This window comes from Muntiacus reevesi, chromosome 4 (genome assembly GCF_963930625.1).
Source record: "Muntiacus reevesi chromosome 4, mMunRee1.1, whole genome shotgun sequence".
Taxonomy (NCBI): Eukaryota; Metazoa; Chordata; class Mammalia; order Artiodactyla; family Cervidae; genus Muntiacus; species Muntiacus reevesi.
In genome coordinates this window covers 111,625,981-111,914,338 of record NC_089252.1, presented here as the reverse complement: position 1 = coordinate 111,914,338, position 288,358 = coordinate 111,625,981, and the positions used below count along the sequence as shown (strand labels likewise).

The following is a 288,358-nucleotide window of genomic DNA, read 5'->3' as shown; positions in this document are numbered from 1 at the left end:
CCAGGGAAGTCCCATTATTATTATTTTTATTTTTTATAATTTAAGAAATGTCTTCATTTATGACTGTGCTTGGGTCTTCGTTGCTGCGGGGGCTTTTTCCTAGCTGTGGTGAGCGGGGGCTCCTCTCTAGTTGTGGTGTGCAGGCTTCTCTTGTTGCAGAGCCTGGGCTCTGGGGCACCAACTCAATAGTTGTGGTGCATGGGCTTGCTTGCGCCTTGACACATGGGATCTTCCCGAATCAGGAGGCGAACTCGTGTCTCCTGAATTGGCAGGCAGATTCTTTACCACTGAGCCATCATCGAAGCCCTATTTTTAAGTCAAGAGAAAAGAGAATCTAATTAGAATTCTGGAGGATAATCTAAAAGAAGAGGTCAAGATGGGAACCCTCAGAGGCAGGACCGCAGAAATACAGGGGTGTTCCTATGTGGCTGAGGAAGGGAGCCTCCTGGAGAACCGTGGAGCTCTGGCCACAGGAGACCTGATCATAGAATCAGCTAGGTCCCCTGCAGTCACACTTAACTGCTGCCCTCTCCTGCTGGGGGTATGTGTCCTTTTTCACATCTCCATGAAATAACCAGGTCCCCTCGCCCCCACATACCTTTCCATTTCTTTGTGGTAATTCTAGTCAGAGAAGGCGGGACTCAGACCCAAGTGTGAATTCTGACCCTGTCATTATCAATCTGTGCAACTTTGGGCTAGTCACTTAACATCTCTGAGTCTCTGCTCATGAAAACTGTAAAATGGGGGCTATTATCCCCTACCTTTGTGTTATAATAGTGAGAGAATAGGAATCAAGTGTCTGGAATAGTCTTGGACCCAATTAGTGCTTAACTAAGTCTGTTTCCTTCCTTTCTCTCTTATTTATCCAAAGAGTGCCATGTTTCATTTTGTAACCAGTCTTAAACATGTTTCTTTTGAGTGGTGTGCATTATTGCCAGAAGGAAAAAAAAAAACAACGATTTAGTTTTAAAATAATTTTATTTATTTTTAATTAAAGGATAATTGCTTTGCAGAATTGTGTTGGTTTCTGCCAAACATCAACATGAATCAGTCGTAGGTATACATGTGTCCCCTCCCTCTTGAGCCCCCCTCCCTACCCCACCCTTCCAGGTTGGTATTGAGCCGGGGTTTGAGTTCCCTGAGCCATACAGCCAATTCCCATGGGCTATCTGTTTTACATATGATAATGTAAGTTCCCATGTTGGTCTCTCCATATATCCTACCCTCTCCTCACAAACCCCCACAGGGCCCCCCCCCCCCGCCCCCACTTTGTCCTTTAGTCTGTTCTCTATGTCTGTGTCTCCATAAAGCAGGGTATTTAAAATCGAAACATAGTTATCCTAAATGGCAGGCAGTTATTATTCTGGGGGATTCAGCAAAAAAGAGTCTTTCCCTGGTTTCCTTTGCATGTGTGAGCCTTGCAGATGAATTTTTCTGCAAGTGGATCTTCTCCTGGTGAGTTGACAATCCATCTCCTCTCTAGAAGCGAGAAGTGCAGATCTAGGCAACGAGATGCTACCGAGCTGGGGGTGCAGCCCACACTACATCCTGGCCTTGGGCCTTGGATCTAGGATCCCCAGTTGCTCAGCCCTTCACCTGTCGCCATCACAGGTTTGGGAAGGGCTTTTGCTATGAGTCTGTGAGGCACAGAGGCCTTGTAAGGCAGATCCATGTGCCCCTTTCAAGTCCGTTGTTGTTTAGTCACTAAGTCAGATTCGACTCTGTGTGACCCCATGGACTGTAGCCCTCCAGGCTCCTCTGTCCATGGGATTCTCCAGGCAAGAATACTGGAGTGGGTTGCCATTCCCTTCTCCAGGGGATCTCCCCGACCCAGGGATCAAACCCATGAATCCTGTGTCCCCTCCATTGGCAGGCAGGTTCTTTACCACTGAGCCACCAGGGAAGCCCCATTCAAGTCCAGCCCCTCACAAACACACACCACCGATCACCTATTCCCTCCCCCTGGGATAAAATGCCCTCCATTTCCTCTGAGAACTCCCCTCTCAAGCACTTTCTCCTTTGGGGCCACATATCACCTGGGACTTGCCTCCACTGACTTGGTTGCAGAGGCCCCTCCCTGCCAGGCTCCTCCCAGACTCCTGATGCTCAATAGACATCTGTGGACCTGAATCAGACTGATGAAAGGCAAGGCTTACAAGACTTCCCCAACCCTAATACTCCATGATTTCAAAAAGTGCTTCCCCGGGCTTCCCTGGTGTCTCAGGGGTAAAGAATCCACCTGCAGTGCAGAATGTGCACTGCAGTGGTTCAGTCCCTGATCTGGAAATTTCCCACATGCGGGGAAGCACTTAAGCCCCTGTGCCACAGCTGCTGAAGCCCGTGCGCCCTGGAGCCCGTGTTCCGCAACAAGAGAAGCCCCAGCAGTGAGAAGCCCGAGCATCGCAGTTAGAGAGGAGCCCCCGCTCTCTGCAACCAGAGAAAAGCCCACGCAGCAGTGAGGACTGAACACAGCCAAAAATAAATAAATAAGTATTTTAAATTATTTTTAAAAAATGTGCCTCCTCCGTTAACTTCATTTTCAAAATCTAATTAGGTGGAAAATATATGTTATGGAGTTGGAAATTTCATGTTACGACTCAGAGGTACATAAAAATATTGCTTACATTTTTTTTTCCTCTAAATGATTCATCCTGCTTTGAAAGTTCAGTGTCTTTTTACTTAAAATTGCCTTTAAAATGAACAGTCTCTGGAATAGGATAAGATTTCTTAACTATAATGCAAAGAAAACACTAACCATAAGGGGAAATTTTAATTAATTGGACTATGTTAAAATGAAGAACTTAAGATAACCAAAAAACACAAAACACAAACACCCTTAAGAGTGTGAAAAAGAAGTTGCAGGCTTAGGGAAGATATTTGTAATAAATAAATTCAACAGAAGACTCAGAATATATGAAGAACTTCCTTGGATCTCTCTCAGAATGGCAGGTGGGGGAGCCAGAGGGAGGAGAGTGTTGGCTGTGAAGCTGGTTCTATCTTTGCGGAGAAAGCCAGGGAGCTGAGAGCAGCAGACACAAGGCACAGAGGGTTGTTGTTCAGATCTCAGTTGTGTCTGACTCTTTGCAACCCCTTGGGCTGTAGCATGCCAGGCTTCCCTATCCTTCACTATCTCCAGACACAGAGGGAGATGCAGAGACGTGGGAGTGAACCTTGGCTCCCCTGAGGCTCTGCTGCAAGTCTCAACTTCCTTTAGTTAGCTAGCCCTCTTTTGACCCATGCTGGTTTGAAATGGTTTTAGGTCTTCAACAATCAAAAAATTCCTAATACATCTGTTAGGCTTCCCTGGTGCTCCGCAGTAAAGAATCATCCGCCTGCAGTGCAGGAGACGTAGGTTCAGTCCCTTCATCGGGAAGATCCCACATGCCATGGAGCACCTGAGGCCTCACACCACAACTGCTGCGCTTGTGCTCTGGAGTCTGGGAGTCGCAGTTACTGAGCCCACACGCCACAACGAGAAAAGCCCATATGCCCTAGAGCCTGTGCTCCACAACAGGAGAAACCTCTATAATGAGAAGCACGCATACCGCACTTTCCAGGTGGCGCAGTGGTAAAGAATTCACCCGTCAATGCAGAAACTGCAGGAGACTTGGGTTTGATCCCTGGGTGGGGAAGATCCCCCGGAGAAGGCAATGGCACCCCACTCCAGTATTCTTGCCTGGAGAATCTTCATGCTCTTAAGGGTGTTTTTTGCTGATCTGAAGTTCTTCATCTTAATATAGTCCAATTAATTAAAATTTCCCCTTATGGTTACTCCATGGGGTCGCACAGGGTTGGACATGACTTAGTGACTAAACAACAAAGCATCTATGAAAGTTTTTTTTCCCCAGAGAAGCGGAATCTCTAAAACATCCAAGGTTGCAGAGGAAGTAACAGAAGAGAAACCACTCACCCCTCCTGTGAGAATGGCAGAGGATGGCAGAGCCTGGATCTAAAGCTGGCATCATTTGTTGGGGGCTGTCATTATGGGGACTTGGGGAACCTGGGATTTCATCTTCTTTCCAAGATGAATTCAAACTCCTGGCTTGAGGAAAACAGAAAAAAAAAAAAAATTGTTTCACATTTTAAAAGACTGAGTCAAAGTTGCCCAGGGTTGTCAAAAATCTGGGCTCAGTCTCCGAGTGAGCACCACCCTTCACTAAGATTCAGGCCTAGAACTCAGCTAGTGCTTGACGAATAGGTGTTTGCGCAATGAACAGATCAGATGAATGTGACATAGTAACACCAGGAAATAGGCTCACTGACCCAGGACATGTCACCTGAGGTGCTGGTTTATCTTAGGGGCATGATGAAACATTTCTGGGAACCTCACAGGCTGACAAAAATGCAGACATTGTCAGGAAAGCAGATTAAGTTGTTTTGATCGCTGGCCAGACCTAGCAACATTTCTCTGTGGTTTCAGTTCTGGATTTTGATGACCTGTCTGAATGTTTGTTTATAGAAGCACAGCCTTTCCAGGAGCAGTCAAAAGGGTCTTTTTGGGAAGCCTGTGTCAAGAAGCCACTGTGACATGACTATCACCACAGGCAGTGATGTATCTGTTGGAAAGATGCGACACTTAGGTGAAATAAGTGAGGTCTCTTTAATGATGAAGTTTAGGGAAATGACAACCCACTCCAGTATTCTTGCCTAGAGAATCCCATGGACAGAGAAGCCTGGCAGGCTGCAGTCTGTGGGGTTGCAAAGAGTCAGACATGATTGAGTGACTGAACACACACATGGAAACATGTGGAAATGGTTACAGAAAGCTAGAGGCAACTCAGCCTGCTTCCGGGGAGAGATCAGGCTTCCCAGACTCCCCAAATCCCCACAATGACAGCCCCCCTTGAGTGATGCCAGCTTTAGATCAAGGCTCTGCCAGGGCACCGCCAGTTGCCCTCTGCCATTCTCCCAGGAGGGGTGAGTGGTTTCTCTTCTGTGACTTCCTCTGCAACCGTGGATGTTTTAGAGATTCTATCTACTTACCTGCCTACTCAGCAAGTGCAAGAGCTTTGATAGAATAACACATTCCTGAGTGTTCACTGTGAAAATAAATCATAGATGAAGTAAAAGCCTATTTTCCAGGAATATCCATTCCTGCCAAGGGCATTTGTCCTACTGGAAGGGGCTTGATCGTGAGATATATTTCCAAATCGGAGTCCAGGTTGCTTTCACAAATGTGTACTCTCATCAGTGCCTACATGAGGACATCCTCGCCTGTCAGTTCAGTCACTCAGTTATGGCCAACTCTTTGCAACCCCATGGACTGCAGTACACCAGGCTTCCCTGTCCCTCACCAACTCCCAGAGCTTGCTCAAACTGATCAAACTCGCCAGCATTAGATGTTAAGGTTTTTGTAAAACATCTTCCTCATTTGACAGTTATAAAGTAATATTTAGGGTTGGCTTTTGTTTGCATTTATCTCTATTTTTAAATGATGCAGTGGGATAATGCTTTGAATATCATCCAATAGATATTCCTTTCTCCATAACCCATTCCTCTCCACCCTCATAGCCTGTGCCAGTGAGCCTAGGCTAGGGACAGAGGAAAACCTCTCTGAGGAAGTGGAAAGTGGCTAGAATCTGAGTCAAAGACGTCATTTCTCCACCTTGAGTTTCGAGGTAGTCTTAAAACCTCATAGCAGGACAATGGTCTTCAAAGCCAGACGTTTTGAGAAGAAAGGGTTTTCTTAAACCTCCCAAGGCTGGAGTTTTCACACATCAAGAAATCAAAACTGTGAGAAGTTGAATGATATTGAGTGAATCATAAGGGATGGCAGAATGCAGGTATGACAAAAGAGAGGTTTCTATTCTACAAGACATACAGTTATTTGGGGACTTGGGGAAAGACTCAAGAACCAGGGCTAGAAAAGGCAGGCAGGGATTAGGCTGTGAATGTTCTGATTATTCCCTCCCCCTCATCGGGTTCAAACCCGAGATGTAAGGGAGGATAGAAACTCCCAAGGACTCCAAGAACACCAGACTGGGGTCCCCACTTCCCTGGTGTCCCCTGAGGAGGCTTGACCTTTCTCATGGGACCATCGGGTCAGCCTGATACTGCATCCAACGTGGCGACCAAGCCATGGAGTAGAGCTGACTGTGGCGGGGGTGGGGGTGCTCAGGTGGGTTGAAATGGCAGCCCTGGTTCATAATGTCTGGTCCGGTACGAGATGTGGAGGCAGTCCAGAAGCTTCTGTATGCCACAAGAGGACCCAAATAGTATCTGGGGTGCTGGCTGGTGAGTTCACTAGGGTGTCACCATGGCAAAAAGCAAAGTGACATTTTAACAGAGAGCAACATGATGAATTTCTCAGACCACAGATCAGATGGCTTTCCCAGGCAGGCCCTGGGCAACCAGAAGCCTCAATGAGAGCCAGGTGACATGTAGATGGCAAGACATTCCTCCAACCTTGAAGGCAGCATAGAATCGTGCCACAGACCTAACGACATGTCAGCTTCCCCTGAAACCAGCTGTCTTCTTAGAATGAAGAGGAGGAAGGAGAACCCTTGTAGTGATGGAGAGACCAAAGACAAAGTCATTGCCCAAAGGAGGTCATTTTAAGCCAGAAAAGTCTGAGATACTGTAACGGCATGACCAAGAGGTTTTTGCCTACAGTGGAAAAAGGAGCTTCGTGAGCTGCTGGGGATCTTACTGACAGTTGACAGTTGTGTTTTGCATATCTGAGCACATGCCACCTTTATGACTTCTGCAATAACATACTTTATTTTTTTCCAGTTGGTGGCAATATTATTTCATTTCAGAAAATATGGAGAGCAACAGTATAAAAAAGAAAAATCATTCTTTTATCTCACCAACCACAGATAACCACTGTGCTCTCTTGGTGTATTTCCTTCCAGCCTTTTTTCTATGTATACATGTTTGTGTGTGTGTGTGTGTGTGTGTGTGTGTGTGTGTGTGTGTGTGTGTGTGTGTGACTGTGATTGTGCTCTGGTGCATCTTGTTTGTTGACTAGAGTCTCTTAACGTCTGAGGCACTTTTGTTTGCAGAAAAGAATACCCACCACTTTGTGTACTTTATTTATTATCTTTAAATAATTAGCAATTCTAAAAGTTCATAGCACTCATGATTGCCAGATTGAAAATTTAAGAAATCATCCAATCTAATTTCCCCAGATGCTTAAACACTGATGAAAGTGTGATAAATTAAACTTCCTGAAACATTTGATTGCAAACCTCCAATATTATCAGAGACTCTCATGTGCTGTAAATGCCTTAAAACGCAGACAGAAGAGCCCCACAATGACGATGATTTCTAACCTGAGCAGCAGTTACAAAAGCAGTCATCTCATCATCTCATCCTTACTCTTGTACATATTTCTCTCTCCTTCCCTCAGTCCAGAGAGTTGGCTGCCTCTTCGCCGGCTGAGATGGGAGAAAGGGCTGGATCGGGGACTGCTCAGATTATCGGCTCTGGCGTCTCAGATATGATTTGGTTTTTTGTTTAGTTCCCTGGTGGCTCAGAGGTTAAAGCGTCTGCCCGAAATGCGGGAGACCCATGTTCAATCCCTAGGTCGGGAAGATCCCCTGGAGAAGGAAATGGTAACCCACTCCAGTATTCTTGCCTGGAGAATCCCATGAATGGAGGAGTCTGGTTGACTACAGTCCACGGGGTCACAAAAAGTCAGACACGACTGAGCGACTTCACTTCTATCAGATGTGGGGGACTGACCTGGTTTAGATATAACCTTGTCACACTGTAATTATAGCTTATTTTTCTCATTGATTATTTTGGCCTATATTGTTGACACTTTTTTCCTCTTCATATCATTTCCTGAGCATTTCATGAATGATTAAGTTTTCTTCAAAAACAACTTTTAATAGTTGTCTGACATATACTGGGATGTACCATCATTTATATAACTTGGTTACTTAACTGTTACTTAATTGTTGGGCATTTATGTAATGTTCAGTTTGTTTTCCATTAAACTCATCTCTATTTGAACAATGCATGCTCATGAATCTCAGCGTGGCTTTCTAGTTTCTTGGATTAAATTCGTAGAAGGGAACTTCCCATATCAATGGTTATGAAAATATTTAAGGCTTTAGATTCATAATGCAAAATTGCTTTCCAGATAGGTTCTGTAAGCTTCATTTCTGGTGTGATCCCATGTAGGATAGGTAAAGACATTGCTACCTTCTTTTAAAGCAAGGGAAATCAAGGCATGGCAGAACTAATTGTCTGAAGAGCGTGTCACTACTGGAGGTTCTGGTGAAGGAAGTTCCAAACCAGGTTTCCAAATACTTCCCGGGCTACTCACATTTGGGAACTGTGCTTTTCAAACTAACAATCCAGGCTCAACCTGACAAGGCCAACTGTACTTAAGGGACAGTGGGAAAGAATATTTGGAATTAGGACTGTTGCAGAAAAGCTGGAACATACTATCATTAGCTATTCATCCCTGCATTGTCCAGTATGGCAGCCATCAGCCACCTGTGGATGTTGAGCTGATGTGACTAAGGAATGGAATTTTAAATTCCAATTCAGTTAATTTGAATTTAAAAGCTGATACTTGAGAATTCCCTGGCAGTCCAGTGGTTAGGATTCTGTGCTTTCATTGCCAAGAACTTGTGTTCCACGTCTGGTTGGGGACCTAGGATCCTGCAAGCCAATCAGCGAGGTAAAGAAAAATAACAAAAGCTGATATTTGATTCAGTTATGGAAAAAACTTTTAAGTGTGTTTGGAACAACCTGGATATGTGAATCTATTTTTGACTCTTAACTTTTATGAAACCTAACTAAATAGATCAATATTTCCAATGAAACTGTAGCACCCAAACTGAGATGTGCTGTAAGTGTAAAATGCCCAGTGAATTCAAAAGACTTCGTATGAAAAAAGAACACAAGCTATTCCATTAGTGAATGTTTTATATGGATCACAGGTTGTAATGATAATATTTGGAATGTGTGCATGCTTAGTCACTCAGTTGTATCCAACTCTTTGTGACCCCATGGACTATAGCCCACCAGACTCCTCTGTCCATGGAATTTTCCAGGCAAGAATACTGGAGTGGGTTGCCATTTCCTCCTCCAGTATTTTGGATGTATGGAGTTAAATAAAATATGTCATTAAAATTAATTTCACCTAGATCTCCTTTTTAAAAATAAATTTTTAATTTTAGAATACTTTCAGATTTACAGAAAAATTTCTAAGATAATATAGAGAAGTCTCATATACCCCACATCCAATTTTCCAATTATTAACATCTTAATATTCAGTTCAGTTCAGTTCAGTCGCTCAGTCGTGTCAGACTCTTTGTGACCCCATGAACTGCAGCATGCCAGTCCTCCCTGTCCATCACCAACTCCTAGAGTCCACCCAAACCCATGTCCCTTCAGTCAGTGATGCCATCCAACAATCTTATCCTCTGTCATCCACTTTTCCTCCTGCCCTCAATCTTTCCCAGCATCAGGGTCTTTTCAAATGAGTCAGCTCTTCGCATCAGGTAGTCAAAGTATTGGAGTTTCAGCTTCAATATCAGTCCTTCCAATGAACACCTGGGACTGATCTTTAGGATGAACTGGTTGGATCTCCTTGCAGTCCAAGGGACTCTCAAGAGTCTTCTCCAACATCACAGTTCAAAAGCATCAATTCTTCGGCGCTCAGCTCTCTTTATGGTCCAACTCTCACATCCATACATGACCACTGGAAAAACCATAGCCTTAACTAGATGGACTTTGTTGACAAAGTAATGTCTCTGCTTTTTAATATGCTGTCTAGGTTGGTCACAACTTTCCTTCCAAGGAGTAAGCATCTTTTAATTTCATGGCTGCGATCACCATCTGCAGTGCTTTTGGAGCCCAGAAAAATAAAATCAGCCACTGTTTCCACTGTTTCCTCATCTATTTGCCATGAAGTGATGGACCAGATGCCATGATCCTAGTTTTCTGAATGTTGAGCTTTCAGCCAACTTTTTCACTCTCCTCTTTCACTTTCATCAAGAGGCTCTTTAGTTCTTTTTCACTTTCTGCCATAAGGGTGGTGTCATCTGTGTATCTGAGGTTATTGATATTTCTCCCAGCAATCTTGGTTCCAGCTTGTGCTTCCTCCAGCCCAGTGTTTCTCATGATGTACTCTGCATATAAGTTAAATAAACAGGGTGACAATATACAGCCTTGGCATACTCCTTTTCCTATTTGGAACCAGTCTATTGTTCCATATTCAGTTTTAACTGTTGCTTCCTAACCTGCATACAGATTTCTCAAGAAGCAGGTCAGCTGGTCTGGTATTCCCATCTCTTTCAGAATTTTCCACAGTTTATTGTGATCCACACAGTCAAAGGCTTTGGCATACTCAATAAAGCAGAAATAGATGTTTTTCTGGAACTCTCTTGCTTTTTTGATGATTCAGCAGATGTTGGTAATTTGATCTCTTGTTCCTCTGCCTTTTCTAAAATCAGCTTGAACATCTGGAAGTTCACAGTTCACGTATTGCTGAAGCCTGGCTTGGAGAATTTTAAGCATCACTTTGCTAGTGTGTGAGATGAGTGCAATTGTGCGGTAGTTTGAGCATTCTTTGGCATTGCCTTTCTTTGGGATTGGAATGAAAACTGACCTTTTCCAGTCCTGTGACCACTGCTGAGTTTTCCAAATTTGCTGGCATCTTAATATTAGTAGAATATAATTACCAATGAGAACCTACTGTACAGCACAGGGAACTGTACTAGATATTTTGTAATAATCTATAAGGGAAAAGAATCTGAAAAAGAATATACATATATATATAATTGAATCTCTCTGCTGTATACCTGAAGCTAACATGATATTGTAAATCAACTCTACCTCAATAAAAAGTTTTTCAAAATAAAAATGTATTCATAAGATATATTTTTGACAATTAATGAGCCAGTATTGATATATTATTATTGACTGAATTTTATTCAGATTTCCCTAGTTTTTATCTAATGTTTTTTTTCTGTTCCAGGATCCCTATCGGGTCACCATGTCACACCACATCTCCCTAGACTCCTCCTGGCTGTGACCACTTATCACACTGACCTTGGTTTTGATGATCTTGACGGTTTTTTGAGGGCTACCGGTGAGGCGTGTTGTAGAATGCCCCTCAATTAGAATTAGAGTTTTCTGATGTTTTCTCATAATTAGACTGGGGTTATAGGTTTTGGGAAGAAAGACCCTAAAGGTAAGATGCCATTGTCATCACAGCATGTCAAGGGTATCTGCTGTCGACATGACTATCCCTGTTGATGTAAACCTCAGTCAACTCGCCGAGGTGGCCTCTGCCATGGTTCTCCACGGTAAAGTGACTCTCGGCCCACACTGATGAGTGAAAGTTGTATTTCACCCCCTTGCGAGTGGAGACCTACATAGATTATTTGGAATGCTTCTGTAAAGGAGATTTGTTTCTTCTCTCCACTTATTTATTTATTCAGTCACTTATTTATATCAGTATGGAGTCTTAGATACTTATTTTTTAATAAATTTATTCATTTTAAATATTTATGTTTTTACTTGGTTGCACCAGGGTCATGCAGGATATTTTAGTTGTGACATTTGAAGTCTTGGTTGCAGCATGTGGGATCCAGTTCCCTGACTAGGGATCGAACCCAGGCCCCCTGCACTGGAAGCATAGAGTCTTACACTGGACCACCAGGAAAGTCCCTTTAATTTATTTTTTATTGGAGTATAATTGCTTTTGTAATGTTGTGTTAATTTCTTCCAAGTAGCAGGGTCAGAACTATTGACCAGTTACTTGGAGAATCTAGGGTGTCTGCAGAGCCAGCCTTGGTCTCCCAGAAAGGGCGCCACCTGGCGGCGAGCACGCTAGGGATGGGCGTGCATTCTATCTCATACTAGTGTGTGTGGAGGAGGGACTAACCGGAGGTGAAGGCGTGGAGACGCCTCTTGCTGCCTCACACTTACCTGGCAAGTCACTGCCTGGGATACAGTTGCTGGAGAGATGTGATTGAGAGCTTCCTGGGGCAGTGGAGCCAGATGCTGGAATTCAAGTCCCAGCTTCAACGGGGAGAACTTAGGCAAGCAACGCGATCTCTCCAAGCCTCAGTTTCTTATCTGTAAAAGGGAGATCAAAGGACCTATCTCCCTGAGTTCCTTCTAAAGTTTAGATTAGATTAGGCATGATCTGAGTTTGGGTTCTCCAAAAGCAGATCCTAAAATTCAGATGTAAGTAATTTATTTGGAGGTGATCTCAGGAAATACCACCTGGGGAGGACGTGAGACACGTGAGGCAAAGAAAACAGCAAGAGTGACTTATCCAGAAAGTGTGCTGCCCCCAGGGGCACCTAGTACTTAATCCGTCTCAGCATTACCCTGGCCTGAGGGCATAGAGCCGGGTATTTCCACAGATTCCCAGCAGTTGCTGATGGGGGCTCCTCTTGGAGTGCCTTAATTCCTCAACATTGCTGGCCTATTCAATACAAGCACATAGTGGGTTGCAGCAACCAGTATCCTAAGAGTCCGAAATGACAGTATTTGGAAGCTGGGCCAACATGCATAAAAACAGGGGTTTCCCCGGTGGCTCAGCAGTAAAGAATCTGCCTGCAGTGAAGGTGATGCCGAAGACAAGGGTTCAATCCCTGGGTCAGGAAGATCCCCTGGAGGAGGGAATGGCAACCCACTCCGGTATTCTTGCCTGGAGAATCCCATGGACAGAGGAGCTTGGCAGGCTACAGTCCATGGGATCACTGAGAGTCCGACACAACTGTGTGACTTTCACTTAATTTTCGTGGGGAGCACAGGTGTCAACAATGCTACCAGCAGCGGCTTGCTGTCCCCCACATTATAGATAAGGAAGCTGGGGCTCACGGAGTGTCAGAGCCTCGTCTGGTTCTGGGGCAGATGACGTCCATGTCAATGTCTCATGGGTAGGTACGCCTGATCCCGCCAGGGCCCGGATTGTAAAGAATGTTCATCCTGTGCCTGAATAAAAATGTTCTCTCTCTCTATTTCTGAGCCCGATCATGACTGCCCACAAGTGTGTTTCCTTCTGTAAAATGTCAAGGCTGAATCTTTTGTGTTCTGCCCTGGGTCTGCACCCAGTAATGAACTCCATTCAAGCCCCATGGCTACCTGCAGTCCCTGAGACTCATTGATAGTCTTGGAATATTAACACAAGGAATAATTCTCAATGGTTGGAGAGAGCATGGGAATGGTTTCATCTTATTTTTCCTGTACCACTTAGACCTGAGAGAGAAGAGGGATTTGGTGGGAACAGGAAAAGGCTGTGGGCCCACTCTTTCCTTCTCTTCCAGTTGTGTACACGTGGGATATTGGAGCCTGACTGCGCACAGAGCCTCCCTTCTGTCCACCAGGAACCCAGGATCTCATTACTGGCCTCGTAGCTGGAAATAGCAGGTCTACTCAGCTCTCCTTTGTAAGTGTCAGTCACATCTGTTAGTGCTGGTGACAAGGCTCATGCAGGACCAGCAGGAGAGCTCCCGGGAGTGGGCTGGGCAGGGCTGCCGTAGAGAACCTCAGGGTTTCGGAGCAAGGAACTGTTTCTGGTTCAAGCCACTGAACAGAGTATAAAACTCATTTTTTGTGGTTAGCTCTTGGTTGGAGCCAGGATTATGATTATTTTTTTAAAATGTGTTATTCTTCAATTATGCTTATTAAAGAAATTTTTATTGTGGTAAAAAAAACCTAAAACTTGCCATTTTAACTCTTTTTATTTTTTAAATTTGAATTTTATTTATTTATGGCTGGGCTGGATCTCTGTTTCTGCAAGTGGGCTTTCTTTAGCTGCAGTGAGCAGGGGCTGCTCTCTAGCTGTGGAGCTTGGGCTCCAGGCATTGCAGCCCATGGGCTCGGTAGTTGGGGTGCATGGGCTTAGTTGCCCGGTGGCCTGTGGAATCTTCCTGGACCAGGAACTGAACCCATGCCCCTGCACTGGCAGGTGGATTCTTATCCACTGGACCAGCAGGGAAGTCCCCGTTTTAACTATCTTTAGATGTGTGGCTCAGTGGCATTAATTACATTCACAATGTTTTGAAACTATCCTCACTGTTCTACCCTGTCTCCATTAAGCAACAACTCACCATTCTTTCCTCCTCCCAGCCCCTGCGACCACCATTCTACTTTCTGTCTCTGTGATTTTGACTACTCTAGGGATCTCATAATACTAGTGGATACTTGTCCTTTAGTGACTGGCTGGTTTCACTTAGCATAATGTCTTCAAAGTTCATCCATGCTGTGACTTGTGTCAGAATCTCTCTCCTTTTTACATCAGAATAATACTCCATTGTATATATAGACCCCATTTTGTTGTCCCTCTTTTTATAATGCTATCCCTTCATCAGTAATACTCCATTGTATCTATCAGTTCAGTTCAGTTCAGTCGCTCAGTCGTGTCCAACTCTTTGCAACCCCATGAATCGCAGCATGCCAGGCCTCCCTGTCCATCACCAACACCCAGAGTCTACCCAAACCCATGTCCATCGAGTCGGTGATGCCATCCAGCCATCTCATCCTCTGTTGTCTCCTTCTTATCCTGCCCTCAATGATTCCCAGCATCAAGGTCTTTTCCAATGAGTCAACTCTTCTCATGAGGTGGCCAAAGTATTGGAGTTTCAACTGCAGCATCAGTCCTTCCAATGAATACCCAGGACTGATCTTCTTTAGGATGGAGTGGTTGGATCCCCTTGCAGTCCAAGGAACTCTCAAGAGTCTTCTCCAACACCACAGTTCAAAAGCATCAATTCTTCAGCACTCAGCTTTCTTCACCATCCAACTCTCACATCCATACATGACCACATGAAAAACCATAGCCTTGACTAGACGGACCTTTGTTGGCAAAGTAATGTCTCTGCTTTTAAATATGCTATCTAGGTTGGTCATAAATTTCCTTCCAAGGAGTAAGCGTCTTTTAATTTCATGGCTGCAATCACCATCTGCAGTGATTTTTGGAACCCAAAAAAATAAAGTCTGACAGTTTCCACTGTTTCCCCATCTATTTGCCATGAAGTGATGGGACTGGATGCTGTGATCTAGTTTTCCAAGCCAGGTTTCAGCAATACTTGAACCGTGAACTTCCAGATGTTCAAGCTGGTTTTAGAAAAGGCAAAGGAACCAGAGATCAAATTGCCAACATCTGCTGGATCATCGAAAAAGCAAGAGAATTCCAGAAAAATATCTATTTCTGCTTTATTGACTAGTCCAAAGCCTTTTGACTGTGTGGATCACAATAAACTGTGGAAAATTCTTAAAGAGATGGGAATACCAGATCATCTGACCTGTCTCTTGAGAAACCTGCATGCAGGTCAGGAAGCAACAGTTAAAACTGGACATGGAACAACAGACTGGTTCCAAATAGGAAAAGGAGTACGTAAAGGCTCCTATTGTCACCCTGCTCATTTAACTTATATGCAGAGTACATCATGAAAACACTGGGCTGGAGGAAGCACAAGCTGGAACCAAGATTGCTGGGAGAGATATCAATAACCTCAGATATGCAGATGACACCACCCTTATGGCCAAAAGTGAAGAGGAACTAAAAAGCCTCTTGATGAAAATGAAGGAGGAGAGTGAAAAGGTTGGCTGAAAGCTCAACATTCGGAAAACTAAGATCATGGCATTGTATGTATAGACTACATCATATTATCTCTTGATGGAGGCAAGTCTTTCTTTTACATCTCTACCTGATCGTGCACTTAAAAAGAGAAAGAATGCTTTAAAAAGGAACAAAGAAGGCACCCAGAACATATGACCCTCTCACAGCGCTGGCCAGACTTGCCCAGCCACCAGCGACACCAATGGTGATCAAGACTCTTCGGTGATGCTTCTGAGAACAGAAACTAATAGTAAGAACAACATACACATTTCAGTCAATTACCCATAAGCATGGATTTAATATTTTGGTCTTTGGAAGTGATTAGGCTGGACTTCGTGTTCTATGAGGGAGGAAGGTTCAGGCCCGTTCGATCTCCAGTCTGTACCCAGGGCTCATCGTGACCTGCCTAGCATGCAGTAGTACTAAACAAATTTCTGAACATGGAATGAGATAGCTGATCTGCAGGGCTGGAGTGGACTGCTGCCCTGGAATGATAACACTACCGGAACCATTCATTGAGCACCTACATATGCCTGGTGCTGCATGTTCACGCTTCCTCCCATCAGCCCTCCAAGGGTAGGCATCATCATGCCCATTTTACAGCTGAGGAAGCTGAGGCTAAGTATGTAACCCAAGGGAGTACAAGGCAGGGCCACGTCCCAGTTAGAATCAGTGTTCCTGGAAGGGTATGGAGAGGAAGTAAGCATTTTGCTTGGTTATTTTAAAATTAATTAAAAATTTTAATTTTAAAAAGATTAATTAATTTGCCTACCAGGGTCCTAGTTGCCACCCGTGGGGTCCTTGATCTTCATTGTGATATGCAGGGTCTTCTGGTTGTACATCATGTGGAATCTAGTTCCCTGACCAGGGATCAAACCCAGGCACCCTGCGTTTGGACCACAGAGGCCCCCAGCCACTGGACCACCAGGGAAATCCCTAGGTTATCTTTTATAATCTGTACAACAATACCTATGGAAAGGTGCTGTTACTACTGCCATTTTACAGAGGAGAAAGCTGAGACCTGGAAAGCAGCTAGCAAGCGCTGGAGCCAATATAGGAACCTGACCAGTCTGGCCTGACTGCCCACTGCCTCTGCCCCACCAGACTGGCTCCATTTCTCACTCCATTCTGCTGGAGTCACCCCCGCAAGCTGAAATGTCAGGCATTGCTGGGGCTTTGGCTTCCCTTTGAATGCAACTGGTAGGCTGAAGTGAGCCTGCAGGAATTTTGCCATCTCATCTGGCTAATTAAGTGTGATTTGGGGGCTCCTGAATGAGGCGGATGTGAGTCATAATCAACACAGGCTCATTTGAACTTAATAACCCCGCTAGTCACAGATCTATGTTTAGAAGGGATTAGGGAGCTGCATGGGCCAGGGCTGGGACATTCCTGGAGCACCCCATGTCTGTTCGCTGTCTTCCACATAGGACAACTGCTTGTCATCAGGAGAGAACTATTTGTTGCTCAGTTTAAATAACTAAATTTTATTAAAAAAAAAAACCAAACAAACCATGGTGTGCCAGATAAATTCTGCATGGATTCTGTTTCATATTTATTTATTTATTTAGCTGCACTGGGTCTTAGTTGCATCACGTGGGGTGTTTGTTGCACCACGGGGGATCTTTCATTGTGGTTCAGTAACTCTCTGGTTGTAGCACTGTGGGCTTAGTTGCCCCACTGCACGTGAGATCTTAGTTCCCTGACCAGGGATGGAACCTTTGTCCCCTGCATTGCAAGGTGGATTCGTTTGTTGCTGTTATATTTTATTGTTTACATTTATTGATTTTTAATTGGAGGATAATTGCTTTATAAATGTTGTGTTGGTTTCTGCGGTACAACGTGAATCGGCCATAGGTATACACACGTGCCCTCCCTCTGGAGCCTCCCTCCCACCTCCCACCCCATCCCACCCCTCTAGATTGTCACAGAGCACGAGGCTGAGCTCACAAGGTGAATTCTTAACCACAGGACCAGCAGGGAAGTTCCAGCATGAATTTTTAAAATAAAACATAATACTTTTAAAAATTGACCCTTGCAAGAGGCAGCATTAGATAACAACCTCAGCATCTCCAAGGTGGAGGGGTATTCTCCACTGTGACCAGGAGGCTTTTACAGAGGAGTCTGAGAATTCAGTTACTGCCTCATTATCCCATCAGACCAGTGTGTCTGGCTGCCAGCTGCTGCCGCTCCAGGCTCTAGTCTGATGCTCAGGGTCAGGCACACCTGGTACCTCTCCTTAGTGTAGTCATGGGGTATGTAGTTCAATCTGCCGTGTTCCCTGTTATAATCTACCACATGGACAGAAAAGCTTTCAGATGATATTGTAGGGTCTATCAACGTGGAGAACCAGAATTTTGATTCTTTCCATGTCCATGAGATGAACTTTTCCGGGAAGGGTCAGAAGGTTTCCCGACGGCCTTTATCGCTCATCAGATGCTGTGTGTAGACACTCCTTGCCACACTTCCAGCTCTCTATCTACTTGATGACGGTTCTCCTCCGCCATCTGAGCCTGGGAGATGGAAAATGTAGAGCAGCGTCTGCAAACTGTGGCAAAGGACCCTGAGCCTGTTATTGTATGATCTGTGAGGCTAAGAATAATTTTTACACTTAGTGATTGAAAAGAGTCCAAAGAGGAATAATTTGTGACGTATGGCTTCCAGGTGGTGGCAGTAGTGGCAAAGAACCTGCCTACCAGTGCAGAAGACAGAAGAGAAACGGGTTCAATCCCTAAGTCAGGAAGATCCCCTGGAGGAGGGCATGGCAACCCACTCCAGTATTCTTGCCTGGAGAATCCCATGGGCAGAGCAACCTGGTGGGCTACATACAGTGCACAGGGTCGCGAAGAGTCAGACACGACTGAAGCCACTTAGCATGCACAAATGCAAGGAATTTAAGCGAAATTCAAGGTTTTGTGTAGATATTTTGAATAAATGTATACAGATTTCAAATTTCCGTGTCCATAAATAAAGTTATAAATATCAGTATATTACTTATATAACTTTATAATGCATACATACATACAGTCACACCTATTCATTTACATACTCTTTTTCTTATCATTGGCCGCACTGGGTCTTCGTTGCTACACGCGAGTTTTCTCCAGTTGTGACAAGCAGGGGTACTCTTCCTTGAGGTATGCAAGCTTCTCGTGGCGGCTTCTCTTTGGGGGGAGTATGGGCTCTAGGTGCAGGGACTTCAGTAGTTGTGGTGCACAGGCTTACTTGCTCCGTGGTATGTGGGATCTTCCTGGACCGAGATTGAACCCATACCTCCTGCATTGGCAGGTGAATTCTTTACCACTGAGCCACGAGGGAAGCCCTCATTTATATACTTCTTGTAGCTGTCGTTGAACTATACCAGCCCAGCTGAGTAGCTTTGATAGTCTGCATGGCCCACAAACCTGAAAATAGTTACTGCTTGGCCGTTTACAGGAAAACCTTGCCAACTTCTGGGCGTCTTGCCCAGAGCCTGCAGGGCCCCTGCAGGGGGATAGTCAGGATGACCCAGGAGCAATGTCTAAGGCAAGCGCTCTCTCCTCCCTCAGCATACTGTGGATGCTGCCCCCAAATTCCACTTCCATGGCACTGGTGGCCTCTCCCCCAGTGGGGAAGGCTGGCTATGACCTCACTGTTCCCAGGTCTACAGATTCTAGGCAGCCAGCTCTCCCAGGATTCTCCTGGACATCTTGCACCCAAACTTGGAATCTTATTTGGCACATGGAAGGATGGCCTTGTCCCCCATGGGCCGCATATTATTAGACTAGTGCCAAATATTCTGATTTAAAAAATAAAACAATTTCCCTGACTACTTAATTTGGAAAAACATGCATAAAATACGCTCTGGTTATCATAAGTAAAAACATGCCTGGTTAGATCTAAATCTTCTAAATCTGGTTTACTGGGGGAAAAAAGAAAGAAAACAAAGGGGTACAGGTGTTGGATGAATTCACATTTATTTGTTTTTCTTTATTTAATTGAGGGTAATTGCAATATTGTGTTGGTTTCTGCCATACATCAACATGGATCAGCCATCGGTATACATATGTCCCCTCCCCCTTGAGCCCCTCTCCCACCTCCCACCACATCCCACCCCTCTAGGGTGTCACAGAGTCCTGGGTTGAGTTCCCTGCATTTTACAGCAAATTCCCACTGGCTATCTATTTATATATGTTAATGTATATGTTTCCATGCGATGCATGGAATGTTTGTTTTTTTTAAAATAACTTCCAGTGGAGTTACTGAACCGAGTAAACCTTAGCCAAAAGCCCTGGATTTGAAGGGGCCGGGTGGGCTTTGTGACATTTTCCTGTGTCTGAGTTGTGAACTTGGGTAAGTTATTTTGCCTTCCAAAGCCTGAGTCTGTCCATAAATCATTAAAGTAGTGAAAATGCTGTCTCTCTCCTAAGATTGCCATGATGATTTGGAAAGTCAAGTTCCTGGCATGTAGTAGGTACATAACCCGTGATAACTTCTCCTGTTCCTTGTCTCATGTAGACCCTGCCATAGAGTCTGATACCCAGTGTTAACCCACAAAGGCAAAGAAGATGTTTCTTTACTCTGAAAAATTTCTCACATTTTGTTTGCTTCATTGGCTTGAAAAACCTTTATTCCATGGCTCTGAGCATTTGAATAGAGGAAAGTAAAATCATAATTTTATAGATTATTAGACCCACACAAGCAGCCAGTGTAGATAATCCAGTGGTTAAAAATCACTCTAATAAAACCCCTCTTCTCTTATTTGTACTATACTTTTCTGCTTCAAGTCACCCAGAAAAATGAGTGGGCTTGGCCTCTGTTTCAGTCTGCCTGAAGAAATGCTTGAGGGGTGTGTCTTTGTAGCTGGTGTGTTCTGACTAGCCTGGGAGATAGGACGGGAAAAAAAGAACATGATGCTGCAGGCCTGGAAGGACCGAGGCATCTCCTCGTCCAACAGCCTTGTACCTTAGACTAGGAAACCAAGGCCAAACAGCTCATGAATGGCAAGACCGGTACCCTAAGCAGGTGGCCCAGTGCCCTGTCTCACGTTACTGCCAGTCTGCTGGAAGTCTCAGGGATGCTAACACTGTATCTGATGCTGATACTAATACTGTGGGACTTCCCTTATAACGCAAAGATTGGGCAGCTATGGCTTTGAACACAGACGAGTTGCAGGACTTCAGACGTCATCAGGGAGGCCCAGCACACCAGAGCCAGTGGCACTTCAGTTGGTACAAGTGCAGGACACCCAGAGGCAAGGCCAGCTGGTTGGACGTCATCTGAGACAGGCCAAAGGCCTGGGGGTCAGCTCCTAATCGGGATGGAGAGTTTAAAGTTCACCCGGTTCTGGGACTTCCCTGGTGGTTCAGCGGATGAGAATCTGCCTGCCAATGCAGGGGACACGAGTTCGATCCCTGGTTGGGGAGGATCCTGCATGCCGGGGAGCAACTACTGCACTGCAACTACTGGACCCCGTGCTCCTAGAGCCTGCACTCTGCAACAAGAAAAGCCACTGCAGTGAGAAGCCTGTGTGCTGCCGTGAAGAGTAGCCCCCACTTGCCGCAACTAGAGAAAGCTGGTGTGCAGCAACAAAGACCCAGCATAGGCAAAAATAAAGAAAGAATTTTTTGTTTAAAGAAAAAAATAAAACTTCACCTGGTGCCTTTCAGCTTTATTCCCCACTCGCCACTACTGGGAATGGAAGTCAAGAGTGAGGTGAGGTCTGCAGTGAATCCTGAGGGTGTCCCACGCAGATCCCCTTTACGGGCCTGTACACCATCCGCGCAAGGTCTGCAGTGAATCCTGAGGGTGTCCCACGCAGATCCCCTTTACGGGCCTGTACACCATCCGCCGCTGCTGGGACTGTTTGTGTGTGTTAGTCACTCAGTTGTGTCTGACCCTGGGACCCTGTGGACTGTAGCCCACCAGCTCCTCTATCCATGAGATTCTCCAGCCAAGAATACTGGAGTGGGCTGCCATTTCCTTCTCCAGGGCATCTTCCCAACCCAGGAATCTCCTGGGTCTCCTGCATTGCAGGCAGATTTTTTTACCGTCTGAGCCACTAGGGAAACCTGCTGGAAGTGTGCTGGCTTCTAATATCTCCCAGCTCCCTCTGTCTATGGAGAACTGGGCCAAGTTAAATGGGAACTGCCAGGGAGGCCATGCAGCCCCTCCCCCGCCCAGGCCCAACTTTGGCCAGTGATTGAAATGGCAGTACTGAGGCCCAGCCTTTGGCATCAAGTGGCGCGATTCCCTCTCCAGAGATCCTCGTGGGGTCAGCTGAAGCTGACTCCAGCTGACACCACATCCTTGCTTTGCTCCTTTCCTGGCCCCATCCTGCTTCCCCTGCTCCCTTCCTCCTGAGAGCACCCCTCAATCAACCCCTTGTGTGAGTCTTCCCATCTCAGACTCCACTTCCAGGGACCCCAGTCCTAGACAGGATCACTCCTAGAAGGCCTTAACACTGTCCATTTATTGTGATTGGGGCTGAATATATTTTGACTCAGTGATAGTTCCTGTCCTTGGTGGATTCCCCCACCTCTGACCCCATCTCCTTCCTCTCTCTGGGGAGATTCTGTCTTTAATCCCTACCCCTGACAGCAGAGGTTTCTGAATGCAGCTGCTCCTTGGCCATGTGGAGTTGTGACATGAGGTTTAGGGGCAGCATTATATAGGAGCAATATCCTTTCTGATTATTGAATCTCAGAATTCATTTCACCCCAAGACATCAAATAAAACCAGACAATACAAGGCAGCTCCGTGGTTATGACTGGAAGAGAGGAATCTCATTGTTCATCCTCTAAAGTTGTGTTCTGTTCCTTATCAACCTCATCTGAAACCTCAAGAGTAGAGATGTTTCTCCAGGAAAAGTAGAAAGTTTGGGCTGGCTTTGATTTGTGTTGGAGATGATAGACTTGTGATGGGAAAGATAGAAGACCTTCCCAGCCCACATCAAGCCTTTGGTCCTCAGATAGGTTTCAATATCCTGTTGCAGCTGGACCTCTGACCCACATCAAGAATACAGCCTTTAAACACTCACTGCCCTGAGAAGCCTTCCATAACCCTCTGCAGGAGGGAAGGACCCCTCAAGAGCTCCTGAGTGGAGACAGCAGGGCTCACAGAAGCAGGTGCCCGCTGGGGTTTTTATACGTAGCATATATGCATGAATGTTTATCGATAAAAATGAGCCACAGTCACTGACTGTGCTGGTGTTGTTGCTGCCATTGATTCCTTTATCTTACGATGAGTATTTTCTCAGTTATCTATGATGTTGCACTTGTATAACAAAGTTTTCAGAACAGTTAGGTACAGAGCAACTCCATTTTTAGTGTAAATAACTTCTCATGGACACATATACATGTGTAGAAATAGACTGGAAGTGTGTGCACCGAAACTCTGGCCGGGCTAGCCTTTGGGTAGTAGAAAGATGAGTTCTCCTTTCCTTCTACTCCTGTGAGTCATCATTCCTAATACTTCTACAGTGGATAGATAGCATTCATGTTCAAGCCCGAGTACAAGGATGATGCTGGGTAAAAAGTGTCATTTCTGAGCCGCGTTAACCCCTGCAGGGACATGGGGAGACTCTGGAGTCGGCACCATGGGCTCTGCCTCTCAGGCTAGGGGAGACACGTTTTGGAAATCAATGATTCTAGCCTTCCAGGGCCAAAGGAGGAAACTGTTTTCAGAGCAGAGCAGAGAGTTGGTGGGGCTGTCCACTCAGGGGTAGCACTTATAAGAGGAGAGCCCGCAGAACCTGTTCCCAGCTCTTGCCCTCCGTGGCCCTGTCAGAGCCCATCCTGTTACAGGTCCCCAGGGGCGCTTCACCTGCCTCAGGCGATGGCTCCAGGTCAATCGCTCCATTTTAATGTCCTTTGTGCCTTTGTCTGGGGTCTTTCATTGTGTGTGAGGGGAAGGGGAAGGGATGATGAGGTGGGGGATAACCTTTCTAGTCTTAAAGCTGATTTTTAAAAAAAATCTTTTTATTAAATTATAGTTGACTTACAACATTGTGTTAATTTCTGCTGTACGGCAAAGTGATCCAGTTACACACACACACACACACAGACACACACACATTCTTTTTTATGTTCTTTTCCACTATGGTTTGTCACAGGATATTGAGTATAGCTCCCTGTGCTATAGAGTAAAGCCTTGTTGTTTATCCATTCTATGAATAATAGTTTGCATCTGCTAACCCCAAAGTCCCACTCCATCTTTGGCCCACCTCACCCCCTTGGCAACCACAGGTCTGTTCTCTATGTCTGTGTGTCTGTTTCTGTTTCGGAGATAAGTTCATTTGTGTCACATTTTAGATTCCACATAAGTGATATGGTGTTTCTCTTTCTTTATCTGACTTACTTCACTTAGTATAGCAATCTCTGCTGCTGCTGCTGCTGCTGCTAGGTCGCTTCAGTTGGGTCTGACTCTGTGTGACCCCATAGATGACAGCCCACCAGGCTCTGCCGTCCCTGGGATTCTCCAGGCAAGAATACTGGAGTGGGTTGCCATTTCCTTCTCCAATGAGTGAAAGTGAAAAGTGAAAGTGAAGTCGCTCAGTCATGTCCGACTCTCCGCAACCCCATGAACTGCAGCCTACTAGTGGGATTTTCCAGGCAGGAGCACTGGAGTGGGTTGCCATTGCCTTCTCAATAGCAATCTCTAGATCCATGTAAATGGCATTATTTCACTCTGGGGTTTTTTTGGCTGAGCAGTATTATGTATACGTACCGCATCTTTATCCATCCATCTGTTGCTGGACATTGAAGTTGCTTCCATGCCTTGGCTATTGTGAATCATGCTGCTATGAACATAAGGGTGCATGGGCCTTTTTGAATCAGAACTTTCTCCAGATAAATGCCCACCAGTGTGATTGCTGGATCGTATGGCAACTCTATTTTTAGTTTTCTGAGGAACTGCCATACTGTTTTCCATGGTGGCTGCACCAACTTACATTCCCACCAACAGTGTAGGAGGGTTCCCCTCTCTCCATGCCTTCTCCAGCATTTGTTATTTGCAGACTTTTAAAAAATATATTTATTTTTAATTGAAGGATAATTGCTTTAGAATGCTGTGTTGGTTTCTGCCGTACATCAACATGAATCAGCCATAGGTGTACATATGTCCCCTCCCTCTTGACCCTCCCTCCCACCTCCACCCCATCCCACCTGTCTGGGTTGTCACTGAGCACCTGGCTTGAATTTGCAGACTTTTAAATGATAGCCATTCTGACTGGTGTGAGGTGATACCTTGTTGTAGTTTTGATTTGCATTTCGATAGTAATTAGTGACCTTGAGCATATTTTCATGGACCTTTTGGCCATTTGTATGTCTTCTTTGGAAAGATGTCTGATTAGGTCTTCTGCCCATTTCTCAGTTGGGTTATTTGTGGGGTTTTCTATTCTTGTTGAGTTCTATGAACTGTTTGCATATTTTGGAAATTAAGCCCTGGTCGGTTGCATCATTTGCAAATATTTTCTCCCATTCTGTAGGTGTCTTTTCATCTTGTTTATGGTTTTCTCTGCTGTGCAAAATTAAAGCTGGTGTTTTAAAGTTGGGCTTTCCTGGTGGCTCAGGTGGTAAATTCACTTCTCTCCTCTTAGTTACTGTTTTCCCTTCTACTCCCTCTCTAATCCAAAATAAGTTAATAACTATTTATGATGATGGTGATAATAAGTATTATTATTATTGCCACTGTAAAGTGAAGTTGCTCAGTCATGTCTGACTCTTTGCGACCCTGTGGACTGTGCCCATGGGATTTTCCAGGCAAGAGTACTGGAGTGGGTTGCCATTTCCTTCTCCAGGGGATCTTCCCAACCCGGGGATCGAACCTCACATTGTAGGCAGATGCTTTACCATCTGAGCCACCAGGGAAGTCTCTGTATTGCCATTGTAGTCCTCCTAAAGAGGTTGCAGAGTTACCTACGAACACAGGAGGAGAGGTAGGGTATTAATATAATGATAAAGCTTTTAGGGAAAAATTCAGCATCTTTTTACCAAGAGAACCAATGAATATAGAATTTAACTCCAGCCAAGGTAGTCCAATGATCATAGAATATTCTGAAATAAGATTCCAAGGTACTAACTATAATGATAAAGATCACAATTCTAGATCATTACACAGTGTGATTCATGATTTAAGTCCAGAGTGGAACTTACAAGGAAGCCTAAGAGCTAGGCTGGAATTCACAAGTGTATCCTCTGGGACAGAACAGTGTGGCGCCTTGGACTGCTGGGAAAGCTGCAGGGACTAGACTCCAAGGCACAGCCCCTAGGAGAGGACAGGGGGCTCTCTTAGGTCTGGAACAAGGTTCAAACTTGCAGTCCAGGGTCAGACCCAGGGTGAAGTAGAGAGCTAGGGGGTCATCAAACTTGCCCCGCCCCACCCCTGCCAACTGACCCTCAGGAAGTCTGACAGAACTTCCCAGGAGCCCAGGAAGGACTCTGGTCACAGAGCAAAGTGGGTCCTGGTGGGTAACCCTCCAAAAGCAGGTTATTTCCTCAAGTGACAAAAAGCTTTCTGAGAGACAATTTGTATGAAGGGTCAAACTGAGGCCTTAGGGTGTTATCAGGATGCTAAGTATTTTGACCTTCATCATTGGCCCATGAAAGCACAAGAAATAATGGGTCCTCCCCAGCACGTTAGCTCACCCCAGTCCTTTAGGTAAGGAGACAGTTCTGGCAACACTCAGACAGTTGGAACACCAGAAAATGCTAAGGGTGAGAGGTGGAGAGAGTCCTGGGTGAGCCACAGCCGTGGCACCAGAGAACCACAGTAAATCCCCATCCTCCTCAAAATACCCTTGGACCCTGGCCCGTCCCCGGGTGTGGCAGAAATGACCACACGTCAGCACCCGTTGGGGGTTGTCAAACCCAGACTGGGGACTATGAGATCCTGGTGGTTGCAGCTGAGCGGGGAGAGACAACAGATTGCAGGGCCCCACCCCAGAGCTTCTGAGTCTGAAGTTCCTGGGCAGGGCCCCAGTTTTGCATTTCTAACAAATTCCCAGGTGCTATTGACGCTGCTGTCCCAGGGACCCTATGTTGAGAACTATCAAGAATAGTACCTACTCTTCACCAGAACAGAATGCTCTAGCACGCGTATTCACTCAGAAGTGGGGAGGGGATGGAGAAAGGGAAAGTAGCTTTAATACTTCTTTAAAGGTGCTTATTAGTTCGTGAGAAAAAATCTTAATGCCAAAATACTTCACGTTTTAAAACCAGCTTTTGAAAAGGAAATCTACATGCCTTTTAAAATGAATCATTTTCATGAAAGACACTTGGCTCAGAGGACCTACTGATTTTACCATTTCAGCACTTTACTAGGTGTTTTGTGGGGCTTGCGGGAAGTGGGTAAAAAGATAAGTCACATAAAACTCTGTATGCCGCCATGACAAGTGATAGTGAGGCTGAGTGGGGAGGGATGTTTCAGGGGAGGGAAATGTGGTGCGGGGTGAAACAACGGGGCAAGGGCATTAGGGTCAGTAATTTGGTTTCCATCTCCCACCTCTCCCAGACAGGTAAGGGAGACAGAGTTAGCCCTTCTCTAACTTTTGGAGATTCCCTCTCTCACATTTCAGTGGCTCATCTCGTAATTCTTGGATTCCTTTTCCGAATCAAATAAAGAAAAGGCACATACGCATCTCTGGAGGAAAATGTCTGTATTAAAAGCCAAAAAAACACAGAGTACAAGAAGAAACGCCCATCAGGCCACGTCACTGGATAGATCGACTTGGAAAAAGGTTCATAAAGTTCATTTTCAGCGGTAACAATATATCGGTGTTAAATCATTCCCGTGCCCCCCTTTTAAATAAATTAAAAAACAACAAATTTCAAATACTATGTTCAGATACAAAGAGCTTCTCTGACTACAGCAATAGCCATTTGATTTTTTTTTTTTACTAAAACTTTCATTTAAAACAGTTATTAAATATATAAAACAAATACACAGGATTTGGTCGTTTTCTGCCATGAATATAGGGCACGTGGGTGCGGGGAGGGAGAAGGGCAGGGTGCGCAAAAAAGGGGAAGGGGCCCCATTTCCATCTTCTCCGTCTTCCAATCTGCGGGTCCCACCCTGCAGGGCGAAGGCTTGCATTTGCTTTTCGGAGCCAGAAGCGGGGCACAAACCTGGGTTTTCCCACACGCTGGGGCCTCTTCGGCGGCCCCCTCCCCCGAAGAAGAACTAACGGTCACTACAGCACGAAGCACACCGGCCGAGTCTCCCGGCGGGAAAGGCACCGAGAGCGCGGACACAGGACGGACACGGGAAGGAGCGGGGCGGGTCACTTGGTCGCCGTCCCCGAGGTGACAGCGGCGGCGGCGGCCGCAGCGGCTGCAGCGGCGGCGGCGGCCGCCGTGGTCCCCGCGGGCACGGCTGCGGGGGCGGCGGCGGCGGCGCTGGCGGTGGTCCGGCGCTGCTCCATGCCGTTGGGCAGGAAGCCGGCGATGATGGGCACCGGCCAGATGAGGGCGGCCACGCTCCACACGACGATGACCAGGGTCATGAAGCAGGCCACCAGCGTGGACTCGATGGGCTTGCGGTTCAGCCGCCAGCCCGGCTCGCCCTGCAGCTCCTCCAGGCTGAAGTCCAGGCAGCAGAAATGCAGCGGCTCGCCCTGCAGCCACAGCGGCCCGGGGGGCTCGGCCGCGGGGTAGACGGGCAGAGCGGTGGGCGCCCCGGCGGTGGCGCCGGTGGGCCGGAGGCGGCCCGGGCGGCGGCCGCGCACCCAGCCGCAACCCACGCAGAGGCGCAGGTCCTGCTGCGCGCCGCCCGCCGCCAGCCCCAGGTGCTCGATGAGCAGCGGCGGCCCGACTCGGTGGAAGGCGGCGGCGAAGAAGGCGCGGCCGTGCGCGTTGGTGGAGAAGAGCAGCAGGTCGCACTGGAAGCCCCGCGGGCGGCCCCAGCGCACAAGCAGCGAGCTCAGCATCTGCCGCTGCACGCTGATGTTGCACGGTGCCGCCGCCTCCTCCTCCGGGCGCTCGGGGGCCGCAGGCGCAGCCGAGGTCAGCAGCCGCGGAGCGGCCGGCTCGTCTGAGGAGGACGCGTTGACCGAGGCGTTGAGGGGCGCCCCGAGGAGGCCCGGCGCGTCCACGGCCCCGCCGCGAGCGGGCGGCAGCGGGCAGGCGGCGGCCAGCAGCGCGGCAAGCAGGGGTAGCATGGCCTGCGGCGGGCGCCTACGCGCGCGGGGCTGGCGGTGGCTGCATGGCGCGCTGGAGACGGGTCGGCGAGCGGACAGCGGGATCGCGGGGGCTGGCGGCGGGCGGAGTGAAGACGCGTCGGAACCCCAGTCAGGCCCGCGCGGGGGCGGCGCGGAGGCGGGGGCGGCGGCTCGCTTGGCGCCGGGCTCCCTCCCGGCCCGGCGGCGTCTGGGGTTCCCCGCCAACCCCCGCGCGGGGTCCCTCGGACGGCCGGGAAGCTCTACTGGGCCGGGCGCTCGAGGGGAGCAGGAATCCCCGACTCGGCTCCGCCTCCCGCGCGCCCCGCCCCGTAGCGCCCCGCCCACCGCCCGCGCCCCGCCCACTGCCCGCGCGCCGCTCGGAGACTCCGGGGAGGGCGGGGTTGCACGCGCGGCGGCGGGGGCGGGGGCGTGGCCGGGGGCGTGGCCGGGGGGGCCGAGACGGGTGCGGGCCGCGTGCGGGGGTGGGGCTCCGAGGCTTGCGCGCGGGCGCGGCCGCGGCGTCTATGGAGAACGTCTGATAGTCGCGGTGGGGGTGGGCAGGGCCGGCGGATTTTGCGGACGCGCCCTAGCGGCCCGGCCACACCGCCGGAGTCCAGGTCCAAGCGGAGAAGGCACTCTGAGAGAATTGCGTTCTCTTGAGGGAGTCTCGAGGGCCCGGCGACCAGGTCACGCCTGAGGCGGCCGTGTGGTGTCTCACCTTAGTGCTCTCCGGACCCCGCTCCTTTCACAGAGGTAAAACTGAGGTGTCCCCAGATCACCGCAGGAGCCAGAACCAGAACTCCTGGCCACCGTGTCTCCTCAAGTCTGGAGAGTTCGGCTGGTTTTTAATGAGCCTCCAACACAATAGATCCACTTGGTATTCTCACAGCAAGCAGACCCCAAGGAAAATTCCAAGAACTCTGTGGAGTTGAGGTGCAGGAATCCTGGTGGGAATGTGAGCCCCGTAGCGGTTCTGGGGTTCCCAGGAAAGAAGCCCTGTCTGGCAGGTCCGATGAGCACGGTATTTATGAAAGATTCTATGTAGAACGTGTTCAAGGGGAGATTCATCCCCGTTAGGGCATTAAGTGGAGGAAAGCCTGTCAAGAATAACGTGCCAAGATTAGATTTATGTGCTTAAAAAAAACCCCCCACTTTTCTAGCAATTTGGCCTTTTACACTTGTTAAGAAAAATTCCCTGATGCCCCTTCAAGAGAATAACCCTGTGGTTTGAAGCCAGTGTGCCCCCAGAGCACTGGCTATTCCTGAGTCTGAGAGGAAAGGAGCGTGGAGAGCAGAAACAGGCCCTCAGCGAAATGACACTCGCTCTAAACCAGCTTCCTTTGCTAAACAGAACATTGCTAGACTTGGTGGCTGATTACATTTCTGGCAGATTTATCCATTGTATCTAACAGTGAGTCAGACCAGGTTGAGGAAGATGTAAAAACAGCTCCAAAATATAGGTCCCAAACCTACCTGGCTTCTTTCTAGCGGGGCAAGCTATTATTCTAACTTGGCCTTGGCTTCCCCATATGAACACTGGGGTCAGTGGTATCTGCCTTGCAGGGTTGGTGTGATCAGTGCGCTCACCCCAGTGTCTGTCCATCAGTCCACAAAGGTGCTGGTGTGTGGCTGAAGATATGTAGCTCCTATCAGTTCGGAACAGGCTAGCTGGAATGATCTTTGGTTTCTACAGAAATGATTAATATCCCCCAAGGAGCCGGGACTCCCCTTTTGTTTAAACCTTCATCACTTTTCTGCTGGGAAGCAAGCTATCAGAGAAGACAATGTGAACTTTTGTGCTTTTATTAAAAATTAGTTTTCCTTTTAACTTTGCATGTCAGGTACAGAATCTTCTGTCTGATCTGGCAGAGCTGTTTTAATCTGAGCCATGTGGCTGGTGAACAGCCCCAGAACAGGGGCCTTAGGTAATCCTGAAGGCTGAGAGTCACCCACTTTTCTTTTTTTTTTTTTTTTTAATTTTATTTTATTAGTTGGAGGCCAATTACTTCACAGCATTTCAGTGGGTTTTGTCTTACATTGACACGAATCAGCCATTGAGTTACACGTATTCCCCATCCCGATCCCCCCTCCCACCTCCCTCTCCACCCGACTCCTCTGGGTCCTCCCAGTGCACCAGGCCCGAGCACTCGTCTCATGCATCCCACCTGGGCTAGTGATCTGATTCACCATAGATAATATACATGCTGTTCTTTTGAAACATCCCACCCTCACCTTCTCCCATGGAGTTCAAAAGTCTGTTCTGTACTTCTGTGTTTCTTTTTCTGTTTTGCATATAGGGTTATCGTTACCATCTTTCTAAATTCCGTATATATGTGTTAGTATGCTGACCCACTTTTCAATGGGTGGGTTTTAAGTCCACTGTCTTTGGCAGCGAGGGATGCTCTCTAGGGTTTGACCAAGAGGTAGGAGCTCTCTGGCTTTGTCTGAGCAGGGAGGCAGCAGCAGAGGGAGATGACAAAGAACCAGCTGTGGAGCCAAACAGTTAAGTGCAAAGCTGTGCCACCAGTGCATCCTGGGAAGCCGAATTCTGCCCACTTTCCATCTTATGCTATGGACTCTAACACCGTGCTCTCATTCAGAGGGACAGCCATACAGTGCTAGAATGATTTGCTTTCTTTGGGGGCAATAGGAATTTGGGAAGATAAGATAGAATTATTTTCAGTTTTGTTTACTGGTGTGTTACCAGAAACAGAAGCACCACCAAACACAGGGGAGAGAGGGCCTGTGGTGGTTTTTTTCTTTTTCTTTTTCTTTCTGACGATTTATGTTTTGCTGTTTTTAGTCAGTGTTTGTTGATTGGACAAATTTGCCTGTTTGCTAATAGCTCTGACAAGCCACCATTTATTGAGTACTTTTCACATGCCAGGTTTTACACATCATCTCTACTCTTTTCAACAATCCCATAGTGATACCTATTTTACAGTGAAAAAACTAAGGCTCAGAGAGGGTGAGTAATTTACCTGAGGCCTCACAAAAGCTGGTGACAAAGCCAGGATGTCAGTCTGGTCTTCATTGACTCAGAGTTTGTGCTTTTTAAAAAACTGGTTGTGTCTTGTCTTACGGAGGTTGGGTTCCAAAGTCTGTGCATAAGTTAAACGACTATATGGCATAATTTTCTTTTATCTTGAGAAAAATTTCTGGTTGAGTTTCTTTTTATTTTATTCATAAAAAATTTTTTTAAACTTTTTTTTGACTGTGCCCCATGTCATGTGGAATCTTAGTTCCCTAATCAGGGATCTGACCTGAGTTTCCACCCCCTGTGGTGGAAGCACAGAGTCTTAACCACTGGACTTCCAGAGAAGTCCCAAGTTTCTTTTTAAAGATATACATATATTATAAACATAACAGCATTAGACAAAGATTGGAAAACAGTGGAGGAAACTACTAGAAACCTGGCTACCTGATTCTCTACTTCTCTGCATCATTATTCTCTTCTGCAGTCTTTATATTCTCTAAATGTACCACTAATACTCTGGGGGGAAAAGGAAATTAAAATCCCACTGTCTTTTGCAACCATTATCACTTTGTGCTCTTCCCTTCAGCCCAGTGGGGATCTGGGGGGGTCTACCCAGGAGCAAAGGGCACTCAACACACAGTTGCTGACTGAGTTAGCCTCCTGGTTAAGAACTCTGCCTGAGCTACAGGCAGAGCCCTGATGGTTAATTGTGGCTTCTGGTCCCTTCTCTGATCCATCTCCTACCAGTTTCCTTTCTCGCTGGCTCTGTTCCAGGTATCCTGGTTTCCTTGCTAAAACACAGCAAGCACATCTAGACTTAGAGCCTTTGCCCAAGCTGTTTCCCCTGCCTGGGATGTTGTTCTTTCTGGTAGCCGTCTTTCTTGTTCCCTCCCTTCCTTCAGATCTCTGCTGAGATATCAGATTCCCCAGAGGGGCCTTGCCAGACCATTTCTGTAAGACAGCACCCATTACCGGGCATCCCGGTCCCTCTCCATCCTCTCGTGCATTGTTCCCTGTCTTCCTGGTACTTATCGTCAGCTGACATACTGTGTGCTGTTCTTTGTTTAATGTCTCCCTTCTTTGGAATGCCTGATCCCCCAAAGCAAGACTTTTATCTGTTTTGTCCAGTGAAACAATGCGTGGCACATAGTAGAGGTTCGGTGACTAGCTGACGAATGAGTGAGTGAATTCAGTAGACCAGGCTGACCCAGCAGGCAGGATGTGGGCAGGAGTTAGGGACTTGAGACGGACAGAGCCTTACCAGTTCCACAGCAACAAGACTCACACAGCCGTTCCCAGCCTGCAGGCCAAGGAGCCACCCCCTGGCCCTGCGCTGCCCTGCCCGGAACCGGCGGAGGAGCCAGGTCTCGTGGGGAACCACATGGCCAGGCAGAGTTTGACCTGGAAGACTTAACTAAACTCACAAACACAGCAGTACTTAGGGGTATGAGCTGGGGCAAGCTGAGTGATGGGGAGGAACATCCCAGATGAGCCCAGACTTCCCTTCTGTCTAAGGAAGAAAGGCAAATGACACTCCTTCCATCTCCTCAAGTCTTGTCATTTTTATCAAACAGACATTTGATAAATCTCTGTTTTATCTATAAAACACAAATAGCAAGTTTTTTCTACATGGACTGTATTGTTAGAAAACAATCATGAGGATTTCAAAGAAAATAATTAGTAATGATGCCCAGTTGTTTCATTTTTTTCATTTCCTATGTCCCTCCCAGGTGTCAGCTAATTTTTCCTTAGTCTGCCTATTGAAGTTATACTTAACAAAAAGATCTCTCTGGGTTATTTGAATTCCTTTCATCTAAGGACCTCAGAGTGCCACAGGTACAGTAATTCCTTAGTTCTCTCTTATCATGTGGGTGGAATGAAGAGGATATTATTACCACACGCTGTAGACTGAGAAGCAAGAACCACAAAAGAATCATAAAAATAGGACAGAGGAAAGAGGGGCTTAAAATGAGGGTTCAGCTACATCAGAATCACTGGTGAAGGTTGTGGTAGTTGGCTTGGTGCGTGTGTTGGCAGAGGTGGAGGGGTGGGGGTTGACACTAGGAAATGGGGGAGGAGTTCTTCTCATGCCTGTATTCCCTGAGATATCCCATTCCTCAGATGGGAAACTTGACAGATCACAGAACTGCTTCTGAAGAGCTGGGCCTTTGTACCAGCCACTGGGGGAGGGCTGGGAGCCCCCAGTGTTGGGTGATTAGACCCGTCCTGTGTCCTCTGCTTCCAGACTGCTTCGTGACCTCCCTGAGTGGCTCAGTCAGATCTCCAGGATGTGGATCTTTATCCTTCCCGACCACTGTGGTCAGAAGAGAGATTTCCCTCCACTCACTTCTGGCAGCAATTATAGCCCACACAATTCATTTGGCAATTAATCGTGGGCTGCCTTGGGACGAGGCTGCCGTTGCCAGCTCAAGCTGTTACTAAGACAATTCTGTCTGGTGTGTTCATCGTTTGCTTGTGGATACCCTGTGCGCATGGTGGGCAGGGCCACTGCTGGTATTTCTTTTCTATTCAGAGACCCAAACATCATGCTGGGCTTCTGGTAAGATTTCAGCAAAGACTTTTTGAGGAAATAAGAAGCTGTTGCTATTACAGGGAGATGGAGAGTGTCTAAGAGAGAACTGGGAGGACACAAATGGTTGCCGAGGTGAAAGAACTGGAAGGGGAAAGAAATTCTGCCAAGTGAGCCCCTCTTCTGGGCTTTACCTGTCATTTTACCTTCCTCAGATGATAAATGTCCCTTGACAGACACTCTGTGCTCCAGGCACTGTGTCGAGCACTTGAAATTCATCCCTACCATATGCTCCTGAGGAAGAGATTATTGTGCTCATTTTGTTGTTCCTGTTCAGTCGCTCAGTTGTGTCTGACTCTTTGTGATCTCATGGACTGCAGCACACCAGGCTTCCCTGTCCTTCACTATCTCTCAGAGTTTGTTCAAACTCAGGTGCGTTGAGTCAGTGATGCCATCCAACCATCTCTTTCCCCATCTCCCCCTTCTCCTCCTGCCCTCAGTCTTTCCCAGTGGCCATTGCACATAGGAGGTAAACTGAGGCTCGGGTGATTAAGTCAATTGTACGAAATCACAGCAGCAGAACTAAGATTCAAACCTTGTCTAACAACTGTATTCTTAATCACAGCCCTGCTAAATGGCCTCCACTGTCACTGACAACCTTGCAAGCTGGAAGTTACTGTCCTGTTTTAATGATGGAGAAGCAGATGCAGGATGTCTGGGCAGCTGGCAAAAGATGGGCCATCTGCATCTCTTTAATGTTGCAATTATATCTAGGCTGCACTTAGCCCCAGTTTGTATATTCCACCAATTTGAAAATTCTGGATGTGTTCCCAATCCAGTGCCTCCTTATGGATGGAGCCCTGGATTCCCCATACCCATCTCTCTGCCTCCAGGGTTACCAGGGCATGTGGTACAAAGTAGGTACTCAGTAAGTGCTGGGACAGCTGGGTGGACATCCAGCCTGGAGCTTCCAAGATACCTGAGAGCCTTCAGGTTTGACGTTGATGGTTTCTAAGATAATGTATTCACAAGCTACTTGGCGAAGTATTCAAGAGGTATTGATTAAACCCCATTGATGGGGACAGCAGACTAGTTTCTGTGAAAAGAAAAAGGAACTGTCAGTAAGCACTTATTTCCAGGGTGAGCATCTGTCAGACAAACTGACTGAAACTACCTTTTCAAATATATATTTTTTAAGTAATCTGGTGATGTGCATTTCTAAAACTTTGGGGCTACTTACAGTAATTTCTTTTGAAAAGACAACCCTTAAGGCAAATGATATTTTGTGGTTCTTGCATCCACCTTCTAAGAAGTTAAAATGTCATTTAGCATTTAGAATGGTGAGTTCTGAGGGTTTCAGTATGGCAAATGTGGGAGATAGAGCTGGGTCATCAGAGCCAAGGCAGCTGAATGTTCCCCATCAACCAGCCTCATAAAAATTTACTTCATGCTGCTTCTAAATAGCACCAAACACTCCCTTCAAGTGAAATCATTGGCATTCCATGTCCAGAGGTAGGGAGGAGATGGAGGAAGCCAGACCCCATTTAGAGAGAGCCAGGAACATTGGAACATATTTGTCAAGGTCCCTCATGCCTTCTAACCGCCCCCTCTTCCTGCTGGATCTGCTGGACCACATGCTTGGGGACATCTGCCACTCGCCTAGGCATGCCCTGTCACTCAGGTGTTCTGCCTGGTATTCCCTTCGTGTTGAGGTGGCCTCTAGGTCTACCCATTCTTTTTCTAGATTTGCGGACTGTAAACATGGCCTTCAGAGCTAGGCAGACCTGGGTGGATGTACTACTTCACTGTGTCTCAGTTTTCTTGTCAGTTAAATGGGCCTAAGAGCCACTCTCTTGTAAGGATTAAATGAGATTCTTATTGCAAAACTGCATTCAGTGTGTGTAGCTAGCACTTTGGATTCCAGAAACATGAGCACACTGCTCCTCCTCTGTCCTTACACTGCTTTGGAAGTGGGTGTATTTGCACCTGCAGGGATTCGTCATTGTATGTGGTAAATAAAGAGGGAAGGATAGCTCCTGGCTTAAAAGAAGCTATAATATATTCCTGTCTACACAGAGCCATCCCTCGTTATCGAGCACACTTGGATTCCAGTGGCCATGAGAGTTGAGAGGGAGCAAAGAGGCCACCCAGTCCGAGCTCCTTATTTTATAAGTGGGGAAACCGAAGCCCAGAGATGGATGCGGGCCTCATTAAAGGTCACAGTCTGGTTGACAGCAGAACCAGGGCTGGAAGCCAAGATCCTTGGCCAGTAGGCCATCAAACATGGCACCTCTCTTAAGTATAGTCTGTGGCAGTGCTTTTATAGCTGCACTTTAAAAATGAGGTCCAGTTGCAAAGTGAGAGCAAAGAGCCTTTCTAATTTACTTAAGAGAAGAAGAGGAAAATGATGGGCTTTATAATTGCCGGAATCACACTTCTCACTCTATTTACAGGACGGAGGATTGATTGCATGGGCTGAAAGTGTCAGCACACTTGTCAAGCTTCCATCCTGATGCAATTAAACCTCGTTCCTTCCGGCTCTGCTGAGAACCTGGTTCAGGCCCTCGGAGACCTGGATGTGAGCTGGAAGCACAGGCTGAGCCAGCCCCAGTTTCTAGTCCTGAAGGAGTCTATGGGAATAGGCAGGAACTTGGAGCCCACTGTCCAAGTGAGGCCACTGGGGCCATCAAGTCGTGCTTCTTCCTGGTACTTGGGCTGTTGGCCAAACTCCTGCAGTCCCTCAGATGGAATCAGAATCCCTGCTTGAAGAATCAGAATCCCTGAAGAATACCTGCTTGAAGCTGTGTCCCAGGACCACCCAGAGCTGGCTGCGCCCTGTCTTCACCACTCAGGCCGGCTTACTCAATGGCAGTCTCCATCTTGACTGTGCCTGGGTTTGCTTTGCTGTGTGCACTTTGGAGATGTGAGCTTTGAGTTCCTCCTTGAAGAACTCTGTGCTACCCTGCAACTGGGTCTGTGGCCCCAGCTGTCTACCCTAGCTCAGCAAAATTCACCTTCTCTGGCTGACCATTGATCATGCAATGAAGCACATGGGTGGGAGCAGTCAGACTTCTCCTACAGCCAAATCCTCATGGAAATCTATTGAGTAGAGCTCAGAGATTTTCCGCACTGCCCACTTAAGATTCACTTTTTTCAGTGACAGTAATGGAAAGAAAACACATTTGGCCTTCCATAGGCAGACAGTCTCACAATATCCCACACGCCGTGAGCACCCAACTGTCCACCTGTCCCAGAGACTGATAGCTGCAGTCTCCCAGAAGGGACCCATTAGGGTTCTTCTGGCTTGTGTGCATGTGTGCCGTGTCGTGTCCGACTCTTTGTGGCCCCATGCACTATAGCCTGCCAGGCTCCTCTGTCCATGGGATTTCCCAGGCAAAAATAACGGAGTGGGTTGCCATGCCCTCTTCTAGGGCATCTTCCCGACCCAGGCACTGAGCCTTTGTCTCCTGCGATCCTGCATTGGCAGGTGTATTCTTTACCCACTGAGCCACCTGGGAAGCCCAAATTCTTTTCCTTAAATTCAGTTCACTGTAGTCTCTTGTTCATCAATGACCTGACTTCTTGTTTTAAGCTCCAAAATGGCAAATCACTTTTATCTTGTAAACTGGGTTGGATTAGCTGGAAATCACTGCCTGGATGCTGTATTAAGAAGGTTTCTGAGGCTGAATCTGGGTTCAAGGGGGAAATATTATAATGGACCGACAGTAGCTGCCATAGTGTGAAGGAACACAGATAGTGAATATCTGTGGTTTGGTTTTTCATTTCCATCCTTTTCTTTTGGGTATCTGCCGCTCCCTAAATTCGTATGGCTTTGGTGGTTCTGTTAGTAATTGGTCCCTGGTTTCAGTGATGGACATGTGACCCAGGCCTAGCCAATCAAAGTGCCCCAAACCTCCTAACCACAATGATTTGCCCAGGGTGCCAGCCTGTGACCCAAGTCAGTCAATTAGAGACCTTCGTTGGAATTTGATACACAAAGCTAGGGAAGAGAAGGCTCTCTTTCCTGTGGCATCTGGGATGAAGGAAGGTTGGAGTTGTCTGTACGTCTGCCCACTCCTTCCTCCACCTCCTGCCCATTCGTCCTCTCCCTGCACATGGAAAGCCTGTTTACAGTAGGAAGGAGTAACCAACAGCAGGAGCTTAGAGATAATAGAAGGCCTTGACATTATCACTTGCGACCCTAGATCTACTGGTACTTGAATCCTGCCCTGCCCATGTTCTGACCAGACTGTGAGTTTAAAAGCACAGTTGTGAGACTGGGACCTGGCAAGAGATGCCTGTCTGACACCTGCAACCAGATACATGCAGCAGCAATCTGTCAGCCTTCTTGTTATCACTCAAAACACCCTCAGCTCTAGCAATGCTTTAATCTTACTGGAAAGCCCCCTTTTCCCTTTTCTCACAGTCCCCAGAATACCTGGCTCTACTCTTGAAACCCCTATAATTCTCTCAAAAGAAGAAGATACTTTTTTTCTTTCCTTAATCATATTCATAAATGTTCTGAGGACCACTCACTCTCCTGCTTAATCTCAGGGGAAATTTCTGTTCTGTGTAGTACTTAGCATTCGAACCAAATTGCTCAACATTTGTGAATCTGTGTTCCAAGGTCATAATCATGAATAAAGAGAAAGTTTGCACATCCAAGACATTTATCACATATTGTTTACCATAGTGAAAAATTGGAAACCAACCAGGTACCCCCCAGTAAGGGGATGACTAAGGAAATACAGAGCTTTCCCCCTTAGGCAGAGTATGCAGCCATTACAATTCGCTTTGCAGAGAGATTTCTGTTGAGTGTGGCATGGAGACCACCATGCGGAATTTAGCGCATCTCGTGATGTCCAGAGTGTAGAACCCCCAGAACTTTGGTTATTTGTATAACCTTCACCGATGCTTTGTGGAGGAGAGGGCATGTTGCATAAGGCTTGTGATTCCACTGACAGTGTCTGATGATTCTCCCTGTTATGGGGGTCTCTCTCTTGCATCCAGCCTCACTGTCTTCACTCTCCTCCCCTCTAGTTTCCCACAGGGAACCTTAAAAGTCCTTTCCTTCTTTTGTGAAGATCAATCCAGTTCTTCCCCAGCTCCTGCCTCCCAGTCTATCCCGGGATTCCCCCTGACCTGAACCACGCAGGAAGCCAGACCCTTCCTCCTTACAAGGTCACTGAGCCCTGGTTTTTGCCAATGGGGCATGTTCTGGAGCTTCCCCATCTCCACCAAAATCAGCTTCCCAGAACTTAACTGCATCTGAATGCACCCTAGCGGTTCCGATGCAGTAGGGCAGGAGTGGAGACCAAGAATCTGCGTCTCTAACAAGGTCTCAGGTGGTTTCCAGGGGATGCTGAGGCCACTAGTCTGGGGGCCACACTCTGAGAACCTCTGACCTGGAGCATTTCTTTTGAATGCACAGAATACTGTCCCTAAGAGGAATGTTGGTGAACAGTGTTTTCTCCATCTTGTCACTTATTATTCTAGTATTGTTCCTGGAGATAGAAAAAGTTATATTAAAATGTTTATGCTGGGGACATCTGCCTCCCAGCTACTCCAGAGAAGCAGAGAAAGGGATCCCAGACTGCCTGTCAGCTAGATTTGCTTAGCTAAAGAGATCCAGCTCTTGCCATCCAAATCATCTTTGGGAAGATGATTTCTAGCCACTGACCAGGGCAGCTTCCATGGTACCCAGGCCAGAGGAGGTGCCAGGATGGGGAGCAGGACTGGGCCAGCAGAGGTTGGAGTCCAGGGCCCCCTGCAGTCTTGTCAGGGACCAGTCAATCCATTGGCAACTGTCCTCAGTGAGCACTGTACAAAGGGCATGTCAGAGACGGCCAGGGGCACAGCTGGCCCTGCCCCCCAACCCAGGCCCTTGCTCTGCTGGTTTAGGGAGGGGGCCGCTGGCAGGACATGAAACCGTGGAGCCCCCCTGGACTCGTAGTGGGCACCGACAGAAAAGCCACGGGAGGTGGAGCCGCGCCAGGGGCCTGGCTTTGGTCCCACCCTGGTGCTGGCTGGTGAACCTTCCTTCTTGAGTCCATCACGTCACCCTCCCTGGTTCCAGTGTCTCACTGGTAAAACGAGATGAGTCCTCGGCTCCTTAAGATGCCACAGTCAAGTGCGTCCTCGGACTGGCACTCCACTCCTCCACTGGGACTGTCTTCCTTTTGTGGGGAGAGGGGGATGAAGGATACGCTCGGATGTTGTGGGAATTTGGGCTGGTTAGGATGCTTTGTTGTGTGTTGCAGTCTCTTCCAGTATGAGGAGTCGTGAGGCTGTGAGAGACCCCAAATCCTGTTTCAGCCCCTGGGGTGCTTCTTTTGCTCTGACAAGTGGAGGCAGGATGTTGGGGAGCACAGGTAGGGAGGTGGGTAGCATACTGGGTTTCTGGATGCGGGGATCATCCAGCACAACTGGCCCACACTTGGTCCACACTGGCAGCTGAGATCTGAAGGACAGGAAGACAAGCATAGTAACTCTCACCCGGCCTCTCTGCGCAGGAGCCCTGACTTCTTAAAATGGATGTGGGCCGGGACACCAAGGACAATACCTAGTCCATATGCAGGAGCGTGGCTCCTCCCTGCAGCCAGCCATGGGACATGGTGTTACCGCTAGGAGACTGCTGGGAATTTGAGAGTCATTTGTGTAAGTTTCTCCACATTCTATTGTCAGGCTGTTCCCAGGACTTGGAGAGTTCTCATCTGCCAGCAGGAGCTCCCGGTGGCCTTGATAGCCTCAGGCAGGGCATCTTCTCTGGCCTGATGCGGCTGCCCCTGTAACTTTGGGACAGACCTAGACTCAGAGTGTTTTTCCCCTTTCTCCCTTCTTGTGTCCCTCTTTGCAGGTGCCTGGGGGATTCTCTTAGCGAAGAACCAGCTGAGCACTTCACACTTTAATAAAAAGTCACCACAGTAATTACCAGATCATTAACAAGGGATTTTGAAAAGGCACTTCAAAACATCTCTCCCAGAATTGCTAAGACAGGTGTAAAAGTCTATCTGGGCAGAGAAGAGTGGTTTAAAGGGATGTTTGGGACTGAGGGGAAGGTGTTAATTAAACCGGACTGAGCAGCAGCAGAAGTGGGTAACCTCCTAATCGAGCATGGTGACAACCCAGGTGACAGCATGGAGGCCTGACAGTTTTAAAAAACACAACATAGGGACTTTGTTTCTCCTCTTCTACTTTAATAAGGAATTTGACATAAACCCAGGTGTTTCTTAGAATGTCTGGTACCTGTTTTGACAAGGCTCATGTACACAAAATATAAACAAACCTTCCTGCACCACGGGCTTCTTTTTTAATTGTCTTCATTACAATTAAGGAAAAATCAACTGTCCTAGTGGCTGGGGATGAGGTGGGCAGATAAGCTCTCCTTATATCAAAAGTCCCACAGGAAGGAAGACTAATGGTTATATCTCAAATAGGGCAGATGACTAGGTATGCCTACTTTTGCAACCTGCTTTGCACGCATGCATGCTCAGTCGTATATGACTTTGTGACCCCATGGTCTGTAGCCCACCAGGCTCCTCTGTCCATGGGGTTTCCCAGGCAAGAATACTGACTGGAGTGGGTTGCAGTTTCCTCCTCCAGGAGATCTTCCCGTCCGTGGGATCAAACCCTCGTCTCCTGCGGCTTCTGCATTGGCAGGCAAATTCTCTACCACTGAGCCACCTCGGAAGCCCCACTATCTGCTTTACTGAAATCTTAACTCAATTTGTCGCCTTCTGACAAAAATCTGCACACTGTCTGGATGGATATATAACCCTTCTGTACCTGGGACTTTGTTTCCAGAATTCCTTGCCCAATTAATTACAAGTGATAATCTGAGTGGCAGCAGACTCAAGTACAGATCTTTGTCTTTCTGTGATGATCCAAGTCAGTGAGTTTCAGCCATGGCTGCATATCAAAATCCTAGCAACTTAGATGCCGGAACTCACCCAAGACACATGGAATCAAAATTCTTGGGGCTGAAAATCTGGCATCCATATTTTTTAACACCTTGCAAGATGATTCTTGTGCAGTTTTTAGAGTACTGGTGTTTGGGAACTAACTATAGGAGCTGAAAATACATTTTGTAACCCCCCCCCACACACATTCAGAGCTACACTTAAGAGCACAACTGCTTTAAAATGCCACCTGGGGGATCTTCAGCCTCCTTGAGAGGGTATACTTGAAATAAGTATTTTCTATCTGCCAGACAGAAAGTTTAAGCCAAGCACAGGAGTGTTTGGGCTCATGGTGACCATCTTTAGCATCAGGCAGGCATCTGTCTGGCACCTTGCAGGCTGGCAAGGCGAAGTGTGAAGTTCATGGTGTTTGTATCTGGAGTAATGCAAACTCTGCCTAGGACATCATGCTGTCTGCATGTGACTTGATAAAATGCAACTGTTTTTGTTTGTGCACAAGACCACATGTGCTGTGGGTCTAAATGAGCTGTTCCAAACTCCATGCCCTGTCCCAGGTTCTCTGCCTGACTCCTGGATTGTGGTGAGACAGCCTGAGGCTGTCTTTTGCTACAACCATGGTGGGAAAGGAAGGTCCTGGGTGATCCCAGAGGGGATGGATGAGAGTGATGGGTGGGCTGCTGTGCTTAGGAGGAGGATGTCACCAGCTCAGTCAGAATCCATAGCTTGGGAGAACCTCTGTAACTAAAAGATCAACCTCCCCCCGCCCAAATCCTTAAATGTGCTGGCATCAACTTGTCATTTTATTAAATATTATTACAATCACCTTGAAAATCCATCCTATTTATTGAGGGCACCCTGATGTCTCTGAAACATCTCTGGGCATTCTTGGGACACTCACATTTCTCCTGCCTGCATCTGGCCGTGACTCCTATTGGATTCCCAGCTCCGTTATGTGCTATCATTTTCCCCTTAGGCTATCACCCTGCCTCCCTCAGACCCCACCAGCTCAAAGCTTTGGGTGGAACCAACTTCTAGGCCCAGGTCAGCAGAGTCCAGCTACATCACAAGGATACCCTTGCCCTCAGCCTGATCAGGACCCTTTACCCTCATGTTGTTCCTCATGTTATAAAAGCAAAGCACCCCATTCCTGGCTCGTTGCCCCCTCATCAAGCATCCCTTCACCCCTCAGAAACCTCTGACACCCCACTTGCTAGTGCAACAGTGCCAGCCGGGAGGGAAGAGTAGAAAGATCGATGGAGGGAGGCAGAGGGAATTTACCCTCCTGTATATCTTAATTTCAGCAGCAAAATCAAATAGCCAGAGACCAGATTCTGCAGACAGAAGCCAATTACATGCAAATTTTGGCAAGTCATATGTGTTATAACACATGTGACTGCCCTGGATTGCATCTGCTTAGACGTGTTTCTCAGGAGCAGACAAGTAGAGATGGCTGGGAAAGTGTGTTCAGGATTCAGGGGCAAAGGAGCAAGAGAGGGAATGATGGGTTCTTAAACCCAACTGCGTGCCAGGAAATTTTACTTATGTCGTTTGCTCAGCTAGCCCTTGAATGGCTGTTCTGTGCTTTGTGTATTGGCCTTGTTTCTCCCAGTCATTTGAAAGTGGCTGTCATCACACAGTGATGTCCAGAAACAGAAAAAGAAAGGGGAAAGAAATCCTCACATCTTTCTCTTTTTCACTTTTCAGAGAAGATAGTGGCTCCTCATAACTACGCAGTAATTTTCTCAAGGATACAGACCTGGTTATAAAATACAGTGTAACAGAGATGTCAGTGTGGACAGTCTGACTCTAGACTGTCCAATAGAAATATAATACAAGCCACATATGTCATTTTAATATTTTAATGCTTATTTATTTTAGTTTTTAGTATTTAAAAAGTAAAAACCCGGTGAAATTAATATATTTAATTTAACCCAGTATATCTAAATGATTATTTCAGCATGTCAACAGAAAAGTTACTAATGATATAGTTTACACTTTTTGTACAGTTTTTGAAATCCAGTACATCTTTTATACTTAGAGTACATCTCAATCAATCACTCTATTTTCACTGGAAATACTTGATGTGTATTATATTTCATAAAAGATTTACATGGATACAGATACTCAAGTTGTTCCAAATAGGCTTAGAGTTTCCCAGTAGCTGAATCAAATAACTGAATCAAGTAGTGGGGTTTTTGTTTTGTTTTGCTTCGTTTTGTTTGGGGTTTTTTTGGCCATACTACATGGCATGTGGCATCTTAGTTCCGCAACCATGCCCCCTGCAATGGAAGTGCAAATTCTTAACCGCTGGACTGCCAGGGAAGTTCTGGATCAAGTAGTGGCCTGTACATTCACATTTAAATTAATTAAAGCAAAACACAGCTAAAAATTGGTTTTCTCAGTGTCTCTAGCCCCAGTTCAAGTTCTCGGAAGCCACGTGGGCACTGTCTACCACACTGAACACCGTCGTTCTTGACTCTGCACACTTAAGCTAATTTGGATCAAATTCCCTGTGAATGAATGAATGTGAAATCGCTCAGTCGTGTCCGACTCTTTGCGACCCCGTGGACTGTAGCCTACCAGGCTCCTCCGTCCATGGGATTCTCCAGGCAAGAATACTGGAGTGGGTAGCCATTTCCTTCTCCAGGGGATCTTTCCAACCCAGGGATCCAATCCGGGTCTCTCGCATTGAAGGCAGACAAAGGGATATGTTAATAAGTGTCCACCTATTTAAGTGATGCACAGACTCTCTAACTAGAAGACTGGAGACCCACCTTGGTTGTTGCTCTGCTTCCAATCAGCTTGTGTGACCTCAGGAGAGTTACTTGACTTCTCTGGACTCCGTTTACTCATTTGGTAGTGAGGGGGTGTGTCTCAAATGTTTCTTCAAGCTCTCAAATTATGTATTATTTCTCTTTTCTAAAAGAGAAAAGAATAAGGACTTTATTAAAGCAATAGGCACCAGGGCACACGCATACACAAACATGCACACACACATTGTCTTCAAAATAATGCCTATTATAATGCCAGTCTCCAGCATTTGCTGGAATGCTGTGGGCAAGCGCTCGCAGGGCGCTCTCTTCCTCTCCTCCAGTGCTGAGGGACTTTCTCCAGAATGTCCGGGATAAAGAAACATCGACACATTGTCTGGGCTCCAAATTACAGGAAATATTGCTAATTTGTTCCTTTGTATACACCACCTTTTAAGGAAGAAAAATCCTATACATGGACAGAATGCTGCATTGGTTTCTGGAATGGTTTTGAGTCACTGGCTTCCTGGAATGCACTGTGTTCTTTTATACATAAAAGAAAGGGCCATGCCTCTCCCAGACTCCCCTCTTGTTAGGCTGTTTGTATTATGTGCACCTGACTTGTTACTCAGAATGGGGCTTTGGGTTTATTGGGTAGCATAAAAACTCAACGACGTTTTAGCTGTGCTGTGTGCTCTGCTTAGTCGCTCAGTTGTGTGACTCTTTGCGACCCTGTGGATGCAAGGGCGGGCCCGCCAGGTTCCTCTGTCCACGGGGATTCTCCAGGCAAGAATACTGGAGTGGGTTGCCATGCCCTCCTCCAGGCTTTGTGCATGCTAAGTTGCTTCTGTTGTGTCTAGCTCTTTGGGATCCTATGAACTATAGCCCTCCAGACTCCGCTCTCTATGGGATTCTCCAGGCAAGAATACTGGAGACGGTTGCCATTTCTTCCTCTAATTGATCTTCCCAACCCAGGGATGGAACCCGCGGCTCTTAAGCCTCCTGCTTTGGCAGGTGGGTTCTTTACCACTAGTGCCACCTGGGAAGCCTGCGACAGAGCCCTGAAAAGTTGGTCAGGGGATTCAGGTCAAACCAGAGTGACTATTGAGGCTGAAGACTCAGCAGTCCATAGAATAATTCAGTTGGACTAGAACTTGCCTTCTGGATGGAGGACTTGGATCTGCCAGGGGTATAAAACTTTAGGGCTGTTTGGGAAGGTTCCAATTCTGAAAAACAATTTCACCAGACTGGTGACCTTTTGCTACTAGAGTCTCTTTTCTTTGGGTCCTGTAAGGTGGGCAAAGTGAGAATAGCCTCCTTACTCCAAAATGAGAGCTTCTAGTCTTAGGTTTGAATTTGAAGAGAATGATAAGAAGCTGAATGAGAGGAGAAGGCGGGAGGGGGCAGGTGGAACCTAAAGGACACTGAAGAAGATGCTGAAAGTTGTCAGCCGTTTATGTGACGCTAACATCGTACTGGAGCTTATACAGACCAGGAAATACATTAAAAAACCTGTCAAACAGGTTAATGTTCTGCTTAAAGAAAGACAGGCTAAAAAGAAGCAAGAATGTTTGGTTTAGTTTCCTCATTTCTTTAATCAGAGTGAGAACTGGAAGGAAGGTTATAACTCATCTGTCTGTTCATCTTTTCATCCATTGATTGTGGTAGATAGCCTTCAAAGACGGTCACCATCAATCCTTGACCTTCCATCAAGAGCTGTGATTTGTTTTCCCTTCCAGGTGATTCTGGGCTAGCCTGTGACTTGTTCTGGCCAATGGAATGTGCTGGAAGTGCTGCTATGCCCTTGGGAGGCTGTGCTGTGCCATAAATGACTTGGGCTACACCGCTGGCTGATGAGAGGCCACATGGAGAGCGAGAGGCCAGGGGAGGGGCCTGAGGGGCCAGATGTGAGTGAAGCCTTCTGGGACCTTCTGACCCAGCCCAGCCACCCTCTGAATGCAGGTGAGTGTTATCCCAACCAATGCCAGATGGAGTGGAAAAAACAGCCCAGCTTTGAACACTGCCCAACTTCACACCCACAGAGTCATGAGAAGTATAAATTGCTGTGGTTTTAAGCCATTCTGTCTTAGACTAATTTGCCATCTGACCTTAGGTAACTGAACTCATGTATTTTTGTATTTAAGGGGTTTCTTTTTTAGTTTTCTAAAATAGGTTTTCTTAAAGAGATGGGAATATGCAGATGGACATGAGTTTGGGTAAGCTCTGGGAGTTGGTGATGGACAGGGAAGGCTGACGTTCTGCAGTCCATGGGGGTCTCAAAGAGTCAGACACCACTGCACAACTGAACTGAACCGAAAATAGGTTTTTGAACATAAATAAGAGTTGGAATTTGTTAAATGACCTTTTCTGCCTCTATTAAAATGATCATGTGATTACTTTCCTCCTCTAGTCCATTAATCTTTAATTGGCTCTGCATTTAGGGAGTTTTTTAGAAGAGGTTTTGCACATCTGTCATTAAATTTATTCCTAAATATCATATTTTTGATGCTTTTATAAATGATACCTTAAAATTTTTTCTTCTAATTGTTTGTGTCAAATAATATTGATTTTTATATATTAGCACTGTGTTCTGTGAGCTTGTTAAACTCATCTGTTACTTTTAGTAATTTTAAAAGATTCCTTAGGATTTTCTATGTAGATAAGCATATTATCTACACACAGAGATAGTTTTACTTCTTCCTGTCCTATATTTATACCTTTTATTTATTTTTTGTGTTTTATTGAGCTTGCTGTGACCTCTAGGACCATGGTGAATAGAAGGGTTCAGAGTGAACATCCTTGCCTTATTCATATTCTTAGAAAGAAAGGACTCATTCTTTCATCATTAAGTATAATGTTATCTTTAGGTTTTACATAGATGTCTTTTGTCAGGTTGAGAAAGTTATCTTCTATTAATAATTTGCTGAAAGTTTTTTTATTATGAATGGATGTTGAATTTTGTCAAACAGTTTTTCTTCGTTAATGAAATGATCATATTTTTTCCTTTATTCTGATTTTTAAATCGGTTGAACTTCAATGTGGTTTGCAGCCTCTAACATGGTCCCCAGTTACCCAGGTATAAAAAGACTGTGACTTATATCATGGGTGATTTTCCTCATTCACTTGCTCTGAGGAAAGCCAGCTGCCATGTCGTGAGCCGCTCTGTGGAGCAGGAGGTCCACGTGGCATGGAACTGAGGGAAGCCCTTGGCCATTAGCCAGAGAAGAACTGCAGGCTTCAGTCCAATAGCCCACAAGGAACTGAATCTTACTGAGAACCACATGAGTGACCTTGAAGCAGGGCCACCCTCGTTTAAGGCTTCCGATGAGACCACTATCCAGACTTACCCCTTGACTACAGCGTCATGAGAGACCCTGTGCCTGAAAACCCACTTAAATAGCAGCAGGATTCCTCACCCAAAGAAATGACGAGATAATAAATGTTCATTGCTTTAGTATGCTGAGTTTTGGAAGTGATTTCTTTATATATCAATAGATAACTAATATCAATATATATGCTGATTACCTTTTGAATGTGAAATGTCTTGCATTCTTGCAATAAACGTCACTCTGTCATGAAACATTACCCTAGAAACACTGTTAAATTTGATTTACTATTTTTGTTGTTGTTGTTAAGGATTTTTGTGTTTGGGTTCATAAGGAATATTGGTCTGCACTTCTTTCTTTGCTTGAAAAGTATTTTATTTGTTTGACTGCGCTGAGTCTTAGTTGCGGCATGCAGGTTCTTTCAGTTGTAGCATTCGAGCTCTTAGTTGTGGCGAGTGGGATCTACTTACCTGACCAGGGATCGAACCCAGGCCCTCTGGCATTGGGAGCACGAGTCTTAGCCACTGGACCATCAGGGAAGTTCCTGTGTTTCTTATGTAATGTGTTTGTCAGGTTTTGGTATTAGAGATATGCTTCATAAAGTAAAATCCCTCCTCTATTTTTTGAAAGAGGTTATGTGAGATTCATATTATCCCTTCCTTAAATTTTTGATAGCATTGACCAATAAGCCTGGCATGTTCTTGTAATGAACTTTTTTTTCTTATTTATGAATTCAATTGTCTTATAGATATGGGACAATTCAAATTTTGTTTCTTCTTGGGTCACTTTTTCTCTTTCTCCAGCTTTAAAGATTGAAAGAAAAAGTATATGGGCTGATTACCAAAAAAAAAAAGGCAATCCTAAGGCTGCTTAGCCTAGCAGGTCTGTGCAATGTGAAAGGAGCACCTTGCCTGGAAATGCATTCATAGAGAAGAGTTCACGGGACCAAGATGGTGGGAAAAGACAGCATGGATGAGAGAGTTACATTGGAGCGGAAGAGTGAAAAAATACGAGAAGCCTTACATGCTCGAGAGTAGAGAACAGGAGACTTTAAAGAGTTTCTGTGGCTTAAATTGGATTCCCTGATATCTCTGAAAGAAATAGACTTTAAGATTAAAATTCTTGTCTACATGAAGCTAAAGAGTGACACCCCTTTGGGGCAACAGTATGAACCCTTGGGACAGAGAGGAGGAGGGATATTCATAGCTTTGTAAGCATCGCTTTTCCGTTACTCTAATGTCACTGAACTTCATTCAAATAACATTACATTATTACCATTACTTCATAACAGATTACCCCCAAACTCGATGGCATACATCAACCATTTATTATTATGCTCCTGGATTCTTTGGGTCAGGAATTTGATCAGTACATAGTAGGAGTGAGTTGTCTCCATGGTGTCTTATAACCCCAGCTCTTTCCAGCTTTTTTTTTCTCTACCCTCTATGCCTTCCAAGCCCATTCATCTGAAAGTCCTTTACTTTCCTGAACATGCTCTGTATTTTCTGTTACTGAGGCCTTTCCTCTGTAAATGCTCTTCCCAATACAGAAAGCTCTTCTCTTATTTCCTTGACTGATTAATTCCCCGTCTCTTTTGGGGACCACTTAGATGCCACCTCCTGTGGAAGTCCTTCCCAACCCTTTGCGCCCGCTTTAAGTATCCTTCCTCCAGGCTCTCAGAATTCTCTGTACTTCCGCATCATAAAGTTCATCACACATTATTTATTTCCTGATTCTAATGTCTGACTCCTAAACCATGAGGCTAGCTCCAGAGACAGCCTCTGTGCTGTTCAAGTATTTTCCCGCCCCCTGGCACAGGGCTGAATGTTTCCTTGTTGATTCTATTAATGGGCAAGGCAGGCATTATTATTCCCTTTCTATAGAAGTGCAAATAGCGTGGGGGACAATAAGAGCCAGCCCTAGTCATGGTCAGTTCATGATATAGCTGAGTCTAAGCGCAGGTCACACCACCACCCGACACCCTTGTGTAACCTGAAAACAGGTCTCCTGTAAATTTGCAACAGCCTTTGCAGCTTTGGTCCTTGGTACTCTGCCAGCTGTGTCCACTGTCTTTCCAGCCTGGACATGCCAGGCTGGGTCCATGGAGAGAAAAGTCCTCGTTATTAGCTTATTTTCACTCATTCACTCACAAACTGCCCCGCGGGAGATGGTGCTATTGACTTGTCTTCGTAAGACACAGCCAGAGAGATAAAAGTTCTACTCCCATGATTAAGGTTCCTCCTCAACTAAAATATTGATCTTAATTAAGAAGTAATGCATACAAAGGACCCTGGGAACAGTGACAGTGGACTATAGAGACAATAAGCTTTTTTAAAAGGAGAACATGGAAGTTCCATTTGCTCTCATTGCCAGCTTTTTCTCTTTCCCACTTAAGAGTAGTGGCAAATAGTTTTCTTTGTCTTTTTTCCATTTGGGAAAAAAGTACCCACAAAATACTTAACTCAGGGGAAAAATGCCCAAAAGCCAGACAACTCGATCACCCTTTCTCTTAGCAGCTGCTCCTAATGGGTGTGGAATCAATACCATTGAACCCCAGTCTTTCCAGAGTAGACACTTCCAGATGCCCGGGACTCAGGCAGGAGAGGCCAGGAGGTGAGGCAGGGCTGGACCAGCCAGAGCTGGGCCTGCAAGATGGTAACCAAGCAACAAGCCCACTCTCTGAACCAGGGCAACCACTATGGCTGGATGGTGAGCAGAAGTCAAGACTGCAGTATCTCAAGGCAGAGTCAGAGAGGCCCCGAGGCAGAGAGTTCAGGAGCTCTGTAAACTGGAGGAAAGAGCACCTGGTCACCAGAGGTAAGAAAACCTGACAGTCACGGCAATTTCTGTGATGATGATGACAGCAATGAAATAAGCTTGATACAGAAGCTAGACCCCAGCCCACAGGGGAGCTTCCCGTATACTTCCTTTTAAAGATGAGCTCATTCTGATACTCAATAAATAACACACAGGAACACTTAACAAAAGATCTATACAGTTGGCCATTAAGCATATGATAAAAGTCTCCAATGTTTTAGACATCAAGGAAATAACAGTTGAAACCATGATGAAAAACCTTGCTCAGTCGCTAAGTCACATCCAACTCTGTGACCCCTTGGACTGTAGACCACCAGGCTCCTCTGTCCATGGGATTTCCCAGGCAAGAATACTGGAGAGGGTTGCCATTTCCTCCTCCAGGGGATCTTGCCTACCCAGGGATCAAACCCGTGTTTCCTGCATTGGCAGGTGGGTTCTTTACCACTCAGCCAACAAGGCAGCCCACAAGGAATTCATACAGGGAGTCAAAAGAGAAAGAAAAGGCTTTTGGGTTCACAGTAGCTGGAACATTAATGGAACAGGCTGAGATTTCAACAATGTAATTTGCCTCCTCTTCCTGCTTTGTACTTTATCCAGGTCATCGCAGCTAAGTGTTCTCTGTTAATTCTGATATGCTGCTTCTTAATTGCACGCTCACAGCCCTAAGTCCTATAATTCTTATTGCCTTGAAAAACCATTCCACCCCTTTAGGATGGCCAACCTCAGAATGAGACCACCTCTTGGTGAGGAAGTGGAACAAGTGAAGGTGGGAATGCAAAATGGTATAACGACTTTGGAAACTTGTTTGACACGTTCTTCTAAAGTTAAACATATGTAACACCTACCCTGTGACTCCATAGTTCCATTCTTACCCGAGAAAATGAAAACATACACCCACAAATTGATTTGGATATGAATGTTCGTAAGCAACTTTATAAATATCCTTAAGCTGAAAACAACCCAGATGACCATCAAGTTGAAAATGGATGAATAAATTTTCCATATAGTGAAATACAGTCAGTAATTTAAAAGGATGGACTAATAGTATATACTTTATGATGAATGACACTCACAGGCATTATGCTGAGCCAGAGTCCACAGTCATTTCTATGCAATTCTCCAAGAGCCAAAAACTAATCTATGGTGAGAGGATGCAGAATGAAGCTGAGGGTGGAGAAGGTGACTGGGTGGAACATGAGGGAACTTTCCAGATGATGAAAATGTTCTATATCTGGCTTGCGGTGATGGTTTCAAGAATGTAGACAATTGTCAAAACCTATCAAACGGAACACCTAAGATCATTGCTCCTTGCTGTGTGCTAATTATATCTTAATTAAAAAAAAATAAGCCATAGGCAAATTGGAATCTTTAAGTCTAGAATGACAAACACGAAACGCATGTGGTGTTGCTCTGATTCTGCTCCCATGGCAGACAGGATGAATTGATTCAGCATTCTGTGCCCTTGAACTTCAGTGGGGCTTCAGAATATACGTCACAGTGTAGCTCTTCAAGCAATCACTGTCAGTCCACCCATCTGTTAGAGGTCAAAGCCAATACAACTCATTCCTGCTACTGTGACCTCAGCCTAACTTCTCTCGTTTCGGTAAGACCTGGGGAAATTTGAGTTTTCTATAAAAATAATACCCCCACTTCGGAAAAGTTTTAAAATAACTCAAGGTCCCACTCTCTTAATACCATCACTAATACCATTGAAGTTTTTTAAAAATTAATTAAATTAATTTTATTTTTGGTTGCACTGGGTCTTCGTTACCGTGCCTGGACTTTCTGTAGTTGCAGCAAGCAGGGCCTATTCATCATTATGGTGCATGGGCTTCTCTTGTGGAGCACAGGCTCTTGGTGCACAGGCTTCAGTAGTTGCAGCACACGGACTCAGTAGTTGTGGCCCGTGGGCTTAGTTGCTCCGCGGCATGTGGACTCTTCCCAAAGCAGGTATTGAACCTGTGTCCCCTGCATTGGCAGGCAGATTCCTATCCACTGTACCACTATGGGAGTCCTACCATTGAAGTTTATTTTCTTCTGTTCTGTTATTCTAGGTAGTCATATTTAACATACACATGAAGGTCCTGTTTCTCACTCTTCTAAGCATTTTTATAGGTTACCTGATAGTGTTCATATCTTCTTTTTACTTTTTAAATATGGTGGCATAATTCTCTGAGAAACTGCCCTGTCATTTGCTGCCCCTGCCCCTATGATGACAACCCCCTCTTGTCTGTTTTCACTCGTTCTAGGAGTATAGTTTTGTTGGGTTTATAAATCTAGTTGACAGTTATTTCTATCAGCACATTGAAAATTTGACCCTATTATCTTCTGACTTCCATATTTGAGAAATCAGATGTTGACCTTTATATTTTTGTGGATAATCTATCTTTTCTTTCAGACTTCTTTTAAGACCTTGTTTTTGTCTTTGGCATTCTGTCTTTTTCACTATGATGTGTCTTGGACATGGTCTTTTTATGGTTTATTCTGTTTAGGAATTTGACTTCCCTTGATAGTTCAGTTGGTAAAGAATCCACCTGCAATGCAGGAGACCCCCATTTGATTCCTGGGTGGAGAAGATCTGCTGAAGAAGGGATAGGCTACCCATTCCAGGGTTCTTGGGCTTCCCTTGTGGCTCAGCTGGTAAAGAATCTGCCTGCAATGTGGGAGACCTGCGCTTGATCCCTGGGTCAGGAAGACCCCCTGAAGAAGGGAAAGGCTACCCACTCCAGTATCCTAGCCTGGAGAATTCCATGGACTGTATAAGTCCGTGGGGTCCCAAAGAGTTGAACACAACTGAGCGACTTTCACTTTTCTAAATGTGAGGATTCATATCTTCACTGGATTCCGCAAAAATTCTCAACTACTATTTCTTTCATTATTGCCTCTCCTCCATTCTTTCTATTATCTACTTTTCTAACCCGGATTAACTGTATGTTGAACTTTTATCACTCCATTCTGTAATTTTCTTAGCCAGAGTTTTCCGTCTTCTCTGAGCTGTTTTCTGTGTAAATTCTTCATGTTTATATTTGAGTTCACTGGTTCTTTTTTTCAGATGTGTCTGTTTTGCTTTTCAGACCTTTCATGGTATTTTCACTTCTATTGTAGTTTTCATTTTTAGAGGAAGTCTTATTTGGTTCTTTTACAGTACATTTGCTGCTCATTTGTATAGTTTCTTGCTTTTTAAAAATTCTGTTACTTACATAATCATATTAAAATATTTTCCATTCGAGATTTCTAATATCTAATCTTTATGAGTAACATTTTTCCCCTGCCAAGTCTTACTCATTACAATGGCTTGTTATTGGGGGGCATCATATATGATGGAACTTTGCCTGTAGGAGTTTTACAAGACCTGGGTTGGAGGTACATGCTTGCCTCTGTCAGGAGTTTTAGGCACTAAAGACCTGGGTCCCTCTAAATTAAATTCTTACCTTGGGATTTTTTGGTGTATATCAATGTACAAATCTGTATGAGTGTTGGCCAATGGCCTTGAAATCTCAGGGGAAGCCTTTTCTCCTCCAGCAGAACTGGTCCTAGATCCCTGTTTCTTGCAGTCAGCCTCCGATAGGCAGAATGTCTTCTCTGTCACCTCGTTTTCAGGGTGTGACCCCCTCTCATTCCTGAACTGATGCCGGGTTTTGCTGCTCTGTGTCTGTATCACTATTCACATCGAAATCTTGTTTTCTTTTCCCATCCATCCCTCACCCCATTTTGCTTCTATGTGAGGAAATTCTCTAAAGATGACCTCAGGCTATGAAGTGCTTTTTGGTTTTTATTTACCTTCAAGGACTGGTATTCCTCCTAATTTTCAAATCATGGATGGTTTCCTTACTTTACTTTCTTGAAGACTGTTTCATTGCTGTAAAGGAGACTGTGTGTGTGAGAGAGAGAGACAGAGTGTTTTTATCATATTAAGATACTTTGTTGCAGAATGCTCAAATTGTTTGCTTTCTCTTTGTGTTGGCTTGTCCTTGTTCATAATATCTATTCTCTTCTTTTTAATTGCATTAATATCTTTGTATTTTTTTCTTTGCATTGTCATGATTATTATAAGTTCTTTTATGATGGCAATTTGATTTTGAGCCTTCTATTTCTTACAGTTGTAATATTTTACTTAACTCTTTTATGGTATTTTTTTGTCCTAGATTTGTTTTCTTAATTCTGAAAGATCTAGTTTAACTCTGGTCTATTGATCTTGTCAACTCACCTTTCAGTTCTTGTGCCATTGAATTCATCAAGTTCATAAGAAGAAGCACTCGTGTTCTGTTTTCTGAGTTGTGTTTTCTTTCCTTTAAGTTTAGATTCTCTGTGGAGTTTCCTTCTTCTTTTTGACTGCACTGCACAGCATGTGGCATCTTAGTTCCTGACCAGGAATGGAACCCAGAGCCCCCTCATTGGAAATTCGGAGTCTTAACCCCTAGATTGCCAGGGGAATCCCCCAAGTTGTGCTTTCTTTTAGAATATGTTCTTCAACTTATCTTTGGCCTGCTTTGTCCTTTTCTTCTTTCTGTTTTTCGGTGTCTGTTTTCATAGCTTGAATGTGGACAGCCATATACACACAGAATATATTCTGTGGGAAATTTCCCGCAAGTATTGCACCTTCCATCTACCTTTCTGTAACCCGAGAGCATGGGGCAGGGGTGTTCTCCTAATTCACTGTGGAGTCCTGAAGCCCCTGCTTTCATCTGAGAAAGAACCTCCCTTCTCCTCTCGGTGGCTGCTTCTACTACTCTTACTCTCCCTCCCACCCCCCACCCAAACAGAAGAGGAAGAGAAAATGTCACATTCTCTCCAGAATAGGTCTATAAGTAGAAATCTCAGGATCCTGTTGACTCACCAGCGCTACATGTAGGTGGTAGGCTGCACTCCATCATATTCCGAGTTATTTTTTACCCTTTGTCACCACTTCTTGAATTCTTATGTCATTAGATTATGCCCTTGTCTGGCTCCTACTGGTAAAATTTTCTGGTTTGTTTAGGGTAGCTCAGTTAGTAAAGAATCTGCCTGCAATGCAGGAGACCCTGGTTCGGTTCCTGCGTGGGGAAGATCACCAGGAGAAGGGAAAAGCTACCCATTCCAGTATTCTGGCCTGGAGAATTTCATGGACTTTATAGTCCATGGGGTCGCAAAGAGTCAGAAATGACTGAGCGACTTTCACTGTCTTTACTTTCTTTCCTTTTTTCTTACTGTTTTTGTCGTCTCCTTAGGAGATGAAAGCCTCTGTGGTCCTATTTCACTTTGTCAGATCAGCTCAGTTTCACCTGTTTTCTATCTTTCAAGTCTCTCAAACTTCCAGCTGTAACAGACATTATTGTCTCCCAGCACTTTTATAGTTTCATTCCTTAGACATACACACACAGTCCCACACACACACAGTCATACATATTCTGCTTGGGGAGCTGCTGTGTATAAGGACGTGTGAGGTTCCCTTTTACTTAGGGCGGCTCACCAGTTTTTGGCTCGTATGGGCTTTTCTGTGCCAACTTGAGAAAGGCTTCCCTTGAACTAAGGCAGTACTCTTAAGCAGTTGCTATACTTCTCTGCTCCACAGTTGGCTAATGTCACCTATAAGAGTTAGGTTCATCAGAGCTTCTCAGACAGGGAAATGTCAGTCATCAGTGTTGGAGCATGATGAGGGCGTTTCTCTGGGGAAAGAAGCCTCCAGTTTTCATCACACAACCTCTGTAAGCCTCTGTTCCATCATCTGTAAAACGAGGATGACAATAATGGAACCCACCACAGAGGGTCATTACGAGCAGTGGTCCCCGAATGTTTTTGGCACCAGGGAGTGGTTTAGTGGAAGAAAGTTTTTCCACGGACGGGAGTGAGGGTGGGAGAAAGATGGTTCAGGTGGTATGCACGTGATGGGGAGCAATGGGGAACAGCAGCTGAAGCTCCTCTCTCTCACCTATCACTCACCTCCTGCTGGGTGGTCTGTGGCCTGGGACTTGGGGACCCCTGATTATGTGGATTAAACAATGGAATTCTTATTTAATCTTATTTACTTAAGTAAAGCACTTGGCGTCAGCCCTAGAATGTAATGAGTACTTTTATTCTTCTCAAAGGAGCCCATGTATCACCAATTTTAATAACTACTGAAATAGATTTTCCTTCTGGTTTTCTACTGCTGTGTAATAAAATGCTCTAAAATCTAGTAGCTTCAAGAACAATTTCTTGTCATTTGCCATTTTGTGGGTTGACTTGGACTCAGCTGAGAAGTTCCCACTTGGGGGTCTCATACAGTTGCCTTCAGACGTTGGCTGGAGTCATCAGAAGGCTCTACTGGGCTGGCCACGGAGACGGCTCACTCTCACAGCTGATAGTTGATCCTAGCGGGTGGCTGAGAGTTCAGCTGGTGGCAGGCAGAGTGCCTCCGCTGGCTTCTCTGTGGGACTTGGGGGCTTTGCACAGCTTGGGAGCTGGGTCCTAAGGGCAAGTATCCCAGAAGTAAACTACCCAAGAGACCCAGTCATGGAAGCCTCAAGCCTTCTTGTGATCTTTTTAAAAAAATATTTTGTTTATTTATCGATTTGGTTGATTTTGTTTATTTATTGATTGGTTTGGTTCTGGGTCTTAGTTGCAGCCTATATGATCTTCCTTCTACATGCAATATGCACGATATTTTAGTTGCAGCTGTAGGGTCTTTTTTTTTTTGAGTTGTGGCATGTGGGATCTAGTTCCCTGACCAGAGGTCAAAGCTAGGCCCCCTGCGCTGGGAGTGCAGTCTTAGTGCCTGGACCTTCAGGGAAGTCTCAAGGCTCTGTATGGTCTAAGAGAGTGAATACTGGCAGATGTGAGTTCTGAGAGGCTTGGTTCACTTGTCAAGGGTAGGGGGGAACATTTTGGAGGAACTAGCTGCCACAGTTAAAGTTCTCTTCCAATTCTAATATTTCACAGTTACATAGTCATAAACTGTTCTCTTTTCTCATTTCATCCTCATACCCAATCTTTTGAACTTCCATTTTGAAGATGAAGAGATTGTCACAGACAGGGTGAGTAACAGTAAGATTCTGCACTCCCACCGCAGGGGCCCTTGACGCCAGGTCCAGTTTTCTTTCCCCTTGTGTGTTAGTCACTCAATAGTGTCTGACTCTTTGCAACCCTATGAACTGTAGCCCGCCAGGCTCCATGGAATTCTCTAGGCAAGAATACTGGAGTGGGTAGGCATTCCCATCTCCAGAGGATCTTCCCAACCCAGGGATCAGACCCATGTCTCCTGCACTGCAGGCACATTCTTTATGTCTGAGCCAGCAGGGAAGCCCTAATGACTTGTAAATGCGAACTAGAGGGCTGCCATGTACTGAAACCCTGCCCACATTCCTAGCATGAGGCTGGGTACCCAGAAGAGGCTGAACATGTGCTTGCTAGTGAAGTAAGGGGCTTTTCTTTGAGAATTCACCAGAAGAAAGGATGGCTCAAGTGTGTTTCCCTGAGGTGGTTCACAGGACTTGAGAAATGCAAACTCATTTTCCTTTACTGACTATATGCAAGACAAGCAAAAATCTCTTCTTGAACAGCAGTCTTGGGGAAGGGAATTGTAAACCAAAGCACTCTGGAGCCGCAGACCTGGGTGGGTGTCCACGCTGTGCTGGGATGCCTTGCATCTCTGTGTGGTCACAGAGGAGGATCTTGACAGTTGAGCAGGCCCAGAATTAATCTTTTCCACCATCAAAATATAGATCATCTCAATCCGTCCTGTCTGGACCTGTAGCTGCCCACACGGAAACAGGCAGCGTCAATTTAACACCCCTAAAATATACCCTTCCTCAGAGGAACTAGGGACAATGAAGTGACATGGTGATTGAAGTTATGGCTGGAACACATTTTGCGCTGACAGCTTTCCTCCCCAAGGGTTCCATGCAAGTTTGCCAGTCTCCCTGCCCAGGAGGGAGGAGAAATACCAGAGGCTCTGCGGTATTTTTTCTCCCTAACAACTGCTGTTCTGCCCAGCACTTCACAGTTTATCAGTTCTCTCACATGCCACTCCCCGGAGACCTTGTGAGCTGGGTTTTACAGGAAAGGAAAAGCAAGTGGAAAGAAAGAGGGTGACTGGCTCAAGGAAATGTACAGGCAGACCTCGTTTTATTGTAATTCACTCTATTGCACTTCAAAGATAATGCATTTGATTTTTGGAGGGGGGATTGGTTTTGTTTTTACAGTTGACATTCGTGGCAACCCTGTGTCGAGCAAGCCTATCAATGTTTTCTTCCCAGTGTCGTTTGCTAACTTCATGTTTCTTGGTCTCATTTTGGTAATTCTCACAACATTTCAAACTTTTTAAGTATGGTTTTATTTGTTATAGTGATCTGTGATTAGCAGTGTTTATGTTACCACTGTTGCTTGTGAAAGGCTCATATGATGGTTAAAATTTTTTAGCAATAAAATATTCTTTAATTAAGGTATCTACGTTGTTTTTTAGACAGTGCTATTGGAGACTTGATAGACCGCAGTATAATGTAAACATAACTTTCCTGTGCCCTGGGAAACCAAAACATTTTTGTGACCGCTTTATTGTGATACTCGCTTTACTGCTGTGGTCTGGAATACAACCCATAATATCTCCAAGGTCTGCCTGGAGTTAGTGAAGATCACAGCCAGAACCTGAATGTGTGTCTCTGGACCCTTAGCGCCAGCCCCTTCAGTTCCCCTGCAGCCCCCACCGTCCCATGATTACATGGGGAGCATTCCCTGCCTCCGTGCCTCTTGGGGACTACACTGACTCCTCAGCCTTCCCCTCCTGGCTTCCCTGGAGCCACATGGAGAGCAGGACCATCCCCACCAGCTTGCTGTGGCTCCTGGGTTTCAGCTCTGTATGTTGCAGAGCACAAGTTGAAACCATGAAACTTTCATTTTTTTCTTCCCAACCTTACATCCTTCAGAAACAGCCCCAGCTGAATATAATAAGGATGCCCTTTGGCACATCTTGCCAATCTTGCAAGTGATTCATAGCGCTCACTCAAGGTGCCCAGGGACACGGGAGCTGCCATGTAGTGAAATTACCGGCTGTGCTGGAAGGCGGCACAGATGGCTCTTAATGAGCTTGCACTGCACCTCTGGAGCCATGCGGTGCTGTAGATGGGGAGAGCCTGGCAGGCCCTGAGTTATGCTGGGCTTCCTCTAGGCCTCCCAGTCTGCTTATCAGCCCAGTGGAGTTCCCAGAAACTGCCCACAAGCCCACAGCATGGGCCAGGCAGAGCCACGAGGAGCCGGCCCTGTTCCTTGTGGAGTCTCCCTCCTCTGACAGCCCCAGAGGCACGGCCTTTGGTTGGGTTCCCCAGAAACAGAGCCTGAGACAGGAGTTTGCTGGGAGCCTGCTCCCGGGTAAACCTGTAGGGGAGTGAAGGAATCAGGACAGAGCAGGGAAAAGGCTGGGCAAACATGTAGGCTGAACTAGGGTCTAGGTTGGCCTGATCTTATGGGGAGCTCACAGGCATGAATCTTTCCATCTGGAGTTCAGGCCTTTGGCCCTTGGACACCCAGTCCAGTCCCTGCTGGCTGCTGGCTGCTTCTGCAGGAGGGCAGAACCTCCAGGCTCTTCTGGCTCAGGTGGCTCCCTTCACTGAGGATGATTCTCTGGAGGAGGGAACAGCCGTAAAATGGTTGCCCCCAGTTGCAGCAGCTGGGGGCTGGGTGCAAGTTTGGTGGCAGGACGTCCACTCTACCCACTCCAGGTACAATTTCTCACTGTTGGGAAAATAAAAATGACTGAGCATCTGAAGGTAAGTCACTTGCTGATAGCAAAATGTTATTTTTAATTGTCCCAAGGGTGCCTGTGTGCATGCTCAGTCATATCCAACTCTTTACGACCTCATAGACTTAGCCTGCCAGGCTCCTTCCTCTGTCCATGGGATTTCCCAGGCAAGAATACTGGAGTGAGCTGCCATTTCCTTCTCCAGGGGATCTCCCTGACCCGGGGGTGGAACCCACGTTTCTTGTGACTCTTGGTAAGCAGATTCTCTACCACTTGGCCACCTGGGAAGCCCGTCCCAAGGGTGGGAGGAGGCCAAATGCAGCATCAACTCATTTATCCTTCATCTTGCATTACATCTGATTTTCCATGCACAGGACAATCCCTGTGATTGGGGAAGAAGTAAAATCATAAACACCACCGACTCATTACTGACTCCCTTAAAGCTTTTAACCTCCTATAAGACCAGTGAATGCCATAGTTTTTCATCTTGCTCCCTCTGTTCTTTCATTCTGAAAAAAATTGCTGCTGTGATGCGTGTGGTGTGGAATACCGCAGTGGTAGAGTAATGCATTCACTAAGTCTGCAGATGTTGTTGCTGGAAGAAATACGGCAGTCATGCAAGGTGAATTCAAACATAGAGTGGGCCCGTACTACCTGAGGACAAACCATTGCCCCCTCCCAAATTATAAGGACTATAAACAACCTGTCCCTTGGGTACTTGAAGTAAGTACCATGTCAGATGGCAGACGTGCGGCAGTGGTCTTTGCTGCTGGCAAACTGGGGACCCAGGAGGGCCCGGACCAGATCATCTTTGCGGGGGGGTGTCCCTTATTGTTTATAATTTGGGGATGCAAGAGGAGCTCTAGGGGTTTCCTCCTTCTTACCACATTTGCCTTTAATCCAAGGTCAGAGAGTCAGGGTGGGGATTCTTCCTCTTGCTGACCTGGGAAATGAGCCATTAGGTGCTAGGATATAACTGTGTAACTTATCAGGGGGCTGACTGTGCTGGACTGGTTCTTCTGGGTACCATCATGGAGTCCTGGGTCCCTCAGAGCAAACGTCTGATTCTCCTCAAATGTTTTGATGAGCTCCCTGTCCCCAGAAGATAGTTACCCTGAGAAATGGCCACGGATCCCTTTGGGAAAGTGGTGATGGGAGAGAGTAAGGGCAGCCTGGAGATACTTGGGTTTCCCTGTTAAAATAGCTTCTCTAGGTGACACCATTACAGGACTCTGGCAAGGTGGAAAGAGCCTCTTCAAACCGGAGATGAAGAGACATTTTCTGGCAAGAGGATTTGTGGGACTTTGTACCTAGAAGAGGCCAGTTTATCCCAGGCTAAGTATAAGATGTCATGTGCATACTTGTGATGTTATCACATTATCTAGAAATTCTGGTCTTCTGAATAACTCGGATCTGGCAACTGCTCTGGTGGCTGTAGTTAAGCTCCACTTGGCCAAACTAGAGGTTCGGGGGGTATAAGGTCACGTAGCACCATAGTTAGCTGCCAACCTATTTTAGTCCTAAGGACTCCATGAACACCTGGCTATGGCTAAAAGCTCTAAAAGTGGTCAGACGATTCTGACTGCTACCCCAGCCTGTCTGCTGATCGCTGTGACCCCAAGCACCTTCTGGAAGCTGGTGCCACCTCTTGGCCTCAGCCACCTCCGTATCCCTTCACCTACCGCTGACATCAGGCCGTTTTAGCAGTCTCTCCCGCAAGCACATCTAAACGGCAGGCAAGAGTACAACACCACTTTTCAAGGATTCCCCTTCTTTCTTTATTCATGTAATTCTCAAGACTTTGGCAAAGAGTGTCTTCGGGCTACTCCCAGGGATGTGGTTAGGGAATGAGTGACCGGATCTAGTATAATGATTCCAGTCAGAGATGTATAAAGATGTATCTTTCTTCTATATCAGAGCTTCATAACCTTGAGTATGCATTTTAATCATCTGAGAAGCTTTGACGAAATACTGGTGCCCAGGTCCCATCCACAGATATCCTGATTTAATGGGTCTGGAGTGTGACCCTAGCATCAGTATTGTTATAAAGCCCCTTAGATAATTCTAATGTGCAACCATGCTTGAGAGCTGCTGTTCTACACCAGGCCATGGGATTTCTAGAACTCTGTTTCATGTTGGCTGCCACTGAATTCAGGATTAAGTCCACCAGTCAGTTAGAAAGAATAATTGGAATAGTAATCACTATTCTAATAGTGACGATCTTGAGCAGTAGACTGTTTGATATAGTCTTTTAAACAAGGGCTCTCCAGCATTTCTTGCCTGGTGAATTCCACGGACAGAGGAGCCTGGCAGGCTACAGCCCATGGGGTCACAAAGAGTTGGACACGACTGAGCGACGGCACTTTCACTTTTCTTTGGTTGGAGCTCTCCAGTTGACAGACGCAGCTCTGAGCAAACACTATGTCCCTCCTTCTCTGGCCCAGCATCTTCAGAATCAATCCTCTCACTTGCCTCCATGCTTCTTTCTGGCACAAATTAGCAGTTCTTATACATCTTTGTTTACAGATGCTTTTTCTTCCTGGGTTTAACTTTATATCTGGCCTCCTATGACTGTTGGGTTCTGACGTCTTCTGATAGAGTGAGTGGTGTTGGCCAGCAGTGAGGGGAACTTGGCGGGATTTAGAGGTACCCAGCCAAGTAGCTTCTGTGGTGAGGCATTCCAGGTCCTCCAGCAGTCAGGGATGGAAGGGTTTACTGTTCTGACAGAAGCATCTGGGGCAGCCAGTTGACCCCTCTGGCTTTGAATCCCTCATATTCTTCATACCATTTGATGGCAGTCCCATTAGATTCCTCTGAGCTTTGCCTTCAATATGCTCTTCAAGGTGCCCAGGAAACACTGTTTTCAAGACTCACCCCTTGGACTGTTCAGTCCCCTTCCTTATTGCCAACTGGCTCTTCACTGCCATCCCTTCCAACTGGGTCAGATAACCAATCCCTCATTCCTACCCAGGGTCTGTAGCTGGCAACAACTTCTAGTCCCAGTTTCTGGATAAGCCTGGTGTCTGATGGCGAGACTGACTCCACGCAGGAAAAGCATTTGTTAAAAACACATTACCAGGTGGCTCAGTGGTAAAGACTCCAGTTGCCTGGGCAAGAGACACGGGTCCAATCCTTGATCCAGGAGGATCCCACATGCTGCGGAACAACTAAGCTCATGTGCCGTAACTATTGAGCCCGTGCTTCAGAGCCTGGAAGCCACAAACTGCTGAGCCCACACACCACCACTACTGAAGCCTGCTAGCCCATGCCCCACAACAAGAGAAGCCTCCCCAGTGAGAAGCCCATGCACTGAGAGTAGCCCCTTCAGAGAGCGGCCCCTGCTCTGAAACTAGAGAAAAGCCCAAGCAGCAATGAAGAATCAGAGAAGCTAAAAATAATAAATAAATAAATAAAATTATTTTTAAAAACCCACATTACCATAGCTCATAGAAGTGCTGGGAGGGTGGAGAATCAAACTCACAGCTAAGCTCTCAGAATCACACTGCAGGGCTGACTTGATGAGCTCATCTCTGCCTCTGGAACTAGAGGAGCCCTCCCCTACTCCGCTCTACTGCTGTGAGGCCGACTTCTCCCCAGGAAATGACCTTGTCCCAGTGCTGACCCCGAAAGCTAGATGCCTCTGCCACCACCCTGCAGAAGGTTCTAGGTAGAGTGTCCTTTGCTGAGTTACGATTTCTGAAAACGTATCTCAGACATATTGATGAGTCTGAGTAGACATGTAGGTCGTGTGCCTGTGTCCCAGCAGCTGAGGAGCTGGGGAACTGATTTCTTTGGGTTCTGTTCTCCAATTCCTTTATCTTAAGGAATTGGTTTCTGTGATTGTGGGGCTGGTGATTCTGAAGCCCTCAGGGCACCCAGCAGGCCGGAAGCTTTCAGGCAGGAGCTGATGAGCAGTCTTGAGGTAGGAGTGTTTCTTCCTCAGGGAAACTTGTTTTGCTCTTAAGGCCCTTCAACTGATCAGATGAGGCTTCCCCACATGATCAATGATAATTTCCTTCACTTGGCGTCAGCTGATTGTTGAGGTTAGCCACAGCAACACCCACATTTGGATTGAATAAAATGGGCACTATAGGCAGCTTCCCAGGTGACTCAGTGGTGGAGAAGCCACCTGCCACTGCAGGAGATGCAGGAGAGTTGGGTTTGATTCCTGGGTTGGGAAGATCCCCTGGAGAAGGAAATGGCAACCCACTCCATTCTTGCCTGGAAAATTCCATAGACAGAGGAGCCTGCTGGGCTATATGGGAGTCGGACACTACTGAGCGACGGAGCATGCCCTGCACACACATAGGCTGGTACCCAAATTGACATATAAAAATACCCAGCAAAGGATGGTTATTTCCTCGAGTTAGAGATGGTGTTTAAAAGGTACTGGGAAGCCAGAAAACATGGGAAATATTTATGATGCACCCCCAAACTCACCACTTACGACGAGAAGATGACAGAACTTCCCCGGTGGTCCAGTGAAGACTCCATGCTGCCAGTGCAGGGGACCTGGATTCTATCCCTGGTTGGGGAACTAAGATCACACATGCTGCAGGGCAAATAAGCCCACACACTGCAACAGAGACCCAGGGAAGACACACAAAAGGAAGAAATCCATGCGATGACCAAAGAGGAGAAGGATCAAGGATCAAGAAGTCAATGGGGGTGATCAAAAAGGAGAAGCAGCAGCAAAGAGCAGCTTGCTAATCTCCTTGTCAAAGAGGAGATACTGTCACAGAGAGAACTGGATTTCAGTTTTGTGAGCTCTTCCACAAGCTTGCAAACACCCTGGTCCCCAGATCTGAGGGAGCCCTGGTAGGCCAAGAATTGACAAAGCATCGTGTCCCCCACTGAGGAAACTCCAGGCAGAACTTCAGCTCATGGATGATTTTATGAACTCTGAAATTACACTTATGTTTTAAGTCCCCTGAAATCTATTTCATCACTCTAAACTTAATCCCACAACAACCCAGATCATCAGAATGGGGAAGGGGAAATGATGGTTCAGTAGAAGATTTGTTAAAGAATACTCTTTTTACTGCCAAAAAAAAAAAGAGCTCTTTGAAGAGAGGATGGGCGGTGGCCAGCTCACTGGTACCCAGTACTAGCCCTTGAAGTTCAGCCCAAGCCCATGCTGACTGCCTGTGAGGAGAACCCCACTACTCTCTCCCAGCAGCTTACTGGAGCGGGGATTTAAAACATGGTCCTGAGAGGTACCTGGAGGGGACTGAGCATTCAGAAAATGGATGAAGAGTCCTGGTTCAATCGCTTAAGTTATAAAACATCTGTGTCGCAGTTTTGTCACTGGCAAAATGGGAAAATACAAGGATCTACCTCACAGAGCAAGATTTCAGGGTTCGGTTGTAAAATTTTATGTTGCTTTGACTCTTTCCTTGCCTCATTTCCTTTTTTATTTTATTTCCTTTTTTATTTTATGTGACCAGTACTATGATTGAGCGCAAACTGTTCTCAATTTGGCAGGAAGGACAGTCACTTCCAGATTCTTCAAGGATTTGGATAGTCTGGACTTGATCAAATACCTGGCTGAACACGAGACAAAATAACGAGAAGGGTTTCTTAGCTGAGGTCCTCTGGAAAGCAGAGCCTGGAGCAAACACTAAACCATTGACATTAATTGGGTTTGTTTGTTTGTTTGTTTTCTTTTCAATGAGCAGCTTTTAATTAAAGTATATTTGATTTATAATATTGTGTTAATTTCTGTTGTACAGCAAAGTGATTCAGTTATACATACGTATACATTAATTTTTTTCGTTTTCTTTTCCGTTATGGTTCATCATAGGATATTGAATATGCTTCTCTGTGTTGTATAGCAGGACCTTGTTATTTGTCCATTCCACATATGAAAGCTCACATCTGCCAATCCCAGCCACCCTCCCGCTCCATCCACCCAGGAGGATGGAGGATGGAGGATCCTCCTCTCCATCTCTCCCAGTCTGCAACCACCAGTCTGTTCTCTATGTCCATGATTCTTTTAATCTTTCATAGACAGGTTCATTTGTGTCATATTTTAGACTGCACATGGAAGTAATAGCATATGGTGTTTGCCTTTCTCTTTCTGACTTCCCTTATTTAAAGTATGATAAACTCTAGTTGCATCCATGTTGCTGCAAAAGGCATTATTTCATCCTTTTTATATGACTGAGTAGTATTCCGTTGTATACATGTACCACATCTTCTCTATCCATTCATCTGTCGATGGACATTTAGGTTGTTTGCATGTCTTGGCTATTGTGAATAGTGCTCCATGTATCCCTATACACACATAGGGATGTGTGTATCTTTTTTAATTAGAGTTTTGTCTGGATATATGCCCAGGAGTGGGATTGCTGGATCATACGGTAATTCTATTTTTAGTTTTTTGAGGATCTCCCATACTATTCTCCATAGTGGCTGCAACTTACATTCCCAACAGTGTAGGAGAGTTCCCTTTTCTCTGCACCTTCCCCAGTATTTGTTAATCTGTAGACTTTTTAACGCTGGCCATTTTGACTGGTATGAGATTGTACCTCACTGTAGTTTTGATTTGCTTTTCTCTAATAACTAGCAATGTTGAGCATCTTTTCATGTATCTATTGGGCATCTTTGGAGAAATGTCTATTTAGGCTGCATGTAAATCAATGAATTTAGAACACATCCTCTCACCATATAGGAAAATAAACTCCAAATGACTTAAAGACTTACACATAAGACATGATACCATAAAACTCTTAGAAGACAACATAGGCAAAACATTCTCTGACATAAATCACACCAATGTTTTCTTAGGTCAGTCTCCCAAGGCAATAAAAATTAAAACAAATATAAACAAATGAGACCTAATCAAGCAAGGGAAACCATAAAGAAAGCAAAAAGACAGCCTACGGGATAGAAGTAGACATTCACAAATGATGAGACCAACAAGGGCTTGATTTCCAAAATATACAAACAGCTCATACAACTTAACCACAACAACAAACAACCCAATCCAAAAATGGACATGAATTGTTTGAGAATGGTCTAGCCCAGGGCAGTGAATCGGGGAAAAGGGGAAGGGGGCGGGGATAAGGAAAATTGCAAAACAACGTGATGCAATGGTACCACCCCGGTTACCACTTCATGACAAGCTGAGAAGGAAGAAACAGCTAACTTAGCAGGCATGTTTGTCCAGCACATGGGACTCCTCCAAAATAACTGTGAGAGAGAGCTAGCCTTCTGTGGTGGTCCATGGAAGAGAGAAAGGAAGGCACACTTAGTTCTGCCGCTGGTGAATGCCAAAAGAGAACGCCTTCGCCACCCTCTGTCTATTGTGTCTTATGAACATGGGCACCTTGGGCTTTAGCTGAAAGCTAATTAGTGTTCTCTGGCCCCTTTGGTAGGGATGATGGTGGATTCTCCAATTCCATTCCAGTCTCCCCGTGGTAGCTATAGCCAGTGTCCCCACTAAGTTACCCAAGAAGCAAGCAACTTCACCTAGGCAAGCACTGACCTTTTTCCCTTCAAAGGTAGGTCCAGTCTCAAGATGAGAAAAACGTCTTCCTGCCTTGAGCATGACTATCATCAGATCAGGTCAGGTCAGTCGCTCAGTCGTGTCCGACTCTTTGTGACCCCATGAACTGCAGCACGCCAGGCCCCCCTGTCCATCACCAACTCCCAGAGCCTACCCAAACTCATGTCCATTGGACTATCATACCTCTGGTATAATTGTGGCAAGGTGAATTTGACTTCTTCTGTCCCAGCAAGAGTTGCCAAAGTGGCTGTAAATGACCTCTTAGCTACCCAGCATGGGTGGTACCAGATCAGATTAAAAATCTTCTTGATTCCACTTCACTCTAATACAGTGGCTAATGCATAGGAGACATACAACATGCATATTGCTCCTTCAACACTCCTCTTATTTATGATAGTGTTGCTGTTGATCCCATTAAATAACTGCTTTCCCCATTGCCTCTGTCTCTTATATTTCTCCATCCCCTCTTCTTTTACTTCCGACCTCATATTTTGTAGTTTGATCTCTTCTTTGTGGTTTTATATACCCCTTGTAATTATGAAGTGGATGGGCTCTTTGGTGATAAACTTTTGAGGAATTCCTACCAGAGAACAAGAAATTTAAAGTCTTCTCTCAGTTCAACAAAGAGCTGTGGTTCTGTTTACATCGGTAGAGTTGCAATCAGAAAGTGCTAAACAACCCAGATTAATGCTCTAAACAGCTTCTGTGTGGGTGGGCAGGCAATTAAAAGCTAGACATGCTCAAATTCTTAGATGATGCCTAGGTGGTAAAAATACTGTCAACACATCCAAGGAGGAGTTTGCCAGGTTTTGTTGGAACAACACAATTTTCATGTCCACAAAGGAAACTCTCATCTTGTCTTCAAGTCCAGTGTCAAACTGGAGAGGAGTGTTAGTGGGAGTGGAAGAGTAGGGATGGAGCAGAGACAGCAGGTGGCTTTGTGTTTAAAGGACAGCCAGGGAGATAACCATTAAGATCAGGATTATGCTTCAGAACTTTAAAAAACCAGTCTCTAAACTTGCAGGTGATAAAAGAGATGAGTTGCTTTAGGATGTCTCTAAAGATCTCTTTCAAAAAATTTGAAGCATCCTTCAGTACAAGCTGAGTTTGCAACTTGGAATGGCTCTGTCATCCCAGTTGTCATTGCCTTAAGTTTTTGTTGATCCTCTTTAATGAAGCAGGAATGTTGACATGAGCTTCGTGTATATCATCTTACTCTTCACAATAGTGAAGTGAAGTGAAAGTCACTCAGTCATGTCTGACTCTTTGCAACCCCATGGACTGTATAGTCCATGGAATTTTCCAGGCCAGAATACTGGAGTGGGTAGCCTTTCCCTTCTCCAGGGGATCTTTCCAACCCAGGGATCAAACCCAGGTCTCCTGCATTGCAGACAGATTCTTTACCAGTTGAGCCCCAAGGGAAGCCCAAGAATACTGAAATGGGTAGCCTATCCCTTTCCCAGCAGATCTTTTCCACCCAGGAATTGAAGGGGGGTCTCCTGCATTGCAGGTGGATTCTTTACCAACTAAGCTATCAGGGAGTAGGCATTATTTCCATTTTGCAGGTGATAGGACTTGGTCTCACACAAGTTAAGAAGCAGAGCAAAAGGTACAGAGTTTCCAGGGGGAGGGTTAAAATCTTAGGACTGAGTCCTAACTCCAAAGTCCATTTCATTCCCACCCTTCCACTTGTTATCTACTTTATGAGAAGGCACTTTGGATTTGAAGATGTAGGTTGGTTGAAAGTACAAGAATGGCAAAAGATATACCATGCAGGCAGCAACCATAAGAGAGCCAGAATGGCTATGCAAATTTCAGGCAGAATATAGACTTTAAAACAGAAATGTGACTAGAGGTAAATACGTTTGCCACCGGACATGAAGAGCCAACTCATTGGGAAGACCCTGTTGCTGGGAAAGATTGAGGACAGGAGAAGAAGGGAGCGATAGAGGATGAGATGGTTGGATGGAATCACCAACTCAATGGACATGAGCTTGAGCAGAATGTGGGAGATAGTGAAGGAAGAGAAGCCTGGTGTGCTGTAGTCCATGGGGTCATAAAGAACAGACACAACTTAGCAACTGAACAATGAAAGTTAAATATGGATGTTTTTTAATGATAAAGGGCCATTCCATCAGAAACCTATAACAATTATAGTTATGGTCCATGGTGGCTTAGACGGTAAAGAATCCACCTGCAATGCTGGAGACCCGGGTTTGATGGTCAGGAAAATTCCTTGGAGAAGGGAATGGATACCCACTCTGGTATTCTTGCCTGAGGAATTCTACCACCACAACTAGAGAGTAGTCCTTGCTTGCCACAACCAGAGAAAGGCCTGCCCAGCAGTGAAGACCCAGCACAGCCGAAAATAAATAAGTAAATAAAATTATAAAACACAAGATATCTGACCTATGATAATATGCTTATTTTGTGATGAGTAAACTGCAACAAGCCTAACTGTGTGATGTGTAAGCTGAAAAAGAGTCATGGAAACGAGGTTGCTAGCAAGACACACTAATAGTGCCAGGATTTGAACCCAGGCAGAGTTTAGGCCCTTAAAAACTAGTTAAAATGCACTGAGCACTTTCTATGTGCCAAACCCTGCTTTCTTTTCCGTAGAAGTATTGGCTCACTCAATACCCTTTCCAACTTCTTTCTAAAATACCTTCCTCCACTGCAAAGACTAGAAAGCTTGGCATTTTCCAGGCCCCCTAAAAGCTTGTTTTCAGATGTTCTCCTGTGAGACTTTGATGTACAACTGAGTTCCTTGAGCAGCGAAGCAGCATCCAAGGCTCCATTTTCCCGGCACAGGTTGGGCCAAAGGTGGCATGGTTCTCAAGTTAACAACTGTAGTGGCTACTTCCTGACCCTGCAGTTTCCTGATTACGTAGAGGAGCGTTTCTATTGGTGGCCCTGTTTGGGACTGTGGTTTCAGCAGTTGTTCCTGAGAGCTCAGCCTAGAGTCAATTTCCTCAGGCCTTGTAATGATTCTGTAAGTTTTCTATTCTCCTTAATAACTTTCTTAGCTGGAGCAGATTCTGTTGTCTGCAACCAAGGGTTCTCATTAACACTGTTGGATTCCCTCCCCTGGGGTTAGCTGATGTCTTCAGGAAGAAATCGAAACTCCAAAAAGTTAGATTTGTCGAAGCCATACCACTTTCTAAGCGGGAAAGCAGGATCTTCGATTTAGTTCTGTCCAACTCCGAAGCCTGGGATTCAACTCCTGTATTTCACTGTTTGGGTTTTTGTTTCCATTTTCCTGCTAGGCTCGAATGCAGTCACAACCCATCATTTTTGAGATATCCTTATTATCAGAGCCACCTCTGTTCCTCTCCTCCTCTCTCAGTCTTTCCAGAATATGTTCTGAATATCTGGCAGCTCCAGCAGCAATTATCTATTTTTCCCCCATCACAAAGGGGGAACTTTTTTAGAACTTTTTATTTTATATTGGGGTGTATCCAATTAATGGGGCTTCCCAGGTGGTGCGGTGGTAAGGAATCCGCCTCCCAATGTAGGAGATGCAGGAGACACAGTTTCGATCTCTGGGTTGGAAGGATATCCCTTGGGGTGGGAAATGGCAACCCACTCCAGTGTTCTTGGACAGAGGAGTCTGGTGGGCTACAGTCCACGGGGTCGCAAAGCATCAGACATGACTGAGCACGCAGGGACACGGAGCCGGTTAACAGCGTTGTCAGTCTCAGGTGGACAGCAAAGTGACTGGGTCACACACATACATGTATCCAGTTCTCCCCCCATCCAGGCTGCCGCATAACACTGGGCCGAGTTCCCTGTGCTCTACAGTGGGTCCTTGTTGCTCGTCTGCTTTAAATACAGCAGAGTGTACATGTACCTCTTAATGGCTGATCTCCATTGTCCTGTGTTAAGCTGGACCTCATGCTGGGAGTTCCACATCCTCCTCCAATAATCCCACAGATGGGTAACGTAATCCTCATCTTAAAAAGCAGAAAAGAGATCCTCAGGGCTGTTGATTGAAGATCCTAGCTGGTTAGTTAAGGTCATGCTAGCTGTTGGAACAAGCAATCCTAACAATATACAGTGGCTCAAACATGATAGGAATTTATGTTTCATCCACCCAAGCAGAAACAAATGCTCCTGATTGGCAGTGACTCCCCTGCAAGTGGTGATTGAGGGACCCAGGCGGTTTCCATCCTATGGTTTTGTCACTTGGAACAGGTGGCTTCCTCTAAGTCAAGGCGGTGAATGGAGAAAGGACATGGATGACCCCGTGTGGGTTTGTTTTATGGTCCAGGCCTGAAAGTGATGCTTGGCATGTCTGCTCTGTTTCTATTGGCAAAAACTCAGCCACAAGGCCAGACGTAATCTCAAGGGAGGGTGGGAAATGTATGTGTAAGGAATCTGGGAAGTGTAGTCTAGCCACACGCCCAGGGAGAAGACAAAATGGGCCTGGTGACTGTTAACCAGCCCCGAAGAGCAGTCTCAGTGGGGCGGGTGCCAGCCCCATTCTCCTCTCTGCTGCCCAGTCAGCTGTGTCAACAGTGACGATGCAGAGGGAAGCGGCTTGGAGCCCTGGTGCTCACTCTGTCACTGGCTGCACGACTCTGGGGAAGTCATGTCACTGTTTGTGACCTCCTTCTCCACTTCAGTAAAATGAAGGAATTGGGCTAGCTAGGTCTAAAAGCCCTAGCCAGCTCTCACATTAACTTTGACTATGCTAGTTGCCTTCATTATGGTTTGTCTAGAAAAGAAGATGTTTTCAAAACATCTTTTTAAAACATTTATTCTTTCTTCAAGAGGCAAGTCACCTAGAGGCCCAGTATATGATAGATGAATGGAGAATTGCCCTGGCTAGAGGCAGGAGAGGAGCTGGGAGCCTTGTGTCCTGGGCTGCCAGCTCCCTTTTTCCTGCAGTGGCCCCTGGAGAGTCTCTGTGGACCTTAAGTCTCTAAGAAGCATAGTCTGAAATCCAGTTGTCTAAACCACAGTGGTCCCTCCAGGTGCGCATGCTTGGTCTCTGAATAGCACAGGTGACCCCTGGATTCCTTCATTCATTCTTCCATCTAATCTTACTGAGTTCCTATTTTGAGAGGCAGGAGGGTACAGTAGTTAGTCATGTGATGTCAGAATTTGGGTTTAAATTTTTATCTGCCACTTAATAGCCAAAGGGTTGCATTTTGAACAAGTTCCTTAATTTCCTTCTAACTCGGTTTCCTCATCTATGAGACATGAAACATATGCATCTCATGTGTTTGCTCAGCCCTCTTCCTTGTACTATCTTTCTCCTTAGGACTTATCACCTTGTACTGTGTCATGCAATTTACTTATTTATCTTATTCCTTTTCTGTCTCCTCCACTAGAATATCAACTCCTTGAAGTAGTGACTTTTGTCTATTTTGTTCTCTGGTGTACCACCAACACCTATGTCCAAGCCTAGCTCAGGAATCATTGTTCAATAAATATTGTTGAATATTGATTTCCTTAAAGCCCTCAGAATGGGGCCAAGTACATTATAAACATTTAGTAAATGTTAGCTGTTAGTATTTTTATCGGGTCCTATTGATGAGGATACAGTGTTGAAAAGATTCAGATATCGCTCTAGCCTTCATGGACTTTACAGTTCAGAGAGGAGTCTTATGAAATAAAGAAGTAAATTAAATATCTATTATATGTTAGTGTTAGTTGCTCAGTCATGTCTGACTCTTTGTGACCCCATGGACTGTGGCCCAGCAGGGATTCTCCAGGCAAGAATACTAGTGTGGGTTGCTATTCCCCTCTCCTGGGGATCTTCCCAACTCAAGGATCGAACCCTGGTCTCCTGTATTGCAGGTGGATTATTCACCATCTGAGTCACTAGGGAAGCCCCCTATTATATGTTACACACTTTTAAATTGGAGCACGGATTATGAATATTTAGGGAGCCATGAAAGAATGTAACGGAAAGATATCATTTGTTTTTGTTTTCTGGTAGGGTGGCGATGAGTCCGAGGGCAACGAGTCTGAGCTGGCTTCCTTGAGATAAATCATTTGAGCTGGGATCTGACAGGTGAGCAGGAGTAGGCCAGGCACAGGGACAGTGTATGTGAGGCCTCAAGGCAGGATGGAAGTGGAGTTTCAGGGATTGGAAGGAAGACCAGTGGGGCTGGTGCCCAGTTAGTGAGGGGGACAGTGATAGGAAAGTCTGCTGGGGAGGCAGGAACTGGAGGGGGCAGGATGTACAGAGCCTCATCATCCCCAGAAGGGCGAAGTCGTTGCTTAACAAGCAGTGGGTCCCCCAGGCAAGGGATGTGTTTAAGCAGAAGAAGGATATGGTCACGTTCACAAGATCCCTCTGGTTGCTGAGCAGGGAGCGAGCTGCAGGGGAAGAACGGAAACCAAACACAGAGGCAACACTCCATGTCCGCACCACATTCCACTGGTCAACGTTCTTCTGCCATTTGTTTATTCACAAGTCTTGCTCTACTTAGGCAAACTCTTACTACTTACTAATCAAGTTCTAGGGCTCGATCTTGAAACTTCTGGTCCTTCTAACTGCTGGGGAAAGAATTTTCATCATGCTACAAAAGAAAAATGTTTTCAGCGCAGGGTACTCTGCTCAATATTCTGTAACAACCTAGTTGGGAAAAGAATTTGAAAAAGAATAGATGCATGTATGTATAGATACTTGTAACTGAATCATTTTGTTGGACACCTGAAACTAACAGAACATTGTTAACCAACTGTACTCTATTATAATTTTTTTTAATGTAGAAAGGAGATAATTCCTAAAAGAGACAGAAAGAAAGAAGGAGAGAAAGAGAAATAGATGTTGCCTTCTTCCCCACAGCTGTAGAAAAGCAGATACTATCTTACATCCTAAACCTGTTTTTGCAAATGCTGTTTCTGACAAGGTCTTCTGTAAGACGCCTGGATTTTGGAGATGGCTGCTCTACCTTACCTTTTAACCTCTAAAATGTCTTTTGTTTGAACTGAATGCCCTGGTAATAAGATTTAAAATGACATCTTTATTTTCTAAAACTGATAAGTACTTGTGAGGTTTCCTTCTTAAGCCTGGAGGAGAACATTAACCCTAACTTCTTTCTTTGTAAAAAATACCTTTCTGTATCTCTTTTTAAAACAAGAGTTTGCTAGCTTTGGTTTATTTAGATTAACTCAGAAGACTCTAGGGAGCTTTTTGCAAAGTCAGGTGACAGACGCTGCAGGTTTGGGTTAGGACTGGGGTGGTGGGGATGAGAGAGCCAGGAACTGGACAGAATCGAAAAGGATTCTGGAGGTGGAATTGATAGGATTTGGGAAAAGACTGAACTGAGCGTGGGAGGGACTTTGACAGATGACTCCCAGGTTCCTTGCATGAACCACACAGAGAACTGTCCATGTAAAGAAGTGGGAGGGTGGAATGTCCCGCAGAAATCTGTTTACTCCACAATTAGTGATGTCAAGAGGCCCTTTGTGCAAAATTTCCCTCTTCAGAGGCCCCAGAGTGAAAGCTTAAAGGTCATTGACTGTGTCTGAACAGGATTAGAGGAAATGGGGTGGGGTGGGTCACAGGGGCTCTTGGTGAATCAGAAGGTGGATATTCCTCCGTGTAGTCACTGATGATGTGCTGGGACGTGCGCTCCCCACCGAGCCCCCAAAGAGGTGGTATATCTGCTTGACGTCCACTCAGCTCTGTCCTCTGGGCACTGGGGACTTCAGGGTTCAGGGCGGGGCAAGGGGAACATCTCATGTCATGAAAACTCTGCCACTGGATTATTTTACTGGCAGTGAGGACAGGGCTGAATGGCTGAGGAAATAGGCTGGGGATTGAACTGCTGTGAGAAACTAAACGTGCAAATGCAGAGGGCCAGACCGCATATAAAAAGAGAACCTTGACCCACAGTCTGCTACCACCAGCTCAGGAAGCCAGCCCACAAGCCTTGTACCATTCTCCCCAAGATGACTGGGACAGTACAGTCAGAAGCACCAGCTCCCCTATTGTGCGTCCCCCTTCCAACTTAGCACCAATCACAGAAGGCCAAACACTCTCCCCTAGCCAGTCACATAGGGTGCCATGCCTCCTTCTGGTTTGCCCACCCCCAGCTCCACGGTCTCCAATCAGGGCACGCATGGACTGACCCTTCCCTTTATCCACTGCAAAGCTGTCCCACTCCGTTTGCCTTCGAGTCTCTGCCAAAGGCAAATGATGGCGCTGACTCCCTTGCCGTACAGCAAGCTCTGAAGAAATAGCCTTGGTTTGTTCTCATCAGGGTGGTTTTCACTTATTTCCACCCTTGGTCCCTCATGGAAGCTAACTCGCTGGGGACTTGAGGAAGGGGAAGGCAGAGCTGGACCTTGAGGTCTCTGCTTTTCTCAGTGTTGGGGCAGACGGCCGATTCTTCATCAGAGGTGGTGCCGGCCACATCTGGCAATTAATCTGACACCTTCCCGATGCAGCTGAGGGGTAAGACTGAGTAGGCCGAGGGCCGTCTGCTGGGCCAGACCCTCTGAGAACCAGCTGTTTGAAAGGGTATGCGTGTCCGTGTGCACACGTTTTCCTGAAATCCTTCAGCTCCTTTTACAGGAAGAAAGCCCATGATGGCCACAGACACAACCTTAGAGTCTGGAGTTGTACAAGTCGCCCATATGGTGTGTTCTCCTTCCCAAAGAATTTGTACAAAGTGTGTGTATCTCTGCCTGGAGCTGGGTCTGAAATCCTGCCTTTATCCTTCTCTGGCTGTGTGATTTTGGACAGGTTACTGCCCCACCCTGGGGTCTCAGAGTCCTCCTGTGTTTCTCTCATGGGCATTTTGAGGGGTGTAAGTTTACACACCACCTGCGTCTGAATCTGGAGTATTTGTTGAGAATACAGGTTTCTGGGCCTGCTGCGCCCGCCCCCACCCCCGCCCCAGACTTAATGAATCAAGAGTCTCTGGCAGTGGTCTAGGTGTCTACTAGATTAGCCAGTTCTCTGGGTGATTGTTCTGCTCATTTAAGTGTAGGAACCTCAGGATTACTGCATCTTAGATGCTTGCAAGGTTCCAAGGATGATCAAGACTTGATGCCTCTCTTGACTAAGGGCTTGTGTACGGAAACTTCCAAGGCAAAGCACCTTGCAATAAACTCAGAAATGGAAGAACCAAGGCTATAGGGAAAGGAATGAATTGCAGCTGGGGAATCAGAGAAGGCTGCATGAAGGGAGTGACTTCCAGTCTAGGCCCTGAGGGAGAAGGGGAATTTCATCATGCAGACAAGGGGCCCCATCTGGGGTGCTGCTGGTGGGAAAGAAGAAAAGCTTCTTCCTCCAGAAGAGAGAGGCATAGACTCAACACTGCCCAGAGGGCACTTACAACAGTGGCAAAGGCCCATTCTGAACCCCATTAGATGCCCCCTGACTGTGGGGTGAGTAGTGCTCCCAGTTTCATGGGTGGGGGACCAGAGGGCCAGCAAAGACCTGGGACTTACCCAAGGAGGTGCATCTAGGAAGAAGGACCCATGGAGTTAGAGAGTCTTCGGGACGAAGGGGGTTTCTGTGGAGCATTTGAGGAGAGGGGACAACCCCCCCCCCGCCCCCCGCAATTGGTTTTTAGAAAAAGGTTATGGAACTGATTTGTTGCTGTGGGAAATCTGGCCTCAAGGCAGGGGTAGACTGTTGTACATTTAACTGGTCACCAGCTCTGAGCAGAGCAGGAGCCCTGGGTTGCAGCGTTTGCTGACTGCTGTGGTGTAGTCACTCCCACCATGGCCCATTTCAGCCTATTGACGTGACACCACTGAAGCATGTCGGGAAGAGATGTGCCCAGTGGGCTCTTGAGCCAGCAGAAGCTTCTCCAGCACCCTGTGGTTGGGGTGTGGATAAAGGACACATGTGAGGCAGACTCATCCTTCAAGAATGAAGCAATGCTGTGGGCTGATCTGTGGGCTGGACCATGGTGTCTGGCTGGTTCAGAATGCCCCTCAGTCCTTTTGATGGGCTGTGCCATTTTTGTCGCTTCTTGGGCATGCCAGCTGAAGCATCTGCAGCTGAGGAACCCTGGGTGTGAGGGAGGCGGGATGCTGAGCGCTGCTGTCCCCTCTCAGAAAGAAATGCATCCAACATCTTTACACAATGAGTTTTTGAAAAACAAGAGGTCTCAACATGGTTGAAGGGGCTCTGTGGGCATGTGGAAGAGCCACAGAGAATGAGGGCGCCCCGGCCTTTGGGTCACTGGGAGGAGAGGTGCTGGGAAGACAAGAGAAATGAAAGGGACCTGCCAGCCGAGCTGGGCTTCACGGTGGCAAGACTGAGCGGTGGGAAGCAGGGACATTTACTGCCGACAAACCTGTGCAGAACCACCATGGCGACCAGATAATTAAGAAGTTATTGTAATTTCAGCATACATAAAAATTCTGTGCTTTATGATTTTTATTTGGAGTTAGGTAGAGGGAGGAGGCTTGACAGATGTCTTTTCTTGCCCAGAGAACTAAAGGGATTTATCCGGTCCCACCCACTGCCTCCTGACCCATATCTATCTCCTGCAGCCCCTCACTCTGCTCAAACATAGCTGTTCCTAATTGAACCCCATGTTTGTTGTGGGAGAGCGAAGGGATGCTATTTCTCCCTGTTGGAGAGAAAGCCTCACTGTCCCTCTCTGAGGGCATCCTCAGTGACAGAGGGCCGAGCTGAGGCAGAACACACCTCATGAGGGCCATACCCACCATCTATGCAGAGAGCATCCCACAAGCAGGTGCCACCAGCAGCCAACAGAACCAAAGAGAGCCAGAGAGAGGCCCGAGACCTCACCCATTGATGGGAGACCACCCCTGCTCCTTGGTTTTCTTAGGTCCCTAAGGCCCAAGGACCAAGGCATGGGCATTTGGTTTTGTAATTATTATTCTCAGGTGCTATCTTAGGAACCTCTGGGCCAGCACAGTGTCTGATATGTGCCATCCACACAGGCATCTACATAAGGTGGTGGGTGCTTCTTGTGACCCACTCTGTGGAGGATGGAATGGACGAGAGAGGCAGGAAGAGAGGAGAATGCGGCCGTAATTGATAAAGAGCACGGTGTGACGATGAGTCTGTGGGAACACAGCGCCTCTGCGCCTTCATCCCAGAAACCAAAAGCCCCACCCAAGCATGGGAAAAAACATCAGACAGATCCAAACTGAGGGACTTTCTGCAAAATACCCGACCAGCTCTCCTCCAAAGGGTCAAGATCATTAAAAGAAAAAAAAAAAAAAAAAAAAGGAAATATCGAGGAGCTATCACACATCAGGGGAGCCTAAAGAGAAATGACAGCTATGTGTGGTGTGTATCTTAGAGAGATCCTAAGTCAGAAAAGGGACTTTAGGGAAAAAACAAATGAGATCCGAACAAATTGTGACATTTAGTTCACAGGGTGTACCAACGTCGCTTTCTTCATTTTGGCAAATGCGCCATGGTAACCTAAGATATTAACATCAGGGCGCACTGGGTGAAGAGTATATGGGAGCTCTCGCTGCTATCTTTGAACTCCTTCATAACTCTAAAACGGTTCTTAAATTAGATGATTAAAAAAAGTGTGAGGAGAGGAGGCATGGCTTCCCAGTGGGGCACCTGGGGACAAGCTCTGGGGACAAGGTGTCGTCTGAGCTGTTGAGGAGCGGGCAGGACTCAGGCGGGGCAGGCTTTCCAGAGGAGCAGCAGCCTGAGCGCAGACCCAGGAAACCAAGGGAGCTTGGTGGTCCCCGGGTGCTGCCTGCCTTCCGAGCAGAGGTAAGTGGCACAGTGATTTTAGCTAGCATTACGTGCTTCTGACTTGAGAATTCTCTAATCCAGGAGGTAATTAGACTGCCTCAGGCTGAATGAGGGCACGTGTATTTTCATCAGCAAGGAGGTGTCTGTGGAGGGGCTGCAGGATCCTGGAGTTCCACCACGGTCTCAGATGGGCCCCAGGGCAGGGCCGAGAAGGGGGACTTTGTAGGGGCCCTCTCTTGCCACTCCAGTGAAAAACAAGTATGTTGGGTGCACACTAAAAGTTGCACATGGATGTTTATAGCAGCTTTAATCATAATTGCTAAAACTCAGAGGCAACCAAGACGTCCTTTGGTTGGTGAATGGATAAATAAAGTTTGGTACATCCAGACAATCAATGTATTATTCATTGCTAAAAAGAAATGAGCTATCAAGCTATGAAAAGACATGAAGGAAATTTAAGTGCATATTACTAAGTGAGAGAAGCCAGTCTGCAAAGGCTATACACACTGTAGGGTTCCAACTGAATCACATTTTGGAAAAGGCAAAACTATGGAGACAATAAAAGGATCAGTGGTTGCCAGGAATTGGAGGGAGAGTGGAGCTGGTGGGATGAATTAGGCAGAGCACACAGAAAGTTTAGGACGGTGAAACTACTCTACAGAAGCATGTGTCATGGTAGATACATGTCATTATACATTTGTCCAAACCCACAGAAGGTGTAACCTCAAGAGGTAAACTATGGACTCTGATGGTTCACCAGTTATAACAAAGGTGTCACTCGGGGGCGGGGGGTGGTGGTACGGATGTTGATAATGGGGGAGGCTGTGTGTGTAAGTGGGAGCAGAGGGCATGAGGGAAATCTCTGTACCTTCTCCCTTAGTTTTGCTGTGAACCTAAAGCTCCTCTAAAAAATAGTCTTAGAAAAAGGAAACATAACCAGAGAACAAAGCAAAATGAAACAAGTCTGTTGGGAGTGGAATAGGAGACACAGGTTCGATCCCTGGGTCTGGAAGATCCCTGGAGGAGGAAATGATAACCCATTCTAGTATTCTTGCCTGGGAAATCACATGGACAGAGGAGCCTGGTGGGCTCCAGTCCATGGGGTCATGAAGAGTCTGACAAGACTTAGCAACGGAGTGCGTGCGCGCATGTGCATGTGCGCACACACACACACACACACACACACACATGGATCCAGAGGAGCTTCCCAGCTCCCTTTGATGGCCCCCAGCTCTGGTCTGTCTGGGAGGCTTTGCCTCCAGAATGACTTCTGGAATGAAGTCATTCCAAGGCCCAGAGGCATGCAAATCAGGGTCCCAGGAGCACAACAGACATCACTTTAGACTTTTAGAGGAGTGGTTTGTCGGGGAGGAATCATTTGAGCCAGAGTTTCATTGACTTCACCATGCAGCTTAAGTCCCACCCTGGCCTCTCCACGTTTTCCCAGGTCCTCCCTACAAGGCAGCGTTTTGTTAAAGACACTTCCACACAGGCATGGCTCCCTGTTCATCCTGTGCCGCCACCCAGCTTGTCCCGGGTCCTCTCCTGGCCTGGCCCCTGAGGCGAGCCTCACATGATGTGAGCATCACAGGGGAGGGGGTGATGGAGTTGACATGCTGCCAGGCACCTGTGTGGGCTGGTCTTCCGCAGAGTCGGGAAGGTAAGATCTGGAAGGCCTGTCCCTGCCTTGGAAACCCCGTTCTATCCTTTATGGTGGCTGCTCTGGAAAAGGGAAGGAATGGGAGATTCTTGCCTGTTTCATTCCTTCCTGATTCCCAAGTAATTGGCTTGGGGGTGCAGATGAGCCCCGGCCTCCGGGACCTCTGCCTTTGGAAAGGAACCAGTCAGCTGCTAAGGAACCGATGCTGCTTCAAAGAGTGGGCGACGATCCTCCAAGCCTGGTCTAGATTGACCCCAGTGCAGATGGAAGCTTCCGGTAGGGGACCCTAATTGGAAGAGGCTCCTGTGACCACCAAGCCAATTAAATGATGTCCCAGGAGCTGGGAACAGCTGTGGGGGCACGGGTGAATTTTTTTCTCTCACCAGAAGTTGCCTGAGCGATCGAAGGAGGTATTGACTCTGGGTGCTGTACAGGTCGGGAAAATTGGTCTCAGGAGAAGCAAGAAAAGTAACATTAGCAACCTGCCTGTTTCAACAGAGGCTCTAAGGAGGCTGAGCTGGTTTGTTGGGGGAGTAATTGCTTCCAACTATCAGGAAAGTTTCCTGGACCAGAAATTAGGAGAAGGTACCAGAGACACAGGCTTCCCAGGCGGTGCAGTGGTAAAGAATCCCCCTGCCAATGCAGGAGAAGGAAGGGACTTGGGTTCAGTCTCAGGGTTGGGAAGATCCCCTGGAGGAGGAAATGGCAACCCACTCTAGTATTCTTGCCTGAAAATTCCCATGGGCAGAGGAACCTGGTGGGCTACAGCCCACGGGGTTGCAAAGAGTCGGACACGACTGATGAGCACACGGTGGAGACATGCTACTTTGAGAGGGGGCAGAGAGTTGGGCGGATTAGGTTTTGAAACTCTACCCCCTGTTAGGCTGCGGGAACTACATGCAAATGTCCCTCGAGGTGATTTTGTGGTGATAGAACTATTGTTTCTTGATTGTGGTTGAAGGTTACAGGATCACATGCCTCTGTCAAACCTGCTATAAAACTGTAAACTTCAAAGGGTCAGTACTACCACGTGTAAATCATTCCTAAATTTACACACACACACAAGATACACCTACACAGGGTCTCTTAGGCTGTTTCTCTTCACCCAAACCTGGGTAGAGGGCTGCTGGTGGGTTGTTGACTCCTTGTCCTGCCTACAACTCCTGGAAACCTCTATAATTTTTTAAAGGAGGAGAGAAGGAGGAGAAACACCAGCATGGGAGTATGAAAAATGGGAGGGCTCTATAGCAGGGATTTGCCAACTTGACTGCCCACTGTGAGCTCCGACAGCCCAGACCAAACCCAACCGGTGTGAAGTCAGAAAGTCTAGGGCTGGGACTCAGTCTTAGGATTTTTAATTTCCCCCAGCCCACAGCCCACCTTATGATAGCTTTGTGGGAACAGATCAGGACCTCTGACAGCTCTAAAGTCATGGGAAGTGGGTTGTGCATTCCATCCTTCACTGTTAGTTAATACATCTTTGGAGTCAGAGTCCAAAGCCTACGTCTGAGCTCTGTGCTCTCCGGTCCCCACGCCTGCCCTGCAGGCGCTGGGTGCCCTCCCTTGGATTTTCATCTTGCTGCTCTGACGGGACTGTCAAGAGGCTCCCTTCGCTCCCGCTCCAGGATCCACTTGGAACTCTGGCCCTGGGTTCCCACTGCCTCCAGCCACCTCCCCTCCTCCGTCTCTCCATGGGACTGCCTATGGATGTTCCCAGAGGAAGAACATGACACTTGGAACTGAGTCTGGTTCTAGCTGCTCGTCTTGGGTGACAGTCCCTGAGGTCAGGGCAAACCCCTCAATGTCTTTGAGGGGTTTCTCACCTGCAAGCTGGAGAAGATGGATGAGGATAAGGAAGGACGCACTTTGGAAACTGCAGCATTCAAGCCCTAGGTAACGGTCTCACCGATGGCTCCCTAGACAGGACTTTGTATCCTACCTTTCTTGGTTTCCAACAGGAGTCACTACCGTGTTCTCTCAGGGGATGCCTGATCGTCATCTGCCAAATTAATTACCATGACACCTCGTTTTTCGTGGGGAAAAGGACTAGGCTATTTTCAGGCTGCTGGGTTAAGTCAGAGCTCCAAAGCAGGCCTCCAAAACAGCTGCTGGTTCCTGCTGGGCGGTTTCTGAAGTGGCCCAGATTTCTAAGTGCCCCTGTGCTGAGGAAAAGGCTGTCATTGTGCCCGCCTGCCCGCTGCAGGGGAGGAGGATGAGCGCTGCCCTCCTCCCAAAGCTGTTCATGCCTGTGCAGCGTGGATGGGACGTGGGGCTGCCCACTCCAGAGGGGAAGCTTGAGGGACACAGCGGGGAGCAGTGCTGTGTTTTGAAGCTTTTCCAGAACTGATTGTTTGGGGGACACTTTCTTAAAGGGTCCCTCCTTTTTCCCAACAGTGAAGAGTATCATGTATTGGGTACTACGTGCCAGGCTTGTTGTTGTTCAGTCACTAAGTGATGTCTGACTCTTTGCAACCCCGTGGCCTCAGCACACCAGGCTTGGATTCAGGGCCCACTCTAATCTAATAGGGCCTCATCTCAACCAGTTATGTCCACAAAGACCCGATTTCCAAGGAAGGTCTGAGTAGAGCTGAATTTTAGGGGAACATTGTTTAACAGGATCCCTTGGGCTTATAGATCCTTACATACCCTCTGTCCAAGAGGCTTTTTGGCAAAGTCTGAGCAGGGTGAACTCAGCACCAGTGGTGAAGACAGGCAGTGTGGTGTCAGGAAAGGGCCAGAGCTGGATCTGAAGACTTGGGTCAACTTCCAGTGGACCTGAGTCAATCAACTACCCTCAGAACAGGAGCCACTTACAGCCCCACAGCTTAATATGATGAAGTTCTAAGACTGTGTATGTTAAAAATGAACCCTCTGCTGCCTGCAGAAAATTCCTTCCCAGGAACATAAAGCTAAAAATAATTGTGTTATCTGTCTTATGAACGTCCTGAAAATCCATTTATCTGAATTTTTATTCATCACTCAACTAGACTTCGACAGGGTAAGTAGCCCCTTTCCCAGAACAATGAGTCTCTCTGCTGGGTTTAGCAAATGACGTTTACTCTTAAAGTTCATTCAAAACGTTCCTATCTTTATGTTTCCCTATCGTCAACTGTTTCATCAGGAAGTTAGTCCAGTTCCAGTCAGCTCCCCACAGTTGAGGATCCATCTTAAACCAGGCCCCCCTAGATCATATAAATTTGGTATCCTTGACTTTCCCCATTTGCTGCAGAGCAATAAACTGAACTTTGCTGGCCCCAAAGGCTAGCCAGGTGGCATTTTGCCTGGCAGCTGGCACCTCTCTGAGTATCAGTTTTCTATATTTTATATCTATTAGTTCAGTTCAGTTCAGTTCAGTTCAGTCATTCAGTCGTGTCTGACTCTTTGCGACCCCATGAATTGCAGCACGCCAGGCCTCCCTGTCCATCACCAGCTCCCGGAGTCCACCCAAACCCACGTCCATTGAGTCGTGATGCCATCCAACCATCTCATCCTCTGTCATCCTCTTCTCCTCCTGCCCTCAATCTTTCCCAGCATCAGGGTCTTTTCAAAAGAGCCAGCTCTTTGCATTAAGTGGACATATATATTAGCAGCAAACACATATTTTTATATAGAAATATATATTTTACATTGTATATTTTTATATTTATATTATAAAAAGTCTATGGAATGGAGATAACAATCCCCTACTTCACCCACCACACGGACTTGTGGGTTCCCCACTCACTCCCACCCCCTCACCAAGGAGAGAAATAGAGACTAGCAGAAATTCTCGTCAGCCAGGACGCGCTCCAAGACTGAAAGGAACAAGTTACCCACTTGGGCGCTTTGGGGTCTTTTAATGTGACATCTCTGTAAAAATTTCTATAAATCATTGGTTGCCATGTAAACTTCAGAGACCATTATTAGCAGTTAGATGTTTTTGTCCCTTCACCCACAAACAGAAACTTTTGAACCAAGTAACAGAATCCAATGAGGTAAAGTTGGCTACTTGTAAACTTTCCTTATTGTTATTGTTTAGTTGCTAAGTGGTGTCTGACTCTTTGTGACCCTGTGGGCTGTATTCCACCAGGTTCCTCTGTCCACAGGATTATCCAGGCAAGAATACCAGAGTGGGTTGCCATTTCCTCCTCCAGGGGATCTTCTCAACCCAGGGACGGAACTTGCGTCTCCTGCATTGGCAGGCAGATTCTTTTCCACGGAGCCATCTGGGAAACCCCAAGAGTTTCCTTCCTTTTGTTAACTAGAAGTTGACGTACCCGCACCTCCCCGGGGCTCAAGGTTGGCCTGGGGGATATCAGACACCCCACGCGAAGTAGGTGGACAGTGTTCAGTGGTCTCCTTCCTCCAGCCCGCCTGCAGCATCTTTCATGTCCCCATTGGATGGGAGTCATGGGGGAATTACTGTACCATAGGCCAAAATGTTGATATTTAATAAGAGGTACTTACTAAAGGTTTAGTTATCAAAACTAACTTTAGATAGCTTTCTAAGAGGCATTTTATGTAAAACGAAGAAAAATACGCTATTTTGAAGTTGTGCAGGATTCTCTTCAATTTAAGAACATACTGTGATGCTCTCTCTGAGTGTGTCTATTATGCGCTGTGATTCTCAGGGTGGAGCTTTTGCAAATCAAGTATTTGCCACCTGGGAGGCACATCTGCAGTTTGACCAACTGAGGATCAAAACACAGGTCCATACTTCACTTTTCCCCAACTGTCTCTACAATACATTTTAGACCTGACTCTAAGTCAGGACCCAATAAAAATTTGGGCATGGCATTCGGTGGCTACACATGTTTAGCTTTCGTTCATCTAGAATGGTCCCCCAATTTTTTGTCCCTTATCATACCAACTTTCAGAGAGGACAATCAGTTTCCTTATAGAAAGTTCCACCTTCTGGATGTTGTTAGATTGTTTCTTCATGGTTTCATTTCGCTTGTTTCTCTTTCATCAAAGTGGGAAATAGGGCTCATTCAATTTGTTCTGGGCAAGAATATGTCACAGATTTTTTTTAAAATACTTTTTTCAGATAATGAAACCAATTCAAAGTCATTATGGACAAATTTAAAGACAGAAAGAAGCAAAGACAGCCCATAGTCCTACTATCCCAAGATAAATATATTTTAGTGCATTTCTTGCCAGCCTTTTGTTCTCTGCATGGGTAGAAAGAGAGACAAAGGCAGAAAATATATAATATTCTTTTTAAGAACAAAATGAAGCTCACAGATTCTCTGTGTGGGAAAGTGTGTGTGTGTGAATGTATGTGAGATCCATCCATTATTTAATCAGTTTTCCTATTGCTGGGCATTAAGATAATTTCCAATTCTTGTCGTATGTGTATGTGTGTGTGTATATATATATGTGTGTGTGTGTGTGTGTGTGTATAGGTGTGTATATATATAGGTGTGTATACACACACACACACACACACACACACACACACACATATATATATAAATATATGACAAGTATCCTTGCATACAGATCCTTACCTGTCTTTTTCTAAAATGGACTTACTAGGCTAGCACTATGTATAAGTGGAGTCACAGTTGGCAACCCACTCAAGTATTCTTGCTTGGAAAGTTCCACGGACAGAGGAGCCTGGCGGGCTACAGTCCACAGGGTCACAAAGAGTCAAACATGACTGAGCGCCACACAGAACATGTGTGAGATTTCTGATCCACACTGACAAGGTGGCACGGTTGATCATCCACCACCCATTACTCGCCTGCCCGTTTTATCAAAACTTCACCAAACCAGCGTTTTCTTTAAAAATGTTTTGATAAGTGAAGACAGAAAACTAATTTTAGTTTTCATACTGGATTACTTAAGGAAGCTGAGCATACTTCCATATGCTCATTGGCCCATCATGGGTCTTTTTTTTTTTTTAATTTTATCCATAATTTCTTTAAACATTTTTATTTATTTTTTATTATTTGATTATATTTGATTATTTTTGGTTTTGTTTTATTATTGATTTGTTTTGTTTTTGATTCGTCGCTGCCCATGGGCCTTTTCTAGCGGTGGCTGATAGCGGCTACTCTTCACTGCGGTACCCGGGCTTGCCATCGCAGTGGCTTCTCTTGTCTCAGCATAGGCTCTAAGCACAAGGGCTCACCAGTTGTGGTACATGCACTTAGCTGCCCTGCAGCATGTTAGATCTTCCAGGACCGGAGAAGGAACCCGTGTCCTCTGCGCTTACAGGTGGCGTCCTAACCGCTGGACCACCACTGGATATGAAAAGCCCTATTCATTACTTCTTGCTTGTGCAATCATTTATATTAAGAATCATAGTCCTGTGTCCTACATGTTGCTCTTATCATGTTGGAAATTGAAAGGCAACCTCAGGTTTCACTCACAGCCACGCTCCTTGGATTCACTCTGGACTCTAGGGCCTCCTGAGAAGGTAGGAGCTTGGCAGAAAGAAAGCCCTTGACACAGAGCCTGGTACACAAGAGGCACTCAGCAGAGGTTGGGAACATACTAGTGATCCCAGTAAACCCCAGGACATGTCCCCTGCTGTGACCACAGAGACCCCCATCATAAATCACCTGGATGTAGCTCAGAGCTTCAACCAGCCTCGCCCCTCCCCCACCCTGCCATGCTTCCCACTTCACTCCCTTCTCTCCATCTGCTCCTCATGAATCCAGCCCTGCCCAGATTTACCTCTTGGTTGATCTTCCCTCTGTCAAGCTACGGAACATGATTGCCAATCTACAAGGGCCTGATTTGCAAAAGCCGCAGCCCCTGGTGGCTCAGTCAATAAAGAATCTGCCTGCAATTCAGGAGACCTGGGTTCAATCCCTGGGTAGGGAATATCCCCTGGAGAAGGAAATGACTACCCACTCAGGTATTCTTTCCTGGAAAATCCCATGGACTGAGGAGCCTGGCAGGCTACAGGCCATGGGGTCGTAAAGTGTTGGACACGACTTAGTGAGTAAACCACCACCAGCCCCAGAATCGGGTTCAGAATGCCTGGTTCAGAAGGCTGCACTGATGAAAGCTGCAGAAGGTGGGGGTGGGGGCTGGGGTGGGTGCAGAGGGAGATGTGTGCCTCCAAAGAAGGCCTAGTCCAGGCTGACCCGAGGCGTGAGGGCATGCTGGGCAGCCCAATAATTTGGAGACCCGTCACACTGAACTGTTTAAAAAATTCTTAATGGTAAATAGATAGAAAGTAATTTTCCATTTTGAAAAAATAGCGTGCAGAGACAGCTTTCTCCCTCTATGTTCCCAGCCTGGCTTCTCTAAACCTTCACTCTGGTTTCCACGTTGTGATCACCAGCAACTGCATGATTCCTCCAACCAGACTGTGAGTGCCTGGAGGGTGGGGCCTGTCCCTCTAGGTCTCAGAGTCCTCAGCTCCCGGTGCACTGTCTGGCACGTAGAGGGTCCTGGAATGATTGCTGACTCTTTTCTATAAAAGGAGATGGTAGACACATGGGCTCAAAGGGAAGAGCAAGACACCCACACATGGCTGATTTCAGGCCCCTTTGGACACTGGGGCCCAGCCCTATTGACGTGAAGCCCCCATGCCTGGGCTGTGGAGGAAAGCTGAGGACTCGTTCTGTTCCCCTAGGCTCTCCTGGGCTCTCTCAGCATCCTGAGACACATTTGGCTCTTCTTGTCCTGGATTAACTTTGAAGTGCAGCAGTTCCTCTTCGGGAAGCAGATGGAGAGCGAGAGGGAGAGGGAGCTAGAAGCGATATATGAATGAGGGTGGGGGCTGGGTGGACCATCACCCGGCTCTGGGCCCTAGGAGCAGGAAACCAGATCAGAAGCTGAGAGGCTGTTGGTGGAAGGGTTAGGGCTAGGGTTGGCAGAAAGGGCATCGTAAAATACCAGTTCTAAAGAGAAGTCACTGGCGCTCAAAGGCTGGGGAGTCACTGCTCTAATCCTGTTCCCAGCTCTCAGCTGCTTCTCTTCTTCGGGAAGCCTGGCCTCACCCTGTCCTGCTGACCACATCAACCGCAGGCAAATAATAATAGCTGCCATGAGGAATGTCCTCTGTGAACCCTGCCTCACGGATACTTTCTCCTTGAATGTAATCCTCACTGCTCCTGATCTGCTTATGTGATACATACTGATACCTATGCCCACTTTCTTGTTTAAGAAAATAAATGTATTTATTTAATTTTGGCGGTGCTAGGTCTTCGCTGCTGCGTGGGCTCTGCTGTGGTTTTGGAGAGTGAGGGCTACTTTCTAGTTGCACGGGCTTCTCACTGTGGTGGCTTCTCTTGCATGGCTCTAGGGTGCACAGGCTTCAGTGTGCTTCCCGGGCTGTGGAACACAGACTCTGTAGTTGTGGTACATGGGCTTAGTTCCCCTGAGGCATGTGGGGTATTCCCAGATCAGGGATAGAACCTGTGTCTCCTGCATTGGCAGGCAAATTATTTAGGCCTCCAGGGAAGCCGGTCCTCACTTCCTTTTGTAGCTATAATAAAAATCAATATTACAAAAAAAACAGCACTAAATTTGTATAATGAAAAATAAAAACCCCTATAGATATGCTGTGAACAGCCCCTCTTGCAACAGAACTTGGCTGCACTAAGTTACAAGTGACGGGCTTGATCAGAGAGGATCAATCACTGTGTTCGGGCATCGCACAGACGAGCTGTGCCCTGCACCCACCACTCCACCCCGAATCTTCAACTGCTGCCTCTCCCCGAGGCTGTCACACCAGAACGCAGTGCTTACGTTTGCATCAATAGATCCTTTGCGTATGGTAAAGTTCACCCATTTGAAGTGTACACTTTGGAGACTTTGAGTCATGGTATACAGTCAAGTAGCTAGCATCACAACACAGACCAGAACCATTCCCTCACCCTAAGAAGCTCCTCCTGCCCCTGTGAAGTTGCTCCCTTCCACCAGCCTTACGCAACCACTCGTCTGCTCTCTGCCATTATAGTGTACTCTTCTCTAAAATTTCCCATAAATGTTCTCATATAATATTGGGTTGGCCAAAAACTTCATTTGAGTTTAACGTTTTTGAGATTCATAACGTTTTTGAGATTCGTCTGTGTTGTTGCATGCATTACTATTTTGCTCCTTTTTATTGCTGAGTAGTATGCCATTGTGTGCATATTCTACAATTTGTTTATCCATCTGTCATTGACTGGGGGCTTCTGGTCGCTCAGTGGTAAAGAATCCACCTGCCAATGCCGGAGACACAGGTTCGATCCCTGGTTCGTGAAGATCCCCTGGAGAAGGAAATGGCAACTCACTCCAGTAATCTGGCCTGGGAAAGCCCATGGACAGAGGAGCCTGACGGGCTACAGCCCATGGGGTCACAAAGACTTGGACACGATTTAGCGGCTAAACAACCACCACCACCACCACCACCATTGGTTGCTTCCACTTTGGAGTGATTATGATATATAAAGCTCCTATGAACTTTTGCACACACATCTTTGTGTGGACATGTGTTTTCATTTCTCACAGGTAAATATCCAGGAGTGGGATGGCAGAATCATATAGTAAGTTTAACTTGGAAAGAAACAGCCCTGCTGTTTCCCAGAGTGGCTGCGCCACTTTGCATTCCCATCAGCCATGTGTGAGAGTTCCAGTTGTTCCACATCCTTGCCCGCACTTAGCATTGTCAGCTTTTGTTGTTATTTGCTGTGTTCCAGTCATTCTGAGAGTTGCATTGCTGGGCATTGTTTCACTTCTGCTTTGCATTTCCCTGATGACTGACAATGCTGAGCATCTTTTCATATGCTTATTGGCCATTTTGGTGTCTTCACTGGTGAAACATCTGTTCAGACCTTTTGCCTATTTTTGTATTGTGTTGCTTGTCTTTTTATTCTTGAATTGTACAATGCCAAATTTATTTCAAAAATGTATTTATTCAAGTATAGTTGACTGACAATGCTGTGTTCATTTCTGCTGCACAGTGAAGTGCTTCAGGTGTACATAGATATACATTCTTTCTCATATTCTTTTCATTGTGGTTTATCACAGGATATTGAATATAGTTCCGCCCTGTTGTTTATCCATTCTATTTATATAATAGTTCGCATCTGCTAATCCCAAACTCCTAATCCATCTCCCCCCTACCCCCACCTTCCTTGGCAACCTCAAGTCTGTTCTCTATGTCTCTGAGTCTTTTTCGTAGAGAAGTTCCATCTGTGCCATATTTTGGATTCCACATATAAGTGATATCATATAGTATTTGCCTTTCTCTTTCTGCTTTCACTTAGATGATCATCTCTAGGTTCATCCATGTTGCTGCAAATGGCATTATTTCATTCTTTTTTTATGTAAGATGCTATATTTTTAATAGCTGTTTCCTATGACCCAGCCTGAGGCACGGAAGTCAGATTTCTGTCTCAACTGCTTTATCTCATTTAGAGATACAGATTTAATTATAATACAATTCAGAATGTGCCTCCATCCAAGTCATACTGACCAGTGATAAGTTATTTTAATCCATTGCACCTTTTAAAAATAAACAAGCATTTGTCCTCTGCACCCTAAACATGGCTAACATGACTTTTACTTCCTTTTTTCAGGAACGTAAACACGTAACAATGCTTGTGTAAGAAAACACCCACACATTAGCTGACACCTGCTCTTTCTCTTCTTATGTCAACTAAAGTTAAATAGTCACCAACAGAACATGGAGAAATCTGTTCCAGAGGTAAACCCCTTAGCTTCTTGATACTCTGATGGGTCATTGCTCTGGGAAAGAAAATCCATGCATCAGGAAATGTATGCTTTGACTCAAATTCTTTGGAGTTTCTGATCTTTACATGAAGTCCTGACCATGCCAGAGGACCCTTATAAACAGTTTGTCTGTATGTCTGTGCTTCATCCAGCCCTTTCCAGTAGTGGGACACAAAATAAACCTGGTAAGTTTGATAGTTTAATAATGGCTACCATTGTAGATGGGGCTTCCCTGGTGGCTCAGGGATAGAGAATCCACCTACCAATGCAGGAGATGCAGGTTCAGTGCTTGGGTTGGGAACATCTCCAGGAGAAGGAAATGGCAACCAACTCCAGGATTCTTGCCTGCGAAATCTGAAGGACAGAGGAGCCTGGTGGGCTACAGTCCACGGGGCCACAGTCGGACACGACTTAGCAACCAAACAACAACCGCTGTAGGTGACTTACTGCATGCCTGGCCCTAGGGACTTTGAATTATAATCTGAGCGACTGAGCACAGCCCAGACTTAAAAAGAGACGACTCCCATATGAAAATCGGGGTGAGCTACACTAGAAACGCAGCTGCAGGGGCGGAGGGCCTCAAGCCTGCCTTGGCCTCTGGTCCTGTCTCTGATCTCCAGATCAGAGGCGCACTTTTCCGTTTTCCAACAGCCTGCATTCCTTTCACAGAGCTGACATCCTCAGTGGGCTAAGCCCCATTTGGGTTGGCAACTTCTACTGGATTGTTCTATTGTCAACTTGTTTACTCTAGGGGCTCTGTTTTCCAAAATCGCCTTCCTGGTGTGGTTCTGAGTTGGCCACAGTTGAAGTTCTGCAGGACCTATGAGGCATAAGTGAAGCAGCAACCCTGAAGTTTGCCATTGGTGGGAGGCACTGAGAAACAGTCACACCCTCTTGCTCTGTTTCCCTTCCTGACTGCCAGGCGCCTACCAACAACGGCCCAAGGTCACTGTCACTGCATTGCCACCTCCCAGAGGCGGTAGCCGCTGATCCGTGGTGAGCATTTAAGATGGCCAATCCCTTCTTTGAATATCCTGGCTTTTTTTGTCCCGGGGCTAGGGGCATTTTCGGTAGAGTTCATCCTCTCCCTTTTTTCAGGCTTTTTCTTTTCTTCTTTGGAATTGAGATGCAATAGGGTAGATTTCCTTCCGAGCCTCCATGTCTCTCCTGTTTGCTTCACATGGTTCAGGCAGTTTTCTTTGATGCTTGTCCTATTTTGAGGTCGGGTGCTGGGGGAGGCAAGGACGAGGAAGGATTTAAGGGTCATTGCTGGCAGCAGGATCCCCTGGGGACAGTCATGGGGCTACCTGTTGCCTGTTGTATGTCTCACAATCTCAGAAACCACAGGTAAATCGGAGGGCTGAGAAAACCCTCAGTGAGAACCATCCAGTTGCTCATTCTCTGTCTTGAGAACCACCCTTTTTACTGGGGGACGAGGATCAGTTATGGTGATGGGAGAGGGCTGAATGGAGCAGATTTCGGTGTTCTGGTTTTATATGATTATTTATAGGCAGGGGCATAATTTGTATTGCATGAGTGCATGCTCAACTGCTATGTATCCAACTCTTTGCAGCTCCATGGACTGTAACACACCAGTCTCCTCGGTCCGTGGGATTTCCCAGGCAAGAATACTGGAGTGGGTTGCCTTTTTCTCCTGGGGATCCTCCTGACCTGCATCTCCTGCACTGACAGGCTCATTCTTTACCACTGAGCCACCTGGGAATCCTACAACTTGTATAAACCACTGTAAAAGTTTTCTTCTGTGAGCTGTGCTGAAGTCATGTTTCCTTAACACTGTGGACACCACGAGGGAGGAGACTGCAGATCAGGTCCTGGTGCTACCCAAAGACCCACAGGGAGCCCACCGTTACTAAAGAGGACAGGGGACAGCCAGGGCAGGTGACGCAGTGCCTGGGAACGGACTTGCTTGTTGGTTGTCTTTCCACCCATTCCTTCAGGCTCTAGAATTTGCACATGTTGGAGTGAGGTGTGTGAATGTACTTCTATGTACTTCTCATCATAACCTTTTGATGGATACAGACTGCTTTCAATTGCAAAAAAAGACGCAGAGCCTGGCTGGTAAATCACTTGTCAGACTTGAGTAATCTGTCCATAAGGAAATTCCTGGACTGCGGAAATCCTTCTCTGATACTCTGGCCAACCCCACATTTACTCACATATGGGAGAGTCTGGGAAGATCGTCTCAGGAGCTGTCAAAGGAGACTTTGTCAAAGGAGCTGTCTCAGGAGACTTCCGTCTCCTCCTGAAATCTGGGGACCACCCAGACCTTCTCGCATTTGGCTTCCAAGGCGCAGGGAAGCAATCATATTACCACAAGCTCCAGGAAGACTCTGGCTGGCTTCACACACACTGCTCTTGACTGCGGGCATCATCCTTGCAGACGGAGGCTGTAATTACACCAATCACTCCTCGAGATAGGCTGGGAGTAGCCCGTGATTAATGGGAGAGACTCACTCAAAATGCAAGATGTCTCATTTCCTAGCTGGGTGAACAAGCAAGACCCTGTGGAAACGTAGCCTCCACAATGCCAGCTGAAATGTCTTGGCAGATTTCCTTCTATTCCCAGGCAATTGGAAACAGCAGGGGTGTCTCAGATTCCAAAATCATATTTGGGAAGAGGTGGTTGTCTAGAGGAGTGACTCTAGAGAAGTCACTAGAGATCCCAGGTGGTTTTCAAACAAGTTTTTTTAATATCTGGGCTTTCCTGATAGCTCAGTTGGTAAAGAATCCACCTGCAATGCAGGAGACCCCATTTGATTCCTGGGTCAGGAAGATCTGCTGGAGAAGGTTTAGGCTACTCACTCCAGTATTCTTGGGCTTCCCTTGTGGCTATCTAAGGGAATATCTAATTTCAAAAGTCATTTTATATAAGTTCATTCTGGAAAAGTTGGAAATTACAGAAAAATATCTGAAAGAAACCAGAAGTCATCCACAAGCCCACCAGCCACAGATAACCCTGACTGCCATTTTTGAGTATCTGCTTCCAGCTGTTTTGCTGGGCGTACACAGAGTAATAGCTTACACAAAATTTTCTGTTTTTTCCTTTTTTTTTTTTTAAACTTTGTTGTTGTTGAGTCACTCAGTTGTGTCACTCTTTGCAACCCCATGGGCTGCAGAATACCAGGCTTCCTTGTCTATCACCAACTCCTGGAGCTTGCTCAAACTCATGTCCATTGAGTTGGTGATGCCATCCAACCATTTCATCCTTTGTCATCCCCTTCTCCTCCTGCCTTCAATCTTTCCCAGCATCAGGGTCTTTTTCAATGAGTCAGTTCTTCACATCAGATAGCCAAAGTATTGGAGCTTCAGCATCAGTCCTTCCAATGACTATTCAGGGTTGATTTTACTTTAGCACACAAAAATTATTAAACCCTGCAGTCAATACCTATTGAGCATTGACTGTGTACTGGGACCAATTTCCCACACACTACTGAGAATATCTATGGGTGTGTGCTCAGTCATGTCCAACTCTTTTGTGACCCCAGACTGTAGCCCACCAGGCTCCCTGTCCATGGAATTTTCCAGCCAAGAATACTGCTGTAGGTAGCCATTTCTTCCTTCTCCAGGGGATCTCCCCCACCCAGGCATTGAACCCAAGTCTCCTGTGTCTCATGCATTGGCAGGTGGATCCTTTACCACTGACGCCACCGGAGAGTCCCTCTACTCATAATACCTAGTGATAACACATCATTTAATCCTCTCCAGTACTAGAAAGAAAGCTACTTTTATCTCTTCCACTCTACGGAAGAGGAAATTGAGGGGCAGAGTTGTTAAAACAACCTGCCTAGGATCATTGGGCTTCCCAGGTGGAGAATCCCATGAATAGAGGAACCTGGCGGGCTACAGTCCATAGGGTTGTAGAGTCAGGTACACTACTGAAGCGACTTAACATGCACGCACAGCTAAGGAATTCACGGAAAGACCTCCAGGGGGCGTCCTGCAGGCAGGAGTGACAAGAGGACCTGCTGTCAGGGTGACCCTGAAAGTGACCAGCAGCCGTTTTCGGCCCCTGAAGGGGAGGGTGTGCTGTAAACAGCTGTGGTTCCTCATGGGGTCCACCTGCCCAGGGCGGGGGCAGCAATGCCGCTCAGAATCAGGCAGCTGAAAGAGCCCTGTTTGCAGAAGGTGCATTTGTTGCCATGGTGCCCGGACAGCAGGAGACCCAGAGAGAGGATCCTGTGTGCTGTCTGCCCTCTCCTCTGGAAGATATTTACGGGGGAGGAGAGCCCAGGAAAGAATTAGGGCCCAACTCCAGCCCCAGGAGGACCAGAGGAGGAGGAGACTCCTGGTCACGGTCTCCGACAGGCTGAGTGACAGGATGCTCAGGGCAGCTGATGCCTCACTGCCAGCCTTGGCCAGGGCCACGCGTCCTCAGGGCTCACAGCCAAGTGACTCCTGGGCTGGGCTGGGCTGGGCTGCCACCGCTGGGCTCCCCCCTCCTTCCTCTGTCCCCCTGAGCGGATGAGAGGAAATGGGAGATGCGGGAACACTTTGAACAATGAAAGCAGCAGGCCAAGGTGAGAGGTCTAGAGGTGTGCTTCTGCCTGCAGAGAACTAGGTCAACGTCATTAAGGCGCGTCTGTTGAAAACTGAGCCTGTCCCCCTCCAGGCTGTGTCCCTCTCGTCAGAGAGATGTCAGTGTCTCCTGCTAGAGTCCTGTCCACAGCCCCCAGGCACCGCGCCGAGACTTTTCTGTGCACTCTCTCACAGAATGCACATAGCCCCAGGCAGGGTCTAGGATTTCTCTTGTGTGGATGCGGAAATGAGCCTTGGAGAAGCCAAGAGCATTCCTCAGCCACATCAGGGCCACGCCGCTACTGAGTGGCAGAGTCTGGATTCAAAGCCAGAGCTGTAGAATCACAAATGGCTCGCTTGGTCTTGGGTAACTGTGTCCATCTGTGTGACGGCTGAAGCTCCCTTTGGCCTGAAAACGAACTAATAACTTAAATCCTTCTGGCTCATTCGGCATCATTTTGTTCAGGCAAAGGGTTACTAAGTCAGGGAACCAGAGAGGTGGTAGGCGGGCTCTGGCTTCTTTAGCCTCAGAGCCTAGGTGCCCGGGCTCACCAGTCCACACTGAAAGCTCACCAGGGGCTCCAAGGAGAGGTGAGGGTGGAGAGGGAGGTGCCTGCTCGCTGCTGTATCTACCGCAACTAGACCAGCACCAGCCCTCAGCCAGGGCCCCATCCACACACTGGGTGAAGAGGGGTGAGGCTCAGGACGCCCAGGCTGAAGGCAGACTCCTACCCAGCAGGGAAGCCCTTCCTTAACCTGTCTCAACCTGTCCCCTCACCTCGCCACACGCCCCCCTGTTCTAGGGCAGGTGGTCTGCACCCCACTCGTGTCCCACTTCTGGCTTTTACTTATGAAAAAGCACACCCTCCCACCAGGCACACACCACTCCCACCTGCAAGGCCCAGCCCACATCCTTCCCTCTTCCACAAAACTCCCCACTGGCCAGCAGCTTCCTCCCGTCTCCTGGCCCATCTGTCTGAGCTGTGAGAGCCTGGGGGCCCCTCTGGAAGGCCCCTCTCCTGCTCTCCTGCCCCCACTCCATTTCCCACTTGCCAATGCATCCTCACCATCCGTGTGTGTTGAGGGCGGGCAGTAAGCAAGTGTTGCATCAAAGCTCTTGTATTATTACAAGAAGTGGGAAATTATAAAGATACCACGTTCCTAAGAATGAAGCTTGCAGAATAATGATTGTATATTCCAGTCCTAGCTTCTTTTGTTTTTAAGACTCTGAAATCCCAAGTCTATTTCTTCCACACCCATTTAAAAATTGAGGGACTTCACTGGCAGTCTGGTGGTTAATAGTCCAAGCTCCCAATGCAGGGGATACGGCTTCGATTCCTGTTGAGGAAACATGCTGTTATGGCACTGCCAAAAAATAAAAAATGTTTAAAATTTGAACCATCCTTTGGGCCTTAACTACCACCGTCCCCCACTTTCATTAGGAGCTCACGTGAGCCCTGTATTCACACTTCCACCCCACCGGTGGTAGTGATCCAAACGCACCCACCAGGTCCTGATTCTGGACAAAGAGAACTATGCCAAAGTAGTGGGAAAAAGACCAAATCCATTCATTCTTTCACGTTCACTGAGCATTCACTGTGCACCAGGCACTGCCTCAGGAACACAGGAGTGACTATCATTCCACTGTGAAGAACCAGGAGCAGGCAGAGTGCAGCACGGGGTGGGAGGGGCTGCTACGGAGAAAGCAAAGAAGAAATCTGGATGAGCGGAGGGGGCGAGCGAGGGCTCCGGGCAGGGGCATCAAGAAGAGCAAAGGCCCTGGGCAGGGATCCTGTGTGGCAAGCCAGGCCCGCAGGCAGGCGGATGCGCGGACCATGGGAGAGGACCCGGGAGAGACTCGAGAGCCAGGCGCCAAGGTCCAGGCAGCGGGCCAATCACAGGACCCTGCACACGACCTTCCGGGGCTCTGGGTTGGAGCCAGGTCAGCCGAGGGGACTTTGGAGGGTCTCGATTTGTTTTTTCACTTCTGTGTTAAAGAATCACTCTGGCTGCTGAGTGGCGAACAGACTCGGGGGGCAGGGGCAAAGGTGGGTGCAGGAAAACCAGTTTGGAGGCTGCCGGCGGTCTAGAGGCTGGATTCTACGTACCTTTTCAAAGACAAGCTGATGGGATTTCCTAATATCTTGGATGTAGGTGTTAGAGGAAAAGAAAGGGGCTGGGTGATGATAAAGTTGACTTTGTATGGAAACCATTTACAAAGTGCTCGTGTGGGGGCTGATGTTACCACTGAACCTGAAAAAGAGGAAGAGGAGCTGACGAAGCGAAAGGTGAAGAAGAGGCTGAAAAGGGGCCACGGCCAGGGCCAGAGCAGGGCCAATAGGAAGGCCCTCTCCTGTCTCTCCGCCCCAGTGCAGGTCTCTGCCAGCGCCTCGCATCGGCTACTCCATCCAGAACCCAGAAGGCAAGGGAACCCCTGGCGCTGCTGTCCTCAGGACCAGTCTTGGGGTACACAGGGCAGGGGGCGGGGAACAGAAGAAGCGGGAGGCAGAGAATCACAAGCACAGCAGAGATGCCTCAACCTCGGGGGAAGTGTGTGCTTAAACACCACGTTAATTGTTCATTACTGCTTTTCCTGGACCTGTGCTTAAGCTGCAGCTGGAGAAAGTCAAGTTCTCTGGAAAGAACATCGTGGTTGGAATAGTGATTGGGTACTAAAAACCGGGGACTGTGAAATCCTGACTCCTGGGGGCCTTCCGGAGCAAACTTAAACAGTCACTGGCTTTAGATGTCAGAGAGGTTCCAGGAGGCAGAGGAATAAGACAGAGACCTAAGACCCCAGGTCTCCCGCATTGCAGGTGGATTCTTTACCATCTGAGCCACCAGGAAAGCCCAAGAATACTGGAGTAGGTAGCCTATCCTTTCTCCAGGGGATCGTACCAACCCAGGAATTGAACCCAGGTCTCCCACATTGCAGGCAGATTCTTTACCAGCTGAGCTACCAGGGAAGCCCAGGCCTAAGCCCCAGGAAGGCATTTCTAGCTCTAGTGCTATGGTATGTGATGCGGTACTTTTCCAGAGCAGCCAATATAATTTTGATATAATGGAACCATAAGTCATTTTCCAGGCAGAATCTATACTAGCAGATTGACTATTCCTATGTAACCCTTTTCAGGGCAGACACATCTTGATAACTGAGATGGTGTAGATGGGTCTTAAAAGTCCTCATACATTCTAGATAATTAGGATGCTTTGGAACCAAAAGGAATTAATTGTAAACTAGGACTAAACACGTTGCCTTCTTAGTGTGAAATTTTTTTTAAATTAAGACTTTTAAAAATTCCTTTTACTCCAACTAAAATCTAGGTTTTCACAGGCAATCAGCTGGCCTTTTGATTTGAGCAGAATTTGCAACTGCTTGTAAAGTCAAAGATCAATTCTTATCTAAAATCGTCAGCCTGGAAATCTCTTTATTTTCTTGAGCCATGTAGGCGGCTTTTCTGATAACATGCGCTCACTCCAGTGCTGCGTTTTGGAGGTGATCTGTATCTGAAAAGCGCCCTTCAAGTGATTTTTCCCTCCCAACACTCAAGCAAGTTGGTCAACAATTCCTGTCAGTCCGTTCTAGTTGCTCAGTGGGACCAAGGCTGTGTTTAGGGAGCTCTGAATTCACCCCCATCTATCCACAGAGGGGAAGACGGGAAGCACAGATCTGCAGGGGGGCCTCCACACTTCACTGCGATGCACCTGTCTAGTTCCCCGTCTCCTTCACCTTCTCTCTGTGGCTGCCTCATGGTGCTTCTGTCCTTTTTTGCCTTTTATCCCCCTTTCTCCTCTGATTGGAGGGTGGAATGAGACACAAGATGCTCTTCATACTGCAGAAAAATATTCCTTTGAAGAGGTGACCTGGATGATTTCAACCACTTAGTGTCCTGTTATTCACGTCTGTAAGATCTGTGATGTTGTTCAGTTGCTCCGTTGTGTCCGACTCTTTGTGACCCCGTTGTCTGTAGCATGCCAGGCTTCCCTGTCCTTCACCATCTCCTGGAGTTTGCTCACACTCACGTCCATCGAGTCGGTGATGCCATCCAACCATCTCATCCTCTGTCACCCGCTTCTCCTCCTGCCCTCAGTCTTTCTCAGCCTCGGATCTTTTCCAGTGAGTCGGCTCGTCCCATCAGGGGGGCCAAAGTATTGGAGCTTCAGCTTCAGCATCACTCCTTCCAGTGAATATTCAGGGTTGATTTCCTTTAGGATTGACTGGTTTGATGTCCTTAGAGATCATCTCTAGATCACTTATAATACCTAATTCAATGTAAATGCTATGTAAACAGATATAAATACAATATGAATACTGTGTAAATAGTTGCCAATGCACATCAACTTCAAGTTATGCTTTTTGAAACTTTCTGGGATCTTTTAAAAAAATACATATTCTAGGGAACTTCCTTGGTGGTTGAGTGGTTGGGACTCCCTGCTTCCACTGCAAGGGTCATAGGCTCAATTCCTGGTCGGGGAACTAGGACCTTGCATGCCGTGTGGCCAAAATTTAAACAAAACAAAATAAAAAATATATCCTAAATATATCCAAAACAAATCCAAAATAAATCCTAAATATATCCAAAATAAAAAATAATCCTGATTGGTTGAATCCGCAGACGTGGAAGGCAGACTGTAATTCTTAAGAAAAAAAGAAGGCAATCTTCACTGACAATGCATGCATGCATTCCTCCGACCGATAGGTGGCGCTGCAGTCAACTACGGTCATTCCCCTGGAAATTTAACAGGAAAAAATTGTATTTCTCTTAATAGGTATAATTAAACAGTTGTGATCTCCATTTTATTACCTTCCTTTTCTTTTACCATGCCATTTCTTTTAGTTCTATATAGCAAGGAAAAATATGCAAAAGAAATTTCAAGCCTATATAAAAGCTTGTGCTGATAAATTAAACCAAAGTACCTCATTCATTCATTCATTCAATAATATTAACAAGGGATATCTTTTGAGTATTTACACTGTGACAAACTTTATGCTAAGAACTTTAGATGATATCCTCATTCAATCTATATGATTACTGTATGGGATAACTGCTAATATTATCACTATTTCATAAGAGAGAAAATTTTAAGAAATATGCCAGGTCCTATGCAAAATCGGGAGAAGCAGAATGACTAACATATTTTCCTGGTATCAGGGATTTAGAATCATGAAGGCAGAGACAAATCCTTAGACAAAAACATGCAATAAAATATTAAAAGAGCCACCATGAGCAGCTGTTAGGGTCCAGCGCACAAAGGAAGGAATGGTCCCTTTACCTTAATGTTATTCAGCTGGCTGTAAGTCCTTAGGCTTTCCAAAGGGTGTGGAAGAAAAGTCTAGGACCAGCATTTCAACAACCTTTTTAAAAAACTAAAGCTCTTGGCCAACCCCACTTTTCCCAATTACCTCTGCTTGCACCTTCCCCCCTACCCCTCCATGACTGTGCTATCCCCCGAGCCCTTGGGTATGCTCACCCCAAGCCCTAGAAAAGAAAAGCCCAATACTTTTCTGTGATAACCATGTTGTGGTGTAAAAAAATATGCTGTCTTAACTGCAGGATTTCTAAGTCCTCTTAGGAGAGCCAGCCTGGGAAAATAGTATGATCAACATCTGAGGGCAGAGCAGGGAAGTTACAAGGTGGAAAGTCAAAAGTAATGGTTAAAGATGAGACAGTAAAAGAAATTTATTGTGCTCCTGAGAGGAAGAAGGAAAAAGAAATGATGCAGAGCTAACCAGAGGATGGGTCCTTTGGGGTAAAAGTAGTAGAAGTAGATGGGCTATGCTGGTGGCCCAAGGAAACATCTAAGAATGAGGACTCCTAGTGTGGCTGGTTGTAACCTCTTTCTTCCTATCCCCATCAACATCACTCCCAAACACACACACACACACACACACACACACACACACACACACACACACGGTAGAGAGGTCTACCACACCCAGGAATACCTTGGCTAGGTGCAGGAACATATCCACATTTCATGGAATCTGAAGTTCATACAGTTTGGTGATATACCCTTAAAGAAAAATAATATAAAAATATCAAACTTCTGCAAATTTTACCAAAGCATATGACCATGTGAACACTTTGCTAGTGGGTCCCACAGGGGAGCAGCCCCGGAACTTAAGCTTCATTAGCTTTCTTATAAATCTTCTGCTGGGAAGACAGGGCCACAGGAGAGTCAGACGCCACTTGAGAATCCTCAGAAATCTTTGAGGGGGCTTTGGGCTCCAGAGGTCATGCTTTGGAGGAATCCGAGTCAAGCTGATCTAAATTTCAGGGGCGGGCTGGCTGGCTGTGACTGACAGCTGGGTGATAATCACTTTCCTAACCTCTAGAACAAAGTACAGTCTCAGAAGAGAGGAGACCTGGATGAAGGAGGGATTGCATTTGGAACCTGGAAGAGTAATTCTGAGAACTTGTGTTTCGAAAGGGAGGGGAAGTGGGGAGGATGACCACAGGCCTGCAGAGTGAGACGAGCCAGCTCTTTAAAAGCTCTTCAAGTCTTATTAGAAAATTGCAGTGGAGAGATCCCCTGCCCTCGCCTTCATCCTGGGGCACAGAGTAAGGTCTGTCCTCCACTCTGATTACTTCATTTTGGAGCTCAGAAAGATGCTAATCAGAAGACTCACATCACACAAGCCACTTCAAGTGCAATTTGGAAGTCAGCAAGATAAAGGGAATCATCAGCTGTGTCAGTATAAAGAAACATTCCAGCCTAATTAAGGCATGAAGGTGCAGCGATGGACGAGTGGACAGGGATGATCAGAAGAAACAGGGCACACTGGGGAAGACTTTCCTGGTGGCTCAGTGGCTAAGACTCTGCTCCCAATGCAGGGGGCCTGGGTTCGATCCCTGGTCAAGGAACTAGATTTCACATGCCACAACTAAGAATTCGCATACCTCAACTAAAAGACCCCGCAGGCTGCAACTAAGACCGGGCGCGGCCAAATAAATAAATAAATGCTTTAGAAGAAGAAGAAACACGGCACAGCTCACCACCACTCTCAGCGCACAGCTCTGCATGCCAGCCCATGAGGAAACACAGCTTCCCTGCATTCCTACACGTCCAGCAGCATCGCCAATAACCCTCCCAGCCCTCTCAGTGGCGTGTGTTAGTTTTCTCTTGCTGCAGTAACAAATTAGCATAAGTTTACTGTCTTAACACATCTATCTTCTTATAGTTCCGTAGGTCAGAAGCCTGAGATGAGTCTCACTGGGCCAAATCAAGATGTGCCCAGAACCATATTCCTTGCTGGAGGCTCTCGGGAGAAGTCATTCTCTTGCTCTTCCAGCTTCTGGAAGCTGCCTACACTCCTTGGTCCTGGTCCTCTTGCCTCTTCAAAGCCAGCAATGTTGGTCAAGTCTTTCTCACATCTCATTCCTGTGACATTTATTCTCGTGCCTCCCTCTTCCACATGTAAGGACCCTTGTGATGACACTGGCCTCACCCAGGTCATCCAGAATAATCTCTTTAAAGTCCAGCTGATCAGCAGCCTTACTTCTCCTTCCTTATATGGTGTAACATATTCACAGGTTCAGGGATTAGGAAATCAGGATGTAGATATCTTTGAGGCCATTGTTCTGCTTATCATGATAGGAGACATTATCATCTCCTGTTTTCCAGGTGAGGCAAATGAGGCGCAGAGAGGTCCTGTGACTTGCCCAATGCCACACAGCTGGCAAGCAGCAAAGTTGGGATTCACCCAACTGGCCATCTGATCCAGACCCTGTATCTTAACCTTTAAACTGTACTCCTTCCGTATAATCATTGTTCTTGTGTTCAACACTTTGAGTTTTATTTTATTTTATTCGACTACTTTCATTGATAGAAGGATTTGGATGAGGCAGGGGCTCTGGGAGCAGTAGTTGCCGGTGGTGTGGGCTTGCAGGGAGTGGGAGAGGCATACTGTATACCCCATACCGCTGCTGAATGGGAGCCCGTCTCCCTCTGTTAGGTCGCAAGAGGCCTGGGTTCACATCTCAGCTCTGTCACTTACATCTGTGTGCCTTCCAGCCAGTTGCTGGATCGCTGAGTTTCCTCCTCTGCAAAGTGATGACAGCAGAACCCACCTTACAGGCTCATCGTATTAACTAGAACAGCATGTATGAAGCGCTCCGCTGTGCCCGGAGCACCGGCAGTGTTCCATGAATGCTCCCGTTACTCCCCCGCTCTTCTTGCTCCCCTCTCCCCAAGGAACCTTAACTTCTCACAGGTATTAGCAGAGGAAATGGTGGCTGAGATTTCTAGATTCTGAGGGAGCAGATCTGGGGAGTGTGAGACAGAACAGGTCGGAGGAGGACAAGGAACTCTGCTACCATCTGTCTTGGGGGGCCCACATTAGATTTTTTAAAATATTTATTTGGCTGTATCAAGTTTTAGTTGTGGCATCCCAGCCAGGGATTGAACCCAGGCCCCCTGCATTGGGAGCATAGAGTCTTAGCCAGGGAATTCCCCATGTTAGATTTAATTAGAGAAAAAAGGCTCTGTGGCTAAAACACATTTTAAAAACACTGATATCTCCCTTTCATCCTTTGTCGCTTCCTTCTTTTATTCTCTTTATGCTTTTAGGAAACGTTGAAAGGAGGAGAGGAGAAACCAAATGTCCATTAGATTTAGAGTCCTTGGTTGCAAGCAACAGATTCTGATTCTGACTAACTTAAATGAAAGTTGGGATTCAGTGGAAGGACATGGGGTGACACCAAGTTGAAGGCAAAGCTGAACATCTGGCTCTCGGGAAGACAGGAGCACCTAGACCGCAGAGAGGAACAAAGACGCTCTTTGGGCAACCAGGCCCTGACGGGAGCCCTCTCCACTGGCCCCTGGGCTTGGCACTGGGTCCCCTCCCCAGCTTCCTGGGAAGCAGAGTTAACTAGCCTTGCTTGGGACACTTGCTGGATCCTTATCTCAGTAGGCAGGGAAGCTTGACTGATTGTCCCTGCAGTCTCTCCAGAGGGCAAAATAGGGTTCCTCCAAAGAGAACCCGGCAGGAGAGAAAGGGGAAGATGCCAGCAAGCAAGCAACTCACCCATCAGTCACCTTTGCTATGGTTGAAAATGTGTCTTTCACTCCTGCCCTGCCTGTAAGACTCTCTTTCATTTCCTCATTCACTCTATTTAAACTACACAGTGTCACTTTTGTAGCTACTCACACACACACACACACACACGCAACAACAAAACCAGGATAACGAGAAGCTTCGTGTTACTTAAACTTGGGGAGAAACACTTTGTGTTTTATTACAGAATGAACTGAATTGTGTTATATGGGACCCTGAGCACAGAGACTGTTTTGCTGTGTCAGCATCAGTGGGACAAGGACCACTATGTCACAAAAGACCCATCTGTCTAAGCCCCATGTTTTCCAGCTGAGACTCAGGTCTGAGAGGCCCAGTGGCCTGCTCCAGGTCACAAGGCAGTGTAGAGGCGGGATCTCCACTGGTTCCTTTCATTAAACAAGGCAGGCCTTTGGAGCGGCAGTGCTTCATCAAGAGGTGGGCATCCTCTTATCTGACAGGCGCCCCATCACAGATGAGGACGTGCGTGGCACAGCCTCGCGTTTGCTGGGTTTTGCTGGCAAAACCCAGCGCCTGGGATGGGCTCCTGGGTAACGGAGCTCAGCTGGCTGTGCCGAGCTGTGTGCTGGGGAGTCCTGAGTCAGATACGGCTTCCTTGTCAGCCCCTGACTTTGAGGGCTTGAAAGAAATGGAAGAAAGCGAAAGAAAAGAGAAGCCCTTCCAATCTCTGATCTTACAGAACAAGGCAAATTTCTCATTTTGACAGAATCAAAACCCAAATCTATCTTACCAAGAGACCAAAGGGGGAAAATGTTCAATAGATTTTTGTTCTTAAACTGTTGGATCCTGTTTGAAAGGCAATGGGTTTCTCTCTTTAAAAGAGAGAGACAAGAAACGCGCGTTCCTGTAGGATAAAGTGTGGTGTCCCCACGTGCCCGGCAGCCAAGGGAGGGTCAGCAGTTTCAGGGTGTGGGTGATGGACGATTTGGTCAAGGTGTGCAGAAATGGAGGAGGGTTAGGTTTCCAGAATAACTGAGTGGTCTTTTGCTCTCCAGTGACTTCCAGTGACTTCCAAATGGCATCCTTCAGTTTCAGGAAGGGCAGGGTGGCGTGAGCCACTGGAATCAAAGCTGGTGTTGCAGTGAGCCTACAAGGCTCACCTCCAAATGCTGGGCCTAATTATCCTGCTCTAAAGTAGATGGAGGAGCTTCCTAGGTGGCTCAGCGTTAAGAATCTGCCTTACCAGTGCAGTAACACAGGTTCGATCCCTGGGCCCGGAAGATTCCACATGCTGCCGAGCAACTAAGTCTGTGGGCCACAACTACTGAGTCTGTGCGCCCTGGAGCCCATGTTCCCCAACAAGAGAAGTCACCACAATGAGAAGTCCTACATTGCAATGAAGAGTGGCCCCTGCTCACTGCAACTGCAAACAGGCTCACGGCAATGAAGACCTAGTGCAACCAAAAATTAAATAAAATTAATAAAAAAATCTTTTTTAAGTTAGTGAACTTAGAAACAGAGCAACAAGGAGATAAATGGGGCCATCCGTCTGCAGATGGGTTCATTCATCATTACATGTCCTGGGTGCTGACCGAGGCAGGCCACTCTGCTGGGTGCTGCGACATGATGACCCCTGAGGTTTACCCCACCCTCCAAGCTGTGAGTCCGGTGGGGAAAAGGGAGAATGAGAAGAATGTCCAGAGACAGACAAACTAGGTCTCAGGCTTTAAAATAAACTTAGTTACCATTGTTTAGTTACCTTAAACTCAATGTAGAAACTTGACTAAAGATTAAGGGTGGGAAAAATCTATTTTAAGCTCATAAAATTGATTTTCTAGGATAAATTTTAGGGCTGAGGCAGAGGTGGGAGATCCTGTGGCCCAACCCACTCCCACCCCTTTATTATCAAAATGTAGGAAGTGAGGCTCCGATTAGGCACTTCGTAGTTTTCCATATAAAACAGAGGGCCCAGATCTCCAGGGTGACCAAATCACAGTCTCTATATGGTCATGTGCAGTAGGGAAAACGTGCAATATGATAGTGACTTTGTGGTCAGGAAATTTTATTTACTTTTAAAATTTCATTCATACATAAAGCAGAGAAATATTGTAACAAATTCAATACAGACTTAAAAAATAAAAGAGAGAGAGAGTGTATGCCTGACCCAGTCCTTTTCCAAAGTAACTTGGTTGTGAAAGATAAGGAGAGAGAGAGAAGCCACCCCGATCAGAGGATGTCATGGAGACCTAGTGATTGTATGTGCCGTGATAAATAACTGACAGTTACGTAAGATGTTAATTTAACAACAGAGGGACCTGGGGGACGAGCACACAGGAATTTTCAGTACCGTCTTTGCAAATCTTCACAATTATTTGAAAATAAAAGGTAATTTTTAAGAAGGAGAGCATGGTGTGGTAGATTGCATTTTCTAAAAGTTGATGCAACATGGTCTTCCAAGAGTTTGCCACTTCCACATGAAGAGAAAGATCTGCGTTCTCTCCTTTGAAAGGCGGCAGGTTATTTACCTTCTCTATGCTCCCGCTGCCTCTGTAAAATAGGAAGGCAATGTTAGAACTGTTTTTACTATGAAATGGGAATACGCATGTGAAGCATGTAGACAAAGCTTGGAAATATTGGCTGTCATAACTGCTCTGGGGCACAAGTTAGGAACCTAGTCATCAGAACTGAAGTGGCAACCAGAGTAACAGGCCATACAGAATCCCTGGAATTCCTCAAACTCCTCCTGCTTCAGGGGCGAATCCTTCCTGGGGAAGGAGATGCCAAGTTTGCAGGTGGGCTCTGGGAGAGACGGGAGGGAGAAGACGAGTGCAGAGATTAGGAACGGATGGTGAAGTACAGTGCGTTTGCTCAGGGAAGGAGGAAACCGCCATAGTCTGGGGTGATTAGGGGTGGTGTCAGGAGGGAGAATGAACTGAAGTTGTACCTTGAAGGCCGGCTCAGGTGCAGATGAGCAGGAAGGCAGGGAAGGGTAGCAGAAGGATAGCAGTGGAACCAGGGCCTCACCACGGGTCTGCTTGGGCACAATTTCCATGTTATTTACCTTTAGCTATTCTTCTTTCTTGATTTCTACTAACGTGAAATGGTGGGAAAGAATCTGTACATTTATCATTTTAAGGATAAGAGACCATAGCCATTCCCGCTGGCCTACATGTGCTCCTCAGTGGAACCCTTTCTTTTCAAGGTCATACGTTCATCAAATGACACAAGTTGGAGCTTATACCCAGGACTGGCCACTTAGGACAGACATGACATCCATGTGCTGGTGGTAATTGGTCCAGAGGTGATCCTAGGACACCAGCAAGACCAATCAGTGTCCTCTCCTGCGGACTCTGGGAGAGAGAGGGATCCCTTGTTGTTGTTTTAAATCATAACCACAAATTCTTTGATGAAATTGTAGCCTGTGACTTTCTCCTTGGATTTGAGCAGGAATGTAACTGCTTTGAGCATGGAATGTGATGTGAGTAATACCAGGTGACATTTAAAGTTTCAGCTTAAAAGATCATGTGGTTTCTGTCTTTGTTGAAACACTTGCTCTTAGAGTCTTGGGCTTCCAGACCAGAGAAGAGAGGAGAGGAAAGGAGGGAATACGAGTCCTTAGTCATTTGAGTCATCACATCCCTTGTGCCAGACATGGAGGGAAAAAGCACTTAGATGAAACCAACCTCTAGTCACTTGAGTCTCACTGACTATTATGGACTGTATGTTGTACCTCCAGATTCATATGTGAGTCCCTCAGTTCAGTTCAGTCGCTCAGTCAAGTCTGACTCTTTTCGACCCCATAGACCGCAGCATACCAGGCTTCCCTGTCCATCACCAACTCCCAGAGCTTGCTCAAACTCATACCCATCAAGTTGGTGATGCCATCCAACCATCTCATCCTCTATCGTCCCCTCCTCCTCCTGCCCCCAATCCCTCCCAGTGTGAGGGTCTTTTCCAGTGAGTCAACTCTTTGCATGAGGTGGCCAAAGTAATGGAGTTTCAGCTTCAGCATCAGTCCTTCCAATGAACACCCAGGACTGATTTCCTTTAGGATGGACTGGTTGGATCTCCTTGTAGTCCAAGGGACTCTCAAAAGTCTTCTCCACAGTTCAAAAGCATCAATTCTTCGGTGCTCAGCTTTCTTTACAGTCCAACTCTCACATCCACACATGACCACTGGAAAAACCATAGCCTTGACTAGACGGACCTTTGTTGGCAAAGTAATGTCTCTGCTTTTGCCGGAACCTGCCGGCAAACGAACAGGTCGAGGACGCAATCACCAGAGCACCTGAGAAACAAAAGACTGGGAAAGATGGGGTTGAGAGGGACGGAGTCAGCTTGCGTCTGATTCCGACAACTTTATTGAGGGGTAACATACATATATATGCTAACAGGACTCACTAAATTTAGATCAAAGGCATGCATACGTGCAGAATCGCAGACATTAGTTTTCGCTCAGGAATTTTATCTCAACTCTTTAAGACTATCAGAGCATGGCACTGGCGTCTTAGTATGATTACAATCAGTTAAAGATTACCTAGACATAAACCATACACAGGAGCCTGACAGTCTCATCAGAGTCAGGAGAATGGGAAAGGTCGCTGCAGCAATTTCCTTGAGGGAGGTAAGAAAGGCCAACCTGCACTTTAATAAATCAGGGGTGGCGGGACAGAGAGGGACCTCTTGATCTCTCTCAGGGCCAAGAAGGAGCCTGAGCAGTCAGGCCAGCTCCCCGCATGCTTTCTAATATGCTATCTAAGTTGATCATAACTTTCCTTCCAAGGAGTGAGCGTCTTTTAATTTCATGGCTGCAGTCACCACCTGCAGTGATTTTGGAGCCCAAAAAAATAAAGTCTGACACTGTTTCCACTGTCTCCCCATCTATTTCCCATGAAGTGATGAGACCAGATGCCATGATCTTAGTTTTCTGAATGTTAAGCTTTAAGCCAATTTTTTCACTCTCCTCTTTCACTTTCATCAAGAGGCTCTTCAGTTCCTCTTTGCTTTCTGCCATAAGGGTGGTGTCATCTGCATATCTGAGGTTATTGCTGTTTCTTCCGGCAATCTTGATTCCAGCTTGTGCTTCTTCCAGACCAGTGTTTCTCTTGATGTACTCTGCATATAAGTTAAATAAGCAGGGTGACAATATACAGCCTTGACGTACTCCTTTTCCTATTTGGAACCAGTCTGTTGTTCCATGTCCAGCTCTAACTGTTGCCTCCTGACCTGCATACAGGTTTCTCAAGAGGCAGCTAAGGTGGTCTGGTATTCCCATCTCTTTCAGAATTGTCCACAGTTTATTGTGATCCACACAGTCGAAGGCTTTGTCTTAGTCAATAAAGCAGAAATAGATGTTTTTCTGGAACTCTTTTGCTTTTTCGATGATCCAGCAGATATTGACAATTTGATCTCTGGTTCCTCTGCCTTTTCTAAAACCAGCTTGAACATCTGGACGTTCTCGGTTCATGTATTGCTGAAGCCTGGCTTGGAGAATTTTGAGCAATACTTTACTAGCGTGAGAGATGCGTGCAATTGTGCGGTAGTTTGAGCATTTTTTGGGATTGCTCTTCTTAGGGATTGGAATGAAAACTGACCTTTTCCAGTCCTGTGGCCACTGCTGAGCTTTCCAAATTTGCTGGCATATTGAGTGCAGCACTTTCACAGCATCATCTTTCAGGATTTGAAATAGCTCAACTAGAATTCCATCACATCCACTAGCTTTGTTTGTAGAGATGCTTTCTAAGGCCCACTTGACTTCACATTCCAGGATGTCTGGCTCTAGGTCAGTGATCACACCATTGTGATTATCTGGGTCGTGAAGATCTTTTTTGTACAGTTCTTCTGTGTATTCTTGCCACCTCTTCTTAATATCTTCTGCTTCTGTTAGGTCCTTTATCAAACCCATCTTTGCCTGAAATGTTCCCTTGATATCTCTAATTTTCTTGAAGAGATCTCTAGTCTTTCCCATTCTGTTGTTTTCCTCTATTTCTTTGCATTGATAGCTGAGGAAGGCTTTCTTATCTCTCCTAGCTATTCTTTGGAACTCTGCATTCAAATGGGAATATCTTTCCTTTTCTCCTTTGCTTTTTGCTTCTTTTCTTCTCACAGCTATTTGTAAGGCAAAATGGTAGGATACTGAAAGAGGAACTTCCCAGGTCGGTAGGTGCCCAATATGCTAATGGAGAAATAACTCCAGAAAAAATGAAGGGATGGAGCCAAGGCAAAAACAATACCCAGTTATGGATGTGACTGGTGATAGAACCAAGGCCTGATGCTGTAAAGAGCAATATTGCACAGGAACCTGGAATGTTAGGTCCATGAATCAAGGCAATTTGGAAGTGGTCAAACAGGAGATGTCAAGAGTGAATGTCAACATTCTAGGAATCAGCAAACTAAGATGGACTGGAATGGGTGAATTTAACTCAGATGACCATTATATCTTCTACCGTGGGCAGGAATCCCTTAGAAGAAATGGAGTAGCCATCATGGTCAACAAAAGAGTCTGGAATGCAGTACTTGGATGCAATCTCAAAAATGACAGAATGATCTCTGTTTGTTTCCAGGGCAAACCATTCAATATCACGGTAATCCAAGCCTATGCCCCAACCAGTAATGCTGAAGAAGCTGAAATTGAACGGTTCTATGAAGACCTACAAGACCTTTTAGAACTAAAACCAAAAAAAGATGTCCTTTTCATTATAGGGGACTGGAATGCAAAAGTAGGAAGTCAAGAAACACCTGGAGTAACAGGCAAATTTGGCCTTGGAGTATGAAATGAAGCAGGGCAAAGGCTAATAGAGTTTTGCCAAGAGAACGCACTGGTCATAGCAAACACCCTCTTCCAACAACACAAGAGAAGACTCTACACATGGACATCACCAGATGGTCAACACTGAAATCAGATTGATTATATTCTTTACAGCCAAAGATGGAGAAGCTCTATACAGTCAGCAAAAACAAGACCAGGAACTGACTGTGGCTCAGATCATGAACTCCTTATTGCCAAATTCAGACTTAAACTGAAGAAAGTAGGGAAAACCACTAGACCATTCAAGTATGACCTAAATCAAATCCAGATTGGTCACTACCTAATCCAGAGTCCTATGTTCCTTACCAATGATTGGTTCAGAAGTGGGCATATGACCAAGTTCCGCCAATGAGATGTGAGGGAACATCTCTGGGCGGAGCCTCTGGGAAAGTTTTCCTTCTCTCCACAAGGAGAGACGGGCATTGTCACCTGTGAATGGCCTGAGTGGGGATGTTCGTCCAGAGGGGCCGCAGCTACCTTGCAGAGAAGGAACCTGGACCTCCAGAGGTGTGGAGCTGCCGGTTGTCGCTTGCCTGAGGCGCATTCTCTTCTGCCTTTTGTGTGAGATAACAAATGACAAACGAATTTGAACTGCCATTTTCTGCTGCATGCAGCCCTGATACTGCGGGTTCTGAGGAAGGCCAACTCACCACCATCTTGTTTTACTGAGGACAGAACCAAGGCCTAGAGGGACCTCTATGTGTCCAGGTCTCAAAACCAGTTGATGGCAGTGAGGGACAAGAGCCTCACCTCCCTTCTCCTAAGCTAGGCTTCATCCTGTAGTGAGACAGATTCTAGACTCTTCTGTCGTTGCCCTTCCCACCCTCAGCCCAGAGCCTTCTCTAGTCAGCTGTGTGTACAGAAGCTCACCTGATTTGAATCCAGCAGACAGTATTCCGTCTAATTAAGCAGTTATGAGCAGGAAGGCTACATCTCCAGAGCCTACCTGTTTTTCATGAGGCGCCTTTATAAACCCTCACTGGTAGTTGTAACAGATCCCAGGGACCACTGAGATCTCTGAAAGATGGGTCCTGCCGAGCCACCATGGGGGCTGTGACAGTGACTGTTTATGGAATCTGAAGGTTGTATTTGGATAATTACCGCCATCTGATTGTCAGATTAATGTCACCTGAACCAAACGGTCTGCTGTTTTTCTGCTTAAGGGAAGAAGAATAAAACCCTTCGGAGATGCTCACCAACGGTGAACTTGGAAATAACCCTGAAAGTTAGTGAGGCAGTGAGTGTGGTGAGGCCAGAGCACAGCCAGCAGCGTGCTGAACAAGTGTGCTGGTGGGTGAAGTAGAGAGGAGCCTCAAAGAAAATGTGTTGATTTTCCTGCTTTCCTGTTTGCACACAAGGATGTGCAAATTCACTGCGAAGCAGGCAGCAGTGGGCTTCTGATATGGTCACCTCTGTCATGGCACCTGCTATCGGGAAATTCAAGCCAGAAACTTCAAGAAGAAGAATAGCTTGGGAAAAGCCGGGTCCAAATAGAAGTCACCTTCATCTTGGACACAGCAGCCATTGCTGCGGATCCTCAAGGGCTCACCCTGCTGCACAAATTCACAGGGGGGGATATTTCAGCACAGAGGCAAACTTTCTTCTCTCAGAAGAACCCGTCAAAGAGACAGACACTACAGGTAAAGGTGCTCCCTGCCACTTGCCCATCACTTTGCCAGACAGAGCACTGCTGATCAGTGGGTGGGAGGCACCCCCAGCAGATGGTCTAGAATAGCAGTATCCCTCAAGCCCAGCAGAGGAGGAGAGGGGGAGGTCCTCAGGCAGCTGCTTTGTGGGCAGGTCTCAGGGGTTGTGTATCTTTGTGGCCCCGAGCCTATTTCCTTGAGTGGCTCTGTGGGGTAAGTGGTGAGTGTTGGGGTGGGGACAGAAAGTGTGAGTTCACCTGTGCAAATGGAATTACGTGTGTGTGTGTGTGTGCACACACTTGTGCTTCCACAGGAACTTATGAGCATTTGGGGATCTCTGGGTTGAGAAGGCTTCCCAGGTGGTGCAGTGGTGAAGAATCCGCTTGCCAGTGCAGGAGACACAAGGGATGGGGGGTTGGGAAGACTCACTGGGAGGAGGAAATAGCAACCCTCTCCAATACTCTTGCCTGGAGAATTCCATGGACAGAGGAGCATGGTGGGCTACAGTCCATGGGATCCCAAAGAATCAGGCACAACTGAGCTACTGAGCACACGCAGGGAATATGGGAAATGCCTGGTACTTTGCAAAGAGAGTACTAGACCAAGAGTGCCGTCATACTAAGAAATATAATGTGAGCTAAATTTGTAATCTTAAATTTTCCAGGAAGTACATTAGAGAAGAAAGAAAATCAATTTCAAAAATGTATTTTATTTAACCAAGCATACCCAAAATTATCATATAGTCAACATAAATATATAAATGGGATATCCTACAGCCTTTTTCCCTCTTATGAAGCCTGCAAAATCGCTACTTTACACTTGCAGCAATATCTCAGTTTGGACCAGCCCCATGTCAAGCTTTCAATAATCACCTGTGATTCATGGCTACCATCCTGGACAGTGCCGGTTTAGAGACCTGAATTTGAGTCCCTTTCGGTTTCTTCATAGATCTGTGGCCCTGAAAAAACTTTTTATGTGTTCTGAGGTGCTGTGTCACCATCTCTGTAATGCCCTTAATATCCTATCTCATGCCAGTCGTTCAGGTCGTGTCCTGCGTGTTGCTGAGCGCCTAGGGTCCAGATCCGCGCTGCCGGGCTGGCTTGTATGCTGGTGTGTTGGAGCTGCACCATACAGGCTCACAAGAGCCCATGGTTAAATATTCATGAATTTTGTAAAGTGATTTTAAACCATGGGTCTCTTGAAATCAGCCATGGTGGGAGAATGTTTGCACCATGGAAATGAGCAAATGCTTACAAATCAGCCCTTGCCACTCCACAGAGCTGGTTGTGAAATATGACTTGCACACCTCTGGACTTGGATATATTTATATGTGGTGCAAGGCTGAGTGTGGACTGGGCACTGCCTCCTGGGCTGTTTTCCCCTCTCTAAGGCCTCATCATCTCCCTTTAGGTGCCCCTGTCTTATTACAGCCCCTTCCGGGTTATTCTTTCCTACTCTCAGAGGCAGCACTGAGGAATGGTTATGCCGGCAGAGTCTGGAGCAGACCTAGATCCTCCATTTACTCATTCTATAACTGTGGACGGGTAATTTAACTTCTCTGTGCCTCAGTTTCCCTCATTTTTGAAAATAACACCAGCTGAGAAATAGGGTTAAATACCATCGATGTAAAATGATAGAACAGTGCCTGGCATACAGTATGTGCGTATAAATGTTGCGTGGTTTATAATGTTGATTTGACTGTCTGCAGCCCCTCCTTGCTTCCAGGCTCTAACTGTTGATCAGTGTGGAACATTTTCGAAGGGCAGTGCTCATGGCAGGCAGGGGTACCCAGAGGATGAGCTGGTATGATAGTGGGGTAGGTAACACCACAGTCAGGTTGGATCTGGGGTTGTCTTTCCTTCCATTTTCCTTTCATCTTCTCTGAAGAACTCAATGCCTACTGTGTGTGTATTCCGTGGGGACGGGGTAGGCACATGTAACCGAGAAAGCTGATCTCTGCCCTCAAGGAGCTTACAAAAACTCTTGGGGGTCTTCACTAATTTTTAAGAGGATAATGGGGTTCTAATGGGAGGATTTGAGAACTGCTGGACTGTAGGTATAATGGAAAGACCACTAAATGTGCGGGCCACAGAAGTTGGCAGGTGTGAGCTCCAGCACATAATTATTGTGTTTCTAATCCCTTAACTTCTTCTGGCCTCAGTTTCTTCCTCTCTAAAATGGGAGTGATAATGTGGATCCATGCCTCAGCCTCCTGAGGCACTGAGAAAGTGCATTTAAAGACTCTAAAGGCCAGGGTGTGTGTGTGTGGGGGGAATTGTGGTGCAGGCAAACCTGACCCGTTGGGGACTCTGCTCTGAAACTGACATTTTACCATCTGGGGGATCTGACTGACTCCTCCATGCTACACACACAAGTGAAGGGAAACACAGAGAGTACCCACCATGCTGTCCCAGACTCTGTCATCTGACTTTCTGGAACACCAGGGATTATTGTTGTTTAGTCGCTAAGCCATGTCTGACTCTTTGCAATCCCATGGACTGCAGCATGCCAGGCTTCCCTATGCTTCACTATGTCCCAGAGTTTGCTCAAACTCCTGTCCATTGAGTTGGTGATACCATCCAACCATCTCATCCTCTGTCTCCCCCTTCTCCTTTTGCCTTCACTCTTTCCCAGCATTGGGTCTTTTCCTATGAGTTGGAAAAATACCAGCAATTCTCTGTGGGTAATTCCCACATCAGCACGTGAAAAGCCAACTTGACACATTTGGGTGATTCTGAGAACATTGCTAGAAAATGTAGATAGGGAGTTCCCTGGTGGCCTAGTGGTTAGGATTCCAGGCTTTCTCTGCATTGGCCTGGTTCAGTCCCTGGTCAGGGAACTGAGATTCTGCAAGTCTCACAGCACAGCCAAAAAAAGAAAAAACCTGCAGGCAGGGAAGAGATTTGGAGCTTGAAATTTCCTGATCTCTGCCACCCTGCTTAACTGGAGCTGACAGCCTCAAGTGCATCGCCCACCAGGACCAGTCTCAAATGGAGGCCGTTAAGCCTCTAAGGGCCTGCCAGGTGGCTCAGTGGTGAAGAATAGGCCTGGCCAATGAAAGACACAAGAGACTCGGGTTCAGTTCCTGGGTTAGGAAGATCCCCTGGAGCAGGAAATGGCAGCCCACTCAAGTACTCTTGCCTGGGAAATCTCATGGACAGAGGAGCCTGGTGGGCTACATCCCATGGGGTCGCAGAGTCGGACATGACTGAGTGACCAAACAACAAACAACAGCAAGGTTCCAAAACAACCCGAAGGGGACATCCCGGCTTCTGGCCTCCTTCGGTCTACCCTGGCCCTCTCCGGGCTCCAGTGCGTTTTTCCTTCCCCAGAGAGTGCCATGATTGTTTCTACCCATCGGAACTCCTAGGTTGTCTTCCATCAGAACCTCTATCTCCTACCCCATCTCACCAGAGACCCCCCCAACCCTAACCCTGGCCACTGACTAGATTGGATGACAAGACCCTGTAAGAGCCAAAGAGACTTTTCTCAAAGAAGAGCTTGAAGGTTCCTGTGATGCTTAAATATGTCAGTATTAATAGAGACATTTTAAGTGGAAGAAAATGCCAAAATTGGACCTGAAAACACTCCATGCCAAACTGAGCAACCAGCAGGGTAGAGAGGACAGATTCTCCTTAGCATTGCTCTAACCAGTTAACTTCACTCCCTATATTCCCCCCACCAAGCAAGCGGCAAGCCTTCCTAGCCCTTGTCTCTTGCCCCTACCCCTTAAGGAAGACAGTTAACTGACATCCTGTCAGTTTTTCTATCTAGTTCAGTCATGATTTTCACAACAGGAATCATTTTTTGATCAATTGCATCCAGTTTTTAGTATTTTAATATTTAAATCTGTTTTACATAGTTGTGATTATATTCTAAATACACTTGAATAGGCTGTTTACCATTTTAGTGTAATAAAACTTTCTTTTTCTTATTAAACTTATTTTTTTTCTTTTTCAAAATGAAAATAATTCTTAATTATAAAAATAAAGCATCATTAAGAAATAGTTTAAAATAGAGAAAAGATTTGCTACTACCACCAAAAATAAATAAATAAATAATAAAATAGAGAAAAGAAGAGAAATCACTCATGATATTCTCTCCCCAGCTCTAACTCAGCCAGAACCATCATATTGGTGCTTTTTATTGCAGTCTCTGCCCCTAACTGCTGCTGCTGCTGCTAAGTTGCTTCAGTCGTGTCCTACTCTGTGCGTCCCCATAGATGGCAGCCCACCAGGCTCCGCCGTCCCTGGGATTCTCCAGGCAAGAGCACTGGAGTGGGTTTCCATTGCCTTCTCTGCTCTGCCCCTATAAATACATTTTATTCGAATGTTTTGATGCTTATCTTGGCCTGGCTCCTGAGGAAGCAGAGTCTAAGGCAAAGGTTTCCATGCAAGTATTTTACGGAGGAACTTGATTCCAGGGAGCTGGAATGAGAAAGGGGGAGGGAAGCTGGCAAGAATGTGTCGTGGAACTGGCCATCACTGAGTGCGCCTGGTTGCTGGGTTCATGATGAACTGAGGAACCACAGGAAGGCCTTGCATGGGTGGGGGAGAAAGAAGCATTTTCCCATTGGCTCCCAGTCCCTGTTGGTCAAAGGCTTTCCCGTCGGGTAATTCTCCCACATTTCTGAGCTTTCCTGGCGTGGGCGCTGAGTGGATTTCTCCTTGATCCCAGGCCATTTCTGTCCTCAGGGCATCAGGTGATGCAGGCACGTTAACATCAAATTTCATGATGGTGCTGTGATGGGAAGCAAGAGATACAGCAGGGAAAGAATAGATATGACATTTGATTCATTCTCTGACTGTATTAGTTATTTATTTCTGGGTAACAAACTGCCCCAGTACTTAGCTACATAGAACAATAATAAGTATTATCATACAGTTTGAGTGGATCAGTAATTTAGGATCAGTTCAGCTAAGTGGTTGAAATCAAAATGCCAGCCAGGGCTGCAGTCATCTGAAGGCTTGACCAGCACTCAAGGATCTGCTTCCAAAGTGGTTCCCTCACACAGCTCTTAGCAGGAGATTTTAGTTTCTAGCCATGTCAACGATGCTATTCAGTATGGGAGTGAACTGCCTGCAGAGTCGATATCAGGAAGTGGGGATCCTGGGGAGCCATCTTGGAGGCTAGCTACCAAGCTGGTTCATTGATTCATTTGATTGCCATTTATTATGCAACTGCCAGGAGTCTGGCACTGTGCTGTCGGTGGGGGATACCAACATGGTGGTGATTAATTGAGTTCCAGGGCCACTTTTTGTTTAATTTGTGTCTCTGGTACCTGGAATGCAGAAAGTCTCAGTTAAAGGCTTTTTTATTTGTCAAAAGGAAGTAAAATGCAGTGGTTAGGAGCTGGACTTATGGAGCCAGTCTGCCTAGGTTCAAATCTGGCTTCCTCCACCACACCCTGATGGTTTTGCATTAAATCTTGTGGGTTTATGTTGCTTACAATCAAGAATCCTGATTGATACACTCATTAGTTTTTCCACTAATCTTTTATAGTTTAGACTCTGCACAGGATCCCACATGGCGTTTAATTGTCATGCCTCCTTTTCTTTGGGACAGTTTCTCAGCCTTTCCTTGTCTTTTTTGACCTTTCCACTTATGAATAGTACTGTGCAGACATTTTGTAGATTGTCCTTCAATTTGGGTTTGAGGTTTTCTCATGGTTAGATTGAGGTAATGTGTTTTGGACAAGAACACCAGAAGTAATATTTTGAATCATATTAGGGATCCATAGCCCACTCCAGTGTTCTTGCCTGGAGAATCCCAGGGACGGCGGAGCCTAGTAGGCTGCCGTCTATGGGGTCACATAGAGTCGGACACGACTGACGCGACTTAGCAGCAGCAGCAGCAAGGATCCATGATATCAACATGTCTTGTTATACTGGTGATGTTGTCTTTGACCTCTTGATTAAGGTTGTTGGTATATGCTCAGTTACCGTGGAACATGGAATATGAATCCATGACTGGTTCCAGATCGGGAAAGGAGTACATCAAGGCTGTATATTGTCATCCTGCTTATTTAACTTATATGCAGAGTACCTCACGTGAAATGCCAGGCTGGATGAAGGACAAGCTGGAATCAAGATTACTGGGAGAAATATCTATAACCTCAGATGACAGATGCAGATGTCAGATAACCTCAGATGCAGATGACACCACCCTTATGGCAGAAAGTGAAGAAGAACTAAAGAACCTCTTGAAGAAAGTGAAAAAGGAGAGTGAAAAAGTTGGCTTAAAACTCAACATTCAGTTAAGTTTTCAGATCTAGAAAACTAAGATCTTGGCACCTGGTCCCATCACTTCATGGCAAAGCGATAGGGAAACAGTGGAAACAGTGAGAGACTTTATTTTTTTAGGCTCAAGTGGCTCCACCACTGCAGGTGGTGACTGCAGCCATGAAATTAAGAGACGCTTGCTCCTTGGAAGAAAAGCTATGATCAACCTAAACAGCATATTAAAAAGCAGAGACATTACTTTGCCAACATAGGTCCCTCTAGTCAAAGTTATGGTTGTTCCAGTAGTCATGTATGGATGTAAGAGTTGGACTATAAAGAAAACAGCACTGAAGAACTGATGCTTTTGAACTCTGGTGTTGGAGAAGATTATTGATGGTCCTTTGGACTGCAAGGAGATCCAACCAGTCAATTCTAAAGGAAATCAGTCCTGAATATTCATTGGAAGGACTGATGTTGAAGCTGAAACTCCAATACTTGGCCACCTGATGCGAAGACCTGACTCATTTGAAAAGACCCTGATGCTGGGAAAGATTGAAGGTGGGAGAAGGGGACAACAGAGGATGAGATGGTTGGATGGCATCATCGACTCAATGGACATGAGTTTGAGTAAGTTCCAGGAGTTGGTGATGGACAGGGAGGCCTGGTGTACCGCAGTCCATGGGGTTACAAACAGTCGGACACGACTGAGCAACTGAACTGATCTGCTCAGCTACTATTTTTCCCTTTGTAATTAATGATTATCTTGAGATATCTTGAGACTGCAAATATCCTCTTTCTCATTCTTTTGCCCATTGATTTAGCATCCACTGATAATACTTTTGGACAGCCATTATTACAGTGCTTTTTGTCTATTACTGATTTCCTATTCTATCATTCTTTCTACATTTATTGATTGGAAATCTACTGTGAAGAACTGTCCCATCTCCTTCTTATTTACTTATCCAAGTATTTATTTACATTAGTATGAACTCATGCATTTTCCCCCTGTGGGTTATATGTGGTTATTTGTTTCTCAAATTATCTCAGATTTGGCCTTTGGAAACTCTCAGACTGGCTCTTGTGTGTATAGGAGTATTTTTTTTTTTTCTTTTTTTAGTTTTGATTTTTATGGTAGTAGTAATATATGCCTGAGTAGAGGGCACATGAGAACTTTATACAGTTTTTACAATTTCTCCTAAATCTGTAATTATTTCAAAAAGTTAAAAAAGTTCTTGTTGTTCAGTCACTCAGTCATGTCTGACTCTTTGAGACCCTGTGGACTGCAGCACACCAGGCTTCCCTGTCCTTCACCATCTCCTGGAGCTTGCTCAAACTCATGTTCATTGAGTCAGTGATGCCATTCAACCTTCTTATCCTCTGTCATGCCCTTTTCCTGCCTTCAGTCTTTCCCAGAATCAGGATCTTTTCCAATGAGTCAACTCTTCTCATCAGGTGGCTAAAGTATTGGAGCTTCAGCTTCAGCATCAGTCCTTCCAATAAATATTCAGGACTGATTTCCTTTAGGATTGACTGGTTTGATCTTGCTATCTCGAGTCTTCTCCAGCACTACAGTTCAAAACCATCAGTCTTTCAGCGTTCAGCCTTCTTTATGGTCCAACCGTCACATCCGAACATGACTACCGGCAAAACCATAGCTTTGACTAGACGGACCTTTGTTGGCAAAGTAATGTTGCTTTTTAATATGTTGTCTAGGTTTGTCATGGTTTTTCTTTCAAGGAGCAAACGTCTTTTAATCTCATGGCTGAAATTACCATCTGCAGTGATTTTGGAGCCCAAGAAAAGAAAGTCTGTCACTGTTTCCGTTGTCTCCCCATCTATTTGTCATGACGTGATGGGACCAGATGCCATGATCTTTGTTTTTTTTATGTTGCATTTGAAGTCAGCTCTTTCAATCTCCTCTTTCACTTTCATCAACAGGCTCTTTAGTTCCTCTTTGCTTTCTGCCATAAGGGTGGTTTCATCTGCATATCTGAAGTTGTTGATACTTCTCCTGGCAATCTTGATTCCAGTTTGTGCCTCATCCAGCCCAGCATTTCACATGATGTACTCTGCATGTAAGGTAAATAAGCAAGGTGACAATATGCAGCCTTGACGTACTCCTTTCCCAATTTTGAGCCAGTCCATTGTTCCATGTCTGGCTCTAACTGTTGCTTTTTGACCTGCATACGGGTTTCTTAGGAGGCAGGTAAGGTGGTCTGGTGTTCCCATCTCTTGAAGAATTTTCTGCAGTTTGTTGTGATTCACACAAAGGCTTTAATGTAGTCAATGAAGCAGAAGTAGATGTTTTTGTGGAATTCTCTTGCTTTTTCTGTGACCCAACATGCATGGATGCTTAGTTGTCAGTTGTATCTGACTCTTTGCATAGACCCCATGGACTGCAGCCCGCCAGGCTCCTTTGTCCATGGGGATTCTCCAGGCAAGAATACTGGAGTGTGTTGCCATACCCTCCTTCAAGGGATCTTCTCAACCCAGGGATCGAACCCAGGCCTCCCACATTGCAGACTGATTCTTTACCATCTGAGCAACCAAGGCTATGATCCAACAGATGTTGGCAATTTGATCTCTGGTTCCTCTGCCTTCTATAAATCCAGCTTGAACATCTGGAAGTTCTCAGTTAACATACTGTTGAAGCCTGGCTTGGAGAATTTTGAGCATTACTTTGCTAGGGTGTGAGATGAGTGCAATTGCGTGGTAGTTTGAGCATTCTTTGGCATTGCCTTTCTTTAGGATTGGAATGAAAACTGACCTTTTCCAGTCCTTGGTCATTGCTGAGTTTTCCAAATTTGCTGGCTTATTGAGTGCAAACCTTTCACAACTCAGCTGGAATTCTATCACCTCCACTAGCTTTATTCATAGTAATGCTTCCTAAGGACCACTTGACTTTGCACTCTAGGATGTCTGGGCTCTAGGTGAGTGATCACACTTTTGTGGTTGTCCAGGTCATTAAGATCTTTTTTGTATAGTTCTTCCGTGTATTCTTTGTACCTCTTCTTAATATCTTCTGCTTCTGTTATGCCCATACCATTTCTGTCCTTTATTGTGCCCATCTTTACATGAAATTTTCCCTTGGTATCTCTAATTTTCTTGAAGAGATCTCAGTCTTTCCCATTCAGTTGTTTTCCTCTATTTCTTTGCAATGTTCACTTAGGAAGGCTTTCTTATCTCTCCTTGCTATTCTTTGGAATTCTGTATTCAAATGGGTATATCTTTCCATTTCTCTTTTGCCTTTCCCTTCTCTTCTTTTCTCGGCTATTTGTAAGGCCTCCTCAGAAAACCATTTTGGCTTTTTGCATTTCTTTTTCTTGGAGATGGTTTTGATCACTGCCTCCTGTACAATGTTATGAATCTTCACCCATAGTTCTTCAGGCACTCTGTTTATCAGATCTAATCTGTTGAGTCTATTTGTCACTTCCACTGTATAATCGTAACGAACTTGATTTAGTTCATACCTGAATGACCTAGTGGTTTCCCCTACTTTCTTCAGTTTAAGTCTTAATTTTGCAATAAGGAGTTCATGATCTGAGCCACAGTCAGCTCTTGGTCTTGTTTTTCCTGACTGTATACAGTTTCTCCATCTTCGGCTGCAAAGAATGTAATATAACCTGCCTGATTTCGGTATTTACCATCTGGTGATATCCATGTGTAGAGTCTTCTCTTGTGTTGTTGGAAGAGGGTATTTGCTATGACCAGTGTGTTCTCTTGGCAAAACTCGGTTAACCTTTCCCCTGCTTCATTTTGTACTCCAGGGCCAAACTTGCCTGTTACTCCAGGTATCTCTTGACTTCCTACTTTTGCATTCCAGTACCCTATAATGAAAAGGACATCTTTTTTGGGTGTTAATTCTAGAAGGTCTTGTAGGTCCGTAGAACCATTCAACTTCAGCTTCTTTGGCATTAGTGGGGCATAGACTGGGATTACTCTGGTATTGAATGTTTTGCCTTGGAAAAGAACAGAGATCATTCTGTCGTTTTTGAGATTGCACCCAAGTACTGTATTTTGGACCCTTTTGTTGACTATGAGGGCTACTTCACTTCTTCTAAGGGATTCTTGCCCACAGTAGTAGATATAATGGTCATCTGAATTAAATTTGCCCATTCCAGTCCATTTTAGTTCACTGATTCCTAAAATGTCAGTCTTGCTATCTCCTGTTTGACCACTTCCAATTTACCTTGATTCATGGACCTAACATTCCATGTTCCTGTGCAATATTGCTCTTTACAGAATTGGACATTCCTTTTACCATCAGACATGTCCATAACTGGGTGTTGTTTCCACTTTGGCTCAGCCTCTTCATTCCTTCTGGAACTAATTTTCTTTGCTCTTCTCTAGTAGCATATTGGACAGCTAGTGACCTGGGGAGTTCATCTTTCAGTGTCACATCTTTTCATACTGTTCATGGGGCTCTCAAGGCAAGAATGCTGAAGTGGTTTGCCATTCCCTTCTCCAGTGGACCATGTTTTGTCAGAACTTTCCAGCATGACCCATCTGTCTTGGATGGCCCTACATGGTATGGCTCATAGTTTGATTGAGTTAGACAAGGCTGTCATCCATGTGATCAATTGGGTTAGTTTTCTATGGTTGTGGTTTTCATTCTTTCTGGCCTCTGATGGATAAGGAGCTAGAAAAGTAATATATATTTTAGAAGTAATGCATGCTTATTATAAAAAATCAGAAAATACAGCAGAGTATACAAATGATTATCTCATCTCCTAGACTTATTAACTGTCTGTATTCTGGTATGTTTCTCTCCATTCCTTCATTTTAAATGGTATCATTCCACAACTGTGGCAGCTCTGAGCACTAACATTCTGGTTTTGTAATGGAGAAAATACCAGCCAGGGAGACTGGGGTTAATAAAGCAGTAATACCTCCAGCCCAATGTCTGTGTATCTGCAACAGGCCCCCAGCCCTCCTGGTGCTGGACTGCATCTGATTCCTCCCCCACCAGCTTGTGAGGCGTGGTGATGTGGGCAACACCAATTAAACGGGGTACCGGAGGGTCTCAGTGTACTGAGTCAGGGAGAAGAAGATATCAAGGCTAGTGAGCAGAAACAGGAGTTAGAGCTAGTTAATCCAGGAGGATGTACACAGGTCAGGTTGACTTCAGGTGGGTGGGGAGGAGATTGATTAAGATGATCAGAGAGACAGAAAAGAGGAGAAAACCAGAAAATGTCAAAATTTTCACATTTTTGCCTCAAGGAAGCAGAGGGCAGCCAAGAACTCAGTGGGTGTTTGTAGCCAGACTTCAGGCATTGGTCAGGGGTGAACTTCTCACTCGCACTGGGTTGCCCTGACAACCTCCTCCTTCTGGTATTGACATGATGGTGAGAAAGAAGGAAAAATAGGCAAATGAAGAAAATAGTCATTAGAGGCGGAACCAGCTGAGGTCTGGCTTGCTTCCTCTTGCAGGGAGGTCCAGGTGGTAGGGGGAGCCTGGGAGGAGCAGTGGGCTCTTGGGCTGTGATACAGACAGAGGGATGAGGACTAGAGGGAGAGACGGGGTTTCAGGGATGGACTTGGTGGGTACAGGGGTGAACTTGAACTCTTTGACTTCTTTCAGAAATTATGGTGAAGCCATTCACCACAAATTGAAACTCAATGGTTGCATATCCCTTGCTTCCCCTGCTCTTTTCTTTAAAAAAAAAAAAAAAAGATTTATTAACTTTATTTTTGGCCATGGTGGGTCTTCATGGCTGCGTGGGCTTTTTTCTAGTTGCAGCAAGTGGGAGCTCCTCTTTGTTGTTGTACGCGGGCTTCTTGCAGTGGCTTGTCTTGTTGCAGAGCACGGACTCTAAGCATTCAGGCTTCAGTACTTGCAGCGTGTGAGCTCAGTAGTTGCAGCTTGAGGGCTCTAGAGTTGCTCTGCGGAATGTGGAATCTTCCCAGACCAGGGACTGAACTCATGTCTCTTCATTACTAGGCAGCTTCTTAACCACTGGACCACCAGGTAAGCCCTGCCTCCAGCTCTTTTTGAATTAGTCAAGGTTGCTTAAAAGGGGTCTCCACAACCTAGTGTCAGGAAATGACAACCACCCACTCTACCGGCAGAGCTCAGGGTCGCCACATCAGCATGGGACTTAGAGTCCTCTCTCCTTCTGGGTCTTACCTAGAAGGGTTGGGACCATCAGAGGGGAGGAGGGAAGAAGAATGGAGGATGGAGTCCACAGTAGTTACTACTCTATTCTCTTTCCAGACAGGGAAACTGAGGCTGAGACATTAAGTATCTTACTCACAGTCACAAAGCTAAGATGTGTCTGGGAGTCAGACCTAGGCTGGATCAAGTCAAAATTTTGCTCGGGTATTACCTCACTCTGTGGTACAGAGTAGTGGTTCCCAAGTTCGATCAGGCATCTGAATCCCCTGGAGGACTTTTTAAAACACAGAAAGCTGAGCCCCGATTTGGTAGATCTGGGATGTGGCCTGGGAGTTTGCATTTCTGACAAGTTTCCAGATGGTGTTGATGCTGCTGATCCAGGGACCAGTTTGAGAACTGCTTACATAAAGTAAGCTGTTTATCCCTTGGACCTTGAGTGCAGTCTTTGTAAAACAAGGAGTAGGACTGGTTTGCAGTCTTAAACTGAACACCTTTTCCAGAGGGGTGTTAGCCATGGGGCAGGGATACAAAGGTTGAGGGAATTTTACTTCTAGCAAAATAACTCCTTGGATCTCTACATATGAGGGTTCTATATGAGATTTTATTGGAAAAGAGCTTTCTGCTATTAAACCTAAAGCCAAGAGTTATAAACTACAGAACTAAAAGTTTGTTCCTGTTATCTATTCCTATGGCTTAAAACAACAATGGTTGTAATACACAATTTGTGAGTCAGAAATCTGGGCAGGTCTACCTCTACAGTTACTCAGCGCTACTCAGCTGGTGTCCAGGCTGGTCTGGAAGGTCCAAGATCGCTTCTGTCACCCCCGACACTTGTTGGTGGTGGTTGGAAGCCTGTTGACTGGAACATCTACCCTCGCCCCTCCAGCAGGTTGGTTTCAGGGTAATTAGATTTCATGACAGCTCAGGGTCCAGAGCAAGTGTTCCAAGAGACAGAAAACAGAAAGCACCCTTAAAGCCCAGGCCTGGAAACCGGCCCAACATCACCTTGCACGCACACATGCTAAGTCGCTTCAGTTGTATCTGACTTCATATGACCCTATGGACTGCAGCCCGCCAGGCACCTCTGACCGTGGGATTCTCCAGGTCAGAATACTGGAGTAGGTTGCCATGCCCTCCCCCAGGGGATCTTCCTGACGGAGGGATCGAACCCGCTTCTCTTTCATCTCCTGCGTTGGCAGGTAGGTTCTTGACCACTAGCACGACCTGGGAAGCCCCCAGCATCACTTTGTCACCTGCCATTCGTCCACATAGTAACGAGAGGTCCCTGTCCCCAGATTCACGGGGAAGGGACATTCCACCTGACTTCTCAGTGGGCCGTAAAGAATACTTTGTGGCTGTCTCTTTGAACTCAAAATTCATCCTTATTTTGATAAGCTCCTGATCTTCAAGTCAGGTGTGGCGAAAGGATGAGACTTTGGGTGGGGCTGGGGGGTGGTAAGTGTATTTGGCATGTGGGTTAAATGTAAAGAACTGGACCAGAGGAGGGATTGTAATAAGTCCTAGAACACCTGCTTTGTTAAGTAATGTTTAGAATTCATTTTTGGCTGTTCTGGGCCTTTGTTGCTGCACACAACCTCTCTCTAGTTGCAGCGAGCAGGGGCTACTCTCTTGTTGCAAGGCGTGGGTTTCTCACTGCAGTGGCTTCTCTTTGTTTCTGTGCCAGGGCTTTAGGGTGTGCAGGCTTCAGTCGTTGTGGCTCCCAGACTCTAGAACGCAGGCTCAGTAGTTGTAGAGCACGGGCTCAGTTGCTCTGCAGCAATCCTGGACAAGGGGTTGAACCCATGTCTTCTGCATTAGCAGGCAGATTCTTTACCACTGAGCCAAGCACTCGGAAGCCCCAGAGTACCTGCTTTTAAGTCCAGTTATCATGCTGGAGGAAGCCTGCATAGAGAGAAACCAGGTCCCCCACCTCCATCCCAGGGGTCCAGCTGAGCTCCCAGCCCATGGGCAGCTCACAGGGGAGTGAGCCAGCGGGGGAGGTTTAGTCTCCAGCTCCAGTCGAGCTTAGCTGATGGTGGATAGAGTGACATGACGCTAAATGGGGCCATGTGATGGTTTATGTTATGTGTCAACCTGGCTGGGCACAGTGCCCGGATATTTGGTCAGCTATTACAAAAATATTTCCATGATGTTTGGGAAAACTGTTTATCAAACAGTGCTTTCAGGGTCTCTGTGTTGCAGAACTTGTCCTAATTTGGCCACGAATTGCTGTCCATACAGCACACCTGGAGCCTTGGAGAGGGCTGATCTGGAGTTATTGAGAGTTTCCTGGCAGTGAATCTTTATTCTGTTTTGAAAGTAGGTCACCCTGGTCAGTTTCCACTCTTTTAGAGGGTCTCCTTTCTAGGAGAAAAGGGGTCTCCTTCTTGGGTGAAGGGAAAGCACTTGTTCTCTTCCACATCATTTTGTTCTCTTCCATCAGAGAAGGACCGTGGGTCCATGAGTGAAGACCTTTCAGCCCGGGAGATGCTGCTTCATCACAGCCCTCCCACCCCCAGCTCTTGAGGCTTCCGCTTACTATGAGGGAGTTTGGACCACTCAGACATTCTAGAGCAGAACCAATGAATCATTCACGTGCTTTCTGCTGGCAGAGATACTAATGAGATGCTACTGCATACATTAGTGTAATTCCTGGAGATTCTTTTTGCTCAGGACCACTACCTCTGCCCCCTGTTGGCCGTGGGGAGAGATGGGGTCAGGTGAGGTATGGGATGGCAAAGAATCCAAGGAACTGAAGACTTACTAGCCAGCAGCTCATGTCTATGAAGGCCAGAGAACTGCCCGTCTTCCTGAATCCAGTTCTGTGGACTTGAAGAATGAACTTCCAGAAGCTGTCTTCCAGTCGCTCAAGCAGGACGGAGCTCAGATCACCTCCTCCAGGATGCCTTTCCTGGTTTACCCCTCCCTGCCATGCCTTCTCCTTCCTTTCCAGGCTGAAATGTGTCCCTCCTCTGGGTGCCTTAGTCTCTGTGTTGACCTGCATCGTAGACGATGGGGGGCGGGCTCCACTGTCCATCTCCACCACTACACCCCAAGCTCCTGAGCACACGTGTTCAGTGCCTTTCTTCTCGTCCTCTCCAGGACCTAAGGTGACACTCGGTGTGTACAGAATGTTCAGATGTTTGATGGGTGGAATTGAACTGTTCATACGTGATTAGTTCAACTCAGAAGGAAACATGGCTATTTTGATAGGGATTAGTCTTTGCCTTTGAATCTGCTGAGCAAATTTAACATGTAAACAAGATTCAGGTGCAGAGATGTTAAGCACTCTTAAAAAAAAATCTATTCCAAGAACTTTGGCAGCTTCCATTTGATGAACAGTTAGCTAATTTCAAATTGATTTAGATGTATTTGTGCAAGTAAGTTAAAAAAGACCAATCTCTAGTTGGCAAAATTCTGTTAATTCTTATTGTCTTTTACTGTATGACCTTAGAAGTAATTCATTTTCATTTCATCTTCCTTCCTTCCTATTTATTAAGGTTTCATTATTCAAGCTTTCCACTTGGGACTTTCCACGGGGCTTTGCTCCCCAAATTTAAAGAATAAGTAAATGTGTGCATGCTCAGTCACTCAGCCATATCTGACTCTTTGTGACTCTATGGACTGTAGCTCACCAGGTCCCTCAGTCCAGGGGGATTCTCCAGGCAAGAATACTGGAGTGGGTTGCCATTCCCTACTACAGGGGATCTTCCCAACCCAAGGATCAAACCCACGTCTCCTGTGTCTCCTGCATTGGCAGGTGATTCTTTACCACTGAGCCACCTGGGAAGCGAGTAAGTTAAGTATTAGGAAGTAAATCAGTGGTCATATATCTTGTCTTATTTCTGTGTTACTTTCATGTTGCAAGGGGCTTCGTCACACCAAAGCTATTGCTCAGATCTTCACTTCTTAACCACACAGTCTGCGGGCTGGCGGCATCGGGATCTTCTGGGAGCCTGCTGGAAATGCAGACTCTCAACCCTCCATTTCCCTGGACTTATCCCTGGGTGATTCACATGCATGTAGATGTCTGGGAACAGAGGTTTAGCTAACCTGGTCAATGTCCCTGTTTCATCCCTTGAAGATGAGGTGGGGACTGAATCAGAAGAGTATTGAATAGATACCTCTTTGCGCTTTATCAGACTAAGTGGCCTGTACTTTTATGGCATCTACACACTAGAAAAGTTTCCTCACCTGTCCCACCCACACCTTCTGGAAGGGGCAGCCTCACTGCCTGTAAGGGACTACCATTAACTCCGTTATATGCATTCTCTCCCTCAGTCCTTAGGACAAATCTGTGAGGTAGTTACCCTCCTGTCTCTTTACTGGTGAAGAGCTTAAAGATTAGAGAGGTGAAATAGCCTGCTTGCTGCCACCAGCTTGGTACAGCACCTGACCTGTAATATGGGTTCTACAATGGAAGGCTGTCAGCATCCTCCACCTCTTTCTGGGAACAGGGTGGTCCAGATTTAAATGACTGCAGAAGAGTCCAGTTGACTCATAAACTGCACTGTCATCTTCTGTTTTTAACCCTCTGCAGACTCTTAAATGGCATCTGCCACCCTGGGCTGAGAGTCGAGGACAGAATCTCATTGCTTGCTTCTCAAGCCCAAGGCTTCCACATCCTCTTCAGTGTGGTCCTCCTCCTCCTCAGTCTCCTCCTCCTCCCCAACCTTCTCCTTCTCTCCTTCATCCAACTTCTCCTCCTCTTTCTCTTTCTTGTCTATCTCCTCTTCCTTCTATTCCCTCTCCTCTTCTTCCCACCCCCTCTTTTTTAGATTTTTTAAAAATTGAAGTATAATTGACTTGGGGTTCTCTGGTGACAGATGCTAAAGAATTTGCCTGCAGTGCGGGAGACCTAGGTTCGATTCCTGGATTGGGAAGATGTCCTGGAGAGAGGGAACTGCTACCCACTCCAGTATTCTGGCCCAGAGAATTCCATGGACAGAGGAGTCTGACAGGCTACAGTCCATGGGGTTGCAAAGAGTCAGACACTACTGAGTGACTTTTACTTCCCTGGAGGAGGAAATGGCAGCCCACTCCAGTATTCTTGCTGGGAAAATCCCATGGACAGAGCAACCTGGTGGGCTACAGTCCATGGGGTCACAAAGAGTCAGACACAGCTGAGCACATACACACACTTAGTTGACTTACAATGTTGTGTTAATTTCTGCTGTTCAGCAAAGTGATTCAGTTATATATAGATACATTTTTTAAAAATGTTCATAGCATCTTTATTCATGACAAAAACCTGGACATATTTCAGGTGTTCAGCATTAGATATGTCACAGGAGTGTGTAATTTCCTCGGTTCTGTCTCACCGCAGCAAAGATTTGAAATGGCAGACCAGTGTTACAGTTCAGTTACAGTTCAGAGTTTTATTAGCCAAGTAAAGGAAAGTACACCCTCAAGGCGTGAGGGCAGGCCGGCCCCAAAGGAGAGGCCTCAATCCAACTTGGCTTCCTCTTTTTATACATTTTGTCTCCTTCCTGCTGAGCCTGCCTGTGCAAATTGGGCTAGCCAAGAAGGGGGCATGTTTGTTTCATCTGAAGTTCTCACTGCAGATTTTCTCAGTCTGTGGATTTTCTTTTGTTCCATTTTTGTGGGTTTTTCCCTTTCTTTATCTTTTAGTGACCACCATTTTGGACTCTTTTTTCCTATTCTAACTACCTAACATTCACCCCCTCAAGAGATAGGAGACCCAATTCTTTGGGAATAGGGGCATTGAGGTCTCTCAACTTCCTGTTGAGCTAGGACAGCGAGGGACATTGGGCCTCCCCCTCTTGCTAGTCTCAAACTGCAGAATCTTTATAGCTGTGTCCATCTGAGGGTGAGTGATGTTTTCTGTGGCTGAGTGTAGTTTTATATATCCTTGTTGAACTAGCACTGCATTTTGTATCTTGTTGACCTGGGCAGAGACAAAATGGGTTTCACAATTTTAATACATGGAGCAATCATAAGCAGTGTCAATGTGATGATAATAGGGGTTAGTAGGAGAACTAGCCAACTCCAAATCCCCCTTCGCCAGGAGAAAGATCCCCCAAAGAGAGATTGTAGCCACCCTGAGGGTTCTCCAGCTTATTCTTTGAGATCCTGTAGGATCTGAATGTTTTTCTTGAGGACTGTGAGACTTTCTTCAACTTAGCTGGAGGTATTTATGCAGAAACAACATGTCTCATCCAGGATGGCTCAAGTCCCTCCTTCTTCAGGGATCAGGTGATGTATCTCTTGTCTATTTTGGAGTACAACCTCTGCCAAGCTGTGTTGACTCTTTAGAGCTATCCTGAGAAAGCTTATCCCCAGAAACTTAATTTTGGGGGATGGTCATTAGAATGACACTGATTTGTAGTCCTGAATAGGTATCTGAGATCTCCCAGTGGTGTACAGGTGTATTGAGTGTCCTCTTCTGTTTTCTTCCATGGCTTGACTTGTGATTAGTGAATCCAAGAGTTGTGGTCTGGTACCTTGACCTCTTAACCAGAGGTCTTCTGGAATCTGAGACTGAGCTGCATGAGCTTTCTGCCGAGTTTGTTTTTGCTGTCCTGGTTTCCAGCACACAAGCTTCTTGGTCACTTCCTCTGTGATGCGTTTCCATCACATTCAGCTTCCACAGTGTGAGTTTTCACTAAGTTTGGCTTTTGCTGTGCTTGGCCTCCACCTCGTGGGGGCTGAGCTAAGGTTGCTTCCACCAGGTTACATCCAGGTCATGGCATCAGATAGGTCGGGAGAGTGTGTAATTTCCTCATTTCTGAATCGCCACAGCAAAGATTTGAAATGGTGGACCAGTGTTACAGCTTGGTTACAGCTCAGAGTTTTATTAGGCAAGCAAAGGAAAGTACACCCTCAAGGTGTGAGGGCAGGCCGACTCCAAAGGAGAGGCCAATGCATTATTTTTTATATTCTTTTCCATTATGGTTTGTCTCAGCATATTGAATGTGGTTCCCCATGCTATACAGGAGGACCTTGTGATTTATCCATCCTATGTGTACTAGTTGGCATCTGCTAACTCCAAACTCCCCATCCATCCCTCCTCTTCTCTGCTTCCCCCTTGGCAACCACTAATCTGTTGTCCGCTCTGTGAGTCTGTTTCTGTTTCCCTTTTTTCTCCTCCTTCTCCTCCCGTGTCCAAGCACTTGAACTCAACATAACTCTTCTCCCCATCTCCCCCTCCCTTCCTCATTTCGCCCTGGGTTCCAGGTACAGAATTCAGATGACAATGATGACGATGGTTTTATCATTGTTACTGTCTGGCCATGCAAGATTTTTGGTCCCTTTTCCCCCTTTATTTTCATCTTCTACCCTGGTGGGAAGGAGGTCATTCAGCATAAGAACACGAACTGTTAAGAAAGCAACCAACATTGTAAGAAAAAGGCTGTTTGTCTTAAAGACTTAGAAACTCTGTAGGGGAGGAGAAGGGACAAGCTTGGGTAATAAGGACCACAGGGAAGGAAGAGGGAGAGAAAAGAGGGGAGACTATTAATAGAAAGAACTCCAGAGTGCTCCTCAGACACACAGTCTGGTTGTTCTGAAAGGGGACTAGGAAGAAAAGTACAGATGTTTTAGCATCATCCTCTCTACTTAGGGTGCGTTTACCACCAGCCACTGGGAAGTCCCAGGTAGCTCAGTGGTGAAGAGCCCGTGTGCCAATGCAGGAGACACAAGAGATGCAGGTTGGATCCCTGGGTCGGGAATATCCCCTAGAGGAGAGCGTGGTAACCCACTCCAGAATTCTTGCCTGGAAATCCCATGGACAGAGGGGCCTGGCAGGCTATAGTCCATGAGGTTGCAAAGAGTTGGACATGACTTACAGACTAAGCACGCATGCATTGGGAAGCCACTGTCAGGTGAAGAAGATACCAGAAAGTCCTTGCAGCCACTGCAGGACCTTAAGGGAGAGTTACATTATGGTTACCGCTAATACCAGGCCACCAGTTCTTAAGCTTCCTCCGTGTAACCGGCACTTGTTAGATTCCTTTTGTACATGACTCCTGCCCCTCATAGATTGGGCAGAGTAGGGAACCGAAGCCTATGCTTCCCCTATTTGTGTGCTGTACAGTTGGGGCTGTCACACACTTAACTAGACCTTTGGGACTGACACACAACTTGCTGTCCTCTGTGTACAAAACTGTGCTCTCATCAAGGATCAGAGGAGCATGCTTATTGACTTAGTTTATTGTCTACTTGGGAAGAAAAGACACACACACATAAATTCAAGGGCCAATTACCTCTACAAGTGATGTCAGAAGACGGTCTGACTAACTGCCAAATTAATAGCAGAGATGTAGGACCTAGGAGATCTTATTAACTCTTATTAAAATTGTGATAACTCAACAGGTAAAGAATCCACTTGCAATACAGGAGGTGCAAGAGATAAGGGTTCAACCCCTGGATCGGGAAGATCCCCTGGAGGAGGAAATGGCAACCCACTCCAGTATTCCTGTTTGAGAAATCCCATGGGCAGAGGAGCCTGGGGGGCTACAGTCCGTGGGGTCCCAAAGAGTTGGACACAACTAAACAACTGAGCCTGCACATACATTAAAATTGCAGATATCACCAAAAGATGGGCAAAATACATTTCACACACTTGCAAATACCTATGAGTAACCCAAAGCCCACTCTCAGGCTGATGGTGGTGGTGGTTTAGTCGCTCAGTCATGTCCAACTCTTGCGACCCCATGGATTGTAGCTCTCCAGGCTCCTCTGTCCGTGGGACTCTCCAGGCAAGAATACTGGAGCGGGTTTCCATGTCCTTCTCCAGGGGATCTTCCTAACAATAAGAAATTCTGAATCTCTTCAGGTCAAATGTAACTCAATACTGCCTTGTACATTCAGTATTTCTTCAAATAGGATTATCTTTTCTAGAAGCAATCACAAGGTCTCAGGAGATTTGCAGCAATGGAAACGATTTTTTCCTTCCCTATAATGAACAGATTAAAAGCTTAACCCCAAGGTTGGTCTCAGTGTCTAAAGATAATTGTGGTATGAATCACTCCAAGTGGGTTTTTTCATGTATACTCAAGAACAGCAAGGCATGGGGTAGAGGGAGAACGTAAAATTTTAGAAGTCAACAAAAGAAATCATGTTCAGCAAACTTTATATCCTGGAAAGGAGGCCAAAAGGGATACTTTTTAATATCAGGCACCTAGGGGAATATGTACTGATTGTACTCCAGGTCACTCAAGACCAAAGCGGCTCTTCAGAAACGAATCTTCTCCCATCTACAGACCTCTAAGATACTGGCTTTGCAAAGATCATTATGAGTTTTTTGACCCGTCAGTGCTAGGCTTAGCTTTCTTTCTTAACTTAATTTTATTATTTATGGCTGCACTGGGTCTTTGCTGCTGCAAGCAGGCTTCCTCTAATTGCAGTGTTGTTCAGGCACCCAGTCGTGTCTGACTCTGAGACCCCATGGACTGCAGCACATCAGGGCTCCCTGTCCCTCACCATCTCCCAGAGTTTGCCCAAGTTCATGTTCATTACATTGGTGAAGCCGTCCAGCCATCTCATTCTCTGATGCCCTCTTCTCCTGCCCTCAATCTTTCCCAGCATTGGGGACTTTTCCAATGAGTCATCTGTTCGCATCAGATGACCAAAATACTGGAGCTTCAGCTTCAGCATCATTCCTTCCAGTGAATATTCAGGGTTGATCTCCTTTAAGATTGACTGGCTTGATCTCCTTGTTGTACAAGGGACTTTCAGGAGTTTTCACCAGCACCACAGTTCAAAGGCATCAATTCTTTGCATTCTGTCTTCTTTACAGTCCAGTTGTTATAGCCACGCGTTCCGGGAAACAAACTCACTCAGAAGGACAATGCAGATAGTGGAGTGCAGTTTATTACACTGGTGGGCCCAAGGCAGAGTTTCCTCTTAGCCAAGGACCCCGACCAACATTTGTGAAAATCTTTTATACCCTATGTGTACGTGTCCGAACCCACCACCCCAAATTCTTTGAGATTTACAAAGGAAGGGTAAATACAATCACAATAACCCCATCATTCATGTGTTACGTGTTCAAACAGTTAATAATCAATAAGCCTGTGGTTACATTCTGATAGATACTGTCCGGAGGCAGGGGTGATTAAAGTATGTTTTCTCTTAGGCGATGAGTAACCTGGATACGATCTTCAAGGTTCCTCTGTCTGGAGGGGGTTTTATCCTTCCATTGTTGTTCCCACAGGCACTAAGCAGAGAGTTCAGAGTCCATTAGAGAGGCGGCCGAGCATGATCAGCACGGACAGGCCTAACATGGAGCCCAGTCCCTATGAATTCCTCTTTACAGCTCTCACAACTGTAGGTGACCACAGGGAAGACTATAGCCTTGACCATACAGACCTTTCTTTGCAGAGTAATGTCTCTACTTTTCAACACACTATCTAGGTTTGTCATTGTTTTCCTGCCAAGAAGCAATCATCCTCTGATTTCATGGCTGCAGTCACCATCTGCAGTGATTTTGGAGCCCAAGAAGAAGACATCTGTCACTACTTCCATTTTTTTCCCCTTTTATTTGCCATGCAGTGATGGGGGCAGACATCATGATCTTAGTTTTTTTATTAAATAGTCTTAAGCTGGCTCGTTCACCCTCCTCCTTCATCCTTCTCAGAGGCTCTTTAGTTCCTCTTGGCTTTCTGCCTTTTGAGTGGTTTCGTCCGCATGTCTGAGGTTGCTGATCACTGCTAGTTGCAGTGAGCAGCGGCTCTTCTCTAGTTGTGTTGCATGGGCTTCTCTTTTAAGTGGCTCTCTTGTTGTAGAGCACGGGTTCTAGGCATGCAGGCTCAGTAGGTGTGGCGCACAGGCTTAGCTGCTCTACTGCATGTTCCATCTTCCTGGACAGATATTGAACCTGTGTCCCCTGCACTGGCGGCCAGATTCTTAAACCACTGGACCACCAGGGAAGTCCCTAGGCTTAACTCTCATGTCAGCAAGAACTACTAAAGAAAAAAATTATTCATGACACTAGTTAAAATAGTAAGGCAGACTTTATTCAGAATGACCTTTGCTGTAGGTATAGGGACTGCTGCAGTGGGGTTTTGCAGGAGGGGAGAAAGATCAGGCTTAGCGCTGAATATGACAAGGAAAAGTGGAAGTTTATAGCCAAGGAGCAGAGTGAAGGTCAGTGGCTGGAAAATTAATAGGAAACATCGAGGGTAAGAGGAGAATCTGGCTAAGCCAGCCTAACAGGATTCTTGCTGAAGGCAGGCCAGGATGATCAGACATCACTTGGAAGTTGGTGGAGGATGATGGAGGGCAGAGGGAGTCTGGCCAAACTGACTTAGCAGTATTCTTGGTATGATTGGGTCATGCAGAGATAGACACAGAAGTCCGTAAGTTGAGGCCTAGTTGGAAAGAGGATTCTGAGGCAGTTGGCTTCAGGTATGGCTTGATCTGACAGATCCCTCAGTAGCACCAGGACCCAATTTGTCTCTCAGCTTCCTGCCTTCATTCTTAGCAGACTCATCTAACTGGTTCTGGGATGACTGCTGCCAACTCCTGAGATTTTTATTTCCACACAGCAGGGAAAAGAATCTGGGTTCTGTCTGTGTTCCCCGCAGAAGTCCTAGGCTTTCCTCTGGTTAGTTTAGTTGAGATAATGTACTTGCCTCAACCATCTCTGTGGTCAGGGGATGGAATGACTGGATTGGATTAAGCCAGACCTCAGACCTAGGGTATGTGGGGTAAGGTCAATTTCTTAAGACAAAAAGGCTCAGATTTAGAGTAAGGGTTTTTTTTTTTTTTTTTTAAGGGAAGTCCAGAAGCAGTGACCAGAAAAGGGGGAGGAATAGATAAGAGGGAAAAATCGTAGGTAATAAGCCTATCTATACCTTCAGTGATTTGACTATCACAGCTGGGGCATTTTTATTGAAAAACCATCTATAAAGTAGCAAGAATCTTGCCTGCATCTCCATAATGGAGGCCTGAAAGTTGTGCCTAGAAGATCTGAATCAATGCCTGAAACATGACAGCTCAGATAAGAATTTACATGACTGCCCCAGGATTCATTTTTTAAAAGGTCACAAAAACATGGGAATAAATGTCAAGTTGGAATTATTTATTACTCTTGCACCTCGAAGTCATTTCTAGTGAGTTTGCTTTACCTAGTGAGGTAAACAGGGGAAAAGACTTGTTTTTACACTAAGGGAAGAAGCAGTTGGAAGAAATGGAGACCCCTATTCCTAGAAACCCCTGACACACAGCCTTTTGTATTAATCAAAGAGAGTGCAGAGCAAGGTGCAAGAGGAAGGGAAAATGAACAAAGGGTAGAGGAGTAAAGCTGGGCAGTGATTCAAATAAAACTCAAAGATGTTAAGGGAGTCCACAAAGAACTCAGGACTTTGGTCATTAAAATTTTTTTGAACAGTGCTTGAATGAATCCAGAATGTCTAAACCTTGATAGGTTCTATCAGGGTAGGCTGGGCAAGGTGAGGAGGGAAAAGGGTGAGGAGGTGGGGTAGAAAGGACCAGAAAGGGACCATCCAAGAGGGTGGCTGGGAAGAGAGAAAGAAGGGGGAGGAGGAGGAGGAAAAAGAAGAGAAACTTGGAGGATCAGACGCCATAACATGAAAGGCATACGGATGGCAGGAAAGGCAGGGTCACCAGACAGAGAGAAGTAGAGACACAATTTGCATGTGAGAGTCTTCCTGAGGTCAGGGAAGCCTGTTTCTTTATCTTTGTCCACCCATGTCCTGATGCAGGGCCTGGCTCTTACAGCAAAAATCAAGGCAGGGGAGACTCCCAGAGAAGCATGCAGGGAAGCCGAAGGTGAGAACATGGGAGTGGGAGGTGGTTCCAGTTGAAGATGGGTGCCGGCCATTAAAGGATGCGCAAGTTAATAAGTTGGAAGGAAAGTAACATTTGCAAGTCTCCATGCTATAGAAGCTCTCATAATGTGGGGGGAAAGGTAGTGTAATTTCTGAAACAGAATTGAGTGTTGAATTTAAAAAATAAGTGTTTTTCATTTTTTAGTCAAAAACAAAAACCTCAGTGTTTTCTTTTTTAAAGATTTATTTATTTCAGTTTTTGGCTGTGGCGGGTCTTTGTTGCTGCACGCAGACTTTCTCTAGCTGTGGTGAGCGGGGGCTACTCTGCGTTGTGGTGTGTGGGCTTCTCATGGCGGTGGTGCCTCTTGTTGCAGAGCACAGACTCTAGGCACTTGGGCTCAGTAGTTACATCTGGAGATCTCTAGAGCACAGGCTCAGGAGTTGTGGTGCATGGGCTTAGTTGTTCCGAGGCATGAGGGATCTTCTCGGACCAGGGATGGAACTGGTCTCCCTTGCATCGCAAGGCGGATACTTGACCACTGGACCACCAGGGAAGTCCTAAAAACTTCAGTGTTTTAATACAGAGAGTAAAATGTGAAAGTCTGCCTCGGTGAGCTAGGCATCCTGCCCCTTCTCACTTCTCAGGCTTCTCTCTTTAAAAAAAAAAAAAAAAAGTTATATACTGCATTGGTTCCTTCTTTGACTTTACCATCTCCACCCCTGCCCCCAACATATTTGTGCATTGTCTGTTCCTTAAAAAAAAAACAACGCACCAAGAAGAGCTCAGCTCTCACTACTGTGGCATGTCTGCCCCATATTCAGATCTCAAATTACATCAGGAAGTTCATTCTACAAAATACCTGACTGTACCCTTCAGAAGTGTACGGGTCATACAAAGCAAATGAACATGTACCCGTTAGACAATGTACCCTCCTCCCACCCCTGAGCATCCACCCTTCTACTTTCTGTCTCTGTGAATCTGACTGCTGTAGGTACTGCATACAAGAGGAATCATATAATACTTGTCCTTTTGTGACTGTTTATTTCATTTTGTGTATCTTCAGGATTGATCCATGTTGTAGCATGTGTCAGAATTTCCTTCCTTTTGGGGTGAAATTTGTTGATCCATTCATCATGATGCACTCTTGGCATCACTTCCATGTTTTGATTACTGTCAACAGTGCCTCTATGACATGGATGTACAAGTAACTCTTTAAGATCCTGTTTTCAGTTCCTTTGGGTATCTACTCAGAAATGGAGTTGCTGGATCATATGGGAAACTATATTCTCTGCCTTTTCATCTCCTGAAGCTGGATTCCTTGCTCTCCTTTGTTCACAGTCCTTCCTTCATCTTCTAAACCATCAGTATCTTGTTCTGTGGTCACATTCTCTCTTTTTCTGTCTCAGATTTCCCTCTGCCTGTCCCTGTGTGATTGCATTTAGGACCTACCAGGATAACCAACCCAAGATAATCTCATCTACAAGATATTTAATTTAATCACATGCAAAGTTTCTTTTGCCATATACAATAATATTCACAGTTTTAAGGATTAGGACCTAGATATCTTTGGGGACCACTATTCAGCCTACCACACAAGCTAATAGAAAAAGCAAAAGGAACAAAGAAAACTATTGTAGAGAAAGACCCATGGAAACACTGTTCCTAGAGATCATCACAGGAAACAAATAGTATGAGACAGTCTTCTAGATTTCTTGCCATGCATATGCTAACACATTTATTTCATTTATTCCCTTTCCTTTTTGCAAAATTGAAAGTGGGATAACTTTTTACACAGCCCAGCCACTTGTGTCTTTCATTTAATAATGGATCTTTATAGCAAGCTCTTTAAGAGTGGAAGAAATTTACTTTCATGCTACTGTCTTGTTTGATGTAAAAATAGCAATTTTCCAGTAAAGCAAGTGAACTTTCAGAAAAATTCTATTTGAAATAATCTCCTAGAAATGTCAGCATTAACTTCAATTTATAAGAGGAAAGAGATATTTTGAATCAAAATAAAGGTGAAGGCCACTTAGGATTTAGTGTTTTAGGTGAATTAGAGAAAGGGCACTCTAGTTATATGTGCATACAGCATGACACCCTTGAAGGGTATGTTACTTTGTATGGTATGTTAATGTGAGAGTCAGTGCTTCTGATGTTCTGTCATCAACTAGCTGTGTGATCTTAAGCTATATCCAATCTCTGGACCTCAGTGCATCCTTATCTTCGAAATGAGAGGATTGGCCTGGAAGTTGTCTTAGCTAATGATCCTTCATTCTGCACTTTGAGAAGGGCACTATTTTAGCAGGTGTTAGAGACCCAATTTTGAATACCAGAACTTTTACACTTAACCATCTGTATCCGTGATTCTACATCAGTGGATTCAACCAACCACAGATGAGAAATATCCCCGCTTCCCAATTCCAGAAAGTTTCAAAAAGCACACTGGCACCTATTTACATAGCATTTACATTGTTATTGTTGTTCAGTTGCTCAGTTGTGTCTGACTCTTTGTGGCCCCATGGACTGCACCACACCGGGCTTCCCTGTCCTTCATCATCTCCTGGAGCTTGCTCAAACTCATGTCCATCGAGTCAGGGATGCCATCCAACCATCTCATCCTCTGTTGTCCCCTTTTCCTCCTGTCTTCAATCTTTGTAGCATCAGGGTCTTTTCTAATGAGTCAGTTCTTCTCATCAGGTGGCCAAAGTATTGGATCCTCACCTTCGCATCAGTCCTTCCAATGAATATTCAGGACTGATTTCCTTTAGGATTGACTGGTTTGATCCCCTTGCAGTGCAAGGGACTCTTAAGAGTCTTCTCCAACACCACAGTTCAAAAGCATCAATTCTTTGGTGTTCAGCTTTCTTTATGATCCAACTCTCACATCCATACATGACTATTGGAAAAACCATATCTTTGACTAGACAGACCTTTGTTGGCAAAGTAACATCTCTGCTTTTTAATATGCTGTCTAGGTTGGTCATAGCTTTTCTTCCAAGAAGTAAGTGTCTTTTAATTTCATGGCTGCAGTCACCATCTACAGTGATTTTGGAGCCCAAGAAAAGAAAGTCTGTCACTGCTTCCACTGTTTCCCCATCTATTTGCCATGAAGTGATGGGACCAGATGCCATGGTCTTAGTTTCTTGAATGTTGAGTTTTAAGCCAACTTTTTCACTCTTCTCTTTCACTTTCATCAAGAAGCTCTTTAGTTCCTCTTCACTTTTTTCCATAAGGGTGGTTTCATTTGCATATGTGAAGTTACTGATATTCCGGCAATCTTGATTCCAGCTTGTGCTTCATCCAGCCTGGCATTTCACATGATGTACTCTGCATATAAATTAAATAAGCAGGGTGACAATATACAGCCTTGACTTACTCCTTTCCCAATTCTGAACCAGTCTGTTGTTCCATGTCTGGTTCTAACTGTTGCTTCTTGAGCTGCATAAAAGTTTCTCAGGAGGCAGGTCAGGTGGTCTGGTGTTCCCATCTCTTGAAGAATTTTCCACAGTTTGATATTTACATAGTATTTTCACTGTATAAGATATACATAAGATATCTATAAGATTATTATAGATAATCTAGAGATGACTTTAAAGTGTACAAGAGGATGTGCATAGGTTATATGCAAATATCATACCATTTTAATGAGAGACTTGAACATCCTTGGATTTTTATATTCTCGAAGGGTCCTGGCATACCTTGGGGTGACTATTCTGACTTGCTTGCTGTGCTAAACAGCTCCATTGGGCTTCCATTTTGTTCTTCAGTCCTCCGTTGTCCCCTTCTCCTCCTGCCTTCTATCTTTCCCAGCATCAGGGTCTTATCCAATGAGGTGACTCTTCATATCAGGTGGCCAAAGTATTGGAGCTTCAACTTCAGCATCATTCCTTCCAATGAATATTCAGGGTTGATTTCCTTTAGGATTGACTGGCTTAATCTTGCAGCTCGGTAAAATGAGCCTGCTGGACTAGAATGTTCTCAAGATTGTTTCTAACTCTCACATTCTAAGACAGTTAGTCTCAAACTTAAGTGTGCCTAAGAATTCCCTAGAGATTTGTTAAAATGCAGAGTCCAATTCAGCAGGTCTGGGATGGGGCCTGAAACTCCACATTCCTAGCAAGTGAAGTTGACGCTGGTTTGAAGTGTACACTTAATGAAAAAGTATGTGGATTTTGAACTGTCAGGAGACTTTGCTAAAGACTTGGAATTTGGCAAGAGATTAGCGTGTGGGTGGTTTGCTGGTCTGGGGACTATCTGGTGCTGTGAGGTGTGCATATTTGGACACGGTGTCTTCTACTGTCCATACATAAACTCTTTTAGGAAAGTGGGTGGTCAGGTATCACGCTTTCCTGACACCCAGCCCAAGTGTCAAGGGAGAAAAACACTGTATCTCCAGCTTTAGCCAGGTAATTCCCCTCCCAGAGCTAGACCACGGATGTGGTGGAAGATGTTTTAACCACCACGTGGTCCATTAAGGATCAAGACGTTGAGAGAGGAGGCGGATGGACTTTGAACCGTGGCCTCAGGTTTCCTGCAGTGGTCTTTACACCACGTGCCGCCTAGGAGCACTAGGCTGATGGCTTTCACGCGTCTGCTGCAAGAATCTGATACTTCTATATTCAGAGTTTTGCAGTCGCCAAACTCGGGGGGAGGAGTACTGGATCCAAAGGCGGGGCTTGGAGCCGGAAGGCGGTGCCAGGGACCGAAGAGCGGAACCCGGGCCTGTAGTGTGGCGACCCCGGCCTCAAGGAATGCCGGGAGTCGGGACCAGGCAGCGCTCCGCCCCCTTCGGCTCAGCCACCGCCTGTCTGTGTCTGCGGCGGCCACTATTGATAAAGTTGTTGTTCTGCCAACATGGCGGCGCCCATGGTGACTGGCCGGGCCGCGTTGGCCTGAGGTGGGACCCGAGGAGTAAGGAGCCGCAGGCCAGAGCCTGTGAGCAGGTAAACCCCTGACCCGCGCTCAGCGGGACTCGAGATGCGACCTGATCTCCTCTCTCCGCAGACCGGTAGATTTCGACTTGCCAGGAGCCAGAAGGGAAGGTGCGGTCTGGGTTCGGTGATCTCGGAGCTGTGCAGTTTCCTAATTGGAAAAGTCTGAGATCCAGATCTTAACACTCTTTGAGCCACTGACTCCATTGATAGCTCTGGGCCCTTTCCCAGAAAAACGCATGTGTACGCATAGTTTTGTACTCCAGTCCCTCTCTCCACTCTTCCACTACCCCGGTTGGTCCCTGAATCATCTCTGTGACCCACAGATGATCGTCACAGCATGTTAGGTCCTCAGAGATCATCTGGATTGACCCCTTCATTTTAAGGAGAAGCTGGTGTTCCGGACAGGAAATGGTTTCTCCAAGGTCAGGTAGAGATTTAGTTGTTTGCACGTAACTTGGCTCCTTGTTAATTTCCCAGGTGCATTTTCGCACACTTTCTTTTGGGTGCACACTGTCCTCCTGTGCTTTTCCCACATGCTGTTTATTTGCCTATCTTTTCCTACTCATCTCCTAGGTTTCTCTGTCCCTATATGATTGTTGTTTTGGGTCCAGTTCTCAGGCCTCTCCTTCTATGGTCACATGCTGGTACCCCCACCATTCTCAAAAAACTTAACCCCTCAGTGAGGTTGAGATCAGGGCTGACTCTTAAAGAGGAATAGTGGGGATTGATGCTTTGGAAGGATGTGGTAGAAGAGACCAGGTTCCAAACATCCAGGAAGGAACTGGATGTGACAGAGCTAAGGAAGAAGAGGGCCAAGTTATCATAACACAAAGCATGAGTCACACCTTTCATATTCACGGTAGGGGCATGGTGCTCTAATAAAATGACTGCTTCTTATCAGCAAGAGGCAGTGTCCATCAGGGCTTTGGTGGTGGCGTGGCCCATAGCAGGGCCTGGGAAGTAAAAGAAGGGGACTGAACTGAACTCCAGGGTTGCAGTAAATCATAACCCTGAGTACACTGTGTGCTGAGTCTGCCTGAGTTTGGGGGTTCCCCTAACATTAAGGGTGTGGACTTCTCTTAAAGGATCTTGACACATATATTACCCCATTGCTCCCCAGGGGGATGGAATCAATTTACATTCCACCAGCAGTGTATAAAAATGCACATCTCTTTTCATAACAGATTTTTGCCAATGTGATAAGCAAAATATTTCCTTGTTATTTTAGTGTGCATTTCTTTGTTTGGTTATAAAGTCATTCTTTTTTTCCCTTATATTCGTAAGTCATTTGTATATCCTCTTTTTTCCTTTGCCAACTTTTAAAATTAGGTTTTTGATGTTTCTCTTTTCATATGTGAGTTCTTTATAGAGAAGGGTAATCTTTTTTTTTTTTTGGTAGTTTTAGCAGTTTTCTTTCAGCTTATTGTTTGCTTCTAATTTTGTTCATGGCTTTTTGTTTGTTTGTTTGAGCACACTGTGTGGCATGTGAGATCTAACCAGAGATCAAACCTGTGCCCCCTGCATTGGAATTGTGGAGTCTTAACAACCACCTCCAGGGGAGTTCCCAAATTCATGGTGTTTTTGATATGCAGATTTTAACATTTTTAAGAGAGTTTTATTAATATTTCTCCTTTACAATTCTTCCATTGCTTTTATGCTAGGACAGAACATCCTGCACCTTGTACAGAATTAGTCCATACTCTATTTTTTCTTGTTTTATGGTATTTTTAAAAATTATTTAATCTATGTGGCATTTACTGTGGACTTCCCAGGTAGCTCAGTGGTAAAGAATCTGCCTGCCACTGCAGCAGACACAGGAAACCTGGGTTTGATACTTGGATTGGGAAGATACCCTGGAGAAGGAAATGGCAACCCACTCCAGTGTTCTTGCCTGGAAAGTCCCATGGACAGAGAAGCCTGGCGGGCTGCAGTTCATGGGGTTGCAAAGAGTCAGACACAACTGAGCACACAGCAGTGGAGTTAACCAACATCAAAACAAAGAACTTGTAAGACTGTAGTTCAGGCCAGTTTTGTATTTTTATAATTCCATCCTTTTCCATTCTTTCTGTTTCTCCTTATGTGTTCTTAAGGAATAGAGTCTAAGAGAGAAATTGCAGGTATCTATGTGCCCTCTGCTAAATTAACATTCTTTAGCTTGCAAAGATATAAAAACACTGACTTAACTAGAGAACCATAAAATCCATGACTCTATGATAGTTCTAATTATGTAGAAATCGAACTCCTCAAAATAAAGGTAATTGCCTTAATTGTACAAAATGTCCATATATATTAGATTGGTCATATGAAATTGCTGATAGTCAACTAATTATATAGTTTACCCTGGTATCAATAGTCAAATCTACACACTTTAAAATAGACAAGCCCGTTAGATAGGAAGGGAGGTGTTTTGTTTGTTTGTTATATTTGATCTGTTTCTGATTCCACCCACAAAGAAGTAAGAGGGGTTGAGTGCAGTGAGAATTGGTATGTCAAGAACTTTTGCAGACCAACTTGTAAATGTCAACACTGGTGATGCCATTTTATGTGTGTGAAACTCACTTGTGTAAGTCTATAATGAACTCTCTTGACAGCATTTATGACCTAGAACCTTTGCTAAAGAGATCAGACCCTAGTGGATGTGGATAAAATTTTGAGAGGATCAAGAATTAATGCCAGCTTAAGAGTGCCAGTTTCTTCCTTCATTTTCTCTCTGGTTTTGAGAGATGTTTTCATCTGTTTTCTGCATGGTAGCGAATGCTGTTATGCCAGAAGGCAGAAAGTTTAGGCTGTTTAGTCATACATCTTAAATATTTGATGAACTGTCACCTTAGTGATAAATCATGAAGCTTCTTCCATGAGGTCATTGTTGGAATTCACTGTTGGAGGAAACCAACGCAACATTTAAGCTGAATTTTAAATCGCAGCTGGATATCTTGGTGAGCCCTGTGGATTATTTTCCAAAAACCATAGTATTCATTGCTGTTACACATGCTGGATGTTTATTTGTTTCTTTCTTTCTTTTTTGAAGGTGGTGGGGTGTGCTTGCTAGCTTCTGCTGTAGAGCAGAGTGAATCAGCCTTATGGATTTCCTCCTCATTTAAGTCACTACAGAGCATCATTGAGTAGAGTTTCCTGTGCTATACAGTCTGTTGTGATTAGCTGTCTGTTTTATGCACAGTAGTATACATGTTAATCCCAGTGTCCCAGTTCACACATCCCCCCTTCCATCATTGGTTCGTTTCTTACCTGCTTTTTCTGCCAGTATATAAGTGCCATGTAAGAAAGGACTTCATTTTTGTTCACTGCTGTATCCCCAGTGCTTGGAATAGTGTGTGGACCTAGTGACACTCAATAAATTATTTGGTAAATGAATGAAGACATAAGTGAATAAGAGTCTTCTAAATAATGGTTATTTCCTGGCTCAGCCTACTGAGTATATTTAACTTGTCGATATGTATGAAGGAGGCTGATCATAGCTCAGCCTCTCCGGTCTTCCTGGGAGATCTGTGCTCAAGATCTCTTCTGATATTTGAGCCTAAGGCCAAGCCCAGATGTGCTTAGAACTCTTTGGAAGCCTGGATGGTGGGATGTGAAGCCTGCTAGACAGACCCTGGACTGGCCTGGAGGCAAGGGAGGGGCCTCCGCTGCTCCCCACGCAAGCTCTGAGGTCGTGGCTGGTGCTGGCCCAGGGGGTGGTCTCCTTCTGTCCCTATGGGACTTTTGTATCTTTGCTGTTTGGGAGCATTGAACATCTTTAATATTTTCCATTAAAAAGATTGTGTTTAGCTTGACTGCACTTCTAAAGTTTTCTTTTCAGGGAAAGAAATCAAAATAAGAGGAAAGCCTGTGAATGCTGGCTGTGCTGAATGGAAGGAGGAGCTCCGGGAGGTTCTGGGCGGCTCACGCTTGTGTTCTCCACTCTCTCTTTCAGGGCCTTTCCACCTTTTGAAGAATGGCTCCTTCTTGGCAGAGACTGGGTTTATATGCCTGTCTTCTAAAAAGGCAGCTAAGCGATGGGCCAGATGTCATTAAGTGGAGTAGGAGAGTGATTCCAGGATGGTCCAGAGGTATTTACAGTGCCACGGGAGAGTGGACCAAGGAGTATACATTGCAGACAAGAAAGGATGTGGAGAAATGGTGGCATCAGCGAATAAAAGACCAAGACTTCAAGGTTTCAGAAGCTGACGTGAGTATTCTAAGAGATGCTGAAAGGGTTGAGAAGAGGGGTGAAGGGCATGGACTGGGGTCAGATTGCCTGGATTCAAATAAGTTATTGAGTATGTGACCTTGAACCAAAGAACCAAATCTCTCTAGGCATCAGTTTTTTTTTTTAATTGAAAATAAGCAGTGATAATAGTAGTGCCCACCTGCTTCCCAGGAGGCTGGTGACGGGTCACTGGGATGAGACCAGGATGGTGCTCGGAGGAGTCTCAGTGAGGTGCACGTTCACATAAGGGGCACACGGATGGGGCCACAGTGGGCATTGTGGAGCCGCATTTACTGGGGGAGCTCACCTAGACAGGAGCTACAGCAGACGTCAGCTTCTCTGTGGTCCGCTGCCTGGGGAGGCGACATGCAGGGATCTGGCAGGATCAGATAGGAGACTCCAGGAAGGGCATGTGGGCCTCTCAGCTGTGGACTTTTTAAGCGGCATGTTCTGAGAAGTGCCTCCCTTGCCCCTGGAATGATGTTGGCCTCCAACCTTGCTCTGCCATCTTGGTTTGGGAGGTCCCAGCCCTTCCCTGGTGTAATCTGGAGTTGGGGTCCAACCTCACGGTCACAGATATATAAGTTAGTGGACCCTTGGCTTCTAGTCTGTCTGCACCAGCTCAGCGCTCTACCTGAATTCATGGGCTTTAGCACTTGGCTGTAACCGGTTTCCATGGCCACTCTGCTGGAAGCCAGCTTCTTCTCTGGGAGGCCAGCCTGGTGGGAATCAGTCTTAGATGTGTTAACCCTTACCTCTCAATATTGGTCACAATATGGAAGATGTGGTTTGGTACATGAAATGAATCTGATTAGAGTATACCACTATTAAGTACAGTTTTACTCTTAAAATTCTGACCATACTTTCATAATAGTTACCAGTCAAATAATATAAACTCTCTCTATGTTCAATTAAAGAGATTAGGACAAAGGCAAGCAGTTGAGTAAATATATATTTGCCCAAGACCACAGTGTGCTAGAATCACCTTTCCTGATTCTCCTCTCTCGTCAGACTCATTCTTTCTATGAGATTGATCATTATGAAAAATGGGGGGTGGGTAGCTATTTGTGTTAAACTGAAGGATGGTTTTTTGCCTTAGTTACAAAGAAAATCTGGTATTGAAAGATAAGTAATATGTGATATGATAAAAAGGAAGGTTTAAATGAAATGCATAATTATACAATGAAAGCTTAACTTTTACCTCATTAGGTAATGAAAATTCTTCATGGCAACATGACCAGATTAATGTAGCTAAATGTATTTTGGAAGCAGACCTTAGGGAGAAGTTTAATTCTGAATGAGGAGCATAAAATTAGCTTCTTTTTCTTTTTCCTTTTGGTTTAGATTCAGTGGCCTCCAAACATTTTGAAGTTGTAGCTTTTTGTTCTTGTGACATTGCATTCTTAAGTGTATGGTTTTCTAAAAAATTAAATGGATCAAATAAACTATGCTTGACTAATTGGGTAAATAGCTTTATGAACATTTTGGGTGATCCCCCAGTGGCATTCCGTCAGGGTTTGAATTGGAAGAGGGTAAAGTGGAGAGAATGCTAGATAAGGAGTCTGGAGCCTGGGCAGTAATTCTGGCTCTGCTCCCAAATCACTGTGCCCTCAGCAGCATCGTTTCACCTCCCTGATCCTCAGATCCTTTGCATTGTTTATCCCACAGAATTGCTTTGAAAATCAAAGGAGAAAATAAGATTAAACTCATTTTACAAACTGAAGTGTTATATAAATGAAAGATGCATGCTAAGTCACTTCAGTCTTTTCCGACTCTTAGTGACCGTATGGACCGTATGCTGCCAGGCTCTCCTGTCCATGGAATTCTCCAGGCAGGCATACTGGAGTGGGTTGCCATGCCCTCCTCCAGGGCGTCTTCCCAACCTAGGGATCGAACCCACACCTCTTATGTCTCCTGCATTGGCAGATGAGTTACCCCTAGCACCACCTGGAAAGCCCCATGAGTGAAAGATACAAGAAGATAAAAATGTGTGGTGTATCTTTGACAGGAATGAGAAGATGACTAGATGCTGGTAGATTTTAAAGCATATCTATGATCAATCTCACTCTGGTAGTAGCTACATTTGAAATCTACTGGAAATGAGTTTCTAGAAGTTGAGTGTTTTACCGTCATCATCATAATCATCGTTATAAAAAGAACTTCCATTTAGTGAGCATTTTAGTGTATCAGGCACCATCTTTCCTTTCATTATCTCATTTAAATTCTGAAACAGCCCTGAAGGTGCATAGTAGTATCCTCATTCTGGAGTAAGAAAACTGGGAGGGAAGTTTGGTGAGTTGTTGAGATGCATAACTCACTTGTTGTTCAGTCACTAAGTCATGTCTCACTGTTTGTGACCGCATGGACTGCAGCACGCCAGGCACCCCTGTCCTTCACTATCTCTTGGAATATGCTCGAGCTCATGTCCACTGAGTCAGTGATGCCATCCAATCATCTCACCTTTGTCCTCAATCTCTCTTGTGGCAGAGCCCAGATCCAGACATATTTGAGTCCTAAGCGCATGCTTTCACCAGGAACCTTCTTTTGTCTCACCTTTGATTTACAGATTGTGAACTGAGCCCAGAAAAACAAAGGAATTTGCTTGAGGTCTCACAGCTAGTGGCAGAGCTTGGACCAGATCCCAGGCTGCAAGCTTCCACTGAGTGGTCCACCCCCCTCCATTCTCTAGTCTCAGGGAGAGTTTCAGAGCACGATCCATAAAGAGGCAGAAGTTATCTTTCTTCTGATGTCAGAAGCTGGCAGAAATAATAGGACCCACTTATATAAAAACCATCAATTTTCCATCACTTCCAATCTTAATTTCTATTAAAGGCTTAAATTCTTACACTTTTATATAATTATGAAAATGTCCCTTTCAATCAGATTCATGCTCAATTATAAACTCCCCAAATCCGCTCCTCTACCCTCAGAGAATAGAATTCATTTCATTGTCACAGAGGAAAATGACTTAGTTCACACAGAGAAACAGAAGGCAGGGACAAGCAGTGAGCTGAACACCTTTTCTGCAATAAACAAAAATATTCATGAATAGTAAAAACTTTTGCTAGCAGTACTTTTCTGTATCTTCTGTGGACTTAATACTCCGAAATCACTGCAGATGGTGACTGCAGCCGTGAAATTAAAAGACGCTTGCTCCTTGGAAGAAAAGCTGTGACCAACCTAGACAGCATATTAAAAAGCAGAGACATTACACTTTGCCGACAAAGGTCCGTCTAGTCAGAACTGTGGTTTTTTCCAGTAGTCATGTATGGATGTGAGAGTTGGACTATAAAGAAAGCTGAGTGCCAAAGAGTTGATGCTTTTGAACTGTGGTGTTGGAGAAGACTCTTGAGAGTCCCTTGGACTGCAAGGAGATCCAACCAATCCATCCTAAAGGAGATCAGTCCTGAATTTTGGAAGGATTGATGCTGAGGTGAGGCTCCAATACTTTGGCCACCTGATGTGAAGAATTGACTCACTTGAAAAGACCCTGATGCTGGGGAAGAGTGAAGGTGGGAGGAGAAGGGGACCACAGAGGGTGAGATGGTTGAATGGCCTCACTGACTCAATGGACATGAGTTTGAGTAAGCTCCAGGAGTTGGTGATGGACCGGGAAGCTTGGTGTGCAGCAGTCCATAGGGTTACAAAGTCGGGCATGACCGAGAGACTGAACTGAACTGAACTAGCTCATATGTAATGAATTCCTCAATTTTGCCATAAGTTTCATCTTTGTTGGAGAGACATGCAAAAAAGAGATATTAATGAAGAAGCTATATGTAGAAAATGTTTGAGATAAGATTGTTAAATAAACATAATTTTTAAAATAAATTTCATAATAAAAGCAAGGTGATTATAATAAAAATGCATTTAATGTAAAAACTTTAAAATGAAAAACTAGAAATAGTATATATCAAATATTTTATTGTTTTTTCAGGTCCCAAAGAACTCTGTAACAACTGTTTTCTTATGTCCCTAAAAATCCCCCAAAAAGAAACAGTAGGCCTAATCTATGTCAACGCATAAGGTGGAATTGAGTGGATAGTCTGCTTATTTCTCATTCTGTACCAGGTATTAGAATGAGGTCTTGCACTTCCTCTGAGGGAGTTGTTTACAAGCTGAGAGGATCGTCTGTCACTTGCCTTCTTAAAGAAGAAAGTCCTGAGTCCCCAGTGACTGCTGAATCTCAAGTTGTCTCTCTCACTTCTGAGATTTTCCTGAGTTATGGTTCCACAGTTTCCAATTAAAGTACGTGATCAATGTAGGGCTTTCCATCCATTTCTAGAAGTCAATAGCAGCTGTCACTTTAGTATTACAGGTTTCCAAGTTTATTATGCAAACTCCTTATTTATTCACTTTTCCCTTCTCTCCCTGCAGGCAACTTGACTTATCACACAGTTGATAATTTCTAGAGGAAGCGCAGTATAGAGAAAAGGGCCACTCTGGTCTGTCTTGCCACATGATAGTGGCCCTGCTAAAGATTTGTTCACCTTCTTTGCTGAGGGAAGTTTAAAGCAAGGGGTCAAGTGAGATTTGGAAAGAATTTCTGGTTTCTTCTGCTCCCCTGATTACAATTGGCTGTCAATTATCAGTCATGCAAATAAATACTTAGCAAAAAGTACTCCCCCGCCTCAATACCCACTCGCACACGTAAGAATGGTCATGAATATTCTGTTTTGCATTTGTTTTCATTAATTTTGGAGAAGCAAGGCCTTGAAGACCTCTTGTAGAGCTCTCGGAAGGGAGTAAGAACAGAAAAAGAGAAACAGGAGAAAAAAAGTAGTGATAACATCAGAGGATCCAGACACTTAGTGACTAAACAGAAGCAGTTACCTGTTCTCTTCCTTTCTTCAGAGGCATCCCTTCTCCCCCGTGCAAGGATTTAAGGCTGGGTGTGGGGGACGCTTCTGTCACCTGGACAGGGTAGTGAAGTGTGCCGGGAAGAGTGCCCATTAGTAATCAGTGATCTCCAAAGGCCTGTTCTCAGGCTTCAGAGCACAAAGGCCTACAGGCATTTACCCAACAGTTTGTTAAACTAGGGGGTAAGCCAGGAAGGTGGGGATTGGGGTGGGGTTAGACGGTTAAAACATGATCCTTGCCCTTGAACAACAATTCCTTAAGGTCCCCAATAAGGAATCAATTAAATGACTACCCCCTTTCCAGCCTTCCCTTCTCGTGTGCACAAACTTGTGTCAACATTCACCATAATAAGAACTAAGGTCCCGAAGGTTGACATTCCAGTGAGGACGTCCTGCCCTGTGCTCGTCTGTGTTCCAATGCATGTACCTTTTTTCTGTTTCTTGTGATGAAACTGTGCGTCTTTGGATGCTGGGGAGTTATGTAACCCTGGCCTGAGGCTGCCTGTAGATCACCCCCTGGGAAACAGCAACCTGGCTAAGATTTTCTCATTACCTTCCCATTTCAGCTTTTCTGTTGAAAGATAAGCTCACAGTACAGCAGAGAAACCTGGAACCTGAACCCGCCCCTGGGGACCCTGCTCAGTCCAAGTCTGCTTGCAGCTCCCCGGAATTTAGGGAGGGGCTCCATTTTAGACTTGTCACCTCTCTATGATTCACTGTTGTCTCCATGAATTTTATGGGCACATGTGTCAGAGCTTCGTTTGGAAAAACATACAGTTCTTTAAGTCCTAGATAGCTGTGCTAAAAGAGAAAAGGGCAGATTTAAAAATAACTAGGGGTAATTGGCTCTGTGAGGTTGTTTGGCATTATTTTGGACATTCTATAGGATAACTCGGGGCTTTGAATTTTGGTATTTGGCATTTTTGTCCATTTACCATATGGGAATGGTTTTTTTTTTTAAAGAAAACTTTTGAAAATGTTAAATTATCTTGAGTAAAATGCCAAAATATTATATGCGTACCTAGTTCCCTGTGAATGATGAATAAATACTCATTGTATTTTTCTGTCATCCTTTCCTAGAAATCAAAGCCCAAGTTTTACGTGCTTTCCATGTTCCCTTATCCCTCCGGCAAGCTGCACATGGGCCACGTGCGTGTGTACACCATCAGCGACACCATTGCACGCTTCCAGAAGATGAGAGGGATGCAGGTAAGGCCAGGTGCCTGCTGGGGTGGCACTGTCCTGCCCCACGCAGGACGGTAAGAATGGAGGACAAAGGAGACACTCAGTCTCAGTTAAGGTTAGGGAACTTTGAAGGTAAACATGAGAAGCTTAGGGTTTCCTCTGATGAACTGGAGGACATGATAAAGCATCAGGATTAATTGGGGGCAGTTGTGTGTTGGGCATTGTGCTGGGGCGGGAGGTGGGGTGCCGATGCAGTGGAAGCGTTCATGCCTGTGGGTACCGTGTTGATACCACCTCACGAGGAGTTCACAGTGTCGTGGGACTGTTACCCCTCAGTAGACAGACATTGGAGAGGGGAATGAATCCAGTAGAACAAAAGAGGAGCAAACGCTGTGAGTAGCAGGTAGAGCCACAGAGAGATTTTTCTCCTTGTATTTTGATATTCTCTGTATTCTCTAATGAGCACATATTAATCTTATAATGGAAAAAGTCAAAGTTTCCTAACACAAAAATTTGGAGGGAAGTAACAGCCCTGTGGGAGTTGGGAAAGACTCCCTCATAGGGGACCATCTGACATGGGTGTTGATGGACAAGGTGAACTTTCCGGGGAGAGGAAGAGAAGAACACTTCCATGGCTGATGTGGGTCAGACCCCTTTCACTGCCAGCTACCCAGAGCCTGCACTTAACTCCTTGACAACACATCATCTGTAAGACAAGGTAGCAGTGATTGTAGTAGCTTCTTGAACAACTTCCAGAGAGAGGTAGCATCTAAGAGGGGCTGAAAGCGTGGACCCGTGAATCAAATAGCCAGCACTGAGGTTCTAGCTCTTAACACTCAGTAAGTAGTCAACCTCTGACTCATTACTGATTAATCTGTCTAAACTAAGACCTAGTTTTCTCTCATCAGTAGAAAGGGGATAATATAGTACTTGCCCGTTGGCCTTTCCCAAGGATTGAAAGATGATGACTATGAAGTACTTGGCGCATAACTGGCGCATAAGCACATAACCAGTAAATACTGTCGTCATCAGCAGAGGGCTGGAGCCTGCCGTCCCAGGTCCTGAGAGCCGTGCGCACCTCTGCCCAACTTTGTGTTCATTATTTGTCACCTTAGTAGCTCAAAATCCACCCAGGATGGGAGTATTTGCATCATGGAGATTAGCAGAGCCTGCAAATCAGGGCCTTTTCTGCTAGAGAGTCTATTGTTAAACATTTACCTGCACTCCCCCTGGCTGTTGCTGTTATTAACCTCTCAGGGTCTGTATAAAGGGTATCTGCTGCCTCCCAGTTTTTTCTGAAGATTTTCTTTTAAAGTGGTAAGTGCATCCATTGTCATAATTGGTTTGAAAATTTGTGCCGAGCTGACCCTGGCAACAAGAAATATTCCTAAAAAGGAAGTCAGGGTACTGTGTCTCTCTGTCCCTCGAAGAGTTAACGACTTTTACTGTCAGATTCAGAGATCTGCTTTCTACCAGGGCAGTCCGTCTCCCTGGGCTCTGCCAGGTGTTATTTTCCCCGTATTGCTTTCCGTCACTTCTGCAGTGTTTATTGGAAAGAGGTGGTGCAGAATAAATTGGCTCTTGTCAGGAAGTATATCTAACTGTGCTTCTTCAGCTAGATTTAATCTTGTTTTTTTTTTTTTTTTTAACTTAAGCCAACTTATTTTGAACAGTGAGTACAGGCAGTTGCTACAGATTAAACTTTCATAGCAAAACTGTGTGTTTCTGGTACATTAGCAGATAGGTGGTTGAGGGGGTATAGGTGGAACTCTGATTCTCTTGGATGAATGAGACATTACAGACAAAGCTCCAGGCAGAACCCCAGGCCTAGACTTACTGGGACCCTTATAGGCAGCTCAAGCCCAAGAGACAGAATGGAGTCCCTTACCAGTAACCGAAACCCAAGGTCAGGCTGAACTCAGGGGTCGGGCAACCCAGGTTTGAGCCTCTTACACCACTTTCTCACTGAGTGAGCTTGCACGAGTCATTGAATCCCTTAAAATAGGGATAATATTTATTCTTCCCTCCTGGGTTGTTGTTCAGGATAAATGAGACAGTATATGTGTCTGGCCAATAATAATCCCCTAAAAAAGGTGGAAGGCTCCAGAATCACTGCAGACATGACTGAAGCCAGAAAATTAAGATGATTGCTCCTTGGAAGGAAAGCTATGACAAACCTAGAAAGTTTATTAAAAAGCAGTGATATTACTTTGCCAACAAAGATCCATATAGTCAAAGCTGTAGTTTTCCCAGTAGTTACATATGGATGTGAGAGTTGAACCATTAATAAGGCTGAGTACTGAAGAATTGATGCTTTCATACTGTGGTGTTGGAGAAGATTCTTAAGAGTTCCTTGGACTGCAAGGAGATCACATCAGTGAATACTAAAGGAAATCAACTCTGAACATTCATTGGAGGGACTGAAGCTGAAGCTGAAGCTCCAGTAGTTTGGCCACTTAATGCAAGGAACTGACTCATTGAAAAAGACCCTGATGCTGGGAAAGATTGAGGCCAAAATGAGAAGGTTGCTGCAGAAGATGAGATGGTTAGATAGCAGCACCAACTCAAGGGACATGAATTTGAGCAAACTCTGGGAGATAGTGAAGGACAGGGAAGCCCGGCGTGCTGCCGTCAAAGAGTTGGACACGATTTATTGACTGAACAGCCACAAATCGTTATTTTGTAAGTAAGTCAGATCAGTATAAATGCCCTTCTTGAAGGGATCTTCCTGACCCAGGGATTGAACCTGGGTCTCCCGCATTGCAGACAGTTTCTTTACTGTCTGAGCCATCAGGGAAGCCCTGCTCTGGGAAGTCACATAATAAATGAAATTAATCTAATTCATTTAATAAATGACTGTGTACTCTCTTCTGCCCACTGCATGGATTTGCCTTTTGAGAAGCATCCAGACATTGCCTGCTATTTGTATCGTCTATCCTGTGACTTGGTTGGTGCCTAAGATCACCCTGTGTTATTTGGTTTATGGTATCTTAGTGACCAGCAGGCACCTCGGGTTCCCTGCATTCCTGTTTCAGTTGCTCTCTTTAAGATGATAAACTGTCTGTGGAGCGGGAGGGTATTCTGCAGGTTATCCTGAGATTAATTTCTTGTTAATTTTCATAGCCCATATTTAAGTCAGATCATCCCCAAAATAACTGCCAAATATGGAGAAAGATTTGCCCTGCCATTTCTAAGTTATCGTGGCAGAAAAAACACAAACCTCTGTCAACAGAGATGGTCAACAGTGTGAAAGCCTGTTGAACTTCCTGCTGTTTTAAAATCCTTCTCTCCCAATGTCAGGATTAGTCCCAGGGATAGAACAGGGTTGGGTGCAGGTCAGATCTCAGTGATCCTGACTCTAAGGAGGGAAGGAATATCTGATCTGGAATAAGAGCATCTGACGTGTGTATTGATTAACTCATCAGGTACGTAGTCCTTGGGCCCCAACTTTGTTCGGAACACTGGCCTTTCTACTGTACTGTAGAGCAGGACTGGAATCTTAGGTTCAAAGTCTGTCGGTAAGCCTCCTTCTCTAACTTGTTAATTTGTTCTTCTTTGCTATGCTGGGTCTTTTCTTACCGCATGGGCTTTTTTCTCTAGTTGCGGTGAGTAGGGGCTGCTCTCTGTTACGGCGCGCCAGCTTCCCAGTGCGGTGGCTTCTCCTGTGGAGCGCAGGCTCTCGGGCGCACAGTTTCAGCTGTTGCAGCGTGCAGGCTCAGTGGTTGTGGCACGTGGGCTTAGTTGCTCCGTGGCATATGGGATCCTCCTGGACCAGGAATCGAACCTGTGTCTCCTGCATTGGCAGGTGGCTTCTTCACTGCTGAGCCCCCAGGGAAGCCCTGATTTGCATAATTCTTGAATGGAGGTATGGGAGTCATTCTGAGGCATGCTAGGAACAGCAGATGGGAAGTAAAAGGTGGGCTGACCTCTGCACCAAGCCTGCAGTCTCCAACGCCGCCAGTGACCTCCCTGCATGTGTCTCTGTCCTCATCCTGTCTCACCTCAGCGGCATGTCATACAGTGGACCACATTCCCCCGCGTCTTGAAAGGCTGTGCTCTTGGCACGAGATCCCACTCTCTGAGTCTTTCTCCTGCACCTTGGTCTCTTCCTCTCAGTTTACTCCATAGGGTTTTCCTGCCCTGCTCCATCTTTGCATCCTCTTATCCAGTTGGAAAGTTCTGTACAGGCAGACCTCGGCGATAGTGTGGGTTTAGTCCCAGACCACTGCAATAAAGCATATGTTGCAGTAAAGCGAATCATGTGAATTTTTTGGTCCCAATGCATTTAAAAGTAATTTTTACATTTTACTGTGGTCTGTTGTGTGCAGTAACATTATGTGTTCTAAAAAAATGTACATACCTTAATTAAAAAATAATACTGTCGGAAAGTGCTGCCAATTGACTTGTTCAACACAGAATTGCCACATGCCTTCAATTTGTAAAAAGCACAGTATCTGTGAAGTGCAGTAAAACGAGGTTGTCCCTATATTCCTAGTTTGCTGAGAATTTTTCTCATGAATGGATATTCATTTTTTTACTATACCTTTCTGCATCTGTTGAGACAATGCATGATTTTTCTCCTTTAATCTGTTAATGTGATATATTATGTTGATTGGTTTTTAATATCAAAGCAACCTTGTGTTCCTAGGATAAAGTTGATCTGGTCATGATGTACTTTTGTGTCTGTATTGCTGTATTCATTTGTTAATATCCCTGTGTGCCTGAAGGCCACTGCCCTGTAATTATTTTTTTTGTTTCTTGTAGTGTCTTTGTATTTAATATCAGGGTTATGTTGGCCTCATAAAACAAGCTAGGAAGTGTTCCCTTCTTCCCATTTTCTGAAAGTACTGTGTGTTACTGGTGTTATTTCTAGCTTTATTGCTGAATAGCATTCACCAGTGATGGTATCTTTTTTTTTTTTTTTTTTCAGTGATGGTATCTTGACCTAACGTTTTCTTTGTGGGAAGTTTTAAAATGACATTTCTATTTCCTTGATGGATATAGGGCTATTCAGATCTGAGTTTCTTTTTTGTGTGTGTGTCCATTTTATTTATTAAAATTTTAAATTGGAGTATAATTGCTTTTCAGTGTTGTGTTAATTTCTCCTGTACAACAACGGTGTGAATCAACTGTATGTACACATATATCCCTCTCCTCTTGGGCCTCCCTGCACCGCCTCCTCTTGTCCATTTTATTTTGTGTTTTATAAGAGTTTTGTATACCTTACCTCATGTTCTGTTCTAGACTGCCTTCCCTTTTATTTCTCTGTCCACTTTCCTTAGGCAGTCTCAATCCTTTTCAGTTGAAATATGACGCTGTAAGAAATTATACGCATTTCCAACACAGACGTCCAGAGAACATTGTCATAAATATTCAGACTTGCTACTCATGTAATAGATATTAATGTTTAATCTTGCTAGCCTCAGCTTTTTCTTTTAATGTTACAGACACAGTTGTGCCTCTCTATAATCAGATTCCAATCCTTCAGTTAAAAAAATACTCTATTATTTTTGTCTTCCATGTTTTTATGCTGTATTTCTATAGATTGTTTATGGATACACCCACACTTGTGTGTAGTATTTGTGTTTTAAATTTTGTGTAAAAGCTCTTAATATTCTGCGTGTTTTTTAACTATTTTGTTTCAAGATTAATCTATCTCTAGAGTTCATCTATTATAAGTACTGTGTAATTATGACATATTTAATTACCCATTTTCACATTAGTAGAGATTTTGGTTGTTACAGATTTCTGTTCCAGTGAACATCCTTGCACCTCACTGTTAGCTTGTGGGAGAGGTGGCATCACTGTGTCACAGAGTGTGTATAACCTCAGCATAAATGGATCTTGCCAAATTGCTTTCCAAAATTTTGGTGCCAGTTTATACTCCTGCCAGCAATGAATGGCATTTCTTACTGTACTGCCCTACCTCCTTGATAACACTTATTAATGTTAGACTTTTTAATCCTTGCTAATTTGATACATAGGAAATGACATCTAATTGTGTTTTTAATTTACATTTTCCTGAACACTGTCCCAGCGAAGCTGAGATACTTTCTCATGTTTAGTATCTATTTAAGTTTCTTCTCTGATTGGCTTGCTCACATTCTTTGCCAAGTTCCACTGGGGTTGTTTGTCTTTTTCATATTGTTCTTATTGTTCATACCTTAGGAGTTCTTTCTTTCTTTTTTTTTTAACTTTTTATTTTGTGTTGGAGTATGGCTGATTAGCAAACAATGTTGTAGTAGCTTCAGGCGAACAGCAAAGGGATTCAGCCATACATACACTTGTACCTGTTCTGCCCCATACAGCCCTCCCATCCGGGCTGCCACATTGTTCAGTTCAGTTCGGTCACTCAGTCGTGTCTGACTCTTTGCAGCCCCATGAACTGCAGCACGCCAGGCCTGCTTACCCTCCACCTCGGATATGTTGCAAGGTTCATGTGAAATGATCAGTGAGAAAACTCTTTAAAAACCATAATGCAATTTTCCAGTATAACCTAATTAATAATAGCAGTAATAAGGTAGTTCTGAGGTTTGGATGTTTAAGCAGGGGCCACTTGAAGTCAGAGATAAATTATTCTCTTTCAGGAATTAGAAGAGACCACACTTCCAGTCATTTTCTTCTTTTTTTAAATCTTTTTTAAGTTTATTATATTTTTATTTCTGGCTGTGCTGGGTCCTTGTTGCTGCGCGGGCTGCGCTGTAGTTGTGGTGTGTGGGCTTCTTACTGCGATGACTTCTCTTGTTGCAAAACACGGACTCTAGGCACATGGGCTTCAGTGGTTGCAGCAGTGGGCTCAGTAGGTGCGGTGTGCAGACTCTAGAGCTCAGGCTCAGAAGTTGCGGCGCGTGGGCTTAGTTGCATGTGGGATCTTCCTGAATCGGGGGTCTGACCGGTGGCTCCTGCACTGGCAGGCAGGTTCTTTACCACTGAGCCACCAGGGAAGCCCCAGTCAGTCTTCTTAAACTCATACAAAGTCTGATGACACCTTTGAAGCTTAGCACCATATGGTGATTTGTTGTGTTTTCATATGTTGTATGCACAGATGGTTAGAAAATAAAATTACCCACCTCCCACTTCAGCTGGTCTCCTCAGCACCTTTTGGGCCAGAAGCAGGGCAATTAAAACGTCAAGCTGCCACGTCCCTCTCCCAGAGTAGGACTTGGACTGATTTGCCTCAGGCAAAACTCCACAGGGTACTGCACACGTGGTTTTCTGCCTGGGCCTTTATGCTGTTCTCTGTGGAGGGGGAGGCTGTGGGCCTGCAGCCACATGATCGTAATGCAGTTCCCCACAGATAGCAGGAAAGGAGAGGAGTTTCCTAGCAAGTGAGCCATGACATACATTTCATCAGTTCTCAGTCGGCCAATCAGTCAGCAAGTGTTTATGAAGTGCCCAGAGAGTGCATCACATGGCATTTTGTTTTCAAATTTTCTAATCTCTGTAGCATCTGAAAGTCGAGAGTGGATATCCAGAGCTTATCCTCTCAAATGTAATTTGAAAGGGAAAATGAATTGCAGGTCTAGTATTTTGATTGGAAAACTGGCTGATTTATCTGCCTCCACATTCCCAGAGGAGGTTTTCTGTTTGGGGCCTAGGTACTGTCATTTGAATTCTTTTACTCTGAAGCGTTTGCTGGATTTTTGATCCCCAACCTGTAATAATGTTGGGTTATTAAACTTGCTAAACAAAATTAAATATTGCATTCCTCATTTCTTGGAAATGAAGCGTTGCATCTCCTCCAGAAAAACCACAGCACTCTGAAAATAGCAATTTTTGTGAGAAGCAGTAACCATGGTTGCTTTCAATTAGAAGCTGAATTGGCTTCAAATTTAAAGTTTTGTTTTGTAATGAAAGGGAGAGAAAGCTGGTCATTCCTGGGGAATTGGTACTTTTCTGTCTTTGGGAGGGCAACGGGCTGCCTCGCTTCCTTCCCTTCTACTTCCAAAGTCTTCTTAACTCTGCTTGATCTTCCTTCCTGTGTTGGAGGAAGAGCTGTACTTTTGCCTGTTCGTTTCTTCCTTCTTAGGAAAAGTATTTTAAAATTGTACATAAAATTCCATATGTTGTTGTTGTTGTTCAGTCACTTAGTCGTGTCCAACTCTGCGACCCCATGGACTGTAGCACACCAGGCTCCTGTGTCTTCCATTATCTCGAGGAGTTTGCTCAGATTCATGTCCACTGAGTCGGTGATGCCATCCAGTCATCTCATCCCCCGTCATCCCCTTCTCCTCCTGCCCTCAGTCTTTCCCAGCATCAGGGTCTTTTCCAATGAGTCGACTCATATTCTCCCCTTTAAAAAGGAGAAATATAGCATGGGTAAGGCTGTAGTCCCCCTTGATTACTCACTCCCTCCCAGGCCCTCCTGGACACTGCTCCCTGTCGTTTTCTAGGGTACATCCCTCCGGAGCCTCGTCTGTACATTGTCACCTGTAGCCGCCACCCCTGAGCTGCCCACGGCTCTGCCCAGCGGGAGGCGGGAGGTTCCTGTGGGGTGAGCCATCGTCACGTACTGGGTCCTCACCAGAGGCTGGCCTCACCCGAGCTTCCAGGCCTCGCTTCCCAGCCAGCACTGGTCCAGCTTGCCAGGACTCTGATCCCTGTGTTTGCCCCTCATCAGTAGCTGGCCCCAACTCCCCTTTTACATCTCGAGTCCCTGTAAATTTTGCAGTCCTGCTAGTGCTCCTGTGCTGGTCTCTGACCAGTTTGCCGTCAGATCCGTCTCCTGATTTGCTTTGTATGGTGGAAGGGCAGAACCAGAACTCTGCAGGCCATGTTTCCCAAGCTCTGGTGTCAGCTGACCTCTGAATAGTTTTGGACAAGAAGAATTTGGCAAGATTGTAGGGTAAGAGGAAAGAAGCAGCCAGGGAATTTCTCTCTCTCTCCCCTCTTAACATCTCCATTAATCCAGCTCCATTTGGCCAGACCTGTCTATTTCAAAAGCTTCTGCAACTGATCTCAGCCTTCGGGTTCAGTTCTCTCTGCTTCCTCCCTTTGTTCCTTCCGTCTAGAAGTGGGGTCAGTGTACCACCCATCTAATTTCTGTGTTGTTTCCCCTGTGCCCCTTGGCTTCTCACTCAATTTGAAATAGTTAGAGCGTTTATTAGAAGAACAGCTGGAAGTGATGGCTTTTATTTTATACATTTTCAAGTTATAGCTGCCAGGACTTCTTGAGCCCCTTTCTGCTGAAAGCACTCATCCAAGAAGAGGTTAACACCTAGGGGATTGAGAGGCTCAGGTGGCGCTAAAATAGAAATCCAGATGTTAGGGGGGTGGTTGTTGTTGTTTGTTTTTAGGTTAAATTGTCTAGTTGGCATATGTGAGCTATAGATGTAGTTACTTGTGGAACTAAACCAAGGATTAAACTAGGTTATGGTGATAGAAAAAAATAGGGATTTTACAACCCCAAAGGAAAGTTTAGAGTTCCTCCAGTGAACGTTTTGGATGGTTTTGCCCATAGAGAAACCACAGACAAGAAAGTGGGCCTGATATATCCAGAATGGGGGTATTTGATCTGGATGATGTAGAAGAGACCAAGAGGTGAACAAGGTGGGCACAGACAGCACTGGTGTCTTTTCAGTAAATGAACTGTAACAATGTGACCCTGATGCTGGGAAAGATTGAGGGCAGGAGGAGAAGGGAGCGACAGAGGATGCGGTGGTTGGATGGCATCACCCACTCAATGGACAGGAATTTGAGCAAACTCTGGGAGATGGTGAAGAACAGGGAAGCCTGGCGTACTGCACTTCATGGGGTCACAGAGTCGGACATAACTTAGCAACCAAACAGCAACAGTTGACCAGCAAATAGAACCTGCTGCCTGGGGATGTGGGACAGTCTTTGGTATTTCAGAATCTCGTTGCAGGCCTTAATACTTTGTTTCATCTGGACAATAGTGAATCATCTTGCGGCATAAGAGTGAGTTCTGCCCTTTGTCGCTGGGTGTCTGGGAAACCCATGGTGTAGAATGGGCGGGGCCCTTTGCTGTCTCCTGGAGGCTTGGCTCACAAGGACACTACTTCTGGTGTCCAGCCATGATGGAAAGGACTGTCCTGACTCCCCACAGTCTATATTCTAGGGCAGACATTTGTTTATTGTGACTTTTTGGTAAGACTATGAAATAATTAAGAAGCTTTAAGATTTTTCAGATTTTTATTTTCATAGACAGCTGGGGTAACATGTGAGCTAAGAATTTATCTTTTCATGTTCATTTCATCTGAAAACAAAAATAGAAATGAGTAAGTATATTATGTAAATCCAGACTGATTTTTTGACTGTCTCTGTATTGACTTTGTTTAAAAATATGGATGGTAACCTGGCAGCATGTTAATGGGCAGACACATTGAACTGCTGCCATTTTGGCAGTCCCTACGAAGAAACCAAGTGATAACTAAGTTTTCCCCTTTCTTGTGGAGCATGGTTACACAACAGTTACATTATTCTGCCAACGAAGTAGCACTGTCTCTAGCCCCAGGAGAATTACAGCACATCTGGAAGCTGCGTTCTAGCGTTGTCCGTGGAAGCGTTGAAGAACTTTCTAGTAATCAAACACAAATCCCCAAAGTGGGGTTTCCATTATTATTATTATTTAACTCTTGGAAATTAAAGAGAGAGAAAAATCTGTGCAGGAAATGTTTTTCATCTGTGGGTTAAGCAATACTCCAGAGAAAGTTGTATGCTACAAGGTGTGTGTTTTAGTCATAATTCTTGGCTCCCAGGGACTGTAACCCAGCTGAGACCAGTTTAACCAAACAAGGAGGTTTTGTGTGTTTTTGACAGATCCTGGTATAACTCACAGAAACAGAGGAGATGTAGTAGGAGCGGGGCCTACTGGGAATTGGGCCCGGGTCCTTGAAGCAGATCAGCACCCCTAATCTCTGTCCACCTCCCGTTTCTGTGTGTGTCCACACACCCAGCTGTATTTTCTCAGACAACTCCACCAGCTGCTTTCTCTGTGGCCAGAGGGGTGGGTTTTGTGACTGTCCGAAGCAGGATGATATGAGGTTGGAGGAGGAACATATTCTTAGAAGATGGGTGGGGGAGGTTCCTTTTCCTCTTGCTAAACGTGGCCAAGAAGTTGGCCACGTTTAGCAAAAGGAAAAGGGACAAGATGCACTGGATTGGGTTATATTTTGACAACTTCCTAAAACTACATAGAATTAGATATTCCTAGGGAATGTTAAAATTTTTTTTAAAAGACATGTATACACTCACATATATACTTACATATTTTTTGCAGATGTCCATGGCATGTTAGATGAAAAAAAAAACAGGTTATAAAATGGTATATAGTAGGTTCTATTTCCATAAAAATAAACCAGCCAGCTCCTATATGTGTGCATATGTTTCTGTGTCTGCATTTAGTAAGGAGAACAGCAGGGAAGGACACAAAGGCTGGTTGAGAGTAAGGGTGGGCTGGAGTGGGGAGATGATCAGCTTTGCCTTTATGTATCATGTACTGTGTCCTTTCACTTGTTAAAATAAGCCTGTATTGTGCTTGTAATTTGAGAAGCATCAATTAAGGAAAAGAAGAGGAGCCTATTTCGACTGACCTCAGGAGAGTGGATGCAGAGACTGAGATAGTCATGTCATCTCTTGAGTTTTTTTTCGACCATGCCGCACACTTGTGGGATCTTAGTTCCCTGAGCAGGGATTGAACCCTTGGCAGGGTTCAGATAGGGTTGAGACCCTTGGCAGTGAGATCGCAGAGTCCTAACCACTGGGAATTCCCTGGGAGTCATGTCATCTGAGGCTGGAAGTCCAGGGCATCCACTCTTCCCAGACTCCAGGGCTGGGAAGCACAACAGAGGATGTGGCGAACCAGCCCCTCCTGAAGCGACAGCAAACTGCAGAGCTGAGGTCCTGACAAGGGAACTGGTGATGTGTGACCTTGTGAGGTGCTGAAGATCAAGCCAATAGTAGCAGCTGCCACTTGCAGCCAGCCCTGCCGTTGCCTGGGTGCCTGCACTGTGCTGGGTGCGCCACACACACCTTAGCATGTGATTCTCAACAGTTCAGGGGGCTGCTTTCAGTCACAGCTGATGGTTGAGACTCAGGAGAAATGGTATGCCTCAGAGCTCACTGCCAATAAATGGCAGGTTTGGGTTTAGGATCCTTCCCCCAAAACCACAGCCTCCTGAGCAGCAAGCCTTTGTTGACATTTCCCACTCACTAACCAAAGGTGTGGGGCTTCCCTGGTGGCTCAGTGGTAAGGAATCTGCCTACCAATGCAGGGAACTCTGGTTCGATCCCTGGGTGGAGAAGGGAATGACAACCCACTCCAGTATTCTTGCCTGGGAAATCCCGCGGACAGAGGAGCCAGGTGGGCTGCAGTCCCCGGGTTTGCAGAGTTGAACACAGCTTAGCAACTAAACCAGCGCCATCAGCCAAGGAGTCAGAGCAGCTGTGAACTTAGATGCATGGTCTTTGTTCTTCAGGTGGGGTTGTCCCATCAGAACAGAATCCTGGTTTTAAAATATTTAATAACCACAGAGTGGAAGAATGACTTTAAGGCAAGTGGCATCTGCCACTGGGGGGGCCGTGCCTGTTTCTTACTGCCGCCTGCTAAGAGCGACTAGGGAGAGGACGGATCTGGTGATTGGGATTCGAGTATGAATCCTGTTTGCGACACTTTGAATTGTAGGTGCTTATGGACCTGGAGCAGAGATGGCCATGGGTGATACTCATTTGCATCTCAGAAAGTTCTTGAATAAGACAGAAAGACAGAAGAAAACCCTAGGTACAAGGTGGTTTTTTTTTTTTTTAAGGAGATAAAAAACACACATGGAAATAATATGATCTCAATTTTTAAAAATTAGATAGAAATTTACCAAAAAACAGTTATGTATGGTTATATGGTAGAATTAAGGATCTTTATTTTCTTCTGAATATTTTTCTCTATGTATTAAGGTTTTTCATAGTGAATAAACATTATTTCTATAGTCAGGGGAAATGTTACTTAGAAAATGAAGGCTTCCCCGGTGACTCCATGGTAAAGAATCCACCTGCCAATGCAAAAGACATGGTTCAGTCCCTGGGTTGGGAAGGTCCCACGTGCCGAGGGAAACCAAGCCCACGCACCACAGCTATTGAGGCTGTGCTCTAGAGCCGGGGAGCTGCGACTCCTGAAGCCCTCACGCCCTGCAGCCTGTGCTGCACAACAAGAGAGGCCACTGCGATGAAGCCCACGTGCTGCCGCAAGGAGTAGCTCCTCCCCTGCCGCTCGCCACAACTAGAGAAAAGGCCGAGTAGCCACGAAGACCCAGCATAGCCATAAATAAATAAATATAATTTTAAAAAAAAAGAAAAGGAGAGCTGTTTCTTTAGTGGAAAATGTCCCATCAGGATATGAACAGGAAATGAACAGAGTGTCCATCACTGTCCTGGGAGATGTGTAAGAACAGAAGCTCAGGTTCCTGCATGATTACAAACACATAAACCCAGCTTGTGGCAGTGGACAGACCAGGAGCTTGCGAGGAAGTAAGAAGGCCAACCATTAAGGGCTGTTTCTAGAAATACCAGAGCCTCCTCAGCCCATCCTCCCCTGTAGGCAAGTTTCGGAAATCTGGCTCTGGGACAAGTTGTGTCTGTGGCGTTGTGGCTGAACTCGGCATCAGAGAAGGGTAAGGGACTGAGTGTTTAAAACAGGTCTTCTGAGGCTGTCCCTTGATGCCACAGCTTGTGTTTCAAGCCATTGTTCCCGTTCACAGCATGGAAGGTAGCTTGAGAGAACTTGCTATTAAAGCTACCAGCTGAGCTGTGACTGGTCATCCATTTGCAGAAATGAATGCCTGTCCTGGCTTGAAGTAACTGCTCCTAGGGTCACCCGGTGAGGCTGCTTCCTCTTTCTGGGCCCCAGTTGCCTGGACTGTCAAATAAGGAAACGGGGACGGAGGGTGCATCTCAAGAGTTTCTTCAGCCTCTAAGGTCCGAGGATCCCCAGACCTTTCCAAAGATCTGGGGTTCTTTAAATGGAAATATCTTAGAGGTAGTGATTCAGAGTGACTTATTGTACACTTGAAAGGTGGCTATTGTGATGGAGGGACTGAATTTTAATTTTTATTACATTTTAATTTAAGTTTATATGACCATATGTGGCTAGTGGCTACCCTATTGGACAGCACAGCTCCTTAACTGGAAAATCTAAGGTGAGCATTTGGAATGCCTGTATACATTTTTATATATACCTACTTTGATATTGAAAGAAGCTTTCTAATTTCAGAAAAACCGTTTGGGTTCCTTACAGACAATACAGACAAGAAGAAAAAGAAAGTAAAAAATAGTCACGAAAACACCTACTCAAAGATGACGGCTCTTGGCACCTTGATATTTAACTTTCTAAATTCCCTTCTGTGCTCATGTCTTAGGTAGCCAGCTGGCTTTCAACAGCATAGCTTGAAATCATCCAGGAAGGGATGAGACATGTTAGGAGAGAATGCCTGCTCACTGCCCAGCAGGGAATACTGATAAAGACTTTAGCAATCTGCCCTGGCTGATGTTTCTTTTCTGGGTGCTAGGTTATCAACCCTATGGGCTGGGATGCATTTGGATTGCCTGCTGAAAATGCTGCGATCGAGAGGAATCTACATCCAGAAAGCTGGACGCAAAGGTATGTGTTTACAAGTGTATTCAAGTACTTGTATACGTTATCCTTAAACAATTTTTTTTTTTAAACCTGTGCATGAGAAATAGAAAGCAAAGGAAACAAAACACTGCAGTCTGCCAAGCAATAAAAAAGGATTGTCTATATTGGTATTTGCTTTTTCTCACACTGTATTCTTATCTAAGAAATAACACAAAGTGTTTGGCTATTCATTCATGTGTTCATTTAGATGCTTTCTTATTTACAGTTATTCTTCCTTTGAGTATTTGCATTTAGAAGGAAAAAAGAGGAAGAAAGGATGACATCTGTTAAAGTTCTACAGTGTTCTTCATCTTCTTGACCATAGTTTGAGCCATATCCAAACGCCACATTATAATTTTCTCTGCAAATTTTAATTTTTTTGGCTTCACCATTCTGAAGCAAGAGGAACATAGATCGTCAACAAGGAAATAGATGGCCACTTTATTATAGGTGTGTCTTTCTTCAAGGAGGACATAGTCTGAGTCCCCCGTGGCCTCAGGCTTCCATGTGCTCAGGCAGTGCTCATCCCTCTTCCTCCTGATAAAGCCTTGAGGAACTTGAACTAGAACCCAGCACAATGTTCTGGGCTCACTCCAGCTCCTTTCATAAAGCCATTCCTCGCCTACCCCTCGGAGGTGTAGAGGGCAGTTCAAGGCCTATCCCCTTGTCTTTCACCTTCCTTGCTTTATCTTTGCCCCAAAGAAACATCTTCTGCACCATCTACTTCTCTTTTTCCTTCCTCATCCCTGGTTTCCATGTTTCCAATTATGGTTAATTCTGAAGTAGTAGGAGTGATGAAAAAAGGAGGAAATGATGATTCAAATAAAAAGTGTCAAATATGGTATAAATTTGATATCACCCAAGGTAGTAATTGGCAAATTCTGTAGGCCAAATTTGGCCCTGCCTGATGGAGTTTCCCTGGTGGCTTAGAGGGTAAAGAATCCGCCTGTAATGCAGGAGACCCCAGTTCAATTCCTGGGTTGGGAAGATTCCCTGGAGAAGGGAAAGGCTACACATTCCAGTATTCTGGCCCGGAGAATTGCATAGATTGTATAGTCCATGGGGTCACAAAGAGTGGGATGTGACTGAGCGTCTTTCACAAAAGATTTTATAAATAAAGTTTTATTAGAACTCAAGCCACACCCATTTGTTTCTATATTGTTCATGGCTGCTTTCATGATACAGTGGCAGAAATGAGGAGTTGTGACAGAGACCGTATGACTCACATGGAGCTGGAAAAATTTGCCATCTGGGCCTTTACGACAAAGTTTGCCAGCTTCTCCACAAGAGCATGGTGGTAAAGAAGATGGCCCCAGAATCAGGCCACATAGGTACAAATTCTGCCTTTCTTTCTTCCTGGCCATTCACCTTGAGCAGATTACATAACCTCTCTGCCCCTCAGGTTATTTATCTGTAAAGGAGGATAATGATTAAGCACTGTCTTAGTCAACTGCTATAACAAAGCAAAAATAACATCCAGTTGTGGATGGGACTGGTGGTAGAAGCAAGGTCCGATGCTGTAAAGAGCAATATTGTATAGGAACATGAAATGTTAGGTCCATGAATCAAGGCAAATTGGAAGTGGTCAAACAGGAGATGGCAAGAGTGAACGTTGACATTCTAGGAATCAGTAAACTAAAATGGACTGAAATGGGTGAGTTTAACTCAGATGACCATTTTGTCTACTACTGTGGGCAGGAATCCCTAAGAAAAAATGGAGTAGCCATCATAGTCAACAGAAGAGTCCAAAATGCAGTACTTGGAGGCAATCTCAAAAACGACAGAATGATCTGTTTGTTTCCAAGGCAAACCATTCCATATCATGGTAATCCAAGCCTTTACCCTGACCAGTAATTCTGAAGAAGCTGAAATTGAACGGTTCTATGAAGACCTACAAGACCTTTTAGAACTAACACCAAAAAAAGATGTCCTTTTCATTGTAGGGAACTGGAATGCAAAAGTAGGATGTCAAGAAACACCTGGAGTAACAGGCAAATTTGGCCTTGGAGTATGAAATGAAGCAAGGCAAAGGCTAATAGAGTTTTGCAAAGAGAACACACTGGTCATAGCAAACACCCTTTTCTAACAACACAAGGGAAGACTACACATGGACATCACCAGATGGTCAACACCGAAATCAGATTGATTATATTCTTTGCAGCCAAAGATGGAGAAGCTCTACACAGTCAGCAAAAACAAGACTGGGAGCTGACTGTGGCTCAGAGAGTGAACTCCTTATTGCCAAATTCAGACAAATTGAAGAAAGTGGGGAAAACCTCTAGGCTATTCAAGTATGACCTAAATCAAATCCCTTATGATTATACAGTGGAAGTGAGAAATAGATTTAAGGGACTAGATCTGATAGACACAGTGCCTGATGAACTATGGATGGAGGTTTGTGACATTGTACAGGAAACAGGGATCAAGACCATCCCCAAGAAAAAGAAATGCAAAAAAGCAAAATGGCTGGCTGAGGAGACCTTACAAATAGCTGTGAAAAGAAGAGAAACAAAAAGCAAAAGAGGAAAGGAAAGATATACCCATTTGAATGCAGAGTTCTACAGAATGGCAAGGAGAGATGAGAAAGCCTTCCTCAGTGATCAGTGCAAAGAAATACAGGAAAACAATAGAATGGGAAAGACTAGAGATCTCTTTAAGAAAATTAGAGATACCAAGGGAACATTTCATGCAAAGATGGGCTCAATAAAGGACAGAAATGGTAGGGACCTAACAGAAGCAGAAGATATTAAGAAGAGGTGGCAATACACAGAAGAACTGTACAAAAAAGATTTTCATGACCCAGATAATCACAATGGTGTGATCACTCACTTAGAGCCAGACATCCTCAAATGCAAAGTCAAGTGGGCCTTAGGAAGCATCACTATGAACAAAGCTAGAAGAGGTGACGGAATTCCAGTTGAGCTAATTCAAATCCTAAAAGATGATGCTGTGAAAGTGCTGCACTCAATATGCCAGCAAATTTGGAAAATTCAGCAGTGGCCGCAAAACCGGAAAAGGTCAGTTTTCATTCCAATCCCAAAGAAAGGCAATGCCAAAGCATGCTCAAACTGCCACACAGTTGCACTCATCTCGAATGCTAGTAAAGTAATGCTCAAAATTCTCCAAGCCAAGCTTCAGCAATATGTGAACTTCCAGATGTTCAAGCTGGTTTTAGAAAAGGCAGAGGAACCAGAAATCGAATTGCCAAGATCCACTGGATCATCAAAAAAGCAAGAGAGTTCCAGAAAAACATCTATTTCTGCTTTATTGACTATGCCAAAGACTTTGACTGTGTGGATCACAATAAACTCTGGAAAATTCTGAAAGAGATGGTAATACCAGACAGCTGACCTGCCTCTTGAGAAAACTGTATGCCGGTCAGGAAGCAACAGTTAGAGCTGGACATGGAACAACAGACTGGTTCCAAATAGGGAAAGGAGTGCGTAAAGGCTCCTATTGTCACCCTGCTTATTTAACTTATATGCAGAGTATATCATGAGAAATGCTGGGTTGGATGAAGCACAAGCTGGAATTAAGATTGCCAGGAGAAATATCAGTAACCTCAGATATGCAGATGACACTACCCTTATGGCAGAAAGTGAAGAACTAAAGAGCCTCTTGATGAAAGTGAAAGAGGAGAGTGAAAAAGTTGGCTTAAAACTGAACATTCAGAAAACTAAGATCATGGCATCTGGTCCCATCACTTCATGGCAAATAGATGGGGAAACAGTGGAAACAGTGATAGACTTTTATTTTGGGGGGCTCCAAAATCACTGCAGATGGTGATAGCAGTCGTAAAATTAAAAGACGCTTGCTCCTTGGAAGGAAAGTTATGACCAACCTAGACAGCATATTAAAAAGCAGGGACATTACTTTGCCAACAAAGGTCCGTCTAGTCAAGGCTGTGGTTTTTCCAGTGGTCATGTATGGATGTGAGAGTTGGACTATAAAGAAAGCTGAGCTTTGAAGAATGGATGCTTTTGAATTGTGGTGTTGGAGAAGACTCTTGAGAGTCCCTTGGACTGCAAGGCGATCCAACCAGTCCATCCTAAAGGAGATCAGTCCTGGTGTTCATTGGAAGGACTGATGTTGAAGCTGAAACTCTAATACTTTGGCCACCAGGTGTGAAGAACTGGCTCATTTGAAAAGACCCTGATGCTAGGGAAGATTGAAGGCGGGAGGAGAAGGGGATGACAGAGGAAGAGTTGGTTGAATGGCATCACCGACTCAATGAACATGAGTTTGAGTAAACTCTGGGAGTTGGTGATGGACAGGGAGGCCTTGCATGCTATAGTCCATGGGGTCACAAAGAGTCTATAATGACTGAGCTACTGAACTGAACTGATGGTTAGCTAATCAGAGATCACCTAGGGAACTTCATGGTTTTTCATATTTTCAGTCTGCTTGAAGTCAAAGGGTACACAGTAGAAATGAATTAGTCCTACCAAAAAAAAAAGAACCTGAAGATTATCATATTTACTGAAGTAAGATAGAGAAAGACAAATATCATGAGATCACTTATGTGTGGAATCTTAAAAAATGATACAAATGAACTTGTTTAAAAAACAGACATAGAAAACAAATCTGTGGTTTCATAGTGGTAGTGTTAGTCATTCAGTTGTGTCCTTCTCTTTGTGACCCCATGGCCCTGTAGCCCTCCAGGCTTCTCTGTCCATGGGATTCTCCAGGCAAAAATACTGGAGTGGATTGCCATTCCCTTCTCCAGAGCATCTTCCCAACCCAGAGATAGAACCTAGGTCTCCTGCATTGCAGGCAGATTCTTTACCATTAGAGCTATAGTGAAGACCTTTACAGGGGAGGGCAGGGGGAAATAAATTAGAGGTTTGAGATTAACATATATTTATTACTGTATATAAAATAGATAAGCAGCAAGGACCTACTGTATAGCACAAGGAACTATACTCAATGTCTTATGATAACCTATTATGGAAAATAATCTGAAAAATATGTATGTATGACTAAATCACTTTCCTATATGCCTAAAACTAATACAACATTGTAAATTATACTTCAATAAAAAAGGTTACAATGTTTTTAATTTAAAAATTGTATAGAAAAAGCAATATTTCCTATTTTCTTATTACATGCTAAAATTAGTTTATATACTTCTCTCCTCTTTTCCAGTTGTTGGAGAGTTTCAGTTTTCAGGTTTTGATTGACAAAGCTCTGTGTGATTTCTCCTGGATTTCTGAAATTTTTATGTTAAAATTTTTTTTTTCAGTTGCTTTTAAATTTGTAAATGCTTGGCCTAAATTTGTGCAGGATCCAGGCATATGGATGTGCAAGGCGTGCACAAATCAGAAGGGTTGCCTTTATGAATGGCCAGGGAAAAGGCCAGTCCCCAGGAGCAAAGATTGTCATGGTTTTTAGTAGATTTTGCAAGCATCCAAAGAATAGCTATCTTCTACTAAGCAGATATTTTTGTTGGTTCTTAGTGATTAACTTTTTTTTTGTCTAGAGCAAAACAACACTTAAAGCCCTTTGAATCATCTAGACTTTTCCAGTCTCCTTTTCACAATCTCAGAGTGTAATTTGCTTATGGCTTCTCCTGTTTCTAAAATCTAAACCTTCTTCCCTTTGTTTCACAGTAATATCAGACACATGAGGAAACAGCTTGATCAACTGGGCCTGTGTTTCAGCTGGGACAGGGTAAGTCACCTCTTTCCCAGAAGGTCTCTGTTTTAACCACAGTCCTGAGTGAACAGGGGACTGTGCTCATTTACTTTATCTTCCTTCTCTTCACTTCAGAGGAGGGAAAGGAGGGTGGCAGAAAACAGGCAGGAAGGATTAGCACTCCACAAATGAAAAAGTATCCCCAGTGGATACTTTGTCTGCAGACAAGTAATTTTCTGAGGGATTAAGCTAAGAGAGTTAACTTATTTAACTTCCCAGTTGGCTGTGATTTATATATGTGGAAAAAGCTCTGCACAAGCATTGTCAGCAATTGTTTAAAAAGACTATTGAAATCTATGTAAGTGATTAAATATCAACCTATGTGGTCCCTTTAGGTGATTAGGTGGAGGTTGATGGATCATTTATCTCTTTTGTCCCACGTTTGGAATTGAGGTTCATGATAAATAGCCTTTTGGTATAAAATGCGTTCAAACTGTGTATTAAATCCCTGGAGAATTCCAGACCTGGGAGGAGTTCAACACCCAGGCTAAATGCGGCTGAACTCTTCAAAGCAGTGGCCAGTAATTAGCCTCCAATTAAAATAAATTAATTAATTTTTTAAAAAGATGTAAAAGAAAAGAAAAAAAAGCAGTGGCCAAAGAACCCCAGTTAGACACTGATTCGTGGTCTGTTAGGTAAGGTGGACTCCTGCTCATCCTCTCCATGAAGCAATACTGTGATCACTTTTAGTTTCCTATTTACGTCACAAAATGCTTTTCATTGCTGGGTCTGTCAAGTTCAAGTTCACATCCTTTTTACTCATGAGAAGCACCTGGGAAAAACTGAAATATGATCATCTTCTCCTCCCCCACGATTTTTTAAAGATTGCATTTTGATGAGTACAGTGAAAAAGAGTGAAAATCAAACACATTTAAACAGTACCTGCTTTTGTCTTTTTTTTTTTTTTTTTCCCCCAGCTTCTTTAGATGAGTTCATGGGCTGAATTAAGTTCTTATTGCAGCACTGATGCCATTTTTATCACTAACTTGCAAGGTCACCAGGGTTTTGTTTGGTGGAGGTGTGAAAAACTCCTGGTGCCTTACTCAGCTTGTCCTGAGGAGCCAGTGGGGAAGTGCTGGTAGAGAACCAAACGTATTCTACTGTGGAGAGAATTGAGTAATGCCCTGAGCTCTCCAGAGATGCGTTGGTAGATTCCTTGAGGGCAGAGATGGGCTTGTTAACCCTCTAGGATGAGAACTAGGCTAGTCCTACACAGGAACAGCAACCATAAATGGTTCAAAAACTAATGGGTTGTTTTCCAGATTATCATAGAAGATTAGAAAACACAGAAAAGTATAAAGAGGAACATAAGTCAATGTGATTAATTCAACATCATTGTATGATTTCTTGTAGTCTTTTTTTCTGAAATTATAAATATCTATGTAATTTACTTTTGCAAAATGGAATTCATAAATCATGTTTTTTATTTTGCTTTTTTTTTTTAACCTGCTGTTCATGAACATTTTTCCAGTTTATGAAATAGTCTTTGGGAAAAGTGACTTTTTATAGCTATACAGTTTTCCATCTTATGAATATATGATAATTTATGTAACCTACCCCTTGTGTGTGTGCTCAGGCATGTCTGACCCCTGGCAACCCCGTAGACTATAGCCCTCCAGGCTCCTCTGTCCATGGGATTTCCCAGGCAAGAATATTCAAGTGAATTGCCATATCCTACTCCAGAGTATCTTCCCGACCCAGGGATTGAACCTACATCTCCTGCATTGGCAGGTGGATTATCGTACATTTAGATATATTCTAATGTTTGTCTCTTGTAAGTACAACTTCTCAATCCCTCTTGTAAAAATCTGAAGTCCAGAAAGCTCTAAAAGTGGAAAGTTTTTTCATAATTCATTTATCTGCAAAACCTGACCTAAACTGATGTTTATCTCACTTATAATGAATATTCATATATATTTTACTCTAGGAATAGTACAGTGATTGATTACCAGGTGCTCTCCCAGACCTAGTTAGGTAAATATACTGTTGTCTCTTAGCATCCAGAAAGTTCTTAGTTCTGAAGCACAATTTGACCACAAGCGTTTCAAATAAGGGATTTTGAGCCTGGAAGTGCAGGGTTATAGATGAATATCACCACTCCTGCTATCACTGTCTAATAGTTACTGAACAATTCCCATGGGCCAGGCACCCATAATTCTCTCTTGAGATCTCTAGAAAGCTCTAAAACGTGGACACTTCTGTTGACGGCATTTTACTGCCGGTCACCCAAGCGGCAGGGCTGGTCATGTCCCCTGGCTAATTTTTGACTGCTGTGTTCACCCCCCAACACTTGGAGCAGATGCCTTAGTGTGCATATTTTGTTTCCTTAGTATGAATCCTCAAAAAATCCATGAACAAGCTTAAAGCTTGTGGTACTTGAATTTAAAGATAGTTAAAGGTATAATTTGGTTATGTTACTTTGCTGTTGCCAAATTATCCTCCATAAAGGTCATACATATTTACCCTCCCAAGTTGTTAGTTATTTTCATCTGTACTTCTTTTATTACTAGTGATAGTGAGTTTTTTTCGTGCTTTTAATGAATGTTTGAGTTGGCAGGGTGTTGTGTGGAAATGATCTAACCATGTCTTTTGTCCATACAGGTAGATGGTGTTTGTCCTTCTCTTAGTGATTTTCATTTTGTTACAGATATTTTCCCTCAATTTATCATTTGACTTGCATGCTTCCAGATGGTGCTAGTGGTAAAGAACCTGCCTACCAATGCTGGAGACTTAAGAGGCGTGGGTTCAATCCCTGGGTTGGGAAAATCCCTTGGAGGAGGGCATGGCAACCCACCCCAGTATTCTTGCCTGGAGAATCCCATGGACAGAGGAGCCTGGCAGGCTCCAACTCCATAGTGTCTCGAAGAGTCAAACTAGACTGAGGTGACTTAGCACGCATGGGATTATTATTAGCACACAAATATTTTCTTGGAAAGGCCTTTCAGACAGATATATATATCAATTAATTTTTAATTTTTGCACTTAACTGGAATTCAGTTAAGGAATTCCTACTTTTTTCTGAATAACCAGTTGTTTCTTTTATTTTCAAACAGTTTTTTCCTCATTGATTTGAAAGGTTACCTTTATTATAGTCATGATCTTTTACACTATTATTACACACTTAGGTTCTGTTTCTGTTCATTTGATCCATTGATTACTATGTCATTACTGAACTATTTTTAGTTATACTTGCTTTATAATTGACTTTAATATCTGGTAACAGAGGTTTTTTATTGTTTGATGTTGATAGCGCCATCCCTACTATCTTGTGTTTTTGTTTTCTTGATATATTCTGCCCATTTAAAAGCATTTTTATCCTTTAGTTGTTGGATTCTTTTCATGCACCACTTATGTATACAGTTATTTTAAAAAATTAAAAGATGGACAAAGCATATGAGAAAAACCGTCTTTTGGCTAATCTAGAGTCTTTCACAGTGAAGTGCAAGCTATTTGTATTTATTTTTATAACTAGTATATCAATTCTTTATTCTTACACACGATAGCTTTAAGTGTCTTTTTTTTTTTTTAATGTGTTCAGCAGTATCAACATAAAAAATAGAACAGTATGTATGTTTTTGCTTCCCATGTAAGGTAAGGAGATTGTAGATACACTTTCCATTTTCTAAATCTGTTTTCCAGAGGCTTTTGGGGTATATTCTGAGGTTTGAGGCCTAACTTCTTCTTGTAATTTTTCTTATCACGTATCACTTCTTAGCATAGAAATGTAGATATTTGCTTTTGGTTTTAAAATCATATCCATAACAATTACTGAGACCGAATGATCCTTAGCTAGTTTCAGTGCTCATCCGTAGGCCTTATAGAGCATGATTGCCCATTTGCAAAATCTAGATTTGTGAAAAAATGTTTAGATATTTTAGCTCTTGCTTTGAATCTTCTGATGTTGCATACTATTTTCATAACAGAGAATGATTTTTCATTGCTTTCACCTATGAGCAGCAACTTATTGGGGTATATGTAATTCTTTTTTCTTTCAAATTTCTTTAGTAGACCTTGATCCTTGTCCTACTGTCTTAAAAATCACAGACGCACAGAAATTTGCCGAGATGGTATAGAGAGATCCTATGAATCCTACACCGGCTTTTCCCAGTGATATCACTTCAAACAACTGCAGTGTAATATCAAAACCAAGAAATTAACATTGGCATAATGCTCTTAACTAGAGTACAAATCTTATTCAGATTTCACCGGTTTTTATATGTACTCACAGTGTGTGTACCTATGTGTGTATGTATGGGGAGGAGGAGGAATTCTATGCAATTTTATCACATATTGATTATGGAACCACTACCATCTGCCCATTGTCTGTTGATAGAGAAGTCAAAGTCCAGCCCGGACCATCTCTTTATCACATAGAGATCTTTCTGCTCTCGTTTTGGTGCCCTTGGACTCCTTTTGTCCCTGCCTTTGCCAGAGACAGTTTTTTAAAAGTCTCCTCAGGGTGTATCTTCCCTCCTTTCACTTTTACTTTGCCCGTTGCTCACTGCCCACGTTTGATCTGCGGTGTGAGTCTTTGCTCCTGGCAGTTTTCGAGACTCTCAAGAGCACCGACTCCGTGTGGGCTCTGTTCACTGTCTTCCGTTGTTTTCACCACCCCTCTCGTGATTTGGGTCCCTTTGTCCTCCTCTGCCTTTTGGGAGAACCTCTCCTGTTTGCTTTCCACATCACTGATTCCGTTCCTATTGAAGCGGGGCTGCTTTGTGTCGTTTCTAATGCCAATAATAATTCTGCTATTGTATTTTTAGATTAATTCTCAGTTTTCCTCATCTCATTCAGTTCCCATCCTCTTTCTCAAGCCTCTTGGCCAGATAGATTTCTTTTCTTCCTATTTTGCTATCTTATCTCCTTTCACAGACCACATGTTTAGAAAGTTTCTTGAGAATACAAGGCGATGCTCTTGAAAAGTTATCTTTTGCTTCTTTTAAATAAACCTTTTCACAAGTTTGAAATGCTATGCTCTCCTTGTTTGTTTCAGAATCTTTTCATGGACCCCTGGTGGATGTTTCTGCCTGTTTCCTGAGTGAGGTGGACTAGTGTATCAGTTTAGAGATCCATCAGCCTGAGGGGAGCAGAGTGGAAGCTCTGGTCATTCTCTCTGCCGCCTTTATTGCTGTCGAGGCTCAGGGGACCCATAGCTCCTGGGGCATCTTTCTCTTTGCTCTGATCTTTACCCGGGTTGAGCTGCGGTCACAAGTGCCCGTGACCACGACTCCTTCACCTGCTTCTGAGGCCCTCCAGCCTGGGGTGTCCAGTCTGTGGGCTTTCCACTGCTCCATAGCCCATTCTCCCCTCTGAACTCGCCCTTTCAAATTAGGGGTGCCAGAGCCCTGCTTCTCAAGAACCCAGTCTGTCTTTAAGAGGGGAAGATGCTCTTTGGCTTACGGTGTTTGTCTTCAACCTAATCCCGTTGGCCAAACTTCCTTGATGTTTCTGGGATGTCAGTGGCACCTCTCTTACTACTGGTGTAGTTCCTTCAGCCTCCATCTGTATGTTCTCCTGGTCATTTTTTTTTTTAATAAATATGGTTTTCTGTCTTTCTTTATTTGTTTTTGGCCACGCTGGGTCTTTGTTGCTGTGCAGACTTTTTCTCTACTTGCAGTGAGAGGGGGCTACTCATCGTGGCGGTGCGGAGGCTTCTTATTGGGATGGCTTCTCTTGTGTGGAGCATGGGCGTCAGTAGTCGCGACCCCCAGGCTGTAGAACACAGACTTAGTAGCTGTGCCGCACGGGCCTAGGTGATCGGCAACATCGGGGATCTTCCTGACTCAGGAACTGAACTGTGTCTCTCCTGCGTTGGCAGGCAGATTCTTTACCACTGACCCACCAGGGAAATCCCCCCAAGATGGTTATTTTAACGGGAATAATGGAAACAACTTTAGATACGTGCACTTTTTTTTTTTTTTTAGTTTATTTATTTTTAAAAAATGAAACAAAGATTAATATTTTTCATGATGAAAGGTACAATTCACAAAGAAGATAGACATCGTAAACCATTAGACACCTAACAATAAAGAAACAAAGATACGTAAAGCAAAAATCAAAATAAATATAAGGAACAAGAAAAAAATTAATAATCATAGTGAGACATATTAACATGTCTCTGAGAATCTTTTAGATACATGCATTCCTGATACCCTTTTCCCCAGAAACCCACCAGTGCTTTTTAGTGGAACTTTTGCATTCTGATGGATCATACAGAGCAGCAGAGTGAGGAGGTAGAGGAATAGTTTATCTGTAATTGATGGGGTAAATCTGTGCCATTTGCAAATAACAATCCTAACGTCTCATAAAAACTGGGTAGGTGGCGTGTATGGATGTGAAAGCTGGACTATAAGGAAAACTGAGCACTGAAGAATTGATGCTTTTGAACTGTGGTGTTGGAGAAGACTCTTGAGAGTCCCTTGGACCGCAAGGAGATCAAACCAGTCCATCCTAAAGGAGATCAGTCCTGGGTGTTCATTGGAAGGACTGATGTTGAAGCTGAAACTCCAATACTTTGGCCACCTGATGCAAAGAGCTGACTCATTGGAAAAGACCCTGATGCTAGGAAAGATTGAGGGCAGGAGGAGAAGGGGATGACAGAGGATGAGATGGTTAGATGGCATCACCAACTCAATGGACATGAGTTTGTGTAAACTCCGGGGGTTGGTGATGGACAGGGGGGCCTGGCGTGCTGCGGTTCATGGGGTCGCAAAGAATCTGACACGACTGAGCGACTGAACCGAACTGAACTAAGTAGATGGCTAGTAGACAGTCAACAGAATACTTAAAAAATCAGATGGCTCAGAAACCTTCTCTTCCTCCCCCAGATGGAGAAAACCTGGGTCATGGTCTCATCCTTCCTCCCTCTGTCTGGATGGGGAATCCCTGTAGGAATGGTCCAGCTCTGGAGCTGCCTTCTCATCTTTCTTACAGCAAATGCTTGAATGTCTGAGTTAAAAGAAAAAGAAGTATGCATTTCTGGGATTAATACTTTTCTGGTGAGCCAGAACAATAATCACACGGTGCTTTTTAGCTCAGCACTGTGTTTCATTGTATCAGATGTTATTCCCCAAACAGCCTGTATCATCTTGATTTGGAAAGGGAAGAAACTGAAGGCTGAATTTGAATAGCTAAACATCTCCTCCAGGAAGAGGAAAGAGGAGATAAAATTCCAAACTGTGCAGTGAGAGAGATCAGACACTTTCTTTGTGGAATCATCAGCAGCCTTTCTGGAGAAGGTGTGACCTGCGTTCTGTTTTCGTGGCTTCAGGCTGTGGCCTTGGTGATCGTGCGCTGGTGCTCGGGCTGGCCCCGTGAGTTCCTTGGGACAGTGACACTGCTAGCTTCTGCGCTGTGTGGTGTGACTCACTGAGGCACATCTGTCTCTGTCTCTGACCCTGTGCCCTCCCACCAGTGCTCTGGTGCCTGAAGCTGGTTCTGGACCAGGCCTTAGCTGTGTGTTTTGATTGGAGGAGGCTCTGGGGCCTGATTTTTATCAGGAATCATCTGGATAATTGTTTGGGGAGCACTTCCTAGGAGTTCCCTTCAAAACCAGCAAGCATATGAAGAGAAAAAAAAAAGTCCCAACCAAATGGGACTCAAAGTAATGCCTGTGGAACCTGTGAGAGCAGGGCTTTATTAACTCATTGTTGATGGTGTTTGCTGAGCAATCCCCAGACACTCATCCTTCAATGTAACATCAAAACAAAATGGGAACACAGGACTGGGCATCAGTGATATTTGGATGAACTTGTCTCCTTTACTGGAGTAATCAAGAATTGACTCTTTGCTGAGTTTCTTTACTGTGGAGCTTTTATTTTACGAGCAGTCATCTTCATTGGATCTTAATTTTATTTATTTATTTTTGGCTGTGCTGGGGCTTCGTTGCTTCGAGGGCTTTTCTCTAGTTTTGGCGAGTGGGGGCTACTCTAGTTGTGGTGAGCAAGCTTCTCACTGCAGTGACTTCTTTCGTTTCAGGGCACGGGCTCTAGGGGGTGTGGGCTTCGGGAGTTGCGGCTCAGTAGAGCTGCAGCAGAGCTTCGGTAGAGCGCAGGCTCCGTAGTCGTGGCGCACAGGTGTAGTTGCTCTGCAGCAGGTGGGATCTTCCTGGATTACGGATCGAACCTGTGGCTCCTGCGTTGGCAGGCAGACTCCTCACCACTAAGCCACCAGGGAAGCCCCATTTGTCACTGAATTTTAAGTTTGATTTCTTCCCATGTTTCTACGTTCTGTCTTCCATACACGTTGGTACCTGGTAATAAGACCGATGGATTTGCCCAGCAGTCCCATTGGAAGCATGGATTACTGGCCCCAAGACAATCAGCCATTGAAACGAATTCAAAATGAGCCTCGCCCTCCCCACTGCCAGGTTCCCTGAAGGCTATGTTGGCCGAGATGGATGTGGGGTGTGGTTATCCTGGAGTGGTGGAAGAGACACATCAGAACTGGCTCTGTAAGAGTTTTTATTGGGACTGTCTTTTCTGATGTCAACATTTTCCAAGTTTTATCCACCCTTGCTGCCCAGCCTCCATAAATTCTGGGGGCGGCTGAGGCGTTCATGGCATCACATGCCTACAACTCTGTGCTTCTGTTTCTCTCTCTTTCTCTTTCTTCCCTTTCCTTGTCCTCTTTCTATTCCTTGTCCTCATCCATTTTCCTTGATTTACTTGCTTTCCTTTTCCTCTTGTCTTCTCTCTCCTGCCTCTTTTTTATAAATAATTTTATTATTATGAAAAATTTGTAACCTACACTAAAAGTGAGAATAGCACAGACAACCCCCAAAGACTCATCACCCATCGTCAACAGCTGCTGCTACGTGACCAGTCTCATTTCATCTGTACCCCTCTGCTCTGAATGATTTTGCGACAAGCCCCAGACATCGCATAACCTCATCTGAAAAGAGTCACTATATATCACTAGAGGATGAAGGCTCAGTCTTTCCTTCTCCCTCCCTTCCTTCCTTCTTCACAATTCCACTGTCACACCTAAAACAATTAACAGTAACACCGTAAAATCAGGGAATACCAGACATTTTGCAGGCTTCCATGGATATCTTATCAGTATTTCTTTCTACCGGGTTTGTTTGCCTGCACTTCTGCTGGCCTTTGTTTAGCCTTTTCTTCCCCACCCTCCTGTCATTATCATGGTTTGGAACCAGTACTATCTTTTCATCCAAAACATACAGGCTCTTTGGACCACAGCTGCATGAGTTTATTTTCAAAGACAGCATGCTTTGTATGATTACAAAGTGAAAACTATTGTTGCCTCAAGGCCCTGACTACCTTGGAATTTTATTTACAGAGAGGACTAGACATTTGACAGGAGGATTAAATTGCAGGAAAGAATGAGGCTTCTGGGATAGTAGAAAGATACATTTTTAACAGTTTTTATTTTAAAAGAATTTAAAGACTAGCTTAAAACAAAAAGAACTTAGGGCAAGTGATCGCCTGAAAACCTGGTTGGGAAGATGCCAGTTGTGAAAGCTCAGAGCTCTGGTTGCCTTGACAACATGCAACCAGGCCTCGAAATGTTTGACTCTCTGAGTCCTCCTTCAGGTCCTTCCAGAAGTGAAGCCATTTGTCTGGTAGATCTCTGGCTCTGCATTACTTGCTGTCCCTCAAAATTAAAAAAAAAAAATTAACCTTCTTCCAAATGCTCTTCTGTTGACCGGGGGGGAGAGGCAATACCTTTGTTTTACCTGAGATGAACTGGCAGCTTGCCTCCAGTGCTTTCATTTCAGGGAGGCTCGGTGCTGGTGCATAAGGGTTGGTGTTCAGAATTGTCACCGTGTGTCATCACATACCTAGCACACGTGCAGACCCCGTGCACTGCTGTGCCAGCTCAGTACTTACCGGCCTGAAACACGGGGGGAAGCTTCTGGTTGCCTCAGCCAGGATCGCGTTCTTGGGCTCCTCAGCCCTAACTGAAGAAGGAGATGGCCTGGGGCAGCAGGGAAGTAGTCTGTTTTATCCTCCTGCCCATTTGTGGTCACGAGCCCTATGAAGGATGCGCGCTTTGGCTCATGGAATAGAATTTCCCAATTTAGTGCTTGTTAAATGCTTCTTGGAGATCGGATCTTGGACACTCATCCCAGAGGCCTTGACTTTGGTGATGGGCCTTGCCGTTCACACAGGGTGGGCATGATCTGTTACCCCTCTGAGCCTCAGGTTCTTACAGTCATTAAAGAGATTAGCTCACACCTCAAATACTTTAGAAAATAAGAGTGCAAAGCCTCTTCCCCATGGCTGAATCAGATATCCAGGTCAGTTTTGCATGATAGCCAGTACAACTTTTGACCAGACAGGTGCCTATAGGTGTGCAACACGAGATGCTCTACGCACATTGGGAGGCAATGTCCACAAGACCTTGAAGATAATGTTATTACTCCATGAAAATAACGAGGTTAATTTATGTGTGTGCTTGGACCAGTGGTTCTCTAACATTGACAAGCTTCAGTATCACCAAGAGGGCTTGTTAAAGCACAGATTTCTGGGTCCCACCCTGATGCAGTATGTCTGTGGTTTTGTTTTTCTGTTCAGAAAAAAAGGACCTTAGGAATGATGGTACTCCCAAACATTATTAGGTAGGAATCACAATAAAACCTACCATTAGTTTTTTCTGACATGTGGTAGAGCATAAATGAATAATAAAAACACAATTTATAAAAAAATAGGCAATGTTTTTGCAAATACAAGATTATTTTTATAACATTTCTTTGTGAAATGTGAGACACGGATAGACTTGAACATAAAGCATGTACATAAAACTTAACACTTTATTGGAAGTACAACCAGCCACCACCTAGGTTAAGAAATAAAACTTCGCAGCACCCAGAAGCTCTTTGGGGGCCCTTTTCCAATTGCAGCTCCATCTCTCCCCACTACCAGCATCATATGGAACTACTGTTCTGACATTTATGGTCATCCCTGACTTGTTTTCCAGTTTCACCACCTACCAGTGTTTTTCATAGTTACTTAAATGGACTCACCTATATGTGTTCTTTTGTGTCTAGCTTCTTAAACTCAACATTTTAAAACTCAGCATTATGATCAGAGAATGTTCTCCGTATGATTTTTCTAGAGGAAAACCCCACTCCTGAGTGTCTCCCACACTCTCAGTTCTCTGCGACAGCAGCCTCACGTCTGACGCCAGATGTGTGTCCTCTAGTGTAACTCAGTTCTGATACTGTCTGCGTGAAGATGGTGTCAGACCCCACAGGTTACACGCTTAGCCCTACAAGACAGTCCCCCTGCCCCCACTTCTTATTCCACCCACAAGTCCAGGTTGTTACCTCGACTTCTGACCAGCTGACTCTTAAGTCAGAGGTTTCCACAACCCCTCTTGATTAGTTTCCTAGCAAGAGTTCACGAATTTCACACAATTCAGGAAAGCAGTCTGCTACTTGTTAGAGTACCAGTTTATTACCAAGGACATCAAGATGAACAGCCAGATGAAGAAGTACATAGGATGGGGCCCAGGAGGGTCTCAAGGACAGAATCTTCTGTCCCAGTGAGCTGGGATGGGCCACCTTCCTGCATGTCACCATCCCAGAGGCTCATCAAGTCTTCCTGTTCATGAGTTTTTATGGAGCAAGAATGAATTCCCTGACTCTCTATTTGAACTCCTCTGACACTAGCCTATCAGAGAGACAGAAGGGCCCCTCATTATTGCTGGTTGGGGTCGAAGTCCAGACCCCCTTCCCCCACCCCTGTGATCTCCACTGACGCTGCCAAGGTTGTTTTTTTTTTTTCCCCCTATATTAACTTGGATTTTATTTTTATTTAAGTTGATTTACAATGTTGTGTTAGTTTCTGTTGACAAAGAAGTGATTAAATTATATATATATATGCCTTCTCTTTTTATATATATTCTCTTCCATTATGGTTTGTCATAGGATATTGAATGTAGTTTCTTTGTGCCATGCAGTAGGACCTTGTTATTTATCTGACCTGTATATAAAAACCTGGTGTCCAGGAGGAGTAGGAGAGCCCGGCTTTCCACTCCACCTCCTCGGACACCGCCTTGATGCAGGGACTGGGCTCCCTTGGTCTTGGCCCCCCCGGCTTGTAAGCCTAGACTGTCTACTAACCACTTCCTGGTGGGGATAGGGCTGTCATTTTTTCCTGTGGTGTTGACTAGGGTAGAGCAGTAATTGTCTAAATTTTCTCTCTTGTGAGGCTGTCCCTTTCATGGTATTTTGGCTAGAGGAAACGGGCTTTTCTTCTTTTTTATTTTTTTGTCTGTACTCCTTGGCATTTCTGGATTACTGGCTTCGTTAGCTCCAATTCTGGGACTTATGAGGCATAAAGAAAATCTGTGAAACTCACCACTGTGTCATTCCTCAGGTGCTGAGGTCTCTAATTAGCCTGCCTTCTCTTCTCAATTTATCCAAGTCTCTGTTTGCTTTATACATACATATATATAATGTTCAGGGTTTTTAGCTGTACTTAGTGGAAAGAACAGGGAAAAGTGCATCTGTTCCATCTTCCCAGAAGAAGATGGCATATATAGTTTTAAATCCCCCCTTCTTCCTGTGAGATTCTGATCTGCACTTCCCTGCCCCTAGTCCTTCCCATAAACTGGGCTACGTTGTGTTACATATGACATCTTTTAGGCTGAGACGGGTTTCTACTACTCCTTGCTTATAGAGCTCGCAGGCAGCAGAACAGCTCATCTTGGGCACCGCTGTCACTGTTTTGCATCCAAGGAATTGATGAATTGATATTTCCTCTTCATCTGGACCCATGCCCGTCTCTAACAAATAGCCTTCTCAATATTCAGGAAACCTGGAGAACTCACTTCTCAAAAATACCTTTCGGAGGACACTGCCCTGTTGATCCTGAAATTTTCAAGTGTGTTGCAGATAAAATTAATGTTCTTTTCCTCCCAGGAAAAATGAAACAATGGTAGAGAGCTGGTTTGGCATGAATATTTGAAATACTGGCTTCTGCCCAAGTAGACTGATAACAAATTACAACTCATACCCATTCATCTCATCTGTAGTTGAATGGAGGGTTTTCCATTCCCAGCTGTCTAGTTAGAAAAGCTGTCCCTATTGTCTGACTGCCTTGATGAAATTCTTGTCAGCTGGCAAAGAACAGTTACCAAGCAATTAGGCAAAGTGTTGCTTCTTGTCCAATTATGGATAGTTTACAGAAACTTGTGCTGTTTGTAGCAGGAGACAGCTTTCAGGTTACCATAAAAATGACAATGCTCAAAAAATAATGGCCAGGAAAATAGCAAAAGAGGAGCCTACTGGTCAGCCTGATTTCAGTTCAGAAAGACAGTGTGAGCTGTCTTCAAAACTGCAAAGACCATGATTTCCTTTTCCTTAACGCTCCTTCTCTAAATTGGCTTCGAGAGCACGTAGAACATGAACCTTTCAAATGATGAAAATTCAGCTGTAGCCCTAGATTTGAAAAACAAGACCTTTAAGAATAAAATGCGTGCTCTGTAAAAGCAGAGTGTCTAGCATTTGTCATTTTCAGTTTTCATTAAATGCTCATTTTCAGGCTAAAGTTAGTCCTGAGATGAAGAAACATAATTACATACAAATGAGTTCTTAGACAAATGTTAGGTTCATGATTAATTAATTACCCTGATATTAACACCTGTTCCCTCAGCTCTGCAAAAAAGGAGGAGAACCGGGAAGGTAAAGGAGGCCCCAGGCAGAAACTCAGCCAGGATGGAATTTAACAGATGGCTGAAGGAAGAGGGATGAAAGGATGGGGCCAAGGTGAGGGGGACAGTGAGGCCGAAGAACCTGGGCAGTGGCAGTCATTGTTGCTTAGCCCAGCTCTTTGCGACCTCATGGACTGCAGCACGCCAGGCTTCCCCATCCTTCACCGTCTCCCAGAGTTTGCTCAAACTCATGTCCATGAGTCAGTGATGCCATCCAACCATCTCCTGCCACCCTCTTTTTCTTTTACCTTCTCTTTCCCAGAATCAGGGTCTTTTCCAGTGGGTGGGGAGTAACAAATAGTTTAGGAGGGAGGAAGCAGTGGCCATGTGGTCTAGGACAGGGACCCCCGGCTGGATCTGTGGGTGGCAAAGAGTTGTTGGGAGAGATGAAAATGGAATGGAATAAAGCAGAACCAGGAGAGGTCAGGGAGAGGTCTCAGCCCTGGAATGCCTGTGGGAGGTGAAGGTGTGATGGATTGCCTCTTTTCTCTCAGAGACAAATGGGAATGAATGAGATAGGAATGGGAACGACCGTTCAGAGAAACTGCTTAAGGAAAGAGAGACTGTGAAAAGGTTTAATGTAGGTGGCTCGAATCTTCATATTCTCTGACTCAGGGCCCATATGCAGTCAGTACTCAGTAAATGTCTGTGGCATAATTCAGGGAGTGAGTGAGCAAACAGAGCCCTCAGTTGGATGGCAATTCCCCTCTCTTTGTCCTCTGAACCTCCGAATTCTGTCACTATAGCCGCTTGTTGTTAAGTCTCTCAGGATAAGGACAGGGTAATTGTAGACCCTTCATGAATGTTTTCTCCTTGATGAATTAAATGGGGAGAAACACAGAATTCTGAACCAGTGTTACACCATGGAGCTGAGAAACTAATCGCAAGCATGTCTCCTTTTGAAAAGCCATCATTTGTTTTTGATTTTGTAGAAGTCGCTAATGGAGATATATGTGGTTCTGCACTTGCCTTTGGAGGTTTGAAGTTTCTGCACGCAGGCTTCTTAGAGCACTCTGTTCAGTATGAATTGGAGTGACGTTTCTCATGTGAACCCATACTTGACAGCATTTAACATGAATAAGCCAGACTGGTTCCAAGAGAAAAAGACATTCTAATCTTTTAAAAACCTGTTACATTTAAGAAAACTTGCAAGGGCTTTGTCTCAAAGCTTTAATTTTTTTGTTTTTTTTTTTACTCTGGTGACACTTGATGTCCTGAATTTTGATGTATTTGTTGCTTTAATGATTTATTGAGCATCTGCCATGTATACCTACTGGGCCAGTGTTGGAAAGGCAAGCTGACCCTCTCCAGATTCCTGGATCCTCATAGCACTTATGCATCCCATTTTCTAGATGAGAAACATGAGACCCAGAGAGATGAGTCATTGTCCAGGGTCACTGGCGAGTCCACAGCAGACCCACGGACTGAATCTAGTGCTCCGACCCCACTCTTCAACCTGCCTGTCCTTCACTCCTTCCTTCCACTGCCCTTCACCTGCCAACAGGCTGTTTAGGAAGGTGGATAGAACTTGGGGACTTAAATAATAGAGCCAAGAAGTCTGTTGGGTCCTAAAAGATGGGGGTATGCTTGGCATGGAGCACTAGGCCGCTTTCTCATGCCCTTGTGGCACGGGCGGCCGACAGATCCACCCCCACCCTGTGGGAAGGGAGCTGGATGGTTCTTACACACCCGTGGGGCCCCTCGCATCACCACTGTCCTCTCACCTGTGTGCTAAGTGTTTGCCAAGTACAGTACCGCTCTTGCTTGTTACTCACAGGCAGAGGTATCTACCTGGCCCCTTACAGTCTTGTAACAGCGACTCAGAAGGTGAGTAGGCCTGCTTAGGCCTCTTCCCCAGGAATTGTGGGCCATGAGCCAGTCTCCCCCGTTATATTCCCTGGTGGTTCTGCATTGAGGCCACATCCTTCCCTTTGGAGCCTGGGTTGTTGGAACTGGTCATATGGATACATACTAGGTTGTCAGGGGCTTTGCAGGTGGCCGTGTGGATGCCCCGTTGTGACCTCAGGATATTTGTCTGTGCGTGCGTGCTCAGTTGTGTCTGACTTTTTGTGAACTAATGGACTGTAGCCCACCAGGCTCCTGTGTCCGTGGGATTTTCCAGGCAAGAATACTGGAGCGGGTTGCCATTTCCTGCTCCAGGGGATCTTCCTGACCCAGGATCGAACCTGCATCTCCTGCATTGCAGGAAGATTCTTTACCACTCACTGAGCCTCCTGGGAACTGAGCGTTGTTCTTCCTAAAAGAATATTCACCACGGTATTCCTTTACCTAGGAGTGCTCTGACCTGTTGCTTCCGCCTGACTTCCCCAGGCCTCCTTGGAGCACACAGCTGAGTCGGTCCGGGCACGGCCCGGCTGTACTTACCAAGGTGCTGTCTTGCTGCCTGGTGCCGCTTTGAGCCCAGAGTCCCAGCTTCCAGTTGTTTCTGCCACCCAGAGCTGGGCTGCTTTGGGCGGGCCGCTCCCTCCCCGCACGGTGGGGCTTCCTCCTGTAAAGCGGCTCTCACGGCCCCTGCTTCGCAGCTGCAGCCACGGAGAGACGTGGGACAGGAGGGGGGTACAGAGAGCAGGAGGAGCGGTTTGGGAGCATGGAGTGCCAGTGTGTGTAATGCACTCACCTGGCCTGTTTCTTGCCAGTGAAGACTCCCAGTCGGGGCTCTGCTTTCTCTGCCCCTGTCCTGCCTAAAGGCCCTTCGGGGCCTCCAAGTGAGAAGTTAGCCATCCTCCTCCCTCCTTTTCCTGTGAAGCCACAGGGGAGGGCCAGCCCAGTCTTGGGGGTTTCCTGCAGCTTCCCTTCCAGAACCACGTCTCCTCTGGGAAGAAGGCTGAGCTGTCAGACAGTCAGGTATTTTTAAACAGCTGAGCACAGAGCACAGGTAGTTACCTAACCAGGCTTCTGTGTCTGTTGGATGGAGGTGGGCTTCAGGTGATTATTTCTTGGTGTTTTCTTCTGTTTGTTTTGTGAAGGCAGAGTGGAGATTGACCGCAAGGATGAAGAGAATCTGTGTTGGGGCAGGGCTGCAGAACGCAGGGAGGATTTGAATCTAGGCAGGCTCCTGGGGAGACCCTTCTTAACACAGGACGCTGTTTGCGGCTGGGGAGGGGCTTGTTAGAAATCTCGTATGGACTAAATTGTGCCCTTAGCTTCTGTCGAAGACCAGTTCATTGAATTCAGTTCATGAAGACGCAAGGGCAGGACAGGGCCCTGTCACTCAGGCAGTGTTTGGGAGGGGGATGTATTTGGAAAGAACCTCTTTGCGGTAGTTCTCAGCCCTCACAGCACATGAAGTTTCTGGGGGTGTGGTGAGACCCGGGCACCAGTAACCTCTAAAGCTCCTCTTCAAGATGCAACCAAGTTTGAGAGCCAGCACTAAGTTTAGAGGACTCTGCGTGGGGTGGCCGTACACGTCCACTTTCGGCAGATTTTTCTTGTAAGCACCCCCCACCCCCACCCCTCCTTCTTCCAACTCAGCAGGCGCCCCGAGCTGTGGACGGGAACCTTGAACCACCACCAGCGAGGAGCGTCTGATGCAGGATATATATTTGTTTCTAAGCGGCATAGTATGAATCCTGAGGCTGATTTCCCTAGCCTTTAAGCTGTGCTGGGCTTTCACAACCCCTCCCTTCAGAACGCGAACACGTGGGAAGGAATAAAAGGCAAGGCCATTACCACCCATTTCCTTTTGATCCGTTGCAGTAAAGAGCAAGTGACAGAAATGCACAGAAGAGGAATGTGACTACCCACATCTCCTCTGTTTACAAGGTTGGTTGTTTGGAGGCAGAAGGCTCTGGTGGGAGTGAGAAGCAGGAAGATGATGCCTTGTCGCCAGAAACTGACGCCTGGCTGCTGCTCACCCTTCTTACTGTGTTTACTTTCCCGTGTATGGGGACGTCCAATGACTGACTTGATGAACATGTTGCCTCTGGTTTGGTCTGTTTCATTTTCTCAAATCCTAAACTCTGTGAGGTTTGCAATGCAAATTACATGCACAGTGGCCTCGAGTGATGTTAGTAGTTCTGTGATCTGGGACCCATCACTGTCAAAAGTGCAGTGGGATCAAGAGACACAGACCTGACTGAGTCCTGCCTGAGCCGAAGGGGGTTAAGAGGCGACCTCTCTGCCTCCCCTTGAGGCGGGCGTTGCCGCCGGAGGCGGCTGGGAGCAACCTTGTGTGGATTTCCCTGCCTGGGTCCCGTGGTTCGGTCTCTCCCTCATGAACACAGTCTCTTTTCAGTCCGAAAACCGGTGTTTGGTAAGGGATGGTGAGCGCAGATCCTTCTGACCCAAGCCCACTGCTCTCCCTCCCGCCCCGTCCAGCAGCCCCATGCGGGCATCGCCGCCTCTGAGAGGGGCGTGGTGACCGCGCCGGCCTCCCTCCTTCACCACACACTCTGAATCAGCACGGGGAGCAGCACCGCCGATCCCTCGCTTGTGCCCGGCGTCTGCTTCACACGTATCACCGCATTTGTCCCGAGGCCCCTCCGACGGGCCTCGCCGCCCCTCTCCCCTGGACACGGACACTTGACTGTGGCCACATGCCGATGGTGGTGCAAGGACCGGAACCCCGACACACGGCTGCTGAGTGGGTTGTCTTTCCCTTGACTCTCTCTGTCCCTCTTTCCCTGGAGCAAGGAAGGTCAGCCTGAGGTCCACAGGAGCCGGTCACCCTCACAGACCAAGCACCGTTTTCCTCTCCGAAAAGGTCAGCTGGGCCTCTGGGACTCGGGCTTCTCTGGCCGTTGTCGAGTCGCTGTGTGCAGGGCGGTCCCGGCAAGGCCGGCTGGGTTATTGATCTGTGCAGTCACTGAGGTGTGGGTGGCCGGCCTCAAGGGAGGACGTTTTGACCCTCGCGCTTGTTGAGGGAGTGTCACCTTCTCCGCTGGGCCTCGGGTTTGGCTGTGAATGTGCAAAATATTTCTAATGCTAAAAGCCAGGTATCGCTGAATGTAAAAACTGCAGTGTGGCGGAATGAGACTTGTTGAAATTCTAGATGCATAAATTTGGTCTCTTGGCAGCTGGGTTGCATTTTGCAGAGCCCAGGGGGTTATAAAAGTTGACATCTTTATATAGATATATGTGGAGTATGGCTGAATTGCCATTGCTTTTGGAGCTATAACTTTGAATTGCCTGACTTTTTGTTCTAAAAACAAGGGTGCTTTTGCATGGGAGTGGGCTTATTTGGAAAGCAGAGCAAGAAAGGCACAGGAGAGAAAAGGGACTCGGGACACAGAGAACAGGCCTCGTGTGAGGGCCCCGGTGGCCTCGCAGAGAAGTCTTATTTCCGAGCTGACACCATCCACAGCTCAGGGACAAGAACCCCTGCTCCCAGACAGAAGCTCCCCTTCGGAGGACAGGCAGGGCTGGGCCTGGACACTTGGGTGCTGTGGGCTGGAGTCCAGCAAGTGACCTTTAAACATCTGTCCGTTCAACATCTCTTTCATAGGTGGGGATGAACTGATGTTGCATCAAGAACAACCATGTGCCTCTCTAACTTCAAAATGGGAAATTTATTACATGAGTTTTTTACCGATTTTCCCAAGTCAGACAGCTACTCGGAGGCATATTGAATGATTTAAATTTTAGATGGTAAAGTCAGTCGCTCTTTCCCCGTGAGTAGCATCGTGCACACCTAACAGTTTCAGAGCCGTGTCTGCCGGTTCCCCACACTTGCCAGGCCCCCACTCTGCCTGGGCTCAGCGCTGGTGGAAGGACCGGTGGCCACAGCGAGCATCACCCCCACCTGCGCCACGCCATGTGCTCAGGGAGATGGGGTCAGCCCCGCGGGAGAGTTCCCTAAGCTAGCTCAGTCCCGTTTCTGCTTTTGCCAGGGACATCTAATCGCTCTTATGGACCGCCCTCTAGAGAATTGCTTGCTCATTCCTCTTAATCTGTCTGTGGTTGCAGACTCAAGCTAAGAAGATCGAAATCCTTCGAGTTGGGTTTCTCACCTTGGCGTTAGTGACGTTTGGGGCTGGATAATTCTCTGTTCAAGGGGCTGTCTTGTGCTCTGTAGGGTTCCAGCAGCCTCCCTGGCCTCCACCCAGCAGATGCCGTTAAGACGTCCCCCGGCCCCAGCCCCGTCACAGTTGTCACATGCTGCCTGTCCCCAGTCATTACCTGGGGAGCAGAAGTGTCCCCATTGAGACTCGCTGCTCCAGGAAGAGGCAGGAAGCCTTTTCACATCTCTGTGGACGCGGACCCCCCCCAGAAGACCGTCTGCAGGGCTGGGTTTCAAATAACTAGTTCCCAAAACATGGGAAAGGAGTCTCATTTTCTAGCCAGTTGACTACAGTTAAAGCTTTTAAGCAGTTTAATTTCAGAAAGGTACCTTTAATGATTTTTACTGGGAATGAGGCATTAGAAGACTGTTTGGATTTTCTTGGCTTTTTGTTCCCTTCAAGTCAGCAGAGCAGAGGGATGGAGGTTCCGGAAAGGTTCTGTGTTTCAGGAGATGCATTTCCAAGCAGGTGTCCCCCGGCCACCACACTTAGTGTGGTTCCTGTGAGGCTGGACGTCCGCCGGGCATTTCTGCACGGAGTGGCAGTACTGAGGGTCGTGCGGGCCCTGTGTGCAGCAGGGGCGGCGTTCCTGTCCCCGGGACGTCCCCAGCCTCCTCTAGGCAGGAGGCGCCAGCATCCCAGGAGGGGAGACAGGCAGCCCTGTGTTGAAGCAGTTCTGCTGGGATTACAATGCCCGTCCTGGAGCCGTGGTTTTCAGGCTGGACTGTTAGCAGCGGATGTGATTTTTTTTTTCTTCAAATGACATGTTTCGTAGAAATGCAATATATATGAAACAGGCGGAAGGCAGAATGAAAGCTTGAAGGCAGAAGAGAAGGAGGGGTCCATACCTCCTACCCCCTGTCTCACCTTGGAGCTGACACTTCCCAAGACAATGCAGTTTGCATCACCCATATGACTGAAAGTAGCCTAATATGTGGTTGGATAATGATCTTTTTTCCCCCCCCCCGACTGGTTCTATCATCTTTTTTTTCTATTTTAGATAAAAGCAGTTTTGCAAACTACAAACCTAAGGGAAGATTACCATGCTGTTCCATGGCTATGTAATTTTTACTCTTTGTCTATGAAAGCAGATCCAGGGGCCAAGAAAATATATATGTATATACATGCCTACATACACATATTCATTAGGAATATTTTGATATTTTGAAAAATTTAAATATATAGAAAAACAGAGAAAAGAGCCCAGTCACTAGATTTAACAGTTGTCATTATTTTGTCATATTTGCTTCACCTGTTTCTTTAGACCTCTAATGGATAACAATTTTAAAAAGCATATCTACCCTAACAAGGTCTGGGACTTTTCCCACCACCTTCCCCTTAACCCCACCCTGTTTCCTATTCCAGCTCATCTTGTGAACCTGTGTAATTTGAGTTCAGTTTATGAAACTTCCATGAGGGATACAAATTTAATTTGACATTCCTATGTCTATTTAGTTTCATTCAGCATCAATTTGGGGGTGCCTTGCTGTTTCGAGACCTGAGCATACATGATGAGCAAAATGAACCAGACCAAACATAGCCCCTGCCCTGGGTTTTGTTAGAAATCGAAGTTCTTGAGTTGCTTCTCAGGAAAATGAGTTCTGCCCCAAGCTTGCGGGGGTGGGGGAGGGCTGGCTGGTGAGGAAAATATGATGGGATGAGGATGAATTTGGAGGTTTGGGGGAGTGAACCCACCCACAGTGTGCTGGTCTGGTTCTGTGTCACTGGAGTACTTTGTGTCCCATGCTCTTCAGACTCGATGCCCGTGGTGCCTCGGGAGCTGGTGTAGCCTGTGTGTGCTTCTGGCTCCGGCGTTGGCAGGGGCGAGCTACAGCGTGGGCAGAGTTGTTAGACTGGCTGGCTATTCACTCCCCGCCTTGTTGGGGCGAGTGGAACCTGTGATCAGGGTTATTTGTTTCCTGGTGGTTATTACTCTGCTATTGTTACAAAACAACGTTAAAAAGGACCCAGGAATCTTCCATGAGGAACATCACCCATGGGGGACAGCAGGAGTTTACCTGCCGCTTTGCTCAGTTCCTGCCACCCTTACCCTCATCTGGAGAAAGACTGGATCAATTGCTCTTTTGATAGAAGTATGCCTTCTGTCAGTCGTCCATGACAAATGAACCATCTGGAATGTCCCCTGCCCTGCATCCATTTCTCTGTTAGCTCTCCTTTGCAGTGAAACAAGAGCCCTAGGAAGGAAACAGTGTGACGATGTAGAGGTTTTTATGCTTTTGACTTCCTCAACTGCAAACCTTATTGGTTAATTAATTAATTAAACCTTATCGGCTGGTTAATTAACAACCTGATTTTACAGATTCTATAGCACATGTGTTCTCAGGACAGAAAATACATTTTGGGAACGTTCGATTTAAGCTTGGAAATACAAGCCAGGTGGTTTTTCACTAAGTTTATTAACAGTATTTGATAACGTTTCTAATGAGCCTTCCTAAGTAGACTCCAGCGTGATTCACATAATGGGATAAATGGAATATAATGAGTCTAAAAGAGCTCTCCAGCCCCAGTTGTATCTAGAAACATGGGTTTGTTTTCCAGTGAGGATCGTACCGAAGCTAGCAAATATTCCTCTTGAATTTTGTGGTTGCTTCCAAAATGAACTACATTTATGACTTAGCTCCATGGCCTCCAAATATGTTTATATTGACAGAAAGGGGAGTACTCAAGTCTATACAGTGTAATTCAGCTGTTACTTGCATGCACGGGGCCATGCAGAAGACTTAAATCAAGTTTCTCATCATTAAACAGGCCCTGGGAAAGGTTGCCCATGAGGTTGGCATTTCAATAACGTCTCTCTTCCTAGAATAAATTGCTTCTTCCCTTACTTCACAAATCGATAAAAATATTATAGATTGATAAATATTTTTGCAGAGTGATTGCTTTTCAAAATTGAATTCAAAGGTGATCCATATGTTGGGAGAGGGAATGTTTACAGTGGCCCATACGTAATCTTACCCCTCTTTGGCAGGAAATAACGACGTGTTTACCAGATTACTACAGATGGACTCAGTATCTCTTTATTAAACTGTATGAAGCTGGACTGGCCTATCAAAAGGAGGTAAGTCAAAGTCTGTTGTTGTTATTGTTTAGTTACTGAGCCGTGTCCAATCCATCTGTGACCCCCTGGCCCACCAGGCTCCTCCGTCCATGGGATTTCCCAGGCAAGAATACTGGAGTGAGTTGCCATTTCCTCCTCCAGGGGATTTTCCCCATGCAGGGGCTGAACCTGTGTCTCCTCCATCTCCTGCATTGGAAGGGGATTCTTTACCATGAGCCACCCGGAAACCCCATGATAAGATAAGCCTTAGATGGTGGGAAATGAGAGAAATAGTATCCTCGTGTGGCCTAGAACTACAGTGTCCAGTATGATGATGGCTATTAGCTGCACATGGTTATTGAAATTTAAAGTAATTAAGATTAAAAAATTGATGTTTTTGAACTGTGGTGTTGGAGAAGACTCTTGAGAGTCCCTTGGACTGCAAGGAGACCCAACCAGTCCATCCTAAAGGAGATCAGTCCTGGGTGTTCATTGGAAGGACTGATGTTGAAGCTGAATCTCCAATACGTTGGCCACCTGATGCGAAGAGCTGACTCATTTGAAAAGACCCTGATGCTGAGAAAGATTGAGGGCAGGAGGAGAAGGGGATAACAGAGGATAAAATGATTGGGTGGCATCACCAACTCAATGGACATGGGTTTGGGTGGACTCCGGGAGTTGGTGATGGACAAGGAGGCCTGGCGTGCTGCGGTTCATGGGGTCACAAAGAGTCGGACACAACTTAGCAACTGAACTGAAGATTAAAACAGTATTAAAAATTCAGGTCCTCAGTCATACAAGTCACATTCAGATGCTGGTAGCTGGTGCTGGGCAGTCTAGATAGAAAACATTCCCATCATAACAATATGCTTTTAATCATTATGGTGTTTATGGCATTTTTTGTTCAGTTTTCTCTCCTTTTCTTTTTTATTTTAAGAAGTATTTTGTTTTTAATTGATGGATAATTGCTTTACAGTATTGTATTGGTTTCTACCAAACATCAACATGAGTCAGCCATAGGTTTACCCCTCCCACTTGAACATCCCTCCACCTCCCTCTCCATCCCACCCTTCTAGGTTGTTATGGAGCCCCAGTTTGAGTTCCCTGAGTCATACGGCAAATTCCCGTTGGCTATCTGTTTTACATATGGTAACGTGTGTTTCCATGTTACGCTCTTCATACATCCTACCCTCTTCTTCCTCCCCCCTCAGCCTTGTTCCTAAGTCTGTTCTCTATGTCTGTGTCTCCATTGCTGCTCTGCAAATTGGTTTAACAGTACCATCTTCCTAGATTCCATATATAATGCATTAGTATACGATATTTATTTTTCTCTTTCTGACTCACTTCACTCTGTATGACAGATTCTGTGTTCATCCACCTCATTAGGACTGACTCAAATGTGTTCCTTTTTATGGCTGAAAATATTTCATTGTATACATGTACCACCGCTTCTTTATCCATTCATCTGTCGATGGATGTCTAAGTTACTTCCATGTCCTAGCTGTTGTAAATAGAGCTGCAATGAACATTGAGGTACACGTGTCTTTTTCAGTTGCGGTTTCCTCAGGGTGTGTGCCTAGTAGTGGGTTTCCTGGGTCGTGTGGTGGTTTTATTCCTAGTTATTTAAGGAATCTCCATACGGTTCTCCACAGTGCCTGTATCAATTTTGTTATGTTTTCAATTAAAAAAAATTTTAGAATCAGTATAATGACTCATGTAGAAGGCTCAGTTTAGAATATCAGGATAACATGAATTTTCTTAAACCTTGACAACATAAAAAGTAATCTAGCTAACAAAAATCAGGAGGTGAAATTGGGGAAGAGAAGTAGAAGCAAGTGAGAGATGATCCCTACATACTTCATAACAAGGAGCCAAAAAAGGAGAATTAGAGATTTATGTCTGTTTTTTTTACGTTGAAATGTAGCTATTAAAGCTAAGGATAACTAGAAGAGGAGTCTTGTTCGAGAAAGGCTGTATGACCACGCTCAGTATCTCATATTACATGGCAGAGGGTCAGCAGAATCATCTAAAGATAGTAATCAAACTTAAAGTGGTACAGTTTCATTACATAAAGTTATAATGGTAAATACCAGAAGAACTAATAAACTAAGCCTGCTAAAAGAGGAGTATTTTAATAATCACTTCAGATAATTATGAATGTCCTCCTTTAATACTATAGCAAAACTCAACAAGTGGTGTGTTCTTAAAGGTCAGTTGCAATGTTGAATCTAAATATCACTGAGCTTTTTGCACCCTTGTTATATTAAGATGTTTTGGTCTATTTTACCCTTTGATTGAATGTTTTACCTTTGTGTTATGATTATTATGAATATAGTTTTGACCTGCCAACCCCTTGTAGTGGTCTCCGGGACTCCAGAGGTTTATGAACCACACTGAGAACCTCTGTACAAAGTATACAGTCCCTAACCCACTCTCATCTTTAAACTGAGGATATTTTAAAAATATTGGTTGTTTAAAATACAGTGTTGTTAATCTTTTTTTTTTTTTTAAGTATTCATTCCCCATTAACATTTGGGATACATTGAAAGTGAGAACTTTGTGGAGTCAAATCATACTAATCTTTAACCACTGTAGACCCTCTTGGGTCAGTTTAATTTCTTTCTTTTTTTTTTTTTTTTTTTAAGTTTAATTTCTTAACACACCATAGCTGTTCCTATGCCCAGAAGCTGGTTAGGTGAGGAGCGGTGAGAGACAGAAGTACCTGTCCAAGGTGCTGACTTCAACAGCCCTTGTTGTTGTTGTGTTGGACATATCGTTGTGTTGTTAAAGAATAATTTTCAAAAGTTAGAAAAACGACTCCCATACAAATATAAAATGAACATGTGTCAAAGATTTTATTCAGCTCACTCATTAATGAGAGAACCAGCTGTATGTTAAGACTGGTTCAAATGAGATTTCAAGGAAGGACGATTTATAGAGTCCAAGGCATGTGAAATGTATTTGCTGATAGAATCAAAACTGCTTAGTGACCTACAAGGCATAAACCTAGTTTTGGGGAGTCTTTTCTGTGAATCAGAAGTCATTTGCATTGTCATTGCCCGAGAGTCATTTGTGTCACTCTAAGACAAAAAGCTTTTGTGTTGCTCTGCGTTGTCTGTAAGTTAACCCCTTCTTTGGCACCCTAGCAGAGTTGTATTGGGTTGGCCAAAGCATTCATTCATGCTTTTCCATACCATCTTATGGAAAAACCCAAGTGAATTTTTTGGCCAACCCAATAAAATAATAGTGAAGAGGGAGTCAGACAAAGGTAAACATCCCTAGAAAATCAGATAATCCCTGGGGGATGTGGCTCTGCTAGCCAATTCCAGCTTGCCTTGAAGAAGCAACCCCTTTCCCTGTTTTGAGTTTGGAATAATTTTTCTTAATAGCATTATTCAATATTCAGAAGCAAAAGGGTCGGAAGGAAATTGGTGGGAAAATCATCAGCTTCCCACTCTCATCAGCAGATTCGGTGCTAACCGAGCAGCCTGGCAGACTCCTTCCCAGAAGAGCCTCCCTACTGAGGTGGATCAGAATGGTTCGCCAGACGGGTTTCCGTCTGGAATCACCCGTGGGTCCGGGCAGAGGGATTATGAGATAACAAGCCACATTGTGTATCCCAAGTGATAGCAGGAAGGACAGACAGAAATCAAAGTTACTAGCACCTGAAAAAGCCTGTAACTGCTCTTTAGAGTGTAAGCAGTGGTGCACGGCGTCAGTTAAATTAGCCAGTGTTAACTCTCCTCAGTTGTTTCATTACTCTTCATATGGATGGGATATGAAAGAGCTGACACGTTAATGTAGCAGTGTAAACAGTTCTTGCCCGGGGCCCTTGGCTGTGTGACAGCCCTTTATGAGACACTTGATTTTGTGTGTGTGTTGTATAGTTAAGCTGACTCTGAATATACTGAATATTTACTGTAATATTCCTTCATAGGACACTGGCTTCGCTCTTTGTTAGTGCTGCCTCAGTTCTAAGTACATCAAACCCAAGTAGGAAGCTTAACCCCTTCAATATTGGGTTGGAGCAAAGCCAGTCATGAGCACCGCCTCAGGAGCTGAGTAACTTTTCTAAACATGGAAGGGGTTCCAGGAGGTCCCCCACTGCATGAACACCACCGTGCTCCTGGGTCCGAATATCTCTCTTCTCCGCAGTTGTTTCCGAATCAGTGTGGCACACACGCACACGCCTCTGATTGTGCACCCCTGGGAATTCGGTCCAGTCTTCCCTCTGACTCCTTCTCTCATGGAAACAGCCGATATTCCTTTCCTGATGCTGCTGCTGTAACAAATTACCACAAACTGGGTCGCTTAGAACAACACAAGATTCATTGTTTCACAGTTCCTGAGTCAGAAGTCCATGAAATAGGTCTCACTGGGATACAAATCAAGATGTTGTCAGAGCTGCCTTCTTTCTGAAGGCACTAGAGGAAAATCTCTTTCTTGCCTTGTCCAGCTTCTGGAGGCTGCTCCCATCCTTGACTTTGGACCCCTCCCCATCCTCAAAACCACAGCATCTTGAAATCTCTCTGACTCTGCTTCCATCGTCATATCTCCTCAGACTCAGACTCTGACTCTTCTGCCTTCTTCTTTCTCCTGTAAGAGCTTTTTTTCATTACTTTGGGCCCATCTGGTTAATCCAGGTTAATCCCCCCATCTCCAAATCCTTCATTAATCGTTTATCTTCAAAGACCCCTTTGCCATGTAGGTAACACACTCACCGGTTGCAAGTGACACGGGCATCCAGGTTCTGGGTGACGTAGGACACAGACATCTTCTGCCTACCACAAGCCTCTTCTCCCCGCCTCGGAGGGTCATTATGAGGATTAAACTGGTGAATGCTTGTGGGGAGGCTGGGATGGTGCCTGGCACAGAGTACGTCCTTAATAAGTGCCCATCTGTGCGTGCCTGTAGTTACCTAGGGTCATTATGATATTTAAATTGGAAAAACAAAAAGTTAAAAAATCCTGAAGCTTCCTGGCTCATTCTGAGGCAACCTGCACATGGAAAGGTATTACAGAAAAACAGTGTAGTTTGTTTCATGGGTATTCATTTAGAAAGACAGTGTCTTTATTGCTGGTTGTTAATTTAAATTTTGGGGGTGTGTTCTTTTAAGTCACTTAAATGACATGATCTTAAAAAAAAATCATAAATAGAATGTAAACATGCACACTTGGTACATTGTTTGAAGACCAGAGTTATCTCTAATCCAAGGTATTTTTCCCCAGGTAGATTTCCTTTTATTGGATAGCCATTTACAAATTGGCTTTAAAACATAAAGCATACTGATACACTTAGGTTTCTATTCCTGGGGTTTATTTCAATATATAAGCTTTTGAAGTTAGCATAAGCAAGTTAATTTGATTAAAAAAAAATTTCATATAGCATACTTTGTAAAGCATATTTGGCAAAAAAAAAATAATTCACATATTAATACTTTTCCTCTAATGGAATTGTCATAGCCTTTTTTTTTTTTTTCAAATAAAGATAGCCTTAATCCTTAGATTCAGTTCCGCTGTAAGTATAAATGGACATTTAGGGAGAGTATTTTAGCAGAGCATTACAAAGCAGAGCTGGAGTCTAACTCTTGTTCTTAACAAGCACTGTCCATCAAAATGTTTATTTCCATTGCAGAAGCAAATCTATTCTTGCTCTCACAGAACAAAAATATTTTCAGCCAAAAATATGATTATAGAGACTTTTTCTTGGGAGAACATTAAATATCACCTCTCTGGTTAAAAAAAAACACAAAAATTCCGTGGATGTAGCTAGTAGAGAGAATAATGCCGTGTTCTGCTTGGACGTTCTAGGGAACTGTGGAGCGCCACTTAATCTGTGAATTTGTCTTTGACTCTTGATTTCAGCAGCACCTACTTAAAGAAGCGCGGTGCACGAACAGGCGGCCTCACCCAGTCTGCCCCCCGGTGGCTTTGGAAGGTAGTGCAAGCAACCAGCGGCGGCCTTGGGAACTTTCCACCCCCCACCCCCCACCCCATTCTGGACCGAGTCCAAAGTCAGGCCCATTCTGGATGGAATAGAGCAAAATCGATTTTGAGAATTAGATCCTTTAATGAGATCTATGTGGTGTTCCTTAATTAAGTGCGCTTTTGTCAAGAAAAAAGCTAACAGTCCTTGAGAAAATCAATACCCTAAAGCATATCTCGCCAGCCTTTGGAAGCTGAAGCTGCATGGCAGGATACTCAGAAAAGGTCTCCAGTCACACGGAAGGAGAGCTCGAGGAGAAAGAAGCCAGGGAAATGATGGAGAGCAGCCCGAGCCTGAAGAGTGGTGCTGTGGCCAGGCAGGAGCCAAAAGCATGCTGATGGAGGAGGTACTCCCGTTGGGACTGGCAGCCGGTGAAGAGGGTGAGGGCCAGGGAGGCAGGCGGAGAGAGGATCCAGAGGAAGGAGAGGATGGGATGAGACAGGACGAGCTTTGACACAAAGCTCGAGGCCTGCTGGGGCGGTAGGCACCAGGGCGGCTGTGTCGCAGAGAAGAGGGCAGATAAACTCAAAATCAGGCTGATTCAATGCTATACATCACCATATTTAAAACAGACAGCTAGTGGGAAGTTGCTATGTGACAGGGAGCTCAGCCCAGTGCTCTGTGACAACCTAGAGCGGTAGGACAGGAGCGGGGTGGGAAGGAGGTTCGAGAGGGAGGGGACACGTGTACTTACGGCCGATTCACGTTGTCGTATGGCAGAAACCAGCCTAACACTGTAACGCAATCATCCTCCAATTAAAGCTAAATTTAAAAAAATCAGAATGAAATGGCCTTGAGAATCCCCAGTGGACCCCACGGTCTCCCACGACTCCAAGAGCCCAACAGCCAAGAAGGGGAGGGGAACGGGGCGACAATGATGCGGCACCCACAGTCACGGTACAAGCTGGGATCCGTGAACACGGCCGCTTCTTGTGTAGAATCGTGGTGTGACGTGCATTTCTAAAATGCTTTCTGAAAGCTTCCCACAAATCCCTCAGACCGAAAAAATGTTAACCTTAGCGTTTAAGCCTTGATCAACTTGGGGAAGTTCTTCAGGATGATGGCTCGTTCTGTGATGTTGCCGGATAACTTATGTTAGGAAGCAGTGGGCAAAGCCAGCTAGAGTTCAGTGTTTTTGCAGGTGTTTTACTGGTTTCAGTATTGATTTAAAGTTGACTGGAAAATACAGAGATAGGCTGTATTTTGCTAATAAGACTAGTTGACTGTAAGGAGCATGGAGTTAGTCTCGGAGGTGATAGAGATCATAATTAACCTGGGTAGTGACCACAGTCAATGAAGTTGTCCATAAACTGTATTCTGTGGAGCATAACTGTGCTTGCTTAAAAATCAGGGCATCCATCAAAGTAAGTGTTCAAAATGTGAAAACCCAGGAGTGCCAGATGAAAGAAGACAGACCATGGCTTAAAGGGAAGCTATAGGTTAGAGACCATTACGTAAGAGAGGAGACCCAGAGAAAGAGATTTGGAAGTCAACTCCAGACCTTCAAGAGGCCATGGATGCTGTACACCCTGGGCCCTATAGGCCCTGAATTTTGACCACCTATGGGTTTACCACCTGCAGAAAGACCAAGACTGAACTCTGTAACTCTGTGCTTGAGACCGATCACGGTCCTGAGAAGAAACGAGACTGAGTACTTACAAGAATGCATCTTTTTATATTATTATTATTTGGCTGCAGCAGATCTTAATTGAGGTATGTGGGATCTAGTTTCCTGACCAGAGACTAAACCCAGGCCCCCGCTGCATTGGGAACACAGACTCTTAGCCACTGGACCGCCAGGGATGTCCCTTTGATTTGAATGCATCTTTGATTGGAAACTTTATTTCCTTTTGTATTTTTCCTCTCTCCCATCAAGACTTTCACTGGGGGAAAATTGCTTTTGTGTTTTGCTTCTATTTGTCTTTCATTTGACAGCAGGGTTTTGTCATAACGTGTAAACCTCTTAGGAACACCCCTCCCTCATTGCATTTTGTAACTTGGAGTCTGAGAGCTGCCAGTCTGTGTGGGAAATGTCGATGAGAGAATCAAGTCCTGTCCTGTTCTTGCGATCCGCAGGGTTGAGTGTTTGCTTCTTCGTGTCCCCCGAGGTGTGCAGTGGGGGCAGGAGGCGGAGGTGAAGGCATGCAGGGCTTTTGTTCTCACTTTCATGTTTTGTGCTGTTTCACTGGTGCATTAGTTTTGGGTTTGGGGGGCAGGGGGCTCTTGAAGGAGCTGTCCTTGTTACTGGACGGTACTTGGCCCTCTCTTTATATCTTTTAAGTGGTATCCTTCCCCTCACCCCTAATACGGGCAATGATAATAGATAAGTAAGCCACCCTTGGTTTATTCACCTCAAGTTTTTAGGTCTGCAGTCGTTTGTCCTATATTCCATCTCTCTCTGTCTATGGATTCAAGGATTTGGGGGACTGTAGAAAGAGGGGAGAAAAATCACTCTGTGCATGTCTTTTCCACTCCTACTCTATGCTTTACAGGTTTAAAATTTCCAGTAGGTATATTACTTTTTAGTTGTAAAATCACAACCCATAGAAGTTAGCCTCTCGTCCACTCCTCCTTTTTCTGTCATTTTTAGATAAGTCTTTGGATCAGTCAGGGTCCCAGCAGAAGAAAAGAGGGCCTCCCTGACAGCAGTCACTGAAGAAAATGGAATGAAAAGAATGATTCTGTGCAGAGTTCGGGGAAGCCCACCACAGGTGGGCCAGTACCTGGCACTAGGAACAGAAGGAAGCCTTTGCCCACCTCCCGGGCAGGGGCGACATAGGGGAGCCATTCCTGGAACTGGGAGAGCGGTAGCTGGAGCAGTCAGAGAGGCCAGTCCATGACCCACGGGAGAAGGAGCCGGGGACCTCTCACTGGTGGAACCCAGTCAGAGGGCAAGGGTCCAGGTTAATGTGGGCACAGGGGACAACTTCCACCACGGAACATGGTGGAAAGAGGATTAGAGGGGCAAATGGGCAATATTCAGCACAACGTCTTACTAGAATCACTTATTAAAATTTTAAAACACAATATATATGTTTTACTGCCCAAACACGTCTCTGTGTTCATTGCCCTGTTTGTACTAAGCAGTACCTAAATGTCATAAAGGAGCGAATGCCGGGACTTCTCTGGCGGTCCCAGTGCTGGGGGCCTGGGTTGTATCCCTGGTCAGGGACCTCGATCCTGCATGCCACAACTAAAGATCCTGCTTGCCACAACGATCCCACGTGTGGCAACTAAGAGCTGGCACAGCCAAATAAAGAAATAAATAGAAACAAATGCTTTTTTAAAAGGAGTGAATATAAATGGCAGGGGTATTTTAAATGAAACTAAAAATGAATTAGAACTCTATAGAGGGAAACTTCATCGTGGTTAAGAATATAGGTTCTATCAGACAAAGAAATCTATGCAGAAAGATCTCAGAATATTGTTACCTTTTGGGGGGCAGATGTTGACTGGGAGAAGGCAGAACAGAATTTTCTGGGGTGCTGGGAATGCTCTGTGTCTTGATGAGTAGTGGTGGAAATAGATCGAGCTGTACACGTAAGATTTATTCACAGTACTCTGTGTGTTGTACCGTAATTTAAACAGAAATTTAAAAAAAAATCACAAAAATGTTTACAGTTCCTAGACACCTGAGTTCCTACCCTGCTGTCTCTGATACTTACTGACTGTGTGACCTCAGGCAAGTTATTTAATCTCCCTGTTCCTTAACTTCCTCCTGTGCAACATGAGGATAGTAATATTCTTACCTCAAAAGGTTGTCCCAAGGATTATAAGAGCCAACCTTAGGGAAGCCTCTGGTACAGCATCTGGCACATGGTAATCACTCAGGAAGTATTGGCTATTTCTATTAAGATAAACCTATTTTTTTTCCCTAAAATAACCCAATTCTGCTAAGTTCTGGGTATCATTTTTTTTCTTCTTTCCTTCTGTTTACTAAAACTTCCAATCTGCAAGTCCATCCTTTTATACAAGCAGATTCTGAACTTGAGTTAGTCACATGCATACAGCCTCCCGTCCCAGGCCTGTCCTGACGAGGTGAAAGCCCTGAGGCGGTTCACATTCTCTCTTTTCAGCGTGCTGGTGGCTTCCTTGCCAAGCGATGCTCCAAGGAGATGCCCGTAAGTCTCAGGGCAGAGATACTGCCTTTGTAGACCCTCTCACTTGTGAGGGACCTCCATATGATCCTATTCAGTATACTCACCAGATTGCATCATTTTGTTTCATGAATTATAACAGGCCTTGGTTAACTGGGACCCGGTGGACCAAACAGTGCTTGCCAATGAGCAGGTGGATGAACATGGCTGTTCATGGCGTTCTGGAGCAAAGGTGGAGCAGAAGTACCTCAGACAGTGGTTTATTAAGACAACTGCTTATGCAAAGGTGAGTGTCAGCCTGGAGGCGCCCCAGTAAGGCTTATGTTTGAGCAGGTCTTCTGAATATCAGCCTCACTGTTGGAGGTGAACTCTGGTTAGGGCTGTTAGAGCCATGGGTGTGCAGACAGGAAGCACGTGGACCTCAGGGTCACTCACATAGAGCTTGATGGATTTGGGTCCTTCAGTTGGAAATCAAGAATAGCACCTGGAGGTCACTGTAGGCCACTGTTTGCTGACCTTTCAACAAATCACTGTACTGCTCTAAAGGCCAAAAAACATTCATCTTTATCTGTGGCTGTATCAGCAATAAAACTAGAAAGGAAAAAAATATTTTCACCTGTGTAGATCTAGTAAGACCTCCAGAAAGATAGAATGACATTTCCGAGGGTCCAGAGGAGACCATCTAAAGGAGTGAGGAGATGGCAGTCTTCATGCGGGAAGGCCAGGGTGAAAGTGAACCAAGGCAGGAAGCAAAGCTTTGGACTCTAACTCTTGTTGTGTCTCTGATTAATAGTGTAAACCAGTGTGGGTCCCTGAAGTTCAGTTTCCTCATCAATAGAAGGAGAGGGTGCGACCAAGTGACCTTTAAGTTGCCTCTGGCTCTTTATGTTTTCAGATATTCAAGGCAAAACCAACCACTGAAAGGTGGGGCTTGCTTACTAAATCACCAGTAGCCTGGGTGAAATAGCTTATTAAGGGTATGCCAGAACCACTCTGTGCAAGATATTCTTTGAGCCTACCACATTTCAGGATATGGAATTGAGCGATCACTTCCTGAAATTCCAGAGGAAAGTGATTAGAACAAATCAAGGGGGGCATTTCCTGTGGCAATTTGATAATCTCTGTATTAGCATAAGACTGGAAGTCAGCAGGATCTGAAAAGGTAAAGACATCATGCAGAGTTACTGATGGTATGTCATGGTAGTTCTTACTTTGTGGTAACCACCATACGTAGGATGGTTGTACCTTTCCATCATAGCCCATGGGTTGCTGCATCACAGACAGGGTACTGGACTGAAGTGGACTTTGGGTCAGATCCAATTCTGTACTTTTTATATTGCAAAATAAGCACAAGTTATAAATAACCTCTGATCACTACAAAGCTTTGCTGAATTAGAACTATAGTACTCCAATTCACCAGACCAGTGCCATATGGTTATATGACCTCTAGTTCTCTCACTCAAAAGACATGTCTTAAATGAAAATGTTCCCCATTTTAATTTATCCAGAATGTAGCATATGGTTTTGGAGAGCTACTCATTAGAACTTGCTAACATAATGCCTTGCTCCTTTCAAGCACGCCAGTACTATTGAGAGGCTGAATAGAAGTAAGCTGGGGACATGGCTTTCTATAACAGCCCAGGCAGTGGAGCCCCCACCTGCTGGCAGCTGGGCAGAATGCATCACCAGGAGGCATGCCAGCTCACCTCAGGGACCTGTCAGATGACTCTAGTAGGCATTGGTGGGAAGGCCACCTAATTAGCTCTTTTGTTTGACCTCTGCCTCTAATTGGAAATGTAATAACCTGAGTGGCATTATTCTTTAAATTGTCAGCTGTGAATTTTCAACTGTTCAGCAGAAGTGGTTAGTTACCATGGTGACTTGACTGCCTCTTAATGAACTCCAGGGAAGAATTAACCACAAAAGCTGACATTAGAAGTCAACACTTGGTTTGCCCTGAAAATCAGAGGAGGGGGTGGCCTGGGAGTGGTTAAGGGTGAGCAGATATCTGTGTTCACTGCACATCCTTGACTGAGGGCTACACGTGCACAAAGCAAGACTTCATAAGGCCTAATAGAAAATGATTGCTAAGGGATTAAGAGGAGAACAGAGCTATCAGGGGGCTACACGGTACTCTGAGTCTTGGAGTTACAGTTCAGCTGAAAGTATGCAGTGGAGACCCCAGGAAGGCTATATATTACAAATGTGCATGACTCTTCAGGACCAAGGACAAAATCAAAATAGACTCACCTTAATTAAAAATAAACCTGACAGTTTCAAAAGTAACTTTCAGAACAAAACTTAACACCTTAAAAGGGAAACAGCATAGTTCAGACTCGCTGAAAGGTTAGTTTCATCTGAAGTGTCCAACATGTAGTAAAAAATTACAAGATTTGCAAAGAACCAGGAAATTGTGATCTATGATAAGGTGGGCGGGGGGGAAGGAGTCAGCACAAGAGAGATAGATCCTGAGATAAAGGAAAAGATGGTCATAAGGAGTGAGCAGATGAGTGGACAGGGGAATCTCTGGACAGAAATGGAAACATTTTTTAAAAAATGAAAATCTAAAACATAAAAGTATAACATCTGAAATAGAAAATTATTGTTTGAGCTGTAGAGGGATGAGTAAGGGTTAAATAGGCCATAAAGCTGTAAGGGAACCCCTGTCACTCCATATAGGGAACAAAACAAGTGGTAGTTCTAAAACAGAAGTGTGTATGACACATTTAAGAAACTGGAATAATGACGGTAGAGCTGAAACTAAGAGAGCCAAGAGGAGAAACTCAAGGTAGGACTGGAAAACCTGAAGAAATGGTTAGGGGCCAGATCAGGCAGTGCCTTAAGAAATCCGTACTCTATCATGGGAGTCCCGAGAAACCACTAAAGGATTCTAAGGAAAGGAGTAACATGATCGGATTTGTGTTTTTATAAGTTCACCATGGAAAGAGCAAGTGAGGATGCAGAGAGACTAGCTAGGAGGTTATTGCAGCGTTCCAGGCACGCATAACTTAGATGGTAGTGGGAATAAATGGGTAGGTTAGAAAAATATTCATATGGCAAAGCCTAAGAACTTGGTGATATTGAATGATATTGAAATTGTGTGTAGGAGATGATGTCAAAAGCCCCTGACCTGGACACAAGTGAATGATAAAGCTACTCACTGGGATAGGGAGTCCTGGAAGAGACACAGTCCTGACCCTTTTGAGTTTGCAGTGACAACGAATCATTTGAGTAGAGATGTAGAAATAAATGATTCTTGGATAAATGGATCTAAAACTTCAAAGAAGATCAAGTGAAACAGGATATCTGCTTTAAAACCTGGTATGACACCAATAGTGTTGAATTAGTGATGAGGTCTTGCTATATAGACAAGGATGAGATATTGAGTCAGTAATGCTTTTAGCCGCAAGTAACTGAAAATCCAAGTTATGGCGACTTAATAAATGGGAGATTCCTTCCCAAAGAAGAAGTCCCAGTTGCTGGGACCAAACTAGGATAGGCCTCTATCCTATCCTATCCTATCCTATCCTATCCTATCCTGCCAAATGAGTTGGCATTTCCATGGTCCTCATCAGCCATTCCTTCCTGCCTGTCACCTCATGGTTGCAAGATAGCTGCTGCAGATCAGACATCATGTTTCCATTCAAGACAGAAAGAAGCAAAAGAGGCACTGTGAGCAACAAGAAAGCAAGCACTTAACCCACAGACGCGGCCAAATTCCACTGATGTTCCGCTACACCTGTTGTGTCGTGTGGCTACACCCAGGTTCAGGGAAGGCTAGGAAAGCAGACTTGAGCTTTTCAGCTTCTGTAGTCAAGATGGTTGGGGGAAGGGATTGGGGAATGGGTGTGTGTCCGGCAGTCATCTTTAGAGCTCCATGTGTACTTCTGATTGTGCAGCCTCTGTGATGTACAGCTGGTGGCCTGCTTGGGAGCACGGCTGGAGGAACACTCTTTTCATTCTCTTAACTTCCAAATTAGAAAGATGATGCCTGATGTGAAAATTAAGGGCACCCTGAAATATAAACAAATCTTTTATCGAGGCAGTTCTGTGATGTGTTTGATGTTTCTCCATGTATCCCCCATCCAGTCCTCCCCAGGATTGTTTGCTTTATGGAACATTAAAAGTGATTTCAGCCACTTGTTCTGTGAAAAAAGAAAACTGGCAGTAGGAGTATCTGAGGAGCATGAATTAGTCCTGGCAGAAACGTGTGGGAGGATTGACGTGGGTAGCACTGCGAGGTGGGAGCAAGGGGAGGAGGGCAGATTGGAGACGTACGTACAGGAAGCAAAGGGGGTTCAGAGCCTGGTGGAACGAGCGCCTCGGTTCCTGACAGCAGGGTGACGATTGGAAGGCGAGACAAATGGAGAGACGGCTTCCCATTTGGCCTTTCCTGATGGATTTGTGGTTTTGACTTCTGCACTGCCTGCTGTAGCCCCAGAGGCTTCCTCCCCGCAGGTCCTCAGACAAGACGCTGGGACACTGTACGTGGCTCCTCTTTGGCATTAAAATGGACATAATCACGCCCTGAAGATGCTCAGTCAACGCCCACACCTAATTGGTGCTGTTGTTCTCTTAAGTTTCCAGAAGTTACCTGGCAGCTGCTTAAATATGAACCAAGTCTGTGATCACCTCCCGCTTCCTGCCTGCTTGCCCCCGATCTGATCAGCTCCCAGGCTTTTCCTTGCACCATCTTATTGAACATTCACATTATTCTTTGGAGGGTGGCTACCACCTGTCACCCCATTTTACTGATGGGGAAACTGAGGCTCACACTGGTCATAAAATAACAGCACTGGGATTCCAGTCCAGGTGCTTACGTTCTTCACCAGCAGTCTGTACCACTTCTCAGGTAATCTGAATTCATTCTTTCTCTCCCAGATGTTATTGAGTGCCTTGCCTAGGTGCTAAGAATACAGGTGAGAAAAGCTGAGGTCCCTGCTCCTTGGGCTTCGCAGGTGGCTCTGTGGTAAAGAATCTGCCTGCCAGTGCCGGAAACGCGGGTTCAATCCCAGGCTCAGGGAGATGCCCCGGAGAAGGCAAGACAACCCACTCCAGTATTCTTGCCTGAAAAATCCCATTGTCAGAGCAGCCTGGCAGACTGCAGTCCATGGGGTCACAAAGCATCGGGGACGACTGAGCGACTTAGCGCGCACCGCTCTTTGGGCGCTCAGGGTCTAGCATAGGGGACCTTCGCAGACATGAGAGGTCGCAGCCCTTGGGATCACCGTCACACTGCAGGAGAGCTCAGGGGTGCTGAGGAGCCCCCCTGTGCCCAGTGGTCGGAGGAGGTACCGCCAGATGGTGATGAAAGCTGGGACGTGCAGGACGTCTGTACGGGAGTGTTTCGTTGCCTTCCAGACGTGCGGGAAACTTCACACTTCACGTCTTTCCAAGTAGAGCTCCTGCTGGCAAGAAGGAGACGGGCAGCACCGAGCCCTCAGGGAAGCAGGGAGGATGGGCGGGAATAAGCCAGCCCTTCCCTGCCCGCTCTGGGCCTCTCATCTTGGCTTCACACCGCACTTGGGGGTCAAGTAGAGACAGCTTCCCCAGAACCTCCTGGTCTTGTCGGCCCCTGCAAAGAGGGAAACTCGGGTTGGAGTGGTGTGGAGATGAGGGAGGGGAGCAAGGCTATGACAGGAGCTGTCTGTGGGGGGGGGTGGAGGAGGAGGCTGGAGCAGAAAGGCTGCTCCCGAGGAGCAGTGGTACACGGGTCTAGGCCCCTGGTGTCCCTGGCTCCTTAAGAGTCCCCAGTGCTCTGGATTAGAGACCTTCCGGTACCCTTGTTCCGATCCTGAGGCCTGGAGCTCCCCGAGAAAGCATTTGCCCGTCTCCTGGAAAGGGAGCTGTTGCCTGGCTCTCTGCTCCTGCCCTCAGGTCCTCTCCCAGCCCCAGAACAGACTCAGGTCCACAGGTGGTGCCTGGAAATGCCTCCTCGGAAGCATGCGCTGTCACGAGACTTTGCAGAGGGCTTGGTCCGTGGGGTTTGGCCCCTCGGCCCCACCCTGCCGCCCAGAAAGATCCTCGGCCCCGATGTCACCTCCTCTGTGTGCAGCCTGGGCCTTCACATGGTGGGCACGTGCACTGAGGAGGGAAAGTTTCTGAGCAGCCAGAGGAGCTAGTGAGAACCGTTTCACAAGCTGTCAGCTTCTCTGCAGGGCTGTTTTGATAAAAAGCCGCGAGGACACAGGCCAGGGCCAGAGTTAACGACTCTAATGCTGAGGTTTATGTACTGTGAGGGGCAGGGTTAAGCCCAGTGGCTTGAAAGCCATTACCGCGATCACCCCCGTCATGCTCCGTTGTGGCCAGTCAGGGCTGAGAGTGGCCGCTTTCCTCCCTGCTTGTAAGAAACAGTTGACCAGCGCCTGCGCAGCAGGGGCCGTCGAACCCGGACCCCCCCCCTGCACCCGTGCTCAGAGCAGCCTCGGAGCTGGCTTCCTGCCGGAGTGCCCCCGCAGGCCACGGCTTTCACTTGTTTTGGAAACAGCAGACTCTGCTCCCATCCCAGGATCTGGTTTTGACTCCCTGTCTCACAAAGCTAATTAATGGTTAAATTCTGCTCCTTCTTACATAATATCTCATACTTCCTCCTGTTCTCCGTTTCACCTCCTCTCCGGGATCTTTTCTCTCCTACACCATGAGCCGAACCCTGCTCTTCTTCACCTTCCATCCTAGCCTCTCAGCCCTCCTCAGGGTGATCATCCTCTGGTGCCAAGGGGCACAGGGAGGTCCTTCTGGGGGTGAGGATGGGAGCAGACGGGTGGGAGGGGGATAGAGGCAAAGGGAAAGAGAGGGATTTGAGGCTGACTGTGCCCCAGCACTTTGCCGGGGAGCAGGAGGCTGCCTGGGGTGAATCAGGAGACTTGTCACCAACCCCTCCCCACCCACAGCCCCAGCCAAGGGACCAGGCTCCTTAATACCAGCTGGGGCTAACGGCGGACCTGCTGGGAAGCCTCTGTCCGACTCTTAGCAGGCCTTAGGGATCACTTCTGCCTGGAAGAGCTCATCAGAGTTGGTGCAGGGCTGAGTTCCAGCTCCGGATTCAGAAACCACTGTATTTCATGACAAAATAGGCAGATTTCCTCTCTGCTAGACATAGTGTGTGCCTGCTGCCTTGGGAGTGTCCCTCACCATGAGATCAGGTCCAGGGCCACCTCATTTCCTACCCCTGAGTTCTTGCCTGCACTGTGTCCCTCCCATCAGGGATCTACTGAAGACAGCCCTGCCTGCACACCCACTCCTGTGTGAGAATGAACAAGAACTTCTGAAGGGAGGAAACGCAGTCTCCAGCATGGCACACATGCTCTGCAAGCAGGAAGGTTTCCTGTATTATTTTTGTTTCGGAGATAGGAGGAATGATTTGTTGTTGTTGTTGTTTAGTAGCTCATTCATGTCTCACTCTTTGCAGCCCCGTGGACTGCAGCATGCCAGGCTTCCCTGTCCTTTACCATCTGCTAGAGCTTACTCAAACTCATGTCCATTGAGTTGGTGAGGCCGTCTAACCATCTCCTCCTCTGTCATCCTCTACTCCTCCTGCCTTTAGTCTTTCCCAGCATCAGGGTCTTTTCTAATGAGTCGGCTCTTCGTTCCAATCAGGTGGCCAGGTATTGGAGCTTCAGCTTCAACATCAGTCCTTCCAATGAATATTCAGTGTTAATTTCCTTTAGGATTGATTGGTTTGATTTCCATGCAGTCCACGGGACTCTCAAGAGTCTTCTCCAACACCACAATTCGAAAGCATCAGTTCTTCAGTGCTCAGCCTTCTTCATGGTCCAACTCTCACATCCAACGTGACTACTAGAAAAACCATAGCTTTGACTAGACAGACCTTTGGTGACAAAGTAATGTCTCTGCTTTTTAATATGCTGTCTAGGTTTGTCTAGGAATGATTACTAGGGGAAAATGGGACAGATACCTTAATGATGTATTTCTTATTGTATACTGACAATGAAATAAATTATAAATTTGATTAGAAAAAAAAATGAAGACAAAGTAAACATTACATCTTGCTCTTCAACTTCCCTGGGAGCCTTCCTGAACCCCCTGGCCAGGTTCTTTTGGAACATAAAGGTGTCCTTCGTTCTCGAGGTGATAGCTTGGACTCATAGGAAGAGGAAAGACATAGAGTAGCACCTCATTGGGGGCCATCCCTGGAGGGCTAGTGGGTGTCACCAGTGAACCCTTTTAGCTTAGGGAGTCATTGGAATTTTAACACTGGAAGAAAGCCAAGAGAACATTATACAGGCTTTCCCATGTTAGGCCTCGTCTCCCAGGCTTTCTAATCCCGGCCCTGACCTGAAAAACATAAAAGCCGACAAAAACCCCCTCATGCCTGCCTTTACTGCTGCTGGAAATTACAAAATCAATATGATGTCTAAACACAAAGGGATACGGTGTTGCTTCATTTTAGGCAGCTCACATCCTGCCCTCCTCCTGCTCCCCAGGGGTGCTGCTGGCCAGGCTGAGGAGTCCCAGAAAATTACCCCCTGCGCCTGCTTCTCATCTGATACCTGGGGCCCCCAAGCCTGGGAAAGCCAGGACCCAGCTCGAGTGTCCCTGGCCCTGGGCGTGTGCTTGGTCTGCCTGCTCTTGAGCACTGATTCCAGAGAAACCGGGCGTCTCCAACAGCCACAGGCAGAGGGCAGACAGTCAGAGGGCGGGTGTTGTGGGAAGGCAGCTAATGGGAGTTAGGGAATGTTGCAGGAGGTCCAGAGAGGACACAGACGGCCAGATAACAGGAAGTGCAGTGGGCTGAGGTTTGCTGGTCTGTTCCTGATGGAATTGACTTCTTGGCCTCAGAACCGAGCAGTGTCATGTTTTATGTCATTCTCTACTCCTGCCCCCTTTCCTTACCCCAGGGCTTTCTGAACCCAGCTGCCTGGAGAACAGTGAGACCGAACCAGAGGCTGCCACTGCTATGAAGGAAGTGACAGTCATTAGGAGATACCTACATATCCATATTAACGTTGTGCTATTCTGTTTTTCAAAGTAAGCATTTTCTTATAGAAAGGCGCCATTTTCCACAGTAACTTTCCATTTTTCTCTATATTTTGCTTACTATTGCAAGGTAACTGACTCTGAGTGTCAGATTTATTCAAAATAGAGAGATTTAATCCTTTCTAGAGCTATAATACAGAGAAATGACAAGCCACTCCAGTATTCTTGCCTGGAGAATCCCAGGGACAGAGGAGCCTGGTGGGCTGCCGTCTATGGGGTTGCACAGAGTCGGACTGCAACAGCAGCAGCAGAGTTATAATAAGTTGTGAACACTGGTAAAATGCAAAAACTCTGGTTATTTAAAAACAGTATATAAACAGCATAATTTTAAGTATGTGAAAACATATACACAACTACACATACTCATACTGCATTTTATCAGTTCTAACACACGATTGGTTTTAAAGTTTATGCTCCACCTAGAATAAAAAGTGCTATCGATCAAAGACACCATTGATTGTAAGGCCTGTCAGATTTCAGGATTTGTGGGGAAAACATGCATCTCAGAATCAGTGGAAGATGGGATTAATTAGAATGGAAGGAGGTAGAGCAAAGATTAAGAGTGATCTCCCTGGATGCTAAAGTTGATTTGGGGTAATGGTTATCTTCTCTCCATCCTTTTCTGTCTTTTCTAAACTTCCCATAACGCTTATTGTTATTTTGAAAATTGTAAAAATGCAAAGCAGCCTGCTTTGCAATTATAAAAATGCAAAACAGGGTTAGGTCAGCATTGATCTACACCAAATCTCTAGACCTGAGTGTCTTGGAAAAGGATAATCTTATGTTCCTGTAAGTTTTAAGTTAACAGGCAGACTTGCAGAATGTCCCTGAGACATTTGTCCCCATTTTGTTTGTCTTGATCAGACCAATAAAAGCTTTTAGCCTTGCTCCCAAGACTCCCCTTTCCTGGAACAAAACCACCTTTTCAGGCAAAGGTAGCCTCATGCCACAGGTTGGGCTGAGTCCCATATTGTGTTTGCAGGATAGATATTTAATTTCTTCCTCCTCCTGAGGGGTACAGTTGTGTGTGTACTTAGTCACTCAGTGGTGTCCGACTCTTTCTGACCACCCCCTACCCCAGACTGTAGCCCGCCAGACTCCTCTGTCTATGGAATTTTCTAGGCAATACTACTGAAGTGAGTTACCATTTCCTCCTCCAGAGGATCTTCCCAACCCAGAGATCAAACCCGTGTCTCTTGAGTCTCCTGCACTAGCAGGAGGATTCTTTACCACTGAGCCAACCTGGGAAGCCCAGCCTCTCTTCTGTCCTGTGGAGCCAGGGGAAGTGAAGTGATGTGAGCAGCCTCTGGGAATCAGAAGCTGTGTCATGAGACAGGTGGCTTTGTCCTTGAGAGAGTTTGTTCTCTACCGTCTGCACTGTGAGGAGCATAGTGGTGACCTGTAGTCACCATCTCTTAGAAGTCAGTGGAATTTAAATCATTTTGCTATTGGTTAGCAAATAGCAAAAAAGTGGGCTACTTGAGTCAGAGGAGAACAGAAACATAAAGCAAGGCTGCTGCGTGGCCTGAGCCGGTGCATGAATAGGAGGAGATTGGTCAGTCTGGCTGCACCACGGCGTCCTGGTTTCCTTCACCACAGCCTCTCCCACTGAGCGGGCACACAGGACGACCCCTGGCGATGATTCCCAGGGAGCACTTCCTCCTTTCCAGCTGTTCAGAGACTGTGTAATAGCACTTGGTCTCTTCCTCCTTTTCACATGGCTGAGATACACACTGGACATAGACATGGGCTGCTTGATGCCTCTTCCTCTTGCCCCTGCAGTCCCGTGACCCACATCTTGTCGGCAAGTCATACATCATTTTCAGGGTGCCTTCTCTGGTAGCTCAGGGGTAATGAATCTGCCTACAAGTGCAGGAGACCTTGATTCGATCCCGGGTTGGGAAGATCCCCTGGAGAAGGGAATGGCAACCCACTCCAGTATTCTTGCTGGAGAATCCCATGGACAGAGGAGCCTGTAGGGCCTACAGTCCAGGTCAGACACGACTGAGCATCGAACACGTTTACTTTCACATACTTTGCTTAGACCTGATGGTTTCCTTTCTGGGTTAACAGTACCTTCACTGGAATTGAGACCCTTGAATAGCACAACTGTATTTGTAAGTGAATGTTTTTCATTGAGATGCTGTAGCAAATGGATTTTGCTAGAAATGCATATTCCATTTAGGTTGAAGGAGGACCATCAGAGGGAGGTAAACAAGATAAATGTCATACCAGAGCTTTTTAATGTATCATCTTCGTGCATAACTTCATGCCAGAGCCAAAGCAGAAGCGCAAGACTTGAAAACGAAAGAGTTTACTACTCTAGAATGTTCCAGAGGGAACATCTAGATTTTTTAAACATCTTACTGGCTTCAGAATTGATTTTTCCTTATTACAACTCAAATATATCCTGTATCTTTCGAGTAACTGCACTGAAATGATTCCAAAGACAAAGAATAAAGAAATCTTGGTAACAGTATTAAGTTTTAGGAAAAATATAGACAAATTATAATTCAAAAATAATTGCTAGTCAAATCATACTGATTCAGAAGAAGGCTGAGTGTTAAGCTTTTTTAAACTGTCCGTTTTAATTAAATATCATTAAATCCCATTTCAAATCTGTATCTAGGTCTCATGGTTCTGGTTTCTTAACTTTCCCCTTACGGGCTAATAAAGCCACTTGTTTTAAAAGGTCTGTATTTCTCAGTTTTCCTAAACTTTTTGTTGTTGTTGTGTAGTCACTAAATTCTGTCCAACTCTTTGCAATCCCACGCATTATAGCCCTCCATGCTTCTCTGTTCCTGGGATTTTCCAAGCAAGAATACTGGAGTGGGTTGCCATTTCCTTCTCCAGGGGTTCTTCCGAACCCAGGGATCGAACTTGCTTCTTCTGCATTGGCAGGCAGATTCTTTACAGCTGAGCCACCAGGGAAGCCCAACCTTTTTTTTTTTTTAACAAGGTCTTTAAAATGTGTCACATGTTTAAACCATGTCCTCTGGAATTCTTGTTTATGGTTTTAATGTACTTTGTTCTTCATGCTTTAGCTCACATCCTGTCTTCTCTTGGGAAGTATGGATTTACTCCTGGCATTATTTCTGCCTCTTTGAAGGAAAAATCAGACTAGTCATGCTATATCTAATCCTCTTCTTATCCCCAGCATTGTAGTTTTGATCTTCCTCTTTCTTATTCCTGATTCTTTTTTCTTGTGACTAAAGGCTTTTCAGTTGGGTATGTATTTCAGTGCATCTCCTGGTGGTCCATGCCCTTAAACATGGGCTCATACTGGACAGTGCTTTCTCAGCTTTTGAAAGCATCGTCATTCAGGTGCTGTGAAGCAGTAGTGGCTGTCTTTTCAGACTTATCCTAGTGAAATGATTATAAAGCCCCTTGTAAACCATACTGCTTCTACATATAGCATACACAGAAGTACTTCTATATATATGCTAAATAATAACCACAGAGAAACTTTACAATTGGACTTCAGCTGAGTATTAAATACAATAATTATTTGTAAAAATTAAGTGAGGAGCCCATTCACTTTGTTCATTTCTAGGTTTTGCATATGGAAGAAGCTGTCTTTTTTTTTTTTTTTCTTTTAATTTACAGACAGTTGCCTGAAAACTTCTAGTATGATGGTCCCAGAATAGTCAGATTTGGATAGTTCATTATTTGGGGATCTGCTGTTGACTTGATCAAGTGAGCCATTCTTTCATTAATTATATGAAGGGAGATGAATAAATGAATGGTTTCCAAGTTGTGCCCAAGCCTAGCAAGTGGATGGAGAGGGGTTAGAGGAGATAGCAGAGAATCTCCTAATGGTTCAGCCTTCAACTCTTAGATCTTGGGGTCCCTCAGATTTTATATGGAAAAGAATTTCGTAGCACTTTAATGAAGAGTCTCAAAGCCTGCCATTTCCCCAGGTTTTTGGGTTCTGTGAACCAGTAGGGAAAACAAAATGTGTTAGTCTCTCAGTCGTGTCCAACTCTTTGAAGGCCCAGGAACTGTAGCCCGCCAGGCTCCTCTGTCCATGGGATTCTCCAGGCAAGAATACTGGAGTGGGTTGCCATTCCCTTCTGCAGGGGATCTTCCCAACCCAGGGATCAAACCCAGGTCCCCTGCATTGCAGGCAGATTCTTTACCATCTGAGCCACCAAGGAAATTTAGGTTGGCCAGAGTGGGGAGGGGCGGCACTGCGCATTGGCAAATGTAAAGACTTGAGATGAGTACTGTCCCCTGTCACCATAATTGCAAACACCACAGAAAGGATGTACTCTGAATGAACACCCCACACAAACAGGTAGAACCAGCTCTTCGCGTTGGACAACCGTAAATGCTCGGCAGACTGTTCTTGTTGTGGTGGGCATTTGATGGGGCCCAGCCTGAGCTGCGGGGAGCTTGTTGAAGGCTGTTGGCCAGGTGCGTTCTGGAGGTCTGTTCCTCAGAAAATCAGTCTTGAATAATGAGTTTATTTTACAGCAGGGACTAAAAAGGGCTTGCTCAGTTATTCTCCAGAGGGCGGTTTCTTTTCTTTTCTTCTTCTTCATTTCTTTTGATTTTTAAAAATATTCATAGATTTGGTAAGGATTTAAGCAGGCGTACATTTTTCCCTGCCACAATTAGCATATCAAAACATTCACATTTCATTCTATTTGAATCTTTTGTCCTCATCGAGCTGTGAATATTTTAAGCAAAAGCACTTCCATAGGAGGTATTCTAGCCTTGACAGTTCAATCTGGAAGAAGAACACCATGAGAAAGTTTATGGACTTCGGCTCAGTACTGCAGGGGAAGGCAGGGGGCAGGAAGTATGTCAGAAATGGACCCTGTCAGATCCAAACTGTCTGTGGCCTGAAAGGATGGGGTGGGAGATGGAGCCAACCCTCAGATCATGTCACATGAGTTTTATCTGATGGGAAGGACATCAGATCCTGTGAGACCACATGTAGGTTTGCTTGGAAGTTAAATGGAATCTCAGTGATCCTTGGAAAGGAAAAGCCGCGGGTCATGCGGAGTTCATAAAGTCCTAGTTACGTGCTTGCTGACATTTAACATCCCTTAAATACTGCATAAGTTGGAAACTTTTCTAAAATATACAGTTGTGTCTGAAGGCTTTTTAATAGTTTATAAACATTATGTCTTATTATTCTAATATTAATATATAATTAATATATTCAAGATTTCAACACTTTTGCTATAGTGATATCAAGACGGTACAGTTTTAGCTAGCATACATGAAGATGTTGAGGGACTTCCCTGGTGGTCCAGTGGCCAAGGCTCCATGCTTCCAGTGCAGGGGTCCCAGGTTCAATCCCTGGTCAGAGAACTAGATCCCCCTTGCCACTATTAAAATCCCGCATACTGCAAGAAAGACTTGAAGGTGCCATGTGCCACAACTGAGACCCAGCACAGCCAAATAAATAAATATTTCTTTTAAAAAAGAGGTTGAAACTTTTAAAGTCCATTATCAGTTAGGAAGCTTGGTTGAAGCAACCTGAAGTTACTCTGGTTAACTTAAGCCAAAAGAGAATTGATCAGAAGAGGATCAGGTTCCTCACAGCCGGGTGAGAAGCTGGAGACGCAGGCCTGGGCAGGAGTCAGGCAGAACGAGAGCATCGCTGAGATCCCGTCCCAGGAGTGGTCTCTCTAGGTCTGCGCTGCCTCTCGGTTCTGGCGTGGCATTTCAACCGGTTGACCCTGTGCCTCTGGGTATCCCCTCAGTGTTCTGACTGTACTGAGCCCATGATGGGTTACACTGTTTGTTTAACTTCAAGGGGGGAGAAGAGTAGGGTGGGAAGAACACCCCCTTTCTAGCTTCCATAGTTGGTGATGGGGCCCTGCCACTCACCCATCTTGTAATTCCCCTGCCTACCCTCTCCAGAAAGGAGAGACTTCAAATGCTGGGCAGCTTAAACAATACAAGTTCATTGTGCACTTGGGGAGCAAGTTTCTGAGGAAGGTGAATCATAGTTAAATGAGGCTTAAGGAATGAGTTTTTGGCCTCACTCAAGGGAGCTCAGTCATGTTGTGCAGATTGTTAGACCTCTGGGAGCCTCTGGGTCCTCATCTGAAGAAAGGGAGTTTTGATCACAACCCCAGCCCTAAGACTCTGCAACCGGAGCCTTCTTTCCAGGAAAAAGATACAAATATAAATAGGATAATAGAAGCAGGCAGATCTCTAAGAAGTGCCTCTTTTAACTTAGAGAATGATAAGTCGAAAGTATCTGAAACACAGATGCGGGAAAGCTGGATATGAGGACCTCTGCTAGAGAGGAGTCACTGCAGAGTAAGGTGTAGGAAGCGTGTGGACCCAGGAGTCGGCTGCACCTTGCCGCCCGTGCTCTTTCACAGTTCCGCCCTGAACTTGTGGGCTGACTTAGAGGAAATTCCCCAGACTTGTTTTCTCTTCTGTGAGGTGGAGGTAATACTCCTTGACAACACTCCTTGACTGTGGTGAAGATTTAAATGAAGTCCCGTATGTCAAAGTGCCTGCTGCATAGGAAGCAATCTACTAAGGTTATTACTTTCCTCCTGAGAGGCCTGGGGATCTGGTTCTAGAACATAGTCTTGCTCTCTGAGTCTCCCCCTGGAGTGGAGGGAGCTAAACGGGAATTTAATGAGCATTTGCCCGATTCAGGTTCACAGTCCCAGGCTCTAGGCCAGGCCCCTTGTGGGGTTTAAAGAAAAACCGGAGTTTGTACTTGCATACTGAGCTCACAGGCCAGTGTCTCCCTGTATCATACTCTGGGAGCAGCATGAGAGAAGAGTTCTGACCTGTGTAATACCAAACTTAGTAGAAAGTCTTTGTTTTACTTTTACATTTTTATTATAAAATGAAACACAGATAACCATATAAAACAAATATATAGTTTATTGAGTTATTTTAAAGTAGCTGCCCTTGTAGGTCAAGATAATACATCTCGCCGGCACTCTACAAGCACTCTACATGCCTCATCTCAATGTAATTACCCCCCAAGCCCCCGACAGTAGCCACTATCCTGACTTTAAGAATAGTCACATCTTTAAAAAAAAAAAAAAGAATAGTTACATCCTTACCTTTCTCTATAGTTTACCACCTAAATGTGCCTCCCTGGATAATATAGTTTATTCCTACCCTCGTCTTCTAAATTTGACAATGTCTGTTAAGTGTTTTAATCTGTAGGTTTCCCTCTTTATCCCTTTCTCTTTCTTAGAGTTTATCAATTGAAGGACTAGGCCGTTTGGCCCATAGTTTCCTGGGTTTTGCTGATTGAACACTGATCCTGGTGCATTTCCACACATCTCTGTGCCCTCTGTATTTCCTGGCACCTTTTTTATTTTTGTTTTTTGGCTGCACCGTGCAGCATGCAGGATGCTGGATCTTAGCAGTTCCCCATCCGGGGATCGAACTGGGGCCGCTTGTATTGGGAGAATGAATCTTAACCACTGGACCACCAGGAAAGTCCCACCTGGCACTCCTTATTCTCCCAAACACAATGTCTTCTATAAAGGAGCTCAGTGACCATATTGTAATTGAAGTGGATGGGAACATGGAATCTTTGGTACATGATTCACTCATAATTGAGATACCGTATACCATCTTCTAATTTCCAAAGCAGCTGATTTCCTTTGAAAGAATTTCTAGGAAGGCCTTATTTTAGATGAAGTTTACATTGCAGTTCTTACCAACTGACTCATTTTTATCACTCATGCATCTTTAGAATGATATATCAAAGATCAAATCCCAGAAATCCCATTAACCTCTGGGTTATGCAAAAATTAGTTGTTCAGTTTTTCAAGTCTGTGGTATCAGTAACAGAAACTGTGTATTTCTGATATTTGTTTTGTAGCATTCTTATCTTAAACTGTTAAGGCATATGTAGCTCTGCAAATTCATGTTCCCACTTATGTCAGCCAGGAGAGGAAAATATGGAGAAACTATAGTTTATCTGAAAGAGTTTTGGAATAGACTCTTTTAATCACTAAGTGTTCTCCTTAGCTAAATGTGTTCATACGTACCTTCATATATGTGGTACTTTCTAAGGAATTTGTATGCAACTCAATACATATAAACTACATGTGGAATATAATTTAACGTTTCTTCAGTGAGTCACAATCTTATACTGCCTTACAACCATCACTATGGGTGATTTTTAAAACATGATTTATTATTTTATTTGTTGACTGTGGTGGGTTTTTGTTGCTTCACACAGGCTTTCTCTACTTGTGGCAAGCTAGGGGCACTCTTCGACTGGGTCCAGAAGATTGAGATGATAAAATACAGGTTACTGTGTGTTTTGCTAGAAAATATTACCCAGAATATTCTCACAAATCCTAGTTATTACCACCTTCCATTCATTCTGTTAACATATTATCCTAGCCTCTGGCTAAGCACGAAGTTTAGTTGCATTTTATGAGTACTCAACAATAGAGAAGAAAATAATATTTCTACATACAGTTCACTGTTAAAAAGGTATTAAAATATCCCATTGAAGAAACAGTAGAAAATAAAATTGAGGTTAGGGACTCTGGCAATCCTGCTTTTTCGTATGCCCAAACTCTGGGAGTTGGTGATGGACAGGGAGGCCTGGCGTGCTGGGTCCATGGGGTCACAAAGAGTCAGACACGACTGAGTGACTGAACTGAACTGAACTGAAGCCTCCAGTGCCTGGGTGAGGTCCTTTAGGGGTGAAGAATTAATACATTCTGGGGACTAAACTAATGAATGAATACATCTCTGGTCAGCCTGTAGGTGTCTTTATGCCTCAAAATAAATTTCTGAATCCTGAAGCTTGCAGACTCTCCCAAATAAATGAGAATGGATGGATAGATAGATGACAAATACAGGAAATGCTCTGTGTTGTTTATCACAAGATTGAGTCAGAATCTCCACACTGTAGGTGAAAGAATGCAGTTAGTAAGTCTGGGAGGATCACAACAAACTGGGAAATTCTTCAAGAGATGGGAATATCAGACCACCTTACCCACCTTCTGAGAAACCTGTATGCAGGTCAAGAAGCACCAGTTAGAACTGGACATGGAACAATGGACTGGTTCCAGATTGGGAAAGGAGTATGTCAAGGGTGTATATTGTCATCCTGCTTATTTAACTTATATGTAGAATATATCATGCAAAATGCCAGTTTGGATTAAGCACAAGATGGAATCAAGATTACCGGGAGAAATACCAATCACCTCAGATATGCATATGATACCACCCTAATGGCAGAAAGCAAAGAGCCTCTTGATGAAGATGAAAGAGGAGAGTGAAAAAGTTAGCTTAAAACTCAGCATCCAAAAAATGAAGATCATGGTATCTGGTTCCATCATGCCATGGCAAATAGATAGGTGGGAAATGGAAGCAATGACAGACTTATTTTCTGGGGATTCCAAAATTACTGCAGATAGTGACTGCAGCTATGAAGTTAAAAGACACTTGCTCCTTGGAAGAAAAGCTGTGACAAACCTAGACAGCATATTAAAAAACAGAGACATCACTTTGCTGACAAAGTCCATCTAGTCAAAGCTATGGTTTTTCCAGTAGTCATGTACAGATGTGAGAGTTGGACCATGAATAAGGCTGAACACTGAAGAATTGATGCTTTCAAACTGTGGTGAAGAGTCTTGAGAGTCCCTTGGACAGCAAAGAAATCAAACAAGTCAATCCTAAAGGAAAGCAACTGAATATTCTTTGAAAGGACCAATGCTGAAGCTGAAGCTCCAGTACTTTGGCCACCTGATGGGAAGAGCTGACTCACTGGAAAAGGCCCAGATGCTGGGAAAGATTGAGGGCAGGAGGAGAAGGGGACGACAGAGGATGAGATGGTTGGATGGCATCATCAACTCAATGATCTTGAGTTTGAGCAAACTCTGGGAGATAATGAAGGACGGGGAAGCCTGGGGTGGCAAAGAATCCGACACGACTTAGAGACTGAACCACCGGTCTGGGTTTTAGTCCTGGCTCGTCTTTTCCTGTAGGTGGCGCTAGTGGTAAAGAACCCTGCCTGCCAATGGAAGAGATGTGGGTTCCATGCCTGGATTGGGAAGGTCCCCCGGGTGAAGGCGTGGCAACCCACTGCAGTATTCCTGCCTGGAGAATCCCCACAGACGGAGGAGCCTGGCACGCTTCATTTCGTGAGATCGCAAAGAATCAGACACGACTGAGTGACTTAGTACACATACACACACACAGATTAAAATTAGACAGATATAAATGAAAATAAAATGTGTGCCTCTCATAGCAAATGTTACACAAATCAATGTGATGATTTCTGTTTTACTAATTTTTATTTTTACAACAGATTTATAATGTTCTATATATTCTACAGCTGAGCTATAGAATAGCCATGGCTTATCTTAGAGTTTAAAAATTCATAAGCGTGTACTTCTTTTGTTTAGGTTCTAGACTGAGGAGAAGAATGCCCCAACCACATCCATCAGAGACAAGCATGTTGTTGTTCAGTTGTTAAGTGGTGTTTGACTCTTTGCTACCCCATGGACTGCAACACGCCAGGCTTCCCTGTCCTTTACTATCTCCCGGAGTTTGCTCAAATTCATGTCCATAAAGTTGGTGATGCCATCCGACCATCTCATCCTCTTCTTGTTAATTTTCTTCTTTCTCTGAAACTTTGGCTCACTGAGAATAGAGAAGTGGGTGAAGCCCATCTCATTAAGTTGAGTCATGTTGGGCCCATCTGTATAACCTTTGCTGGGCCCCTCTGGTTGACCAGTGAAGGAGAAAAGGACACTGAGCCTCAGTGTCCCTGGTTCTCCCACCTTAGCGAGCCCCCAGTCACTTGCTTTGTCTTAAGCAGTCTGTAGTTTCTACTTCTCCATTCTCCTTTCATTCCTACAGGCCATGCAGGACGCGCTGGCAGATCTTCCGGAATGGTATGGGATAAAAGGCATGCAGGCCCACTGGATTGGGGACTGTGTGGGCTGCCATCTGGACTTCACGTTAAAGGTGATTGAGCAGGAGCATCTGCAGCAGTTCATGCTCACAAACCCCCTTTTGCCCCTTTAGACCTCTTTTTAGAAAAGTAGGTGCCTGTATTCATCACATAAATCCTGGAGGAAAGTATAGCACCTTTCCCAGGACAAATAACATTGATAGTTGTTATTGATTCTTGGGCAGAGGAGCCAGGGACTGGGGAAGGCCTCTTTCTGGGCATGCTTTGACATCCTTTGATGGGGACCCCCAAGTAGGCCTGGGGGAGGCTCTGGGGAGGCCTCCTGAGAGAGGAACTGTGGCCCTCTTCTCTCTCCCCCTGTCTGCCCCTGCCTGGGACCATCTCAGGCCCCCACGTGCCTGCTGCTGTCCCCGCTGCCTGGGATTGAGGAGGGGTGGGAACAGGGGATGTGGGTTGGGGAGCACAGCAGCCCAGAGCGGGGACTGAGAAATGAAATGACTCTGCCTCTTGTCAGGTTGATGGGCAAGTCACAGGAGAAAAGCTGAGCGCCTACACAGCCACCCCCGAGGCCGTTTATGGCGCCTCCCACGTGGCCATCTCCCCCAGCCACAGGCTCTTGCACGGGCACAGCTCTCTGAAGGGAACCTTTCGGAAGGCCCTCGTCCCTGGCCAAGGTGAGTCGGCAAGTTAAGGTTAAGACGGGGGCGTCATGCCTTACATTTCACAGAGTTCACAGTCCTTTCACATATGTCATCCCGTGTGATCTGTTCCTCTCCTTGGCCTGACTTTATGTGTCGATTTTAAAGAGTGAGGATCAGAAAGAGCCTTGAAAATAAGTTACTTTGAGTCAGTAGCTTCTCCGCTTCTTAAGTTTTTGTTTGAAAGTTCAACTCTTTCCCTTTAAATATAATCTAGATTCAAAGCTCTTTTCTGATAAGAATAGAATCTTGTGCTTAATTTATAGTCTCATCATCAAGTAAAACTATACTGACAAGGACAGGAAGGAAGCCAGTGAGAAACAGAGGAAACATTTCAATAACTTAATTTTAGTGTTTCTTAAGAATTCACAGAGTGATCTGAGCAGACCAGCAGTCTGGTCTTTAATGAATGAATCAAGCTGACCTCGAATTGGCATAGCAAGTGTTGATCAGTGAGGATGAGAAGTGCCTCTGCATTAGTCTGAAGTCCAGGGTTGCAAGTCACAGAGTCCACCTCTGGATAACCCAGAGGAAAGGGGGAACATACTGGAAAGCTGTGGGGAAGAACCAGTCTGGAAGAGGACTTGGACTAGTCAGCCACATGGTTTGGGGCAGCAAGAACGAATAATGTCTTAATACCTCTGACTAAGGGAATCTGCTGTCACCTTGCCATCAACACTTGGGGCACTTGGTTTGAGATTCGTCCTGCAGAGAAATGTGTCTGATTGGTACAGCTGGGGACCCTAGCCTCTGTTGGCTGAAGGAAGGCCAGGTACCTTATTCCTTGATAGCCCCCCAGGACTGTCATCTCTGAGGAAGGGATAGCTCTGTAAAACCCAGGCTCTTACCAGAGGAAGGGGTATGAATCCTGGGCAGGCAAAAGGAACTGCCCTGTAAATTAGAAGTAGGTCTCAAGAGAAATGTAAATATTTCTGTAAAAATCACAGCCCACTTCACTTTTCATAGACTATAAACTTCAACCCAAGGCACATAGTCTGAATTATTGCAGGTCTGTTTAAGTTACTAGATTAATAAACATTTTTGAATGGTAATATAGTTTTGTGTGTTTTTTTTAATTTTAAATAATTGCTATGCGTAAAATAGCCAGAAGGAAGGACTCCCTGATCAGATTGGAAAGATAAACAGTGTTGTCCCAGCTTCTCTCTGCTTAAGACTTCTAATTCTTAACAACAGTAATACTCAGATCAGTTAATACTGAGAGCTGGCTGTGTGCTGAGCACTCGGGGACGGGTAGGTGGCCACTCACAGTCTTGCCTCCTGGGAGGTTGCAGCAGAGGAGACCCAGATGCATACGTAATTCACTGGCACAGGACAGATATCACTTGGTTTCATCTCTTTGATCGTTCTATATTGAAATAAAGAAAAGACTCTTTTAAGATTTCAGTGTGTGCTTCTGAAGTCCAGTATAACTCTGTTTTATTTTCCATTTATTCAAAAGAAAAATTGGATTCTTTTCAATGGTTTAAAGGGAAAACTCATCATTTTTACTGTCATAAGCATTTTGAGATTTCTTGAGAGCTGTGACAGTGGAATAATATCTAAAATTGAAAAACTAAAAAATGTGAATCTGACCTTAGATTCCCCCTCCATGCTTAAGTTGGGGACATAAATTAAAATTAAGTAATAGCAGTAGGGGATTAACTAGCTAATAAGTTATAAAAGATAGAGTTCCTGCCATGAAAGATACTATATGAACCCAGAACATTTACACATGTAAGAAATTAAGAGGTGATTTTAGCATGTGCAAGTTTTCACGGTCATGTGGGTACCAGCACATCTGACTTGGCCTGGTTGATTTCCTTTTGGCGCTGAATGGCTTATTTGCTTGGTTCTCCCCTCTTTAGTAATTTCTGAACTAAATCCAAATGGAATGCTCTACTTGGCTCTAAATTTTCCAATTCTAATTTTCAGAATGGAGATATTCTTTTTGCAGATGCCAGTTTATTCAAAGTCTCTAGATTAATTTGCATGTCAGACCTCTGGATATTGACCTGTGGCCTCAGTCATTTATGGCGAGTACAGTGCTCGAGTGTAACGCAGTTTTCCCAAAGGTGAATTAGAACTACTGCATGGATATGGATTTATGCCTCCTCTGGCCTCTGAGGTCACATTTTAAACCTGAGCATCTTATCACTAGTGTCGTTTGCCATTGCCAACTGGCTCTGTTCAGACAGGCGCCTTGGTTTTCCCTCAAATATCTGGTTTTCAGGATAAATAAATATTTAAGCAGTGACCCCTGCAAGTCATGGTAGCACCAGTTGTGATTGAATTTGTCACTTGCATGAGCTTAAATTCTCACACTCGCGTTCCTACAGTTGCTGAGTTGGCATCTGCATACGGGCTCCTAAGTTCGCACAAGATGACCAAGGTTCTGATCCCAGATCCATCCTGTAACCAAAGGAAGTTGAGTTTTCTCAGCAGCACAGGTGATGGGCTGCCAGGCAAGGTGGTGTACAGACGGAGCCCCGAGGGGCTCTGAGGAGGAGTGTGGACAGGGTGGTGTTTGAGCGTTAGAGGGGAGGCAGGAGAGCCGGCTCCCCCAGTAGTGAGGTGGGAAGTGGTGAAGACCCTGAAACAGTGGCCATCAGGATGGAGGGGTGAGGACAGCTCTCAGAATCATTTTTTTAGAAGGCTCCTCGGACATCTCCCTGATTTTTGGCCTGGCTGACTATGTTGCTCATGTTTTTTGGGTTTTTTTGCCCAGCATCCTCTTTTTGCCCAACATCCTGTAATTGGCACAGATTGCTTTAAGAGAGCGACAAGTAACGTCCCTCTCTGTACAGATCCTGAAACTGAGTGTATTTCCATAATCATTGACATCGTCTCCTCTTCTCAGTTGGCTACCTCTGACTTAAGTCGTGTTACGTAAGCTGTGACTTGATAGGAACTAGAAACCATAGAAAGCATCAATGGGGGAAATATTGTCAGAGTTCTAGACGCTGTTCTGTTTTGTCCTGGAGTCTTTTTCTTACACTCCTGATATTAAAATATGCAAACCCTGGGGCTTTGGAACCATGCATTTCAGCTCTGAGCCACCGATGGTCTACACAATGCATTTTTTGCCAAAAAGGTAAATGAGGTCTCCGTAATGAGTGGCTTAGGAACCCTGTCTTTGTTGACACATTAGAGAGAGGCCCCAAAGCTTCGAATAATTATGGCTCCCTACTGCCTTGCCCTGTCTCCCTAGAATCGGCGTGGGGTGGGACAAGGGGCCAGGAACAGAATCCTGTGGGTAATAGTTTGTCCCTACCAGCATCCTTTCAGTTCAGCAGGTGTTGGTGGATGCTGTGCGGAGGAAGGCTTCTGTGCCCAGGTAGCCTGGTATAAGGCAGATATAAATAGGTTTCTTTGCTTCCAGACTTGTCCTTGTCTGTGCTGACGTGCACTGTGATTGTCACAGGGGAACGTCAGGCGACTCTCCTCACACTTGCTTGACCGGGGGCCCTGTTTCCGCAGAGATCCGGGGACCTAGTTGCAGGCAACACCGCTCTGCTAAGCACTGAACAAAAATCCCTGGTCTGTTTTTCCAGGGGCATGAGAGACCTGCCTTGTTTGCCGTGGGGGCCCTGAGAGAGAGGGCAGCTTCTTGCCTAGAGTGTTTCCTTTGTAATTACTGACTGTTAAGTTAGTAACCCTTTGTGTTTCCTGAGGCCCTTAGTGGTGATTTAACCCCTGTGTGAACTGCTTGAGTCACTTGGGATTTCCTCCTGGCTTCCTGCTTCACATTGCTGGCACATGGCTCAGAAGAAATGTAGAGAATGCCAATCCTGACCAAGAACTTCAGATCTTAATTTTCGTTCTTTCTGAGAAATAGATTGTGACTGCGTAGAGCAGGCACGTTGCTGTAGGTCATTCATTACCAATCTGCTCATATGTAAATTCAAATATTAACTTTTTTCTAATTGAAAAACAGTCACAATAGACTTTTAGTGGGAAAATGAAAAATATCCAACCCTTTAATCCATACTCTACTTTTTTCCTTATTTTTCTGATAATGACTTTATTGATCTATATTTCACATACCATAAAATTCATCTATTTAAAGTGTACAATTCAGTGGTTTTTCTGTATCTCCACAGAGTTGTACAACCCTCACCACTATCAATTTTAGGACTTTTTCATCACCGCCCCCACACAGAAATCCCATACCCTTTAGCACTCATGCTCAATACCTCCTATTTCCCCAGCCCCAGGAAACCACTAATCTACTTTCTTTCTCCATGTCCTTGCCTGTTCTGGAAAACAGGTTTCATATGAATTTCATATGAATGAATGGACTCACATGGTATCTGTTCTTTTGTGACTGGTTTCTTTCACTTAGTGTTAATGTTTTCAAGGATACAGTGTTGTAGCATGTGTCAGTACTTCACTCCTTTTATTTCAGAATAATACTTCATTATATATACCACGTTTTATTTATCCTTTCATCAGTTGATAGACATTTTGGTTCCCACTCTCTAGCTAGCTGCTATGTACCCTTGGTACAGATTCTTGTGCGGATATATGCTTTTATTTCTTCATGTATGTATCTAAGAATTGAGTTGTTGGGTCTTATGTTAATAGTAACTCTATATTTCACTGGTTGAGGAACTGTCAGACTTTCTCGAGGCAGGTGCTCTATTTTACATCTCCAGAAGCAGTGCAAAGGGATCCAGTACTCCACATCTTTGCCAGCACTTGTCACTGTCTTTTTTGTTGTGGTCATGCTGATGGGTGTGAAGCAATATCTCTCTGTGGCTTCGATTTGCATTTATCTGATGACTAACGGTGTTGATCATCTTTTCATGTCCTTATTGGCCATTTACATATCTTCTGTAGAGGATTATCTATTTAGAGCATCTGCTCAATTTTTAATTGAGTTGTCTTTTTATTCTTTACTTTTGATAGTTCTTTATACTAGATACAAGTTTCTCATCAAGTATATGATTTACCTAAATGTTCTCCAGTTCTGTGAGTATTCTTTTCTCTTCTTGGTGTCCTTTGAAGCTTAAAAGTTTTAAATTTTGTTGAAGTCCAATTTATCTACTAATACTGTTTCTTCTGTTGTTTTTGCTTTTGATGTCATATCTAAGACACCATTTCCTAGTCAAAGATCGTGAAGGTTTACATCTGTGTTTTCTTCTAAGACTTTTGTAGTTTTAGATCTTATATTTAGGTTTTTAATCTATTTTTAAATTACGTTTAATTTATTCTTTTGCATGTGGTCATACATCTCTTAAATTCATGTTCCCACACACACTCATCCTAAAAATCAGACTGCTCCTGTCTTTTTCTTTTTTCATTTTTTACTTACTATGATATCAGAAAATATTTCTTAGTTTTTAGGCAGACTTGTCTTTAATCCATGCATAATATTCTATCAACTCAATGTACCATAATATTCTAAATCTTCCCTATCGTGTTGAATATTTGGCTTTTTTCGTGTTTGGGCTATTAGGGAGTTCTTTGTAGAATTACTTCCTTAGAAAACAGCTCCCCCCCTCAAAAAAAACAAAGAAAGAAAACATCCCCAAGAGTGTGATTTTTTTGGTCAAAGTTTATGAACCCTTTTTTGTTTCTTTTTGCATGTTGCTTTTATTGGTTTCTGAAAGGACTATATCAGTTGAGAGCGTCTTACCCAAATGACATACAAATTTCAGTGCAACTTCACAGTGATGGTACCCTTCTAATTTTATTTTATTTTTCTATCTTTTGGCTGTGCTGGGTCTTCAGTGCTACGTCAGCTCTTTTCTGGTTGCGGTGGCTTGTCTTGTTGCTGAGCCAGGACTCTCAGTAGTTGTGGCCCGAGGGCTCAGTACTTACGGCTGAGGGCTCTAGGGCACAGGCTCAGTAGTTGGGGCCCGAGGGCTTAGTTGCTCCGCAGCAGGTGGATCTTCTCAGACCAGGGATTGAACCTGCACCTCCTGTATTGTCAGGCAAATTCTTAACCACCAGGGAAAGCCTTGATGGTACCCTTCTAAAAGTTTTCCCAACTTAGCAAGTAAAAAGTAATACTTCAAGGTCACTTGCCATCTCTCTTTATAAAAATTACTTTGTGTTTTTAAAAATCTAAGTAACATGTGTATATTACATGAAGTTTCAGAGGGTACTAACAACGACAATGACTGTAGCCTCCTCACCCAACCTCTTTTAATAATTTGGGGAACATGTTACCTAAGATGTAAGTTTGGTGGCTTGACAGAGTCCTAGAAAACTAGTGAGTCCAAAGAAGTTTATTTCTCGCACACGTGACGCACGGAGTGGGTATGACAAATCTGCTCCATGAGGCGGTCAGGCCGAGGCGCTTTCTTTTGCCCTGCTCGGCCCCTCTCGGATGTCGCCCTCATCTGAGCATTCTCAGTTGCTCTGCGTGTCATCTGCATTGTGGGAAGAAGGGGCGGGGGAAGAGGGCAGCCCCTTCCCTTTGCGAGCATGTTCCCATGTTCTTCTGCCTGCATCCCACAGCTATAATCAGAGGGCAAGACAGACACGGGGTCAGCTGGCAGCCTGTGCCCGAGCAGGGATTTGTGGTCTGTTTGGATAGTTATCTTCTGTTTGGATAATTCCAAATTAAGTGTTTTGTTATGACCACATAAATATCGGTCATCTGAGCCCAATATACTCTGATTACATTTTACTTTTTCCATAACTTCCTATTTTTCCTGAAGTTTATCATGTTCTCTCTTTTTTTTTTTTTTCATTTGTTTTTTGTTCTTTGAATTTCTGATTGTCTTCCCACGCCCTCCCAGAAGCTCTTTAAAACTCCTTTCAAGTTTTGTACATATTCTGGTCTGTCAGATAATCTGCCGGTCCTCTTTTTCTCCCTGACGATGCTTTCTGGGGCTCTCTGTCCTGCTCACGTGTCACCTGGTCCTTCTCCCAGCTCCTGCCACACATCTGCCATCCTGGGAGTCCTGTCTGTTGCTGCTCTGCAGATGTCCCTGCCCTCTTCTCTTTGTTGAATTCCTTGTTTGTTTCCTGGATTCCATGTCTGCCTCTTTCTTGATTTACCCCTTCCTTTCGCAGGACTTCCCTGGTGGCTCAGATGGTAAAGTGTCTGCCCGCAATGCAGGACACCCGGGTTCGATCCCTGGGTCAGGAAGATCCCCTGGAGAAGGAAATGGCAACCCACTCCAGCATCCATGGCTGGAAAATCCCATGGTTGGAGGAGTCTGATAGGTTACAGTCCATGAGGTCTCAAAGAGTCAGACATGAGTAAGCGACTTTCACTTTTTGCTGGACCACAGCCTCTGGTCTCTCCTTAGAAATGGATCATGAGAAGTAACGGTTTTGTCCTTGTATGTGTGAAAATCAGATCTCTGCTCATTTTCCCCTTTCCTAGCCACTTCCATCTTTAAGTGTTATGTTTTAAAATTCCAGATATCTTTTAGTTCCACCGTAGATAGATTTTTGGTTTTCTCTTTCTTCTGTATACTTGAGGTGCTTTTCTAAAGAATATGGGAGGTGGTAGGAACATCTTTCCTCCACCTTCTGGAAACCAAAAGTGCCATTTTCACTTCTTTGGTGAGGAGCACGAATGAATATTCTCATGTATTTGTTTAATCTTTTGATTCTCTACTAGTGTGAATTATCTGTTAATACCTTCAAAGAACAAATTCTATAGTAATTAGCACAAAACACAGAGGTTCTAAAGCTTCTTTTTCTCATTTGTCTCCTCTGAGACGCAGAGGGTGTCAGAGCCCCAGCTGACAGGCCTCCACCGTTGTTTGCCCTCATTTTCAGATTGCCTGACGCCCGTGACGGCTGTGAACATGCTCACCCAGCAGGAAGTCCCGGTCATCATCTTGGCCAAAGCTGACTTGGAGGGCTCTCTAGATGCAAAAATAGGTAAGTAGCTAGTAAAATGTAATCAGGAGAATGTCTTTAGCAGGCTTAAGATCAAAATACTAGCCTGGAAGAGCTGGCTATATATTCCATAATATGTTTTGCCTCTTTGTAAAAATGAGTGTCCCTTCATATCATTGTCTCTTACTTAAAGCACTGCATTTTGAAAACACATTGAGTGTATCGCATCTTGCTACTTGCTACTGAGAATAATCAAAAATGTCTGGCCCACAGATTTTGCCAGTGGAGCTAGTTGGTGAGACTTGCCTATACAATGTGGGGAACCATACTACTCAGATAAGAATCCCATTTCAGAACTCACAGAAGCAGCAGTAGCTACTGAGATGGGGGTTCAAAGCACACATGATTGATGTGGGCTAACTTTTGGGGGAAGACTTAGTGGAGGGGGTGACCTTGAGCCGTGAAAGAAAGGGACTGTGAAACAGCAGTAGAATCGAAGGCATTTGTAGAGCTGTAAATTGTATGTGGTTGGTGGCCTTACTCTTTGCTGAGTGTTCTAAACTATCCTCACCTAACAGGAAGTCTGGGGTTGAACCAGGCGATGGAACCTAATCATATCCCATCCAAGACCTGCCCTGAAGGGGACCCGAGCATCTCTCTTTTACAGCTTACCTATTGTAGATTCCAGGCAGTCACCAGTGAGCTGGAGCCTGCAGAGAAGGTTACTGCCACACTCTCTATCTCCTAGGACACAGAAGAAATAGCGTTGCTTATTGAAACCATGTTTTTCCTCACAGTCCTCAGATCCTTTTTTGACAAAGTGATTTGAAGAAACACCAACCCAGAAAACAGATATTTAGCCATTCAAGTCATTCTTATCTGACAGTTTAACCTAGAAAATATGTTGCTTAAGGGACATAATTCCTTCTAGTACTTTAATGCATCTTATAATTAGTAAAATTCATTAATATAGCCAGCCAAGTTGAACAGTAAAGGAAGCTCTTGCTGATGTGACTTTTTTTTTTCCCCCTCATTTGGTATTTTGAGTCAAAGTACTGGCACAATATTGAGAGTTCTGAAGAAAAAGGGAACAAGAAAAAGAGAAATCTGATTTTCTTGGGTATGCATGGAAAATCAGTTTTCCTATTGTCTTCATTTTGCATACTTCCATAATTAACATTTTCTAAGTTATTGTCTCTTACGCTCCAAGAGTAACAGAAACGAAAGTAAACGAGATGAAGTAGGGTTTTCACCATCTTACCGGCGTGTTACAAATAGCTTACATTCTGCTGAGCCCTCCATGACCAACATGGCGGGCCAGCGCGAGCTTTATGCGGTCAGGTAAATTCTACGGTCACATCTCCATTTGCGGATCTCTCTGAGTTACTCCAGAGCACACAGGAATGGAGTAAAGGACTTTCTTCCCTCCTTGTCCACGAACACGTCTCAACAATCTTCATTGCTTGCCATTTGTCCTCCCCCTTCAGTGTCTTTCAAGTCCACTCTGACAGTTTATTTGCTTCATTAGATGCTTTTTGTCAACAATCTCAGCTGGAACAAACACCACAGAGCTTTCCGTCATACCATGGTGTTTTCTGTCTTACCAAGGAGGTTTAGAACCCACACCCCGAACATTAAGTCGCCCTTGTGGGGCAGCGTCCCAGAGAGGCTGTCGTGGAGATCTGAGTAAACGTCTTGTGTGTGACCCTTAGTTCTCTCTCTCTCAGTTGCCGTGAGGCGTGCTGTGTCCCCACAGCCAACTTCAGAATGTCAGATCGGGCCCAGGTGGAGAAACCCTGGCCTACAGAACTGACAGCTGAAGAGCCCGTTTTTCTGAAGAGCTGAAGCTGAAACAGCAGGCCCTGATCCTCTGAATGAGCGATTTCCTTATACTCAGCTCCATCTCCTCAAGGGCGTGTGTGGGTTGAAGAATAAATGTCTACTCAGAATGTACTGTTGCCTCTGGGAACAGAGCGCAGTAGGGAGAAACAGAGTTGCCAGCTTTCCGCTTCCTGCCTGGGTGGATGCTTCTGGGGCGCTGGGGGACGCTAGCGGAGGCAGCCCTGATCAAGAGCGCCCCACTGTGCGTGGCACTGAAGGAGCTCAAAACCAGGCTTCCCCCGGGTGCTTGTGATTCACTGTTTAAGTGACAGAAGCACCCGGAATTGTATAGTTTAGAATTACAAGTAGTTGTTTTCAAAGAAAGTAAACAAAGGAATAAGACGTAAAGAAAGTAGGGTCAATACGGAACACCGTGGTGTCAGGTGGTGAGTTTCCCCAAGACTGTTCTCCCTTTTCTCAGTGAACGCGATGTGGTTTGATAATTTCTCTGACTAAAACAGATAGAGTCTCCCTTCAAAAGCTAATGCTGAGTGTCAGTGCCCGCAGTCCTTTTGTGATTCGGGCATTTGCAAAGAAGAATTTTGTATTTCTTCGCCTTGAACAGGAATTCCCAGCACCAGCTTAGAGGACTCTGCCTTAGCCCAGACTCTGGGCCTGTCCTACTCCGAAGTCATTGAAACGACGCCAGATGGCACAGAGAGACTGAGTGACTCTGCGGAGGTTGGTGGGGCCTAAGAATTTACTTCTAAACTCATGGTCTTCACGTGAGCTTGATGGTGCATTTTCCTGTCGATGCAAGTTACAACCTACCATTTACCATTGCATGCATCCCCACTCCTAACAGTCTTGCAGCCTCGTTTCTAAATCTGTGAAACCAAAATAATGTTCTTTTGTTACTATTATTATTTACTTTTATTTTATTTATTTATTTTGGCCACACGGGATCTTAGTTGCAGCATGTGAACTCTTAGTTGTGACATGTGGGATCAAATTCCCTGACCAGAGCTTGAACCCAGGTCCCCTGCATTGGGAGCATGGAGCCTTAGCCACTGGACCACCAGGGAAGCCAAGAATAATGTTCTTTTTCAAGATCTAAAAGCTTCTCAACTCCAAGTTGAACCTGATCCCAGAATAGTATAGTTGTCGGAATAACTAATACCTTATTTTGGGAATCTCCTGCTTGAGAAAAATGACCTCCTCCAGGGAAACTGGTTCCTTGAGGCAGTTGACCAAAATTGGCTTTTCCTTTTAGAGCTCTATCTTCTCCCCAGATACTTATTTCCAGACCGTGGCAGTCCAGGGTGGTGGCCTCAGGGCAGCAGCTCACTCTTACCGCTCTCCTCCCCCTCTCAGTTCACAGGTATGCAGCGGCAGGCTGCGTTTCTAGCCCTGACTCAGAAAGCCCGGAGGGAGAGAGTGGGTGGTGACGTGACGAGCGACAAGCTGAAGGACTGGCTGATCTCGAGGCAGCGGTACTGGGGCACGCCCATCCCCATGGTCCACTGTCCGGCCTGTGGGCCCGTGCCCGTGCCTTTGGGGGACTTGCCCGTGACCCTGCCCAGCATCACCTCTTTCACTGGCAAAGGAGGCTCCCCACTGGCCTCGGCTTCCGAGTGGGTGAACTGCTCCTGCCCTAGGTAAGGAGCCACACCCCTCGGCCGCGACCCCTGCTGGAGTGCCAGACTGCCCCGTCCCTCCTCCTAACTCTCCTCTTGGACTTCTACTGGGTTGGAAAGAGTTATAACATGGGTCTTCCGCAATCTTAGAAAGAGGAGGTTGGAATCTGGAGCCCAGACGGGTGCCCTCTCCTCTCCTCTGGGCTGGTGGAGGCAGCAATATAAATTCACATCTTTTCCAGAAACAGCCGATCCAACTGATGGAAAAGCTACACATTTTCATCATAGCTTTGGAAAAGACCACTTTCCTTCATTTTATATTCCAAAGAGCTTCTCAGAGAAAAGAGGAAACGCCTTACCGTTTTCCCACAGAGTGACTATGACAGTGGAGATTTTATCACAAGCAGCAGAGTAGTAGCTATGAGGACAAGTGCACTCTGGGGTCTCATTCTTTAATATCCTGAAATATGTCATATCTCCTTAATTCTCATTTTGGAAGTAGGATTATGTTTTCTGTCAATTCACTGGCATGTCTCCCTTTTTTTTTTTTTAAGATCTTTTGATGTGGATCATTTTTAAAATCTGTATTGAATTTGTTACAGTATAGCTTCTGCTTTGGTTTTTTGATTTTTTGATTCTTTGGCCCTGAGACATGTAGGGTATTACCTCCCAACTAGGGATCGAACCCTTCTCCCCTGCACTGGAAGGCGAAGTCTTAACCACTGGACCTCTAGGGAAGTCCCTCCCATGTGATTTTTTAGGATGCCATTCCAACTGATTAAGAAGTAAATAACAGATAACAAAGTATAGTATTTCCCTTTGTCCTTCTATGGAAAAGCCATTTTTCTCTGCCTTGTAGATCATGCTGGGGTTGTTTTAAAGTTTTAAAATAACTTAGTCCTCTTACTTCCACCTCTAGGTCAGTAATTAGATATTCACCTAGTTGGATAGCAGCATTGACTCAATGACCGTGAGTCTGAGCAAACTCTGGGAGATAGTGAAGGACAAGGAAGCCTGGTGTGCTGCAGTCCATGGTGCCGCAAAGAGTCAGACACGACGGGGTGACTGAACAGTAGTGCAAGTGCATGGCTCGGGCTGGGGAGACAACACTCGCAGCTTCAAGTCCTGGCCTGGCCTCTTCACCAGCTATGTGCTCTTGGGAAAGTCACGTAAGCTTGCTGAGCACTGATTTCCCTATCAGGAGCGAAAATAACCCCATGAAGGGGTTTCAGAAGATGAGAATTAACACATGGAACCCAGCGCAGGGGCTCCTAGCAGACACCCTGTAACTGGAAGTGTTAGCGACATTCTGCCCTGGCCTGCCAGCAGTTTGCCCAGGTGCTCACGCAGGCAGTTTTGAGGTTTGCGATGGGGCTTGCAGGAATGTAGGAAGCTCTGGGCCAGGTAGGGGACAGATAGCACACCCTTTTTGTTGATAAGCAGTAACAGAGTACTTCTCTGTTGGAGACATGGGCAGCCTTCAGCCCACCTATTGTGGCTGCCCAGGGCCTTGGTGGTGGGGATAAGATCTATCTTGTCTACTGATTCCTGGAGAGCAGACCCCAGGCGTGGGCTTGGTCAAGGCTCCCTGTTGAATCTGATGAGCATGCGGGGCTGAGAGCCGCTGAGCCCATGTGGCTAAGCGGGAGAGCCCAGTGGTAGGAACCATGGGCACCAGAGTCCAGCAGAGGTAGATTCATTACCCTTGAGCTGCAGGACCTTGAACAGATTTCTCAACCTCTCTGAACCCTAGTTACCCATCTGCAAAGTGGGGACATCAGTAGCGTCTACCTCATCATCCCCAGAGTTCCTGGGGATTAAATGAGATAAAGCCCGGGAAGCATTTGGCTCAGTGCCCACTACCCAGTTTTAGTATTATTAATGTTGGAGCTAATAATGGTAGTAACACTGTCACCATCACTGTTGTCTATGCCTCCCACTTACCAAGTAGTCTCTTCTGTATAATCCAGCTTTTAGTGTCAGCCATAAAAGGTGTTGGTCAACTTCAACTCCACCATGACCAGTTAAAAAATCAGCATTGCAAGTTTTGGTCAGATATCAGCCCCTTTTATTAGCTGAGGCCTGCATTTTCTTCCTAAATCGTATGTATGCCCTAACAGTGAGGAAGAAGAAGAGACATTTACCTTCTAATTATTTCCCAAAAATAGTATGTGTTCTGGTTGCTTACTATCCAAATAAAGAGACCTGGCTTTCATTTAGAGATGCACAGTTGAGATCAGATTCTTAGAGCAGCCCTGGGTGGTAGGAAACAGGATTAGGGGTCCCCTGGGGCTCTCTCCGATAAGCCCTTACCCCTGGAACCAGCACTGTTCCCAGTGGGAGGCCCCCTGACTGAGAGGCATGAGGTCCCTGGGAGCCCAGAGCCCTGCCAGGTGTGGGCTCCTGTGTTCTCTGCTCAGCCACTGCCATTTAATAAGCAGGAGGTGGGAGTGACTGTTTCCTCTGGTAATATTCGGAAAGCCAGTATGAACTGCTTCACATATGCAACATATAAAGGCAACCCTTCTTTTATTTTTTTTTTTAGATTCCTTCTTTTATTTTTAAAATTAAAAACAGACTGAAGCCCTTACGTGCTAAATTAACAAAGGATTCATCACTTCCTCTTTGGGGCGCATCATCCCCCTCCTCAAATTTTCCAAGAACAATTCCCCCCCAAGGACTCATCCCACCAAGAAGGCAGCATTGGGAGGCATGGTTGGTTCCACTTCCGTGCTTCAGAAGGAAGAGCCTGGAGTCTGAGCTGTGTTCTCCTGCTGTGGCTTCTCACAGCCACAAAGGGTCCCTGCTAATAGCTGGCGACCCCCATCCACTACTGATCCATGCCTTTGAGGGATCTTCAAGGGAGCCAAGCACCTTCCTTGGCCAGGCTTGGCTAAGGGTACTGTCTCTTGCCTTCCCAGAAGTGGTGGCTTATGGTTCCAGTCCACTGGGCCTTCATCCTACTGACACGTTTCAAAATTGGTTTGGTAGTTGGGCCTTTACGGAACCTCAGTCCTTTCCACGTATCACATTCCTAGGATGAGCACTGCTTTTTCTTTTAACCCTTCACATACCACGCATCTCCCCCCATTCACGGTCTTGAACTGGGGACTATCTTCACCTTCTGTAAGGAGCCTTTCTCTAGACAATGGTGTGTTGGTGAGTGTGTACTAAATAGATCACTGGAGCGGGGCTTCTGATTTGTAGTGTTGGCCCATTTCTATGGTACAGGTACTTCCCCCAAAGGTTAACCTCAGACGACCCCTTGGCATCACTCGTGCCATGGTTGGGAAGAGATCTCAAGAGTCAATCCTCATAAGCTGGTACGAGTTGCTTCAGCACACTTCTGTTTTTGGGTCTCCATGGTGACTTATCTTCCTGAGGTGAGGAAGCAGTGGATATCCACTGTGGATATCTGCTCCTCTCACCCAAGAGACAGAGATAGGAAAAATTTTTTTAAAAAGAACCAAGTTCATTTTTCAGCACAGTATCTCACTACATTTAGTTTTCAACTTCTCTTCATAAACCGATGTGCCCCATAAGCATCATAGAGTAGTAGGCATTGGCTGAAGACAGTCGTGACATGCCTAAGAAGTGAGTGCATAAAGAGATAAGATTCCTGTTAGAGCATGTATATTATCTGTGGTGAAACAGACCACCAGCCCAGATGGGATGCATGAGTCAAGTGCTTGGGCCTGGTGGGCTGGGAAGACCCAGAGGAATCGGGTGGAGAGGGAGGTGGGATGGGGGACCGGGATGGGGAATACGTGTAACTCTATGGCTGATTCATATCAATGTATGACAAAACCCACTGAAAAATAAAAAATTAAAAAAAAAAAAAGATTCCTGTTAGATATTCTACCATGTTAAATTCAGAGAAGTAGAGAATAGGGCTTTTAATTGTCTAAGATTTACATTTTTAAGCTTCTTTAAAGCATTGTGTACTCCGCAGTACAAAAGAGCCCATACCGTGAACTGCTCTTTTCATGATGTGGCATTGTTCTTGTGACATTTTGAATTCATATTAATTGTTATAGCTTTCTGAAAAGCTGGTGGAAAATGTATTAATACTTAAAAAGAAACCAATCGATGAACTTTCTTTCCTTCTTAGGTGCAAAGGAGCAGCCACAAGAGAGACAGATACGATGGATACCTTTGTGGATTCTGCTTGGTACTACTTCAGATATACTGACCCTCAGAATACTCAGAGGTACAGAAGGCCCTGCTGAATTCATGAGCATGTGTTGGTCTGGGTCTTCCATGAAGCAATCATCAAGATAGAATTCAATGGGCAAGAGATTTATGGGGGCAGGTACCTCTGGGGAATAAAGAGGTGAGGAAGCAGGAGTCGGCAGCCAAGCCCTGGACTGGGATATAGGTCTGACACCTATGAAAAAAAAGGACAAAGTCAGAAGGATTGGGTCGAAGAGCCTCAGACCCCAGCACAGCTTGAAAATTCTTGAGCAGGCTGGATAGGAAACGCCGAGAGTCCGAAGTCAGGAGGCAATGCCTACTCTGGTCTGCTCCTCCCAGGAGGGCACGGACTGTCATCAACACCTGGTGGGTCCAGAGATGAAAGAGCTGTAAGCCATGGGTCAACGGTATTCTTTGAAACAGGCTCTTGTAGTGAGTGTGTTCAATTATTAAATTAGATTCTTCAGAGCCAAGTAAATCCCAGGTATAGGAAAAATGAAAAAGAGTAAAAGGAAGAGCTTTGGTAATCCTCTCGTTGGCCCCGCAGTGAACTGCATTTGTGCAGCTGTAAATGTGTAAAGTTATTAACTTAACGAAAATAATGATGTAAGTATACACGGAGGGTAGAAGATAGTCAGCGAACTGAGAGCATGACCTCTTCGCACATACAGTCACTAGATAATTTCCAAAACTGATAAATGAACAAAGCATATAAACATATTTTTAAATAATTGCCAGGAAAAAAAAATCTGAAAGGTTTAAAAGTGGCTAAGTGACAGGTAGGCGGTCAGGGGGAGGGTAGTGAAGGAACGGGGCTGGAGACCACTGTTCTACTTTATAAACCTTTCGGGACTGTTTGATTTTTTTCAGCTATGTGCTTGTGTTTCTTTGACAAAAATAAATAAGGGAAAGAGAGCAGTGGGTAGATGGGTAGAGAAGGAAATGAGAACAAAAGAAAACTGGAGCAGAGCACAGGAAACCACAGACACTGTGCTTCAAAGACCTTGCCGACTCGCTCTGGTCCACGGGAGAACGGTTATACTGAAACCCTGTAGGCCGAGTATAAAAATGCCCCCATTTTCTTCGCTGGTTGGGAGATAATGTATTTCCAGGGAGACGGGCGCTCCTGCCTGCCCCAGTCCTGCTGTTCTGTGATTCGTGTGGAGGCTGTGCAGAAGTGAGCAGGAGCCAGAGTGAACAGCAGCTGTCAGAGGCAGAAAGGACGCAGAGGGATTGCTGCGGCTGGGACCAACCAGGCAACCCCGGCCAACCCACAGAGAGGCCCCTCTTCTGGGTTTCCTTCTCAAAGGAGCTTTTCTTGCCTTCCATTTCACATATGGTTGTGAGAGTTAGACCAGAAAGAAGGCTGAGCACTGAAGAATTGATGCTTTTGAGCTGTGGTGTTAGAGGAAACTCTTGAGAGTCCCTTGGACAGCAAGGAGATCAGACCACTCAATCCTAAAGGAAATGAACCCTGAATATTCACTGGAAGGACTGTTGCTGAAGCTGAAGCTCCAATACTTTGGCCACCTGATGCGAAGAGCCAACTCATTGGAAAAGACCCTGATGCTGGGAAAGATGGAGGGCAGGAAGAGAAGAGGGCAGCAGAGGATGAGATGGTCGGATAGCATCACCGATTCAATGGACATGAACTTGGGTAAACTCCGAGAGACAGTGAAGAACAGGGAAGCTTGGCGTGCTGCAGTCCATGGGTTTGCAAAGAGTCGGAAAGACTTAGCGACTCAACAACGGCAACAATGATTTAGGAAGAGCAGCCTTACAGTGCAAGGGAAATCAGACTCTCCACCTCTCAGAAAGCTTCGAGGGAAAACCTTCCTACAGATTACAGACTCTGGCTTAGTGAGGGGCCCCTGAGTGGTGAGACACATCCTGAGACCTTAACAGCCCCTGGTTTGGAATCCCACCCACCACATCATTCCCCTTGTAAAATGCTGCTGTGCATTTCCATGCTGTCTTTAAGCATGGGCGGCTTCCCGGATAGATCATAGATCCCAGCCATAGCTACTTTCATTGTCTCACTCCTCAGTTTATTTCAAGCATGCTTTCAGGCACCATCCTTGACTTCCCTTGCTTTTCTGTCACCTGTGTGAGCAGTCACATTTCTCCAGGGAGCCATTTTTCACATAGAAACATTATTTAAAATTTTGCCAGAATTCTGGCATCGTAGCTGGAGGAGAGAAAGCCAAGCTGTATTAAGGTGCAAACACATGGTGTTTGACCAGGCCCACCTGCCGAGCCCTGGGCTCCTGCTTCCAGCCCGAGATGGAACGAAGGTCCACGCTGGGGGGAAAACATGCTCGAGGTGTGGGGAGGAGAATTCACAAATATGGGAAGCCATGGGGTGCAGATCCTCCACAGGCCAAGGTTTGCCTCACTGGATGACCTCAAGAGAGGGATTACCTTGGGGATGGAGAGATCTGTCCCCAGCCCCTGCTGTTTCTCCCTCCCACCCCCCACCAGCCCCACACCCTACAAGAACCCCAGCCAGGAAATAGAGGGAGTGGCCTTTTCCTCCTTGGCATCCATTAGGATTGAGAATGATGCTTCCAGTGAGGAAACTTTTCTTTTAGGACCTCCACTGACCAAAAAATACCTGTTGGGTGAGAGAGAGTTGAGCTATTTTAATTACTCTACGTATGCTAAGGGCATTTTAAGAGGCATATACAGGCTCTTGCTGACTATCTGCATTTTGAGGCTACTTTTAAGACAGATCTTCTATTTTAAAATGAATCTTTAGTATCTGCGTGAGTCTCCATTTTAAGTGCCATATTGCCCTCTATTGGTAAGAACTCAAAAATCTCTATTGTCTATGGTAATAAAAATTAAAATAAAACGAGACAGTCAAATATATGCCTTGTACAGAAATACCTTTATTGCTGGTATATACTCCTTTTGTCCTCATTCTATGTGAAAATCACATTTGTTAAAATATGTCAGCAATGACTTCTGAAACAGTTCTTGTAACTTTCATAAATTAATATTGCTCTGACATTTTTCTCCTCTCTTATGTAAGCTTCTCATTATATTTTAAAATGAAAATCACTGTTTTTCTTTCACGTAATTTATTTCAGGGAATATGCAAATTATAATGTCTATCTAATTTATGCAGCTGTAACAAAGTAGGTTTTTTTTTTAATAAATGACCATTTCTCTTCCTCCCAGCCCTTTCAGCACAGCGCTGGCAGATTACTGGATGCCTGTGGATTTGTACATTGGAGGGAAAGAGCACGCTGTCATGCACTTGTTCTATGCGAGATTCTTCAGTCATTTTTGCCACGATCAAAAAATGGTCAAACACAGGTGAGCATTTACACTGCTTTGCAAAAGAATTCAGTTTCTTGAATAGCAGCCGAAAGCAGGTGTCAGTTCTTCTGGAGCAAGGTGAATATATATGTAGCAGAAGAACTCTTATTTTTCAAGTATACTTTAGAGGTCATTGTCAGCCTTAACCGTTGGAAATCCACTTGTGTTGTTGAGTCAGTCCTAGCCTGTGCTGTTTGCCTACTCACATAGGATCTTCCCTTCAGCTCTTCTCTGTTAGATGGAGTTAAATCTCTGTTAATGGAGATTTTTCACCTGGGAGGCAGCGAAGAGCTTTCATTATGTTACATGGCTTTTTATAGCTTCTCGTGTGAGGTCATGTTTATCATCAGGTCCTTCGATGTCCGCTCTGTTTTCAAGGTTGACTGAATCCTGTCTCAATATATCACTCTGATAAAAGTGTATAATGGATTAAAAGCTAGGGAAAAATCCGTTGAGAAATTCGTTCCCTGTTGGTCCATAATCTGTTCCCCATGGTGTTCAGAAAGATGTGTGTGTGGGCTTCTTCCCCGTGAAATACCTTATATATAAATATGTATGTTTATATGTGTGTGTGTACATATATATAATGTATACAATATGTATATTTAATGTATTATACAATTTAAAAATAAAATGACCATCCATGCACCCCCTTGTCACATTAGGAAATAGAGTCCTACAGGCCCCTTAGAATACCCAGGGTGCCCTCTTTAATCAGATCATCCCCATTCCTACACCTCCACCTCTGCTCCACACAATCCCATTCCTGAATCTTGAATTATGCATTTTCTTGCTTTTCTTAAATTTCTTACTTCTTGATATATTTCGACTTAATTTATATTTTACTTTGAGATACAGTTGATTTACAATCTTGTGTTAGTGTCAGGTGTAGAGCAAAGTGATTCAGTTTCAAATATACATATATATATATATATATATATATATATATAAAACCATCTTTTGCAGATTCTTTTCCTGTATAGGTTATTGCAGAGTATCAAGTAGAGGTCCCTATGCTATACAGTAGACCCTTGTTGATTATTTATTTTGTATATATCATTGTGTATAAGTTAATCCCAAACTCCTACTAATTGATCACTCCCCTCAACCCTTCCACTTTGATAACCGTAAGTTTGCTTTCTACATTTGTGACTCTATTTCTGTTTGTAAATAAGTTCATTTGTATCATCTTTTTAGATATCACCTATAAGTTATATATATTTGTCTTTCTCTGTCCAATTTACTACACTTAGTATGATAATCTCTAGGTCCATCCATGTTGCTGAAACTGGCATTATTTCATTCTTTTTCGTGACCGAGTGATATTCCACTGTATATTTGTACGACATCTTCTTTACCCATTCCCCTATTGACGGACATTTGGGTTCCTTCTGTGTCTTGGCTAATGTAAATAGTCTGCAGTGAACATTGATGTGCATTTCAAATTATGGTCTCCATAGTGGTTGTACCAATTTACATTCCCATCAATGGTGTAGGAGAATTACCTTTTCTCTGCACCCAACATTTGTCATTTGTAGACCTTTAAAATTTTATTTGTTTATTTGTGGCAGTGCTGGGTCTTCATTGGTGTGTGTGAGCTTTCTCATGCTGTGGCAAGCGGGGGCTACTCTCTAGTTGCAGTGCAAGGGCTTCTCATTGAGGTGGCTTCTCTTATTTCGGAAAGTGGGCTCTTGAGTGCACAGGATTCAGTAGTCATAGCTCGAGGGTTCCCGAGCAAGGGCTTAATTGCCCCAAGGCACGTGGAGTCTTCTCAGGCCAGGGATCAAACCCATGTCTCCTGCATTGGCAGGCGGGCTTTTTACCACAGGACCGTCAGGGAAGTCCTGTTTGTAGACTTTTGATGATACCCATTCTGGCTGGTGTGAGGTGCTACCTCAGTTTAGTTTGATTTGCATTTCTTTAATAATTGGCAGTGATGGATATTTTAAGATATATGTGTTGTTTCTGTCTTTGAACTTTGTATAGATAGAATCATATTTCACATATTCTCTCTTGCTTCCCTTGCTCAGCATTTTTGGAATTTCATCCATCTTGCTGCATAGAGTAGTTCCATTCTTGTTTTACTGCCCTCTGGTATTCCATTACATGGAATAGAGTTTCTAATACAGAGTTCAGTTCATGTCCATATTATTAATGTCCTTGGGCCGTTTTGTGCAGTTATGAACAAAACTGCTAGGAGCATCCATGTATGTTTCCTGAGATACACACAGGAGCAGTTCTCTAAGATATGTGCCTGGAGTGAGATTGCCGAATTGTAGGATTACTCACATGATCAACTTTAGTAAGAAAGCCAGGCTGTTTTTCAAATTGATGATATAAACCTACACTGGCACTGCCAGAGGAGAGCATCCTATTTATTACTTGACATCTTCACCATTACAACATACAGTGCTGCCATCCCTGCATCTCCGTGGAGGATGGGTTCTGGGACCTGCTGAGGGTACCAAATCTGCTGATGCTCAGTTGCCATGGTTGGCCCTTGATATTCATGAGTTCCACATGCTTGGATTCAACCAACCACGGATCGTAAAACACAGAGGGCTGACTGTATTATCCAGCTGTAAGAATTCTGTCAAACTTGTAGTTTTATAATGGATGACTTTGTGAGTTAAATTTGAATTTAAAGACTTAATGAAGTTTAACATGTTTTCATTATGTTTATGAGCCTCTATGTTTCCGCTTCCATTAAATCCCTGTTTGTGTGTTTTGCTCTTATTTCTTCTGAGCTTTCTTTTATCAATTGTAGGAATTCTATAAATATTCTGGATGCTATGTGTATTGCAATATTTTTTCCTAGTTCTTGGCTTGTCTTATTTTTATGGTGTCTTTTGATGAACAGAAACTCTTAATTTAATGTAGTAAATAAATTTTAATAATCTTTTCCTTTATGGCGACTGCTTTTAGTGTCTCAGTACCTTTAATGGAATAGTCCATCATTTCCTCCACTGATCTGCAGTGCCCTCTCCATCATAAATCAAGTTTTTGTGAATATGCACGGGCCTATTTATAGGGTCTTTTTTTTCTTTTGTCCATTGGTCTGTTTGCTTTTTTCTGTGCCGTTAATAGTTATTTACTGGCATTGTTTATTTTAATTCTACAAGTCTCAATATCCAGTAAGGGCAGTCCTCCTATTTTGTTCTTTTTCTTTAGGAGTATCTTGACTATTAATATATTTGAACTTTTGTTCTTCCATATAAATTTCAGATTCTGCTTGTCAGATTCCACAGAGGGTAACTATTGGGCATTCAGCTGAAATTGCATTGGGTCTACATACTTATTAATCTTTTCTCACGCTTCCTTCTTGCATATCTGAATTGAACATCTGAAATCATTTCCCTTTTATCTGAAATATATATTAATATTAATACTTTAGAATCTCATTTTTTTTTTTAAGAGAAGGACCAACTGTTAGTTCTTATTTACCTAAAAATAGGTTTATTTCAGCCTCGTTTCTTAGTTTGCCAACTCAATAGCACACTTAGAACAATGTGTTTTTTACGTCTGATCTGGCTTTTTCACTTGTGTTTCATCAGGACAATAATTCAGGTTCTTTTGTCTGCCACTCTTCCTGGAGCACCATTCCTGTGATTTTTTTTTTTTTTTCAGTTGTTGCTGTGCTGTTTTTTTCATGCAACAGCCTTTTAGAATGTTTTTTAATTAAAGAGAAGAAAAGAAAAAAATAAATTAATTTAAAAAGAGAGAAGAAAAGGGGAAATATATCTGGTTATCTCTCTGTCCACTTAATTGATGTTAACAATTAAAATATTAAATAATGAAAATATAATACATGTCTAAAATTAAAATTTTTAAATTTAACTGCATAGAAGGTGAACATTGAAATCTTCCTGCCTGCAGCCTACCTTCTACCCATCTCAACTGTTAACAGTTTCTCTTGATTTCTTCCAGAAAAATATTTTGTATATCTCCATGTATCTATTGATATACTCATTTTTAAATGTTTCACATATATATTTATATATATGTCTTTTGCTTTTTTATTTTATAATATATCTTGCTGATCTCTCTACATTAGCATTTACAATTTACGCATAGTATCCTGTCATATGGGTATATTGTAATTTATTTTAGCAGTCACCTTAGGTCACTTTCAGAACCTCTAAAATCCATTTTCATTAAAATGAAGTGCCTTTAAAGCTCCCTCCCTTTTTACCCCGTCCTCAGATCTGCTTCCTCATTCTGTACATGCACACATGGATTAAGTCTACAGAAAGCTAATTTAGTATATAAATTAAATGCTTAAAATAATTCTCATTAGTCCCAGGGAACTTCATGTGTAAAAATTAACCCATCTGCATCAGAAGGCCACTAAACACATTAACAGCATTAATCCTCAGGCAAGTATCGATAAATTACAGCCATCCCTTGGTGTCCATTAGGGATTAGTTCCAGGTCCCCCACTGATACCAAAATCAGTGGATGCTGAAATCCCTCAGCAAATGATGTAGTATAGCTTACACTCTGCTGAATGCTTTAAGTCATCTCTGGATAATTTTATAATGCCTAATACAGTGTAAATGCTATGTAAATTGCCTGGGTACACCAAATTCAAGTTTTGCTTTTTGGAAGTTTCTGGAATTTTTGTTTTTTAATGTATTTTTGAACGATGTTTTGTTGAGTCCACAAGTGTGGAACCCCCAGATAAAGAGGGCTGACTGTAGTTCCAATGTTTGTAACTTAGATTATACCATCTGCCATTCTGCCTTGCATTTCTTCTCTGTGGAAACTTCCTTACCTCACTAGACATAGACACCCTGGAGGATGGAACCTGTGTCCTGTTAAACATCATAGTCTCATGGACTTCATCCATTCTCAGTGAATGTTTCAATCAGTTGAGTTTAACCCCATTGACATAAACAAATTAAAATGTATGTTCTTCAAAGGAAATGTTCTCCTTGGGATAGGGAAAGTTGGACAGAGAGAGGCTAGGTTCAAACAGCAAGTACAACCTGAGAAATAATTCCTTCTCATGTAGGTCTAGGACTTCCCAGGTGGCTCAGTGGTTAAAAAAAAAAATCTGCCTGGCAGTGCAGGAGATGCAAAAGATGTGTGTTTGATCCCTGGGTTGGGATCAAATGGGAAATCCCGTAGACGTAGAAGCCTGGTGGGCTACAGTCCATGGGGTCACAGAGTCAGACATGACTGAGCGTGCATGCACGCTTGTAGGTCTAGAAACAAAGACCACAAATGATTTCTGGCTTCTTAACAGGAGGGCACTTTTCTCAGCCTTGGAACCATTATTTGTAGAAGAAATGAATGAGTCAATAAATTACCCAATGGCTAATTTAAGATGTAGGACAAGACCTGGCTACTTTTCCAACTTGTTTGCATTGTTTTAAAACTGTAGTCAAGCAGAAAAAGATTTGTAGCATTCCGACATAATTTTAAAGCACTGTTTTGGATGTGACTTGTTTCTATTAAATACATTTCTAAAATTTGCAAAGCCTGAGGTTCACCTGGATTTGCCTTACCATCAGTTTTAAGGGACAACTAATATGGTATAAATAGAAATATACCTATGCAATATATATTTTTTAATTCTTCCCAAGATGGTTCAATTCTACTCCATGCCTTCATACTCCCCCACAAAGAGGGAGAGTTATTTTAAGTCCTCAGAAGGCTGACCTTTCTGAAGAAGATGCAGAAAGTCATCTTATCTCTGTTTCTCAGCACACCTGTCAGCACTGCTCCTGTTCAGTCACATCAGGGCAACAGTAGCATCTGAAAACTATTTATTTCTGAGCATTACCTCTTTAGCGGAGGTGTTTTGGTAAACCAGTTGGCCTCAGATGAAATGAAAATCATCCACTTTCTGTGATGAGTAATTCAGAACTCTCCAATTAGCATTTATTTTAAAGCCTCCAAACAACTTTATCAAGCTGGTCTAGGGCGAAATTTTGAGACCTGTCAGTCACGTGTGTGTTTCCCTTTATGTATTAGCTCCTTTTCCTGAAATGTGTATAAACTGGAATTTCTTGTCTATTTCTGTATGCCTTTTGGTTAGCATTGTCATATCAGGAGGGACTTGGAACTTCAGTTGTCCCACTTTTCATTCCTCAGACAGTCACTTGGCCACTGTCTCAAGTAGTAGGTCTGGACTGGGAGTCCAGAAACCTCTATTTCCTGCTCACTTGGTCCTGTAATTAGTGGTGCAGATGAGAGTTCTAACCCCTGTGGTTCTCCCTGGCCTTATAGATTAGGGATTCAGTCACCTCTGAGCACCCTTTTCACTCTCTGATTCTGGTTAAATGTCTTCAAATATAAAAGCAAAGGTTTATTTGGATCTAATAATCTTCCTATTTCCTAAAAGAGCCCAGGCCCTTTCTTTCATCGCTTGCACATTTAGGTCTGCAGTTTGAATTTCCAGAAGGGCTCTTTACCATTTATAAGAAGAAACTGGCCTCTGGATTAGAAGTGCCATCCCATGGGACAGCTGGTGCCTTTATTGTGTGTCTGAAACATCAGTTTCAGATGATGATTGATTCAGTTTCAGTTGATGATTAAGCTGGAAGTTATGTCAACAGGAAATTTGCAAAAGAAGAAATGCAGGCGATCAGTAAACATACTTTAAAATGTTTATCTTGTTGGCAGCAAGAGGAACACAAAATAAGCGTTTTCCGAACAGCATCCCAGCGAGAGCGGGTCTCTCATGCACTACAGGGCAGTTGGGAACAGTCTTCTTGAAAAGCTTTTTAGCAGTATAGAGGGAGCGCTTTAAAAATGGTCATAAAAGAGTGCCCTAAAAAAATAGTTTTGGGCACACTAATTGCACTTCTAGAAATCTGTCATAAGGAAATAATTAGAAACACAAACTTATACACGAGAATGTTCATATAAGTATTACTTCAAGTATTACCGCAAACCTAAATGCCCCAAAATGCTGAGAAGGGGAAAGGTATACTCCATCTCTATGGAAGACTCCGTACAACTCTTTATATTTATTTCAAAGGATGTTGAACACCAAGGAGAAATACATCTGAAGTAATAAGAAGTAAAAAAACCAAGGCAGAAATTTGTAGATACAATTTGATTCTCTGTCTTTACATGTACACACACCAGTACACACAGAAAGCAAGAGTAAAGACTAGAAAAAAAATTATGTCACTATGTGAACACTAGTTCTCTCTGGATGATGAGCTTATTGATGATTTTATTATTTCTTAATGGTTTTTTTCCCAGATGTTTTTTTCCCAATGACTATGTGACTTTATAACAGAAAATAAAGCTAAGTCATTTATAGTTTATATTCTGAAGCAGGGAAGTGTGCTGGGCTTGAAATGTGATGTGTAAGCATGGGGGAGTAGGGGGTGAGGGGGAGTCAGCATCAGCCTCAGCTGCTCTTACAACCCAGAGAGACACTGAATACCCTGAAATGACGTTCTGTCTGCGGTTTGCAGTCATCAAAGGGTGGGGTGGCGTCAGAAGCTGCTGCTTCCCATGAACTCAGCGGGCCCGCGTCCCTGGTTCAGGGAGCTGTTTCTAATCACACCAGAAATGGAGCTATTGGGAAAAGGTAAGGAAAAACAGAAACACTTTACCTGAGTCTCATGGTATTAATAAGACTTCCTTCCAGGCCCCTGGCTAGCTGCTAGGAAATGGAAACAGTGATATTTTCAGACAAGCCACATCTCGATGCTTAGAAACAGGCCAGCTATGTGAACATGATGGCCCTGGACTCAGAGGCAGGGATGAAGAGCAAGGTGAAGTTAGTCTGAGAAGTCCCAATTAGAGACTGTTTTCAGAGATCTGCAACTTTCTGTTTTCTTCTTTCCAGATCTACATAGTAACTGACTGACCAGGCGGGAGAGAGGAGAGCAGGTTATCCAGGGTGGTTAGGGCTCTGATAAATCCTGAGATTCTTTTAGCCATGTCTTGATTAATACATTCCTGTATGCAGTGATTTTTATAAGGATGCTTAAAATAGCCTGCCTGTGTTCTGAAATTCCTTGTTAATCCTAATGATTAGTGACCTTTCTCCCTCCCTCCCTCACACCTACCCTCCCTTGCTTCCATCTCGCCTTCTTTGGACAAAGGTGCGTTTCCGTGACCAGCAGGTATTAGTTGTAATTTCTGAGTTAGTGCAGTCCAGGCTGTCAAAGAAACACTTGACGATTCCATCACTTTTCATCATTCTACTTGCATAGAGCCGTGCTTCGGTGCATATGAAAGTAATCCAACCCTCAGGGTGGTATTGAAGGAGTAAGAGGAAGTCTGACTCAAGGAAAAGAGCACTAATTTGTATTCATGAAAGTGAAACCCATCTAGGCCTTCCCTAAGGCCGAGGCCCTGCATAACGCCTCCATCTTTGATGGCTTCGGAATCCGAAGGGGTTTGTTGGTGGTTTGGAGCGGCAGAATTTTCACTTTGTTATAAAGCTCCCTGCTATACAGAGTCATTATGACAGAATATCTCGGTTACTTATACAGTTTTGTTCCCAGGTGCCTTTGGTGAATGAATGTACAGATGGGAAATACATGAGTTACACTGTTGTGGATCTGAATCATGAACTTGGCAGTGTGGTGTGACGTCCAGTCCAGCAGGACCCTTGACATCCCCTTGGCCCCCACGCCCATGCCGCGTGCTTCTCTGCATCATGCTGCACGCCTCCTTCTTGTGCCGGTGATTTATGAGCATGTCTTGGGCCACCCGTTTTCCTGTAAGCTCTTTGATTAAGTGCAAGAGGGGTCTGTACTAAGTTGTTGCTCAAATACAAACGTGACTCCTCATTCAGAGCTAAACTACACCTAAGGGTGGATGGAATGAGAACTGGCTTCCCAGAGCCCTGAGGCCCTAGAAGAGTGGTGGGAGAATCATTGGGGACTGAGCAGGATTCCAGGAACTGGGGGGCCCCCTGCCCACTGTGGAGTTTGTCCCTCTTCCACGCTCGTTCCCTGCTGATCTTCCCAGGGGCTTCAAGTGGACAGAGTCTGAAATCTTTGAGCATGCCTCTCTCCGCAAAAAGGGCCTGGCCCTACTTGGAAGCAGTAGCATCCAGTGCCCGCCCTTCCTCCCCTTTCTTGCTTCGTCTCTTGTCCCCTCCACACCGTCCCCTTCTCTGCTGCCGGCAGATTTGTTTATTCACGCGTAGAAACAAACTCAACATAGCTCAAACCAGTTGCCTTAACTGAGCATCTGTGATGAGCTGGGTGCTGGAGGGGTCTTCAAGGGTCCTCCTACTCGCCACTCTCGGGGAAGGCAGGCAGCAAAGCAACTCACAGGAATGCACAGTAGCATTTAATACCTGCCCGATGCAGTTACAGGAACCACACCGGACACACCGAAGAAAGAGCAACTGACTTTGCCCAGGAGGGCCTGAGACGCCTTCCTAGTGGATTTGGCGTTTGAGGGGAGTCTGGAAGGGAGGGTAGAGTTCTGACAAATGGGCAGTTTTGATAGCACTTCAGGGAACAGTGAGCGAGGACATGGACGCGCCTGTGGGCAACAAGTGTATAAGAAGGAGTAGAGGACGCGGACGGGGAGGGATGAACATCCTCGATGGCCGAGCCGAGCAGTTTGGACTTGGTGTGGCAGGAGTCGGTCTGCAGATCTGACTGGACTCTCTGTTCCCCCCTCCCAGCCCTGAGGGTGGGCAGGCATCCGTCTGGCTCAGTGGCAGCAGGCAGGCCGGCTCTGTGAGGGGAGGGCTGGCCTTGCCCACCATGACATCCCTAAATGCCTGGCTCAGCGTGGGACATGTTGTCAGCACTCAGTAAATAGCTGCAGAATAAACGAATCACGGGTGTCACAGGGTAGCTCTGCCTTCTGAGCACGTGGCCCCAAGAATCCTGAGGCAGCCCCAGTCCACCAGGACGTGCAGCCGTGGGTCCATGAGGGGGGCAGGGGCACCGGGGCAGTCTTGCCATCTCTGCCCTAGATGGCCCTTCCGGCCACCACTGCAGTGCTTCAGCCCTGGGGGAAGGCAGCCCAGGTGAGCCTCAGCCGTCAAGTTGCGTTGCTGCTAACTTTTTCAGAAATCAAGACTTATTTAACTGGCAGGGCTTGTTTTGGGTGCTCTGCTGTCTGAGAGGGAACGCCTGCCTTTCTGGGAAAGGCCTCCAGTGTGGGTGTTCCCACGAGATTCCCTCATTCTGAAAGGGGTAGAGGTGTGAGCAGCCAGGCAGCTGGTGCCTGTGGTGGGGAGACGGCACCTGGAAGGGGAAGGAGGGGGCCTCAGGAGGTGGGTCACTTTCTGATCATTGACCTGGGTACTGATTACACCAGTGTGTTTATGTTGTGAAAATTCCTCAAGTTTTACCAGTAGGAATTACAAGCTTTTCAATATGTGCACTTTACTTCATTTAGAAGTTAATTTTTAAAAATGAGAGATGAGGCCAGAGAAGTGTGTAGCCCTAGGCAGAAAGGCTGGACTTAGGGTCAGAGTCCAGCAGGTTGAGGGTTGAGATGGGGGGGCGGGGGCGGGAGGCAGACTCAAGAGGGAGGGGATATATGTAAACTCATGGCTGATTCGCGTTGTACGGCAGAAACCAGCATGATATTGTAAAACAGTTATCCTCCAATTAAAAATAAAGGGCTTGCTTCCCTGGTGGCTCAGTGGTAAAGATTCCACCTGCCAGTGCAGGAGACATGGGTTTGATCCCTGATCCGAGAAGATCCCACATGCTGCGGAGCAGCCAAGCCCTTGTACCACGGTCCCTGAGCCCACGCGCTGCAACTGCTGAAGCCCGCGCACCCTAGAGCCTGTGCTCAGCGCCAAGAGAAGCCCCCACAATGAGAAGGCCGAGCAGCGCAGATGGAGTTGTTATTGTTGCTCAGTTGCCAAGTCGTGTCCAACTCTCTGACCCCATGGATTGTAACATGCTGGTCCTCCCCGTCCCTCACCAGCTTTCGGAGCTTGCCCAAGTTCATGTCCATTGAATCAGTGATACCATCCAACCATCTCATCCTGACGCCCTCTTCTCCTTCTGCCTTCAGTCTTTCCCAGCATCAGGGTCTCTTCCAGTGAGTCAGCTCTTCATAGTGATCAGGTTGCCAGATGATTGGAGATTCTGCTTCAGCATCATTCCTTCCAATGAGTATTCAGGGTTTATTTCCTTTAGGATTGACTGGTCTGATCTCCTTGCTGTCCAAGGGACTCTCAAGAGTCTTCTGTAGCACCACAGTGCGGAAGCATCAATTCTTCAGTGTTCAGCCTTCTTTATGGTCCAACTCTCACATCCATACATGATTACTGGAAAGACTATATCTTTAACTATATGGACCCTTGTCAGCAAAATTATGTCTTTGCTTTTTAATACATTGTCTATGTTTGTCATAGCTTTCCTTCCAAAGAGCAGTCGTCTTCTAAGTTCATGGCTGCAGTCACCATCCGCAGTGATTTTAGAGCCCAAGAAGAGGAAATCTGTCACTGCTTCCACCCTTTCCCCTTCTATTTGCTATGAAGTGATGGGACAGGACGCCATGATCTTAGTTTTTTTAATATTGAGTTTTAAGCCGGCCTTTTCACTCTCCTCTTTCACCCTCATCAAGAGGCTTTTTAGTTCCTCTTTGCTTTCTGCCACTAGAGTGGTATCATCTGCATATCTGAGGTTGTTTATATTTCTCCTGGCAATCTTGATTCCAGCTTGTAACTCATCCAGCTCAGCATTTTGCATGATGTGCTCTGCATGTAAGTTAAATAAACAGGGGACCTATAAACAGCCTTGCTGTACTCCTTTCTCAATCTTGAACCAGTCAGTTGTTCCCTACAGGGTTCTAACTTGCTTCTTGACCAGCATACAGGTTTCTCAGGAGACAGGTAAGATGGTCTTGATATTACCATCTTTAAGAGTTTCTCACAGTTTGTTATGGTTCACATCATCAAAGGCTTTAGCATAATCAATGAAACAGATTTTTTTTGGAATGCCCTTGCTTTCTCTTTGATCCAACGAATGTTGGCAACTTGATCTCTAGTTCCTCTGCCTTTTCTAAACCCAGCTTGTACATCTGGAAGCTCTCCATTCATGAACTGCTGAAGCCTAGCTTGAAGGATTTTGAGCATAACCTTTTTAGTTTATGAAATGAGCACGATTGTATGATGTTTGAACCTTCTTTAGTACTGCCCCTAGTTTGGAAAAAAAAAAAAAAAAAAAATCCAACAGGTTGCAATTCTGCCCATGCCCAGTAGAGGGCAGCATCGCACCACTTAATACCCTGCAAGAATGAAGACCAAGCTCCTTTATTTCTGCCCCAGCCGGTTCTGGAAGCTTAAAGCTACTGCTTTTGATCATCCTACTGATAATCTTTACCTTTGGGATCCAAATTATTTCCTCCCTTCTTCCATCCCAAGGACGTATTTTTTATTTCTATTAAGAGAGACCAAAGCCATGTACTAACAGTGAGGAAGGAAAGGAAAAACCTCAAAAACCAGTGCACAGGGACACTAGAGCCTAAGATGGTAACAGCAGATCCATCCTCCTGCCACGGAGCCCAGCAGGAAGAAAGTTGCAGTGTGTCTCTGTGTGAGGCAGCAGCATGTAAAATTATTTGAGGAAGATTCCTAAAAGATGAGCTAGTGCTCAAAAACGTGCACCCCGAGTGTGTGCAAAAATCGGCCCCGTCGAGCCCACCGATGCCCAGTGAAGGCCCCACGGGGTGTGGGGGAGGCCGCCCCTGTTTCAGTTTGCTGTGTAGCCACTGTCTTCGTCTGCCCAGTAAAAAGTAACCATATGCTTTTCTCCTTCTGTTTTAAAACTGTGTTGTATCTTTTGTGTGATGAGGTTAAAATCCAGGTGCCACCCCAGATTGGATGGAAGGCACAGATGGCTTCAAACATCCATGTCTTCCTCCCTCCATCCTGCTGTCCGTCTGTCTGTTCATTTGTATTTGTTCATCCATCATCTGTGTTCTGAACATATTTAAAGAGCCTGTCGTCCATTGAAAGAGTGCTAAGCGCTGAGACAGATGAAAGGACAAGACCATAGTCCTTGTCATGACGGGGGTAGGGCGGCGATACACAGGTATTTATGTTGTAACCAGTACACAGCCTGGGCATGCTCTTCATGGCCGAGCATGCTGGACATGGCAGGAGCTGAAGGAGAGTCCAGAGCTGCATGCTCTGGACGCAGGGGAGACAGGGACACCCACCAGAGAAGGGGGTGCCTGAGCTCAGTGGTGAAGGGCGGGTCTGGGTTACCCCAGGAACTCAGGCTGAGATGGGCATTCCTGCTGAGTCCTAGGGAGCATGGCCGGTTCTGGGGACAGCCAGTGTCCCTGGGACCTCTATGAGGACCAGGGGCATTTAGGTGTGAAGGCAGAGGCCCAGAGGGCAGACGCGGCTGGTGGCAGAGAGCGCTGCAGACTCGGTCTATGGGTAAAGGCCCTTGAGCTTCCTGAGGAAAATGCAGATCTGGGGTCTTGGGCATCCAAACCCCAACCTGCCTGGATACAGCTCGTGTGGCCCAAGGACACCAAGCTCCTCATGGTTCTGTGTTCTGTGTTCCTGAGAAATGGGGAGCACAGACACCATTGCTCCCCCTTGAAGGTGCTTCTGGGTTAAAATGCAGCCTGAGATCCAAGTGCACTGTATTTTCAGATCATTTTTCGTATCACTCACATTGCCTGGGAATCTTCCTGGGACGTGGTACAGAAGGATGTCATTCTGCCAGTGGTGACATTGCTGGTGGAATGTCTGAGAGGTGGAAGGAAGGCAATTTTGTGACTCAAAGAGGTCATTATTAAGATAGCTTTTGGAGCCAGAACAATGGGGTGACTATTTTTCTGCATGTGTGTCCTCCAAATTAACATGGTAGCATGATGGACAGGCCCTGTTGACACTGAGTAACTTGACTAATTTCCATTTAATGTTAATTATATTGGGTCTTTTACACCTTACCAGATAACCCGCCCCCCCCCCCACACCCCCCCCACCAAACTCACATGCACACACACACATACATACACATGCTCATAACAGGATTTTTTTTTTTTTCAGTGGGTTTTGTCATACATTGATGTGAATCAGCCATAGAGTTACACGAATTCCCCATCCCGGTCTCCCATCCCACCTCCCTCTCAACCCGATTCCTCTGGATCTTCCCAGCCCAACAGGCCCGAGCACTTGACTCATGCCTCCCACCTGGGCTGGTGGTCTGTTTCACCACAGATAATATACATGCTGTTCTTTCAAAACATCCCACCCTCCCCTTCTCCCACAGAGTTCAAAAGTCTCTTCTGTACTTCTGCGTCTCTTCTTCTGCCCTGCATATAGGGCCATCGTTACCATCTTTCTAAATTCCGTATATATGTGTTAGTATACTGTAATGTTCTTTATCTTTCTGGCTTACTTCACTCTGTATAATGGGCTCCAGTTTCATTCATCTCATTAGAACTGATTCAAATGAATTCTTTTTAATGGCTGAGTAATATTCCACGGTGTATATGTACCATCATAACAGGATTTTAAAACACAGACCAGGGGTCCTTTTTTCCTAGCTGACCTTCATCTCTTTCTCAGTCATCCTCTTTGTTCCACTCCATCCCTCTGAGTCCACTGGAGAATTTCCTTTAAACCGCGTCTGTCCGCCCAGCTGCTGTGACGGGCTGCCCAGTGTGCAGATCAGGGCCCTGTACGGAGGCCTTCTTCCTCTGTCCCAGGGCTCATCTGCATTAGCCTCACGTGTGAAACGACATTCTGTTAATTAACAAAGCCAGCACCCTGTGCCTCCATCACTGCTTGGCCTCTCTGAGGTTATTGGGTCTTTGAGTTGCTTGTTGTTTGGTCACTAAAGTCGTGTCCAGCTCCTTGCAACCCCATGGACTGCAGCACGCCAGGCTTCCTTGTCCTTCACTATCTCAGATCCGTGTCCATTGAGCTGGTGATGCTATCTGTTGGGTCTTTGAGCCTCTAAAAAGCCACTCCATGTAAGTGAGCTTAAAGACCCCAATGGTTTGTATGCTGATAGATGTGTTGTACTGGGGGTGATGTTGGCAGAGAACATCAATCCATCTCCTCATTCAAATGTTCCTCCCTGCGCTTTATAAGAGTGAAATATGGACACGTGCTCTCAGCAGAGGTCTCCACAAATTGAATGTGGAGTAGCTCTTTCTTATGTGCTTCAAAACTGCAACAGCTTCAAATCTGAAATAATTTCAGTTCAAGGGTCAAACCTTTGCTTGTCCTCTTAAGAGAAAACATCTTCAATTCACTATTCAGCCAATAAGGGTGTGACTAACACTGCTTTTTTAAAATAGACACTATAAATAAATTATCATCCACCCATATGTAAAGTACTCAGTAGATGTTGAAAATGAAATAGATCTGGGGAGTTCCCTGGTGGTCCAGTGGTTGGACTCAGTACTTTCACTGCCGGGGCGTGGGTTCAGTCCCTGGTCGAGGAGCTAAGATCCCGCATGCCATGCTGTGCAACCAAAAGAAAAACGGAAACAGATCTGTGTGGACTCGTAGTAACTGCCTCATCAGAGGGGAATAGGCCTGGGAAGACAGGAGGAGGGGTGTTTGAATTTGAACAAAAGGGGTAATCATGTATAATTTGCATGATTTAAAAATATTTAAAAGAATTTTAGCAAGCACTGTATAAAAGTTAAGGAATGAATTATCTTCTTGAATTAAACCCCAGCGTAGACCTCTTTGTGTCATCCTGAACTTTTCGTCACTCCGGGCTCAGCATAACTGACCTTGTGTATGTGTGCGTGTCAGTCGCTTCAGTCATGTCTGACTCTGCAGCCCTATGGGCTCTATCCCACCAGGCTCCTCTGTCCATGGGATTCTCCAGGCAAGAATACTGGAGTGGGTTGTCAGGCCCTCTTCCTGGGGGTCTCCCCGACCCAGGGATCAAATCTGGATCTCCTGCATTTCAGGCGGATTCTTTACCGCTGAGGCACCAGGGAAGCCCAACTGACCTTTGTACATACCTTTAAAATTTACAAGTGTTTTCATGCAGTCATTTCATTTAATCCTCCCAACAATGCTTTGAGGCAGGTTTTTATAATCTCCATTTTACAGATGAGCAGACTGATCCCCAGAGTAAAGAAGTGACTTGCCTTGGGCTCATTGAGAGGCAGCACAGAGATTCCGATCCAGGACTTCAGATGTGAGGCCTGGTGTTCATTTCACTTCCCTACGTTGGAAAGTAGTTGATCTCCACTGATTTGACCTAGTTTTCTTAGCGTTTATGTGTAAGGAGCCATTTGTGCAAGTCGAGTTGACAAGCGGTCAGCCTGTTTTCACAAAGAGCATTTACCTGTACTCATCCGCAGGTGAGGTTTGTACTGCTCTCTCTGGGTGCGTCCAGCGCCCACCCCACCAGTGTTCTGCTCCTGTTTTCTTTCCTCAGAGAGCCTTTTCATAAACTGCTGGCCCAAGGCCTTATCAAGGGGCAGACATTCCGCCTACCGTCTGGACAGTATCTACGGCGAGAGGAAGTAGATCTCACAGGTGAGAATGGCCCATCTGGGTTGCTCTTGGAGCCAAGGAATATTTAGCTAGGAGGAACAGAAATCCACACAAAGGCGGGTTTCACCCAAGGATCGGACATCGTCCAAGCCCAGCTGCAGGGAGGGGCAGCGTGTAGGAGCCGCGGCCGCTGCTGCCTCCTCTGTTGTTCCCGAGCCTCTAGTTCCGCTTCCTGCTCCGCTCCGTTCTCCTGCCCCGTTCCCCTTCCCCTGCCAGACTTGGACCCCCCTCCCTAATTTCAGTGCGCACGGTGACCTTGGGCAGAGGCCTCACCTCCTTGGGACCCCTGGCTCCAATGCCCAGCAGCACCGAGACAGACTGGCCGTCTCTTAGCCAGTTGCAGAGAAGGAGACAACCTTGTCAGGGGTCCTCCTGGTCCCAGCCGCTGGAGCTTGGCTGCAAGGCCACCCCATCCACGCACGGCCAGGGAAGGCCTCCTCCGTCAGCACCACCCGGACAGACCGTGTGGAGCGGGGAGGAGGGAAGGAGCAGGGCTCCACAGCAGGACCCACGGGTCCCGTGAGCCCAGCGAGCTAACCCCATGCGTGGACCCCGCTCTGGGGGCGAGCTCACGTTCTGGTGACTTCACATGGACGGAGACCTCCCTCCGGGTGAAGTGACCTCAGACATGCTCTGCTGCTCCGAGACGCTGGCTGGTCAACTGCCAGCTGCCAGAGGAGGCCCCGAATCCATAAAGAAAAGAGCAGTGCAGGTCCTCCTTACCATTTTTTCCTGTCCTTTTTGTATGTAAGTGATTTACTTTTTAAAAAGAGGGCCATTGCTTTGTCTTGATTTGTGACCGAGAGAAAGCTGGCAAGTGTACGATCTGTTCATGAAAGGCAGATTTGTGGTGGGAGGTTGGCCTCATTTATTTGAAAACCAAAACATGGTTACAATGTCTAAAGGGAGAGAACGCGTCACACTAAGTGAATTAGTGGGATTCTTCAAGTGGACACGTTGAACGACTCCCTCAGTATTTCCAGATTGGATATGCTGTGATAGAACCACTTCGGCATCCCCTCCTACCAACACGTCCTTCTGGTTTGCAGGTTCCGATCCCGTTCACGCAAACACGAGGGAGAAGCTCGAGGTGAGCTGGGAGAAGATGAGCAAATCCAAGCACAACGGCGTGGAGCCCGAGGACGTGGTGGAGCAGTACGGCATCGACACCGTCCGGCTCTACATCCTCTTCGCCGCCCCTCCCGAGAAGGATATCTTGTGGGATGTGAAGAGTAAGGCAGCCTCCCCTCCCAGCCAGCCGCCTCCATGACCCGCCTCCGTGATCCGCCTCCGTGCCCAGGGAGTCCAGGGAAGGGAGTGTCTTTGCTGAGACTGTAGGAGAGGGTCCTAGGAGTCCTACTGTGGAGCAGGTAGCAGTTTGCCCGACGTCCTGTGCCATTCCTAGGCCAGCGTGGTCAGACGTAATGAGCCCCAGACCTCCGAGAGAGCGCACTGTGGCTGCACACCCCCTGTCCTCACTGCAGCCCTGCTGACCCAGCCCCCAGGGTGGGGCTGGGAGCCTGCCTTCAGCATAGACTGGGTGTTCTCCGGCAGGTTCTACGAGGATCCCATTTTGAGAACATTTCCTTGAGCCAGACTGGTTTTTGTGGAACGTCTGGGCCCACTGCGGTCCACAGAGGCCAGTCCCCTCTTGGTGTAACCTGAAAGGTTTTTCTCCTGGAACGGCGTCATTGCCCTTTACCAGGCCAGAGAACCCCACGTGGGGCCTGGCCCTGATGTTACCTGTGACCTCCGCAGTCACCCACAGCAGCCTCCAGAGCCCCACGGTCGGGGTGTTGGGGGGTGTGGGTGGGGGGCATGGGGATTTCTCCCTCCAGAGTTGTTTAGATCTAAAACTGGGTTGGCACGATCCTTTGGAGGAGGAAATGGCAACCCACGCCAGTATTCTTGCCTGGGGAATCCCGTGGAGAGAGGAGCCTGGTGGGCTACAGTCCACGGGGTCACAGAGAGTCACACACGACTGAGCATGCGCGCATGCTGAAACATGTGAAACACACGAAACTGGTGAGGACCGGGCTTGTGTTGAGACACCTCAGGCTGCGTAGCAGGGTGGCTCTGAACGCAGCGTGGGGACCAGCGCTGCCTCTGTGTACTGCCTGTCCCCGTGAGAGGGCAGCTTGCAAGTAACTCAGCCCTGTCTCCACGCACACTGGTGGTTCCAAGGACGTTTTCGTCACAGCAGGCTTTCCTAACCAAGGAGGCGATGCCCTCACGCACATCCTGGCCCAAACTTCTAAGCTCCTTTTGGGCCGGTGACAGTTGCTAGGAACCCTTTGAGTAAGCACCAGCGTCCTGTGCTCAGAATACCTGGGGCCCTAAGAAGAAATGACTGAGTCAGTCCTGGTCTGAGGTCCCAGGCACTGGCAGCCAGGGAGGACCCTTCTCCCCGCCCTCGGGGAGATCCCGTGAAGCATCTCCTCCTTCACAGGCGCTTTGTCGCTTAGGTGTGACCAAGCCAGTCATCCTCACATGTCTCTCCTTCTCTCTCTCTAACATGTCACTAACGTCACATGCAGCTGACGCGCTCCCTGGGGTGCTGAGATGGCAGCAGCGTCTGTGGTCTTTGGTGACGCGATTTATCGAGGCCAGAACATCTGGGAAGGTGCCCAGGCCTCAGCTGTTGAGCGACAAGGAGAAAACCGAGGCCAGGAGGCTGTGGGAGTATAAGAACTCGGTCATCTCTCAGGTCAGAACCCTTCCCAGAACACTGGTCGATTCTGTGCCTGAGCCCTCGTGATCTGTGTGGCCTGCCTGCCCTGGGGTGGGCACACTGGGTCTTCCTCCTGTCTTATTATGGTGGCCCCACTGACCTTGATTATTTGATCCTCCTGCTTTGGGTGTTTCCCCAAGGTGGAGCAACAGTTCAGTTCAGTCGCTCAGTCGTGTCCGACTCTTTGCGACCCCATGAACTGCAGCACGCCAGGCCTCCCTGTCCATCACCAGCTCCCAGAGTCCGCCCAAACCCATGCCCATCGAGTCGGTGATGCCATCCAGCCATCTCATCGTCTGTCGTCCCCTTCTCCTCCTGCCCTCAATCTTTCCCAGCATCAGGGTCTTTTCCAATGAGTCAGCTCTTCGCATCAGATGGCCAGAGTATTAGAGTTTCAGCTTTAACATCAGTCCTTCCAGTGAACACCCAGGACTGATCTCCTTTAGGATGGACTGGTTGGATCTCCTTGCAGTCCAAGGGACTCTCAAGAGTCTTTTCCAACACCACAGTTCAAAAGTGTCAATTCTTCTGTGCTTAGCTTTCTTTATAGTCCAACTCTCACATCCATACATGATCTCTGGAAAAACCATAGCCTTGGCTAGACGAATTTTTGTTGTTAAAGTAATGTCTCTGCTTTTTAATATGCTGTCTAGGTTGGCCATAACTTTCCTTCCAAGGAGTAAGCATCTTAATTTCATGGCTGCAATCACCATCTGCAGTGATTTTGGAGCCCACAAAAATAAAGTCAGCCACTGTTTCAACTGTTTCCCCATCTATTTGCCATGAAGTGATGGGACCAGATGAAATGATCTTAGTTTTCTGAATGTTGAGCTTTAAGCCAACTTTTTCACTCTCCTCTTTCACTTTCATCAAGAGGCTCTTTAGTTCTTCTTCACTTTCTGCCATAAGTGTGGTGTCATCTGCATATCTGAGGTTATTGATATTTCTCCCAACAATCTTGATTCCAGCTTGTGCTTCCTCCAGCCCAGCGTTTCTCATGATGTACTCTGCATATAAGTTAAATAAGCAGGGTGACAATATACAGCCTTGACGTACTCCTTTCCCTATTTGGAACCAGTCTGTTGTTCCATGTCCAGTTCTAACTGTTGCTTCCTGACCTGCATATAGGTTTCTCAAGAGGCAGGTCAGGTGGTCTAGTATGCCCATCTCTTTCAGAACTTTCCACAGTTTATTGTGATCCACCCAGTCAAAGGCTTTGGCATAGTCAATAAAGCAGAAATAGATGTTTTTCTGGAACTCTCTTGCTTTTTCGATGATCCAGCGGATGTTGGCAATTTGATCTCTGGTTCCTCTGCCTTTTCTAAAACCAGCTTGAACATCTGGAAGTTCACGGTTCACGTATTGCTGAAGCCTGGCTTGGAGAATTTTAAGCATTGCTTTACTAGCGTGGGAGAACGCAACAGTGCACGCATTCTAAGGGAAGGAGATGCTCTTGGGAAATGGCTCCCTCTAGTGATGTCTCCCATTTGTCCATCCCAGATCTGAGGAAGCTGCCCACTTTCCATATTTCCGAATTTAACACACCCTGGGGCTTTCCTGGTGGCTCAGACAGTAAAGAATCTGCCTGCAATGCGGGAGACCCAGGTTCGATCCCTGGGTGGAAAGATCCCCTGGAGAAGGGAATGCCTGCCCACTCCAGTATTCTTGCCTGGAGAATCCCATGAACAGAGAAGCCTGGCGGCTACAGTCCGTGGAGTTGTAAAGAGTTGGACATGACCGAGCAACTGACGCTTTCACTTTCAGATAGAGAATCAAATTTAATGTCATACTGATGACACACTATATATATTATAAAAACAGAAATATGTTTTAGAGTTGAAAGGGGTTGAAAAGACTCTGTTCTTTAGTCTCCTCATCTTTAGCCTCCTCCTCATCCCTTCTGTGGGCAGAACTGAGGCACAGAACGGTTAAATGCCCTGTGAAAGTCACACAGCCCATGAGGAACTGAGCAGAGAGTTCCCTGATACTCAGCATAGCGGAGACTTTTCCACTCAGAAACTTTGTTACACAGTATTTGTGTAAGATATTGTGGAAGGAATTTTGCAAATAAATCAATGGTTTATTTTATCTTCTTAGAGAATAGCATAGTAGTGTCTAAATCATTTTTAAAGATTCTTCATTGATAACATCCCTTTAAATTTTTCATCTGGAAGTCTGCTATAATATGACATTTACCTCTTTAAGAACTTTGTGAAAAAATGTCATATGTCTTTGAAAGAAAGCGCTTAGGAAGTCTGAAGCCACTTTTGAATGGGTACTAGATACCCCAAATTCTCCTTAGGCTGAATGTTTCCTTTCTTTTTTAAGATGTGCTGATTCAAACTTAGAAAGTCAGTCAAGGTCACTTCTCTAGACTCCGGTAACTGAGGACATTGAAAAGGAGCTGAGCTTTTCTCTGTTTTGTGTAGACTGCAGCGGCCCCAGATCCAGCATGGTCTCATTTAGTAACACTTCTTCAGCTTTATTTCCATCCTGTCTACCATGCTGTAGAGAAGCAGAGCTCATGAAATTGACTTTAGTCATCTGAGTGCTGCTTGAATGATTATCTGCATATCACATACTTTCTCTTTGAATTTGGCAAATTCTTCTCTTCTGTCAGATAATAGAATTATTTCAACAAGTTGGAAATAACAATAGTTATTTCAACAAGTTGGAAATTCTTGACATCTTAAGGATGTGTTAGTTTTCTGTATCCTTGCCCATGGTCAAAATTGAAAAGCATGCCAATAGGAAAAAGCTGACAAGTAGCATTTGTGTTCTTGTGTTGACTCTATATTCGAAAATGTAAAACTCACCTTATCCCCATGTACCAGTAATCTTCATTGTGAATTAAGGTCATGCGACCATGGGGAAGTGACATCCTTTATCCCATCTCCTGGTTGCTGTTTGGTCATCAGCGGGTCCCGCCTCCTCTTCAGATAATGATCAGTGTTTTCTTAGGCACCTGCTGTGGGAACCAACACTGTCGCAGCTATAGAGGAAGAGGAGCAATCTTGAGTGGCGGAAACAACATTGACTTTGACTTTAAAAGTCTTTGTGCTGAAAAAAAAAACCTTTGTGCTGATAAAACATTACAGTGACTACTTGAGATAGTGAAAACAGTTTTAAGTATCTTTTATGGCATGCATTTAGTTCCACGTTTTTTGGATAATTCAGTTTGTGTGTGTGTGTGTGTGTGTAAGCTTAATGGAACTTTGAACAAAGTGAATGATTCTGCTTTCACCAATAGGTGACTGCCCATTTCACAGAGGACTTCTCGCTGAACTCTGCGATTTCTCAGCTGATGGGACTCAGCAGTGCCCTCTCGGTGAGTGGCCCATCTATGCCCATTTGCTCCTGGCCAGGGGCAGGGTGGTGTGTGACTTCCAGTCACGTGGTGAGGTGGCCTGCCGCTCCCAGAAGGCAGAGACCATGCCTTTCTGGACATTTTATTTCTAAAGTTTGGTGTGCAGCAGGTGAACGGGTGTGACAAGTTTAACTGATCAGCCTCACCTCAGGAAGACGCTGAGTATTGGCAAGAACTGACAAAGAATAGGAGGACCCCTGCGATCCTTGAGAGAGGCAAGAGGACCCCAGTCCTGGGAGTTTCACAGTGCAGAACCTTTGAGCAAGCCTCTGCATTTCCCACTGGTCCTGCACATACAGGAAACTGAGCCGAGCACAGTGGTTAAGAATTAGGACTGACCTGCATTCTAATCTAGTCTCCATCTCTTGCATAACCGTGTGTCCAGACACAGGTGACTCTCCCTCTGTCATAGCCCTTAGCTGCTTCATCTGTCAAATGGGCTAACAATCCTGCCCTCAGAGGGTGGGAGACCCAAACCAGTTAGCATCAGCTCAAGGATGTGGTTAAGTGTTCAGTCAACAGTGATGTATCTGCTCGGGGCTTTCCTGGCGGTCCAGTGGTTAGGGCCCTGTGCTTCCACTGCAGAGGGCCTCATATGAGGTTCAGTCCCTCATAAGGAAACTAAGATCCTGCAAGTTGTGCGACGCAGCCAAAAAAATAAAATAGAACAATAATATAACTGCTGTTGCTGCTCCAGCTATTTTTAACACTGTGATTAAACAGGGAAAGTTCTTTGCCTAAAACAAAAGTGATGTGAAGAGGGTCTCTTCCCGCCTGCATGTCTCTGGACTTCGGGAAGCTTCATGGCCTCTCTCACCCAGGCTCCTCTTGCGTGCCTCGGCGTGCTCACACTGCTGTTCCCTTCTCTCCCGCAGCAAGCTTCGCAGAGAGTTGTTCTCCACAGCCCCGAGTTCGAGGATGCTCTGTGTGCCCTGACACTGATGGCCGCCCCCATGGCCCCTCACATAACCTCAGAGCTCTGGGCAGGTAGGTGGCGTAGGCCTCCCTTGACCTGTTACTGCTGACCAGCGTGTGCTTCCGCCGCTTGTTGAGCCTTACTCGGGGCTCACGTCCTCACCGTGGGGCCCCGTGTGTGGCATCGGCCCTGGGGACCTCTCTGTGGAAATGCGAGCGAGGTGAGAAGGGGCCATGCAGGAGACTTGATGGCGGTGCTGGGCCTGGTTCTCCAGACCCCGTGTTCAGAGGTCCCCTGCGACTTCTGAGGATGTTTTAAAGGTACTTTAAGTAGCCTAGGGATGCTGTGTTTACATTATGCTTTTATCTGGGGGTCTCTGAGAAGCAGCATTCATTTCTTTTTCATGGTTATTTTAGCTCTTCTCACTGGTTTATTCTTCTCAGTAGAACTCGGGTGTAATTTTGTTAAGTTCTCTCAAAATCTCCTTGAGATATTTGACTGAGATTTTCTTAAGCCTGGAAGTAACCTGGGAAAGCTTCCCATCTCTACCGCATCTAGGCTTCCATCCCCAAACACGGTCTGTCTCTCCATTTATTCAAGATTTCCCTCACACCCAGTCAAGTTCCTCATATGGATCTCACACATTTCTTAAGATTATTTTCAAATATTTCATCTTGCCATCAGTTCAGTTCAATTCAATCGCTCAGTTGTGTCTGACTCTTTGCAACCCCATGGACTGCAGCACGCCAGGCCTCCCTGTCCATCACCAACTCCCAGAACTTGCTCAGAACTCATGTCCATTGAGTCAGTGATGCCATCCAACCATCTCATCCTCTGTCGTCCCTTCTTCTCCTGCCTTCACCTTTCCCAACATCTTGCCATAGTTGATTTTATTTTTTTTACTCTAACTGGAATCTTTTTTTTTCTCTTATAATTTTAGACTGGTAATATCTGGTGTATGATTTTTAGTATTTATTTACTTACTTATAACCAGATTCCCTATCAATCACTCTTCCTTCATTTAGGGGTAGAATCCTCTTGGATTTTCTAGGAGTCTTTGACTAACAAATAAGCATACGTTTCCTCCTGTCTAACAGTTACGCTCTTGTGCCTGTTTACTTTCTTTAATATACTGCTTAGAAAACCGCATGTGATGTTAAAGAACACTGGTGACAGCGAGTCTCCTCGCATTTCCAAAGTTACGTGGAACATGTTTCCCTGTGAGGTTTGCTGTTGGCTGTTGGTTTAGGGTAGATAGTCCCTGTCGTGTTAAGGAAGCAGCCAGCTAGCCTTGTTTACCAGAACTCACCTTAGGAAAGGGAGGTAGGTTTTACTAAACGTCCATTCTTCAGTTGATTGTCGTCTTTGCTTTTAATTTTCCCCTTTGTCCTGATGATATGGCTTATGTCCAATTCATTGATTGCCTAACAGGCTATTGCGGGATAAATTTACCTTGACCGTGGGGTCGTACACCTTTAACATACTCTAACTCCTATTTGCTACTGTTTGATTTAGGATTTTGCAGTTACTCTCCTAGGAGAAAGCAGCTTTTCCTCACTGTGCCTTGTCAGCTTTGGAAATAAGGGTTTCACTGCCTTCACCAAGTGAATTGAGTTGCTTCTGTGCTTTAGAACACACCACATTGGACAAGAACGTCCCCCTGATCTTTACTGAATAGACAGAATGCCCTAAAGGGAGGGTGGCATTAGGCCCTGCCAGGGTGCTGCCATATTACATTAGCTTATGCACCCTTTCATTATCTCCTTAGGCAGGAAACATGCCTCTTTCATTTAGCATTGGTGATCACATTAAGTCTTTTAAGTAGCACACTGTTAATTCTTTCCTGCTCTTCCCTTCTTATAAAACAAAGCTTATCTAATTTGTAATAAACGTATTCACTCTCACCCTGGAATATACACATTTCTCCCTCATCGTTTTCAGTCCCGCATTATCTGTCTGCCTTCTTCATTTCGTTTCTCCCACAAAGGACTGATGTAAATGGGGTTTTCAGAAATCCCCTCCTTGCATGCCCCTCCAGTCTCTGTGTTTTAGGGCCAGGATTCGGAGGGTGGCAGAGGGGGCCTGCTGTCTCCAGAGTCCTGTCCCCACCCGGCAGATCTTACCAGAGGTGTACACCGTGGGGATACCCTGCTGGTCTGTTTTTCAGTCGTGTGGCCGGCTCTCCTGAAGGACATACACTATAGCAGTGTGATAGAAACTAGTCCGTTTCAGATTCGGCTCCATGTTTTTCCCCACATGTGACACCAGTGGGTTTTGTGAGCTGTATTATAATAAAGAGTGGGTCTAGATTGAATAACGGGTCTCGTTCAGTCATTCCGTGAACATTCATTGAGCATGTATTTTGTGCCGGACTCTGTTCTAAGCATTGGTGGGAAAGCTGGGGAGGGCATTCGGAGCAGCGGGCACTGCAGTCTGTGTTCATTCCCTTGAAAGGTCATCCCTCAAGCGTTTAAAGAAGCAGTGGGAAACCTTTGTCTCCTGGCTCTGCACGTGAGTGTGTGTGTGGCTCCTCAGAATGAGCAGCGGGGCCATGGCACAGTCAGGTGAGGAGTCCCCCATCCCAGGCACGGCACCCTGACCGTTAGCTCGCAGCTGTTTGTCAGGCGCCTTCTGCGGACGGTGGGGACCTGACCCCTTCCACCCTCTCCCAGCATCCGGTAAGGGCCAGTGTCGCAGGAGTGAGAGTCCTCTGCAAGCAGAAGCACTGTGCTATGAGGGGACGTCATTACTGTCGTCCCCCACTGTCAGTCACCCTCCTCTCAAGGCTCTGGGACTTTATTCTAAGTAAACATAGCTTTCAGGACTTCCCTGGTGGTCTAGTGGGTAAGACTGCACACTCCCATTGCAGGGAGTCCAGGTTCGATTCCTGCTCAGGAAACTAGATCCCACATGATGCAACTAAGAGTTTCCATGCCTCAACTAAAGAAGCCACATGCTGCAACAGCAGCAACAAAAAATTCCGCACGCTGCAACTAAGACCCAGCTCAAATAAATAAATAAAAAACATAGCTTTCATACAGCTTCTGATTTCCCTGCTGCATCTTAGATAACCGCACAGTGACTATAATGGGAGTATGGTCAGTGAGGGTGGGTTGTTCAGAAATTACCATTTCCCAGAGTTCCCCAGAAAAGCAGGTTTTCATGGAAGAGATTCTCCCCAAAGGACATCAGATGAGATCTGTCTTTTGAGGGCCGTTTGGGGTCCATGGGCAAAATAACCATCGTGGCTCTGGATAAAAGAAAACCTTTAGAGAAACCCAAAGTACTTGATAGCCTCATAATGTCCTCTACCAACCATGTAAAGAGCCAGTGGAGACCTTCAGTGGGAAATAATAGAACCAGTGTCTTGGCAGTGCGCACACATTAACAGGATGAGGAAATCTTTTTTCCTTCCTGAAGCTCTGGATCTGAGAAGATCAGGAGACCACATCTGAATTTACAGAGTTATCTTTTGTTTACCATCATAGAGTATTGTCCTATCCACGAGGGTGTTAGGGAGATTTTGCATGTTTGGAGTCACTGACACTATTTCCAGACAAAGGACACGAGGTTCCTCCTCTGAGCTTCTTAAAGCAAAGAAAATCCTAGAGTTTTCCTTGAAAATTACGTCTATGCACATACTGTAGAACCCTCAGCTCTTACAGAGGGTGTGTCCTAGGTTCTCGTGCATCCTCACCCCTACGCTCAGTTGTTCTCCCCAGGTGCCTCCACTGCTGAGTCTGACAGTCAAATTGTCAGAACTCCATGCATGTAGGTGAAATTTTTCTCTCTTCCCATACTGAGTGTTGTATTGGGTAGTTCTGTATCAACACTTACAGGCTGACCCTGTTCTTTTTTAAAAAGCTTCATGGTGTCTTACCTAGTGAATATTCCATCAGTTATTCAACAGTTGTGTGTTGACGGGCATTTAAGTGATTTTCCCTCTTTTTTTTTTTTTTTTGGTGCTACTTTGCAATTAGCCTCTTTTCCAAATACAAGTTATTTAAAATGTGGTAATAAGATCTCCCATTTCTGTTTCTCTGGCCATTTTTACAGTTCAACAGTGATTTTTCTACCTTGCTTTTTGCATCTTGCTTCTACCTCTTGCCGTCTCTGAGTCTTCCATCAACATCTTCATTATTAGGGTCACAGCACGGTGACCCCCTGCCTCCCTTAAGTTTCTCAAGTAACTCATGATCTTGAAGTGTTGTCTACCACCACACATTTTTTTCTTCGTAAAAATGGTGGTAAAATATTGTAGCTGTATTGTTTTGCTGTGCATATATGCTGTATTCATTAATTTCAACAAAACTACAAATCTTGGGACTTCTCTGGTGGTCCAGTGGTTAGGACTCCGAGCTTTCACTGCAGAGGGCACAGGTTCAGTCCCTGGCTGAGGAATTAATATTCTGCAAGCCACTGAGAAAAGCCAAAAAAAAAAACCCTGCAAATCCACAAATCATCTAGAAGTGTGTGTGTGATACTTGTAAAGGACGGTAAGATATCTGCTGATGTTCCTATGGTTTTATACATGAATGTGTGTGCTGTTTCCACATTATTTTGTTGTTGTTTAGTCACTGAGTCACATCCGACTCTTTCGTGACTCAATGGACTACCTACCAGGCTTCTCAGGTCATGTGGTTTCCCAGACAAGAAAATTGGAGTTGGCTCTCATTTCCTCCTTCTCCTGGGGATCTTCCCAACCCAGGAATTGAACCTGTGGCTCCCGCATTGGCAGGCGGATTCTTTACCACTGAGGCAGTGTCACCAGAACCCTTTCTGTGGGTAAAGGCCAACATGAAGCAGCGTCTCTCCCGGTCCATTTCCTTGGCAGTGCCAGAGCTGGGTGGCGCGTGGTGGGGACCCAGTCTCCGGGCCTCCCTTGTGTGTGATGAGGATTGGAGTGGAGTGGAGATAGGCGTGAAACCGGTCATCAGGGGAGGCCTGCCATCCACAGACGCCACGACCACCTGCTCTCGCTCCAGGTGCCGTGGTGGCGTGGGCCCTCACCAGCTCTTGGGGCGAGAGAAGAGGGTCGTTTCGCTTCTTGCACAGGAAGGTCAGCGACAGCAGCTCTCCACGGAGGGGCAGGAAGAGGGTGGGCTGAGAGCGACAGCTGGCCTCCACGGCGGCCTGTGTATCAGAGCCTTGCCGCTTCCCAGCCCGCGTTCAGACTTTCTCCATGTGCTTCCCAAACACCAGCTCCCGGCCTGACCTGTGTCACGTAAAGAAAGCATTGTATTTGCTGTGCAAATGGTAGGTATTTTTAGTTCCCTAAAAAGAGCAGGAAGGCAAAAACATGACGCAGAGCCTAGGGTCGTGAGTTTCTGTTCCTCCCTGCTGAGCAGGACAGGGCAGGGGTACGAGGTGGGGGGCCCCCTCTCCCATCTATATGGAATCCCTGGCAGGGCCGCCAGTCACTATAAATAAGCATCCTGATTGCTCCGGGAAGGGTGGGCTTCCTCGTTTTTTTTAAAGTGGAATTTGTAACAGCTTCTGCCCAGAACATTTGTGTCCAGGGTCCTTTCATCTCCCAGGCATCCTGTGCAACCGCCATGCCGAGGCTCTGGAACGCTGCCCGTGGCAGGGGTCACAGGACAAGCCATGCTGGCCCAGCCAGCTAAAATAAAGACCTGATTATCTCCCTTCTGTGACCCCTGTCCTGTATTTAGATATGAGTCTCAATAGGAGCCCTTCTGAGGAACCAGCAGGAAGCTCCTTTCTGCTTCTGCCAAGAGGCACATGTGTTGGAAACAGGGCAGGCTCGTTGGAAGCAGGGGGAGCCCAGGGCATGGGGCCAGACGGGGCCAGGAGCGCATCTCCAACACCACTGGGTTCTCAGATCCCGAGGGGCCTTCCCTGCCCCCAGGCTGTCTGCCAGCACAGGGTGACAGGAAGAGCGCCAGATAGGAGAACACAGGATGCTACGGCAAACCCGCAATGCCCGCACGGGGGCTGAGACTCGCAGGTCACCAGTGCTCTTCAGAGGGGTCCAGGGACCTGAGGCTGGTCTGGGAACTGTCTCTCAGAGCTTAGGACAAGGTGAGGAGCTTAGCAGGTCCGTGGCCTGTGTCACTAAGCACGCATTCCAGTAAAACTGACCATATTGTTGGTAGCAAGACTTTCTCACTGAAGGAAGCAGCGTGCTGATCCATATTCTGACCCGTTCTTCACCTCATCACATGCAGGCGTTTTAAGTATCTTCATAGTAAACAGTTCTGCAGCCATCCCTAGTACGTGCTGTGCCTAGTCGCTCAGCTGTGTCCGACTCTTTGCGACCCCATGGACTGTAGCCCGCCAGGCTCCTCTGTCCGTGAGGATTCTTTTGGCAAGAATACTGGAGTGGGTTTCCCTGCCCTTCTCCAGGGAGTCTTCCCAACCCTGGGATCGAACTCAGGTCTCCTGCATTGCAGGCAAATTCTTTACTGTCTGAGCCAGCAGGGAAGCCCATCTCTAGTATAGTATATTGTAAAATAAAATCACAAACCAATAGGGAAGAGAAGCTTTATTCAATGGGGTCAGTTTGGAAAACTGCTGTGTATTTTTTTTTCACATTATACACAAAATAAATTAGAGATAGATAAATTATGAATAAATGGAAAAGAAAATGAAACCTTAAACCAGAAGAAAATTCTTGAACTGATGTCACAGTATGGGAACACTGTTTATAAATATCTTTTCAAATTACAAAAACCATGAGTATTCCTTGTAGAAAAATCTATAATTTTTTTTAAGAAAAAGATTGCCTATACTTGTATCTCCCATGGATAATCCTTGCTGCTATTCTGCTGTTTTTCTTCCTCAACTTTTCTATCTGTTTATATAAACATTTGCTAAACCATGACCATAGTATATATACTATTGTGTGTCATCATTTTCCATGAAGCTGATTACTATTTTAAAATGTAGGCGAAAAGAGAATCCAAAACTGTGTCTATAGCATGATCCAGGTGGTGGTTTGGCTTGCTTCTGTGGATACAATATCATACAAATATTCATTCAATATATTACATTACTGTCTTTCAAAATAAAAAGTTTTATCGATGCTATCCATGTGAACATGATTTTTTTTGTTGTTTTTTTGACTTTTTACAAATTTTCTGCAAGGAGTATGCATCACTTTTGTCATCAAAGAAAATAAAACATTGTCAACTCACAGCCCAGTGTTCGGGACTGACATTGGTGGGCTTCATTTCCTCTGTCCCAGACTCAAACTTCAAATGTATCTGCTAGTGTCAAGGCTAATAATAAGCAGGGTGGGTTGGGGCCGGGGAAACACGGAATGTAAGGGCCATGCCACCTCTACCAGCCTGGAGAAACCGCTCACAGTGTGAGGGCTGTGCACACGGGCACACTGCCATCATCCATGTGCCCTCTCGCTCAAGGCCTGCCTCCGGGAGGACCAGGAGGCAGCGGAGAGGTGCCATGCCACAATCGCCCAGGCATCGGTTTTTCTGCCCCGGGTATTCCTGCACATTTGGGGGCATCTTTTGTACTCCCGATATCAGCAGAGGCTCAGAGGTCGAACCCTCCCTGCTAGAGAAGCGCTGGTTGAAGCCCTAAAGTGCAGACCACTGGCCATGAGCGTCTGGGGTGCTGAGCCTTCTCGGCCTTGGGGGCTGCAGCACGAAGCAGTGGGGAGCTCGAAAGGGGAGAGGATTTCATTCTTCCCAGCTTCCTCGGGTTGGACCCACCCTGAGCCAAGGACAGCTCTTTCCAATTTGGAAGTGTTGGGAGGCTCTCACGAGAGGGAGTTTTAGCTGAGAGGTTGAGCTCCCTCTGAGTAGGTCCAGAAGGAGCATCCTGCTGTTCTCAGCATGTTGGCTCGGTCGATTAGGAGTCAAAGGACTGGGTGGGAGGCCCTCCCAGACCACAAGTATTCTTGGGCCAGAGAGGAAGCGAACACAGCTCGTTACTTTGGGATCTACACACTGGAGTCCTTCACCGGCGGGACTACAGAGACCGAGGGAAGTCAGCAGCCTTACTTTTCCAAATCACTCTTAAGAACAGTGTGTTCACCCATCTTTGTTGCTCTGGGTATCGTTGAAAAAAAGAAAAAGAAAGCTACCTATAAACTGGGATGGTAATTCTCTGGCAGTCCAGTGGTTAAGACTCCGCACTTCCAGTGCAGGGGGTGCAGGTTCGATCCCTGGTCAGGGAACTGGAATCCCACATGCCACTTGGTGCAGTCAAAAGGAATTTTTTTCCCCAAACTTTAGGCTTTTTATTTTGTTTTAGGCTCTGACTGATTAACAGTATTGTGGTAGTTTCAGTTGAACAGCGGAGGGACTCAATCATACGCATACACTGATCCATTCTCCCCCAAACTAGCCTCCTATGGCCAAGATATATTTAATAAATAAGCTGGGATGATGAGCAAGGCTGAAGGAAGTGGGGGCCCCTGGTGGGCTGTGGAAAGCCATGGTGGGGCCCCCAGGGCCTCAGACAGCTCCAGGGCAGGCCGTGTCGGGACAGACGCTCTACAGCGTGCTCCCGTGAGCCCGTATGTGCTCAGTGACCCGCTGTGTCTCCGTGTTGCAGGCCTGGCGCTGGTGCCACAGAAGCTGTGTGCCCACTATGCCTGGGACGCCAGCGTGCTGCTTCAGGCCTGGCCCACCGTGGACCCGCAATTCCTCCAGCAGCCTGAGGTCGTGCAGATGGCAGTTCTGGTGAGTGCCTCCCGAGGCCCCTCGCACCCAGGGGAATCTCTCTCTCTCTCTCTCTCTCTCTCTCTCTCACACACACACACACACACACACACACACACACACACACACCGAGGCCCCTCGCACCCAGGGGAATCTCTCTCTCTCTCTCTCTCACACACACACACACACACACACACACACCGAGGCCCTTCGCACCCAGGGGAATCTCTCTCTCTCTCTCTCTCACACACACACACACACACCGAGGCCCCTCGCACCCAGGGGAATCTCTCTCTCTCTCACACACACACACACACACACACACACACACACACACGGCTGGGTCTGGAGGTTTCTCCAACTCTCTGCCCGACCTTCCAGCGCACCTTCAGTTTTGAGGTCACCACATACCAAAGCTTGTGAGCAGAAAACCTGTGGCCTTCGAGTTTTTGAGAGCATGGAAAGATTCAACCTGTCCTGTCTTACGTGTTCTGTCTTCATTCCAACTGTGTTTCAGGCTCTAGGTTTCATTCAGCTGCTGTTGGCTTTTGGAAAGGGTAAGGGTGATAGTGAGGTGGTGGGCATGGAATCCCTCACTCTGCAAAATATATTTCAGAAAGGCTACATGAAATCTCTTTTTTGGTAAAGTGGATCATTTTAAATACATAGAAGTAGTCAATTATAGTATAGAGCTAGTAGTTCTGCTCTAGTGTATCCTTATGCATTTAGTTTGCTTAATCTGAGACCCGTTGTGAGGAATATCTCTTCAATATGCTGATGTGGCTGAAGAGGGGAAGAAAACAAGGGGCAGACCTTTTAGTCTGAACCACACGTGGGCCAGCTGATTTACATCCCAACTCTCATCACCCTGAAAGGTAGGCATCACTGTCCTCATTTTTTTTTTTCAGCTGAGGACACGGGCTCAGAGAGCTCATCACTTTGCCCACATTTGTTTATTCCTCAGTCATTATCCAGTTACCTCCCTTACCTTAACACAGGCTCTTGGGACCCAAACCCAAATACAGCAAACCAGGTCCCTGTCCTCGTGAGCTTAAAACCTGGTAGAAAAGATAGGGAAAAATAAGAAGGAAAGAAAAATAGAAACAAAATGATTGCAGGTTGTGGAACGTGCCCAGAGGCTGAGGGGTAGCCGGGCCTGCCAGTCCCCACCTGCTGCGTCTGCTGACCCTGGGCCCTGCGGGCAGGTCCACATTGGGAAAGACAGTAGCCCCCAGGAGACTGGCTCCTTGTCAGCCACTCTTTCTCTTCACCCTCTCCCCTGGCACTTAGTTCCTCGATACCTCCTGTTCGCCTGCCCACAGAGGGCAGGGAGGTGGGGCTGCCTGGCTAGGCTTCTTCCCAGAGTCCTCAAAATTAGCCTGTGCCACAGAGAGGTAATTTCTTTAATTTGGTTAACGTTTCTAAGAAATAATTCTCTTGCATACTTCTAAGGACTCGTCCTAAGCTGAGGTTGAGAAAGGCCAACTTTTTTTTTTTTGCCACACCCTGCAGCCTGTGGGATCTTAGTTCCCTTGGCCAGGGATCAAACCAGCTCCCCCTGCAGAGTCTGAACCACTGGACCACCAGGGAAGTCCCAGAAATGCCAAACTTGAGACGCTGAAGTCCTAGTCTGAAAATGTCTTTCCATTTTAAATTAACCACCGCGGAAAAGAAATCGAGTTTTGATAATTGGTAAAATAATCTTAGATTTTCATTGAAATAAAAATTCAAGATTTAAAATGTGTAGGGCTCCCTGCAAGCACACCCCGCTCAACAGCCTCCAGGCCGGGGTGTCGAGGCCTGCCATCCTGTCTCCACGTGATCTCACTCAGGGCCAAGGCCAGAAATAGAAGCTGCAGCACAGAACAGCGTAACTCTGCGTAACTCAGTTCAGCCGCGCCCGTGTGCTCTGAGCCCAGAGGCGCCGCCTCGTGTCCGAGGACCCCAGCACCAGGAGAGACGGTCTGGGGAGGCACACACGTTGTCATGCACACTGACAGTTTGCATAGCCTCCAGGTTAAGACATAAGAGCTTGGGACTTGGACCACCTCACTTTGCAAAATGCTTAATCCTCAGTTTCCTCAGTTAGAAAGTGGAGGCAGATCCAGGGCCTGCCTCACCTCATTATGCCAAGAATTAGATGGAGCATGCCAGGAGTGCTTAACCTGCTTCTGGACGCACTAATGACAGAGCCCACTAAGACACTGTGAGCACCGGCTAAGAAGCAGGCTCTGCCCTTAGAATTTTCCAGATACTAACTCACTGACCCCGCACAGCAGCCCCATGAGGCAGCCCTGCTGTTCTCCCCATTTCACAGACGAGGCCCCGTCTCACAAGGAGGAAACAGTGGCAGCACAGGGCTTAGTAGCTCACATGCGAGGTGGTCACCGCTGCTCGCATAGGTGTCGTGGCCTCTGGCAGCTGGGGCGCCGGGGAACGTGTCCTGAGGATGAGGATGTGACCTTGACTTTGAAAGAGGAGCACGGTTTCCCTAAGTGGAGGGAAGGAGCCACGGCGGGGGGAGCCCTCCCTGCACCGTGAGCCGAGGAGAGGCTGGAGCAGAGGCAGGGCCACTCTCGAGAGAGGGCCGGACTGCATCTGGAGCGGCTGGGGGCTGGCAGGGAAGAGAGGGGGGTCCAGGGGTCATCCCGTCTTCAGTGTGGGCTGGGGTGGAGACCTGGGTCTGTGGCTTCACATTCCCGTCCCGCAACTTGGCCCTCTGAGAATCGGGGCTGGAATAGCAGCGACCTCCCTCAGGCTTGTGACAGGGATAAACAGGGTCTCAGGTGACTTGTGGAGCACGGTGCCTGGCAGAGAGAGAGCTCAGACAGCGAGTGCCTTTACTGTCGTGAGCCCCTGTGGGGCTCCTGTCAGTGAGCAGTGGATGGGGCGGTTAGGGGGTGCGGGGACAGCGCTCGCGGCCAGGGGCCACCAGGCAGCTGTTGGAAGACTCCTAGAGAACAGCACAGGGGCCTGGACGCAGGCCGAGTGGTGAAGTGGAGGTGGCAAGGCCAAAGGGCGGAAGCTAGCACGGCCACCAGCTGGGGACCTGGAGACCTTCCTAAGGCACGCAGCCGCTGTTTGAGGTGATGTCCTATTTGTCTCCCATCCCGTCGCCTAGGTGGTGCGAGTGGTAAAGAACCCGCCTCCCATCCCGTCCTCTAGGTGGCGCTAGTGGTGAAGAACCTGCCTACCAATGCAGGAGATGTAAGAGACGTGGGTTCCATCCCAGTCAGGAAGATCCCCCCGAGGACATAGCAACCCACTCCATATTCTTGCCTGGAGGATGCCATGGACAGAGGGGCCTGGCAGGCTATAGTCCATGGGGTCGCAGAGTCGGACACCCCTGAAGTGTCTTAGCACACACAGCACAGCACGGTGATCTAGGCCAATGCAGCCTCGAAAAATGCCATTATGTTCACAGAAATCTGAAAAGATAAATGGGTGACTATGGGATCCTGGATAATATGCTTTGGTTAAAACTTCAGAAGTTCTTCCCGGTAATTTTTCATTATACAGTGACTTTATTTTCCAAGTTAAAAACTGGAGCATTCATGAAAGAAACGTAAGCATTCTGACAGGAGCCACTGGGACAGAGGATTTGAAACAAGCTGTTCAGAAGCTATCTGGATCACATGTCACTTTCCTTGGCAACAATATCAGTTCATATTTGATGTGAAATTTAACCTTCACATCAAATAATTGAACCAACATTCAGTGAATAATACCACTGGTGTCTGGAACCGTTCAGTTCAGTTCAGTCGCTCAGTCACATCCGACTCTTTGTGACCCCACGGACTGTAGCACGCCAGGCTTCCCTGTCCATCACCAACTCCTGAAGCCTATTCAAAACTCATGTCCATCGCGTTGGTGATGCCATCCAACCATTTCATCCTCTGTCAACCCTTTCTCCTGCCTTCAATCTTTCCCAGCATCAGGGTCTTTTCCAGTGAGTCAGCTCTTCGCATCAGGTGGCCAGAGTATTGGAGTTTCAGCTTCAACATCAGTCCTTCCAATGAATATTCAGGACTGATTTCCTTTAGGATGGACTGGTTGGATCTCCTTGCAGTCTAAGGAACTCTCAAGAGTCTTCTCCAACTCCACAGTTCAAAAGCATCAATTCTTCAGCCTTCAGCTTTCTTTATAGTCCAACTCTCACATCCATACATGACCACTGGAAAAACCTTAGCTTTGACTAGACGGACCTTTGTTGGTAAAGTAATATCTCTGCTTTTTAATATGCTGTCTAGGTTGGTCATAGCTTTTCTTCCAAGGAGCAAGCGTCTTTTAATTCCATGGCTGCAATCACCATCTGCAGTGATTTTGGAGCCCACAAAATAAAGTCTGTCACTGTTTCCCTTATTTCCCCATTATTTGCCATGAAGTGATGGAACTGGATGCCATGATCTTAGTTTTCTGAATGTTGAGTTTTAAGCCAACTTTTTCACTCTACTCATTCACTTTCATCAAGAGGCTCTTAGTTCTTCTTCACTTTCTGCCATTGGGTGATGTCATCTGCATATCTGAGGTTATTGATATTTCTCTGGGCAATCTTGATTCCAACTTGTGCTTCCTCCAGCCCAGTGTTTCTCATGATGTACTCTGCATATAAGTTAAATAACCTGGGTGACAATATACGGCCTTGACCTACTCCTTTCTCGATTTGGAACCAGTCTGTTGTTCCACGTTCAGTTCTAACTGTTGCTTCTTGACCTGCATACAGATTTATCAGGAGGCAGGTGAGGTGGTCTGGTATTCCCATCTCTAAGAATTTTCCACAGTTTGTGGTGATCCACAGTCAAAGGCTTTGGCGTAGTCAATAAAGCAAAAGTAGATGTTTTCCTGAAACTCTCTTGCTTTTTCGATGATCCAGAGGATGTTGGCAGTTTGACCTCTGGTTCCTCTGCCTTTTCTAAATCCAGCTTGAACATCTGGAACCATACTGGCCCATTTTAGGTAAGAACTGTGAGTAGTATGGATCCTGTTTCCAGGTTGTCACATGTGAGCGCCCCCTTCTGGAGCCAGTCATCCGGAAGGGAGGTTGCCCATGTTCCCCAGAAATTAGTCCACGTGGAATGCCCTGTGGCCCGATCTGAACTCGACATGATCTTCAGTAACACAAACAATTGTCCCTCTCCTTCTGAACACAGCCTGAACCATCTCATGCCAAGAGTTTTTGACATAATTCCCACCACGGTGTGATGGGGGCAGCGTTCAGGAAACATGGGGTGGCGCCCCCGCCCTCTCTGCGGTATTCAGGTGTTAATCCCGCCCATCTCACTACACTTCGCTCTTCTGGGAAGCCGGGTCCCGCCTTTTCTTTCTCTCTTCCCACACCCTCTCCCCACGCAGAGACAGCAGCTCCCATTAGGGGCAGTGGGTGTCAGACTGCCTACCACTCTCAGGCTTTCCTCATGGGTTGTCTCTCTTTTCACTTTGTCAGATCAACAACAAAGCCTGTGGCAAAGTCCCCGTACCCCAGCATGTCGCCCAGGACCAGGACAAAGTCCATGAACTGGTTCTCCAGAGCGAGCTGGGCGTCAGGCTCTTACAGGGGCGAAGCATCAAGAAGGCCTTCCTCTCCCCACGCACCGCTCTCATCAACTTCCTGGTGCAGGAGTGACTGCAGGCCCGCTGCGGCCCCTCCTCTGGGTCTGGGGCGAAGGAACGAGTCTGGGGCCCGGGCTCAGGGAAAAGCCCAGTGTCTTGATTGTCTGCCTTTGCATTCTGACAGGCTGGCATCCGCAGGGCGCCTCCACGGTGTGATCCGGTGCTGGGGTGAGGGTGGATAGGGGCAGAGGAGAAATACGGGTGAAGCGGTGGGGAGCGTATACCTCTGTCATTGCAGGTGGGGGAAGCATCTAGCCCCACATGCAGCCCCCAGAGATTCGGCCTGGTGGGAGTGGGAAGGGAAGCGGATGAGCCTGAACACGAAGCCCCGAGAGCAGCCTGGGCACCTCTGGACCCTGGAGACCGCACTGCCTTCAGCAGGTCCCTGCCGAGGATGTCGGGGGCTCAGGGGCAGCTCGAGCAGTCACTGTTGATCGGCAGATGGTCTCCTGCCTTCAGGCTGGATCCAGATATCCACGTACGGCGTGGACACTGGCGTCTTCAGAAGTCGCTCGGAGGAATTCCCTGGCCGACCAGTGGTTTGGACCCGGTGCTTTCACTGCTCTGGACCCCAGTTCAATCCCTAGTCGGGAAACTAAGATCCTGCATGGCTGGCACAGCCACAAAGAAGAAGAAGAAATAGCTGGGAATCAAGAGACAAGCAGGGCTAGTCTGGCTGCCTGCACCCCGGCTCCTCAGCCCTGCCTGGCTGGCTGTTTCCACCCTGGCTCAGCTGGACTTGCCTGGCGGGCCTGCTCTGATGCCGATCCTCAGGCCCTCGGGCGAAGCACCGCTCCGCACTGTGAATGGGGAGCAGCCCCTCCCGACTGCCCCTTCAGAGAGTCATGTTTGCTGTGAAGTGAAGCGGAACCAAGCTGCTTCCAGTCTGGACAGAACCCATCTCAGAGCCCGCCACAGCTCAACAGGGCGTCGCTCATGTGCGCCCCAGATGTCAATGCTGCCCTGGGTGTGGCCCCCAGAACGAGCCCACCGCCGGCGGGGGTGCGGGTGGGGGGTGATGCCTCCTGTGCTGGCTGCCAGGAAGACCCCCGTGTGATGTATGTTAGGGTGGTCCTGGGTTTTGGGGAAGTCAGAGGTTAGGTGCTCTTAACAGAACTGGCCTCAGTCCACTGAGTACTATTTAATACGGGGAGGGGAGGAGAATCCAGACATGTTGTGACGCTGAAAATCTGTATTTGTTCCCTGATGTCTTTTTCTGAAGTAGGCTCAAATGTGGTCCCCTGCAGTTCAGCAGTTAACAGATGACTTTTTTTTTAATGGAATAAAATGTTTGTCATGTATGAGTTCGAGACAAATGTGTGATCCTGGAATAGTCACCATATTCCAATTCTAGGAGTTAATCAGGAACACACTGAGTTATTCTGTTATTCTCTGAAGCCCTGGCTGTGGACTGTTGTAAAGTGGGATGCACGGGGAACTTAGCAACCACGGTACTGACTCAGAAACAGCAGCTAAGTCACTTGGCTCAAGCTTAATACTCTGCCTGGTCCCCATGCCCAGAAATCCTGGTATAACTGATCTCAAGTGCACTTGGCTATCAGGGATCTTATTAATAGATTCTCCACATTTGATTGATTATTGATTGTTAGTCGTTCAGTCATGTCCGACTCTTCACGACCCCATGGACTGTAGCCCACCAGGCTCCTCTGCCCATGGAGTTCTCCGGGCAAGAATACTGGAGTGGGTAGCCATTCCCTTCCCCAGGGGATCTTCCTAACCCAGGAATTGAACTCGGGTCTCCTGAATTGCAGGCAGATTCTTTACGGTCTGAGCTACAAGGGAAGCTGACACAGGTGCTCCATGGGTGATTCTAATGACCAGCTAAGTTTGAGAACCACTGGATTAATTGATTCATTTGAACCATAATGTCTAACTAGTCCTTTCTCTCCCTAACCTTCAGCTTAACTGGGATGAATTTCGTCCAGGACCAAAACACAGCAAAGCAGAGTCAGGAAAGACTTGGACTGGAAGGGAAGGCAGGGCCAGAACTCTGGAGCAGGTATTTAAGATGTTCCCAGAGCTGACCTGAGTGGACAAAGTCCTATGGCATGTACCAACAAATGCAGATTCTCTATAAGTAAACCGATGAGGATCTTTGGTTCAAGGAGGGGAGTGAGTGCATTTGCCATATTGTCTTGTTTATTCCTAAAGTAAACTAAGTGATCTTGAGTCTGTCAGTAAGATGAGGTCAGGGATCCCTTTACTAGCACATAATCTGTCCAGAACCGTGGGTGAGTAAAACTTCAGGATCACTGGACTAAACGGCATGGCTTTGAAAAACTTCTTCTCCAAGAGGAGAGAAAGTTTTAAAAACAGAGGAGCTCATTGGTGTCACTGAGCTAGTTGGTGTAATGGAACAATTGAATAGAAGAACCTGATCCCTGGGGTGGGGAATGATCTCAGTCCTTTATTAACTGCCTTGATTAGGTCAAAACCTGGACTGAACAAGTTCCCTTACATTATGTCATTTAATTTCCACTAAAACCCTAGAGGGAAAGAATGAGTCTGTCATAAATATGAAGAAACCCAGGTTCTGAGATTCAGTAATTTGCTCAGTTTGCACAGTTAATAAGTAAAAACTTTTTGTTGTTGCTGTTGTTAAGTCACTAAGTCATGTCCAACTCTTTTGCAACCCTGTGGAGTGTAGCCTGCCAGGTTCCTCTGTCCATGGGATTCTCCAGGCAAGAATACTGGAGTGGGTTGCCATTTCCTTCTCCAGGGCTTCTTCCCAACCTTGGGATCGAACCCAAACCTCTTGCGTCTCCTGCATCAGCACGTGAATTCTTTACCACGGCCCCACAGTAAGTACAAGAACCGGATCCAAACCCCAGTCCTCTGGCCTCTAAATCCCCCTGTGCCACCCACCATGTCTACCAGTCCCCCCACCTCATTGCCCGTCTTGCTGGAAGTACCAGACTGAGGAAAACTCAGATGTCGGCTAGAAGCTTGGGGCTCTCTAGGGACGCCTCATGACTGCACGGAGTGGCCATTATTCTCGCTGCCTCTGTGCTACCTTGACTTAGGGCTCCCTGATTGATGGCCTGAGGCTTCTGGGGGCAGATGGCTTGGTGGTGTGAGCTGGAAGTTTGAGGCCACATGAAGAAGCCTACCAGAAGTCCTTGTAAGCCACTCACGGCCCTTGGCAGGGTAGTGCTCCGACAGGATAGACTCCAGACCTAAAGCTGATCATCCGAAGTCGGCTTTGGTTTTCCTCTCTAGGTGGTTTGATTCCTGATCTGAGCCCAAGTCAGAATTAGGAGGCTGCTGGTGCACACAGCCATGCGCCTGCGCTGATGACTTTCCTGCCGGGCCACTACTCAGGCCAGAGGGCTTGGTTCCTGCACCAGCTGCCCCGGCCTCCACCCCCTGCCGCCCTCTTGGTCTTTCTCCGCCCAGGAGGGAAGGGAAGGAGGCAGACAAGCCTCCAGGGTCACTGTGTGCAGCAGGCACCGTGCAGGGGGCTTTGCCACTGCTCTTCAAACCTCACAGTCGTGCTGCAAAGTGAGAATTATGACCCACACCCTTTAACAAAGGAAACCGAAGCCTGGCAAAGTATAGCCAGTTACCTACGTCCTGCCGCTGATAACTGCTCGAGCCAGGACTCAGTCCCACTTCTGCCCTCCTGTTCACAGC

General features: G+C 45.6%; 2 protein-coding genes across 2 annotated transcripts; one reads left to right on the top strand and one right to left on the bottom strand.

Moving 5' to 3' along the window:
- Positions 1-27,158: 27,158 nt before the first annotated feature.
- On the bottom strand, positions 27,159-28,958 carry TMEM158 (transmembrane protein 158). The gene has a single exon (XM_065935412.1). It carries the CDS (start codon positions 28,671-28,673, stop codon positions 27,798-27,800), a length of 876 nt encoding a protein of 291 aa, XP_065791484.1. The 5' UTR covers positions 28,674-28,958; the 3' UTR covers positions 27,159-27,797.
- Positions 28,959-144,107: 115,149 nt separating this feature from the next.
- LARS2 (leucyl-tRNA synthetase 2, mitochondrial) lies at positions 144,108-286,008 on the top strand. Its single transcript, XM_065933880.1, has 21 exons — positions 144,108-144,224; positions 148,147-148,401; positions 154,359-154,487; positions 168,980-169,071; positions 174,696-174,756; positions 197,470-197,559; positions 207,763-207,906; positions 227,448-227,555; positions 228,017-228,176; positions 235,944-236,048; positions 238,453-238,568; positions 239,202-239,485; positions 243,576-243,674; positions 246,842-246,979; positions 263,314-263,414; positions 264,482-264,664; positions 265,970-266,139; positions 269,414-269,491; positions 270,406-270,517; positions 278,988-279,115; positions 284,538-286,008. The coding sequence occupies exons 2-21, from the start codon at positions 148,168-148,170 to the stop codon at positions 284,715-284,717; spliced, it is 2,712 nt and encodes a 903-aa protein (XP_065789952.1). The 5' UTR covers positions 144,108-144,224; positions 148,147-148,167; the 3' UTR covers positions 284,718-286,008.
- The last annotated feature ends 2,350 nt before the right edge of the window (positions 286,009-288,358 follow it).

Bases quoted from the DNA above. Each gene is read 5' to 3' on its own strand.
- TMEM158 (XM_065935412.1), bottom strand. From the start codon at position 28,673: ATGCTACCCCTGCTTGCCGCGCTGCTGGCCGCCGCCTGCCCGCTGCCG.
- LARS2 (XM_065933880.1), top strand. From the start codon at position 148,168: ATGGCTCCTTCTTGGCAGAGACTGGGTTTATATGCCTGTCTTCTAAAA. The intron at 197,560-207,762 runs GTAAGTCAAAGT...GAATTATAACAG, and splicing joins GACTGGCCTATCAAAAGGAG to GCCTTGGTTAACTGGGACCC. The intron at 207,907-227,447 runs GTGAGTGTCAGC...TCATTCCTACAG, and splicing joins AGACAACTGCTTATGCAAAG to GCCATGCAGGACGCGCTGGC.